This window comes from Rhipicephalus microplus, chromosome X, assembly GCF_043290135.1.
Source record: "Rhipicephalus microplus isolate Deutch F79 chromosome X, USDA_Rmic, whole genome shotgun sequence".
NCBI lineage: Eukaryota > Metazoa > Arthropoda > Arachnida > Ixodida > Ixodidae > Rhipicephalus > Rhipicephalus microplus.
Genome location: NC_134710.1, coordinates 331,399,576 through 331,687,933, shown reverse-complemented (window position 1 = coordinate 331,687,933; position 288,358 = coordinate 331,399,576). Strand labels below are relative to the sequence as shown.

Genomic DNA, 288,358 nt, shown 5'->3' with positions numbered 1-288,358 from the left:
GGTAATAAACAGATGACACGCTGGTTTAGTTATTCTCAGTGTCCTAGGCCCAACAAAACAAACACATCCACAATGAAAAGCGAGTGATAAAAGCAAATGTATACAGATGACACGTATGCGAGAACTTATACTAGAAATTGGTATTTTATATTGATATGCCTAGTATCTAACCAAAACACGTGAATCAATATTCGTTAAGATAGTAGGCATATTAACAAACCACAAAACGAAACTATACGCCAGTTCAACTTGACCGCAATTATATGAAGTTTGTAATGTTGGTCAAACTAGTTCTTCTACCCACTTCCTTGGTGAAAGCACAGCTCACATCAGACATGACGAACAGCTCACGTTGGCAGACAATATGTACGTACGGAGTCGGCTAAACTTCCCTCACGTGACGTTGTTGAGTTTATTGTGTACGAACGTGGACGAAGCGTAATTGTGCTGGCTGTTATACTTCCTTTCTCGTGTTTGGTCACGCCGTATTCTTCTTCGGGACTGTTTGCGCTCGTGATCTTGTCAGTGTATTTACAGCAGCGTGAGCAGGCATAATTTTTGATCGTTCAAAAATCTTTCTACATATCTAGTCAGCACAGCGAACAGCCAGACCTCAAGAGGCCGACCGATTCCTCCTTCCATGCCCTCTCATTCCTGCATTCAGAACGTTCGCCAAAGCTTAAGCGCACCGCCGGGTACACAACGTTCGGCGTGGCTTCTCCCCACCGATGGCCGCTCGACTGAATAATTGAGTGCAGCAGGTCAATAAGTTTAGCGGGCGTGCGTGTAGCGGCCGTAGGAAACTGGTCTTTCGGTCTCTGCTCTCTCTATAGGACCGAGCGATTTCCCGCGACAAGAGATGAACGCAGCCAGTGAGAGGTTTTATAGCGATAGTCGCGTGTTGACCCTGAGCGGGCGAACTCGGCGGGTGCGTTTAAAGCGTGCGTTGCAGGCAGCGCGGACGCCTCTTGCAAGAGTCCACAGCCTCCGGCGGGGCTTCCACTGTTTCAACTCCGAGCTAGTTTCCTCTCAAACCCTTGTACGGTTCGGCGAGCAAACTTGTTCTATGGTGCCGCCGAACAGCGACCAATTAGGCGCGCTTGTCGAACGCGCGCGCGCCTCTCTGCCCTCGCAGTGTTGCGTGATGGGGCCCTGACGTTGCCCGAACTTGCGTGCTGCCCCGCGAAGCATAGAGGTTCGCTTGCTGTTCCCTTCATACTTGCGGCAGTATTATTTTTATTAGTCGTTTTCTATCGCTCTCACTCCCGATTTCTTTGTTTCCAGACGCCCCTTGATCGCACTTCCTGTTTGTTCTTCCCTGCGCTGTCGTGATCGTTGTGTAAAAAAAAATAATAAACCCAAGCGTGCTTGCAAAATCAAGGAAAGTTGCTCTGGGAACGCCAAGTGCCAGCTACCCATTCCATCTCGTAATAATGTTTTCCCTCTTCATCTGGGAATGCACCCAGAGAAATTGTACGACAGTGAGAGTGGCTGTCCTAATCATTCCTTAAGCGCATCACACAGGGAAATCGTGTATTTATTCGTATTTGAGCTTTACTGCTACTCAGCTCATAGATTTATTTTTCTCTCATTTTAAACAGGTGCGTTAATTTCGGGAGTTTATATGTGTCTCGCCTTCACTTATGATAAACAAATCCAGAATAATTGTTGTGGTCTATACGCCCGTGTGCTCCGTCGCCTATATATCATCGATGTTGATGACGATTTGTAGCTACCGGGTGTTCTGACTTCGCTTACCTGACCGTTCAAAATATGACTGGCCCGGTGTGGTGTCCCCGGTTGACTGGCTGAACGGAAGAACGCAAAACCCAAACAATAATATTTTGGTTTCAGTACCGAATTGATTTGGTTGGTGGCACTTCGTGCCCTTTCACTTTCGAGAGACAGAAGGGCATGTTTAGAGAACAAAGCAATGAACTCTTTTATGTCTTCTATTATTCTCGCGACAGTTCTACCTTTCAGTCGTTTTTATGCTGGTATACTCTCGTCAAAGGCTCAAGTTTCACTGAGTTTTAGGCATGCGTTTGAGTTCAGCAGCTTTTCTCTCTCGAATTCCGTTCACAATTAGAAGTTAGCATGACTATTATCTCTTTTTCTACAGTTATTAAGCTCGGAAGAATTCCTTGAAGCGTTGCTTTCAAGTGTGGCACAGTGATGAAGCGCCACGTTACGCCCACTTATGTTCTTCATTTCTCGTAGCCTTGCATACAGCGCATGTAAAGCCTAAATGCCCCCCAAAAAAAAAACCGGCAAAGACGATCGTTTTGCCTCTTTGTTTGCGCTATACTCAAGCTTACAATGTAATACCAACTTGGACGTACTCAAAGCTAGCTTATCACCCTTTCGACTTTCGCTTTGCATATGCAAAGAGTGACAGAGTGGGCCGTCTGGGAAACCAGTGCTAAAAGAAAAAAATATACATCAACAAAAAACAAATGAAGCTCTGCTGTCAGCCTTGAAATCAAACTCACTCACTGCCAACAAATATAAGGTTATAATCTTCAATGCGCTTCAAAGCATGCCCTTAGAATGAGAAACAACCCCTTATCCCTTCACCTTCCTAAAATGCACCAGTTGTGGGTGCATGAGCTTGAGTTGGGAACTGAGCCGTTATCTTTCCGGATCACGTTCAGTATTCCAAAAGGCTAGTCAGGAACAGGTCATTTAGTATTCTCGCTCGAAAGTTAATTCAAGACACGTGCGCTTATGTAATGTGCGACCGCCATAGCCCGGCCTTTCATGTACGCCTTGAAACTGCAGTCGAGTAACGAAGGAAAAAAAAATGCCGGAAAATTCCAGGCACTGTGGGAATCGGTTTTAGGCGAAACAGACAACAAGTATAGTTGCCTACTCTGCACCTTTGGATTTGAGCCAAGCGTTACGAGGTCTATCGACATGTCGTGCTTGTGTAAATCGAGTAACCTATCTAAGACTGGCTAAATGTTGCCCACAACACTGCCGTTCAAAGGGCAGCTTATGGCTCAAGGTAATATTGTCCTTCACGTTAGAGCACGGAAGCCAGTTTTATGGAAAAGTGCATGGTACGGTGCGATGATGTGCATATCATACATAACGTTCATCAGGGTATTTTTTCGGGTTCTTGCAATGGATCAAGTAGTGCATGCCGAGTCACAGGAGTAGATATTCATTGCATATTATATTTTTACATATAAGTGGATAGCCAACGCTGACACCACAGTTGACATTTTTTTTCGGCATGACACTTGCATGGCCCTTTGTCGAAAGCGTTTTCAACATATCTCGTGACTCATTGGTAGAACCCCTGATTGCCGCACAGTTCGACTCTAGCACGAAACCTGAATTATATACACTGCGTCCATTGGGATCTTTCGTCGACAACACCGTTGATATTGACGCCCGCTTTTCTGCGTTCAAATTCACGTTCAAATCTCGCGTTCAAATTTCCGACGACCGTTCTCGCCATTCCTAGGTTCATCGTGTGCGTCACCTGGGGCACTGTCTCGCATACAAGGGGCCCTTGTGTCGAGGTGTGTGCCACTCTTGACTGGAAGAAAGTTCTCCATGACGCACGCGAACAGCCGTCCATGTTTACACAATATATGAAACACAGTGCGTTGAATGTGTGATACACTTAGTTCGTATGGCATCACGAAACGTTATACGCGCCGTTGAGTAAGAGTGAAACAAGGTGCGTACTAATTGTAAAGTGTGTAGTCGTTGTGCGATTACAGCACCATACATGAAATCATTCGTGAGCAGTGATACGCAGGATTAGCGCGATGTCGAAACACTATGGTATGGCCAGTACACCACTGTTCGCAGAAAAAGAAGAGAATATTCAGACGTCCCGATTTTTTTTCTTCTTGGTCATTGTCGATTTTATACTATCAGCGTGCTTGATTGGGCTGGTTAGTGAGTAGCAGATGAATGGAACTTGGCCTAAGACGGGACAAGATTAGGACCCAAACATGGCGCGGTACTAACAACCTAACTTCGTCGCGAAAGAACGGCAAGATATTGGAAGCAGGTATCTGCGCTAAACAACCAAACAAAATCAAACGAGCAGAACAGCCTGTGTTCGTGGTGATTATCTTTGTTGCATGCTTTTCCCCCCGTGCATGTGTTATTCTGCTGATGTTTCGTTGTTTTGTGCAGATACCTGGTTTCAATAGAATGCAGGCCTTTTGCAATAAATCTTGGTTGTTAGTGCATCTTCATGCTAGGGTCTTAGTGACGACCCGTCTGCAGAGTGGTTTTATACTTCACCTGGGCTTTATTCACATTTGATTTCGAAGTTGGAAGACTGCCGACAACTAGTTAACGCCCCACATGTTCTATGCTCTATAATTTTGGCAATTTATGCCACAGGAAGGATATTGAAGAGAAAAAGTAGAGATGACGAAGTACGCATGCGTATACGCATTTTGGGCACAGCATACGGTTCCTCGACAGCAACGTTCCATTGTACAGGGTGGTGACATGCCCTGCTATATTAGAGCGGAGCAAGTATGCATAACTTGATATGTGGCGTTTAACGTCTCAAAACCACCATATGATTATGAGAGACGCCGTAGTGGAGGGCTCCGGAGATTTCGACCACCTGGGGTGCACCCAAATTTGAGCACACGGGCCTACAACATTTCCGCCTCCATAGGAAAGGCAGCCGCCGCAGCCGCGATTCAATCCCGCGACCTGCGGGTCAGCAGCCGAGTACCTTAGCCACTAGACCACCGCGGCGGGGCGCAAGAATGCATAAAAGTACGCGCTATACTGGCAACATCAAGCAACGCTACAGCACAACACGCTGCTGTGTTGGAGCACGTAGGAACGCGCTAAACTGTCAACATCCACGTGCGCGTAGGACCGCGTCTACTCTTCTAATATGGCAGTGGCGTGGTCAGTGGTGGTCGCTACGTGGTATGAAGTAACGCGGGCTTCGAGATACTCTATCCCTACACTAGAATGGACGCTGCCGGACACAGCGGCCATCCCCCACATAGATAGATAGATAGATAGATAGATAAATAGATAGATAGATAGATAGATAGATAGATAGATAGATAGATAGATAGATAGATAGATAGATAGATAGATAGATAGATAGATAGATAGATAGATAGATAGATAGATTAAAGTGCTTTACAATATTTTATTATCTGCCATGAACAAAGAATTTTTTCACTTTAAATAAAGGTAGCGAAGAAGAGGTTTTCGCTTTTAGGCCTAACCAAGTGCACTACAGCCTTGAGAGCTCAAACCGTAAGACAATACCGTTTCTTTGAAAAGAGTTTGGGAACCAAACACAGCCCCACGCTGCCTTACTACCGTGCTCCATCCGGCTCCTTTCATCAGCTTAGCTATAAAGTAGGAGAAAGCGAACGAAGGAAAAGAACAACCCTATACGTACAATATGCACGCCCGCTTCGATCAGAATAGAACTGCTTAGCGTTTCATGACTTCTACGACCAATTTTTCAGGCTTTCCGGCATTGTTCATTTGACCATAAAATGAAGATGTTTCTCCCCTCCTCTGTCTGTCGGCCTTGTCTGTCTCTGCTTTATTACTCTTTCTGTGCTCTGCCCCCCTCCCTTTTTTTTTCGTTTCTGGTATACTGTACAATGCTTTCTTAACTTGATTTAAGCGCGAGAGCGAATTTCAGGAGGAGCGAGGTAATTGCATTGGAATAAAGCGAGCACGTGCGTTCATTAACGGTGAAGCTCCCCTCATTCTTCCTCCTCACGTTTAATTTTCCTTTCTATTCATTTCTTCATTTTTTTTCACGGAACACCTATACTGCACGCTCCTGGCAATGCGTTTCAGTTCGTTATTTCGCGCGCGTTTCCCAGCGAGCGCCTTTGTTAACCGAATTATCAGCTTCTTACACGAAGGAGAGCTCCAAAAAGTGTGGGATGACAGTGCTTGAAGCCGCCGTAGAGGTGCAAGATTGGTGAAGCAAGAGCCGTGCTCGAGCGAGCTTCTCCAGTTCCCCCCAGTGGTTCGCAGTGAGTGCGCAGTTCCCCACGGGCACACTGCGACGAGCGCGCCTGTCAAAGACGGACGCAGCGCCAGTAGGCAACGAGGTGGATGGTGCACAGTATAAAAGTGGCGCGCACTACGAGCTCTCAGCGGCGGCACGGCGATGAACGACCATGAATTCATTTGGAAGCAGTCTGTCACGCCACGCGCGCTTCCCGTTTATGTGGCAGCGGCGCACTACAGTTACGCGGGCGCGAAATAAACTGCCGCTAGGAGTACGGGACGGCCGGTTGTGGGAAGAATTGCCGCTGACGCTCAGCCAATATTTCAGTCAGCGCGGCCTGGTTGGGACTTCACCGTGCCTTACGTATCTACAGTCTTCTGCTGCGCATTGGTCCGTCTTGATAAAACGGAAGTGACGTGCAGAATAAGCGCACTGTCTTCTGCCCAATACCGCCGCGCTTATTTTCTCTTATTCGCTATTTGCCAATTGGTTACCCCACTTGAGTGCCCCCTCCCCTCCCACCCTCCACTCCATTCTCCACGTAAGGGACTCTTCTCATGCTGAGTAGTGGAAACTAAAGCGACATAAAGGAGTGCGCAACGAAATTGAGACGAGTTTTATTTCTGTTAGTAGAAGTAATGACCTTGTTATCTTGTCCATAGAATAGCGTATGGCTCATACAGTCAGGGTGTAGTTAGTGACTAATTTGTTGTTGTTTTTTCTGTGTTTGTTGAGGCAGCACTTTTATGACAAATGCTTGGTGCCAGCTTCATTTGTTTATTGTCTGCACATAATTGTATTGATCAATCCACCAAAAAAGACATCCTTAACACAAGCTAGCTGCAAAAAGGCGTGCTCATTATTTCTGCACTGTCATGCCCAAGTTGTCAATCGGCTATACGCGATGCATTGCTGCGCACAATGGAGAACTGCAGTAAAGGCACCAAGCAGCCCACACACAGGCTTTTCTGAAGTGCACTAAAACGACTCGGCTGCTTCGAACGAACTTTATCCAATATTCTGAAGAACAGTTGATTGATTCCGACGATAACTGCAAAATATGTGGCTGGGCTCTTGCATCTCTTGGACACAGTCTCATAGAATTTGAGTGCATAGGCAAACAACATTGAGTCTCTCCAGAAGAAGCTCTGGCAAGGTGCACGGACGGCCACGTGGCAGCGTATATATCTAAAACTTTCAAGATCACCCATGTGCCTTCCGGTAAACCCAGGTGGGGGCGAAGAAATAAGTTCTTGGGACTTCCTCAAGGGTGGCCTAGACCTCAGGACACTACACTGACGGAGTTCTCAATCAATTTGCTACCACCACCATGAGTATTAAAGGCCAAATTTGCGAGCGCTAGAATGCGAATTTGGGGTAAACTTCAGAAACACCTGTTAGAGAGTTTACTGCATAATTGCTTCAAAGAAGTGGTCCGATATTTAGTTTTTGCTCCCTTTATTATCCATTTCTTTCTGTCTATGTCCTATCTTACTAGCTATTCATTCTTATTCAGCACATGTAGGGTAGAAAAGCGTTTTAGCTTTCGGTTTCATCTTCTTGTCCTTCCCGTTTCTTTTTCTCTCTTTCCTAAGTGATACTGTACTCAGCAGTTTAAGCTTATGTTTCTGCGTGATATATTTCATGTTTTCGTGTCCGTGTTTCTAATATCTTTTTCTGTTGCTCTTCATTTGCCTGCCCTGCATTCAATCAAGATAATATTTCTTGGACAGTGTTTATTTTAGGACCTTCTCTTGTAATACTTATATGAGCCATGTTACCTGTATTTTCATAATGTCATAATAAAGTTGAACTTGAACTACCACTCATCATTACTTGGCCCGTGTTTTGAGCACTATGGTTTTGTTGAATAGGACATGCGCATTAGTACATATGCAGTCCTGGCAGACTAAATGTACAGAGTTCAAGTAGCTTCCTCACTCTTAGAAAAAAGGTGGTAGTACTTGCTAACTTTGGGGTAGTAATGGCTTGTCACATATGTTACAACATTGGTAGTAAGCGCAGTTAGTAACGGCGAGGGTGGTAACAGTTACTACCCTTGCTGTTACTACCAGCATTCAGTAACTGTTACTTCCCTAGCCGTAAGCACCCATGAGAAGTAACTTTTAAAGGTTTCAAGAAAAAAAAGTAGTGACCGACACTACCTTGTTTATTCATTTTGGCATATTATTTCTGCACTGCGAATGTTCACCAATCAATGTCTCATTACAAGACAACTCCAGGTAATGAAGCGTGGTGTGTCATCAACGCGAAGAATACATAGACCTAACAAGATCACTATTTTCACGCATTTTTCTTTATTACTTACTTTCGCACATCATACAATAATAATACAGTGCATAAACAGTACACACAGCAGTAACAAACGGAATGGTTACATATTGGCTAGAATTCCTTTATACGAATAAGTGGCTCAAGATGTTCGAGCCACTCTGGAATTGGGTCTTTAGTTTTACACTCCTTAATAAACTTCGTAATCTTTTGGCGGAACTATTCACGAATGGGCAGTGTATTGATGTCGGCATGACGGAGTGCCTTGTACTTATTCTAAATACTGTAAAGGCCTAGCAACATAACAGTATCATAGGGTTTCTCCAGCGAATATCTTGCGGGGTTAAAACGAAAAAGGTTGTATAGAGACCTCCTCGACATTATTTTACCGGTAACGCTTTACAGGAGTTTGTATCCTGCTGTACGTAGCCCAAATGTACAGGCCCAAGTAAAAAAAAAAAGAACGGCTGTCCCATTTAGTTCAAAATCATTTTTATGTGAGCTTCATACAGGTACTCTAGAAGTTAAAATGTGGATGCAAGAAAGGGGACTGTTTGTACCATGGGGAACGCACCGTTTTCTCTGTCGTAAACCTGAAACCATCGAACATGTCTTTATGAATTATTGGGAAGGGGTGTTCTTCTGGGACTCCCCTTCCCAACAGAAGATTTACCGATTGATGCTTACGAGATCAGAGTTTTACCAGTCAATGAAGAAGACTATTTTTTAGGCATACACGTAGTATGAAGTACGCATGGGGTATATATAGCCCCGACTTTGCAGGGGCGTGTCTTGCACAGGGGAGAACTTGTGTTTCAGGATAAATTATATCAAATTCGAACCTAAGGCTCTACATTATACTACCTGGTTACGTATGTTTGGGGACCTAGGACAAGTCTTTTAATCAGCCTTACTTATAAATACTTGTATGTCATATTTATTCATTATAAAAGGGTCACTAAAAGACATTATAAACAGTGGCCGAAACAAGGTTATGAACTCTTTCTCAGTGCATTTTAATGCTTCACACGGCTAATATATCAGCGTTTACAAGGTAATATTCGTTTTTAGGGTTTGATGCGCCAAAACATTGATAATGCTTCGAGACACACCACAGTGAATTGATTGCGACCGTTTTCGGGACTAATTGTGACCATCTGGTTAGTTTGATCCGCCAGTCTTGTTATTATGTGCTGTAATTTAGTAAGTTTGTTGTAATTGTCTATTGCAACGCGTGTACACGTGCCTATGGTTCGTTAACTTGTACTTCTTCATTACGACATCCCAATGACGTTTACATATCTCAGTTGAGTAATTTAAAACAAAATGTATTTTCTTGATGTATAGATATCTACTGCGCCATTTTTCATTTAATGATAGTACGTAGAGACGATTACTCTCATAAATATTCAGAATCGGTATCACACACTATCCTGAAGTAAATAGTCAACAGCCGGGTAGCAAAAAGGTAGTAACGGGGCAAGAAAAGTATTGACGGCTTCAGTTACTACTTATTTCACTCCAGTTACTAACTGTTTACTAACATAGGTAGTAAAAAGGTCGCAAAAAGTTAGTAACAGTAGCAGCTAGTAACCGTTTATTAACGTAGGCAGTAAACATGTAGCAAAAGGGTAGTGACTGTCCAAGTAAGGTAGTAACCACTGCAGTTACCACCTATTTGCTTGCAGTTTCTACCTTTTTACTAACTTCTTTAAGAGTGCTTATTTAAAAAGGTTGCATGAGTTGGAAAAATTGTTATCCTTAAAGAGGAATGTGGGAGAGGAGAGGGATGAAGAAGCTGCGCGGGACAGGATCCCAGCTGCTACTCACATCACCCAACGGCTGCGGCTTTCGGAGACACTGGGCCTGCAGTAACATTTATCCGCTATTTGTTACTACCTGGGCGGAACAAACGCCACGTGTGAGTAGCACACACAGCTAAACAGAAAGCTTTGCTCAAAAATTTGTTTCGCAAGACTCCATGGGTTGATCCTGGCTATGCTGCCAGGATCAACCCATGCTTGAAGCAGAAAACGTTTGTACCCATATTATGTGCTTATAAAACTTCTCACTTTCTCTGTGGGCATTAGGGGTTTATATTTTCGCTTGATTCGTCAGAGATTTCGCCTATGTATTCATATAAAAACTAAACACAAACACACACAAACGCATTTATATATATATATATATATATATATATATATATATATATATATATATATATATATATATATATATATATATATATATATATATATATATATATAGAACTTGAAGGGAAGGCACGACAGGTCCGGGTATTTTCTATATTGAATTAACTTGAAGATAGCACATAAGAAAAGGATCGTATTTACTAGGCCGTGGCACGGCCGAAACGTTAGTAAATACGATCCTGACGAAGGCCGTGCCACGGCCGAAACGTTAGTAAATACGATCCTTTTCTTATGTGCTATCTTCAAGTTAATTCATTATATATATATATATATATATATATATATATATATATATATATATATATATATATATATATATATATATATATATATATATTTAGGATTAAAGGAGCACACTTACGAAAATTTGATAGTTGTTTACGTTTCAGCCGTGCCACGGCCGAAACGTAGAGTAAACAACTATCAAATTTTCATAAGTGTGCTCCTTTATTCCTAATTATATTTGCACCGGACCCACAGAATTTCTTTTTTAAATCATATATATATATATATATATATATATATATATAAATATATATATATATATATATGAAAGTAGATGCGCTTTCACATAACTGTTTATTGTGCCGACGTTTCGACGGGAACCCTGTCTTTTTTAAGGCATAATATTATGCATAATATTATGCATAATATTTCAAGGCATAGTATTATGTCTTGAAAAAGACGGGGTTCCCGTCGAAACGTCGGCACAATAAACAGTTGTCATGTGAAAGCGCATCTACTTTCATATTTATAACCTTGCGGCAACCGTAGTTATTCTTCTGTATGTATACATATATATATATATATATATATATATATATATATATATATATATATATATATATATATATATATATATATATATGGGAAAGAAGTGTATACCTAAGGGCTCGTTTTTCCGTGTTTTAACACAATATTAATGAGATCTAACAGACAGTAATGCCTTGGCATTACTGTCTGTTAGATCTCATATATATATATATATATATATATATATATATATATATATATATATATATGTGTGTGTGTGTGTGTAATTCTTTGGTAGTTTTGTTCTTTATGGCAATACCAAAAAAATCTCACTCACAACTAGTCGAACCACTCCTTCGGTTGTATATTTAGTTATTCGAAGAAAAAAACTTGCCAGAGTTCCAAGCAGCTATAAGTTATTGTGAGCCCACATATATGGTTAAAGAAAATGAAGGAACGTCCAACAAAAAGGCAGGACTTTAAACTCGTCACCGTGACTTGAGAGATCGTCGCTATGATTTGCGATCAACGTTATTTAAGAGGCGCCATTCTCAACCCGTAATAATACATTCAAATATTCATTTTTCCCGGGACAATTACCGAATGTAATAAGCTTAATGACAATGTTGTTTCACAATTATCCTTGAATCTTTTTACTTTGCAGCTCCAGTAGTGAGTGGATGAACACTATTTCATCTATTGCTGCTGTTAATTTAAATCACCGCAGTGTTTGTTCCACACTGGGGATCATCTTGAATGTAACCATGATTTCATTATATGCCCTTATGCTTATTTATTGGAAATCATTGTTTTTTTCTGAAAGCCTGTAGACACTGAAAGCCTGTACGCATTTATTTTTATTTGTTTGCAACTTAGTAAACTTAGTAAATATATATCGACTCTGCTAAATCTCTATTGGAGGGTTGCACTATCGATAAATAAAGAAAGTCACAGCTTTGCCGCAAAGTCGAAGCAATGTACGCGATAGCATCAAATTGTAAGGTCAGGCGCAGATTGGCAAGCAGATCAAAACGTGCCCCGCGTTTCTCACGCAGAAATTACTCACGAAACGTACTCACAAGTACATGTGAACGCTAATAAGCGTCTCAGTTGTTACTTCGCTGTGTCTGAAAAGCACAGCCTTTACCCAAATACAAATTGTGCAACGATTGCAATGACCTTTGTGCATTCGGTAACTACAACCTGATCGTTCCGGTGAAAATCCAAAGCCAGCCGAGCTGTACGATCCTCCCCACCACGAGATAAGGGCGCGTGAATGAGCGTCCACCCACCTCCTCTCCTACGCTCGTATATAAGGCAAGAATTATAGTGTTGTAGAAACTATACTCCCAGTAGCATTAAAGCATATTTTGACATGGCTAATGTTAAAGGGCCAGTAAACAGGTTCCGGCTTTTTATCCCCCCCCCCCCCTCAAACAAGCTCGCCAATTCGTACAGCAGAGAACGGTGATCACATTTGATGAATATACAGCGCTGCGCGCCGCGCACGAGCCATGTCAAAAACAATCCCTCGCCTGTTTCCCTTGCCTGACCCCCAGTACGCACAGCCAAACGAAAGCTTGCTCATGTGCAATGTTACGCACCACTGAGGTCGTCGATTGGTTCTCTGCCCTACGAAGCGGCGCCCCGGCTCTGCGGTGAATCGGTGATGCAGTTTGAGCGGCGCAGTCCGCATTTTTATTTTTCTGTGCTGCCCTCTGCCATTAGCGCTATTGTCGTAACAAAAGCCTCCGAGATATAGAGGCGTCTCTCTATTTCCCTGTCTTTTCGTTTTAGATGCCAAGCATTTTATGGTCGAGCTCAATCCAGCGATTGCCGTGACAACCTTTGCTTCTCAAGCACGTTCCCTACCCTCTCTCTCCGCAGATACACTCCTCTCTCTCGCCTCGTAACGCCGACGCAGTCCACCTCTGTCAGCCTACGCTCGCTCCCCCCTCTCGCTCCTCTAGGCACCCGTCCCGGCGGCGTTTACACCACCGTTGCGCTCGCACGTACTCTCCCCTCTCTTGCTTCACAATGCCGATGCAGACAGGCATCTGCTGGCGAGTTTCTTGTAGAAAAAAAAAACGACTGTTTGCGCTGCAGAACCGTTCACTGGCCACCACGTATATAGGCACTGGATTTTGACCTCTAATGTTGTGCCCATGGAAGATTTCTCCTGTCCGTTGTTAACAATAAAATTCGCAGCGTGCGTGTTACTAAAAGTGAACTGCAGAACTGCAGGGCTCTCTGTGTCCAATTGGCATCCTCTGTCTATCATTGACCATGAGCAGCGATGAGCATGTTCCAGTACGAAACACCGGCCCATCACTACGGGGTTCTCTCCTGACGACGTCGCCATGAGAGCCACCGTGTACACCGCAACCACTGTAAGCGTTAGCGCCCTCTGGCTTCGAATCTACACGTGGTTTCATTTAGCGGGAGATGGGGTGATTTTTTTCTTCTCCTCCTCCCCACGCTGCTATCACTCGGGCTCATGTCGGGGATGCCCTGCTCGGTCGTTGGCTGGTCGCCGACGATGGACGTCGCATCACGTTGCCGAATCAGGCGGAGTCACGACGACGGTCTACTCCTTCCTCTTCCTATGGCAAAGAAGGGTGGCGAGTGGCCGCACGAAATTTCGAAATCGACTGGAACGATTGTTGTTACTCCTGTAGCTTCATTGTCAAAGCACGTATTCGCAATATTATGGCGGCAGCGTGTACACAGGGCAAAACTGTGCATATTTCTCCTCATTGAAAATTTTGTACACCGGGGTTCTTTACTGACCTTTTAAGCGCGCAGTCGTTCGTTTCCTCACGGCATAGTTGAAGCATCCAGCGAGGACCGAAGCTGAACTAGCAATTGAGAAGGCGATGCGCACGGCGCCGAACAACGCCATCGCATTCTACTGTTGAAGGCGAATATCAAGTCCTCTGCAAGTTCTTGTTTTGTTGTAGTTTGCATCCTATGGTCGAGTTCAATCCAGTGTGTGGTGGAACCATTCTTTGACGATGAGCAGGGCGAAGCAGCGGAGGATTTTGACGGAAACCGTGAATCATACGTCCAACGGCCCGTGCATCTGTTCTTCCGCCTGTCTGTCCGACCCCCTGTCCATAAGTACGTCCATCCGTATGGCTGTCTGTCTGTCCATCCATCCGTCCGTCCGCACCTGCTGATTGAGTCATCGGACTAGGCGGTGATATACTAGCTAGGAGGGAGACACCCATGCCTTTAGGAGCTTCGCCCCTAATAATATAATATCCATCTGCCCGGGTCAGAATTGAACATAGGCCATTTTTTTTCAGCAAGCAGGTGCTCTACCATAAAACCCCGCCTGTGCTTGTAACAGCTTGGTGAAAAAATACTGTCAGACTTTCGTGCATACATTGCGAAGAGTCTACTTAAAACCTGGCAGATTTTCAAAATCCATCCAAGCTTCGAAACGTCTTGATTGCACAGCGAGTGGGTGGTTTAAAGCTGTCCATCGATTACAATGCGTTTAGGTGTACGTGGTACCTAACGGATGCGTAATGGTTGCTTCAACAACTTGCAAAAGAAATTACATTGCAGTGGTCGCTTTGCAACTCTACTTTCAGTAGGCATTCTCGGATAGGTTTAAACGATGAACGTTACGCGCATGAATGTTCCTTATTTTTTGGCATGGCTGAAGGCGATGCTGTCACACAGGTCCCATTAATTAGGGAGGCGATCACCGGGCTAATTTCAAGGGCCGAAGTATCGGCCCCCCGAACCGCACCAAGAAAGCGTGGACAATTTAGAAGTGGTCTTTTTTGGCGCGCCAGCGGACGCCGGCTGTGGCCCAAAGAACAAGTCAGAGCCGAGAGTTGATAAACAAAACAGAATTATATTCTCAATATTGGCAGATCAAAAACAATACACAAGTATGCACACTCCACAATAGTCGAATACAATATGTCACCCACCAAACAATGTACTACACAGTACAATCAGCCACACTCGAAACAACGGACACAGACAACAATACGCACTACAATGCAGTCGCATGCATTGAACAACCAAGACACCTAAAGACTAAAGAGATAGAAAACCTATTCAGTCCAAAGTTCTTGGAACCAAAAGTCTAGATGATACTCTTCCGAGAATCACTCACTCAAAGTCCAGCGTTGTTGTCGTTCCGCGCCCTCGAAGTTTCTCTTCCAGGAAACCTCGCGTCTTCAATTGGCCCCTCTCCAAGCTTCAAACGTTTTCGCCGGAAACACGCCGGCTTCACACACGCAGCTGTTGCCACGCGTCTTCGCTCGATAGCGGTAAACACACACTCTTGCCTGTAGCTCGAGTCGTCACCCCTCAGGTGGAAATCATCTTCTTCTCCTGCTTTGTCTCTACGGACAAAACCTTCGCCGACTACACGGCGGAATCCCTATGCGCTCTGGCGCTAACTTCCGTCTTTTCCTGATCTTTTGTCTCGACTGCTCGATTAAATACCTTCCGCGCGAGATTCCAGAAAGTTCTTATTTCGTCGGCGCGATGCGCAGTGAAGGCTGGGGGAAAGGTCGAGACGATACGAGGGCCGTCCGCGACGGATGACTCAACCCGGCATTACCACGCCCCTTTCCATCTAGAAATTTCGAGTGCTTGCTCGGCCGCCGATGTGGGGTGAGAAGGTTCGTCGGCGAACCCACGCTTCCGAGGGAGAGAGTCGCCCGCCCGGGGAGTCAGGAGTTTCGTTTTCTTTTTTTTAATCGTTGGCCTCGCGGCGTCACTCCCGCGTTTCGTCGCGAGAATTTGGCGGCGCGTCCTTTTTGAGCGCTCGTTTTGTGACACTGCCCCCCACTTTAAGAATATTATCTCATAATATTCAAAACCACACAAACGAGCGCAGTCACCACACACTCTCACAGACTGTAACACAATCCGTTGCTCATGACACTTCACATTCACAATAGATCGCTCAATACAATTGTACAATGCAATTCAATTCCACAACACATGAAATATAGCCACAGGTACATGAATGAAACACTCCATCACATATTTCAAACAATACAAATGTACAAAGTTCTCTAATTACAACAATTATACAATACTATACATCCCATCACAGTAACAAACATTTTGGCTCGCTCGACATACAGTTGTGACACAGGACAACAAGAACATTAACACAACATATGGCACTCAGCCCTGCCAAACACATTCCGATTTTACCTCAGCACCTATCCTGTGCATTTCGATTGGCGTTTGCGCCCTTTCTTGCGGTGCTCTCTCGATCTCTTCTTATTGTTTTTGCTCCTTTTGTTCCGGCGAGCCCCTTCCAACGACGGTATCCGAGGCGGCGTCTCAGCCATCATTGTCACTTCCGACACTGCTAACGGGTCATGACGCTCAACCGATCCTGCCCGGTTATTCACCCACTTGTTCATGTCCCGACATTTGGCCTGGCTGGCCGACTCCGTCACCTTTACACTGTCGCTCGGTTGAAGTCGTGCCAACGTAAGTCGAGCTGCCCGGCCCGTGAACTCATTCAACACGATCATCTTCTCATTCACCGTCTCTTGCGCCGCGGCTTCACCTTGGGCTCTAGTGAGATCCGTCACGGGCTGCTCCTCCACTGTATCTCGCGGTCGCTGGGTTGGCGAGGGCTCTATCTGAGGGTCTTCTCCCAAACATTCCGGATCATTCGGTCCTCGCGCTCCGTCGATGTTTCCGATGACAAGGTCGTACAGGGGGGTCATCATGCATAAAGCAGTAACCTTCCGGCTGAAGTACGGCGTTTCACCCTCGATTTCTGCTTCGGGAAGCATCCGAACCGTACGATCAATTAGGCAAACCGGTTTCGTTTTGCCTGTTAACTCATTTTCCCGTACCAAATCTCTCCGCACGATAACAGTGGAGCTGCCCGTATCTCTTAACCCCGTAATCTTTTTGTCCGCAACTTTTCCAGGCAGCATTGGCATTCCCTTCGAAACACCGGTTGGCTTTTTTGTCAATACAGCACCCACAATAGAGATTTTCTCCCCATTTTTCAACTCTACAAATCTGTCGGTGACGGCATTATCATCGGATTTCGGTGCTGCTAGCACACAGGACACCTGGTGAGTTTCACTCGCTCCGTTTCGACATGCGTTTGCTTTGTGCCCAGTCTGACCACACTTGAAACATTTTACAACCGTGGGGCTCATGAAGTTAGTTCAGCAGTTTTTAGCACGGTGACCCACTCGCTTACACAGAAAACATCGCGGAATGCTCTCCGGTGCACGATTCTTTTCTTTGGGAGCCGATTTCTTCGAATCTTCAGGACACTCCTTCTTAACCCTGGCAAAATTAGTGCCACCTTGCGCTTCCAAGAATTGATCAGCTAATTTAAGCATGTCCTCGAGTGACTTAGCTTTCCTCTCTTTCAAGTACAGCGACAGGCTTGGGTGGCAACTAGTAAGAAATTGTTCTCTAATTAGGAGCTCTCTAAGTTCATCGTACTCCTGCGCTGTCCCTGAAAGTTGAATCCATCTGTCGAAATAATGGCAAAGTCGGGCGGCATACTGCGTAGACGTCTCATCATCAGCTGGCTTTCCTGTCCGAAATCTGTCCCGAAATCCTTCCACAGTAATTCTAAATCGCTTCAGCAAAGCAGTTTTCACGTTTGCATAGTTGGCTGCATCGGTCGGCGTCAGCCTACCGTACACACTGAGCGCTTCACCAATCAAGCAAGCACTCAAAGCCGTTGTCCATTGATGTTCCGGCCAATTCTGGCTCCTCGCAATTGTCTCAAATCGGTGAAGGCACGCGACAAGGTCGTCCTTCCTTTCATCAAACGCTACGAGCAGCTTGCTTAGGTTCAAGCGGAAGCAATGATCTTCCCGTTCGCTGCTTTCAACTTTAGCTTGAACGGCAGTTTGACTTCGCTGTTGCAAACGGAGCCGCTCGAGTTCCATCTCGTGCTGCCGCTGCCGTTCCCTTTCCTCTCTTTCTTCTTTCAGCTGTCGCTCCTTTGCTTCTCTTTCTTCTTTCAGCAGTCGCTCCTTTGCTTCTCTTTCTTCTCTCGCCCTTTCAGCTGCCAACTTTTCTCTCTCCAACTCAGCTGCTTTTTCTTCCTTGGCCCTCTCAGCTGCCAACCTCTCTCTCTCCACCGCCTCTTTCTCCTTCTGGCTTACCCACTTCCGTAGTTCGGCGCCAGAAAGACCCGTCTTCTCACCAAGAGGTACTATCTTTTCGAGATCCATTGTGTCTCGCAAATGAAGTCATGCTGCGTGCAAAAAGTATCTGCCTAAATCAGTCTATCGGAACACTCCACTGCACTCGTTAACGAGAACACTGAGCAACACACAAAATCGTTCCGATAGCACTATGAACAACTCGAGGCTCTTTCTCACTACTTTGGACCCACTGTGCACCAAAAGGGTCCTGTCGCGGACGCCAGAATAATTGTCACGCTGGTCCCGTAAATTAGGGAGGCAATCGCCGGGCTAATTCCAAGGGCCGAAGTATCGGCCCCCCCGAACCGCACCGCGAAAGCGTGGACAATTTAGAAGTGGTCCTTTTTGGCGCGCCAGCGGACGCTGGCTGTGGCCCAAAGAACAAGTCAGAGCCGAGAGTTGATAAACAAAACAGAATTATATTCTCAATAATGGCAGATCAAAAACAATACACAAGTATGCACATTCCACAATAGTCGAATACAATGTCACCCACCAAACAATCTACTACACAGTACAATCAGCCACACTCGAAACAACGGACACAGACAACAATACGAACTACAATGCAGTCGCATGCAATAAACAACCAAGACACCTAAAGACTAAAGAGATAGAAAACCTATTCAGTCCAAAGTTCTTGGAACCAAAAGTCTAGATGATACTCTTCCGAGAATCACTCACTTAAAGTCCAGGGTTGTTGTCGTTCCGCGCCCTCGAAGTTTCTCTTCCAGAAAACCTCGCGTCTTCAATTGGCCCCTCTCCAAGCTTTAAACTTCTTCGCCGGAAACACGCCGGCTTCACACACGCAGCTGTTGCCATGCGTCTTCGCTCGATAGCGGTAAACACACACTCTTGTCTGTAGCTCGAGTCGTCACCCCTCAGATGGAAATCATCTTCTTCTCCTGCTTTGTCTCTACGGACAGAACCTTCGCCGACTACACGGCGGAATCCCTACGTGCTCTGGCGCTAACTTCCGTCTTCTCCTGAAGCAATACTTTTTTGCAGACTAGTTGGTTCATACTTGAAAAATTGAATTGCTGCACAAACTTGAAGAAAAAAAAAACTGCACTCTTTCCTGTCTCTCTTGTTTTTTCTTCAAGTTTGTGCAGCAATTCAATTTTTCAAGTCTTCTCCTGATCTTTCGTCTCGACTGCTCGATTAAATACCTTCCGCGGAGATTCCAGAAAGTTCTCATCATTTCGTCGGCGCGATGCGCAGCGAAGGCTGGGGGAAAGGTCGAGACGATACGAGGGCCGTCCGCGATAGATGACTGAACCCGGCATTACCACGCCCCTTTCTATCTAGAAATTTCGAGTGCTTGCTCGGCCGCCGATGTGAGGTGAAGAGGTTCGTCGGCGAACCCACGCTTCCGAGGGAGAGAGTCGTGCGCCCGGGGAGTCGAGATGTTTGTTTTCTTTTTTTTATCGTTGGCCTCGCGGCGTCACTCCCGCGTTTCGTCGCGAGAATTGGGCGGCGTTCCCTTTTTGAGCGCTCGTTTTGTGACAGATGCGCCCGGGGCCCGATCGCGCTATGACGTTGTACTCTTGAAAGCGAAACTGAAGCGTTCTTCAAGTTTTTATTGTGATAGCAATCATATGAAGACTCTCGGAATTATTTTGCGGCCAGCGTTGACGTCGGCGCCACCGCCACTCACCGTATATGTATACGTGTTTATATATAATATAATGCAAAAAGAAAAAAACAGAAAAAGACTCTGGCACGCGAAACCAAATAGAGTTCTCTGAATCGTGTATACGAGGCTTTAACCACTGCGTCAACGAGGAGCACGTCCTTCAACGTTCAAATGGCAAGCTATTTATATGTACCACTTACCGCCACTGACAGGCATCTCGGGGCGAATCGTGTTTCCAGAATTACCAACAAGATGGTGCAATTAGAGCGCGTCGCCATGATCACGCGGCGGTGCCTGCTGTAATCTCCCACGCGTACTTTGCCACGCTTAGTGAAGGGGAGCGAGTTCCCTCACGTGCCCTATCTCGCGGTGGAAAGCAAGGGAGGATCGTACGTCATGGGTGGCCTCAGGATTTAGCTGGAACATTTCTGTTGTAGTTACCGGGCGCACAAAGGTCATTGCAATCATTGCAGTCTCCGTTTGCGAAAAGCACGCGGGTTTCAGACACAGAACCTAACAACTGAGACGCTTACTCGCGTGCATCTGTACCTCTAAGTACGTTTCGTGCGTCACTTGTGCGTGAGAAACGCGGGGTGTGTTTCAATCTGCTGTCCATTCAGCGCATCACCTTTGAGTTTGTTGCTATCGCGATTATTAGTTTGCCTTTGCAGCAAAGCCGTGAATTTTTATGTAATTTGTTTTGGTGACGTTGTTTTGGTGGATGGTAGCATAGACATTTTGTCTGTTGGGGGTAGTGGTGTGTACGCCTAGAGGTACATCCATTGCTCTAAGTTTGGAATGACCGTGCACACTCTAAATTAGGTCCCGGGTAATTTGCCATCTATACCAAGGAAGTTATAAACAAAAATTCTCGTCTATATCAGGCACTTAATATGGGGAACGCAATAAGGTGGTAAGATTGATAGCTAATCAATAACTCTTTCTTAGTTAAAGGAGATGATTCTAGACTTCTCGATGCTAGAGGTGTGGCTTTTAGATATGTGACTTCACTGCCCACGTATTTTCCAATTCCTGCAAATATCCTGCATTGTACGCTGGTAGGACTATATATATGCCATCCGAATAAACCAGTTCAGGAATCGTGTGTTACGTTCAATGGCTATGCACCATTAGTGAAACCCTGTAACTGTCCTTCATCCGTGGTTATGCAGCACCCATAGGTGTTGCTCCGCAATGCAAATAAAGTTCATCATTGATTTAGCTCTCGATCAACATACGTCATGTCTTTGTATTTCCGTCATTTCCAATCAATTCAACCATAGCCCTTTAGCCACCGACACATATTGATTGATATGTGGGGTTTAACGTCCCAAAACCACTATATGATTATGAGAGACGCCGTAGTGGAGGGCTCCGGAAATTTAGACCACCTGGGGTTCTTTAACGTGCACCCAAATCTGAGCACATGGGCCTACAACAATTCCGCCTCCTTCGGAAATGCATCCGCCGCAGCCGGGATTCGAACCCGCGCCCTGCGGGTCAGCAGCCGAGTACCTTAGACACTAGACCACCGCGGCGGGGCTAATGCCACCGACACATAGTCAGCGTATTGTAGCGTTCCGACAAAAGGGCCTGTATGTACATACATCATTAGGGACATTAATTAAATATTAAATCCTTGGGAGTTAGCATTCCTGTTGTCATCAAAACAGCGTACTCACTTTACACAATTTTCGTTTTGTTAGCCTATACACAATCGCCAGCTCAAGAGACTTTTTAAATGAAAAAAAGCGTACAGTGTTCTTTCTATCAGCTGCACTTTTAAGGCGTTAACGCTCTCACAGCGTGATACGATGTTTTCATTTCGTGCCCATCTCTCATTTTCGTGACTTCAACTCCCCACCCCTCTTCCATTTCACCGCCTTCCGGCATCTTGTTTGCCGGTTTTGACGCATTCATTTGTTTTGTTGAGGTTTCGCAAAGTTGACTTCACTGACGCGATGCGAGTGCTTGTCACATATGCCCGGCGTCATTCTTCATTCAAGCGGCCGTTGGGTTAAAGCGCGTGCTTAGCCATCCAGGCATTCAGGACTGCGATACTAAATGCAGCGCTGTCGCCCAACGTCCATTGTTGGCAACCAGCGGTGTGCGCTGCTGAAAGGCGCCCGGCCCTTCCTGGCCGCTATCACTCCTTCCGGCTGACCTTTTTTTACGCGCGCACGCGCTGCACGTTTGGAAACGAGCGAACAAGGGTGAACGGAAGGTGGTGCGTTTCGCTGTCAAGTTTACTACCCCACACCCCTGCAGGATTATCTGTTTTCTTCAAATGCTTTGCAAGTTGACTGCCACGTGAGGTGCTCGTGCTTCCTACGTGCGGAAATTTGTGCTGGCAATCGATTCGCTGCCTCTCGTTTTCCGTCTCATTCCAATTGATATTATTTTAAAGCCGATAGTCTTTCTTGGGGATCTTTGACGGAAAAATTTTGGTTTGTCTGTCTGTCTGTTTGTCTGTCTGTACAGTTGTCTGTTCGTCCACCCTAACGATATCTCAAACGGCACTAAACGGCTAATTCCATGCGCAGCACCCACCAATATTGCTCAAGGTTTAGCATTCGTATTTGTGCGATTGTCAATTAAAAAAGCAAAATGTGCGAGTATCTGAGGTGCCATAACAACACGTCTATGTTTTGTATGTCTGTCTTTATACGAGAAAAGGCACACACAAGTAACTCTAAGGACTGTAGCGTTTATCGCGCTGCGCTGACAGTGAGATATGATGCTCGAGAAGGTGTTTCCAATGCTTTGCTACGACGACACGGTGATGGCACCTGCCCGTCGCTTTGCATTCTACAGCTTATCACCTCCAAAACTGGCGTGTATCTTTCTCCGCGGTCACGCACGCCTTCCTTTTCGAAGATAACTGCCAGATGGCGCTCGGGTCTAACGTACCTAGATGCGCTTGTTCGCCTCCGCTACACGCTCGAGGCATTTTTACGCAGCGCCTTCAGAATATCGTTCACCGATTTTCTTGCGCAGAACATCAAATAAACGTTTTGTTCACTCTCTTCAGGCGCAAGACTATTGTCTTTCGACGACATTTACAGTCGACATTCGGGCCAATTTTTTTAAATGCAAAGCGTTTCATAGGGAACTTCAGCGAGTTTGATCGTATCTATCTATCTATCTATCTATCTATCTATCTATCTATCTATCTATCTATCTATCTATCTATCTATCTATCTATCTATCTATCTATCTATCTATCTATCTATCTATCTATCTATCTATCTGTCTGTCTATCTATCTATCTATCTATCTATCTATCTATCTATCTATCTATCTATCTATCTATCTATCTATCTATCTATCTATCTATCTATCTATCTATCTATCTATCTATCTACCCGCCTACGGCTTTTCGCCCTCCTGGCAGATTGGAATATGGAATCTATACCAAATTTGGTATGGCATAACATGACTCTATGATGACGATAACTGACTAGTCAATACATGAAAATCATGGAATGTATGTCATGATTTACATGTCTTGCTGCTCCTGGGGTGGTTTTGTTCACATGAAATATAGCAAAACTGGTATAGTATACCATGACTCTATGGCGAACATAAGGGACAGGCCCACACGTGGAAATCATTACATGCGTGTCATGTAAGAGCATGACTGCATGCCACGCGTATTATAAATGCACTAGAGGGCGTTTCGCTGATTTCACATACACCAATTTCGGCATAACGTGACGTGAATAGATGACAAAGGTATACGACTGGCATAAGCATGATAATTGATTTGCTCGATTCGTGGGGTTTAACGTTCCAGATCCTTCATATGAGTATGAGAGACTGCAATAGTCAGACTGCAGCGCCAGAATACATAGCCTATCGGATAAAAAAAGGAACCTTGAGACGGCATCGGCGAAAATAAAGCGCTACGCAGGCGTCTCGCACCTTACACCTGTCGTCGGACTGTGGCCGGGATACATGGGGGACGCGCCCACCCGTTTATTTTCTGCGTGCCCCTTACGGCGAATGTCAAAGGCTTTGAGATGAGACAATGTGAGCAACGCAGCTCCGTCTGGTCAGTGTGCAACACTTACAGGAACGCACGTATGGATGAACGGCAGACATTTATCGCAAGGCGCACCGCACGCGAACATGTCGCCCTGTGGAGGTTCGACGACGGCGAAAGAGGAGAAAGCGCCAAGTTCGCCGCAGCCAGCAATAGTGCCGAGGGGCCACCGGGTGCTTCTACATTTCAATTAGCAGTAAACGTCCCAGTACATCCAGTAAGAACACGTTACACAATAAACAAACGCCCATGACAAAAAAGAAGTTGAACACTTGCCTGGAACAGTCGCGATGACAGGATCATTGACCGCCAGCAGCGGTGGGCAATATACCGCCACGGAGTGGCAGAGCCTCGATGTATACTTTTTCAAGAGCACGCAGTCGCTTTCTCCATGAACGTGGGGATGACATCGTTGACAACCCCGCACCCAAAACAATTACATGACGAATTGCTACGCGCCAACAAGAACCACAAAACCGCCGCCGGCGAGTCCATAGGTCTCAATGGCGTTGCTTCCGCCTTCCCGGATGCTAGCGCACCACGTGACAAAAGACATCAACTTGGCGTAATGTTCTTCTTTTTTATGAAATGAACACAGAAACGCAAACTAGGTGTGCCCATTTACGGTCTTCCTCGCCCTCTATTAAAAACTCAGCATCAGAATGTTGTTATACGTCCACTTTCGGCATTTTTTGAGAAACGAAATACAGCCTGTGGTTTTTGCTGTCAGTTTCGACGTTGACACACGGATATTTTTTTTACAGTGGGCAATTGCGTTTGTAGCGCTTGCCTCCGCTCCTTCTCGCCCCTCGCTCAGCGATATTAGAAGTTGGATCGGGCTCAGTTATCGCGCTTGGTTGGCGTGTCAACTATAGCGGGAAAGATAAAGAGAGCAAGTTGTGTCAGCAAGAGAACGGAAGCCACAGTGAGCTACAGTAAACAAGTAAATTATACATTCGTCGAAGATCACTTGATCAGGAAACATACGTTTTCGCGGCTCTGTGGTTAGTAACCAGGAGATTTCTAGTTCCGCGAAAGTTTTTCAGTGCATACCTTAAAGGTAATGGTAAAGCAAAATAATTTGGACCCATTATTTGAGTAGGTTTTGAATTTGCATAATTTAATATGAGAAAACCCAGTTTGCTGCAAGCCTGACTGGACTGACAGAAGTGCAGTGTCGCTTGACTAATTGGTTAATACGGCAGCCAAGCTACTCTCGGGAAATTGCATTATTTGAAAGCTTTGAATTTGAGTTAGCTCGACTACATAGTTTTCGTTTCTTTCACTTTTAGCATGTAATTCCAATAATGTCACCTAATTATATATAGGCTGCATCTTGCTCATGACAATCTTGTAGCAGTGGTTTCAAGATTTGTGAGTCTTTACTTCTAATAGTACCACTCAAATACACCTGATGGACTAAATACTTCTTATAGTTATTACACAGAATGTCGTGAAGCTAATGTTTTGATAAGCGAGCTTTTCTTCGTCAAGGCAACGCTGTTGCCCTGACGAAGACAAGCCATCTTGCCGAAACACTGCTTCAAGCGACGTTCTCAAGTTCTTGAAAAACTTCCGATCACTTCAAGCCTCTCCGTGCCTTTGAACTTCAGTCTCGTTTGGTAAGCAAGTTATGTAAGAAAACTATGCGCGCCGTCATAACAAACCTGTTTGAGTCTAATACAACGTGTCCTACTCACCATTACTGATAATTTTCGCACTGGTTTGAATAATCTGGGCTCAACATCTGCTCATTATGCCCATATGTCAGTTGTAGAATAAAGCTACATTTATAGATTGACTCTTCAGTACTATGCGTATGTATCCTTTTTTTTAACAAACGTGCAATCAAAAGTGCATTTTGTTTGTGTCTATTGAGTTTCGTATTACTGAGAAATCAGTCAGCTTAACTCTCGCCTCTTAAAAAACATGAGCAAAAATAAAAAAATAAAGATTAACAAAGCTTTATGGCCGCATCGCCCAGGCGGCCAGGGGACCTGACAGAAGGCACGAGCATATTACTCTTGCCTGCGAAGTGGGAAAGGAGGGCCTCCGTGGCAACCCTCTTCCTCTTGACTTTTTATCCTTTCCCTCCAACACCAGTGACGCTATGAAATAAATCTTGTGTTTGTGATTTATTTCTAGTAAATTGCCCGGCAACCGCCAGTTGTTAAGGCGGCGCTGCCACTGCCGAGAGCGAGTACATGGGAAGTATATGAAGTTTCCGCCCCCTTGAGTCAATTTCATGTCAAGAAGCGTTTCTGAATACGGGGGTAAGTGTAAAGAAACGCGCGTGACATTTCCCTCCTCTGAAAAAGCATTTCCCGATGCTTATTTTTTTTTTCAGTACGACGGCTGCCGTATAAATCCGGTCCCAACTTGACCTTACCAGAAAAAAGTAATTGAGAACCAATAAACAACCTATCAGGAAATCGATTCGAGTTAACTAGAATGTTACGCTTTGGAAAAATAATCGATTACATTACAAAGTTACAAGAGCGTGTAATTTTTTACAAGCAATTCATTACTTGCAACGCGTGATGTAGAGCTCTCACTAAAAGTCCCTTTTATAAGTTTACTGACTTCTGTGTTGTTTCCCGAGCTCGCGAGTTGCGCCGATCACTGAAACTTTTCCGCGTATTATGTTATAGGCGTGATGGTGGAGCACACGGCATGCACACTGTATTCCTCGCCATATTTTCTTCTTTTATATTTTTGCCTCCGCGGAATATTTTTCCTCCTGCGTTGAGAGCGAGAAAGAAAATGGAGGTGGCGGTATTGCTAAGAAGAGAATCGTCTCGTTGGCTATTTAACGCAGACGGAAGTAGAATACGTAAATGTAGAGATGTCACAAAGAATAAACACAGTGTGCGTCAGCTATAGATATCCCTATTCTTTCTGATTCAGTGCGTCCCTCCGGAAGTTTGTGTCTATGTTTAATATTGCTCTAACAGCGAGGCATGTCTAGAAGTTCCTCTCTTAATTTTATATAAGATGTGCATGGCATTTTCTTCTTTCTTTTTATCAGCAAGGCTCCAATGTTTACTCATTTCTTTGTTTGTACTTCTCCCTCTTGGGGGGCTTTTTTTGTGCGAGTGTATACAGGCACGCGCCTGGCTCTTTTTTTTGTGCGCGTGCGTGTGTGTACGTATGTTTCAAAAATTTCCACTAATATTTTCCACGTTTCGCGCTCCAAATACCAAGTTTAAATATTAGTTTATTCGTTTAAATATTAGAAACCGATAAACTGGGGCAGCAGCGCGGTTCGAAAATATTCGACTTTCACTCTTCCCGAAGCACCAGCGCACCACTAATATGTGGACCGCATATTGCGCGCCCATCGCAGAAACTCTACTACGAGAGAGGGTAAGCGAAGTTGAAAGGAGCTAATACGCCGAAAAATAGGGCGACTCTGGAGCTTAGCAGTGGGCCCACCGTGCCGTACACGCTTGGATTGGCACCTGATTGACGCCCAAGCCTATTCTACGGCGGTGCGCAGCCTGGCTGGCTATACACTGGCACGCCGTGATCCGCGACGCATGTACTGCTTCCCCTTCTTAACCTTTTCTCCTGCTTGAAGCCGCCGTCCCTTCCCCAGTTGCCGGTATTTGCGCCAGCTGCCAGCATGTGCAGCGGCTGGTTCGTTTTGGTGCGTAGAATCTGAGAAAGCGCGCGCTCTGTCTAGCCGTAAACTTTTCATGGGGGTCCTAATAAGAAATTTAGAGGCGCGCGCCGCGGTCGCCGTGTAATAGCGTCTGGCTCGCTCGAGGTGCCGCGTGTTCTCGGGCATTCTCGAAGTCGCGGGAGAGCCGCCGTGCTGTGCCGGTGGTTACTGCGCTTCCCGTGTATAAGTATAAGCGAGACGGCCGTCTCGGCCCGGGAAAGGCGCCTTTACGCTCCGTTTGCGAACGCCGATTTCTTCCCCTTAATGCGGCTGCCTCCGGGTTCACGCCAGGGAGAGCTGCGCACTGTTCTCATTTTCCGAGTAGCTCTCGTGGGAAAACGAGCATCTGGGCTGTGTGCTCCCTCCAAGCGCTAAGGGCGCGTGTCTGCCGGATAATGCGGGTTAGCCAGACTTGTACGTTCCTACTGGCGTGCCTCACGCCTGACACGCTCCTGTTAAATTTTTATCGATGACTGCCTCTGTTTTTATTCTGGGGTGGGTAAACCGTGGTGCAACGAACTTTGGAGTTGCTCTAATCAAAAGACGGAATACTATGGTCGTTAGCGCACGCATTGGTGGGGTTCGAGCCGGCAGAGATCTTTTTTGGCAATGATTTAGACCCTTCATAAGCAGCCCTAATTAAGTCTCTCGTCGTTTGCTACAACATCCTGCTTTAACAGAGCGCTGTAATTGTCGCTAGCAAATTCCTTTGTGCACTGGTCACTTCACCTTATAGGTGCCCCCCCCCCTTTAGTTAAGAAAGCGTATATATATATATATATATATATATATATATATATATATATATATATATATATATATATATATATATATCCTCTCCTTAAAGATAACGTAAAATATATAATACGAGTGTAGCCCTCCAATGTAATTTTGGACATTGAATGTAAACATTCCAAACAAGTCTGTCTGGTTGGGTATGAAACTGGACTGGGAGATGATTTACACTCCAACCAAAAGTTTTGAAGAAACTCGACGGGATATTGACCCCCCCCCCCCTCTCGTTTTGCCGTGGGGCGCAGTCCATGTGTGTACACTGGGGAAGGGTTCCGAGAGAGCAGTTGATGTTTTGAAGAAACCCGAAACGTCGGGTTTCTTCATAAGTTTTGGTTGGAGTCTAAGTCATCTCCCAATTTTTGGACATGTTCGAATGCTACAAAAATGATTTTGAGGGCACCAAATATTCACGGAAAAAGTGGACATGTGTACAGAACACTCGGTATTTAGAGTCCATCTAATGTACGTACGTTATGATTGCAATAGTAGCACGTCTGTTCGTAATGAAGAAACATCGCAAACGGCGATGCACGTCAACAGAAAGGCACTGCGCAGTTGCTTGTTTTGTCAGAGTGGGTTCACCTTCATGAAAGCTCAACTACGTATATTTAAAAGCTCAGAGAGAGTATCTCATTTTTACGTCAAGGGAGATTACTTCCGGAGCATACTGTCTTTCTTCAGCCAAGGAAGCTTTCGAAAAGAGATTATGCATGGCGTTATTTATTAGCGGTGGAATGGGGTACTTTCGTCTCCAGTGGTTGGTAATCACGAAAAAAAACAACTACTACAGAAAACATGCGCTGTGAAACATTTACTGTGAATATCATTAATTTTGTCAAGATTAAAAGTTCTTTCCGGGCACTGTTCGCTCTTAACTTGAGTTCAAAAAGTGGCGCGTACAAGCGCTCATAGGCTCCGCATCATGCCTCGCGCATTGATATCGGGCCGCCATTTTGAATAAGTGTCTTTGAATTTGTGCGCACCATCGTGTTTACCTCTGTTCATTCTGTACCATTCTTGTTACCGTAATTTTAGCAGTTTCAACACTGCCAAAACTCATAGCAGTGAATAACGCGGGTTCTTCTTTTTTTTGTCGACGCTGGCAGTATATATATAGTGCTGGCAGCGCATGCATACTGTTGTCGGCCCGACCCGAAGAAAGGGCTTCGGGGAATGAACGTGAGGCCTGTGGTCGTCCGATATTGGAAAGGACTACGTGACCTAGGTGGGAGCGGAACTTAAAATAAATGGATGATAATTTGCAGGGTGTTTGACAATGAGAGCGTGTAAACGAGACGTGTACAAAAACAAGCATATATATATATATATATATATATATATATATATATATAAAAAGTTGCCAGCGCTCCTGTCAACATAACCACCAAAATGCTTGCAAGTACACCTAGGAATCAACGTAATATTGTGGATTTGGTTTTTAAAATACTAGAAAATTATATATAAAAAAGAAAAAACTTAACAATAGACGAGTGTGTGCAAGTAGAGAAATAAACATTGGGAACTTCTTTAGCTCCATTGAGGCAGCTTAGAGAGATTCGGTAACGACGACGCCTTTACGTCCTAAGCCTGTATCTATAAATGTTCACGGAACTCCATGGCTACTAGACACGTTTTCCTTGAACATTCGACCGCCGGGCATTTATGACAGTTAATCTGCTGAGGCGATAGCTGTCGACCATTTTCGGGGACTTACTGTGAAATGAATCCTTCGGTTAATTCGACCACACGATTGCGAGAATCGATGTGGACGTTGGCGAAGATGTTTGCAATACTATGAACGCCAGCGCTCTGTGAACGTGCTTATGTACGACTGCGGCACAGGCCGCTAAAGTGAATATTTGTTCTTCACGTAGTACTATATTTCTTGGTCGTATAGTATACGTAGTTTCACACTAATGCGGTAACCACGACACTGTATGCGAGTAACTGTACAGCACTCTGCACATACTTAGGTTGCCTGGCTATTTTGTTTACTTCGGCGCGAGGCCAAACGGGCTGTGCAGTTTAAACAGCGCCGTGCTGATTCTCGAGGGTGAAAGTTTGCGAATGAAGATTAATTATTTGCTTACCTGTTCACTCTCTAATTGCACCGCCTATGCGTGCGCCACGAAGTCCACCACCTACTTTTAGTGGGAGTACGCAAGGTCTGACGCACGCGGGAATATTTTCGCTGACTGCAGCGTTTTCGAAAGCTTGAAAGACGACCTGCCAGGTTTCTTCAAAATTATGATGAACAGCGGCCCGCTCAGCGCATGCACGCGGGGTTATTTCGAGGAATAAAAAAACAGAGGCAATTACGAGCGCTAAACTTAAGTGATGCGGGCATGGGTGCTCCGTTTTCGAGATATACCTGCGCGCGTGAAATACCACTTGGAGTGTGCCTGTTCATTATCGGAAAGCGGAACGTGCCGCACTCCGAATAGAGCCCGGGCTATCTGTCTTGAGTGCATGGGCGTCGGAGCTTCGGAATATCATTCGACTCGCATCAGCTGCGCCATTCGTTGTTCTCGAACAAGAAGACATGGATGTTAAGCATGGTTAGGAGGGCGCATCGTATTAAATACCAAATACATATCGCTGTGATGTTCCCGGGGGATTTTCGTTAGGTAAATAAACTTCCCTGGAGCTCCGTATATCTAACAATCACTTTGGGGAACGTATTATTAGGAGAGAGTGAATTATTTTAATGAAGTGCTCGAGAAGTATGCTTGGGTTTTCACCTGACATGCTATTCTAGGTACCGGGTGATGACTATGATATATACAGTGATAAATAGGGAAGGCAGTGGGAGCGAGTGTGAACGGTACTTCGGAACGCAATGCTTTAAAATAAGATTTAGTTGTTCGACTGTTAATGCTGCTAGTGCCCGGGGCTAGGTGGTAATTCACCAATTGGTAAAAACTGGAGGCATGCGTCGGCTGTTTATATGCTTCTTGTATCACGGGAAACATACGCGCCTAAACGAAACTACTTTGCTTTTATACAAACCTTTTTGTGTATTTGCGAAATCACCTCGTCTGTTCGTGCTTGCACAAGAATATCCTTTATTTGTATCTACAAGCGCTTGAACTATACGCCAGTGTGCGGCATAATAATGTGTCCGGGGAACCCGCATTTTCGAGCAAGTCGCATCAATATAAGCTGTACCAAGACCAAACAACGCTAGCAATACCATTAGAAGAAAAAAAAACAGGGCAGAAAACTGTTTTCTTGGGGTCAAAACAACGAAAAGAAGAGTTGCTAGTAAGCTAGCACAGTCCATGTGCATGTAAGCTACTAAGTATTCGTTTATTATTTATTTCTATGTCGTATGCCTTGGAAGTTCTGGATGGGTTTTTTACACAATAACGAGAAACATTTTTGTTGTATGAACAATATTGAAGGCAGAGGTGATAGAGGGCTTGTTTTTTATACACATAATAAGTGAACCAACAGACAGTGAAGATAAGAAATATAGAGGAAACATTACATTCACATTCTAATTGTAAATGTCACAATAAGGATGGCATACATGAAAAGGAATTCAAGGTGAAGAAAAATGAACTACTCGCAGGTATGGACGGAACAGGCAAACTTTGGGTATCGCGTCTAATACTCAACCTACTGAGCAGCGGTGGTGGTCGCTTTTTTTTTTTTTTTGAAGGTCGTGACGCAATGTTAAGAACGAAGATAGTCAGGAAGGACGCCAATTCTTTCGGCATCATATTCGATGATCTCGTTGTTAACCTTCAATCACGCCTTTCAAGTATACCTTGAAACTGTGCCAACTGACACAACATAGCGTGAAGGGTCGCTTTCCCTTTCACTTTATTGGTTCTTTTTGTATGCGTAATACTTGATGTGTTAGCCAGCGCCAATCGCAGCCGTGACAGTGGGTGTAGAACAACCTTTTCATAGCCAGCTGTCGTCGTGCCCGTGGGCTTCATTAGTTTTTGTTGCGTCCACCAAAAAGAGTAATTTCTCGATCTAACCCAGTCTTTCGTTCATTCACCGCGAGCCTCTCACGCCAGACGGTTTCATGCCTTATGCGGGTTTATTGGTCTGCTTTCAGCTCGTGATAAGATTGCATACCATGTTGCGCCAGCTGACAAAGGAAAAAAAGTGTTTCAAACTCGCTAACACTATCAGAATTACGTGAACGGGCGCTGTAGTGGTGCACAACTTTGGCAGTCAGACTTGCATATAAAGGATGAGTGATGATGATAATAAGGCGTTTATTAATCTGTAAATATAAATTGCCATGTATAATTAGATTACGGTTGTAAGGTCACACGTTGTGCCTGCGTGACCTTATTTTCACCCAAGTAAGCATATTGATTGACATGTGGGGTTTAACGTCCCAAAACCACCATAGGATTATGAGAGACGCCGTAGTGAAGGGCTCCGGAAATTTCGACGACCTGGGGTTCTTTAACGTGCACCCAAATCTGAGTACACGGGCCTACAACATTTCCGCCTCCATCGGAAATGCAGCCGCCACAGCCTAGATATTTGAACCAGCGACCTGCGGGTCAGCAGTCGAGTACCTTAGCCACTAGACCACCACGGCGGGGCCCCAAGTAAGCATAGGGTGCTCTGGATTATATATATATATATATATATATATATATATATATATATATATATATATATATATATATATATATATATATATATATATATATATATATATATATATATATATATATATATATATATATATATATATATATATATATATATATATATATATATATATATATATATATATTTATATATATATATATATATATATATATATATATATATATATTTATATATATATATATCTAAAGAAAGATATACGTGCATTCTACAATAGGTAAACACGAATGATTAAAAATCTGTAAATAAAATTTCTTGCGTCTTCGATGAAAAATAACACAGGAAACGAAAGGGAATTGCATTGTTCAATCCAAAGAAAAAATAACAGTATGACACAAATAAATGATACACATCATGTATATTCTATTTCATGCTCTCTGATATGCAGTTTCATATATTTTTTGACAAAGTACAATATTCAAGGTGACTTCAGTGATTTAATATTTAGGAACCTGGTAGCCTAAATTCTTCCTGCCACAAAATGTTCTGAACTTTGGTATTATATTAGTTTCATTAACGCGAGCAAGCTAGATCAATAGCCAATGCGGCGTTGGTAAACCTTGAGTTTGTGGTATGTCTTTAACAGAAAGAGTTGGTAAAAGAACTACACAAACATCATATATAGTGGTTGAAGACGGGGCAGCCTTATTTGTTTCTTTCATGACTACGGTGGACTTGTGTCTTTTTGTGCTTTTCGATAGGCTTCTCCAATACGGCGTCAAAATTCTGGAAATTTGATTTCTACCCCTCTATTTTTCAACTCTTTAAAGCAAAACACCTGTCCCACCTCGAAACGCTTGCCCATAATACTGCAGGTTTGTTAACCTTTAATAAAGGCTGAGTGAGTTCTTACATAAAAAATGCAGCGCCTAACGTACATTTTGCATTATAAAGCAATGAATCGTTCATATAGGTGAGCGAATAAAAATAAACTGGAATAAATAGAGAACAAATAAAACACACACGAGGGAGAAACGTGTTTGTTCTGTTAACTCTTCGCCTTTGAGCTGTTTCTTGAGCGGAAAAATATAGGAGAAGCACGCAAAAGCGGTGATACTTTCGGGATCCTGTCAGCTGGATGTTGTGTTCGCCGGCTATCATCTCCAAGTGAAACTTAGGTGGGGTCGATACGTGAACAAACGTACATATTGACGCAAGCCAGACTCTTTTTCGCGTAGTGCTATTGTCTTCTCCTAGGTGGACCGTATTCTTACATTTCTTTCTTTTATCCGTGAACGTCATTCAGTGACGTGAGGTGCAAACACGGTTGCGAGTTCTACAGAGATGTGCAAAGAAGGTTCTCATTTATTAAATTTGAACGAGCCCCGTGGAAATCACGGGCACCAGTAAACTGCACCCAACTGTATTCCGTGCTTGCAATACGAGCCTACAGCACTGTGCGTCACGACTGCTGCTTTTAGTACTCGTCTATATTTTTTTATTCTTTTCGATTCAATAATGTATGTGAGCAAGATTTTCTGTTTCTTTCTCTGTATTGCGGTCTCAATTTGAATGCTGCCATATGGTTCAGCAATTGACGTTGGTCTAACCAATTGATCCACCGTGGCCCGCGCCGACCTGCCATTTATTCTAACAAGAAATAGAAACTTTGACGATATACTCGAGGTGCTTAACATGGCTGAAAACTTTGCGTGGTAATTCTAGGGCTCGGTGATTACTCTATATACGGCGAATACAAAATCAGGAATGGCAGATAAAGCTCCATGTTCTAATGTGCACGAGAAAGTTTTCTCGCCGTTTCGTTGAAGCCTGAGAATACAACGCTAGCAACGTGTTTGTGGCTTGATTTGTGGAGGCGAGCTTGGTGGCGGGTCGAGAACTTGCTCCCTTTCCAAGCTAGAGTCACGTTGAAGCTGCACATCTCTGCCTCCAGCAAATCTCTGGCTAGAGAAGCAATGGTAACAGTCACAGCAAAAAAAAAAAAAAACCCTAGTCTTCAAGCGTGTCACTTACAAAACACAGGGGTGAATTCGGTGCACTTGATAGAGCGAGAGAAAGAGACTCTCTATTTAAATGCCAGTTTGCCAGTAGAAGCAGCCTTAACAAGCTACCCAAGACGAGTGGGATGAAAAGTCAAGTTATAGGCGTAGTGCAGGATCTAAATAGGAAAAACAAATGCTCAACAATCAAAATCATCTTCATGAGACCGGTGTACCTGTCGAAGGTTGAAAGCACCTCGCTGCACGAGACTAAGAGCTATCTCACCTCAAGATAACACCGCCACGGACAAGTGATTAGTGCGTTTACTAAGGATCATTCAACAATGATAAAAAGTCGCCATGCGTACATTGACAGTGCTACAACTTCCCATACCTCGAAATCTGTAGGTGAAGTGGCGACCTTAAACAAACTCCTGCACCTGTGATGCGGGCATAGCATGCTTCATCTATCTCATTGTAGTCTTGTACTGCATGAAACAAACTTGCTCGGTCTACTTATAGACTAGTACCCGTTGATGCTTCATGGGACTAGTGATACATGGCTCTGAACATCAATCTTATACTGGCACCACGGTCACTCCATCTTTTGTTTTTTTTTTATTTTTTCGATAACAGTATATATAAATAAAATACTTGTGCGCAGCTCTGATAGCATGCAAGCCAACCTCGATGCTGTGACACTTTGTCTTATTTCTAAGCTACTTCGTTCAGAAAGATGCTTCAACAGCTCCGCATATATATATATATATATATATATATATATATATATATATATATATATATATATATATATAAAGGCGAGAACTAAAAAGTAACGTGGAAGGTAGACCAGCTTGACACGACTCTAGCGAAGCTGTCTTATTTTTTATTTTTATTTTAAATATACTATTATTTAGAGAATATTTATATATTTTATAGATTTTATTTAGAGATGCTTACTTTAGATTATTTTTATGTTCCAGTTAGATGATGCTGCAGTTAGACTTTCTCTAACGTGGCTACACAGGAAAGACGTTTTCAATCAATTATGATCTTGTGAAAATAATTGGCCGACGGTGGCTCCATGACGTGGCCATTTCTTGTGCAAACGGAACGGATCGTGATCCCGTGATCTCCTGGGTTCCCAAATCTCACCGTCTTGTATGCTCTGCAGAAACAAGAGAATTATCAACGGCATCGTGCATATGAAGCTCTGCTTTGCTACCGAAATGGGCTACATCAGCTCGGAGTAACAATAATAAAAATGAAAAAAAAAGAATAACGAAAGTAAATATTCTAATACACACCACAGGGTCTGTCGTGCTCGTGATGATAAGTATAGCGAACGACTTCCGGTGCTCATAAATTATATTACCTAACAGGTCATCGCGTGATGCTCCCGAAGGCCTAATAACTTTCACAGGAGCAATAACATTCATTTCTGCCAATACGCCGTTTACTGCACACGGGCACAATTTTCTTTTCTGCCTCTCGTGTACTGCGAAAAAAAAAAAAAAGAGAAGTTTCGCGAGCTCTGAATTTTGTGCCGCACGCATTTCGCAGTTCCGCGCAGAGGGTGATAGTCAAAAACAGATTTTCGTTTCTAATTATATATATATATATATATATATATATATATATATATATATATATATATATATATATATATATATATATATATATATATATATATCCTATAAGTACTCGCTTTCGGTCCACACTCAGGGGAGAATATTACGTTCTATTGTTTTTTTTTCTTTCTCTTCAAATTCCGGACCATCGTTGCTCTCTCTTCTCTTCAAACAAAGCAATATGCCTCTCTATGTCGCTCTCGTGCCCTCTACTATTCTCTATGCAGAGCAAAAGGCTCCTTACATTACGTTCCCCCACTTGTCATTTCCAGCCTTCAAATTTTTCACTGCGTTTTTTTCGCCTTCTTTAGAAGAGTGCAAGAACGGAAATTGTACGAAATGCTCAAAGAAGAAGAGCGGATTCTAGGTTTTTGCGTATTTTTTAGAAGAATATTGTAATTTTCGTCTGCCTAGAATTTTTTCCATCCTCTTTTTTATTCATATCCGCCTTTTCCAGCTACCGGTTTTTGCAACTTCTACAATGTTTAGCATCAATCACAACCCATACAGCTTAGCCTTAGACATTCATGTTATAAAATATATTCTGACATCATAATTTAAATTTTTCTTAGATATAAAAAATACTAGGTGGTTTCCTTATTTTTGTTGGACGAGAGACACTATACGACAATTTGTATGTAGTCTTTAACGTTCTAAAACCACCATATGGTTATGAGAAACGCCGTAGTGGAGGCCTCCAGAAATTTCGAACACCTGGGGTTCTTTAACATGCAACAAAATCTGAGCACATGGTCCTACAGCATTTTCGAATCCATTGAAAATGCAGCCGCTGAAGCCGGGATTCGATCCCCCGACCTGCGGGTCAGCAGCCGAGCACCTTAGCCACCAACCACTGCGGCGGGGAACAGGCTGGCGAAACAGCCGCGAGTGCAGTATAACCTTAGCATTTGGTCATGTTTTACTTCACACCCATGTCTTGGTTATCATGCTCGAACGTGTCATTTCCTTTCGTCGTCTATTCACGTCACGTAATACCAAATTCGGTACATGTGAAGCTAGCGAAACCGCCGTGAGCGCACCATGAGCGTAACTTGTAGTCATGTTTTACATCACACGCATATAATGATTATCATGCTTGGACGTGTCATTTACCCTCATAGACCATTCATGTCACGTAATACCAAAGTTGGTATATGTGAAGCTACGAAACGGCCGCGAGCGCATCATGAGCGGGGCATATAGTCATGTTCTTATGTGACACACGTGTCTTGATTATTATATATTTGCACCAGTTATATACCGCCGTCATCCATTCACGTCACGTATAACCAAATTTCGCATATGTTGAAGGGTTCAAGCCGTCTGCCCCGAGGAATTAAAACCGCAGAAGACTTGTTAGTGCGCAAATATTAGAATAACACGATTAAATTACATGAAATACCCGGGGGCTCGGGCTACGGCAATGCCCACTAACCTATGCCACGGTGGGGCACAAACCGCAGGCGCGCACACTCGCTCGTCACCAACTGTCCGGCTGGCACGTTGGCTGCTCTTTTTGAATTGTCCGATTGTGCCACGCACATCTCCGGTGGGCAGCACGTGTTCCAGTGGAAGTAGCTGTCGAGTGGGCGTGACTACTACAATGTGAAGCTAGTGAAACGACCGCAAGCGCACCATGGATGTAGTCATGACTTACATGACATGCATATCACGATTTCCATGTTAAAGCTTATCACTTATGTTCACCGTGTAGTCATGTCATGCCATCCCAATTTTGCTATAAGTCATGTGAACGAAACCACCACAAGAGCATGCATTAGCATGCAAGAGCACGCTAATGCATGCTAATTGAAAGCGAAGTATCTATGGCCAGCAGATTTGGGGGGGGGGGGGGGCATCATTAGCGAAAAAACGCGGTGCTGCCAAGTGTACAGAAACACAAGTGTACACCAGATCCGATGGAGGCGGAAATGTTGTAGGCCCGTGTGCTCAGATTTGAGTGCACGTTAAAGAACCCCAGGTGGTCAAAATTTCCGGAGCCCTCCACTACGGCGTCTCTCATAATCATATCGTGGTTTTGGGACGTTAAACCCCACAAATCAATCAATCAATCACAAATCAATCAAGTGTACACCAGAGTGGCCAACCAATTTTTTGAAAATACCCTACGTCACGATCCAAACTTCTCTACTTTACCCTACAAAATTTTTTTTAATACTCTACATTTAAACGCCTCAAAATAGCGCAGCGTAATAATAATTAGGTACGCCCTATACTTCACTGCATGAGCGGGCGATGTGTAGTGGCACTGAAATAGGTAGCAACCTGGGCGCTTTCAGTATTATTTCAAACATGAAAGACAGCCGACGGAAAGAGAAAGCGTTGTGGTATTTGCATGGGAGGACCATTGACTAAAATATGAAACATTACCTACGAGACTCCTCAATATACAGCTGGCAGTGTAAGCGTCCGGGTAACAGAGAATAATAGGCGAAGCGCCGTAGAGGCGCGGATGTACCGGTTAGGAGCGGTGAAAAGAAAACCGGCTCTAAGTAACAATACTAAGGCTCTAGACGAATTAAGCAAAAATACATTTTACGGTAATTCAAAGAGAAGCGCTTTACTGTTTGAAACGAGGATGGTTTGCCTTAGAAAGCATACTTTAAAATGGGGATTAAGTAAAGAAGAGAAGAGCACATTTGTGGGGAAGGAAACGATGGAGTATGTTTGGATTGAGTGTCGACCGGGGGAAGTCGTTGACACTCAGGAGGACCTGGAATCAGTAAAAAAAAAAAAAAAACATTGCCATGCGCACTCAGCAGGCCCTCGAAGCGGCGAGAAGGATGAAAATTGCCGTATGTACCTGGGTGGCCTTGGTCAGGCCGCTGATATGCGTGTTCTTAAGGAAGTTTTGCCTCTTTCAGTCCAGGTATACACTTCGATGTGTGTTAGGGCAGTAGCCTACACGAAGCCTTGTGTTTCAGGTACTACATTTTAAAGATAAATAGGTCGGCGATAGAAATAGGTAAAAGTAGAGTGCAGGACTGGAGGCGGAAAAGTAGGCAGAAGGCAAAAAAAAAAGCAATACTAGCAAAGAGATGTGTGCGTATATTATTTTTCGCCTCTGCGCTGCACTGGTTGCGTGTCAAATACTATGGTTACAATTTTATTCACAGAAAAGATACTTTCGAATTCCTTTGAAAATGTCACCATTAGGGGTGTCACATCGATTGTACACACTTTTCGCTCATCGATAACAAGCAAAAAAAAGAAAATTACCCCGTGTGTGAACAGAAAATCGTATTAGCACCCGTCACGCACAGCGTGAAAATTTGCGAAATCCCCTACAAGTAGGGTAATTACCCAAAAGTTTGCAAACCTGGCGGACACAATTGAGGTCATCGACCTTAAAGTGGTCAAGCGCACATTTCATTGGGCTTTTTCCAATTATAATTGATGCATTTCCTATTGCGAGTTTGTCAGAGATGAACTATTTCTGATAGCGAAATTTCATCAGTTATCGATACCATTTCACAACATACGTCGCCAAATTTCATTGTGGCCACTCGTTGTTCTATTTGATCGTTTTAGGCATGACAGTTGTGTTGCCTGATAGATATATAACTAACAATAGTAATTTGACTTCGTGCTTACCAGCGCAATTAACACTTCTGCACACGGAAGTGTCGCGCTACTAATTGGACCTTCACATCGGTGACGGTCCAATTACGGGCGTGGAAGAAAAGAAATTTTCGGAAAGAGCATTACGCAGTGTGAAAGAAAAAAAATAGTAGCTCGAACACGCACACGTCAAGCTTTGTTTGCCTCAATTTTCCCGGTACACGCGAAGAACTCCCGATTTTCGTAGTTTTGCATACAAATCGGCTTTCACAGACCACCCCGTCAAGCCATGCATGTTCCTCGAGGAAGGCGCACGGGTATGTGCGTCCGTACATTTATTGAGATCTAGAATGGTAACCTACCCAAAAGATAAAGTAGGCTAAAAATACTAATAAATAAAAAACCATGGTAGGGTCCGAAACTACCACCGTCATCATATAGCAAATGCATAAAGCACTTCTACCAGCGTTTTTTATTTGCGATATATACTGGAACATTTATATATGCTTTACGGCTCTGAAATTAAAAAAAAAATATTCGGCAGTGGGGTACGTTTAGAGGTCCCTATGATTTGTTTTTTTAATTTTGATAGTGCCTTGCGAATACTATTGAATGGGAAAAACTGCGCTCTAGACATGGCAAAGACTGTTAGCAGGATTCACTATAATTATTGACCCAAGTGCTTATTTCTCATCAGCCATCGTCATTGGGGGACTACACCATGCACTTTCGAGTGCGAGCACAACAGCTAAAGCAAAGAAACCGTATTCATAACGAAAAAAATAGCATATGCACGACCGATAGACAGGCTATAGGCATGTTGACCAATGTATTCCTGGTCTCATGAATCTTCGAACAAACAACGTTCACACCGGAAACGAGTCCATTTCCCTCTTACGCGAACTTTGAATACTTCCTAGATTAGGAACCAGCTGTAAGCACTCCATATCAAAAAGTTGAGAGCTCAGCTCAAAGGAAACTGACCACTCCAATCAGTCTTCAAGAATAGTGGAGCATGACGCGGGAACGATACGGCGTCCGACCTGCTCTGCCCATCTCGCGTGATCATAGATGATCATGGCGAGCTTTGGGCTGGGCGGAGCCTGTGCGCCGTGACGTCGCTACAAGCGCCTCGGTGCGTCGACGGCGCCTAGCCCTGTTTTCAAACATAGAATAGGCCTATAGGCTTCCCTCGCTGATGTCGGCGCTATATCTATGGTGCGATGGCTCTGCCGCCGAGAGCTATTCGGCGAGGGGAGGGCCCGCGGGCGTTTCTTGCAGCCACGCTCGACGACCGAGGATCAAGGGGGCACTATTTTTAGCACTGACATCGCGCTCTGTGCGTGGCCACCCATGCAGAGACCACGAAAATTCGCGGCCCCCAAAAATAATGACGTGTCACCGCCGGCTGTTTCTCCCGTATAAAGTAATCAGAAACGTATTAGTGGCGCTAATGGGGCCCACAACGAACAGCGCAGAGAAAGTTAACTGCGATGTTTTGGAGGCGGCTGCTCGGCATGACGCCTGTTTGCGGTTACCGCCGCCCATCCCCTTGCCTGAGTTCACTTTTCTCAATTCAACACCGTGAGCAAGAGCGATCATTTTTCGGGGCCAAGAAAAAACAAACTATAGAATATTTATTCACATCCCCACGGGGCCAGTGGTAAATAATGCGGTCTTTTTAACAGCTAGGCATTTTTAAACAGTGGTTCGGGTTGTGATCTCCGATAGCCATCATGAAGGGTTCGCCGGTGTTTGAAGTGTTGCTAATTGAATCTTTTCAAGACAAGGCTCCCTTTGTGCCCTTAGTTTATGTACAGGGTGTCTTAGAAAACGTGACCAAAAATCTTGAAAAAATCATTGAAATGCCATACTTGTTCACAGCCTCCCTAACTGCTGTGTATGAGAGGGCAGACATCTTAAAATGAACAGACTTATCAATTACGAGAACGATTGTAGAAATGAAAAAAATAGTGCGTCTTGTGCTATTCATGGTTACGGATACCGTGGTGCAAGGTAGAGTCACAGCATAGCTGGTAGGCGCCTAACTGGTCCTCGTTTGGCTAGACTTCAGCCCTCTCATCTCCCCTCCCCTCCTTGATATAGCAGCGATGCCGTGGTGCACAGGCTCCGCCCAGCCCAAAGCTGGCCGTGACGTCACTACAAGGGCCTCTGTATGTCGCGGCGCCAACCGCTGTTTAAAAACATGAGATAAGACTGTACCTTGCTATACTGTATTTGGGTATTACAGGGCCACCCCTTTTAGCTTCTCCTGTTAACCATCGGTCCAGAGTGCTTGGATGGTGATTGAGTGTGCTGTGCGCCGATTCATGATAATGGTAATTTTGTAACTACTACACAAAACTGACTTTTAGCATAACAGCTGTGCTGTAGTTAACTAGTTGTTGTTTTTAAATCACTGCATGCAGGCATTCGGGTTCAGGTAGGAACCCTGACTGCGTAGAGCCCACCACCGCTACTACTCCTTGAAAAAGCGGACGCTGGTATGTTTTTGCATAGTGACGAATTGTCCCGAATTTCACAACCGAAACCGAATTTACAACGCGTATGTGAGTGCTGCTGCCATAATTTTTTCCAGGCGTCTACACTGAGCGAGAGCGGTTGCGTCAACCGTCTGTTCATTTTGCTTGGTGTATGTGCAGGCAGTGTTTCCGAATATGGCAGGCGTGGCGCACACATATGGTAATAAATAAAAAAAAGCAAAAGCAACTGCAGTCGTGAATTGTGACGTTATCTTGAATGTCGGCCAGTTGCTTCTATCTGCGCTTCAAATTAAGTTTTCGCTGGTGATTCAATTACTCTTCAATTACCCGACACAACTTTTTGCAAACTTCACAACGTCGATGAACACTTCGAAGGAAGGACTCCGATTCTCCTGTAGGGCTTTATACTGCCTTTTAGGCTAATAAAAAGCCTAATGCTCAATTTTTGTTAATATTCACAGTAATTTATGTCTCTGGTCATATTAAGATCCAGAAATCAGTTATTGTAAAAGCAGCCAGTAAATATTCTAGTTACCTTGTTTTTGGGGATAATCGGACTCATTTTTGTAAAGTAAAATCATCTTCTTGTTACGTGTATAAACGCACATGAAACCATGCACTTTATTATAATCTTAGACAAAGTGTGATAAGTTAGATTTTTGTGAGTAAAAACGCTCCATCCACCGAAGCCATTCGTGGACCATTTTTTTCATATACCAGGTCAAAGCCAGATGAGTTTCGAGAACAGGCAGAAACAGAACAAAACGTATTTCGGAAGTTATTTCGAAGTTCTCGGGGACAACATTTATTTATTGAATTCATAATTTTCTTTGAAACGTCCGGTCATCTGAGTTATTTGAAACTGGCCAGCCGGAGTTGACAGTGTGCAGTTCTCTTGATAGGTTTGATTTCCCCTCGGGAAAAACTATTTGATGAGTTTCTGTGCCAGTTGAAAGTGTGGCATACCTCTGTAAAGCTGACGCCAACTCACCATCGGTTTACTACTAGAGACGTAATATGTAAATAAACAAAAAAAAAGACTCTCGGCGGGGTCCATTTCTAGGTTTCTGCTTCAGGACAATGCTAGTCGAGGTTTACCGATTTCGTAAGCGTGCAAAAGCTACAGTGTGTGACTGACACGTATTCCAATAAGCAAAGGGCCCCTAAACAGCCTCTCAAAATACAAAAAAAGCGAGCGCGTTATTTTTTTTGGCATTTCTTGCCTTTTCAGCTAACTTCCTTACTCCATTGAGAGTTATTCACGTCGTGTAATTAAGGTACAAACGTTTGATAGGTCCTCATGCGAATAATATCAATTGGGAATCGTCTCTGCACCCTGCTTTGCCATACAATCGTCCACCTGTTCTTCCTTGTATCACATGACAGTCGTGCGCGAAAAACTGATTTTTCTTCGTCCTATCTGTTTCTCTGTGTGCAAAGAGAGATAAGAGAGCGTAGCCGAAAAGCTCTAAATCCTGATACGCTTACCGCTTTGTTCTGACATTGTGCGTGTGCTTTATGAAGAATTGGAATTACGTTTTTTTTCTTACTGTATCTTTTTTTTATTGTGTGGTTGCAAATCAATATTAAGCGAGTTCAACTGTTATGCGATCGTGTAAAACAAAACGAGCGCATAAGCGTCCGTAGTGAGTACAGGAAGTGCAACCGTTGAGGAAGTGTTGTATGCAATTTACTTTGTCACTTTCTTTCTGTTTTTCTCTTCTACTTCTTTTTTCCGAGGTCAAGTGCTGCACCCTGTCGTTCCACGGCCGATGGGCGGCTGGGGTTTCATGAAGCTGTTGTTGATTGATTGATATGTGGGGTTTAACGTCCCAAATCCACCATATGATTATTGAGACACCGTAGTGGAGGGCTCCGGAAATTTCGACCACTTGGGGCTCTTCAACGTGCACCCAAGTCTGAGCACACGGGCCTACAACATTTCCGCCTCCATCGGAAATGCAGCCGCCGCATCCGGGATTCGATCCCGCGACCTGTGAGTCAGCAGCCGAGCATTTTAGCCACTAGATTACCGCGGCGGGGCTGTTCAACGTACTCTCTAATTATCTTTGTGCGTGCGTTTACATATGTGCGTTTATAAATTTGCAAGCCAAATTGAAAAACTATACGAGGGAGGTTTGAACCCCCCCCCCCCCCTGGTGCCCTGTTGGCTACGCACCTAGGGGTTACCAACATGGTCCAACGTGCAGCGGCCGCAGTAGATAAATAAATTAGGCACCTTAGAAAGCGCAGCGGAACAAACTCAAGAGGCACACAAACAGGATAGACGCTAGATATCATAGATAAATGATGTTGCTGGGGATGAACCGATATTTGGACGCAAAATCATCAGGAAAAGACATGATGACGAATAAAACAACAGACTGTCCACTACAAAAGCAATTAAAAACAAGACGTTTTGGCCCCCGTACGCTAGCCTTGTTTTTTATCGTGGTGAGTGTTTTGTTTTAATTGTCTTCACTTTACGGAGGACGTTGAATGCGTCGTTTCATCAACCACAACCCTAGCTTGTTTATCTGCTTTGCCGGGCAGAAAGGCTGTAATTACGGCTGAGCGGAGACATCCTAGTTCGTCGTTTGGTGTGCATCCTCGCGGTCGGCGTTCGACCGCTCCGCAGTTCGTTCTTTGCGCAACGAGGCACCGCATGTGTGAGATCTTTCAGCCGTTAAATAGCGGCAGCTACTCGCACATCAGCGTTACCAGCAGTATTCACAGGTTCAGTTATTCGAAACTGGTTGACTTGGTCACGATGAAGAGCACAAAATATTCGAAAGCAAGCCTCATTTGTCCACATTACAGTTATCGAAGTCCAATGCTTTTGCAGTTTTTTCTTTTATTCTTTTTGATCAGACGCAGTTAAGCGAGGCGAATAAGTGTTAAGAGTTGGTGGATGTGTCCAAATTCGGCGTGTTGGTTGAGGAGTACGTACTACGTGTACAAGGTCTACGCTGCTTTCGATTTCTGCAAACGTATTCGACGACGTTTCGAGATCGACTATTCCGTTATGAAAGCCGTCAGCCCAGCTGTCGCTAGGCATTTCGTTCCGCCACGGCAAACACTTCAAAACCGAAGACTGGTCGCGGGAAAGCATGCATCATAAGTTTTCCCTACGCTCGAAACGTACCACAATTACAAGCACCACAGCCTCCGTGATTGCGGCGGCCGCGTGCGGGGTGTCACAACGTTTGTTTTGCAGCTTGTACCAGCGGCCACCATAGAGCGCTGCGCACAGCTAAAAATCACCGAAAAACATATCTTTTTCGTCCTTTTTGTTTCCTCCAAATCACTTTGTCGTGTCTGTCATTTTTAATTATGTGATGAGGTCCCATGACGTGACGTCACAGACAACGTCATCAAACGACATCGTTGCTCAGTCAAATCCCCGATGCAGTTCAATATTGGGTAATCTGAAGAACGAGTGCTATGCCTCCGTTCTTAAAGGTAATGACTACGTTAGGTACATAAAGCACCTCTGAATGCTGCTGGAAAGTGTCAATTCACCATCTGACGAAGAAAAAAGCAGAATGTGGCTTTCGCTTTCGAGTCGTTTAAGGCGAACGCATTAGAAACCCAGTAAGTTTGTTTTATTTGTGCTGGATTCGCTTACTAAACTACGGCAGAACAACGGCTTGTCGGGTGAAAAAACTTGTTCGTCCCCATTTTCTTCTTCATTTTGTAACACTTCGTCGGTGGTATACTTGGCAGCAGTCATGCCCGCTGCTTCCCAATCGCGAGGACATTCTAATAGTACTATTCACCACTATACAAATTAACAGATATCGAGTGAGATGAAGCGGAGCAAAAATAATTTGAAATGTATTAAAATATACAAATTCCACAAGTAATATTCTATACTGACGAAGATAACTTGCGGTAGTTGAGTGGTAGGATGAAACCGAGGCACGTTATTGTACGAAAACGGTTTTCAAAGGCTCAGATGCGATGAAAGGGATGCTATTATCAAATCAATAAATTATTCTGAGCCATCAGGTAAAACCATTTATAGCAAGTCATCAACGCTGGTCTTTAGCGTAACCGCCCACGTCTGGGATAGCCTGAATTCATGGTTCGAATTTATGGAGACTTTCTTTCGTAATGATTAGTTGTAATAGGCCTGGTGCTCAGGTCCGTTGTGCTACCATTATCTCGTTCGCACTCTCTCCAGCTTGCAAAGCAATGGCCATTCCCACATTACGCTGAATAAGGTGTAATTTTAACTGCATAATTGTAATTTATATACTCCTTTCCTTTTTCACTTTAACTTCTTACATCAATATTCTTCTTAAACCCTTTCATCAGTAAAGAGCAGCGGCTCAAATCATATCAACTCAAGCCGGCCATTCTGCTATTTTTTATACGACAAATACTTTCCACATCGTCCTCATTTCGCATCGGGGTAGAAGAACACGCACATTCCACGTGCACCACGCTACTTTCCATTTAGTTATTTGCCCATCTGCAGTGCATAGTTGAGATGCGCACAAAATGCACACATATGATTCAGCGCTCTCTGGAAGTGCGAATGCACTCTTCTTCGCGATCCACGTGTACACTCCGAGTTTGATGTTGCCGCTTGTAGACGTCAACAGAGACGACCGAGAAGCAGTTGCATTGCGTCCTTCAACACAATCAGCCATGCTTCTCGGGCGTAAACCAACCGCGGCCCTTGTGAACCTTTGCATGACTTCGTTATAGGTTGCTTGCACGCTTCATGGGCAGTCGCGCTTGGCTTAATAGCCTCCCTTCTGACACCTATTAGTCAACGTCCTTGAAGGTTTCTACACGCTACCACTGCCGCGAAGACAATACATAACAATAAGAATGGCAGGTACACCACTCAAAGCGGCATCACGAAACCTTCGAGAATCATCACACTCCCATCTCCAACAAGGACAGATCTGGGGCGCAAACGTCTTCGCTAAGATCAAAGCGCGTGTTGGAGCTAAAGTTTTCGGACTGGTTACTTTTGCCTTTCTGCGGAAATAAATGACAGGGTGGCGAAGTGTTGTGGTCTCTTTGCTTATAGACACACAGTATGGAGGGTGTGGGGTTCGAGAGCTTAATCACTTATTGTTTATTGTTAAGAAGATGGTACTTATATATATTTTTAACCATCATCGTCGCCTGTGGTATGCAGAAAGAAGAAAAAAATCTATTTTTTAAAGATGTTGGTTTAAAGGTCTCTGTTATCAATGTTGTCAATTGGAAGCTTTGAATATCACAATATTTGGGACGAGCATATAAATATAGAGTTACTTCACGTCTATAGCTGCAGTTTTTGTATCAAGTGCAAACCTGATACTTTTTCTCAATTTCAAAAGATTGTATATATACTCCCCTCTCTATTTTACTGTCGTCATTCATTACTCTCTTTAATTGTCTTTCCCCTGCCCCGGTGTAGAGTACCAGGTCAGAGCATACTTTCACTTAGGCCGACCTCTCAGCTTTTCTGTAAATAAATCTCTCTACCCCCCCCTCTCTCTCTCTCTCTCTCTCTCTCTCTCTGGTGGTTCACTGTGAATAATGCAGGAAAGAAAACGAGAGGCACAGAGAGAGAGAAAGAGAGAGATAGAGAGCAAAGACATGAATGCCAACCAGCTTAGAATAACGGGTGTGCTACCTTGCACATGGAAAAGGGATATGGAAGATTTTGATTGAAGAGGTATAGAAACTAACAATTTTTTTATTACAACCATAGTATTGTAAGGCACGTCATATGCTTGTTAGGGTGATGCAAGTCATTCATTTATTATTTGTGCAATATTGTTGCTTTCCACACATCTGCCTTTCACAACTGGCCGATCTCAGCGAAAACAGGCGGGTGAGTTATAATGTTCCATTATAGGAAAGCGCCAGAAGGTATGACATCAGAATAAAATCTCCATGTATAATCCCAGTTTTGATTTAATGTTCGAACAATCTAAATCGAGTTTGCGTACGCTTTTGGCATTGAAGGAACACCTCTAAATGCCGCGTGGCACCCAGGCGACCTTGAGTGGTAACCTAATGGTTCAAATATAAGTGAAATAGATAGAACAAATTAAGTTAAAAAGGAAGTGCTACTGATTCATTGCCACAGATATCAGTTAATTCACTGTCCATACCGTTTCTAAAGAAAGAAAAAAACTTACGTTTTAATATTAATTGGGGTTTGCTGTCCCAAAACCAGTACATGATTATCGGGATCGCCATAGTGGAGGGCTCCCGAAATTTCGATCATCTGGTGTTCTTTAACGTGCCCTGTCATCGCAGAGTACACGGGCCTCTGGCGTTTCGCCTCCATCAAAATGCGACCGTCACGGCCGGGATTTGATCCCGCGACCTCCAGGTCAGTAGCCGAGCACACTTTAGCCACTGATACAAAAAGACGGACAAAAAAAAGTACTTGTCAGCTAGTTTTCGTGACTTCTTTCTTCACGATAGTTATAGCGCGAGAACAAAACGACAACACAGAGACAAGAAGGACACGAAAGACACGAGCGCTCGTGTCTTTCGTGTCCTTCTTGTCCCTGTGTCGTCGTTTTGTTCTCGCGCTCTAACTATCGTCATATCATACCAACTAGCCCAAGCTGCCACACTTCTATGCTTTCTTAAACTGGTCGGACTGCCTCAACATTTACGCCGCACAGCTGGCACAGCAGCGCACATCATCCATCGAACAACGCGGTCACATCTTGGCCCCGCCATATAAAGAAAGATTCTAATGTCGTGAAACCTCTGCTTCGTATCTTCAAGGCTTATTGTTGCCGTATGTTTGTGTGACTCTGAGAAAAAAAATTCTAGTCTTGTTTTGCCGAATCCTACTGTGCAAGCTCGTAGCGGTCACCAAAAACCATTTTATTGTCTTCAAGTTCAAGCAAGTTTTCGTCTATTGTCTTTGTCCTGCGCGTTTATATTTTACAGCGCACCTGTTCTGGATTGACCCTTGACCGTGAGCCGTCGTAACGCTGAGCACAGATGTGTGGCGGTTTGGGCTAGTTGGTATGACATGACGGTTGACATAGCGTGTAAACAGAACGACGACAAAGGGCGCTCGTTTAGCGCTCGTCTCCTTGTTGTCCCTTCGTCGTCGTTCTGTTCTAGCGCTATATCTACCGTCAGCTCAGCACAGCTTGTGCGTGCAACGAGAACAAGCCAAGTAAAAAAGATTGAGGTGTGGAAGTGCCTTAACGAGACATGAGAAGGTGGGAGATAAAAGGGAGGCGCGCCGAGTGAGAAGGGAAGAGCGCACAAGTACGGTGATGTACCTGAGAAGCGAGAGGGAAGCTCAGCGCCAACCAATGAGAAGGCGAGTAGAGGGAAGAGGAAGCGTGGGGAATGAGGCTCGGTAAAAAGCGTGCGCCAGACCTATACTCCCGTTTCGTACACTGTAATCAGGTGCAACCCAATGCGGACTAGCGAATTTTCTTACAGTAGATGCGTTCGCATAAAGAAACTGCAACGATTTTACCACCTACAACGCGACTTTTTTTCTTTAGGCTTAGCAATCAGTAAAGATGTCTTGTGCCTCAGCTGTTAACAAACACCGTTACACGGTTGTCAGTAAATTGTTCTTGACCACTTAGCGTCTCGAAGTTTTCGCTTCTTTGTGTGCTCAGATTTGGGTGCACGTTAAAGAACCCCAGGTGGTCGAAATTTCCGGAGCCCTCCACTACGGCGTCTCTCATAATCAAATGGTGGTTTTGGGACGTTAAACCCCACATATCAATCAATCAAGTTTTCGCTTCTTTGTGTTTCGTTTGCAGCCGATCACGAGCGGCTTCACCTCGGCTCACACGAGTGTTTACGACGGCGATAGCCAAGTGCGGGACGTGCGTACTCGCACATCGTGCTGGCCGAAATACCTCTACAGCTTCCGCAGACTTCCACCAGTTGTATAAAACGGAGTATAGTCCAGCGGAGTACAAATGTGGTTGTCGGTTACTAGTTAGGTACGTTCTTTCGGAATGCCTGTATATCACCGAAAATGAATATTGTTTACGCTAAGTAAAGTAGCCTATAAGCCTTCGCACAGACTTATTGTTTAGTATGACTTGAATCTCATTCGAATTGTATACTTCACTGTTATCACTTCTCAAAACTACTCTGCTCTTTCTGCATTTAACAGTTGCTTTTGTAAAACTGATATCGCTCATAATGAAACTAATTCAAATTGAGGTGCTTTACCGCTCATTATTCTTCCTGTTTGTTATTACTATTTTTTTCAGTAGCTTTTGATTATCTTCATGTAATCAGTAGTGATTACACGAAGATAATCAAGATTTTTGAGTAGTGAATACTACCAATAAGTGATGTGTTGAGTTTACTGTTATTGTTAAAGAAACTTACTGGGTATTGTCCATACATCCACCTACTTCTGCTGTATATTTCTAACTAGGCCATTCATGAAATCACAGGAGGTCTCCCTGTAGGTTTCCCCGAACGTTTGGGGCCTGTCTCTGTAGTATCCTAACCATGTAACTCAACTGAACCATTTTAATATACTTGATTTTATAACGATGATTTAGCATTGAGATACGTACAAGAGACTGGCGAAGAATGGAAAATACAAAAAATAATCCAAGAACATAAAAAAATGCATTAGGCTGACGAAGGGAAGCATCAACTTGGCTGTTTCGTCAGCCTTCACGAAGTGGAGCATCAGCCATTTTTTTTTTTGATCCAAAGTTAATTTTCCTTTACAGTTTCGTCATTACTCGATGTATGACATCCCCCGTTTTGGAGTAACGGCTACACTACTCGGTTGCAGACCAGAAGGTCGCGAGTTCGATACCGGACACTGCGGTCTCATTTCAATGAAAGCTAAATAGAAAAGGACCATGGACTGTGCAATCTCAGTGCGCGGTAAAGAACAACGAATGGTAAACCTTTCCGAAGCCCTTCACATACGATGTCCCTCGTAACTTGGGGGGCATCGTAGCTTCACATTTTATTATTATACTTGATGTATTATCCAAGGCGTCCACTTATGTCTTGAAGTCTTGTCAGCGGTGACCACTGCGCGGACCGTAACCATAAACTTTATTTTTGCAGCAGAATGATTTCGTTAGGCGGCCATAAAGCGAATCAATATGTACCGACTCAAGCCGTTCGGATCACCGCTGTTTGCGTGATCTGCCTGATAGACGATTCGTTCTTGATTATTAGAAATAGGCCGCATTTTTTTCTTTATTTGTTTCTACAGAGTGACGTGGCGCTTACTTTGCGAGATTGGAAGCCTGCAATGAAAAAAAAAGATTTATTACAAGCGTTTGCCACTCGCTGTTGTAATTGTATAACCTGAAATAACTGAAAATTATTTGAAACCGTGATCTTCAGGTGAGCAGCTGACCAGTGCAACCACAGTGCAACCACTACTCCTTCAAGAACCAACTTCTCATTAAAAACATTGATATTGGTATTGTGCTGAATTTTTCTTATGATTGCACAGCTGCGAGTAAAAAAGAAGGGAGAACCGACACTTGCTCTAAAACCTGCTATTCCAACACTTCTCCCAGCAAGGAGGCAAGACATGAGAGAGAAAGACAGTAAAAAAGGTCCGGTGAAAGCACATAGTGAATGAAAAGCAGGAAGGTTCACTGGAAGAAAATTATCCGGTTTGCTACCCTGCTTTATAGTGATGGTGTAAGGGGGACATAAATGTAGGAAAAGAAAGAATGAAAGAAATACTAAAATATATAGAGTAAAAGCATACACGCATGCGGTAGTGTCATAGTTGTTCTGTGAGGTCGATTGATTGCAGAAACTTGAGAAGCGTCTTCGTCGCTTTCTCGAGCGTTCCGGCACCCCAGTATTGATCACTCGGAAAGCGGCTGGTCATCGAGCGTGCTAACCTTGTTGAGAGCTGTTGTCTCTGGCAGCTGTAGTGAGGGCAACGACAAAAGGTGTGGGCAACAGATTGGTCGCCGCCAAGGTTGTGAGAGACATCCCGATTTGGTAAGCAAAGCTGTTTGTCAATGACGCTTCACGCTAGAAGCGCCAGAGTATGGTTGTTTTGGACCGGTATAGTCAGAATATAATTTGAGTTTTAAATGAAGCATTCAGAGGGCGGGTATACAAAAGGCTGGGCATGTTGCACATTGAACGTGTGTCGACACGCGCGCGGGAACTCATGTTTAATTTGGCATCGGTTCTTGAATAGCTACCTGCCTACCACTTTCATGAGCATTCCTTGCAGAATAATTGCCATGTTCTACGCGAACGGTGTCACATCGGCATCAAACACACTGAAACATTGTATCATGCCATTTGTTAACAGAATTTGTGTTATTTCCTGCTCTAGATGGCCTTGTGACCCAAGACGTAAGCGTATGAGAAACACTACACGGCTCTCTGGAAGCCTATGAATATGCTCCATTTCAGTGTTGACTGTTAGAATCCTTTGAAGTGCGTTGCAGAGTGCATGCCACGAGATTGATAGCAGTCGACGCAGTCGTATGAAACGTTCTAAATTTATAAGCTTCAGCTTCCTCCCGGAATATCACATCTCATTTTCCTCCAACAGTTGCTGAACCATCTATCTGCCGTTGAACATAATATTTTTATTCCTTGGGCAAGTGAAAGCGCAAGGACGTGTGTTTCGAATTTGGCGATGAAACATTTACCTTCTTCTTTTGACGTTTATTTTTCTTGCCATTTCTACGACTGGCACTTGCAAACCCAAGGGTGTTCACGCTGAAATGCCCGGGTAGTATAAATATGGCTGCGTCTGCACTGGAACTCTGCAAAGCCGAGCACCCGTGTATTCGTGAAAAGGAGACGACAGAGAGAAAGAGAGAGCACAGTCACCCCCCCCCCCCTCCTGCCCATCCTCTTCCCAAGTTAGCAAACTAAATTTTGTAGTAGTTCAAGGTAATTCTTGTGCTTTTGTTGCTCTATTTTGTATCTCTTTCACACAAATTGGTCGCGCACGTCTATGTTCACCCAATCAAATACTTTCTGTGAATGAAATAAGGGTTGTGAGTACGAAAGTCTACTGCTCAGTTACTTGGAGATGAAGTTATGCCAAATTATTTTACGAGTACCTTACAAGAAATTATAAACTTTCTGTCCTTCTGCTGCAACCTACGAGCTGTCATATAATATGTTACGACGTGGAGAACTCTAACATAACTTTTGTAAGTTTAAAGGTCGTGCCTTTTTCCTAAATGTAAAAACATCCCTGTATAACACGCACACAGCACGCGCTCTTCATAAAAACAAAACTTCTATTGCGGCTAGTTGCACTAACGCGGGCGAATTGAAGCGCCAAAATAAGAAATCGACTCCTTGAAGCTCTTCGGGCCGTATCAGACCACCGACTTACTAATTAACAGACCATATAAAAGCGCCAATTAGGAGCATTGAGTAATTTCTATTTGTGCGTTTATTTTGTGTGTTTACAGTTATAGAATGAACTTTTATCAATAAAAAGTTAGTTACTGATGTAAACTTGGAAGCTACTGAGTTATTAGAACTTCAGAAATAAAATAAAAAAAAATACCGGCGTACCTCAGGGCGGTGACTCGCTCGCTTATTTCAGTCGCCTCGCGCAGCTTGCCTTCGCAATTACGACGCTTCCATCCGGGGAATATGCAAATGAGAACCTAATGTCACGTTACGAAACCGCGTCTCCTTGCTTGTCACGCTTTCTTTATTTTGTCGCTTTCATTATCTCTCTATTTGGCAACGCTGTCGAACTTCTCTTCAAAAGTGTGCATTAGACGGTCTGGAATGACAACTTTCATTGTAAGCTACGATTTCAGAACCTCGCCGTGTGCCCTTTTTTTTTCTTTTTTTTTTCGTTGTTCAGGCAAGATGCCTATTTCACTCGGGGTGGTACTCGATTTTGTAAGGCACGGCATAGCAACAGTCGCTGAAAACGAAACGAAACAGAAGTATTCAAAGACGTTCGCTCAGTTTTTCGCCAAGGCTTTCTCCAAAATTTCCCGCATCTTTGCGTTAGCTCTGACCGAGCGTGACAGAGATTTCGGTTCCGTATCACATCAGGCTGCAGGCACCGCAACTCAGACGCCCCCGAGGCTTCTATATACAGCGAAATCGGAAGCGGCCCCTCTCTCTTTCTCTCTCTCCCATTTCTCTGAAGGTGTAAATGAGGGCGGCACACAAATCGGGCGCTTGGAATCTTTCACTCTGTACAAGCACCGCTCATCTTTGAACGCCTCATTCTTACGTGAAAAAAGAAAAGAGAGAGAGAGAAATTAAACTCGCGAATCCGAAGAAGCCGAAAGTCGCCTGATGGATATTTCGCATTCCTTACTCGTGAAAAAAAAACGGAGCCGTCGTTCGCTCCACGGGCCTGGTTTTCATTCATGTGACAACTCCTCGCATTCAGCTTCTTCTTCATTTTTCCTTTGGTCTTTACTCGTTTGTTCAGCGCAGCGCGTATTTCGCGCGATTGTGTACGAGCGCGCGTTCACCAGTGTCTTCGCATTCCTACTTCTACATACGGACGGCGCGCGTCTGCCTTGTGCAGCCGTAGATGGTGGACGATGGATCGCGCGGAACATGGCTTAATCAACTGTGAGCTCTTATAGCGCACCACTTCGCATTGAATCTGGCGACTGCGTCCGTGGCGCTGAGAGCCATATATTGGCCCCTGGAACTGCGCACCACCTAAAGCAGCGCATAACAGATGCCAGATATATAAAAAAAGCCCCTCCCCTCTCGCGAACAAAAATATACATGTGCACTATTCTTTCGTTTGTTCGTTTGTTTGCCAATTTTTAATACAAACCAAAACGTCTTCGCATTAACTGGTGTATTTCGACAAAGCGCACTATTCGTATACAATATCGCGGGGTAGTCCGAATAAATGGTGCTCCCACATCGTTGAAGGAGGTTCTGGCGCGTAATTCGCATTATAAAGGGCCACCAGGTTGGTTTTTCGAGCTTTCCTGCGTATTAAAGTCATACTAGATGCCTCGGACCATGAAGTTTTCGCCATCGCAAATGGGGTGACGAATCGGTCTCACTTTACATGCTACATTGCTCCCCGGCTCTTGAGCCCCAAAGTGGTTCGTCTGTATATACCCGCAAGTGGTTGCTGATGTCTCTACAAATTGAGTCGCACATTATAAAAGATGGGCGACTTAACTCACTAGGCTTCAGGCAGGTGCCGTAATGTAATATGACGAGAACACTGCGCATTATATTACCGAGGCACTTCCTCGAGTAAGCGGCGTTGAAAGAGTACTGCTGCGTGGTTCCACATTCGCTGCGTGCGAACGGCTGGCTTTCTGTTGGCCAGAAAAACGGATGGCCGCAGCAGTGCGCGGATTCCAGATACGCGCTGATGAAGTGGCCACGAAGCTCTGCGCACGAGTGATATGTGCTCTCTGCCGACGTGGCACGTAATCCTCTTTGACGTATGACAGCGAGTGGTGGCGGCCGTGGCGGCACCGTCCGTGGCGGCTGGAGGAACGTGGAGCCCCCAAGGAGACGTCTGCCGTTCTCCTCGTTTCCCGCGTATCTCTTGCGGTTATTTTGCTTCGGTGCATCCGGGACTGCGTATTCGCACTTCGTTTCAGGCATCTGCTCCTGCTGTGGTGGAAGTCGGAGTGGCGTACCTTGGCTGATAGACTGGATTTTGCCCAGAAAAAATACGTATACCGGAAACATGTGTTTTGTTGTGTAAAAGTTACTATACGTACATACAGCCTGTGAAAATTTCTTTTGTACGGAGTGAAGAGTATTCTTAAATGATGGTTTTATCCCTATAAGGGAAAGTTGGGTAAGATTCTTTTGGAGCCTGGATTTTCTGGATTATTATGCACAATGTTTATTAATTATTTTATTTATTTATTTATTTATTAGCCTGATCTTCCTTCCAGTTTACGTGGGAGCATCCTTAAACGTACCTGTGATTGCGTACTTTCTTTAAGAATGTGAGCAAATAGTGTAACGCCAAACGACAACGGCAGACATGTTTTAAAAAAAACAGTATATAATATTGCGCTTCTTAACAGGCTTCACAGAGCATAATATTTACGTTTAGATAGACAATCAACTAGCAATTACGGCATACATTCACGAATAGCCATCATTACAAAACATGTTCACAGAATCACGGCTGCACCAAACGATTTTCCACAACCCCACGTCTTTATATCAAAAGTCATCCAAGAAACTTGCTCAGAACTACATCACTTATGTTAGTTTACCAGTTCCGCTGTTCATGTTTACTTATGCTAGAGTGAGTGTTAACAATCATGGAACGTGGGTTTGCTTGTTTGTTTGTTTTGTTTCGTTTCATTTTTACGCGTAGCACTTCGCTTTCATCGGAAAGCATAGTTAGGCGAGTTTGTTTGGATTCATCTTAAACGTTAAAACAGCGCGAAAAAGAAATGAGGACGTGAAAAGAGCAACAAGCACGGGCTTTTTGATCGTGGCGACAGGTACATTAGGCCGGATACGACAGCATCCGTATACAATCGCGAACAGTCAGAAGACTGGCCTTCGATTGCTGATGAATGGAATGCTCTAGCTCAGGGTTAAGTTCGAGCCGAGCAACATGAAACACACGGCACGGCTTGAACAAACGCACGTAGAAATCACAGAACTTAAGCACAAAACGTGAAGATATATAGCCCCTCCGCAATACATAAGTCCTTGCTGTTCACAAACTTGCAACACCTTTATGCTATTTCATGTGATAGAAGGGCTCCGATGGGCAATGCTACTTCAATTATTTTATTGTGTTAACGTGGGTCCAGTTCTTCAATTGTTATTTCCTTCCACCTCCCTCCTTCTCATCTTTTGCCGCCAGTCACGCTCAAACGGGCTGCCTGTGAAAATAGATTTTTGTGCGGAATTTCACTCCAGATTTCTCGATCTATTTACATCAGTCTTCTTGAATGTGCGTAACTCGGGTACTTTATGAACGTAAGTTACTGGTTTCTGCAAGTCCGCACGTACGTGACTCGTCTGCGCATTTTGTATACTTAATACTGGTGGTTTGAGCATGAACGTATAATAAAGAACTTCTGGGTAAGCTTTTTTTTTTCTGTGGCGTGACTTCATCATTTATTCTATCATCTGGGAAGCAGAACGAGAGTTCACACTGTCTTAACTAAAAAAAAAGAGAAGTCGTCAATCAATCAACTCTAAGCTAACAAAAACTAAGAGCCCGTGTGTCTGTGCCTTCATAAGTAGAAGTCCCATGCATCACATAAACAGCAAAAAACTAAAATTTTCTTGTGCCTTCTATGTTTCATTCAAGATCACGCCATTTGAAATGAATTCAACAGGACTCATCCAACCCGTAATCCAGCTGCAGCATTAGTTCATTCTTTCTGAAATGTTTATGCTTTTTCTTAACCTAATGTTAAGCTATTTTTTTTCTTTTTGATCATCCTCAATAAAGGGATTACTTGTCTTTTGAGAGGGGCTCCCGCGAGAAGCTCTCAATGTGCTTTATAAATCACCACACCGTTCCATTTTTTCATCAATGCCATTAGTTACCATATTGCAATTAGTGACATTGATTAAACAAATTTTAATGATGTGCATAGTTATTGACTATTCTAAGATCGTAGCATTACTGTTAAAAAATCTCAAGCCTAAAGGCGCTACAAAACGCATTTTTCTTCCAGTAAACAGACATGTCAAACGTTTTACAAATGTAACATGAATTCATCAATGCTTGGCTCCCACTTCATTGTTTCAATGCGTATCTTGAAGAGAGTATAAAAAGTAAATAATGAACACTTTCAGCTCAGTACAGATAACTGTGCTAACTGTGATAAGCGCCCGTACACAATGTGCTTTAGGAGGAGACAGTAGATATCAGGCCGCAAGTATCGATTGTAATACATACAATATAGAGCACACTACGCATAGTGGCCTGAGAGCGCCAGACCCCACGTTTGAATGCAAACAGCCACGTAGCTGCCAGGCTTTAGCTTTATTTCTCACAATCGATCGTTCAACCTTCCACGATGGTGCAGTGGTTGTGGTGCATGACGGCTGTCCCGACAGTCACGGGATCGAATCCCGGCCGCTGTGGCTGCATTTCCGATGGAGGCAAAAATGAAAATAATTAGTTTAATGCTTGTTTAGGAAACAAGGTAGCCTCTTCACTTGAATGCGTTACGTGCTCGTTTGTGGTTATGAAATTAGAGCGTTTGTTGGCGTAGAGTTGAATCAACTTGTTTCGCACAGTGTACATTCGGGACAATTGAGAGAGGCCTTCTGGCTGTGGAGAACCTAAAATAGGCTGAAGACGAGGGGGGAGGGCGGTTCTCATTTAAGTAAAAAAGCATGCCTACTTGTTTACCGGTGTCTTCCTAAATGCCGTCTTTCCTCTCTATATGCACAGACTTCGAGCAGGAGCGCCGTGTTGTACAAGAAAATGTGCTACCGGAGCTTCAACGGCACTGTGCCTCACTCGGTGTGGACGTGGAGCTTTTGGACCTGCAGCAGGGTCAGGACCCGCGACTGCGACCTGTCGATGCCACCTTGCGAGAGTTGGAGGACTGCCACGCCCGCTCTCTCGGATGTTTCCTTCTTGTAAGTGTCCCGACGCCGCTTCTACTCGGTCAGGGTATGTCTCAGGGATTGTATATCTGAGCGCACATACCACTGTTTGCAAGCCGCCAATGGTGAACGACGTATGGTGAATGGTAAATGGTGGTGTCCTGGCTAACCCTGATCCCTCACGTGCAACCAGCACCCGCTATCACTGCCTCATGCTGAGTTGCGGTGGCTAATCTTGGCTGAGTACATGATAACATCAACTAGTGCGAGCTATAGTGTCAGCTATTGCTGGCCATAGTGTCGTTCAATCACGACTATGATTGATCAGTTTGGCTAAATATTACTAAATGACTGCTAATGTCCGCTATTGCTAACTGGAGAATGGAAAATGTAGGCCATATCTAAATACATAAGTGTTGACTAGATTTGAAGATTTGTCATACATATGCACGTTATGCATTGCCTATCGCAAACACAAAAACAAAAACAAAAGGAGGTATTGAACTCACGATAACTTGTATTAGATCATACATTGCAGCACAAAAACCTTTTGGACTGTGGTAGACAAGCAAAGAGGTAGAAATGTTTAAATCGCATTCACGTTTTCTTAGCGCAAACTGACACACGGACAAAAATAGGGAACGATACCAGCGCTACTTTGAACTGAAGGCTTTGTTCAGAAAAGAAAAACTTGTGTACCGATGCTATCATTCGCTGTTCATGAGCACCGTCGTAGGTGCTCATCTGCTGTTATGAAAAGGACTTTGTAGTCATTCATACTAAGTGCAATGTTTCCCTCGCATACACTTGGAGAACAAACTGAGTTGGTTTTACACGAATTTTTCAGGAAGTTTCTTTCTGTTAACTAGTTCCGTTACTTTTTTACGTGAAGGTTAAGTGAAAAACTGCCACAGACTATCAATTGTTCGCTTCTGCGTTCCATTACATTACAAATTGAATATTTGAGGAGGAATAGATACCCCATAGCTATGTTCCTTATGCGGTTTTCTCGGTTTCCCATTTAAAGTAAAACAGCAATTCTTTCCACTTTCCAATCAACAATGCGCTATCACGCTGATAGACGCCATTCGTGACTTGAAAGTTGCGAGACCACAGTGATAACTCGAGAAAAGTACGCGAGGTAGGGGACGGTTATAGTTGCGTGGCAGAAATACTCTATGAATACACGTTTTTCTTTTTTTGTGCGGGTGTTGCATTTCACAACAATTCGACACCATTGTAGATAAGTTCTGAGTACGTGAGCTGAAGAGTAGCGTTTTATTTGCAAATGATGAGAATCTAAGTCAAGACGGTCTTTTTTTTTTTTTAAATATTCTCACTTTTTTTCTCTACTGGGGTTTCTTAATGGCCCGTACGAGCGTATGGTGCGCCGCAGCTGCGTTAAACAATATTCAAGAATGAGCGGGGTGATATGGTTTTATCCAGTACTTACGTCGTAGTCTATAATGAAACTAAATTAACAGATTTTACGATTTTTTACGTATTAGTAAACTTATTGTGGTTAGGCGTGTATGTACAGCCTCAGCTATCTGAATACGTATATGTCTATTTAAAAGGACGCACAGCAAAATTTTACGCAATAAATTCTAAATAATTTGGAGCCATAGCCATTTGTTTCAGTATTTGTATTAGACCGTGAATCAGTCCTTAACTTTATGCAGCAACGTGTTACAATGTGAACGCAATGAGGCTGCTTCCTCTTCAAATTTACAAGCTCTAATACCGGACAGATTGTCGTGCTCAGTCATCCCGGTGTTAATAGGGCAACCCTGCAATACTAACTTCGATCAGTCCCGATACGGATCAGACACCTCGATCGCAGTCGATGATAATTGCTGCTATATTGTTCAGCAATATGCGTCTAGTATGTCTAAGCTCAAGCGCACATGGCGTAGTTATTGCCCCCAGAGGATATCCATAATATGTGTGTTATGTTGGGAAAATTGTTTCTTAAATACCTTTTATTCAAAAAAATACTTCCTATGTTGCCATTTTTTGTCATATTAAGCGAAAAATTATTGTTCACTAGGCGCCCGCTGCTTGAAAACTACACTGCATCATGACTACAAATGTCATTTGCAAAATATACGTAATTTTGATCTTTTTCGCAATTTTACAACGTTGCTTGAATAAAAAAAAGCTCATACATGCAATGGTGACGTGCAAGCTTTCAATGTGATGTCGTTTCGGCTCTCACCATTACTTTTTTTAGCACACTCAGCTAGAGGAACGTAGTTTACGAAATCGTCATAGTAGTTGCACCCGATCACAATAAAAAAAAAAAAACTGACCTATCAGCATCACTTCATCCGGAGCAGGAATCATTTGGATAGGGTCACGTCAGCTTCGAAAGTGGCACTGTTACACTGCCAGAGACGCTTGCCCAATGATTTCGTTGTTCCGCGATGCTAAAGTGGCATGCGAGCGTTCTTTCATCGGGGAAAAGCAATCAGCAAAATTCCTGCCTTGGCGCGACATGTCGGTCACAACAGGATCTCCCGTTGCGTCGTCCCGTGATCCGCGTATGAGCCACGGGTTGTATGCAGAAGCGTGATATAACAGGTCAGCTAAAGCATGTGCCTTCTTTGCTTTGTTATATTCTTTTGTTTCCCATTCATTCTGCGCCGTTACGAAACGTCTAGCAAGCACACTGAGTAATTGCGGCAACCTGTTTACGACCTCCCACGTTATACAACACTCTGGCTGCTGAAGTTGTTGTGAGGCTATTCCTCGCAGAAATAAATCCTGAGCAAAAACGCAAAAGGAGGAGTGTGCGCACCGCTTAAAGGTATATTCTTTTGAACATCGTTTTATGGTTTGCCCAATGAAGTGAACTGAACCTACGAGGGCATTTGCCACGACCAAGCTGCATGCATAATTCAACATCACGCTGAATTTGTTGCAATCGTTCTTTTATGTCATTAGGAATGTTTGCAGCGAATGGATCTAATGCCGCTCTGACCACGAAGAGTACGCAAAAGTATTTACGTACGCTTCTGTACGCAGCGATGGGCTGAGCGCTTCTGAAGTTTTCTTCTGCCCTTCAACTGATATCAGGCGGTTGTTTAAAATACCACACCCCTCATTGTCGGTGAAATCGAGCTAGCAGCGATTGATGTCGCCCTTAAGTACGCACAAAAAGGGTTACCAGCATGGAAGGTTGTTAACCTCACCGGCTCTCGTGGTGCCCTTAGCAGACTCACCAGCAAGGAGACCGACAGCCCTAATCTAAGCATCATGATGGAATCAGTCAACAATATTCTGCCACGTGGGGTATGCCTAGTTGCACAGTGGGCACCTTCGCACGTGGGCATTGCAGGCAATGAAAGAGTGGATCGCCTTGCTTCGTCATGCAACCATTATGGCTGTGACTGTCCGGATATTCCATATATGATGGACAACGCTCGTCTGCTTATACGCCGACACCTCCTAAAGCAGCACCCAGACCAGCGTGTGGCGAACGCATCGTTCCCTCCCCCTGTTCGTGGCCGCGGCTTCCCTCGTCGTTCCAGAGCGCTGTTGTACAAACTAAGAGTGGGCTCTGTGCTGGAGCGTGAACGATAACACCGTCAAGGGCGTGTGGACAATCCGTTGTGCGCAGCTTGTGGCTCCTGCGAAACACTTGAGCATATCGTAGTTCACTGCCCCACATTTGCTACGCAGCGGGCTTTGCTGATTAAAGAATATAGATTCCTAGGACTTAAGTGCACGACCCTAGAAGACTACTTCTTTCCGAGAGGTTGTGCTTCCCGATGCAACCGAGTCCACCGAGCTCTCCTTACATTTATGAACCAAACGGACCTGACCACCCGTTTATAGATGGTTTTTATTATTCTTATTTATTTTTTACCTATAGTCGTCTAAGTCTTCGTCATTTTTGCTTTAATTCCTTCTCCTCTTTCCTCTTTCTTCCCTCTTGTCTTTATCTTTGTTTTCTCTGCTTCTTCTCTCCTCCAGAAAGAGTGAGCAGGCGCTGTGCCCATCCAGGCGGCTGTTGCCAGCTTGCTCTCTCCCTCTTTCCTATGTGTCCGTGTGTATCTGTGTATGCAAATCAAATAAATAAATATTGCGATAAAATTTACATCTCGGTTCCAAAATCGCCCTTTTCCCTGCTGCCCTTCTTCATCATTGTTGCTACGAGTTTGAAGGCAGAGAGAGCTAAGGCTTTTTTTCTTTGATTTCATGTTTCTTTTTTTTTTGCAAAATACAACAGCAAGCTCCACTTGTAAAGTTGGCCGCTTTGCAGCAATAGCCTTAGAACCGTGATGCACGCTTTACAGGCGCCGGCAGGCAGCTTTTTCGTAATGTCGCACGTGGTCAAATACTCCTTTACAACAGCCCTTCTTTTTCGCACTTCATCAAAGGCTCGGTGGGGCTTCGCCTACATTATCATTAAAATATGCCAGTCAAGCATGGTGCAAAAGAAAAAAAGCAAGATATTGTAGCGAAAGTAATATCTGCGTTTGTTAGACCTAATAACACTAATAAACACTTATTCAGCAGAAAGAAATAAAATAATGGTTTGTCATGACTCAACACAAATGAGAATGTGTCTGGGGTTAGCTCAGAAATAAGGACATGTCGGGGTTGAGCTCACATAAAAGAAAAAGATGACAACGAAGGAAAATCAAAGGTGCATCCGTATAAACCCTTCCTGGTAAAAGTGTCGATGGCAACCATGAATATGCACGCCTCATTAGCCTATTGAAACCAGTGTTTACCGTAAGCGACATAATACTTGGTTTCGGATGTTTTACGTGCCAGAACTATGATATGACTATGAGGCGCGCTGTAGTGAAAAGCTTCGACACTTTCAAACACCTGGGAATCAATAACGTGCATTTCGCGGAAATAGCATTTCGCGCAAAAATAGTATATAGAGAAAAACAGTCTCATTTAATAATTTGTCACATTACACCATGAAAACTCGTACATTCTATTTTCTGGTACAAATGAAGTGGGGATAAGCTGGAGGAACAATGTGACAGCTTTGTACGTATATATAAATTAGAGGTGTGCGAATACTGAAATTTGTAACCGAATCGAATAGTGATATGACACTGAATCAAATATGAAAAGTAATCGAATACTGTTAAAAAGTTTTTGAGTAGTACGGAAACTAATTTCAGAACATTCTTAGAGCACGACAACATTTTATTTTTTTTAAATATTAATTACAGTTTGTTGTAACGACCAATAAGGAAACTTTTAATTCACCTAAAACACCACAATTACGAGAACTAAAGGAAGCTTGTATGTAACCTTCGTAATAGCTTGTAACTGTAGGCTCAAATAGAGCATTAACAAGCATTATCAATTGCAGCTTTTCTGACAAGATCTTATATAAAATTCGTACGCAAAACTAAACGAGTTTCCAACTAAACACCGCGGTTTCAGCTTAACATGTAATAGAGGACCAAAGAAAAAATGTAACAATCGGCATCTAAATCTACATCTGCAAGAATAATTTACGCAAACGCAACACTAGTGTCTGTTATTCCTGAAGCTGCAAGCAGTTATTACAAAACGAATACAGGATCTGACTAATGCGACACAACTTCAGAATCGTAAATAGCGAGCAAGAGTGCAGTTCTCAGAAGAGACACGTTCATCCGTCAATCAACATAGTATAGGTAGTCTAGTGAAAATGCGGGCTGCGTGGAGATCACTTTAGAGATTGAATTAAGAGGAATGGCTTGTAGCTGTTCCAAAGTTTTGTTGTTTTGGGGATCTCCAGGTGGGGCCCACTAGTAGAAAAGCATTATAAAATATTCCGTATCTTGAATATGTACAATTCTATTTGCTATTCACACACACACACACACACACACACACACACACACACACACACATATATATATATATATATATATATATATATATATATATATATATATACGATTTACATGATTTACAAGTTACATTTGCATAAATTTGATGTTACATGTTCAATTTGGCGACGTGTTGACAGAAGGGTAATGACAAGCCTGGAGAGCTTAGCAGAAGATGAAAGATATACATCATATACTAGTACAAAACATGTGCGTTTAGCCTGTAGTGCGTACTCAATCTTGTGAATACCACTGTTCAAAAAAGAGTTCGGCACTACGGATATGTATGCAAGATTTGGGTGAATTTATGTTTGGTGGATTCCACTTATGATTTATGATTTCGCCTTGTCTCAGTTATCATCGCTTATTAGAAGGTGGATTTTATTAGTTGCTCTTTTGATTGTCTTAAAAGTCGTTGTGTTAAGTCAACGTTAACAAACCTATTTCTAAAAGTAAGCGCAAGTGAAATTCAACGCAGCCCGCATTTAAACTCGATGGTTTTGATATATTATTCCTGGGTCTTCAACTGATCTATTGTTGGCGCTCTTTGTGATTCCACGCAATCTCATCGTCCCATCTAGTGCCACTGCTCAAGTCAGTGCCATTGCAACCAGAGAATAGAAGTAAGTGGTAAGTTCGCGGTCATTGTTCAATAATTTTAGCTCGCAAAAAAATGTGCTCAAAGCACGAGAACATCTTGCAGCTGTCTGCATAAATTCATTGTTTCGTCATTCATTTAGGAACGCCAGTGCAAGTATACATGCGAGAGAATTTCAGTTGGTGACAAAAAAGGAAAAAGAAGAGTGCACATAAAAAATCGCTATTATTGTCACACAACCACCGTACTTAGCAGTTTCCTTTCGCCGCATTACAAGACCAGCTTCAAAAAAAGAAAGAAAGAAATAGACTGAATAGGCTTGAATGAGCGTGGTCGTAGAACGAATGCCTAGGTCAAACTGGCCTTTGTATAGGCAGCTTTAAGGCACTGGGGCAGAATGCTTGAGGGAGATGTATTCATAGGATCTTTCACTGGGTTTTCACTTTTTTTTTTGCCTGACATTGATTCGTTGTACGCTAAGGACGTTGTGATGTGCTCAGCCATCTAGTAGGTCTGTCTCAGAAAATTTTATCAAGTGAATATTAGGAATCGTGCCTCGAATTAGATTCAAAAATCGATCGTGGCTTTCACTTTAATAGAGGGTGCCGGCAAAGAATGTCTGTTTGACTGTGGTTTGCAGCAATACTCATTGGGGAGGTCACCACGTGTCATTTTGTTTATGTGTGTGGGAAATTCGCCAATTAGAAACAGTGGCATCACTCTCACGGGCTTCTCTGGTTCGTCGCTGTGTATTACGGGGTGTCGTGAAGGCATCGAGTTTGTTTTTCATAGTTGCTTTGGTATTATCATGAAGTAGGGGAAATTCTGCGTGTATGACATATGTAGTTATGTCGTAAACGATAGCAGCCACCCACCAGTGAGCCCAAAGGGAGAACGATACAAGTTTTGATGGCTAGCACATGCAAGCCGTGTGTGGTGCATCACTGTCATAACTGAATGCACCCAGAATAAATTTGGCAATTTGCATACGATTAACCCTACCGGCCTGAAAATTCGCAAATAATGAGAAAAGACAAGACAGATAGGAAAGAAGAGTATCTATGCGGGCGTGTGTCGTCATGCACAAATTCGTCCTTTAGTCATCCAAGACCACCACCACCACCACCACCACCACCAATAATAATAATAATATTAATAATAATAATAATAATAATAATAATAATTTCAAAGACGCTTGTCTCAACTGAGCCAGCATTGAAAAATATGCGCGCTTCTTCTTAGGCACGAATTGACACTGAATATACTATGGTATTGAAGAAAAATAAGAAACGCAGAAGTAGACCAGTCCCGGCGGAGGAAGAGCCCACCTGAATAACCCCTTCTCCCAGGGGTCAAATTAAACTATCTAAGCGAGCCGGCGTTTTATTCAGGGATTACATGGAAGATAACGACGACAGTACCCCTGCCGAGATGGCGTGCGCGCTGCTTTGTCAATTAAAAGACCCGCCCACCCTTCATTTCTTAGAGGGAAATTGCATAATTTTGCAAGGAAATGTATACCCGTACAATTTATACTGATATAAACTACCGGTTGTCGTATAAAGTGTTCTTCATGGGTGATGCCTGATGCACAAACGTTGGATGTTAGACGAGCTTGAGCACGCTGCTCAAGAAAGCCTCGGCAAGACAAAATGAAAGAGTGAGAGAGAGAGAGATGTTGTCATAAGGATGTGCCTCGCATCGCCGAAGATGTGGGGCGTCTGAAGGAAGTGAACAGAGGTCCTAGAAAATGGGGGGAGGGGGAAACACTTGCAGAAATGGCCCAGCTTCTTGATAAATGGAGCTCATATTTCAAAAAAGTGGGTGCTCGTTTTGCCACGACGTCCGACGGCACTGAGTGTGCGTACAGTGACTCAGCGAAATCTCTGCTCACTCCATTACCACACGCGAGCCGCCGACTGCCACCACCCGTCCACGGCCTCCACATACTACTCATATTCCCCCAGTGGCAGGAGCGACAGGAATGGCAGGAGCGGCGGCGATGTCCGACCGTCGTTAGTTTTCATTATAGTGCGCGAGCTGGCCAGCGGCCGGCTGGCTGTCGTCCGAACGACTATGGCCGGTTGGGGACTTCGGCAGCGAGATGGCTTTTCCGTGCCTACTCGTCTATATTGGGCCACCACTCGCAGCCGCTATAGCGCCGACGTTCTACAGCCATTTCTGCAGTAGATAGTGTGGCCATGTAGCCTCGGCTTTTTGCTTTATTTCAGAGATCTCCTAATTTAAAATTTTGACCAGCTTTGTTATTGCTAGACCCTTTCGCGGAACGATTTGCTACTGCCCCGCTGCTACAGCAACACAACAATGTTCCGACAACAATTTCTAGACATCAAACTACATACCAACGAAGTAGCCTCGTGGAGTTTGTCGACATGAAAGGCGAGTATACAAGTGAAAGACCGGAAGGTTAAACAAAACCGAGGCATTTTAACCATATTTATACCCTCCAATGTGCAAGGTTCGGGAAGAGCAGCAAACGGTTTAAATGAGAATCCCCACCATTTTTGTCGCTGCCGTAGATGCCTTCAAGCTCTGTGACTTAAAAAATTCTCTTAAGCAATCGCCGTTCCACTATTGTGACCTTTTGAAGGGGTGATCGACAGAGCCATAGTGAAAAAGCGTTCGACTTCAGCACTGAATCTTTCCCTCACTTTTGATCAACGTGGAACGTCCTCCTAGTGATCTAGCACGGGGCCGCGGCCCCAGCTTGTGAGCGATGGTGCACGTCGAATAACTCTAGGTTCTCGGAGTCAACCCATAATCGTCCATAGTGCAATACAAAACGTATTTCTTTCTGGGCCATTGAACATTGCTAGCGGTCGTAACATTTCTTCTGACTTTGCTTCCTAACCTACCTTGTGGTACTGTCTTTTGCTGCTGTCCTCTGCGCACGGTACATACCCATTGCAGGGTACTGGCGGAGTAGTGGCTGCTTGGAAAAAAAAATATGAACCATCTCCCAGAAGAGAGCCCTGACGGGGTGTGATGCAGCAGCAGTGCACACGGTGTGGACCTGGTTTAAACTGGCGTCGACATGGGTGCTGAAAAAAGGGTTGAGCTTGAGATGTTCCAGCGGGCGAGGCGGGTAATGGTAACGGTGTGGAACGCTCATCGTCGGAATCTTGCCCGACGTCAGCGACTCCATGAAAGTGGCTCAGACAGCGATGTCGGACAGGTCCGCGCCGAACACTAGTGGAATCAATTTGGTCACCGCCTCCAGCTACTTGTGGTTGCGGATGGAACCGACGTTGTACAAGTGGTTGTCGAACCAGACAAGGTCGCACGCGTGGCAAATGTGACCGAAGCTACGTTGAAGGAACTCTCGTCAAAAGCGGGTGTCGGTACTGGTATTGCTGGCGGCGTCGCAGACGGCTCTCGCCATGCATGGACGTGATCGGCGTTTGGGGTGGCAGGACGCCTCCGGATCGGCCGGCGGAGCCCGGGGATTGTGGGCAGATGCTTTGGTGGAGGGCGCGTGGCGCTTCCGAGACGTTGCCGACGACGGCGGCGTCGAGGATTTGCTGGTGTTGGCCTTCGGCTGTTGGCGCTTCCGCTCGGCTTCCTTGGCTCAAGTCTCGTGGGTGTTTCCGACGCGCTGGAGACGCTTGCGCTCGGTTAGCTCGGCCCGCGTCTCGTCGATGTTACCCAGGTGCTGTCTCCATTCTCTAATGCAATCGGCGTATTTGACTCGCACCTCGTCGGTGTATTTTAAGAAAATTATAACTGCGCTAAAAAACGAGACACAAGAACGAAAAGGTGGGGACGATCACAGACTAACAACTGGTTTATTGGGAAGGTACACCACCCATTTTGAAAGGTGCGCAAAGACAAACAAGACCACGTGACGAGTTTCAAGACTTCTATCAACTAAAATAAATCTCGCTCTTTGCTGGAAAGATACACGGATGAGTCGCTAACGCACTTACCAGGCCCGTGTCTAGCTATCCAAGATCTCTCTTGCTCTCCGGCTCTTGGCTCGCCCTAACACCTTGGTACTGCTGAAGATAGGCTTCCATCCCTGCACCCATGCGCCACAATGAACTGCTAGATGTTCCCTACTTCTGTCTCCTATATCCCCGCCACGGCGGTCTAGTGGCTAAGGTACTCGGCTGCTGACCCGCAGGTCGCGGGTTTGAATCCCGGCTGCGGCGGCTGCATTTCCTATGGAGGCGGAAATATTGTAGGCCCATGTCTTGAGATTTGGGTGCACGTTAATGGTGCATTCAGACGACGGACCGAATCCCGATGTGGCGGGACGGACGGCGCATCACGTGACCTCACGTCAGCGATTCCCCTCGTCCGCGACTCGTCCGCGCGGCTCGCGGACGGATGAACCCAACCTGTTTCTCACATCGGGATTCTGGCGGGGGAGAGCCGGTACTTCAGCGGAATAGCTTGGGGTCGGTGGCAACCAGTACACTTTTCGTCTGCTCGCGGCATGTCCTCCATGGCTCGCGGACAGCTGCATGACTGGTCGGCATCATCTACGCTTGAGCATTGTTTACTTAGTTTCCGGAGACTTTGTTCTCAGGTAATTAAATATATAGAAATCACTTTTGGTGGTTCGGGAAATGTCGCCGCCGCCGTCGCTTAACACGCGAGATTCTTAGCCGTCATGGTGGTGAAATATTCCAACTTCTGCAACCGGCGACGTGCCACTTCTAAAAAAAAAGGCGGGAGACACGTTTAGAAGTTCTACAAGTGGGGAATAATGTAGTTGAAAGAATATCCTGCTAGCAACTCCCTTTTTTCCTGAAAGAATAACACTACTCGTTCATTTGTCGCAACACGACAGACATCGCAGCCAAGCTTCGCTTCTTGCGGGCATCTATGTTGAATACTCTCAAACCGGTCTGCTGCCAGCGGGCGCAGGTGAGCGCCGAATCTGCTGTCGAGGGTAATCCGGCTGTTTTCATCTAGGACACCGTCCGTCGTGTGGATGCGCCTGCAGGCGGACCATCCGCGGATTAGCTGTCCGCGTCCACGACAAATCCGGATTCGGTCCGTCGTCTGAATGCACCATAAAGAACCTCAGGTGGTCGAAATTTCCGGAGCCCTCCACTACGCCGTCTCTCATATACATATGGTGCTTTTAAGACGTTAAACTCCACATATCAATCAAATCCCGTCTCCTATGGAATTAACAATCTACATCGAACTTATATTATTACACCTTCGAGTATTCCCCACACAAATCATTCCACAGGTCATGGGCAACTTGTAGACCATTTCCGTTATACAGGATATATACGCATATCTGTGCTTGAGATCGCATCTTCCATAGTTTACTTTGTTCGTGTTGGACATGCCGCACAAACGAGATAACTTGCAAGGCGCTGAAAAAACCGGATTGACCCCGTATCTTCGCGCCAGTTTTTTAATGCCATGCAATACCTTGTGTAGGTACGGCATCACTTCGACCTTCTGCCTCTCTCTCTTTTCTGATTCTTTTCCCTCATTTGCCCTTGCGTTATCGTCAACGGTCGTGGTACAATGGCATACGACTCTCAGAAATGATACTGCTACAGCCTGAAGCAGCGTATGCGGGAAACCTGCATTTCTGAGACAACTCACTTGGAAACAAAAACTACCTTCGACTTTGTGGTGACAAGACTTGGTCAAAGATGACCTTAAGCATGGCATTGCTATGCCCCTCTTCACAAAGTTTGAGTGACGTGAATCAAAACGCAATAAGGCCCTGTTCGTGCGTGGTGAGTACAACCAGCACACGTGTTTCTTCTCATTGAAAACCAACTTTAAATCTAAAAACTACAGAGAAGCATTGTCAGGCATTTCAAAAGTAAAATTCAACTTAGTCACTCTGACATCAAGACACTGAAGAATACACTTCGATATCTCTTCAAGTTCATTGTCAGAGTCAGTTTTTACAAGTATTAAAAAGATATCTAGGTATCCACAGACACGAACTACGTAATTGTCAGTAAGCAAAAGAGACAACGAACAATGCACATCTGCCCATGAGATCTCAGCTAGCAGTGGCACCACACAAAAACTTGTGCATATGCCTCGTTTTTGCACGTAAAAGTTCTCGTGGAAACTCACAATCGTAGAGCCACAATCAACGATTGTGACTCTACGATTGTGATCAATAATAATATTGACAGCATGCATGCGAGTTAAGCAAGCTTACACAATAATTAATGAAGCATGAGCTCGCGTAAACTGATAGGAGAAGTTACGAGCTATTGAATAAATAGGTCCCATGAGGAACCGGCTATCTGAATTATCAGAAATACCCTTCAAGACCGTAGTAATGTAAAAAAAACAAGAGCAAAATGTTGACCGTTTCACCCCAATCTCACAGCGCATAGAGATAGGAACGTTTCATTCCTTCGCTTGAACTCCTCGTATGAGAGTTCCGACTCTACGTTGATGAGACACGTTCAATGCCCTGGCAGCTGTCAGACGCCTCCCAACAATGGCGTGATGAGCTCCGACAGTGGCGTTGCAGACATCACCCATCTATGGTGCTGCGAAATATGATACCAAAGGGAAACCATCTGTGCTTGTTAGCTTCCAGTGAAATGGTAGGTAATTTCAGCTTGGCGTATTCTGCTCATACAGATATTTACTGCTTTTACACACGTCAACCTAGCGAAGGGGACGTGTATGGGACTACGGCGTGCTCTTGCTTATCAGCGTGAGGCGTGAACTCTGCTCCGGCACCAAGGTGATTGATTGTGCAGCGCTGACGGTCCATCTACTTCGCTTCGTCTTTTTTGCAGCCAAACGTATACTCCGCTTCACTGCGGAACTGTCATGACCCACGTTGAGTCAGCTGCGTATACGGTGTCAGCGTGACAGCAACATATAACGGCCAGTGGCCTCGACTGCGCTAATACATCTCGAGACTCTGTGCGATTGCCTTCACAGTCAAACTCGACAAGCCTATTGATAACAAAAATGCTCCTGTTTCACCATTTGTTTTAGTCGTTCAGGGGCAGGCAAGTCCATTTCGTAGTTAGGCAGACTGAGAAAAGGTTGTGTTCCCGTACTCGTACGTATAGTAAGGTGGACCTCATGTAAAGAGTCGAATACACGTAGTGTACCTCATGTTGAGAGGTCTGTTTTTGGTTGTTGTACCTCAAAATGAGGTTCTGAAAGCCATCCTTAGCTCAGCATGCTGTTCGTCAGGTTGCTATGTTTGGCTGGCTAGTTTCTGGAATAGTTTTTTACTTGGCAACTCCCAAGACGAGATACTGTAACAACGCTATCACTCATTTTGATGTATAACGATGCTTGGTTCAGAGCACATGAATCACCCGTGCCCATGGTCCTAAGGAGAGCGTTGTAACACTTGCACTGAACTTCGCGTTCGACAGAACTTCGTTTATTTCTCGTGTATCTTGGATGTGGGTAAGCTGATATCGTCGTCAAAATAGCAAGTGACATAAAGGCTTTGTCAAGCCAAAGTTAGCTGAGCAATAAAAAGATATTGTTTGCCATCGTGCTGGAGCACCTAACGGTGCATAGAGGGAGGGGGCATTGCCGAAACGCTACGTCACCCATGCTCTCGCAAGCTCCGGTTAAAGCTGCGTTCCTTGACCGTGCGTGCCATTGCTAGCGTTCTAAGTTCAGTGGGGCAATTTCTTTTTTAAAAAGTTGATTTATGAAAACTGCATTGAATTCGAAAGAAAAAAGCGTTGGCGTTGTGTTTCGAATGTTACAGGAGCTGGATCAGCGCATCTAAGCTAACAAACCTGGGCGTTCTGCTTTTCGACATTGCCCTTTGTCGTCTTCACTTTCATCACGCCAGGCATAGTAATGGAAATTTTGGCCCAAGTAACATAATGGAATAAATCAGAGTGCATATTACTGCTTTCGGAAGACGTTCCGTGTGGTCCGTATTTCCTTCCCTAACGCAACCAGTGCGCTTAGCCGTCGCGTGCCTGCCGGCATGGTGGTCGCTACTGCATGCTTTCACTTTCTTGCCGCGAGGGACGTCGGTGGTGTGCGGTGATGGCACCGCAGCATGTCGTCATTTGCTATCCCGGGTGTTTAATTCGACATTACTGCTGTTTGCGATCATTGCGGCAGCGATGAAATGATAAAGCACGTTCGCTGTCACTGCCCTCGTTACAGCGTGCAAAGACGGCACGTAGCTGCTGCGTATGCTCGCCTTGACGAGAGATCCTTGTCAGAACAGTCAGTGCTTGAAAGGCGACATAATCTGTCTTCGTACAAAAAAATTTGTGAAGGCCTTATTGAACTGTTTGCGTGGTAGTGGCCTATTGAATAGGCTAGAGCACCCCAGCTCACTTTTTTTTTCTTTTTCGGGCGTCTATTTCGCTCTTCGCTTTCTTTCCCATCTTTATTCACCATTCTCCCTTCCCTTAGTGCAGGGTAGCAAACCAGATGCTCCACTTTCTGGTTAACCTCCCGGCCTTTCCGTTATTTTATTCTCTCTCTCAACTGCTTTCGCAATCACAACTCATGAACGGGCTTCAAAGTGGAGCCCGTTCATGAGTTACCCATGCGTCCCACGGTGCAAAGATGAGCGTCGTAACCACTTTGCTCTGCACGCACACTAGCAAAGCATGCATTTATGGAAAGCACGTAACTGAATTACTCTGTGGTTTTGCGGGAAACTTGCTATGATCGAAAGAAAGAGAAAATTAGTGATATAGAGAAACCAATAAAGAAATAGACAAAGTGAAAAAGACCGAAATACAGTGAAAAGGAGACAAATTGAAAGGGGAGAGGCCGAAAGATATATTGAAAGAAAGAGGTAAAGAAAGAGTAAGAAGCAGAGAGAAGAATGAAGGCATATAAAGACAGCCAAAGAAAGAAAGAGAGGGATTGAGGGGGAAAAAGAAGTAGCCTTTCATGACGCCGTGGCAGTTTAACCCGGGTTATCACGACCCCAAGACGAGTACTAAAAAATGTCACACACTAAGAGCTCAGTGCTAAAGATTAGGTGTGACATATCTAAAGAATCCCTTCTTCTTAATGTTCATAACTTTGGAATGGTTTGCCAAGCTCCTGCAGCTCTGCTGGTCATTGTTGTCTGAAATGGCAGAGTGATACCAAACTTTTTCTACGTCAGCTCACGTCATGTCACCCTCAACCGCGTTTGACTTATATTTCTAATAGTGCTAAACCTGCGAAAAATAGTGGGGGAGGCTGCTAAACTACACGAGAGGACTTACGCAAATGGTTCGCATGGGTACAGTATACCAGCACTTTTTTTTCGTGCATGTCTGTCAACCTTCATAGGGCGCGAAAGTAGCACCGTGACAACAAAGAAGTGAACTTGTTAGTGCAAGTGCAGCAAGCCTTTTTTTTCTGAAGCTCGCTGATTGACTATCCGTAAACAACATCGGCTCTAATGGAATCTTCTTCTGTCCTTTCATTTTCTGTCAGCTGTCCTCACTTTTATTCCCGTTATCTCGTACGGCAGGATTAAGTCTGGGAGTGTTCTCGAGTATGGTAGGAAAATAGATCTTTTAGCAAAAAAAAAAAAAGAAACATGACTACAAAGAAAGCGCGTGAACCCCAATAGTGGATGCGGTGTGTCGATTTTCGTAAACCCCTTTTCTCCACTGCTTCGTGAATACTACAGCGCGTAATCCGCAGTTCATCCCAGTGTTCCTCTTCTATCGCAAACTACTTCCTCTTTGTTACGAACCAAACAAGCCCATTTCCCTGTGACAATGAATGTAACAGCTTTAAGGCTGTCCAGGACGGGTTCTCTCACGGGAAACTTTCTTTCACTCCTGTTCTTCTTCTCTATCCTCCTCTCTCTCACACTCTTTTTGTTTCTGAAGACCGCCCGAGGTATCGCGACAGATTAGCCGTATTCGCCCGGTAATTTGCATTTAAAGTTGCTCGGCAAACTAACCCGCGAGCGACAGCGTCCATTTGCAGGCATCAACGTGTGTAGCCGGCTGCGCATGCGCCCATGAATATATAAAAGGCTGTTTCCCGTCGCGGTAACGCTTTTCAGATAGATCGAACTGAAAGGAGAGCTTACCACGCTCGGGCAGTAGGTTTCGAATCTGCTCAGCGCTGGAAGGAGGATTTTGCGTGTTCCGCAAGAGAGAAACAATAAATAAATAAATAAAGTTTCGGTAATTACAGCCGCGAGCACATCCACTTTGCATCCGGGATGTGATGTACAGAATGACGTCACTGAGCTGTCATTATAAATTATTAAAATAGCGACTAACTTAGGAAGAGAGAATTTTACATCAGCTTTGTTACGCGACTGTGCAGAGGTTTTGTATTTCCTCCTAAAATGTTTGTTTTTGTTCTTCTATTTACGTTTTTTCTTTGCTGACACCCTCAAGCCAAAGCATAGGCACGCTTCTCAATGCGTGCGAGCTATCGTCTGGGCATGTGGAAGCGTTACTTCGCGTGCGTCGCAAACGCGTAGGCGCTATAGATGGCGCACGCCTCAGCAAGCGGGCGTGAGGTCTGGGCTTTACTTTTCCCAGTTCTCTCACTCTTTGTTCTCTCTGTTGCAGTTGTACTTCCAACACCACTTCCTCACTGTGTTCATACAGTCCTATACAGCCATTCGTACAGCCGCCTAAATCTTCAGCTATCATGCGGGAGCGCCGACTTTTTTGTGCGTCAGTGCCGTACGATCGACGGAGCCAACAGGGCGAGAATAAGCGCATGCCCGCGAAGCGCGCTCAGCTGGGCCCATCGTCTGCTTAGCTGCTCCTTCGTGAGAACATCGGCCTGCATGAACTCACTTTAGACGATCCCCATTTGTCAGCGTATCTCATGCGAGGAGGTGCGTCACATATCTGCGGATTTCATTTTCTCGGTTGCTTACTGGTCTTCGGAATATAAGATTCGAGCAATACGCGCAGCCTGTTCGTCCGAAGTGAGTTATTAAGTGAGTCTCGTAAATATGTGATACTGCCGTCATTAGGAAGTTCAATGGAATGTTTTGAAAGTAGTTCGGCGAGCCTGGCTCGTCGCGCACAAGTGTGTGAGCTGCCCCAAATTTCACTGTGGGCATTGAATTCTCCACATATTATGTGTAGAAAAGGTGTTCTTGGTATCAAATTTTCAAGTCTTAAAGCGTCGAAAGGATTCTCTGGCTCCAGGTATACTCCATTGAGTGTGTATTGGCCCGGGATTGGCCCGCCTTTCATCAAGCAACAATGTTACGGGATGGCATTGTCCTATGTGAGGAGGACGTCTCAAATTTCGGTGAACTGCGACCTCATGATGGCAGTAGAAAATAGCCAAGCTTTGCCAACCCCTTCATGCCAGCTTAGCGCAGCTGCAGGTTCTCTACTGCACGCCACATTTTCAATGTGGCTGTCCGTGGAAGCATTCCAAGCTTTCACTCCTAAAAGAAAATCGCCAAAGAAACGGTTTAAGCACGCACCAAATACTCACCGACACTAGCAAGCAGACGAACGATCAGCAAAGACGAGATTGAAACACGTGAACAGTCACCTCCTTTTATCCCGCGTGAGCAACAAACTGCACCGAAAAACGTAATGATGCCTAAACTTGAGTACCATTAAGAAAACTCGCTGATTTTGTACTGCTGCTCTGCTCTCCGCACCAAAAGCCATGTGTTCGCAAAATGGTGGAGTCGCAGTCGATCACAGGAAGTTAGAAACGTGTTCACTGCCTTACCATTCAGTTAGTCGGGGAAATACCCATGGGTCCATATAATTGCTTTCCTGTTTTCTTTTTCGCTGTTGACCCTGCCGTGGTGATCTAGTCACTAAGATACTTGTCTACTGACCCGCAAGTCGCGGGATCAAATCCCGGCTATGGCGGATGCATTTCCGACGGAGGAGGAAATGCTGCAGATGCATGTGCTCAGATTTGGGTGCACGTTAAAGAACCCCAAGTGGTCGAAATTTCCGGAGCCTTCTACTACGGCGTCTCTCACAATTACATCGGTGTTTTGGGAAGTTAAACCCCGCATATCAGTCATCAGTCATTCTTTTTCGCTGATGCTTTCTCACTGGCACGTTCCAAGAGAAGTGTACAAAGCAGTGTTATTATCACCTCCACAAGGAGTGACTGCTCTGCGCGAGCTTTGAGAACCAAGCATGGCTAAATGTAATTATATATCAGGCATGTTTCGCACTTGTCTATGCGTATATTTGAACTGTTGCAGCATTGACGAAATCAATCTTACTTCAATACAATCGATCTTACTAACTAATCTACATGCACACTTGTATACCTTTTCTCTAGTGAGCCATATCTATTATTAATTTGTTCTAAAAGTGTATTGAGGCATGTGCGTCTGAGGACTTTTCGTTAGAAGAAAGCTCTAGCGCTTGCCGTAAACCTATACATACCAAAGCTGTAGACAGCGCGTTGTGTAGAGTGAATGAAAATCCAGTTGTACACACCAACATTCGTTGCAAAGCAATTACCGAACTACTTTTACAGAGCTTCGCTTCAAGTAAATTCCTGAAAACGCGTTCCATCTGCGTGATTTCTCTGCAACTTCTCAATGCTAAATTTAAACAGCAAGGGACTCCTCCAACTTTGTTCTATCTATGTTCACCCCGAAAGCGCTCTCTTGTGGCAGAGTTTGTCCTAAAAAAAAGTGCTCAATTTTATTTTTTGCGTTCTTGTTCCACTTTGATTTCATACCAAGCGAGACAAACGTCTTTTTAGGTGGTAGTGTACTTTCTACTTTTTTTTTATTGTCATATAGATCGAAGCTTCTCGGAGTAGCTGAACAAAAACGTTTTTTTCTTAATGTATTCAAGTTGTCTTCTCGGAGAAAGGGAAGCCCTGACGATATACTGCCATCTTTGGAACTCCTTCTTCGTTCAACAACAGCGAAGAGCTGAGGACTACGGAATAATTTATGATGCAAATTTCGTACTTAGCGAATTTCGAGCACGAGAAAAAAAAGGGGGGACTCGTCAGTGATTGAACAGCAAGAAGTCTTGTGGGGCATAGCCACCGTTCGAACCGACACCAGCGTTCGTCGCCTGTGCGTCCTCATAAAAAGAGCGCTTACGTCACAATCGGATAAATCACGACCTTCTTTGTCCGATTGGGTTCGCCTTAGAAGGCAAGTGGCCGCAACACAGAGCACGATGAAAAAGTACAACGTCATCAAAGAAAGTTTACCCTGAGAAAAATGTATTTTGTGGGAACGTCGATCGTCACGCTCCTAATACGTTGGCAATAGTATAGCACATTCAGAAGGGGATACAGCGATGACTAGGATACCCTCCTTTTTTTACGCTTTTATTTTCGGTTTTATGAGGTGCTGACGAAATGTCGCTGCTGTATTGTACAAAGGGCCACCGTGACCGGCACGCGCCATATTCACATGCGCGCATCGCAAGTGCGTAGTCGTGGTGCAGGCGCTTGCAGTGCTGTACATTGTTTCATGTCACATGTCATTGTTCTGTTTGTTTATTCACTGTAAGCCGATTATTATATACTGTGTCAAAGCTAACCCTTAGCTGCCAGTGTTTATTGGGGACCTATAAAGTATGCCTCAATTTTTCTCGACGCTTCATGACGTACACACACACACACACACACACACACACACACACACACACACACACACACACACACACTCGCACACACACACACACACACACACACACACACACACACACATGCGCACGCACAGACGCACGATGGCGGGGTGCGCGCCGCATTATGTGACGGCGCCAAGCAACCTGGGAGCCCCCTGTATCCACTGCTTGTGACGCCAGCCTCCCATGCGCGTTGTATGTTTGTGCACACAATGAACCTGTCAAGATGTGAAACACGCTTTCTCACTTCCTCTGATTGATTTATTGCATTCTACTGGTCTCGAAGCGTGTGAAAGACGCCGTCGAGGGAACCTACGAAATAGTTTCATCCGCTGGATATTCTTTCAGATCCACACGTTGCATCTATCTATCTATCTATCTATCTATCTATCTATCTATCTATCTATCTATCTATCTATCTATCTATCTATCTATCTATCTATTTATCTATCTATCTATCTATCTATCTATCTATCTATCTATCTATCTATCTATCTATCTATCTATATATCTATCTGTATGTATGTATGTATGTATGTATGTATGTATGTATGTATGTATGTATGTATGTATGTATGTATGTATGTATGTATGTATGTATGTATGTATGTATGTATGTATGTATGTATCTGTGTATGTATCCGCCTACGTCTCTGAGCGCCCTCGGCCATCTCGTCAACTTCATAAATTATCATCGATATGGCATATGACAAGAGTGTATCAAGAAAATGAAAGGCAGGATATTACTAGAATGCCATGTCGTGCATTTCATGACCCACGTGAGCCGGTATATCCATGACAAGGTCTTGGGTGACATTTGTCTAAAGCCAAGGTGAAATATTGGTTGTGACGCATATCGCAAAACGTGCTTGTCACGTGCGTTGTGACACGAATTACAACGCGACATCATGATGCTATGGTGGACGTTTATTTACCTTGCTATGTATTCATATATAGATCAAATTACTTGCGTGTAGGACGTGCATGAACGACAGGTTTCAGCGTAAATGTTCGTAGCATGCATTTTATCTGTATCATAACGTGAATAATACAAATGACATGATGCAAGCGTTTTGAAGTCGTCAGGATAATTTAATTAGCATTTTATGTAGCAGAACGTACACGTGCATGCATGATAGGAATGCGATAGAGAATGACACGTCATCCACAGAATGACACTACCTGTCTCAATGTCAAATAATGCTGTGCTTGCGGCGCCTCACTAAGTGCACGCTCTGCATAACACTGATCTTCACACTGCGTGGGATATGTGATTCTTATTTAAATTCCACCACCTCAGAATGTCATCACTAGCTATCAAAAATCATACTCGCCATCTCATGCTCAATGGAAAAGTACCATAAGCGTTAAAGACAGAACACTGCCTCGTGCAGCATATTATTTACCATGCCGAGTTGCGCATAACATTTGCCTTCCGCAGTGTGCTGACAGTCGCGTCTGCGTATATCATAATGAGCTCAGAAGAGGGAGCGAAGTATAGCTAAGGGTTATCCAGAAGCGGGCCTCTCGAGCGTGCGAGACAGACACAAAAGGAGATGCAAGGCTATCTGTTTGTGTGCCGTGGATGATATGTGTCGGCTTTCGTCGATGCTGTCGCAAGTGGAAATCAGCCCGAAAGAGAGCCTACACAGAAAAATACTCTTGATCCTTTATAGTAGGAGGTCCTTGCGTCACTCAAAGAAACAGCAAGTAAACTGCATTGCCGTGTTGTGTCTATGTAGTGCACAAAAAGGAGCTGCCCTGACGAGCAACCAAGGACGAGACTATGGCTTTCCAAGTTCACTAAAGTTCGTTTTGTAACCAAAGGAGCTACATCTGCAACTTCAAGCTTTGAGCTGTGTCGTGCAGCTGTGAAATATTGAAGAAGTATTCAGCTTCAGAACTTTTACATTGGCAAAGATTTACGACGCAAACGCTATTTTTCTCGGCCATTACACCTGATTGAAAGCGCTCGCAGGCTCGCAGCATTCTGTTCTGGGTTTCTTGCTACCACAACAATAATAACAAAAAAGCATTTTACTTCTTCAAAAATGTGAGACCCATTCCCGCTCCCCCTCCACGCAAGCTTATTCAGAAAAGCAAGGCAAGGGAGAATTGCAAGGCGGTTAGTCTGAAAACAGCGCATCGCCTGTTTTTCTCTTGGTCACACATCATTTTGACGCAATGTTTTAAGGCAACTATAAAACGCAATCGTGAATCATTTATACGAAGTACCGTTTTCACAATCCGTTTTGCGTTATCCGGGGGAAAGGCTTGCCAGCGGGGTAAGTATATGCAGCTTTATTGTTCTATACAACTTCATGTTCTCTAGGCTATATACATTCCAGGTTCCATATATAATATTTTATTTATTTTATTCATTCTGTCAGCACATAAGCCAAGACCGGAGTTGGGGTTACTTAACTCTCTTATACAAACGTAGTACATGCTAAAACAATTTTAACATGGAATACTCAAGAACTGCCCAACATAACAGAATAAGAAAACAAAACAAGAAATCGGAAAACACCCCGTACAGCTCACGGATATAAGATAGCAGGTTTGAATACATCCCGTATACGTCACCAAAGAAAATGTAAAAAATAATATTTGATGTGATATAGTACATTCAACAGGTTCATGCAACGGGTAACCAATGAGACAATTGAAGGGCGCACAAATGATTGATTGATTTGTGGGGTTTAACGTCCCAAAACCATCATATGATTATGAGAGACGCCGTAGTGGAGGGCTCCGGAAATTTTGACCACCTGGGGTTCTTTAACGTGCACCAAAATCTGAGCACACGGGCCTACAACGTTTCCGCCTCCATCGGAAATGCAGCCGCCACAGCCGTGATTTGATCCCGCGACCTGCGGATTAGCAGCCGAATACCTTAGCCACTAGGCCACCGTGGTGGGGCACGGGCGAACAAATGCTAAAGCAATACAAATCGTTCACAAGTATTCTAACAAAGCCTTTTCAAAACTTTGTAGACTGGTACAATCGACTATGTTTTGAGGTAACCGATTTCAATCATGAATGCTTCGAATTAAAAAAAAATTTTCGAATAAATCTGTTCTGTGATTCATTGGTGTAATACATTTTGAATGTTTTGTCCTGGATGAAGTAGTTTTCTCTAGTACGATGTGTTCACCCAGATTAACCCTAATATTCTTCTGTCCAGTAGGTGAAAAAAGAATATCAGCCGATTAAGTTGCATTTTTCTTTTCACTGTCATTATTCCAGTTTTTTCTCTAAGCTCGCTGATAGACTGAGTTCTTGAATACGCGTTCAAAGTGAACCGCAAGGCTTTATTTTGTTTACGCTCACATTTTAGTGTATTTTTTGTGCAAGGTACTCATATATGACTAGTGTAAGTCAGTACTTGTAGAACTGTCATTTTGTATGGAATAGCTTTAGCCTCTGGAGTAGCATTGTGCAGTTTTTGTCGTAACGACCAAAGTTTGCGCATGGTTCTATTACAAACATCATCGACATGGACTGGCCAGTTCATGTAGTGTGCAAGGCGAACACCTAGGTATATAACGTCTTTAGCTTGCGTTAGCAGTGTGCCTTTAATGATGTCTGGAAAAGATAGCGGGCTTTTTTACGTGTCATGCGCATGAAAACGGTTTTGGATGCATTCAGTTCCATTTGCCACTCATCGCACCAAGCACTAATTTTTTGTAGGTAGTTTTCAAGTACCTGTTGGTTGTTCGAGGACCAAATCTTTGTATACACGATTGTATCATCTGTATATTGTTCTATAGCTACTCGCTATGAAATACCTTCACCCGTATCACTAACGTAGATAGAAAAAAGTAAAGGGCATATATAACCGACCCTTGCGGCACATCTGAATGGACCGGTTTATTGGCACTGCGAAAGCAATTTATTTCAACAAATTGTTCTCTGTTTGACAAATACACCTCTATCCATTTAAGTAGTTGACTGTCACCAAGGAAACAAGATAATTTCACAAGCAACTTTCTATGTGATATTTTTTCGAATGCTTTTCGAAAATCGATAAATATCATGTCCATTTGACCCTTTTCATCTATACACTGACCCATTCCGTGTGTAAGCTGTGTAAGAATTATAGTAGTTGAGTATCCTCGCCGAAAGCCGTTCTGATTTTTACCTAATATGCCATTTTCTTCGACAAACTTTATTAGGTGAGTAGTCAAAATGTGCTCCAGAGTTCTACAACCATTACTTGTCAACAAAATTGGTCGGTAGTTTGTGACGTAATTTTCGGAACTTTTTTTTTGAATTGATATTCCCTTGGCACACCTCTAATCTGTCGAAAAGTCACCCGAGTGAAGCGACTTTGTAAATATGTCCGACAAAAAAAAAATGGCCCCGTATCTGCATGTTACACTGCAAATGTCGTCGAAAGACGATAGTCTTGCGTCTGAAGAGAGCGAACAAAACGTTCATTTGATGTTCTGCGCAAGAAAATCAGTGAATGGTATTCTGAAGGCATGCGTTAGAGTGCCTCGAGCGTGCAGCGGAGGCGATGAGCGCATCACGTCACGTCACACGTGAGACATGAGCGCTATCTAGCAGTTACCTTGGAAAACGAAACACGTTGCTCTGAGACGGGCATGCGCACCTTTCTCAGAGGTGATAAGGTGTAGAACGCAAGGCGATGGGTAGATGCCACCACCGTATCAATTTAGCAAAGCATTGGGAACACTTGCCTTTTCGTACAAGTGTTCCATGGTCAGCGCAGCGTGATAAACGCTACGGTCTTTAGAATTACTTATGGATACCTTTTCCAGTAAAAGCCGCACATACAGAATATATACGTGTTGTTATGTTGCCTAAGATATGCGCAATATTTGCTTTTTTAATTGACAATCGCACAAGTATGAACGCTGAATCTTGATCAGTATTGGTGGGTGCTGCGGATGGGGTTGGTCATTTGGGGTATCGTCTGATGCCGTTTAGGGTACCCAGTACCGTTAAGGGTGAACAAACAGACAAATGTACAGAGAACTCAAATTTTTGCGTCGAAGGACCCCAAGAAAGACTATCGTCTTTAACTATCGTCTTTAAAAATGAACACCACTCGGCATATGACCTTAAGAAGGCGTTGGGAATTAGATCAGGCACTGGGCATTTTTGCACATCTATTTTAAGGAGCAGATTCAGAGTGCCTTCTTGTGTTATAGTTAGCCCAGCTAGACGTTGTTCACAAGAAAATCGCACTTGTGGGGTTGAGCCATCATCCAAAGTGAAAACTGATTCAAAATATTCATTAAAGTGACAAGCAATTTCTTAATTATCCGTGATAGTTGCTATAGCGTTCTTCAAAAAATTAATGCTACGCTTCGGTTCTGAAAGGTACCTCGAAACTTTTCCCGGTGATGAAATTGGTAAGTGTTTCATTTATGTACCTGTGCTTCGCCGGAAGAATTTCTATTCTCAGTTCCCTAGAAAGCGAATTGACGTAATGGCGTTTGTTTAGAGACAAAGGTTTTTTATCCCTTGTTCTTTTCAAAAGTCGTTTCTTTATAAATTTTTTTCTGGGTAATCCATGGGTTTTGTCTATTGACTTTCTTAATTTGCTTCGGAACAAACGTTTTTATTGATTTGAAGACAATTCCTTTAAACATATTACATGCATCATTTGCTGATGTAGTATTCAGTGAGATATACTGGCTAAAAGCATCGTATCTCTGTTCTAAATAGTCTATTAATCCAGTATCATCTGCTCTGGAAAAATTGAGGACTGATATGATTTTATTCTGTTTTACCCGAGAGGGACGTGTGGTAGCTTCATGTGTGATCACCATTTTGTGCTCAGATATGCCTTCCAATACTTCGCACCGATAATTGGATTGCACGATAGGCCTGCCTAAAAAGGCCGAATCAAGCAATGAATCTCCGGATTCATGGGTTCGCGTAGGTATAGTTACAATCTGTGTTAAATAAAGTGAGAAAGCTATATCCAGCAAGGCTTGGGACACAGCTTGTTCATTTTGATCTTCCCTAAAGTTGACTCAATCAATATGCGGTAAATTAAAGTCTCCCGTCATTAAAATCTTGTATTTGGGTTGGTTAAACATGCCAATTAAGATATTGTTGAGCAGTATCATATATTCTTCAGAAGTATCCGGTGGGCGATACACAGTAATAATTACAAAGAACAGGCCATCTATTTCCATAGTGTAGGCAGCACAATCTAATTGCAACGATGTAAATATTTCAGTACAATGAATTAAAGTTTTACAGACAATGGCGACACCTTCTCCATTGGATCCTCGGTCTTTACGACAGGCTAAATAATTCCGAAGCAGGAATTCGGTATTCTCAATTGATTCGCTTAACGAGGTTTCGGTCACTACTACAAAATCTGGTTCATGTTCAAAAAGCACAGCTTCAAAAATTAATGGCTTGTTAAAAATGCTGCGTGCATTATTATTGATACTGTTAGCTTGCCAGGAAAACTTTTACTGCTGTCTGAGGCCGTGCCTTTCTCGTAAAGGCGAGCATTTTGGCACTCTTTGCGAGAATCAGAGGAATAGTCCCAGTAATACTCCTTGCCGTCTACGTAAAGCTTATCATAAAGCAGGCGCACTCACTTTGCACTCGTCTTGTCTTCTTTGGCGCTTTCCCTAAGCCTCTTTCTATGACGTAGCATGTGCTTTGAAAAGTCATCACTGATTGAGACGCGCATGCCCTTCAATTTGTAACAGTTTTGCATAATTTGTTGTTTTCTTTGAAGTCGTCTGATCGAAGAAGAACCTGTCGCGCCGTTGACTGTATTTTCCAAATTCGGTGCATGCGCTCTACGCTGTTAGGCGAAAAATTGATTACTGAAAAATTATTGTCACGTACCATGCACTTTGGTCAGGTCTTCTTGCGTTTTCTTATCTTGCTGATGCTGGCCGAAAATAAAAAGATTATTGCAGCGCTGCCAGATTTTCCATTTCGTCAACTTAAGTGAACAACTTCGTAGTAAACCTTACTAACCATAGTAAACAACCAAAGTAAACAACCTCGTTTACTTTGGTTGCTATTTGGTGTGCGTCATCAATTTTAGAAAGAGAGGACTTAAGTTTAGCTGGGTGGTCTTCAATATTTTTTTATGGCAGTGCCGCTTTCTTTTACTTCCTTTTAAACTGCTATCTGGTCTCGTTTCATATCAGCTAACGTCTCAGAGTGCTCTTTCAAAGTTTGTAAAATCTGCTCAAGTTTGTCATCTGAAGTCGAGCTAGGGCCCGGATTTAACTCGACATCACCACTTGTGACAAGCCTGAGATATATGGACCAACAATCACGAACAATGAATTTGTATACAAGTTCGTACTCTACATAAGTTCCAAGTACATTTTATTGCCAGCACCCTTTAGAAACCTTAGTTACTGGACAGAGGCCAATAGAGTTAAGTTGCCTTAGAGATCAATGCAAGCCATGTCCAGCAATCTGGGACATCAACTACTGCGGCATAGCCACCCCTAAGGAGAAGCGCTGGGCGTAATGCTATGGGGAGCGTTCTTCAAAGAATGATTCCTGAGCTGAATGACTACTGAACTGAATGATTTCTGATTTTTGAAAAGCTAATTGTAGTGCAACGATAAATTATTCGCTAATTGCATTGTAGTGGCATGTACGGCAGGACAACTTATCTTTGTATTTGCAATTTTGTTATATCACGCTGAATGGATTGCTTTTCTGAAGAGCTTTCCCAAATAAATGATGCAGAAAAGCAGCACTACAGGGGTAAAAAAATCACCTGTTGGTAAATCGATGAGAAAGTGAACGTTGATCATGGTAAAACTTCAGCAAAAGTCTGCAGATGTGATGTACTGTTGGCGCCAAATGAAATCCGAACAGCGGAGCGCGTGTTTCAAGCATTAGAAGCAGTATAGTGTTGGCCGTCCAGTCATCAGCATTGACATGCACGCACATCCGGTTTGGCAGCACTGCGCGATCCAGTTCGAGTGCGTCATGTTCATTTTAGGGGCGAAGCTCCTTATAGCAACACCCGTTGGTCCCTCGTAGCCGTTGTAGTATGTAACAAGTATAACATTTTGACCTCCAAAGTGGTGCCGGTGGGAGATTTCTTCTGTGAGTTGTTGAACAATAAAAAATAGTATTCAATGTACATGCCAATGGCTGCTAATGGGGAATGAGAGAAAGGACCATTCGGCTTTTAGTTAACGCGCACGCTGCGATCCCCATTAGCAGCCATTGGCATGTACATTGAGCACTATCTGACAAGAAAGAGATGCTACGTTATACTCGCTGTGTGTAACCTCCTTAGTTTTAGAAAAGTTTAGCGAGCGTTGAGCCGCAGTGCCATGAATACAATTAACTAGTATATACCACGAATGAACTCGAGGTGATTAAAGGTGCGAAGTACATACGAAGCGCAAGCCGTAAGAAAGTAAAAGCCGAATTCTCCTGTCGCTCATTTCCCATTAGCAGCCATTGGCATGTATATTAAGCACTATCTGACAGGAAAAGGTTGCTACGGTATACTCGCTGGGCGTAACCTCCTTGGTTTTAGAAAGTTTTAGCGAGCGTTGAGCCGCAGTGCCATGAATACATTGAACTAGTATATACCATGAACTCGAGGTGGTTAAAGGTGGGAAGTAGAGCCGAAGCGCAAGCCGTAAGAAAATGTGCGTGTGCCACCTCTCATTTAGTCCTTGGAATGTCTGCTGGATGGCGGTGCTTTTATATGGGGAATATATGATGACAAGATGCAAGATGGTGGTACTTGGAGTGTTGAACAGACGGATGAACGGACAGACAGACAGATGCATGGATGGACGCATGAACGGACGCAGGGGCGGATGCATGGACGCACGCATGGACGGACGCACGAACATACGCACGCATGGACGGGTGGATGAACGCATGAGACGGTCTCACAGACGGACGCATGGACGGACAGAAGTAAGAACAAATGGACGGACGAATGCTTCGCCCCACTCTCCATCATTCACTCCGTGGATATGCTGCCAATTTTTTTTTTTTGCTCTAGTTTTCGTATGGTAACAATGGTGGAAATCATGGGCATGCCAAGCGCTTTTGATCGTATCACTCGCAATTGCTTGCTTTTACTTCAGCGTCGCAGTGCAGTCGGTGTCTTGGCACAATAAAACATAATGAGAAATATAATCGGTTTGCGGTTGATTTTCAAGTGACTGTCGTATCTCGTTCGCCAGCGCTGCTTCACCTACAGCCTTCTTTCAGAAAACGACCCGAAAAGGCTTGATTTTAATAAGAAATGCCGAGTGTTTCTTCGGAAGAGAGCGCGCAAATTGTTTCGCTTTACCGGCACGAAGTCAAACAGCGTGCAATTGCCAGCATTATGAACTGACCTTTGTCCACCATAAATATAATTCTCCAGGCATTTCGTGATGATTGAATCCGTGATGACAAACCGTGCTACAATACTCGCCTTCGGCTGCAGTAGTTTAACCTCTGTATTTTTTAAATTTTGTTCCTTTCAAATACCATACCGGAACACGAGCAGAAATGTTGCACTATAGAGGGATTGTGCAGTGCTGCTACACCGGATGTGCGGGCCTGTCTGTGTCAATGACTGGTGGACGGCGCGCACTATGCCGTTGATAAGGCTTTTGCCGCGCGCTCAGCTGTTCGCGTTTCATTTGACGCCGATAGTACATTATGATGCACAGCATGAAAGTGTGTACGCTACTTGGTGTGAAAAGCGGTGAACTAAAAATGATATCTGGGTATGAAGTTGTGTTTTGCAGTCAGACCAGCAGCCATTTTGCTTCGCAACTTGATTTCTTGACAGGGGCTTTGCATGTGGGCTAAACCTCCGTTCATCAAAGTCTATTCGTGTTCCCACCGCTTATGGGATTCAGATGAGGCGATCGTGTGGAGTTTGGCAACCAAAATTCTCGGAAGAACTTCTTGCTCACAACTTTCCTGTTGACTTGCTTTTTGAATATGCTAAGACTTAGAATCATCTATACGTGGGTGCTTCGCTGGCACGCATATCACTACACTCAAAGCAACGAGATTGTTCGCTTTATCGGTTGAGGACGAGAAATGTCATTCCCACTATCTCCTACTCACAGTGTTATACCTATTGTGTTCACAAGCCCTATAGCCGTTGTTATACTCTGAAAGAATCGTTTGGCCGTCCCCATATACACACGCGGAATTTCGCAGCTCGGGCATCGTGACCGCATGAAGCGCGCATTTTCGGAGATAGCTGCGTGGCTGGCAGCGTGTAAACTAGAGTATATCACTTCCCCCGAAGCCTTAATCTCGACAGCGTCGCGTAACTGAGCGCTGAAACGCGGCTTGAGCTCGCGAGAATTTGCTCTGCGGCCGGCTGTGGATGTATGTACCCCCGGGACCACTGCGATAACGGCGAGGGCTCCCCGGGTCGTGCGGCAATTAAGGCAAATAAACGGCCGGCACGTTAGGGAAAGGAGAGCGCTAGCTGCGCCACGGCGCTAATTGAATCTACAGGCATATACCTGCAGGCACGCGCCCTACTTGGGAAGTAGGCGGAACGTTTTTCGTCGTTTACACAGGGCGCTCGGTAGGCTCTAAGCTCTTCGCAGCAGCTTGTTCTTGCCAATCACCGTAGTCATTAATTTCCCAAACACTTCCACGCAATTATCTTGAGCGTGCAAAAGGGCTACAACAGTTTACTAGAGGCCAGGTCGTTTTTATTCGACTTGTGTTCGGTTCGGCGACTTGACGATGACCTGTTTGGGAGGGTAATAGGTGAACGAACGTTATAGCAGTCTCGTTAACGAGCTCACCGACCCTGTGGGATGGCATCCATGGTAAAAAAGATATTCTAACCAATCTGATTTCCAGAGAGCATGCGTTTTAGTCGAGTAGACTTGCATAAACGCTTCTCAGAAGGAATGAAATAGTATAGCGAATATTTTTCGAACTATAAACTCAAGTAACCTAAACGTACATTGCCAAGATTGCTGCCGGATATTGACATATCCTAATTCGTTGCTGTTTTCATTGATTTGTTGAATGAATTAACGAGAAGACAGTAATGTTGAGAAATTGTTCGCGTGACTTAGAACATTCCTCTCAAATACCGTATAATATTGTCACAAAGGTAATTGCAACAACAGCCCTACCGCAGTGGTCTAGTGGCTAATGTACTCTACCGCTGACCCGCAGGTTGCGGGATTGAATCCCAGCTGCCGCAGTTGCATTTTCGATGATGGCAAAAATTCTGTAGGTCCGTGTGCTCAGATTTGGGTGTACTTTGAAAACCCCAGGTGGTCTAAATTTCCGGAGCCCTCCACTACGGCGTCTTTCATAATCATATGGTGGTTTTGGTACGTTAAACCCCGCATATCAATAAAATCATCAATCGTAACTTCAATAACAAACAAAATCAAACCAAGCATTAAGCGAAAACTTTTGATCCTCATTGCGACAGAAACTTTGAGAACTCATAACCACGTAAGTGCTACAGCCTTTCCCTCACATGAAATGTATAGGCAACAGGCAGTCAACCATGAAAAAGCATAATTAAATATACTGCTCCTCTTTGCTACATGCATGTGGTGTGTGAAGTGCGAGTTTTGGAGCAAACCAATTACAAATCAAAGAGTGACCAGACCGAATCGACTATGAATACGAATTGAATGCTATTCAAAAGGCTTTTTAATAGTGGGGCATCCATTTCCAAGATAGGCCTAGAATACAGCAACTTTTTCTTTCAATTTTAGACAAATATTTATGAGCTTTAACGAAGCAACTTAACTATTACAGTTAACCTACAAGATATACCACAATTATATAAACTGATGTAGTTTGAATACAATGTGACGACTAGAGCCGTCGAATGTTTTCTTTTTCATTTGGGAGATGAATACAGCAATTACTTCAGTATTTGAGTTCGCACTTTGTCACCAGCTTTAATATATCACCATGGCCTAAAAGCTCAATACTCTTTCAAGAATGAAAATCATGCATGTTATGATAGTGAATTCAAAGTACATTCATTTCAGCGACACTGTATCTTTTGCTTTAGCATAAATACCTTCATCCCTTGATGAGTCAATTTTCGATAGAACAGTGAAAGATGGAAATGCATGCGATTTGGCTGGTCACTCTTTAAAACTAGCAAAAAAAAAAGTTCCTTCTGTCTGCCATCGCGTTGTTCCTTGGCGGTTTTTTTTTTTTTTGGCGCGACGAATTATTCAAATAGTATTCGAATAATAAACGGCAATTCGAATATGCGCTATTCAATTCTAGTACCGAATAGAATACAGTGCTACTCGAATTCTTATTCGAAATTTTCGAAACTTCGCTCAACCTGTTTGCTACGCAAATCAAAATTCCCTGTTTATAAGCTCGCATGATTGCATAACTCTCAAATAAACGTGCAGAGCGCGTCATCTGCATGCGTTGCAGGCGTGTGCTATTAGTCGCTGGAAGATGACAAACAAAGATTACAGACAGGCCCGGACAGAACGTGTTTTCTCTATGACAAAACCATTTCGCACTGCAACGCTTGGATCAAAAATGTCATGCACTGAGCGTAGGCCCAAAACGCTGTTTGATGTCTCTTTTGGATATTGTCCCAGCGCACCACGTTTACCCCTCCCCCCCTTCCTTTTTTTTTACTCCAGTGATGTAGCATTCATGTTTCTTTTTCTTGCTTTATCTGTGCAGAGAAGCTGCTTATTTGTCCTCACTATTTCTCTTTTGTCCTCCCCCCCCCCCCCTTCTATTCTTTGTGTATCCGAAAGCAAGCGCGTTACGCATTTGCGCAGCAAGTTTCTCCAGGCACTCCCGGGAGTGGCCATATATTTTAATACAGAATGCCCTGGTTGCACAACTCTGCGCTTTCCGATCGTCGACCCAGCAGGTCTTGTTATTACGCCATGGCACAAAGGAGAACTGATGAAGCAAGTTAGAGCAGTTGACATCTACTGATGACGATAAGTCGCACGACGAGAGAGAACGATTAGCGAGCAGAGGCGTGGATCGTTCACGGCCATGGCTCGAGCACTGCAGGCTTTTTCTTGATCTTTTTTTTTCGTTACGTCAGTGTGTGATGGCGTTGCATTAAAACGCTTTAAGCTAGTTTATCTCAATCGCTGCATAGAAAACTCGAGATAATCAAACACCGAGATGATTAGGCAATGCTACGTTATCACAGAACAATGAACCCCCTTTTTGATTAATATTATCCTATTTGCGCAACTCTTTTGTCTTGTATTTTTGTTGTTGCTTCTTACTACAATGCGTCGCGTGTTCTTTCTGTTGTTCGTCGCAGTGACACTTGAGTGAAAAGATTTTTTTAACGAACACAGCAACATTAACTTTGGGTCTAACAAACTTTGATATATCACAGGTGTTTGCCCTATAACGCAAGTATACATGCATATATTCTTCAAACTGTAATAATAGTTTTTATAAGTTGTCGGTAGACATGTTTTAAAACAATGTATTTCAGAAAATGGTCTAATATCTATTCGATAAAAGCGATGCTACTATTCTGAAGGTGACAATTTGTGCAGACCAGCCCGAGTTTTATTTATTTATCCATCTATCTACTTAAAACGTAGCTATATGCGACACAACAGGACACTAATCGTCGTTAGAACAGTTATAACAGGTCAATTCACAATGAAACACTTTAGCAACAGCACAAAAACAATTGGCAGGTCCCACGTACAATGGGAATCGATGATATGGGAAGCAAGTATGAGCAAGGTTGACATTTCACACTAAAATCAACAAAACATTACGAGGCGGACGTAAATTATACGGTACATGACTTCTTTGTCATGGTTATCAAGTTTGTGCCTGGAATTTGTGTTCGTCGTCCATGCATGTCTTGTATTACCGAATCTGTTATATGTGAAGCTAACGAAACAACCACGCCTCCGCTATGACCGTAGCGTGTAGTCTTGTTTTACACGACACGCATGCCATGATTATCATGCTTGAACATGTAATTTGCCTTCGTCACTTATTCACGTAACGTAATACCAAATTTGGTATATGTGAAGCTAGCGAAACGCCCGTGAGCGCATCACGAGCGTGGTATAAAACCATGTTCTTACATGGCACGCATTTCATGATTATTGCCCCGCCACGGTGGTCTAGTGGCTAATGTACTCGGCTGCGGACCCGCAGGTCGCGGGATCAAATTCCGGCTGCGGGGGCTGCATTTCCGATGGAGGCGGAAATGTTGTAGGCCTGTGTGCTCAGAATTGGGTGCACGTTAAAGAACCCCAGGTGGTCGAAATTTTCGGAGCACTCCACCAAGGCGTCTCTCATAATCATATGGTGGTTTTCGGACGTGAAACCCTACATATCAATCAATTTCATGATTTCAAGTTTCCACCAGTCACATACCTTCGTCATCTACTTACGTCACGTAGTACCAGATTTGATATATGTGAAGCTAGTGAAACGACCGACAGTGCATCATGAGCGCGGCACGTAGTCATGTTCTTACTCGACACTCATGTCATCATTATCATGTTTGCACTAGTCCCATACCTTAGTCGTTCATTCATGTCATGTAATGCCAAGTTTGGTATATGTGAAGCGCGTGAAACGACCGCGAGCGCCCCATGAACGTGCCAGTTACTCATGACTTACATGACTCGCAGTTCATGATTTTTACGTGACGGCCTGTCACTTATGTTCGCCAGGAAGTCATGGCATACCATACTAGTTTTGCAATATGTTATGTGAACAAAACCACCGGAAGAGCAGCAAGACCTTGAGATGTAAAGCATGACTTTTGCGACATACATGTCATGATTTTACTATTAGGGCTAGTCAGTTATGCTCGTCATACAGTCATGTAATGCCATACCAATTTTTGTGTATATGTATTGGGACCTTTATCCTTCCCCACTTTACAGAGGCGTGCTATGAAACTTTTGTTTTCGTACTTGGACAGAATCGGTCAGCTAGACAAGCTGTAGCTGTAGCTTGACACCACAAAAAAACTATTGACGCACGTCGTCATTGAATGGTCAATGAGGTGGCCTTTTCCTTTATTTCTTTTTATTCTATAATCTATGTGCACAATTTCTCTTTTTTTCTTTCTCTCTTCTTATTTGTACTTACAAACCTCAATCCTCTTCCCCACGCAGAGTAGCAAGTAAGCGAATTTTACATGCTGGCTAAATTAACTGCATTTCAATAAAGAGTTCTCTCTCTTGGCCAGGACAGCGAAATGAAAAAGGTGGCTAAACAGACAGACAGACAGACAGACAGACAGACAGACAGACAGACAGACAGACAGACAGACAGACAGACAGACAGACAGATAGATAGATAGATAGATAGATAGATAGATAGATAGATAGATAGATAAACAGATAGATAGATAGATAGATAGATAGATAGATAGATAGATAGATAGATAGATAGATAGATAGATAGATAGATAGATAGATAGATAGATAGATAGATAGATAGATAGATAGATAGATAGATAGATAGATAGATAGATAGCGCCTGATTTTTTTTATTCTTCAACATTTGTCGAGCTTGAAATTGCAGCAAACAAATACTGCATCATAATGAATTTTAAAAGAGCAATAAAACATTCTCGCATGAATTGCGCTGGGCCACCATTGCATGAGAGTCATTGCTTACAGTCAACCTCCCTACTTACCTTTTCTGATTTTGATATGAAGACGATGAGTATTGCGTTTGAGTCGCCTTGAATAAGCCCGACCTGGCGTTGTCCTGAGGTCATCACGAGTTTTTTCATTGATGCATATTTCGTTTCAAGTTATTAGTACACGAAAACGCACAACAGTGGATAGAGACTCGGCGAGATCTTCTGCTATCGATCATTCAAAGGCGGCGATGAGTAAACTGTGCCGCGACAAACCTGTGCAGTAGAACCGAAGGGACACGCGCGACGCGTCCGATCAGAAAACTGAAAGTGCGTTCTTCTTCTCGGTGGCTTGTGAATCGACATCCACTCACTTCACCCTGACGCACGAACCTCTGCAAACGCAGTTGGTCGAGAAATTAAGCTGCGAGAGATGCTTGGAAAGACGCAGAGTTGTGGTCCCGCCACCTCATTGGGCACGTTTCAGTTGTTCTCAGCCGTAAATACGCAGTTGAAACATATCTCGCGTGCTGATCATTCAGTTTCCATATCTCTAACGCCGGCTACAGCCAGAAGCTGCAGTTGCTACGTAAGTAGGAAAAAACTGCAATGCTCAAATGATTGCAGTGTAGTGAGGTTTGCGCCACGTGAGCAGGCTCTGGCTCGATTGCATGTACTTTCTAAGATGAAATGGGTCGCTGGCATACAGGCGAGCCCGCTGGTGTAGTACGATACTTCCGTCGAGGACCCGACCATCCTCTGTACAACGCAACTGACATTCGCGGGCGTATCAAGCAGAGAAATGACCGAGGAGAGAGAATGCGCCGATCAGGGTTGCTCGTCTAGCTCATAGTCATAGGGTAAACCGCCATCTTTTTCAGTTGCGAGTTGATGTTCTTTCTCTGTGTGTCTTTCTTCTAGTGGTGTTTTAGGCGTCTAGAAGTTTCCCTCAGTAAACCACCATCTGCGCGCCGCCGTCTTTGCTGTCGTTCTGAGGCTCCCTTGTGAGCAATTATCGAATGACGAATGTGCGTCGAATAGAAGAAATGTGGCACGTAGTACAACTGTTTCGAGTCTACGCGGTTGGAGCCCTGCGCCATTTGGGAATAGTAGCGGACATCACACTCAGCGATTCCAAAGGGTCACGCGGAGACTTGCTTAAGTTCTTGAAATGATACAACAGTAGTTGTGGTCTTTGCAAATTGTTGTTCCGAACGAAAATGCCGACTAGGTAAGAAATATAGAACTTGTTCTTTTTAATGTACGCTGACACTATTAAAAGAGAAAAGAAAATGTCTCTACTTTGTTCAAAGGAGATGTTCTTGTATCTATCAAGAGTTAGTTTAGTGTGATGTAAATGCGTAGATGTACCTTCACTGGGTGAAGTTTTTACATGAAGTTCCTATAAGCATAATGTGAACACAGCCACACAAAAGATACTGCATAGCCGCCCGATTCGGGGTCACAATCCCTCAAGAATTCACATGCGTGGGGAACCAGTCAATTCTAGTATGAAAGAAATCGCTGAATGAAATAAAAAAAAGAATGGGGAAGAACGAAGCATATCTGGAGAAGGGTATTTCAGCTCCAATAACGTGAAACCTAGGGAGGGGCAAGAATGCAGCGTTTTGAGAGATATTTCTGTGATGAGGCATCACTGGTGCTAAGCTTCATACTGGTCATTAAGAAATGGTTGTTTTCACTCTATTTACGTCGTACAGAAAAGTGCATCAAAATGCAGCTTAACCTAAGGCTGCTATAGACCTTCTTTTACTAATTTCTTGTTGTTGTTGTTGTTGTAGTTGTTGTTGTTGTTGTTGTTGTTGTTGTTGCTTTATACATGCCCGGTTTCACTGCCCTATACGGCATTGAGAGAAGGATGTTTCAGCTCGACTTACGTTGTCGTCGGCTTATTAGTTGGGCTCATTTTGGCCTTCATTTTTAGTGGACCGATCCGAGTAGGGGGATTCTCCGCACTTTTGTGACGCATACCTGTTTTTAGCGGCGAAGGTCCTCATGGTCTATGACAGTCTATCCCTGCTGCGTACTCAGCACAGACAGACAGACAGACAGACAGACAGACAGACAGACAGACAGACAGACAGACAGACAGACAGACAGACAGACAGACAGACAGACAGACAGACAGATGGATGCTTCGCTCCACTCATTATCATGCACTACGTAGATATGCTGCGATATTTTATGATGAACAGTGGCTACACGACATGACACGACATGACATGACACGCTGCGAAGCCCCACCTCTGAGGTGCTCCGCACCTAGAGAGGTCCACCAGATGACAGGCACTTTTGATAAATCAAAAGCTTTCAGACTTTATATCCTGCGTTTTCACTTCTGTTGGCCACGTTTTTTTTTTTTTTTGCTTCGTGGTGAAAGCCGGGCAGACACATTTCCAAGAGCTAATTAGCTGTTCGTTGTAGCTTGCTGCAACTGAACATTGCCCTAAGCACGAACAAGCGGAATAGCAAGAGGACGATGTATATCAGAAACTACAAAAGCACAGGCACTTTAACCTAGACATGAAAAGACGAAATTATCTTGATAGAGTATGATGATATGTGGGGTTTAACCTCTCGAAACGACCCTATCATTATGAGAGACGCCGTATTGGAGGACACCGGAAATTTTGACCACCTCGGCTTCGTTAACGTGTGCCCAAATCTGACCACATGAGCCTACAGCATTTTCGCCCCCATCAAAAATGCAGCCACCACAGCCTGGATTCGATCCGGCGTTCTGAGGGTCAGCAGCTGAGAACCTTTGACCACCACGGCGAGGAATTTTTATAGAGTAAAAAGGGCCCGGTATGACTTGGTAAGTGTATAATATCAAGTGTGGCTTTTATTACCGAATGTTTGGCTACCACAAGGCAAACGCTTTTCATTTTAGCTCTTTTCTTAAAATCTACATCTACCCCATTAGGCGATTCAACATTTTTTAATCTGTGCGAATTTTTGTCATTATAAAAAAACTTTATTTTTCCTTACATATTCATTCAGTGTTGGTGCACCTTCACATTCTATACGACACTTCAATTTTCTGATACTTTATAAGCAAGCCGACATAGCATGTTGCCAGAATACATGGCTCCCTTTCACCTGCAATTTACACTTTGCGCCATTCGCTGTTTACACGAAATGATTTTCACAGACTTCAGGCTTCAAACTGTGATGCTCATGTGGAGTCCGCAATTTTCCTTCGTCATCATTTTCAATGTGCTGTAAGCTGTGGCTTATTTTTCATGCATCCTATATATCACCTTGTTTTTCATCTTGTTCATCATTTTAATACGTCATTTTATCATTTTTCGGCAGCAGTTCGTTAGAGTTGAACAGAACAAACTTCTGTCTGCGCTTACGCCTTTCTGTGAACTGTGTCATATTTTCAAGACAGGTTGTTACATACTATGTAGGAGCATGTTTTGTATTGACAGTTAAGCCATCTATCACGTTTGAATACATGACTAATTGGCATTTCACCCAATCCTTTAAGGCAAACACATATAAGCCATTAAGCAAGAACAGGTTGGTGTAGTCTGAGAAAGATAAGGAAAAAAGCGTGGCCTTTTTGGCGCTTCCGCAATTAGCCGCTCTTTTAATCCGACGTTTTCACGAGGCCACAGAATTAGTTATATTCTTCTGTGAGAACAGCATTCTTGGCATGGTTGAACATTTGTCTTTTCAGCTATATCTCCAAAAACAGGTGCTCGATCTCAAAGCTGCGGTAGCGTTAAACAAAAGTTGAAGGAGAAGCCACAATTTTCGTTCAAGTGTACGAACAGCATTCTTGGAATAGTTAGACCAATTGCCTTTATAAAAAAAAAACGACGTCAGGTCATCTTATTGATGCGAATAGCATTCTTAGAATTGTCTGAGCCATTACTCTCAGCGGTTCTCCAGCCGTTTTTTTATTTGTGTGTGTGTGTGTGTGTGTGATACACTACGTAAAGACAAAATGGTACTTTAGATTTTCCAGCAGGAAAGAAGAAGCAGAGCATGGTCTCTAATCTCAAGAGAATGCTGTTTGCATACTTGCATAGTCATCGTTAATATGGTTTCCCTAATTTCTCTTTGCAGTGATATGCTCGCGCAGAGAGTCAGCCTTTTTGCAAACCTTCTGCGATACAACGGTGTCCTTCTCAGATTGAAATGAGAGAGTTTGAGAGAGAGGGGGGGAAACAATGTTTATAAAATAATGCTACTTGGGCAAGTTTGGATTTCTTGATTTTCATTTGATGTGGGAACTTTCGTTGAATACAAACGCGCACAAGTAGCTGGGCTATAAAGAAATGATGCACAGAAATCAGTCAGTTACTTGTTCCTGCCTCACATTTCGTCCTAGTTTGATTCGTTTGCTAGTTTTCATGGCAGTGCCACAGTATTACGCAGTTGACAAAAAAAGATTAGCTTGTCGAACTGCGAAATCAGTGTAAGGTTTCGAACGGTTTGGAGGTGCGGACGTCTTTAGTTCTATTAATGCTCTCTGATACTGGGGCAGTACATAAGTACTCAAATGATATGACGTCACAAATTCTACAACCGCAAAACTTTCCTTGACTTTCATGAATTATTCATTGAATGGTAAACTTTCGGTCTTAACCATTCAGTCCACTGTGATGAACAGACATGATCACGCTCTTATAAGACATGAAATGCGAAAGTTATATCGAAAAAAAATATGCAGATTTATCGGGCTATTTTATACTGACTCATGACCAAGGTGGCATTCAGGGCAACGCGAAGGATTACCGTTCAGAAAGCTTTTAGCACACTTGAAAAAATAAATAAATAACGTGTCACAAATACAACTCCCAGAAAGTGATTGATCCACGTGCTAATTTCCGTCAAATGTTCTTGCCATTTTCCAAATATAGCTTCTTCGAAAAAAGGAAGCGCAAATTTTCTTCTGTTTTGCATTCATCAAGAAATACTATTCGGTATTCCAGGGAACGCAATTCGTCGACTTGAAGCAGTAATGCACAGATCGCGTGCAGGCACTGTGCAAACAGAACAATTTCTTTCTCTAAATACAGACCCGGAAGTACGGTGTGCTCTGGCTCAAAATCAAAAGTAATTGTTATATGTCCTTGCATTGCACTAAGTTTTTCTATGTTTCACATCGAGGAAAAATATAAGATAGATCGAGCACTATGCATAGAAGGCCCACCAAACTGGTAAATTGAAAAAAAAAATCAAAGCTTTATGGAATACCTGAACTACAAAATTCCCTCAAGTATGCGGATTTGAGGACAGTTATTCCAACAGCTTGTACTCTGCTTTATGGTGTTTGCAATTTTCCTTGACGTTAACCTTTCGCCAACCTGTGTTACAATCACTATACTGCCTCTGTAATGCTATATGTTGTTTGCACGTTTGTTTTTGTTATGAAGCCGGAATAGTTTAGTTATTAGCTGTGAACTTATAAGACGATAGTGACTGTAATCTATAATCTATAGTAACTATAAACCTCTAAGACTCTAATACAGTGATTAAGACGCGTACACGTACATTTAATATAGAAGAGGGGTAGATACAATAACTTCCAGCTCATCTACATTCCTTCATGAGTGTTATATTAGGACCATACTGTCTAATCTGCAGATGGCTGAGCTACGCTCACCGTGCGCCCCTTCCACACAGGAAAAAATAATAACACCTGATGGGGTTTGACGTGGGTATGATTAAGTGAGACGCCTCCGTGGAGAGCTCCGGAAGTTTTGACTACCCGGGGCTCTTAAACGCGCGCGTTAATTCTGCCCAGGAAATGTTATCAATTAGACGTAACGACTACCCACCGAAAAGATAATGATTGGTCGGTGATCGGACGCATGAGCAACCTTATTTGCTTTCTGTCTAAACTTCATTTCTTATCACATTCAAAGTCCTTTGTACGAACCTTTTTTCTTTCACTTGCTCTCTCAATGCTCTACTGCATTTTTTTGCGCACAACGCTGATCTGTCCAGGTAAAAAAAGTCATAACTTTGCCGCAAAGGCGAAGCAACGAATGCATTCCAAGGTCACGCGCAGAATGGCAAGCAGATCAAAACGTGCCCCGCATTTCTCACCACAAATGACACACGAAACCACTCACAGGTACAGATGAACGCGCGTAAGCAGCTCAGTTGTTAATTCACTGTGTCTGAAAAGCGCACACTTTTCGCAAGCTGAGACTGTCCAACGATTGCAGTAACCTTTGTGCGCGTGGTAAGTGCAACAGAATCATTAAAGTGAAAGCCCAACGCCAGCCAAGACGTACGATTCTCCGCACCGCGAGATAAGGGCGTGCGAGTGACCATCCACCCCCCTCTTCTGCACGGGACAAAGTACGCATGGGAGATGAGAGCGCGCGCCACAACATCGTGATGATGCGGCGACACGCGCTCAATGCGTCATCTTGCTGGTATTGCTGGAAACACGATAGGTCCCCCGAGATGCCCGTCAACAGTGGTAAGCGGTAGATATAAATAGCTAGCCGTTTGAACGTTCGAGGAGGTGCTGCGCGGTGGCTCAGCGGTTAACGCCTCGCATTCATGATTTAGAGGTCCCACGTTTGATTCCGCGCGCAGCAGTCTTTTTCTCGATTATTTTTCTTTCTTTCGTTTACATATATATAGATACGTGTACATATATGGTAAGTGATAGCGATGCCAACGCTAATGTGGACGTCGACACCAACGCCAACCCATTGGATATTATCCATATAATTGTTATCGCAATGATAAACGTGAGACTGCTCTCTCTTCTTACGCTGTCAGCATGCATGTGTCTTGCCTCTGCTAAATCGATCGCCCCTCTGAGCGATTGTGCTTGCCGCAACTTCACGAAACCTAGCTTATCATTGCTTTCACAGTGGTTTAATTAATAGTTCATGACGTCCCGCCTCAATGATTATGGTTATGATGCTCGACTGGTGACCCGAGCGTGGCAGGATGAAATCTAGCCAGCGGCGGCCGCATTTCGATGGTAGTAGAATGCTGAAGGTTCGTGTAGTATACAGCGACGCTCGGTGATACGATCACGTTTCATACAAATTTAGGGGTGACACAATTTTTTTTGTTCCTGCTCATGGTCAGTTGACGGGCAATGTAATTGAGTATGGTTGTTGGGAATCTATTTTCACCCGGAAACGTTTGATACGAACGTACGCTACCGCGCAGATACGAAGAGGTGCCGTCCGCGCTGTGGTGGAAGACGCGAGAAGCACGTGCGGGCACCGGAACGCAAGTGTGGGCATGCGCACAACACACCCAACTTGTCAGAATCGCGGCGTAATAAAAATACTTTTCTTGTACAGTGCTCGAAATTAAACCTTCAGTGACACGTCGTAGCCTCCAAGATTGTGTGCACGAATCTTGGAGACGTTACTTTGCCTCCGTATGCCTTCGCGTTTGTACAACAGATGGCATTGGTACCATGTTCTTTTCCTTTTTTTTACGCATTGATGCGTGCTGCTGTCAATGTACTGTGTTTACACGTACCTGCCACGTCGTTGCAAGTCATGCCCGTGTGCATCAGACATCCTATGAAAGGTGGAGGAGGGCCGAAAGCATAGGTCAGCGAACTCAATCATGAGTCGACTCAATCGAACTCACCCACACTCAGATCGAGACGTGCGTCTGAGTCTGAGGGAGTTTGACTGAATAATATTTTGGTTGAGTACAAGGGAGTTCAGTTGGCAGTTAGGAAAAGTTTTCGTGAGTGTGAGTCCTACCAAGTCAGGCTCAGGAAAGCTTTTTTGAGTCTGAATCCGAGTGAGTCCAAAGCGCGAGATGTATTTCTTGACTGAGTCTGAGTGAGGTCCACTTGTTCGGCCGACCTATGGTACGTGACATCTTCTTATTTTTAGCATTACTACCAGCCTTACCCGGATTCACAATTTTACTCACATCTACTTTTACGTGTTTCACAGAAGTATCGCTCATTAACTAGTTCAATATTTATTTATTAGAGGCGTGAATTACGAAGGGGGACGCCTTGACTTTCCCGGACCAACTCTTCCATGAAAGGTCTAAATAAATAAATGTTATGCAGTTACCTCTTTCAAAAAACATGTTCTTACTGCTTTGAAACCACTCATGACTCGTATTAGGAGGCACTATATCAACAGGCGACAAGAAGAGCACCGATTACGTGAGATATTGGTGCTCAAGAACATTGACGCTATGGTCGAGATAGTTAACTTTAGGCAATGGACTCAAGAGTGGACTTACTCAGACTCACACATACTTCGATCGAACTGTGAGTCCGAGTCTGAATCAGTCCGAGTGAGTAATGTTTTGGTGAGTTTGAGTCCGAGTGAACTTGGCTGAACAAAATTTTTGTCAGTGTAAACCCGAGTGAGTCGTCAGTGCAAAATATATTTAATTAGTGTATCTGAGTAAGCTCAAGAATTTTCGCTGGCTCATGGCTGAAAGACGAGTATGGTCTTCGCGAAAGAGCTACTCCTTACAGCGTCAACATGCCTGAGTGTTAGGGATGAACGTGTGGAGAAAACGCTGTAAACCTCCCAAAAATTATCCCCAAGAAAATAACGGAAACAAAGAACAATGTTTCTAAAATTTTGTGGTCTTTATCTATCGATTGAAAGCGCACAATTTAACGACACAGCGAGCGTATGAAAGCAAAATGATAGCTGTAATGTTCAGAGAAAGGATGAGAACATAGTTAGTCATGGAACAAACGGGGTTAAAGATATCATCGTTGAAATCAAGGAGAATAAATGGACATGCTCCGGGCACGTAGCGCGTTGGCAGGGAATTCCCACTGGTCTCTAAGGGTAACTGGCATGATTCCAAGAGAAAGCAAACTCGTGAGAGGGAGACAGAAAATTAGGTGGGCAGATGAGATTAATAAGTTTGCAGGTATAGCGGGTAGCAGATTGTACAGGAACGGCTTCATTGGCTGAACATGGTAGAGGCATTTTCCCTGAAGGGAGTGTAAACAAGCTCATGATGATGATGATAAAAGCGCTCTAGACATCTCTTTCGCCTATGTACTGTGATGTTATGCAGAAAATTACACTGAGATCCGTAAGAGGCTACTCACTGTCACGGGTTACAACACACCTTGTTCAATAACTACATACCTGCATGATCATACCTGCACTTGTATACTTACGAGTACAGGTATGACGTACCGTTGACGTCTAAAAATTTCACTGACAGTCATGAAGAGCTGTTCGCTACTTCGGTGTTGCCGTGAAAACAACAAATCAAAATGAACTCGTGCTTTCTTTGGCCGCATGCTGTTTGTCCATACTTTCTAGTGATACAAACTTCGGAAGATACGATTTTTTTTGTGATCCTGCGAAATTTGCACCACTGAGGTTTTACTCTATTTAGATGGATGGAAAAGAAGTATTCCATGTGGGTGAAATTTCTGGAGCCCTCACTACAGCATTATTCATGAAAACGCGCTACACTGATAATTAAACTTATTATAGGTAGTCCATGATGGCGATGTTAGAGCAGATAATGAACACAAAGGTACTGCTGGCAGTTATGACACTGCTGCGAACTTTAAACTTCTCTACAGCTAAGCAAACGAACAGTCATTTCATGTGTACACTTAAGTTTTTATATGCAATAACATTTCATTGTATTTTTAATTGTTTTTTACGCGCACGAATAGACTCGATAGTACCAGAAATAAAGATGGTCTGGTGATTCCAACTAACATTCATGTGGGAGGTTATCTGAGCTTGTTGAGGGGCGCCACCTGTAAAAAGTCAATAAAGTAGAGGGCAATGGACCGGCCAACATGTTTTACTGAGGTGGTACGCAACGACCCCTCCCCCCTTCTTCTGTCTTTGCCCAATCGCAGTGCTTGGTGGGCAACAAGTACCGGCCTTTTGCGCTCCCCGACCACATCGAGAGCACGGTGTTCGAGCCTCTGCACCAGGCTGCGCAGGACGCGGACCTGGACGTGTCACTACTCGACCAGTGGTACCTGCTCAACGAGAACCTGGTGCCGCCTGCCTACGAGTTGCAAGCCCCTTCTGATAGGTGAGCGTTTAGCTTGTATTTTTATTAGGGTATGTATCGATGGCAGTGTTCCTGTACCGGGCTCCTTGGCGCAAGGGCCAAGTACGACCAAAAAGCGCAAGTAAGGGGGTCACGGATTTCGAATGTAACAATGAATGGTGAAGAGAAGGTGTAACAGCGCTCAATAGCGCCCTAACTGCATGCTCTTTAAGGAACAGGAGAAAGAAAAAAAAATAGACGGAAAGTTCGGGAGCTTAGCCACTTTTAGACCGGGTATACCCTGTCTAAAACTGGCTAAGCTCCCTAACTTTCCGTCTATTTCTTCTTTCTCCTTCTTTCTTCTTTCGCCGAGTGTATGGATACGCTGGGCAAAGGTTTTACATGGATAAAAAAGTAATAGGAAAGAGCCCTTGCGGAAACAGAAAAGAAAGAAAGAAATAAGGAGAAAGTAGAATACGGCACTGCTTAGAGTCAGCCTCCAAGACCAGTCTCAGTTGTCTGTAAGAAGCTCAACAGCACTTTCAATGCACCCTGTGTAAGACGGCCTCGGTTAGTGTCCCAAGAGTCTTTCACTCGACAAAAGAACGATTGTCACACCTGTCTAACGCATTGGAAAGCTCTTTTCTGGGAGCAGCGAAGCGGAACAAATTGCAGAGAAGGCGCGCAATTGTTTCCCCACAACAGTACAATGATAGCCTGTTGGGTTGTTACCCATTCTGATACGAAATAAGTAGGTACTCTTGCAGGCAACGCCAACAGGGGGCACGTGTGCTGTAAACGACGTAAAATAATTATATACGTAATAAAGTGTGTCAGCGGTCAAAGACAGATCGTTAAAAAACACGCAACGAAAAGGTTAAACCCGTATCGAATAACTGAACTACAAAGTTTTCTGAAGTGTGCAAGCAGACTTGAGGACAGTTATTGCAAAAGCTGCAAACGATTGTTCTGACACTAACCTTGCGTAAGTCATCCGAACATCTAAAGAAAGTAATGACGCCTTACGATCGTCCGCCGTTAGTTGCTGCCCAGGGAAGCGTCATTCGCCCTTCCGCGTTTTGTACCGAGCATGTTTTCAGCGACGGCATCCGCCATCATGACCAATTTGCTTCCTGTCCCGCTGCTCTCACCGACTAATTTTAGGGTGGGATTTCCTATCATCTGCTTCCGCGGCTATTTGTTTTGGACAACAAGTCGTTCACGTCGCTGACACTGACTACATGCTTGACGACGACAATCACAAGCCACTTCGTCTGGTCGCTGCAAAAGACATCGAACTGCTGCCACTATATACAAGAGCAAATTGTCAGCATTACGTCCAACAACATCCTGTCACCACTTTGCGTTCACAAAGACATAGTTCTTCCTCTCGTGTCGTTCGTTTTCGCGTTAGATCTGCACTCGTTACCACCGTAAACTCTACAGCGGAGAAGATCCTACTGCCACAGAATATTACTGTGGCCCGTGTTGCCGACTACGAGCTTGCATTTGCCATGCCACTTCAAACCATCATATCCAAAGACGCTTTCCTCGGTGATCATGTTTCTTCCTCCGCTTTTACCTTCACTATCAGCAGCGACTATATATATTCAAGTAGATCCTCCTTGAGAAGTCACAACGTAGTTTATTTCTTTCGACGTTTCAGCCAGAATGTGGCCTTCACCATAAAGTTAGTGCTACATGCAAAGTGGCGCTCTGATAGCAAGAAAAGTTGCTGAGGGGACTTACTACGAATATATTCGTTGATAAATCAACTTGCAGTGCGGAAATGGCACGATTTAGACTGGCGTGATGTGGCCCTCGTACGTCTTCAAAATGTTTAAAACCACGGTTGGGCTCATTGCGGTGCAAGTCGAATACGGTTAAAACCAACTGGCTTATATCCTAAGTAAAGCTGGATATGTATCAGGTAATTTTATATGCCCCACACTCGCTTATGACGAGTCTAAGCTAACTTTCACCATGCGTTCATTGTATAGACGTCATTATCGGTTGAATAGAGAAGAACTGAAAAAATGCGTTTGTAGGAAATTACCTTACGCGTACTGAACAAAGTAGTCTTCACTAATGACTTAAAAAACACCCTTTCCAAGCTAAACTGCAAATTACGGTTATTCACTCAACCTTTTGATTGTCTTCTGGGGAACGTTTTACGGAAAGATTTTACAGCCATTAATTATAGGACATGTTCCAAGAAATTGAACGCTTCCGTTATTCACCGTCTTGGGGTGCGCGTCTGTCGCAGCGCATACCGAGTCCGATACGTTCACATTGTCCAACTCGCTGTGACATAGTTATTTTACTTTAGTGTCAGTCAGTAACGCGTTTCATATGGAAGATAATTGGCTCTACAAAAGTGCTATTTAATCGGCGAGTGGCGCTCATGTCAAAGAAACCTTGGCGTCACGTGCTCACTAAAATGATGAAGAAAAAACATGTGCATGGGCTTGCTAGAAATATAAATCAAACAACTGGTGAGGGCGCTGTTATATCTGTAAATTTTTCGACCCCGGATGTTTTATGCTGAACACATCCAAGAGCTACGTAGTATCGGGTGCAGTAAAATTTGTGCACATCTGCCTAATCCAGTTGAAACTTATATTTTTGGTAGGCTACCCTTTTTTTGTTAACTTTTTCGGTAAACGGATAGATTATTGTCACAGTAACGTCTAATTGCCTTTGCAATGTTATCTCACATTTCATTTCTGTGTTCCTTATTAATATATTCCTTACACAGCTGGTTCTTGATCATGTGAGACAGTCGCTTTCAACACATTTTACAGTCTTAAAGGCTGTAATAGAATGTCGTCCTCCCAATGCCCTTTATAGAAGGCAAATCGTACCAGCCAGCCAGTACCTAGGAGGTAACTCGAGTCTGCCTCTGGTCGCTGTATGAAGCTGTTCGCGAGGTCACTAGGCTGCAGAACACGTGGAGTCGACTGAACATAACAGCCTCCCTAATTGCGTAGCATTGCACATGAAACAAATGCAAAGCAGGGTGATTTGTTTTATTTGCTTTTATCTTTCTTGGGCAGTGGCTCCGCCGACCTTTCGAAGGTACGAGTCACTATAGATGAATAGAATGGTTCTTACAGGACATGGCCAGGGTCGCCACCTGTTTGTTACATATAAAAGTTCTGAATCAATAACGTAGCCAGAAGCAACGTCTTGGGTGCACGTTAAAGAACCCCAGGTGGTCGAAATTTCCGGAGCCCTCCACTTCGGCGTGTCTCATAATCATATGGTGGTTTTGGGACGTTAAACCCCACATATCAATCAAGAAGCCACGTCTTCTCTATTTTATCATTGCCAGCCAGATGCGCCCAGTCCAGCCGTTCACCAACCTCTCCTCTAGCGCTCCCCTTCTCCTGCCCATCGTCTAGCCTTCGTGAGTGCTTTGGGGTCATGGGGAGGAGATCCCATCATGGAGTACCTTACGACGGAAATCATACGAAGTAATTTTTTGTTCAGTTGTGTACAGATCCTCGGGACAGTGTCTTGAATTTCTAAAGTTCACTGTGTTGGCGGTCACGCAGTCTCCGTAAAAGATACGGTGTTTTGAGATAGCGAGTCACCGTTCGTGGCGCTATGCGGGCAACCAATGGGGAAGCGTCACTGCAACGCTACTACATGCGCTGCGCTTCGATGAGGCAGCGGCGTTGCTTCAAGCCACAAAAAAAAAGGAGCACGAAGAAACAAATCTGACAGTCGTGTGATATTGGAGTGGGAAACACGTCTATCGCACCTTCGGGGGAAAGCACTCGGAAGCACGTGTGCGTCATAAGCAGCGTGATCCCTCATATAGCGCCTCATCACGACCACTCTCTGAACTAAGGCGAACCGACGGCTGCCATTGATAAGCGCGCGTTGGCACCGACATTATAGAAGAAATAAAGTAGGCATTGCCATAAATATCTTTTCTAATGAAATCAGAGAAAGGGGGGAGGCCTCGCTGGCTGGTAACATTTCTCCCCGTCGTTGATACAGCATGTATGTTCGTTTTAAGCAATAATTGATGTGTAAAGCTGTTCTTATATGACATTTCTTCAGATGCCGAATCACAACGATGCCTGGAAGTTGCCAGGGCTGTTTTCTTCTACGAGTATCTAGCAGGGAGTGCCTTGCACAATGCCTCACGCAAACATCACGCACCCGCATGGAACATCACCCAATCAGCACTATCGCGTCAAGTTCAACTATATGCTATTTCGTCAATGTATTGCTTTGGCCTAAAAATCGTGTCGCTGTTTCATAGTTTATCAGGCACTTGCATCTGTATGACCAGGGGAATTATCCCGTCAGTTTCTGTCAGTGGTCGGTTGCTTTGTTTATGGAGTTTAACGCCCCAAAGCAAGTCAGGTTATAACAGGCACCTTGATTTCAGCCACCTCAGGTTCTTTCACGTGCACTGCCTTTGCGCGGTGTACTGGCTTCGAACATTTAGCCTCCATCGAAGTGAGACTACCGCGTCTGCAATCGAACCTGTGTTTTTCGGGTCAGCAGCCAAACACTGTAACCACTGAGATACCGCAGGGGCCTCAAAACAATCGTAAACAGTGTTCGATTTTTTACAGCTGGACCCGACATGACAATGACATTTTTTTTGTTCATGCGTGCCTACGCCGCATCAAAAAAGTTTGACCCCGCGCCCCATTCGCAAACATTTTTCAAGCACCCACTGTTCCCTGACTCGCTTTAGTATTATCCTTGCCTTTAGTTTCCCCTGTTGTATATGGTGGTATATGGTATACATGCTATATGGTACGAGTCAGAAGTTTTGTGTTTTTTTTTCTTTTCCTTTAAGTTTCACGTTCCTCTCTCACAGTTTTTTTTCTGGTTAACCTCCCTGTTTTTCACTCAACCTTATCCTCCCTCTTTTGCTTTCATTTGCTCCTATGCTTATCAACCTGATTGGCAGTATTTTTACTGGAGGAACACGTTCTCGGTTTCTCGCATCTGGGCACGAAATGTTTGTTCACCTTCGAAAGAGGGTTAGAGTTTGGAGCACCGGTACACAGACCTTGCGTACCTATGAAAACAACGTCAGGTTTTCGCAGCATGCGATGATGTTTTCGCAGCCCAGCCAGGACGCGGAGGGGTCGAGCACATCGCTAAGCAAAAAAATTATATCCCGTTTATGCGATTTACGTGCGGCTGTTAATTATGCAAACGGAGGGGGAACATAGCGAAAATAAAGAAAGGGAAAGTATGGGGAAAAGGGAGTGAACTGTTCAACCGGAATGCATCAATAGTGAAGTTTGTAAACACGTGTGGCAGTAGAATAGGAGTGCACAGCCATCTTGATTAAAGGTTTGTTTGCCCACTAGGCCATTTGGTTTGTAACTGAAACTGCAAGAGTGTTATAAAACAGCCAAACTTTATATTAATAACACTCTTCAATGAAAAGATATAATCGTGCTAACTTCAAGAAAAGAGCATGCAAGGAAAACTTCTGACGACGATTAAAGAATTAACATTTTTGATAATTTTTTATGCTTTGCCTACTTATTCTCCTGCCCATAAGTTTTCACAATAGATAAAAAATTGTTGCAATATGGGTTTCACTTGCTGTCGCTGCCCGTCAAAAAAAAAATGCACTTGCGCAAGGATATGCAACGGTAGATCGGACTTCTTCCCCGGTAAGTATGGAATGCAGGCCGATATTTGAGTTTCTTAGAAGGCAAGGAGCACTGAAATAGATGTCGACTGCACTGAAGACGCCAATTTCGAGATCGTTTGGTAACGGGAGCGGCCAGGAGTGCGGGAATAACGAGCAAGTCAGTTCGCACAATTCGGCGTGTTCAGGGCAAAGCGGGCTCAATTTTGCGTCCTCAGACGGATAGGTTGCGATACAAAGTTGCGATACAGCCGGGGATAACTTCCACGCTTGAAGTTTGGAGCATAGCTATTTTTTCCGCCTTTTGATCGCATAACAGCCACGCGATGTTATCTCTGCAGACGTAGCAGACATTGTTAGCGCTTTTTGTGTGTTCAAAGTAAACGCAAACAAAAGCACGTCTAAAATACGTACTTATATATTTAAATAAAAGCGTTTCGAGGTGACTGATCTAACTTGAACACGGTAGGATTCCAACGCACGTGTTTGGTGCGTAAACAGAGGCAATCGGCCAAGGTCACAATTTCGCTGTCTGCAGCTCATGTTTTGAGGCGTTAAACCCCACATATCAATCAATCATCTCATGTTTGCCGAGCGCATTCAGCGCCCCCACAAGAAACACTTGGAGGCATTGACGTGGAAATTGAAGATCGGCTGCGTTGCCTGGACGAGAAGCACCTGAAAACTCTTGTCAGGAACCTGCAAGCGCTCACTGCAAGCACGCAGGTGACATCCGCTTTAGCTAGAGAAACTCCGCTGCACGAATTGATCGATATCAGTGAAAACCATAAAGGTGGTGCTTCAGGAGCCAAACCAAAAGAGAAGAAATGCCAAACTATAGACGACCGGGTGCGCTCGCCCATCTCAGATGACGGCAGCAGACGACTTGTACTGGACACGTGCACACATTCAATGCTCACACTTGATTTGACTCCGATGGTGCTGGCGCTTTGCTCTGCTGCTGTGTGGTTCATGGCGGCAAAGTATACAGTTCCTAGCAAAATGATTTGGCAGATTACCATTCGAAGCATAAGAAGCTCATTTCAACGACGTGAAATTTTCGCAGAGTACATCGCAGCTTGATGCCGCCTCAATGAACCCGACGCGTAAAACTCTAATTTCTAGTCATTCACTGCCTTGTTTATCACTGATAACTTGCGGCGGCAAGACATAAAATACTCAATACAATACCATGCCGAATTGAAATGCTCTATGCGATCAAAAATTTCATACAATATTCAAACCCGCATGTCGTGCTTAGTCTTTGATGGACCCTCTCGATTCGATGGACCCTCTTGACATCGGCACATGGACTGTGCGCGCTTGCTTACTCGGTAATCCCGCCCTCATGGCCGCTCCCGTGACCAAGTCATCTCGAAATGGGTGTCCTCACGGCAGTGGACTGTTATATGAGTGCTGCTTGCCTTTTAAGAAACTGGAGTAAAGGCTTGCAATATACTTAGTGGGCAGCAAGTTCGATCTACCCTTGCCTATACTTGCGCAAGGGCATTTTTGACGGGCCGTAACGGCAAGTGAAACCATATTAACCAAGATGTTTTTTATTGATTGTGAAAGTTGATGAGCAGGAGAATAAATGGGGAAAGTATAAACATATCAAAAATGGTTTCTTTTTTTTTTAAGTTGCCGTCAGAAGTTTCTCTTGCGTGCTCTTTTCTTCAAGTTAGTGCGATTATACCTTTCGATTCAAAAGTGTTATAAGTATAAGCTTTGGAAGTATTAAAAAAATGTGCTGAGAAAGTAAAGTGGAGTTTTTACCGCTCTGCCATAGATTTTTCAAATAAAGGCCAGCAAACTAGGTCAAAAAAAAACGTTTTTAAGTAAAATTTGAAAATTTTTATAGAAAAATCTACACTGCATAGTGACCTTAAATAAAATTGAACGTAAGCGCAAGTACGTCTTTATTTAGCTCAACACGTTTGAGGTATGAAGCTTGAATGTTTTTGCGTAATTCATCGCCAAACTATAAAAAAACAGCAGAGCAGGTAAGCATGACACTCCACCTTTTCGTGATTATTGATTTACTGCGCGTTGAACAATTTGTTTACAGCCGAACTGATTGCGGATCTTTTTTTTTTACTGATTGACCAACAGTATTTAAAATTTTGAAAGAAATTTAAGACATTCACCAGCCATGCTTTGATCAATCTTACATGAAATCACCCTACTTTACTATTTCGCATGCTGGCACCTTGTATAGCACACATCATCGTAATAGAGCAACGGCTAGAAAACATCTGGCATATATCTTTCCCCACAGTGCATTTTTAGACGCTTCTATCAATATTCGTGGCGAAACTGAAGGCTGCCACTCCGCGCAGCGCAATTTTGCCAGGAAAAAAAAATCACAGGTATGTACCTGAATGCGGTTAGCAGCTATAAAGGAGTAGCGGGGTAAAGGAGTAGCGAAATAAACGCAAGTCGATTGGTGCCCAAAATGATGCACGAAATAAGGCTCGACGAAAGAGCTCGGCTTCGCAAACAACGTTTTTCATGATCGACCGGCGCTTGGAATGAGCTTCGACGGGAGAAAAGGAAAGGAAGATGTTAAGAGAGTGCACGCTTGCTTCAATGTTGACCATGGAGAAATAAGAGTTAATGGAAGATACGTTGTTGCCATGAGTACTGTGGTTTCTAAAATAAACTGCTGTCGAGAACGGAATGAACACACAAAAAAAAAAATGAGAGTGACGTGGAAGAAAAGAGGCAGGGGTGACGGAATCAGACTCAATGGGTTTCATTACTTGAGTCTTCTTAATTCATTTATTTTTTTTTCTGGACAAAAAATACGTCTTTCTAACTGAAAAGTAGTGAAGTAAATTACTGAAATGAATGCGGCACAGAAAGTAATGTGGTGGTAAGACAGGCGTTTTAATTAAACTTCTTTTTTTTTTGTGGCTACTACAGCAAACAACTCTTGGAAGGTTTGTGAACAGACACTGAGACGCAGCGTAAGATTGAGCCTTCAGCGCTTCCGCCTTGACCAATTCTCGCTGGAGGAAACTAAAATTACACGAAGGATGCTAGAAGAGATTTCTAAAATCAAAAGGTGGCCGCTAAAACTAGAAAAATAAACTTTCGTGGCTTTTTTACGCACTCTCATTGCATGATCAATGCACACGCACAAAAAACTTTGATACAAAAAACAACACAAAGTCGAGAACTAAGAACAACATTGCGTCACAGGATGTAGGTGGCAACTTAATTTTCTGTGAACAGATCTCTGCAGGTGTCGTCGCTTTCTTTGACGCATCGCGGTCTGCGTTGAGCTTTGAGGGCGTCCTGGAATGTACTACGAGAAAAGTCGACAAATCATGTGGTAATGCAGCTACCTTGTACAAGAAGGGAAGGCATGGCAGGACAAAACAGTGTGTGAAATGCGTTGAGGATTTGGCGCAATTTTTTTTTTTCGCAACACCCGCCTCTATAAACTTTGCGGTCACGTCTATTGAATGAAAAACAAAGATTGGAAACCTCTGGAGGGAACAATCATAAATAAAACGACTGGCAAGAAGAGAAATAATAGGTCAAAAAGGCAAGCATCAAAAATTCATAGTTCGCCCTGAGTTCGCCAGGGAGCCACTGTGCGTTTTTTTTTCAGTTCATGTGTTCTTGATGTTGTTTTTTTCTCGTTTGGAAAGCATGTCAGCTAAACCTGTTCCTGATTCAATTTCTTGTTTTAAAGTGCAACTTTACTTGTTGAAAGTTTTCATTGCCTTCTTAAAAGCATGGTGTAAGAATCTTACACCATTTTAAAAGGCCACTCACCAACCCATCTTTAAAGACAAGAGGGGGATTTTCTCCTCTCCTTCATACACACGATGCATCTTCCTCACCCCTTTGTTCTTGAATTCACGTGAACAATATCAGCACTAAGCGCTACAGCCAATCAGAATTTCGTGCTTCTCGGCTGCACGCTGTTATCGCCGCTCGCGCTGTTGAAAACACACAAAATGAAGTTTGATCGGTTGATTGTGCCCAATATTTATGCGAGACAAAGCAGAATGGATGGGCGGCTGCATGGCAAAGCAGTGCAGAAGACAAATCACATATGATGTTTCGCGTATATCAACTAATCGAGAGCATGTACGCTGTAGACGTCACGGGAACAACTGTCTACGTCACAGTAGTGCGCCAAGTAGAACGAGAAATATTAGGAAGGAATATAGCGCTCTTTTTTTGTATTTAGGAAGCTTGGGGAGTGGCCCTTTAGGTCGTCAGGGTTTGAGCCAGTTACGTGTACACACCTGGTGGGTCCGTTAGATACACATCGCTCGGGTATTGGTCACGGGGGGGGGGGGGGGGGTAAATATAACTAGCTGGTAATCATGATGGTTTTCTTAAACGCTTACTAAACTCGGAGATATCGTCGTAATCTGGAAGTTGAAGTAAGCTCATCGTAAAAGCCGTATGAGCTCTTCAACGTGATAATAAGGCAGTTTGTCGTGAAACTTCGCCCTCTACAAATTCCGGCTTAGAGAGCTGATGAAACAAACAACAAAAAAAGGGTCGGCGGCGGCGAGCTTTTGGGCAAAGCGAAACCTACGTGCCGCGACGTCGCTACAAGTGCCTCACTATGTCGACGGTGCCTACCGCTGTTTAGAAACACACATCTGTACGTCACGCAGCAGCAGGATATCAGTGCGTGCTGGCTCCGTCCGCATTATGTGGCTGTCATCTGCAGCGTGTAGTGGGCCATCGTTGGCTTCCTGTCACTCCGAGACGTAAATGGTGACGTCAGTCGAGATATGTGTGGCTGCGGGCCCACTTAAACATTTCTATTTGCCTTCGTGCGCTCCGAGAGCCAGAATTCGTCGCGTCAAAGCTTCATAGCAAAGCCAACTCATTTCATATCCAAGAGCTTGTATACCTTCTACGGAGAGATCGCGTTAACTTGCCAATTACCACAGCCTCGTTAAAAGCAAAGCGCAAATAATACTTATTTCACTTCTGTTGCAGAACCACCAGTTACCCTGCGTCACCCGTTATACCACGGCTACCACTTTTGATGACATTCACCGCTGCATACCCGCCAGCCGACTGACTGACAATCCTCCTTTTTTGTTTTTTTTCTCTCTCTCTTACTCTTCTCTTTCCTCTCTCTCTCATCTTTATGCCCCTTTCTCATTCCCCCAGCGTAGGGTAGCAAACCGGGCATGTGCCTGGATAACCTCCCTGCCTTCCCTCTTGTTGTTTATCCCCCCCCCCCCCCCCCCATCCGAAGTAAATGTTGTATTTATCTTAGTATGTATGTTTGAAGTACCCTAAGTGTTCGGAGCGCCCATATTGAGTCAGTGGTTACTGCGCTTGGCTACTGACCCTAAAAAAGTGGGTTCAACGCTGGCCGCGGGGGTCGCTCTTAAATAGAGGCGAAGTGGTTGGCGTTCTGTATACTGTGAGATATCAGCACACGTGAAAAACTCCAAATGCTTGAAATTATCAAGAGCCATATATTAATGTCGAGGCCCGTGTGCTCAGATTTGGGTGCACGTTAAAGAACCCCAGGTGGTCAAAATTTCCGGAGCCCTCCACTACGGCGTCTCTCATAATCATATGGTGGTTTTGGGACGTTAAACCCAACAAATCAATCAATCAATCAAGAGCCATATATTACGGCATCTCTCCTTGCCTGAGCTGCTTTGGTACATTGCACATGATGAACCAACCACCCAATTATTGCTGTTCGTAGAAGTGGTGCTATAGTCTTGCTTTCATATATGAAAAAATTGGCCCCATATCTGCATGTTTCACTGCAAATGTGTTCGAAAGACGATATTCTTGCGTCTAGAGAGAGTCAACAAAATGTTGATTTGATGTTTTGCGTGACAAAATTGGTGAATTGTGTTCTGTAGGCACTGCGTTAGAGAGTCTCGATCCGTGCAGCGAAGCCGGACGAGCACATCGAGGCACGTTAGATATGATTGCTATCTGGCAGTTATATTCGAAAACGAAGGAAGGCTTGTACGCCTGTTTCGGAGCCGATAACTTGTATAGAACGGAAAGCGACGGGTAGGTGCCACCACCGTGTCGTATTAGCAAAGCTTTGGAAACACTTGCCCTTGTGAGCACTGCGTTGCACTGTCAGCGCAGCGTGATAAACGCTACGCACGATAAAATTACTTATGTATGCCTTCTCTACTATAAAGACACACATACAAAATATTTACGTGTTGTTATGTTGCCTCAAATATGCGCAATAATTGTTTTTTTGTCAATCACATAAATATGAATTCCAGAACATGAGCAATATTGGTGGGCGCTGTGGATGGGAGGTGGGGGCGTTTGAGATATCGTTTGGGGCCGTTTGGGGTATCGTTACGGTGGAAAACAGATAAATTTGCAGACAGATAGACCACACGTTTTCCGTCGGAGTACCCCAAGAAAGACTATCGTCTTTAAAAACAAAGAAACGGCAAGTGAGGCCATGGCACTGCGTCATCCATATGTAAGAAATCTTTGCGGGTATGCGACCCAGCGATTGAAAAGACAGTAGCTTACCAGTGGGAAAAATATTTTTTCGAGAGACCAGCTGCTCACAGGACCCCCCGAAGAAAGCTCACGTGAGCGAATTGATGGAGGTGTTTATGATGGAGTTGTTTATATGCTATAGGCAGCATATAAACACCTCCATCAGTGCACTCAGTGCTCAAGGAAGCGCAGTGAAGGACAAAAAGGGACATTTACAATAAGCGAAGACAAGGCAGCAACTCGGTGTTTGTTTGTATGGTCATTTCTTTTATGTGTGCAGTAGTTGCGAATTTTTATGCTTCAGTGAAACGAATCAACTCGCCCAACACAAGTTTGAGGGCGAAAATAAGAAGTACCATTCTTTTTTTTTTTCTGCCAGATCCATTCCTGGCCCTATGAAAGATAAATATGAAATCATCTCGGTCAAATCTTGATCTAGTCAGCAACGCTGCAACGCGTTAGTTAGGTAAGCATCCCAATCAGTTCTCAGTTTCGCTTGCTCCTGCCTTGGTTCATCATCGACGACCACACCTCGCTCCACGGGAAGATCGCGCGCCCGCCACCGGCAGGCCCACACTAGCTTTAGATTATGCCCTCTTTCCTCGTCTTCTGCTGCCTTTTTCCCCCTCCCATTCTCCGGCCTTTTCCCGCGAGATTTCTTTTGTGTTCTGAGACCCCGGGCATTACAATTAGACCGCGCCTGCCCGAGCCCTGCGGCATTTCCCTCCTCTTTCCGGGTCGCCAAGGTTTCCCGCGGTGAATGTACAATCCACACGAGGCAAGGGTGACAGCAATTTAGCCACACGCGGCCCATGAAAATGACGAGGTGGCGTAAGCTTCCGTCTGCGGTGCGCTTTGTTTGCTTGCTCGGTCCTCCCTGTTGATCGCGGCGGCGAACGAACTTGGCTGCATTTGTCGGCAGCAGAGTCCTCCCACCCAGAGGGTGGGCCCGCATCGTTCATGTAAATCCTTTGTGCTCTGGTCGTCGGTTGTGCTTGATGTGACGCGGCCCGATGCCCTGCATCCGTGAGAGGCGCCGGGACACGCGCCGCTGCAGATAGCGCTGATGCTCGGGTGCCAGTAGAGCAGCGCCGTCGGCTGCAACACCCCCCCCCCCCTTCCTTCGATTGAATTTGAAACACTATTCCTCCATAAAATTGCGCGAGAACAAAAAGCTCCTTCAGGTCACAATCCTAAATTTCCAATTAATTACTGAGAAATCACATGAGCGCTAATCCGATAAACTGATGACTCGCGCTACACGTTCACAGCTTGAACTGCTTTGAAACCGCGTTGTAGCTTGTGCAGTTGTAGTTCAGGTGGTCCTCACTGTTCAGTCGTGGGGGCCCCTCAGGTCACCTATAGCCCAACAACCACTTCGTCAGTACGTAACTCCTGGTAAATGAAAATATATCTCGTTTCTTTAACGTAGGACTGTTGTAAAACAAGCTTGAAAAATCATATCAATTAAGAATATTTCAAATAAAATAAGAAGTAGAAGATCGAATTCCTACCGTTATAAAAAAGAAAATCGTCGGGTCAGACGTACTCCGTTCTTCTTTATTGATTTTTTTCTCTCTGCGAGTATACTCGCAGAGAAAACCAACGAGTCCTGCTTTCAGCGTTTCGGACGTATGTTATACAATGCTTGAAGCTTGAGCCACGTCGACGTTTTCGATTAAGAATTGACGGGCAAGTATAATGCTTTGAAATATGTGGTGCAGGCGAGCAGTATGCCATGGGCTTTTCAGAGTGCCAATTATTTGGGAGTGCTTGACGCCTCACGAAGAGCGAGCGCCCGATGAAGTGAGGGAACAGCTTACACAAGAAAATCAGGCTCCAGAAAGATGAAACGTGTGTAGTCTCGTCAAGAGCACGCGTGTATGCTGGAACAGCGTAATGATTGAAGCCAGGGCAAGATGGTGTGATTAAATCATTAGAAGAGCGGCGAAGCAAGAGGAAGCTGAAAAGCAAAGTGATCACAAGAATTTTCGACTCTGAGCTGATTTTTTCTGAAGGAACAAAAATGAAGGAACAGGGAGGCGGTGATTCATGAATAGACTTCATGTTTAACCTTCATGTTCTTGTCGTATCGTATGTACGTATTGTTACAAGTTCGGTTGATTGAATGATTGATTTATTGACTGCATGACTGATTGACTGATTGATGGATTAATCAGACGGCCTCTCCCTTGGAAATTTAAGGCTCCAAAAAATCTACCAATCACGCCATTGATTGATTGATTGATTGATTGATTGATTTACTGACTGATTGGTCTCAGGTGTTCAGTTTTTTTCAGGCTCTCAGTTTTTCACAAAAATTGTGAATGAAAACCCCGGATGCTGCATTATAAGAACGGTTCACGTAACATTTCGGGCGATCGCCAAGCGCTACCCTATTCTTTTGCGTTCTACTTCGCTGGTGTTTATGCTGGCGAAAATACGAGAATAGTGATACGATCATGCTCTTCAAACTCAACCACGATGTTCTGACTGATATACTTTACTAATGCGTCACTGATATATTTGGAAATCGGGATTGACCACACCAACTCAAAAGTTCACGACACTAATAATAGACCAAAAAAATTCAGACGCGGTGAAGCTAAAACAGGGCACTATTTTCAATGGTTAATTATTCACACTAACGTCAAGAAGCAAAACAAATTACAGTGCCCGATGTTCTCTGAATTGTTTGATTTTATTGCCATCCTGTAGTCGCTGCGCTGCAGTTTGTGCCATTTTTAAATGCCAGCGCGTTATCAATGAAATATTGACCGAGTCGCACTGTTTTTTCGCAAATAAGGGCTCTCCCAAATGGTAATTCCATTTATTATTTTAAATGCGAAGCATTTCTTTGCGAACCTCGGCAACTTTGTGCGTATGTATCTATCTATCTATCTATCTATCTATCTATCTATCTATCTATCTATCTATCTATCTATCTATCTATCTATTTAGCCGCCTATGACCTTTAGATCTCCTGGCCGTTTCGATGATGGTATCGATAGCAAAATTGGTATGACATAACATGACTGTATGACGAGCATAAGTGACTAGTCATAACATAAAATCATGACATGTATTATGATTTACATTTTGTGCTCTTGCAGTTCTTTCGTTCACATGACATATAGCAAAACTGGTATGGTATGACATAAGTGCATGGCAAACATAAGTGACAGATCCTAACTGGGAAATCATGACATGCATGTCATGTAACTCATGACAATAAGCCACGTTCATGGTGCATTTACGGTCGTTTTGCTAGCTTCACATTTACCAAATTCGTTATTACGGGACGTGAATTGATTACGAAGTTATATGACTGCTGTAAACATGATAAACATGAGATGCGTGTCATGTAAGAACATGACTACATGCCATGCTCATGATGCGCTCGAGGCCGTTTTGATACCAAATTTGGTATTACGTAACGCGAATGGACGACGAAAATAAATGACACGTTCAAACATGATACTCATGACATACGTGCCATGTAAAACATGACTACATGCTACGCTCATAGTGCGCGCGTCGTCGTTTTGATAGCACCACATATACCAAGTTTGGTATTACATGACGTGAATGGACGACGAATGTAAATGACATGGCCAATCACGATAATCTTGACATGGAAGTCATGTACACAATTTACGTGCGCCTCGCAGCATTGCGCTGATTTTAAAGGGGCATATTAAGCTTCCTCATTCGTTCTTAGCATATCATCGATTCCCAGTGTACGTGCACCAATTGTTTTAACAAAAATGCTCTACTCTGCATTGCCCCAGAAGGCACTACTATTGGTTGTAATTATTGGCAGATAATATGTCACCCTACAGCGGAAACTGCTGCCTCATCACAGTATCATTTGTCCGATCGCTACAGATCAATTCATTGATGAAATTATATTGATCTATTGCGTACACCCACACCTTAAAATGAGAGAAGTACAAGAGTACGCTGTACGATTATGACACGTGCACAAATAGTTTAAAATCTGAAGCACCGAGAATACCACTGAAGTCATTCCTTGTAACATCGGGCAAATCATTAATGAAGGAAATAAGCAGGCGCTCCACCGACATAAATAGAGAATGCTGTTAGAGGATTGACCTTAAGCACTAATGGCGCTGAATGAGTATCTAGGGGGTTTTTCTTGTCAATATAGCATGGGAATTCAAATCTGTTGGCGACACATTACACACCAATTCTCATTTTTTTACGCCCCCTCATATGCACTGCTCCGAGATGATTAAGTGCACATGATTGCTTTAGTAGTCGTCGCTTGAAATATAATTCTACACAACTGGTCAATTCTTGTAGCGACGCCAATACAAATCAGCCTGCGCGCGTAGGCATGAACACAAGAGAGCTGAACCAGGCAACATAAGCGCCAACAGCAGAAGCGTCAAAAGTATATATCAAGTATTCCTTTTCAAAATAAAGTAATTGAGGGACGTTTCGACAAAAAGCAGTCCTCTACTTATAGAGTTGGATAGTACACGGTATTGCAGTCTTGGAAGTACAGGCTAAAATGGAACATTTCAGTTTCTTTACATTCAAATTTCTCAAGAGTTGATGATCCCGCAAGAGTAAAATTCAGGAAAGAAAAGCTACAATAAATCTTGATGAATTTCCTTGTCCGATAAGTTAATTTCTCGTTTAAGTTCTGTTCTTTCCTTCCTCCTTTTAAATAAACTTTTCGTTCCTGTCGGACAAAATGGAACCGGCACGCCATAAGATGTATTGAATCCGCTGCCTCAGAAGGAGTGCATTGCGTGTCAAGAAGCATTACCAGCTGATTTTCGTTTCTTTCTTCGTCTTCTTCTTTCTTGATTTTCTTTCCTCTTGGTTAGCACGTGGCTGTGCGGTAGTGGTAACTCTTGTCTAAAACCTTCTCCTCCGTTTTAGGACGCACCAGTAGGTCCAGCAAAACCGTGGGCAGCAATACCGGAAGCACACGGCCTCGTATTTTTCTCCAGAGTGTCTACCACTCGCTCGCTGGATTCCGTGCCGACCGGTTGTGCCCTCGCGATCTCCGACGTCAGCGTAGCTCTGGCCGACTGGGCTGGCCCTACGTCATTTCCTGACGCCGACCTTCGACGACAGCGCAGCTCGGACCTACTGGACTTGCTCTACGCCATCTCCTTACGCCAACAAGAGCTCTCGCAAGTGGTGCCACGTCCTCGGACTCCTGTGACCATGTTTCCATCTTTCTTATCTCTCCTATCCCCTCGATATGCCCTCGCTCGCTGGCTTAGCGCATCTCTCTTTCTCTACACCTTTATTCCTATCCTTTTAATCCTTCCTCACCCCCATCCCTTGTGAGCTACTGTTGAGGTGTCGCACCCTGATGCAGACAGTTACGGGACTCACTTTTCTCTTCCTTTCCCTCTCTTAGAATCACCTAGTAGTAGAGTGTCTGATCGTGCACCACTGCACACGTGTGGACGGAACAAAGTGCCGCATAACCCACGTTCATGTCCTTCTCGCTTCCCACTTTCTCCGGCTCCCGGACTCCACGTAGGAGTGCCAAGAATGCCTGTTCCTCTAGACAGATTAGTCTTTATTTTATTTTCCTTTTTATTCTTGTGTGCACCCAAGCGCCAGATGAGCGTTGTCTTAACATCACGCTCCCTCTAATGTAAACAAAAAGACGCCTGTGTTCTTGCTCAGTGGGCTAAGGCAGGCCGCTCGATTACAACGGAAGCAGCACACGAGGGTCATTCCGCGGGTGCATATTTACGAATGAAAACTGCACGCCCCTGGGAGAATGCGTGCCCGGCCATTGCCTGTGCGCGCCTCCGGCGTCTGGCCACCTGCGCCCTGGTACAGTAGTGTATGCCATCAATCACTTTGCGGCTCACGGCAGCCTTCAGTTCAGTTACGCGTTAGACATTCGTGGTTTTTTCCTCCTCTCCCATACATACATCTTGCTTTTGTGTAAAGATAATTTTTTAAAGTAGTGAAGGGTTGTTCATGTTCCAAATTAGTGTATAGTTGCCGATACACCAAGTTTTCAGTGGGACTAGGGACGTACAAGCTCATAAAAAAATGGGAGCCCTTCTCTGTAGGGAAGCGAAGCTCGAGTTGGCGGAGCAACGACAACGCCGCGCCTGGCCCTGGCGGCGAGCTCTGGAAAACTTGAGGAGAGATGCGGGCGAGGTGGCAAGTGAGTCAGTGTGTTTCAGCGAAACGGGAGCGCGTGCGACACGCGCGTAACGCGTTCTGTAGTCGGTGCGGGGAACTTACGCGCCCTGCCGTCAGTTTGGCGCACTAAAACGAGACGATCGCTGTGCGGAGTTGCCTTTGCGCGATGGAAGAAGTGGCCCTATCGAAGTGTCGGCGAGGTGCGAAGCATTGTAGTATTGTGGGCTGCCACAACAATGCAGATGCTCTCCCCGTGTAAAGCTGTATGAGTTTCCCAGCAAGTACAAGCCGACGAACACAGCCACGTTCGCGAAAGATAGAGGAAGCATAACACGACAGCCGAAAAAAAAAAACGAGGTGAGCCCTTCAACTTGATTCACTGTGGGTAAACTTGAGCTTGCTGCATTGCGGTGACGTCAGCAGGTCATGCGCCCACGGCACGAAGGACATGACTCTATTAAACTTCTCGGAGATTTTAATGCCATGACCGTATAACTCTAGTTTTTATTTATATTTTAACACGCCGAAAACCTTTGTACATGACAGTACACGGCTGCTACTGCTAGATGCCACATCAAAACAAAAATTTTATGATTTCCATAAACGTCAACACATCATATCGATAGAGTACGCGGCTTCATGTGGGCAGAGTGAGACTTACCTCGAGGCATACGTCGTACACGGTATTATCACGGAGGATCCGAGAAACGCATTTCGCAGTGACTCGGGCGACCTCGTCTTCCGTCGTCTGCTCCACACCATAAATTGATTAACGAGATTTACTCCTTTTGTTTGATTCGTTTTTCGGAACTGCTCGTCCAGCTCAGACATCTTATGAAGCCGCACTGCAGGTGGTACATTTTGAGCTGACTCAAGCGCAGTGCGCGCTCTCTGCATGAGCATGTAAGCGAGAATCACCGCATTGAAGGCAAGGAAAAACACGCGATATACATCCCTGATTTCTACTTTCCTACTAAAGATGGCACCGCCTGCCCAGGGTGTCAGCGCCACCATGCGTTGCTTTGGTTTCCTATAGCAAATAACAGAAAGTTGAGCTGGTTGGTGAGTATTCATCTAAAAAGAGGGGGCTTGCAAACACGGGCATGTGCACAAGAAAGCATTAAAGACACCTAAGACGCCTACAAACGACTGTTTAGCAAGATGCTACCAAAAAAATTCGGACAATTGAATATTTGCACCTGCGTTCCTCATGCATTCATTTCTATTTATTTATTTATTTATTTATTTATTTATTTATTTATTTATTTATTTATTTATTTACGCAACATAACTTAATGCTCTCTCCTAAATTTATTTCCTTCTCCCGCGCTGGGAACTTGACCTTCATCCTCGTGACCTCGTCCATAGGCGCACATCTTAGTGTTGATACAAGCAACGACGGAAGTCATGTGTGGAACAATGAAATAAACAATGACATGTGGCAATAGGAAAATACACGTGATTTCGATAAAAGATCCAATTACCATATCGGAAACGGCTGATCGCTGACAAGACAATGATCGAATGACGAGACATTATTGAAAATGGTGACCCGAATGCGCATGTCGCCAAGGGGCCTTTGACGGCCGTGTTTCGTTTTTCTACACCAGCATTTCTGGTGACATGCCTGCACCTAGTATTTCGCGCATACGGTGTCCTCTTCATGAAAACGTCACTCATACAGGTTTCGCTCCAAAATCAAAATATATGCAATGGAGTGGCCACCCTATACATTTGACAGCCTCCTTGGACGATGGACTCTTCACATAAATTTTGTTGTCCTTTTCTTAGGAGGTTCAGCGAAAAAGTGCCCTCATTTGCATCTCATAATGTTCATTTCACTTGGCTGTGGATCGCACAATATCCTGTTTTAGTTCTTGTCAACCACGCAGCGTCGCTTATTTTCTAAAGAATCTTATTACATGCAGCGACACTTATTGTATTAGGCTAGTTTTGCTGCTTCATTCATATCAATGTTTTATTATTCTGATAGCAATTATACGGACACTCTCGAATGATTTTTCTCGTCGCCGGCACCTTCATGTCTCGGATATATATATGTACTCATATAGGTAAAAGAGTTAGGGATATATGGAGGAGTTAGAGATAAGAGTTAATGAAGAGTAGCTTATTATTCTGCGCTTCGCCGATGACATTGCCTTGCTGAGTAACTCAGGGGACGAATCGCAACTCATGATTACGGAGTTAGACAAGAAGAGCAGAAAGGTAGGTCTTAAAATTAATCTGAGGAAAACGACAGTAATGTACAACAACCACAGAAGAGAACAGCAATTCGAGATAGGTAATAGCGCACTTGAAGTTGCAAAGGGCTACGTCTACATGGATAGGTAATAAACGTGGAGCTGAACTACCAGATTGAAGTTTTGATTGATTGATATGGGGGGTTTAACGTCCCAAAACCACCATATGATTATGAGAGACGCTGTAGTGGAGGTCTCCGGAAATTTCGACCACCTGGGGTTCTTTAAAGTGCACCCAAATCGAAGTACATGAGCCTACAACATTCCCGCCTCCATCGGAAAGGCAGCCGCCACAGCCGGGATTCGATCCCGCGACCTTCAGGTCAGCAGCCGAGTACCTTAGCCACTAGACCACCGCGGCGGGGCCACGAGATTGAAGTAACTAGAAGAATAAGAATTGGGTGGAGCACATGTGGCAAGCACTCTCAAATCTTGACAGGTAGATTGCTAATATCCCTCAATATTAAGGTTTATAACAGCTGCATCTTGCCGGTACTTACCTACGGAGCAGAGAGCTGAAGACTTACAAAGAGGGTTCAGCTTAAATTGAGGACCACGCAGGGAGCAATGGAAAGGAAATTGGTAGGTGTAACCTTTAGAGACAAGAAGAGAGCAGAGTGGGTCAGGAAACAAACCGGGGTTCAGGATATCATAGTTGAAATCAAAAAGAGGAAATGAACATGAGCCGGGCATGTAGCACGTAGGCAGGATAACCGCTGGTCATCAAGGGTAACTAACTGCATTCCCAGAGAACAAGCGGGTTAGGGGGAGACAGAAAGTTAGATGGGCAGATGAGATTAAGAAGTTTGTGGGCATAAAATGGCAGCAGCTAGCACAGGACCGAGTTGACTGGCGGAAAATGGGAGAGGCATTTGTCCTGCAGTGGTCGTAGTCAGGCTGCCGATGATGATATGTAAACACTACAGAAAGAAAAGTAAGTTCGAAAAAAAAATTCTGAGGTACCAACTGGAGACTCAGAACCAGCGACTCCTCGTTCCTCAGCGCGCTGCAATAAACAGCTAAGCCACACCACTCATATTGTCCATATCACTAATGGCGAGCTATGTAATACACCATTTATCACTGGCTCACTGCCAATAGGCCTAAAAGAAACATTGTTGAACGAAGCATGTAGACAAGCCATGCATGCTTCGCTTAAACATTTAGGTGTCTAGTGGTTTGGTCAATAGAGCGGTGGGTTCACTGGAGCACATATAGTTGGATGAAAGTGGCATTCCAAAACGTCTCTGGGTCTACTTTCACTCTGAAACTACAGAAAAAAAGTTGGCTGATCTCACGTACAGTAGGAATCAACGATATGCGAAGCATGAATGAGGAAGGCTGACATGTCACTTTAAAATGAGCACAATGTTACGAGGCGATCGTAAATTATGACGTACATACCTTCCATGTCAAAATTATCGTGTTTGGACGTATCATTTCATTTCATCGTCTATTCACGTCCTGTGATGCGAAATTAGTATGTGTGGAGCTAGCGAATCAGCCGCGAGCGTGCTATGAGTGTAGCATGCAGTCATGTTTTACATGACATGCTTGTCATTATTATCATGTTTCTGCGTCTCATATGCCATCGTCATCTATTCACGTCACGTGACACTTAATTTGGTATATGTGGAGCTAGCGAAACGGCCGCGATTGCGCTATGAGCATAGCATGTAGTCATGCTTTGCAAGACACGCAAGCCAAGGTTATCCTGTTTGGACATGTCATTTACCTTCTTCGTCCATTCACGTTACGTAATACCAAATTTATCATATGTGAAGCTAGCAAAACGGCCGCGAGCGCATCATAAGCGTGGCATGTATTCATGTTCTTACATGACACGCATCTCATAATTATCATGTTTGCACCAGTCACATATCTTCTTTCTCCATTCACGTGACGTAATACCAAATTTGTTATATGTGAAGCTATCGAAAGGACCGCGAGTGCATTATGAGCGTGGCATGTAGTCATGGCTTACATGACACGTGTAATGATTTCCACGTTAGAGTCTGTCACTTATGTTCGCCCTGCAGTCATGTCATATCATGCCAGTTTTACAATGTCATCTGAAAGAAACCACCGCAAGAGCGGCAAGACTATGAAATATAAACCATCAAATTCATAACATACACTTCAAGAGGCGACCATTCAAGAGGCGAACACGTCTAGGCGAACATAACATTCTAGAGGCGAACACGTCGTGAGTGAGTTAGTGGGTGAGTGAGTGAGTGAGTGAGTGAGTGAGTGAGTGAGTGAGTGAGTGAATGTACGCGCGCAGTAGGTTTGAAACTTTTCTATAGACGCATTTCGATGCGCTGCTCTGGATTACCTGCAAAGCGTGAGTCAAAGCAACGCGATGCGAAGCGTTTCCTTCGGCAACAACGAGCGAGTGAACGGAAAACGGGGCACAAATACACCGCCGGAACTAAAGCGAAAGTACGTCGGGAATGCTCTGTATTATTTTCAACGTCTTTGTTTTTTTCGCCTGAAGTACCACTGTATGCAACAGGGCTTTTGTGGGTGCTGTGCTGCGCCAGTCTTTTGGTGTGCAAGAGGTGTAGTGGGAGTGACATCAGACGATATCAAAAAGTCGCAGTTCACTTGTTCTTCGCGTTGGACAAAGCTTTGCTTATATTGACTTTTTTGTCGTTATTTTGGGAAAGCCAGGGAGCAAAGTCAAGGTCATTTGAGCACGTTATCGCCTCCATCTTCATTTTCGTAGCATAAGCTACACTGGCCGATGTGGAGCAGCTTTGCGTGGCTTATCGAGAGCCATGCTGCACATGCCCGAGAAGTAGTGACGTCACATGGCGCACAGCTGGCTCGTGGGAAAAGGTCTGGGAGCTCCTTAAATGATGTGTCACTTGACTAGTGTGGGCTCGATTGTTAGTCCATCCGTCCATCCATTCGTAGCTCATGCGTTACGTATATCCTGGCATATCTGAGCTATGAGCCAATGCTGAGTTTCTTTAATCTATTATTAAGCAGGTACTCCTTTTGACTGCACAACTGAGGAAGGAAGTCCTGCAATAAAACTTTGTCCCCCGCCTCTTCCCTATTAGGGAGCCCTGCCCATGCTTATGATGTTCGGGGTGAGCTTTATCTCAGAAGTCTACATAAGAAAAGCAGGAAACACAGCTCTTTGTAGCTTCTTTCCCCGTGGCTATATACATCACAACGTTCTAATAACAACATTCTGTTGCCATATCCTAATAATATTATCTGGGACTTTACGTCCCCAAACCACGATATAATTATGAGGGACGCCTTGGTGGAGGGCTCCGGAAATTTCGACTATCTCGTGTTCTTTAAGGTGAACTGACATGACACTCTACCATTTCGCCTCCGTCGAGTCACAACACTCTGTGGGCCTCACTCGCCGTGGTAGCAAAATAGCTACGGTGTCCAGGCTGCTCAACTTGAGGTCATATTATTGAGCACGGACCTTCCTCGGTTGCTGGAAATCAAAACGAATCAGATATGCTTTGGCTTAATGTGCCGTTGAGCGAACACAGGTTATCAAAATTATTTCGGAACCGTCCAACGCAACGCGACTAATATGATTGCAGGTTTGACGAGTTCAACAACAGATACTTTTTTAAAATTATAAGATTATCTGCTTCCAAACTGCAGAGGATGTGTCAATTAAGAGCAGCTTTCCAGAGCTTCGACTGAATTCATGCCCGCTTTGTTCAGCACCAGATAGCCATGTAGTACTGTACGTCACGCCATATTCACAAGGGGAATTTCGGAAATTATGTACCTGAAAACTATACGCTAAGGTGGTATACTAATAAGAATGAGTGAGGACACCATTACTGGTGCTTTTCGGTGCCTTCGTAATCTTCTTATATTCCTGCTTGAAATGATCTTTTTTTCTTTTTTCTTCATTATTGTGACAGGCAAACTAATTACGAAGGTTAGTTTATAGCCAAATTCAAATGGCGGCGTTCTTTTTTTCCGTTATTCAGCGAAAATTTCTCGCCCTAAGGAAGCGTTTAGAATGAGAACCTTTCTCAGAACATTTTCTTTTTTTTTCGCTCCGGCATCTTATACATCAAACGCCGTTCTCATGATTAAAATTTATTCGCTAGTTCATGCCTTCGATCTTCCTGCCTGTCTATCTGCTTTGCAGTCTTCTCTTCCACCCGAACAGAAGATTGGCATTTCTTTTTTATTATTATTATTGTTATTCTCAGCTACCGCTCGTGCTCGTCGCTATTGTATAGCCCCGCTACGCGCCTCCGTAAAAAGTGGAGCCTCCCCTTCTATCCCTTATCGAGGGAGCGCTTCATTCTCTGGTGCAAATATTTGCCCTACGATTCTCCGAGCAATCTTCACACACGCAATTCCCGCTCTGACGCGCTGGCGCGGAAAAATGGGAGCTCCTCGACGTCAAAGCCGTGGAACTCTATTTCAGGCGCGAAAGGTTAGAGCATCCCCCGTAATCCAGTATATATCCTTGTCGTTCCCTTCAAATTGTATTGCATGGGTCTTTGTTTTGTTTCGTTTTGTATTCCTATTTTTACGCAAGCCGACCTTTAGAGACCTTTATTCAGTGGTTACGGCAAATCTACGATGCATGTAATAGCATGATTTTTTTAATGGCCGTTACCATTTCTAGGCTACCTGAACGATGAAATTGTAAGTCTGTCCTGTTACCAGGCAAGGCAATCATTGCCTCAACGAAATGAATAAAATATGTTTTATTCACCAGGCTTGGTTTCAACCTGGGCCCCAGTGCTCCGCGAAGGTCTTGAAGGGGCCCTAAAACACTTTTTCAAGTAACCAGAATTCCCTGGAAGAGCTTATTGCCTCACGAGTTCAACACTGCAAAAAATTTGAAGAATCCGTCCAGTGCGAGTGGAGTTACAAAGGTTTGTCGCATGCTGCAATTGCATTCTCTCTTCTCTCGTCCCGACGAAAGCGCTGGAAGCTAAGCAAGGAGAGATGACAGGGCCAGAGAAAAACGTCACGCGCGCTTCGCGACCTTGAGCACTTTTTTCTTTTTTTTATTCTTCGAATGCGCAACTTTTTCAGTGTGATCGCGCGCACGCGTGGAAAAGTAGCGGCCTCCCGCAGCGATCTCAGTAACGAGTGAGCGCGTCATGTTCAATTAAGCCAATGGCTGATAGATAGGTCGTTAACGCGTGATTTTTGGGCACTTACCGGGATTTGTCAAGAAAAGAGAGAGCAATTTTTTAGCCTAATTTGGTAATTTATTGTAAATTCTAGGCTGCGTGCTGTGCTATAATATTTGGCTCGCGTGTTCTCGGGAGCCTCTACTACCGATCGGCAACATTTTCTGACCATGCTCAAAAAGTGCTGCAGGGCCCCTTTAAGCACTGCTCTACGGACCACATCTGCGAAGCGTAAAAATATCCGAATTGTGTGAAAATGTCGTCCCAGCGCTGCACAATATATGTAAAAAAGAACACGTTCTATAGAAGGTATGCGTAGGTTGAGTGATGTGGTATTGCGACAAAAAGCATCTGCAGGGCAGATGGAAGTTATATATGGTGAATTGCATATTCATCAGGAAAATTCCGAATTTGCAAAAATCTGATGCCAATTACGCGATTCGAATGCGCGTGCCTTCGGACTATTGAAGATGTGTACGAGCGCCTGAAAGACTTCATCATTGAAGTTGGTAATGCTCGAAAACTTTGTGTTATAGCACAGGACACAACGTACAACACAACTCTACTATTATGCACCACTTAAAGAACTCCCGAACTCGATTTATTTTTCTGCCCTCTGAGCACCAGGGCCTATTCTACAAAGCCCTGTATCTAAATATTTTTCTTTGGGCTCGTATATTTACTCATGTTCACGCGTGAAAAATCTTTGAGTTTGCTATGCATACTATACAAGCTCCCGATTTACTAAGCAAGCTGGGTGTTCTTCGCTATTGTTTTTTCTTTTTCTCAATTTGGTACGCTAAAACATTCTACTCTCGCACCAGTTTTCATACCCGTTTCGTTGTGAGTACAAACATATGCGTTCTACTGACTACTATTAAAGGTAATTGCTCCTTGCGACTTTGGCTTCTGGAAACGCAATGTCTCAGGGCCCCACATATGTTCCGCTTCTCTACATCGATAGAAAGCGTATAGCTGCGGCGAAAAAAATCAGCAGTTCCCACGTACTTTGGGCAACGATGTTATGCGAAGCATGCGGAGAAAAGGTGACTGCGTTATAATTTATTTATTCAGTGAATTGTTACGAGATGACATTAAAGATGTATACAATTGTTGTACGCACAGACATCTGTTAAACAGTCGCATGTTCGCTCTTGTGTAATGATGCCAACAGCAACATAAGTATTAGCAACAGCAGAAGCGCTATGCTGATAAGTATAGAGCTTGTGCCAGCGAAGATGGCGGCCCTGGACACTGCTAGACAAATTAGCTTCAGTGGATGGCGCTTCAATACAGTTGTCGTTAACCCGACTTGACAACTGTATGACAGGAGTACGCATGTACTGTTTACGAGACAGCATAACCAGTACTGCAACCCTAATTGATGTTTCACGAACGTTGTTGTCTAATTGAAAAGCAGTTCTGAGACCTGCTGTGGCTCTGTGGTATAATACTGGATTGCCACGCAGAATTTGGGGGCTAGATTCCTGATGGGACCACAAAATTTATTCGGTGCGTTTGTTGGGTCAACGCTGACGATGCCAACACTTAGTGGCAAAGCTTATTTGGGCCTAAAACAAAAAGCGCACCTGATAGTAATAACGTCTGCAGTAACGTGCTTTCAAGGCTTGTTTCAGCGGGCCAGTTTGTCATCTTCTGTTTTACAGCCTGTCGCAGTGTGATTGTTTTCTTTTCAAAACAAAGGTGTTCAAGCCAGCAGTAAAATATTTGTTGTATGCAGAAAACTACAGAAGGGTTTGCGCCCCAAAAAACTGGGCGAAACCCACAACCAAGTACAGCAGGTGTCAGCGTTAAACTCAAATTCTGCGGGGTTAAGGGGTACATGTGAAACACGTAAAAAAATAGGAAGAAGAAGAAAATATAGATAGAAAAAGACGAAAAGAACAAAAAAAGCAAGTGATAGAAAGAAAGAGAAAACTAGGGAGAAATAGAGGAAATAAATTCGTGAAAAAAAAGTTCAGACAGACAAACAACGAAAGAAAAAGACGAACATAACAACAGATAGAAGGACGAGCGAGAAACACAAACAAGGAAAGAGAGGGAAATGCTCCGTATCTCGGGACTTTATACCATAGTCGCTATTCGCAGTCTCGTATAACCTAAGGATCGAGTAATTAAACTTCGATGATAGTGCAAGGCGTCGCAAAGACGTACAAATTATGGGTCTGTTCCAATACTCACCGTAGATGGCTAAACAGACAGCTAAATGGACGGTGGCCATCTTAAGTCCATTCCAATTCTCACGTAGCCGGCTAAATAGACAACGCCGAGAAGACTGCATCGAGACAAATACTATGCAGGCTACTTTGCTGTCTAATCGAGATCGCGGCTCAGCGAATCACTCAGATAGATCGGATCTCGTCTGAATGGTCGTCTGCACACAAGCGACGCTTTCCTATAGACGCTCAATGTGAGTAACGTTTATTTGTTTTTGATTTCAACACAAAATAAGCCAGAAAATACTACTGTTACGTTTGTTTATATTAGCTTTTTTCGGACGCGAGGTGGCGAATTTTCGCTTAAAAGCCGCCCAGAAGTGTTCTGATTCTCGGACAGCATGAGCTCGGTGCCGTCTTCTAAGCAGTCTGCGTAGACTGTATACGTGCTGTCTAAGAATTCGAACGCAGCCTATATAAACCATCTGCTAATCACCTTTCAAGATACTGTGCGTGCGTCCACGGGCAACCAAACCCAGCAGGTAAAATTACGCATCACACCTGCCGGGGGCACGCAGCCCCACTTTCGGCTCTTATTTCAATACGCCTTTCGCGCTTTGACAAACGGTCAACGCGTTCCCTCTCTGATTGAGCCGCATGTGTCAACCACCGACGCATGCTTTCACTTGCTCATAAATATACGACATCCGGGCCGATGTTATCGACTTGGACTTCGTAGGAAACATCAGGGAGACGGCGACGGAATAAACGCACCCACAGTGTCTATATAATTGTTATTCCACAAAAAATAACTCGGTGAGGTGAGCACACCCCGACAATGAAATATAAAATAATAGCAATCGCTGGGCGGACATCTAACAGGGGCCAAACGGAAACGAGTACGGAGGTTATTGGAGACTGTGTCGCAGCCCTATTATTCAATGCGTCTAGCTTCAGGAATTGCTGGAACAGCACAATACCTCGCAGGTGTCGTCTATTTCTCTCTCGAAAAGCAGGAGAGTAAGTCTGAAAATAAATATGCACAAAACGAAAGAAATTTGCAACAGTCGCGGCCTGAAACAGCGTTTTGCGATAAGTGGAGAGACGCGGAAAGTTGGAAAGGAATATGTCTACTTAGGACAAGTAGTAACTGTGGGGCTGAACCACGAGAATGAAATAACTAAAAAAATAAGGATAGGTTGGATCACATTCGGAAAGCATTCTCAAATCATGAATGGTAATCTGCCACTAACTCTCGAGAGGAAGGTATATAACAGCTGCATCTTGCCGGTACTTACCTACGGAGCAGGAACCTGAAGGCTTACAAAGACGATTCAGTATTAAATTTACAACGACGCAGTGAGCGATGGAAAAGAAAGTCATAGGTGTAACCTCAAAAGATAAGAAGAAAGAAGAGTGGGTCAGAGAACAAGTCGGGATTGAGGATACAACAGTTTAAATCAAGAACAAGAGAGGGACACGGGCCGGGCACGTAGCATGAATGCAGGATAACCACTGGTCAATAAGAGTAACTGACTTGATTCCTAGAGAAGGCAAACGCACGAATGGGAGACGGAAAGTTAAGTGGGCTGATGAGATGAAAAAGTTCGCAGGCATAATGTGGCACCAGAGAGCACAAGACTGGGTTAATTGGTGGATTATGAGAGAAGCCTTTGCCCTGCAGGGGCCTAGTAAGGCTGCTGCTGCTGCTGCTGATGATGATGATGATGATGATGACGACAACGACGACGACAACGACGACGACAACGACGACGACGATGATGATGATGACAATAACAGGTGATTTCGTCACGTCTCATTTCATGAATAACTTTGCAGTAATGAAGACCACTCACTGGGCAGTTCCTTAAACACGCGCAATGTATCGCGTCATTTTGTACTTCTGAGCCACAGCGATAGTGTCTGCAAAATTATCGCTGAATGATTCTCGTTAGGAAAATTAATAACTGTTGGCTAATTGCTTCCGCTACGCATATATGAATTTTTTTCGCAGGTGCGGTGCCTCGCCTCGAGTATAGCATTTCAAGCTATGCGCGATTACGCTTACTTATCACCTTCTTTCCTGCCTGCCACCAATTTTTTTTTTCGCTCTCCTCTGGAATATTGTTTGGGCACCAGCTTCCTAAATTCCAGCACCCCAAATCTTTTACAAAAGTGCAGAAAAAACCCGCAATAAATTCGTCACAAGAGGTTTGCGGTATGCTAGAGCAGAACCTATAAAATATAACGTAACACTTTTTTAAATCTGTAAACTCATCCGATTTTTTCAAGTTTATGCGCTTTCTTCGTCGCCCATTCTCTTTCTCGCCATCCGTATCCGCAATTTCAGCATCGGTTTCTATTTCAGCATGTTGCAAGTGTAGTTTGTGGTTCTGAGCGGTGAAGCACCGTAGTTCTTAGTGAGAGAGTCAAACGAGGTATTTCCTTTGGAATGCTTCGCAGCTGTGTCATTGTTTAATTTTCTCACAGCGCGAAACGGGGTGAATCAATTGCTGACACTCCAGGCATCGTCATTGTAGCTTGGTCGTAAAATGTTGAAATTATGTCAAGTTCGCGCCAGTAAAGGACACAATAAAAAGAAGAAAGATATGAAACAGACAAGAACAGGCACCAATCAATTGATGACACACTATAGCCTAACAATCTGTCCTATTCGGGGAGTTTTTTTTTTATTAGCATGAAGAAACCGCTACGGTGCATTTTATGGAAATGCAATAGTTGTTTATTGATTCGATGTTTTCCACCTCCTGATTCCCGCGTTGTGGTTGTAGATTCCTGATTTCATTGACGAATGTGATGAGTTTCAACCAAACGTATGTAGCCTTTGTGGCCGTTGAAGCTGTCGTGTTTCATCAGAAGCATTCATAAGTCAGTTACGGGGCTTTATCGACTGGGGCATTGGTAAATTTAAATGGTTATCTGGATGGTCTAGGCAAGGATCATTATTCACACACCATTGCCTTTGCGATATCTACCACAATACTCGAATACACCTTAAAAAGTCTAGACAACCAGACAATCGAAGATTGTCAGCTAAGAAATGGCCCCCACTTGCGCACTCGGCAAGGCCCACATGTCTTGCCGGTTTGCCACTACTACTCATAGAAAATAGCGTCTGCACCCCTCGGATGAAGTTAGGGCAACTCGTACAGTAACTCTAGCTTTGGAGTATTGGGAGGTTTGTGTCAGTGGACGCTATACAAACTTTCACGGTAGCTCAGCCGTATACGGCTCAGACTAGCGATATTTTGGACAAGTTAATGGTACATGTGAAAGGCTAACAGCGTGGAAGCGACAAGGACGGAGAGGAACTAACAAAACAGGGACTCACCTTGGTCTGCATCACTTCCGGGCTGTTAGCCTTTGACGTATACGGTGCCACCATAAAAAAAAACAAGGGGGGGGGGAATAAGCGGGGCGAGTCGGAGGGCGGGAAGTGGCGTGTTCGGTATGTTTCCCAGTCACATGACGGTTCAAGAAGGACACAATTCGACATATTGTTGGTATTATTGTTCTAGTCTTTGCATTAAATTTCGGATACACGTTCAAAAACAGTCCACAAAATTTTAAGCTACATCAGTTAAACCGTGTTATGGTTATGATTGTGTAACTTACAAGAGCTGGATTAAATTATGTGTATCAGCATTTTTGACCCAAGGTAGTTCGTGGCCGTTTAAGTTGAATGCAGGAAAAAACACGCAAAACGAAAAATAGGATATATAGAAAGGCATTCTCAAGTAGCCTTTGACTTTAATTCATACATACGTAAGAAACTTTCTGCCTAAATGGTGCGCAGAAAGTATATTCTACTGCCGCAGTGATCACGCGCACGAAGACGCCTCGCTGTTTCGCTGCCATCTCTAGTGTTTGTTCGGTTATGAACGCGGACAGGACTTTAAAAACTACACACTTAATTATATTTGCAAGGGTTTTAAGTAACAAATCCACGATATATGATTTTGAAAGACGCCATAGTGAACTGCTCCGCAAACTGAAGACGACAAGCCAATCGGGTGAGTTCGTGAGGTTTCGTGGTAAAAAGATAAGACAGCGCTCATTTTTAAAGGAAAGCTGAGACGGAGCTGAAAGGGAGGGGCCTCCTAAACAGGGGTGACTCGAGATCGAGCTCACACGGTTTCGGCTTGACATGTGAATTACGTCTGACAGTGAGCATCCGTGCTCACCTTGAGAAAAAAGTTCTGGTCGTTTTTATTTTAATTAAACCAGTGGCAAATCAGCGCCGCGTATGTCTCATACTTCCTTCAAATTGTGTTCAAAACAACCGCTGCTTGATATTCTCCTCTTCTTGATTTCAACTCTGATATCCTTAATGAAGGTTTGTTCCCTGATCCACTCGGCTCTTTTCGTGTCTCTTAAGGTTACACATACCAATTTCCATGAACGGGGCATGTAGCGCGTAGACAGGATAACCGCTGGTCATTAAGGCTAACTAACTGGATTCCCAGAGAAGGCAAGCGGGTTATTGGGAGACAGAAAGCTCGGTGGGCGACTTAGATAAAAAAAGTTTGCGGGTGTAAAACGGCAGCAGCAAGCACAGGACCACGTTGACTGGCGGAACATGGGAGAGGCATTTGTACTGCAGTGAACGTAGCCAGGCTGCTGCTGCTGCTGCTGGTGATGATGATGATGATGATGATGATGATGATATTTTCACCAATGGCTCCGTAAATATCTGATGAAACTGCTACAGAAATGACTCATTCTGTTCGCTGAAAAGCCCAACTTGTCACATATTACGGGGTAAATATTTTATTTGAACAATTCACAATGTGGAATGTCTCTTAGCTTCATTAAAGGGCCAGTAAACAGGCTCCGACTTTTTTTCTTACACCCCCCATACAAGCTCGGCAATTCGTAGATTAGACCGTAGTGATCACGTTTTCTGAATATTACAGTGCTGCACCCCGCGCTGAGCCTCTATTAAAAAAACGATTCACACGCATCTTTCCTACGCCTGACCGACCCCCTTGCACGCACAGTGACGTCAACTCGACGATCAGTGAGGTGACGTAGCGTGAAGCTCGCCGATTGGTCTAAATCAGGTGTGAAAAAACAGTAGGGAAGTGAACGTTAGTTCCTGTTCCCACCCACAGCTAGAAACTGTCCCTTGTTTCTTCGAACTGTGGCGAAAAAACCAGCCTCGAAGTTGTCGCGTGCACGTGTACACTTTTCGCTTAATTACAGCACCTATGCGCACGTACGAACGTACTTCGCACTTGACATTAGCAAGACGGGTAAAAAGCGTTGCTTTGTCGTCCGCTGCAAATTGAGCGACTGGGCAGCGGAGGAGCATCGGCACCAGGTGCCTCACGATGGGGCCCTGCGCGCTGCATGGCTGAAGTGAATTGTCCATCCAGCGACGTACGTCGGGGACCTCATCATTTGTGGTCGACACTTCATACCTGACGCTTATACGGTTGGCACGCGGCTAGTGCGGCAAACGGTAAACAAACAACAACGCTTCGCAGCAAGCAGAAGTGCGTTCCGACTGATCAAGTTCGCTGATGACGTCAATCGCTGGCGTGGTGTCACGTCGACGAAGTGGGCGGAGTCACGACGATGGGCTACACCATCCTCTTCATGGAAGGGAGAAGGGGGTGAGGCCGCGCGAAAATTTGAAACCAGCTTAGACCAGTGTTCTAACCCCTGTAACTTCCTTAATATAGCACGTATTCACAAAATTATTGCGACAGCATGTTCAAAAAAAAAAAACTGCACATATAGCTCTTTCAAACATTTCTGGACCTCAGGGCAGTTTACTCGCCCTTTAAAGCTGATACTTGAAAAACTTGGACTTAATCACTGTGTACACTTAACGAAAGTTACATACCAGTGGTTCGGATGCACTTGAAGTAACTTTTACTGTGACTAGTATGGCATAATATAACAAAGGGCTTATTTATAGTACAACTTAGTTTTGCAGAAGTTTGCTTTTTTGTCTGCGACAATAATGTTCATGGCCAGGCAACAATTGTTGCCACTTTTTCTTACTTCTTACATGAACTTATATTTGGTATTTTTTGTATAAACACATACAAACACATTTTAGCCGAAATTGTAGTGGGGTTGGAACCTACTACTCTTTTTTTTCAACTTTGCAACGTTGGCGTTTGTTATATATTGTGCAAGAAAAAAAGCATTTCTCGAACTACGAAGTGATTTGAAGCGGCTACATTCAAGTGTTCTTCAATGCGCTACGTCCCACAGTGTGCGTGTGCTATCTGGTCGTTGTCTCGAGAACTGCTTCCCAGGCTACCTTGGGAACAATGTTGTCGTTATTTAATAAATATGATGGGTCTGCATAAAAACAGGACTACGAAAAGCTACATTGGTAATTATGAAAACTAAATTCAATATTAAGTAACGTCAAAAGAAACTGGGAACCGAAACAATAAAGGTAGATGTGTATCAAAGCATTCATTAGCTATGGGAATGCCGAAACAACCCAAGCATTCCACCCATTCACGAGCAGGGCGTGCAACGAAATATAGATTACCAGTGTGAGGCTGCTGACGTCACTAAACTATGAGAAACTGGAGCCGAAAAAAACAAAAATTATCTTTCCTGGGTGCTTAAAAAATGACCAACATCGTGATCGGCGGAAAATATTATATTGCGAACATTATTATGCGTAATGCGTCCTAGTAATTAAGTACCCAGCTCCGGCTGGTGGAAAGGGCCTGTGAGTTGCCTGCAAGCATGACTGCCTAGAATAAAGAAGATGCCCAGGTGTGAAAGAAAAAGGTTCTGAATTAAAGTTTAATTTTCTCTCCAACACAGGCACACCCACCACGGTAGCCGAGTAGCTACGACAAGGCGCTGCCGAGTTCAACGTCGTGTACTGTATCCCCGCTGCGATGACCACGTTTAAACCTTGGTTGAAGTACTCGGAACGTGACGTGAATGCTTTCTGACGCAGGACATGCAAGGCGGACGCCAGTGTCCTCCGGCGAGGGCTGGCGACAGCGGGTGTGGACGAATCATCAAGCCTACTTGAGGAGCAGGAGCAAGTTGTCAAGGTGCTCCAGTACGGCGCCAAGGTGGCTCTCGACGAAGGTCTTATCGACGCCGATACGGAACGACAGTTTCGGATGTCCGGTGAGAGCAGATATATCTCTTAAACTTGGCCGTACACCTGCGACCACGCGGTGGTAATTAGGCACACCATTCGCGCTATAACTTGGAAACCGATGAACCTCGTTTCGTTCCGGTCAAACTTTGACAGGCTCCGTCGTGAGAGGTTTGCGATGGGCTCGATGTAGGCCACTGGGGCTTTGGACCCACTCTTCTCTCAGAGCTATACAAATCACGCTCACTCCAGCAACCCATGACACTGCGAACGAAAGCGTTTGCGCTCCTAACCTTCACGGGTGCGGTTGGGATATATAATAATCATTTTCTAGGTAGAAAGCGTTCTATTCAAGCTCTGACTGAGTGGCCAGAGCTTGGTACCACCGTTTCAGCGCGCATAACGCCGCATGTGCGCACGTGTGCGCCTGCTCTTGAGAGTTACACTTGCTTGACAGTCACTGAATTACTTATGTAAAGATGAAGCTAACGTTAGCGATTAAGTGTCAACATTTGCTAAAGTAAGCGAGCTATAGACAAGGTGCATGCTATTGGGAAAAAGTTCTTGGCTCTGTGCATACCTTATGTCAATACGGTCAGAGAATGGCAGTCACTGTCTACGCCATGGTCCTCTTCGTTCAGTTCTTTACTTAGTATATATTAGCGTATGTTTCACTCTTTCTGTGTAAAATGTTTCTACTTTTGTTTAAGCTGACACTATTTCTTTTTTGTCTGATCGCAGGAGTTCATGCTCTTCTAGACCATGCACTAAAGCTTTCGAAGACTGCCCAGCACAAGATCATTTGCGTCGTGAGGCAGTTCGATGGTAAAGTGCTACGACAGCAATTCTCTCTTTGCTCTTTCTTCTTTTTGAGCAGGTGCCTTACCGTGTGTGGTCATATGAGTTGAAATCTTTCTTAATTTGACCTGCTTTTTTGCATTTCTAAGGGTATTTAACTGAATGTTTGACCCAAAGGACTTATAATGCGTGCGTGTGGGCAAGTGAGCGTGTGCGTGTATGGGTGCATCACATCATCAAACAAAATATGATTAACAAGTTTTAACGGACTTATGCTGTGTGAGTGTACGTACCTCTCTTTCTCACCACGTGAAAAAGAAGACAAGTGTCCTTCGACTGTAGCTATTCTCTGACAATTATTATTGGTATGAGCCACTGGTGCTGAGGAAAAGAACGCCCCGCTTGCGAGCGGCATTTGCTTTCAGACAGTTCAGTATGTGACTTACTTTTAATCTATTTTCAGGTTCAGCCATTCAGGCGATTTCGAATTTTTATAATGAAAAAATTTGATCCACTGGCGTAGGCGGAGAAGGGGTTTCCCTGGAGTAGACGTTTCCCTGGTAACGTTTGCCAAGGTTTTGGTGTATATATATATATATATATATATATATATATATATATATATATATATATATATATATATATATATATTTATATATTTATATATATATATTAATGAGATCTAACAGACAGTCATACCAAGGAATGTACAGGGGAAGTTATTATAACCAATGGAATGTAAATAAGAAGAAAGAAAAGTGGATGGAAAAATAACCAGCAGTGAGCAGGAATCGAACCTACGACCTTGGAATAACGCGTTCGATGCTCAACAGAGCACCGAACGTCTTCCTGCTCACGGCTGGTTATTTTTTCATCCACTTTTCTTTCTTTTTATTTAAGTTCCATTGGTTCTAAAAACTTCCCCTGTACATTCCCTGGCATTACTGTCTGTTAGATCTCATTTATATTGTGTTAAAACACGGAAAAACGAGCCCTTAGGTATACACTTCTTTCCCATATATATATATATATATATATATATATATATATATATATATATATATATATATATATATATATATATATATATATATATATATATATATATATATATATATATATATGTATGTATATATATATACGCTGCTACTGTTCCGAAGCCACTACTACTTCTAGGATAGTGATTATAATAAAGTATATAAAAAAGGGCTAGCTCCGGCTTCAAATTGCTTGGAAAGGACCTACTGGCTAAGCTTTCATTTTATTCTATTTATATTTACACCACGAGTACCACTAGGGCCCTACAGGCCGTTACCTGGGAGACAAGTATGAGCACCAAATAAGGTGAACGAAGGAAAACCAAACTTCGTTTCGGGACTTGTGTTCTGTGCAAAATTCTTCATCGATTGAACAATATTTGATGCTAGCGCACTGGGCATAACTTTCGTGCAACAACTGTACAAAGTGTGATGCAATGTTCCATGGGGAAATCCTAATAGAAAAGTCGCGAGTGCTAAGAATCACGAACATGCCCGATGTTCTTAACACGAGCCCCAACACATTATCCAATCTGACAGATACTACAACCAGTATATATATAATATATATCGCCGCGGTGGTCTAGTGGCTAAAGTACTCGGCTGCTAAGCCGCAGGTCGTGGGATTGAATCCCGGCGGCGGCGGATGCATTTCCGACGCAGGCGGAAATGTTGTAGGCCCATGTGTTCAGATTCGGGTACACGTTAAAGAACCCCAGGTGGTCGAAATCTCCAGAGCCCTCCACTATGGCGTCTTTATGGTGGTTTTGGAACGTTAAATCCCACATATCAATCAATAGATCTTTGGTCTTTCGTCGCATGGAGTTTTCTAAAATTAATTAGAGGAGACTCTGGTGCTGCGATCGTTCAGCGACCATGGAAATCATGGGTAGTACACGGACTTGCCTACGCACTTGCGGGCAGCGAATTGCACTTGTGGCTTCGTTTATAGTTGTGTTTCGGTTTTGATTCGAGAGAAACAATGAACCATTTTGAACTTCGTGACACGATTTGAAACGGTAAGCCTAAAAGAATAAGGTGATGAAGCGCAACCGCTGCACATATGCTGATTTTCGTTTCGCGAGAAAACAGCTTCAAGCCGCACGAATACACACGGAGCCAGAAGTACGAAGATTATACAAATCCGTGTACTACTCATCATTCGCATACTCGCTGAAGAACCTTTCGTTGCAGCTCCCATAGACTTTAGTGCCAGAGTTTCCTCTAGTGTATATTTAGGAAACTCTATACTCGGTCCTCTCGCAGAACGCTCCACCCTCTGGAGCTTTGGTCAGACCACCACTTGTGCCCACTCTCCGGCATCATGTCACAAAATGAGCCTGCTGGTGCTGATGTCTTCACCCACCCACCGCCGCGAGCCGCACTTCAATGATTGTAGCATCGATTTTGAGGCGACGATGTGTATCCTCTGCAAACATTAAAGCTAACGAAGTGTGCCCTACAAAGAACGAGATTTTCTTTTTGATTGTGTCAAGCGAAATTATTGTAAGGACACGATTACTTTTTTATAATTCTCGCAACATTTTTACGTAATAAGTAAGACCTAATCTAGTCAAGTGCTTCAAGCTGTCCACTCACCTAAGCATTGCTCTCCCGCAGCAAGAGTTTTAATGAGGCTAAGCACGCTCTACAAGCGAGTAAAAAAAAAAAGGACGCGAGTGTATACGAACTGCACACACGCGGCACGTCTTCCTCCTCTCGAGTGCTCTTCCCGACTTCAGCGCAGCAGAGTAGCACAACCAGTGAACCTCGCATAGAAGTGCTCGGCTCGAAGGAGAAACATTCATGCAAGTTGCTCAGATCATTATCGAAGCACACCGCCCCATCAATGCGCTTCGACACAGACTACACACTCGAGCTCCCGGAACGAGTTACTGAAAGTGGAAAGCATATTTCGTTCACATTCTATTACGTCTCTTTTTTTTGCCTCGTTTTAATACGTTAATGCCTTATCAGGAGTGCCGCTTGACTTCATTTCGCGCAAGTCTCCGGGGTGAAAAAAAATAACATGCACTTTAAGTATTCTTTTGCATCGCCATGGTACGTGATGAGGCGTCTTGGGTGTTAGCGTTTTAGGGTCTCGAAGGTTTCACTTTTATATAGTCGTTGTTCTTAATTTCAGCTGCTTGAAGGTGCTATTTTTTATTTGAATTCAGTGCCTCGTTTTTTTATACGCTAGCCATAAGTGAAATCTGCTCGTCGCTGGGATAAGACCACTCTTGACAAGTTTTAACATTACCCTCGCTTATTATTTCTGTCTTTGTTTGTTTGTTTTGCATTTTACCATTTTATATTTTTTCACAGTCTTTAAGGAAGACAAAGGTAGGAAATCTAAAGGCTTTTCTTCTGAACACTTTCAAAATGTGTCAGTAGACTTTAAGGGCGCATTTACACTTGAGAAGTGAAGGGAAAAGGAAAGCTCCACAGTGGCCGGAAAACTACTTCCATGTGCGTCGAAGACTTTCACATTCGTTCTGCCCCATCCCGCCGCCGCTGATGTGGCTATCTTGAGAATGAATTTTGTACCAAATTCTAGTTATTAATGCAAATTAGTGAGAAAGAAATAGTTGTCATATTTTTTGACGTTGTTATGGGAGATAAGCCAGTAGAAAAGACACGAGCGAATGCACCGACAGTGGTGGTGGCGGATTCAGCTGGCTGTAAAAAAAAAACGTGAGACATGTTGGGGCATGCCAACGCACTGTCGCTGCCCTGCTGCCCCGCCTAATTGAAGAGTTGTCGGCGATCGTAATCCAAACCAAGCTCTCGATGAACGCGTCCTTGTTTAGGCCTTCAAGCTTCGCCGTTCAGCGCGGGTAGTTTGCGATTTGAGCTAATGCGACCCACCGCCGACGCCTTCACCACCATGTTGAATCTGTGGCCGGCTGGTTAGATCAAGGGGCTTGATCTAGCGCAGCAAAACAAAAAAATGTAGACGAGGCAGCTTGCGAGTGTCACAATTACAGAACTTTTATGAATGCATCAGAATGGCGTGGACGCGTGTTGCGTGTGATTTAGTTTGGTAGAAGTTTGATGAGATGGTGGACAGACAGGCAGAGATATAAACAGACAGATGCACAGACGGACGGAAGGACGGACGGCTCAGCTGAGAGCCCACGAAGCTTCACCCCGCTCATCATCATTCACTCCGTGGATATAAGTGGGGTGGCGTATTGCGTTCATCGTGCTCACGATATTGGTGGTCACGCTGGCTCCGTAAGGGATACGGTGTTTTGTGATAGCGTGTCACCGTTCGTGGCGCAAATGGGCAACCAATGAGGAAGCGTCACGCGACCAAGGCGTTGCTTTGAGCCACAAAAAAGCAGCACGAAGGAACAAATCTGGCTGACGTAGGTTATTGAAGTGGGAAAGGCGTCTATAACATCTCCGGGGCAGGCGCTCGGAAGCACATGTGATGAAACAGCGCTACTTCTCATGCAGCGTCACATCAAGGCCACTTCTTGCAATAAGGCGGTCCTATGGTTCCCATTCAGAAGCACGCGTTTGCACTGGCATTGAAAGAAATAAAGGGGTCATTGCTTCAAGTAAAAAAAGAACCTTTTTAATTTTTTTTATTGGAACCTTACACGCCAGCTACACGAATAATGTCATCAAACAAGAAAGGGGCGAAGCCAAGTTAAATATGTGTATTGCCTGTTGCACCACTTTTCACAAAATCAAGTTTTTCGCATGTTTTGAACATTGCTTTTGTCAGTATACAAGTAATTTCTGCCACCAAACTCCATCTTCATTTATATTTATGCGTATCTGACTTTTTGTTTGCGCTTTGTAGATCGCCTAATGATTAGTTCACTGTGCATGATTACCATGCCCCCCTCCCTTTCGTATCATTCCGCTTTTCTGTCCTTGCTGCACCCAGCCAGTTTTTTGACGCGTAAACTATTCACAGTGCTAATGCTAATGGATAAAATGTTCTTCTGCAGCAATGCTTATTGATTCGAAAAGATCAAAAAGTTCAACACAATGGCTGATATCGAGCCCCTACACAAAAATTGATGACTCATTTACCACCAAAAAAATTGCACAAACGTAGAGCAATCATTAAATTGGTTGCATGATGAAGGCAGCGTGAAAAGGATGAAAAGAAGATAAGTGCACCTACGTGAAAATTGAAAGAAAAAAGAAAGAAAGAAAAAAAGAAAGAAGAAAAGGAAAATGGAAAGAAAATTGTATTCACGAGAAACAAATAAATTTCAAGGCATCTAGAAAACCCTCGCGTCGTTGCAAAATGATTTCGTTAGAGCGCAAAATGGTATAGCGCCGATTTGCTTCCGAAACTCTGAATAAAAAAAGAAGGGGGGGGGGGGGGGTCTATAAGAAGCAACTGCATGCTTGCTCAATGTTTTTTCCACACATCGGCTAGTGCGTCGAAAAAGTGGCACAGAATCGAAGTAAATGACGGTCATTCGCCGTGCCAACCATAGCATTACTAGCCGATGTTCTTGCATCAGAGTCTTTGCAGATAAAGAAGGACGAAACCACGCCCACTCCAAGTCCCTCCGTCAAATAAATAAAAGTAAAGTGAAAATGCACATACGCGCGTGTACACATATAGTAGGGACAGCGGCCTTGTTCTAAGGCGAGACATTTTGATTTTGCAGTAGCAACGCTCCGATACATTTCGCAACACGGATCAATATATTATCCTCTTTTCGCATATTCGGGCGGTGTATTACGAACACTGTGTTCTGCAAGACAGCAAAACGTTTATGAAATCCCTATGTCAACAGGTAGGCGTCTTCGGAAGACGGCTCGCTGTTCTCACTCGGTTTGTGCATTCTTCAAGAAGCTAAAAAAAAGGGAGGTGCTTCGAGGAAGAAGAGAATCAAAGATAGAACATCCTTACGAAATGGTGCAAGCCATTTCAACACTCCTTCTGAGTGGTGATGCAACAAAGTACACAGGCGAGAGAGGCAAATGCGTTGAGAGCAAGCTGCTTAGTAGCGCCCATCACCAAATGGTGTGAGAGAGCAAGACAAGGCCGCATCCAGAACGGCCGAGTGATGTGTCCGAAATCACAACCACCGAATGTCGGTGAGGCAACGGTCACGTCCGTCACTTGTCATTGTCGTGGCTAACGCCTGGAGCTACGCTTTGGCCACCGGCTCAAGGCCAGAAATTTCGCCAAGGTTGATGCCCTGATATTGAGGCCGGTTGATGCCTTGATAAAAATAGAGGGTTCAACGAAAGCTTGCGTAATGACGAGTAAGACATGCGTCTAGAGTGACAGACATGAGCTTGCTCTTAAGCTTACACGTGTACGCAGCACTGGTGCTAATGACTTCAGCTTTTCGGTCGACAAAGGTGAATATTATTTATACGCTGAAGGTTGACTAAGATAGAGAGTTTTAAAATTCCGAGCTTGCTGGTGCTGTCGTGAAGGCTTACCGTGTAGAAAGTTCTACTACTGAGACACAGACAGCCGCAAGGCACGAGGAGACATACGAGGTGATCTTTCAACAGTTTTATTTCGGAGAGTGCGTGACCTTTTGTGCATTTATTAGAAACACACTATGATTGGCTCCAGGTCTAGCTTTACACGTGTGCCTTTAATTTGGGGCTTGTGTACTGAAAGTAACGCGATTTGTCTTCTGACTCACGGTATCCTACAATTTCGCATTAGCGCGTGAAGCCCAGTAAAGTTTTCAAGGCTGAAAGGTTTATGTGCAAATCTAACGAGAGCTTGTAGCTTGTAACGAGTTCATGTACAACCCCATTTGAAGCGTTTGCAAGACGTGCTTTGTTGCTTAGGTATTTTTCATGTCACCTCACCTGTTCAGCCTTTGACGATGCAACAGTTTATTGTTTATAAAAGAAGGCTGCAGGACATCGGCCGAAATTTCTCATTTCATTGGAAGTGAAACACTCAATTAGGCCTTCCCTATACTGTTCTATGGACATCTGATCTTCAAGGTGTACATGCATTAAAACGTAGTCCTTCATCATCTGCTGACATTAGTCTAGGGTGCACCCGTCTGGCTTAATGTTTGTCTGTCAGCTGGGGCGTTGCCAGAATCAATTTTTGAGGTGGAAGGCGGGGGGGGCGTTCAACCGCCTTTTGTAGCGTGACTGAGACGATGAACAGCAATACTGGCCGAATAATGCAGTGGCTATAGTCAACAAAGATGGTACCGCTAGAAGCGCGCGAGGAATGCAAATCCTACGCACTGACCTACAACAGAGGCGAAATTCTAGAGGTCCCTGTAGTTATCTTAAGTACACGTTAAAGAGCTACAAATAGACCGAACTGACATTTCCGGAGGCCTTCACTAACTACAATGTACCTCATAATCATATTGTGGTTCCCATATGAAAAACAGCAGAAATTTTACTTATCTCTAAGTTTGATTACCAGAGCTGCGTAAAGTTGTATGCGTGTGCACTTCTGGCTTCTCGTACATTTTGACTTATTATCAGCTTATTCACGAGCAGATAACGCATTCAAAGCCCATAAATTAGATACTTTGCGACGTCATATGTGGAAGGCTTGATGGCAATACTCCACATAGGTTTATTTTTCTCCTGGTGTCATGCAGAGCACACGGATGTAAATTGGGAGGGGCCGCCTCGCTCGCAGCATCACATCACGGGAGTGCAGCGTTAATAACAAACCTGCTAGTAGATATGACACAAAATATTCATAGACATCTAAGAACAGACCTTTGAAGAACAGATGAAAAATGATGTCACGGTTGGAGGCTGCCAAACAATCATGACACTAAAAATTGGTTCTTTCTTTCCGCACTTGAGTAGTGGTCTTCTGCCATGGCTGCAACCGCATTCTATGTTTTCAAAAGCAGCACTGTATTGTCTGCCAACAAGCACATTCGATACCGCTCTTCATCTTATTCTGTCTGTACATGCAAGGTCGATTCACCTAATAAACTAACCCATCCTCAATGTCTTCCTAGAAATGTTGGCGGAGCTTGGAGGGGCATTTCTTCTACGCTCCTATAACTGAATACCTCATCTGTTGTCAAAGTATCTCCAAGAAAGAGAAAACTAGTTTGTTTGCTTCTTGTTGGGATTGTGCGATATGGAGAGAGGCATGACATGTTTTATTCTCAAATTTATGACCAAGTAAACACGATACATCAAACTCGAGCGAATTTCGCAGCACGCACTAGAGAAATACTAAGTAAATGCTCAGAGCATTCATTAAAGAGCACATTTAACAGCAGAGTGATGGAGCAATTCTAAGTATATCCCATAAGAAAAAGTTCTTGCTCCTTCTCTGCGTATCACCGATCTTTAGATATATATAGTGTCATTGTGTTGCAGATACACAAAGCGATGAAGCTTAACAGCTGTTCAGTGAAGCATATCAAGAGTAGGAAGGTAGAGCATCACAGGACCAAACAATGCGCTCCTAATTACACACGTGTCTTTTCCAGTCACAGTGCGAGCACCGAGATATATATTGCACGTGCTGGCTGGCAGACCTTCAGAACTGTTTTTAACGCTGGTAGCTTCCGCTACAGTGCGTTTTTTCACTTGTATGCTTCGACGCGTGGTAAACATACTTCGAGTGCTACAGGAGAATGTTCCACACACGCCGTCATGGCTACGACCCGTGCAAACACTCCCAGGTTTAAAAAGCACAAATATAACCAATATTGTATATGGAAGGACGACCACTGCTGTACGTGAATTGGTGGAGAATCGGAGGTGTTATTTGAAGGTTGTAAGCTCGGCCTCTACCGGTGTCAAGTTGCCTTTTTGTGCACTTTAATTTCTTCACGTTCATATCATAACTGCAACAAATAATGACTACTATACTTTTCTTGGCCTGGTTTTCTGCTCGTTGTCCTAACTGCTGGAGTAAGTAGTGCAGGCTTCTTTGCACCACACAATTGTGTGGCAAAAAGTGTGTAGATAGGTTGGTGAAAGGCCTACCATGAGAAGCGACTGGGAAGGAGCGCGGCTTCCTCAAGTGCCGTCACGCACAAAGACGCTGCGGTCGAGTTGGTCGACTCTCCGACCCGGCGCAGAGATGGCACTTGAGGCAAATCATCAATAAACACGGGTTTATTTACCCAAGATACAGCAGAGTCACAATCACGGGCTTGCTAGCTGGCAGGGAACTCCGCAAGACCGACCAGTGTAGGCTTGCTGGTAGGCAGTCAGGCTAACGCACAAAGGGCAACAGTCGAGCAAGCGTACGAGATGCCGCCTCCTAAAGCAGCGCGTCGACGTCGCGCCTATGTGTCTCTGTCCGGCGTCGAGCGAGCGCAGGGTGAACGCAAGCTACCGGGAGAGGGACTGTCACGGGTGGCCAACGAGGATTGGGGGAGCACAGTGACGTGGGCTAGCGTTACGAAAAGGGGAAGTGTTGTCCGGGTAACCTCGGACATGCTTCTCCGTGCAGGGAAAGCCGATGCAGCTGCTCGCGCCAGACAAAAATGCGTGGCGGCGACACAACGGTGGTCATGTTCACGACACTCGAGCTGTATAGGGCCAGCGCTCACGCTAGAATAGAAGCAAGACGCCAAAAGAGAACGGCGCGTTAGATTACCACAAAAGATTATGAGAAAAAAAAAATAACATCTTGAAACGCATAAAAATGATCTGATTTTGTTGTAAGGACAACCAGGTTCAGACAGTTAAAATTTACCATCAATTTCTTACGTGCGACATGCGTGAAGGGACACCCTTTCGACATGCTGCAATTTTTTTTTATATACGCCATGCGCAATCAGTTGGTACTCCAGTACAAAAGTGACGGCGCGTGTGGAGGGAACTTTATAATTGAGGCTATTCGAGCTTCTGGCTACCAAAACTTTAGAATCATCGTCAAGTGAGCTGTCTGCCTACGAGACACTCAGCACATTATTGTATTCAATTTAAAATATGACATTTTCTTAAAAACCTTATCACCTAACTTGTTGGGTAGCAAACCGAGGCGAAGCTGTCTTAATCTCCTTGACTTTCATATTCGTTTCTGAAATGAAAACAACGTGAGGGTGGTTCTCGTGCGTAGCCCTGAAGGCATTTTCTATGTATTGTATTATTTAAGAAATATGGGTGCCACCATCTTGGGCTGTTAAGCCAATGTTTTCCTGTTTCCGTATTTGCGGCGTGAAATATTAAGGACATGAAACATCGTTTGCACGAACCCAACCGCTTTCATTCGTTTGCATTCACCGCAGCAGCGTTTGTTAAGTGACTAAGTATCCCACCACAAAGGTTAACAGCCCATTACGGCGGCACCGTAGCCCATCCGTAAAATAGTCTGTGTAGAGCCAGCCCAAACTTGATAACTTTTCGTCTTAACATTCCAAAAGCAAAATATGATTATGGTGGACCCCGTAGTGGAGGACTCCAGAAATTTCGCCCACCGGCGGCGCTTTATATGAAACCTACGATAGCCAGAGTTTGAAAATAAGTACGCTCACCATGTGGTGGCGTGACCGGAATTCGTTGCACTTACTAATGCAATAGTTTTTAGTTCTGCTATCTATCTATCTATCTATCTATCTATCTATCTATCTACCTATCTATCTATCTATCTATCTATCTATCTATCTATCTGTCTATCTATCTATCTATCTGTCTATCTCTCTGTCTGTCTGTCTGTCTGTCTGTCTGTCTGTCTGTCTGTCCGTCCGTCCGTCCGTCCGTCCGTCCGTCCGTCCGTCCGTCCGTCCGTCCGTCCGTCCGTCTGTCTGTCTGTCTGTCTGTCTGTCTGTCCGTCTGTCTGTCTGTCTGTCTGTCTGTCTGTCCGTCCGTCCGTCCGTCCGTCCGTCCGTCCGTCCGTCCGTCCGTCTGTCTGTCTGTCTGTCTGTCTGTCGAAATATTCCGCGAATAAGCCAGCAAATGACGCCGCTGTGTAGATTTCTCATTAGTGCTCACAATGCCTCTAGGACACAAATTGAGTTTTTTTTGCCTGGATTAATTAAAGGCGTTAAAAATAAACTCAAAACCTTGTGCTTTCCAAATTAGAAATGATTTCCCACGATGTTACAGGCTTTCGACGTGAGAAGATTAAACAAATCAAGCAGGCGAAAATATACAAAGCGCAGACTGGAGCCTAACAAAAGGTTTTGGGTTGTTGCCCAGACAAAAAAATACTGAATTTCTAGTGAATTTCTCACTTTTAGACGATACCAAATGCTCGCCATTCACAGAACTCGCAAAAGTAAAAGCAGCAAGTACATGATTGGAAAAACACGAGCTCCTCACGGCTAATGAGGCATAGGTCTCCCATCAGAAATAATAATTTGCGCAATCCCAAGAGCTGCAGCATAAAAAAAACTCACGCAATAGAAGCTGAATGTATGCGGTTACAAACCGCATTTCCGTTTTTCGTCTTTTTTTTTTCGTCGAAGCTCAAGTCTGAAAGGAAACAGAATTTGCCGGAAACATCGCTTCGGCACGAATTCAGTGTAATCAATACATGTCAAATTATACACTAATCTCTAAAGTACGCTTCTCGAATTATTCGAGATGAAAGCTGCTTCGTGTACTTTGATATATATCGTGTCTATGAATACCGCTCAAAATACACGCGCATCCAATTTCAATAAAAACTTCACGTTTCATTATTGTAATGTCTAGGGTCTGTGCTGCGCGCGTAGACATAGAAAGAAAAACAGATAATTCCCGCAATGCCGCGACAAATTGGTGCAGCTGTCTAACTAAAGCATAAAACAAAGAAATTCTGCTTGTCTAGATTAATGTTTGAGAAATCTTCGCCCTTTCGAAGCTGTGTAACACAGTTGCTGAAGACATCGATTAACGGGTTTTGCTTCTGAGCATAAAGAAGCGGGGTTGATGTGGACGGCACATTAATGAAAGATAACCGGGCTCACCAGAGTCCTTGCTGAGATTTTAAGGAGTGTTTCTGAGCGCGAGTGCTCAGATTTAAATAGCTCGTAGCCTTTTGCTGTTCTGTACACCGTCCATGGTATTTCTGCTATCAGAGCCACCCCGAAATACGCTTCTCGAAAGCCTGAAAGAAACGTATGAAGTTACCAAGAAAAGCTGCAGCTTAAACTGCACTGAAAAGTAAAAAAAAATCATGGTGTCAGCTTGCAAGAAACGCCACAACGTCGTGTTGCTGCTTCTTCTCAACGTGCGTTATGACAGAGATAGATAAGCGAGCCGCAGGGGAGAGCTACGTCTCGCTTATTTATCTCTGTCATAACGGGCTGCGAAAGAAAGTCACCCGAGCGTGGCATCAATAATTAAACGTCCATGTCTGAAAAATTTTAGAGAACCTTGTCGTTTTTTGCGAAGTTTATTTTTTGTTCGGTCTTTTTGTTCAGTGGCATTGCTTAGTGCAAAGATGCGGTTGTTTGCGTTATAGGTTGCAGCTGCCTATATAAAGAAACAATGCTCGACACATCCGGAAGGTGACGTGCTTACTTCCTTAGAACTAGTCGTTGCCGCTTCCGGCTCTTAAACTTCAATCTTTGCTGCACAGCGCATGGTGCGTTGGTTTGTTGCCTTTAACGTCCCGAGAGAAGCTAAGCCTATGAGAGACACAATCGTGAAAGGCTACGGGTGATTTCGACCACCTTGGGTTTTGTTTAAGTGCGCCTGAATATCTACAAGTATACTTACATGGGTGTTCTTGACACTTTACTGTGTAGCGTAAAAGGTCGAAATAATAGAATATGGCGGTGTAATTTTAAAAGGCACCACACCTTCGGACCATCTGAGTCTTCTACATATGCAAAAAAAAAAAAAACTTCTGAAGCTTCTGCTGCAGCCTTTACACTTAATTAACATAGAGTGGACCTTACTTTGCTGCATTTCCACAGACTCACGTTCAGTCGCAAGTTATCTGTGTTACGTATGAGCGCGAGCTTGTTTCTTTGGACGGCATTTTCTGACTTCACTGGCCCTCACCTTTGCTTCGTAAGCAGAAATCAATCTACTTTTCGAGCACCATCATGCACATTTACCTTTTATTTTTTTCCAATGACACGTCAACTGTCTCTTGTTTTGGTTTTCGTTTCTGTTTCGGCACTAGTATGTGTCCATGCTTTTTTTATCTTTCACGTAGGTATCAACGTTAACGACAGTTTGGGCTCAACCTACGCCGATGTCAGCACGCAAGCTTCGGACGAGGACTCTTCAAGCTACACTGAAGATTTGGTCGCCGACATCATATTAAACGTGGCGAGGAAAAACGTTCACTTTTACAGGTGAGATGCAACGGCTGGCCGAAACTAATAAAAGCATTTTACACCCAACGAGTTCGATATTTAGGCCTGGTATTCACGGAAGGCAGCTGTCTGCAATAGTACGTTCGTCTCGTGAAGAGCCTTTGGCCAAAAACACTACCGCAGCGTAACAGCTGCTTCTCTATGCCCTTCAAGTATATACGCTGCACAACGTCGAGTACAAACAGTCCTGTGCTCCTTTCAGGCGCGGGACCACCACCTTACAGTTACCGCAGTTCTGTTTAATGCCACAACACAATAAAGGGCGTCGGTAACACCCGCATTTCTGTCTCTACGACGCAGTGTACCATGGCACACGAGCGGTCTGGACCCCGAGCTGTCGGCGCACAGCGGATACTTAGAGAAGCTGACCGAGGCGCTGCTCACCTCCATCAAGGCCATGGTAGACGAGGCGTCACAGGTCGAGACGCCCGACTGGGACGAGCTGCCCCCAACCTTCCGAAAGGTTGTACAGGTACGTGTTGACGTGTGCATGCACGGGACAATAAACAGGTAAAATACACCACAATGGCTTTCGCAGATGTTTCTCGCATATTTATTCTCATTCTTTATTTTACATATTGTTGACCAATACAAAGCAGCGTATTTTTCGACAATTATTGGGCATGCAAGGATGTAATAATGCATGTGTAGCTAATGTCATTGATGCAATACGCGCAATATGAGGTTTGACGCCTATTGCTTTCATTCGCCACGTCTTGTGGTTAGGGTGTTCGACGCCTGACCCGAATGTTGATGGATCGGATCCATATACCATCCCGGCCACATTTAAATCAAGGTAAAATGGCAGAGCTCTTCTGCTTGAATTTAGGTGCACGTTCGAGAACCCCAGGTGGCAGAAGTTTCCGGAGCCCTCCACGTCTCCCATATTCATAGTTTTGGGACACGAGAAATTATGATTTTTGAATGCGTGATCAGGGCACTCATATTGTTGTTGAAATACTATAGTGTTATATCGTGATTTGTTGGTTCCTTAAATTGCATCGTCAGCTCTCACACCTTCCTCGACGAATAATGAGAGGTGTGACAAGCTTACCGTACCTTAACAACAACACGATGTCACTTGCTCTTCAAGAGGTGATCTGTTCGGTGCCACCTCTTCCTCTCACAAAATCAGGCAGGTACGCGTGGACCAGGCCCACAGCGTGCCCCAACGTTAGCGCCGCAAGGTTAGCACTGAGCTTTTAAGGCAACGCTAACGCAATCGTGTTTACCCTTTTCTAAACTTTGACAACTCTCCTAGGTGGCCTAACGCGCAGGGCTCGCTTTAGGATAACAAGAGGCTTGCGTAAAAAAAAAAAAAACCTGAGACCATAAGCAACAGCACAGGACCACTAAACGTGCTTAAATTTAGGTTCCCACGATGGAGTGAGGCAGACTTGAGGTTCGTATTTCCTTATTCAACGTCTTATTTTTAGCTTTTCTTTACCTGTGTAGCATGAATACCTGCATAACTCGCACAATTTTCCTTGCATCCACTTCTAGTTTTGCTATGTGCAAAGTAACATGCTTGCTACACAGCTAAGCGGCTCTATGTATGGCTACAACTTATGCTTGCGCAATTTGTACACTACTCCGGGAGCGCCACCGCCGAAGTTTTTCTTTCGTCGTTCCTGAGGGAATATACAGCTTTTGTGTCCCTTGTTGCGGTTTAATTAGGCGTTGACGGTCGCGTGTGAGTTTAACAGCATATCAGGGGCCGACCGCGAGACGTGTATATATACGCAGCTGCTTTAACAACGCGCAAGCGCATTACCTCGCTGTGAGGGGCCCGTATAATACGCTTACGCAGCTAATAAGCGCGCATCAGTAGCTCCCAACTTTTCGGGTCTCACATATGAGCATCTCCCTCCGGAGAGGCGGTGTGGCAGCGGTGCGTACGCCGCTGGGCTTTCATGCAGCTTCGACGCATTCTCCATGCCTTTAGTTCGCAAGCGGCGTTGCGCTTCACGTGCCCGATAAAAGGACGCGCAATAAGTGCACGCCGTGAGCGCGAAGCAGCTGGTGATGCTCGCCGAATTCATAATTAGTGGTGTATAGCTGGCGTTGTAGCACCACCGCTACACGGGCGTACACCTCTGGGTTTGTGAATTATTCAACGTCCTTTCAATGGGACTCCATGTGCGCTTCAATGCATTGTGAACGTTCATGGGCAAGCACCTACACACACAACTCGCATGTTGCCAGCTCGTTGCGCCTATGCGAGCCAGGCATGGACTGCGTCAGCCGATACGGTGCATTTTTCTCCATGGCGACGGCACTGCAAAGCGCTGCCGAGTGCGCACTCAAAGCGTGCAACTCCGTGTCCCTTGTGTGAGGTACACGGTATACCGGGCTTCGACGTCCCGCGAAAGATGTATCAGTGACTGCTCTCACGGCAATACACGCGGATCTCGCATGAGAACTCTATTTGCAATGGCTCGCAGCCTGTCCTGCACTCGTGTATCGAAGGCTTGTTTGTTCGTGCTGACGCAAGGCGCCGGGCTTGCATGTTGCAACCACCGAAAAGACAGACATGCACTTTCTGCGCCAAGGTTTTCTCGAAACCCGTCGCTATTTCAACAGTAATCCCTGCGTGAGGGTAAACGTCGTGCCGGCATTAATCTCATCATCCTCTCAAATCTGGGGCAATATAGCTGATGGACGCTGCTTGTTTGACTGCCCTCGTTTCCAAAGCTAGAGCAAAGAAACTGTTGGCCGCGAGGGTCTCCACTAGAGAGGCCAGCGCTGCGATCGTTTTGATACATCAGATAGGAAAGTAGTTGTGGAATACGGAAGTTTTGCTTTCGCGACATCACTTGAATCGTTCCCCATGGCTGCACCGGTTCTTAGTCGCAATTTTACGATGCAAATTAGACTCGAGAGTGTCACCGCAGCCACCAATCCGTAGTTTGCTGGCCCGTATTGCCAGATCTTACCGATTCTTTAAGTACAGAGCTTCAAAACAAAGGGAAGCACGCACGGTGTCCACAGCAAAAGCGCAGGAAATGCGTTGTTCTTGCAGACAACACAAACCGGCGCATCCCATGAGTGACGTCATCACGTAGGTGGCACCACGGTATGTCTTGGAGGCCATTAGGTGTCCGTTTGTGCCAAGGGCTGCCCAAAAATGAGACAACATGTTGCTACCATAGTTTTTTTTTTTGAAATGCGAAGGCATCTTTTAATCGATTTATGTCAGGCACCCTTAGGCGGCATCTGCGGCGGCGGCCGCGAGCCGGCATGTGTTATCTCTCCGCTCTCACTCCCTCTCCCATTGCAACAACTGCGGGCGCGCACGTTTCTACTCGAAAGTAAACCCCGGAACATGACGTGCACAAGAATGTAATGGCGAATTCCACTGGAAGATCTAGAGTGACCGCCGAAATCTCGGAGCGAGCACTCGGGGGTGCCAAACGAAATATGCGAGTGGAACACGTGAATGACCCGCGTGAGGTCCCTCCGGAAATTTTTTACGCATACGTCACTAAACCGGTACCGGAAACGATTTCCTTTTCTGCTCTCGACGTTTCAATGACAACTGTGTGGCCACTGCAAAGCACGACTTCGACCACGCAGTCTCGCGGGAAGCAGGGCTACCACTCTCCAATTTTAGGAATATGAACAAGAGCAGTGTTACTAGACCGCCTCAAAAAACACTGAGAGCAACCCAGCAGCCCGACTGTGCCGGAAATGACGGCAATGCATTCTCAGAGTTCCGGCGAAATCCGTCTCCGCAAGACGAAGCACGCGGAACGCTCCGTCGCGGAGTGGATAGCTCCGTATCTACCAGTGGAAAATGCAAACTTGCTCTGAATCTACCAGCAAAACGCGGATTGTCAGCTTTAGAGCAAAAAAACTTGCTCACGCTCGGCGAGTGGAATGCGCCATAAGAGACGGTAAGTGCAGTGCTTCGCCGCTCCTTTTCTCGCCGTTCGCTCTCTCTTCTTTCTGAGCCCCACTCTCCCGTTCACTCGCGCCCCACTCTCGACCGTTCGCTGGCTGTGTGCCTCTCAAGAACATCCGAAAATGTGTGCTCGAGACGCCACTGTGAAACACCAGCGCAAAGCCGAGAACGCTGGCGCCCCACTTTACCGTTCACTCACTCCTCACTGTCGACGGTTTGCTGGCTGGGCCTCTACCACGGCGATGGCGGAATTCGGTGAAGGCGAATATCAGACGGTGACGGTGCCCTCTCTTGGCGCAAGAAATGCATTCGAATTTTCTCATGATTCCCTCGGGGAGGTGGGGGCATTTTTTCACCAGTGAATCATTGGGGAAATAAAGCTTGTGTGCTCTTTCTTTTTTTCTTTTTTAAATACAATGAAGGTGTAGCTGGCCTTATTATGGCGGGAATTCGGTACAAACAGTATAAAATGCAGTCGATTCGGAGCAACAACACCGCTTTCAATATACTGACCTCTTCCTTTTCTTAAATTTTTTCTTAGCTGGCTCATGGCGTTCATCGATTCTGTTGCTAGCAGGAGGAATAAAACACGGTGCCTATGTAACAAAAAAATAGATATGCTGATGAAACTGTCGCTTTGATGCGTTTGCTTTTGCAGCTTACTTGGGTGAATTATGTCATATTAATTATTTTTATCTTTCATTTCCTTCGTAATTCGCCCGCGTAGCACCCCGCATGTTCTCTTTACCACCAGCATTGATTTCTCGAAAATCAACAATAATAAATGAATGAGGCCACAGATGAAAAAGAAAAAAAGCGAGGGGTCAGAGGTTTTGTGTACAGTCATGTCTGAGCATCTGCGCTCGCTTGATTCTGTGCGTGCACTTGCATCTGTGCAAGCGTGTGTTTGTTCTATGTCCTCAGAGGTGCATTAAGTCTGTTTACATTTGATTCCATGTGAGTGGCCACTTGGGTAATGAAAGAGGCGTGCGTGTGCGTGTTTAACTGCAAATAATTGGAGTGTTTACGCAGCAACTGCGAATTTAGCTGCAATGCCCGAGGTTGTTTGCTGAATTCCTGAGGGTTTTGCCCACAGAGTTTGTGTTATAATAAAGGCAGACGAAAGCTAAACATTGTCTTTTTGCTTTGGTTTCCCATTGAATATGCTGTAGAGGTTTGGTTAACTATATAAGAGAGGCTTTTGCAGCGCCCATATAGTGGGATCAAAAAGGTCACAGTTTCACTGCAAAAGGCGAAGCAAATAATTTGATAGCAACAGCATAGAATTTTATTTGAAGTAAAGTTTGCAGCTAAGTCGTTCATTATTTCTTCTCGTCTAACTCAGCAAAACGCGAATCAGCCGTCCGGCGCACTTCATATCTGCCTCAGCGCGCACATCATGCAACATTCCCAAGTTTTCGCTCGAACATGGAACATACATTGTTTGTGGGAGATGTTATTCATGTGGACTTTATAAGAGCATGGTGGTGCCTCGAGTGTACGTATTGACGCATTGAAAAACACAACCTTTGCCATGCAGGAGGTGGTTCGCGAGTCGCAGACGCACTTGTGCAACAGCCGACAGCTCTTGCGATGTCTGGGCGTGTCGCAGTCTTTAGACAGCGACTATGGCCCGCTACTCCAGATCCAGCAACTGATGCTGGCCGACGAGGAGCGGGTGCGCCACACACCCATCATCGTGTGCGGACGGGAAGGGGGCGGAAAGTCTACGCTGCTATCTCAGGTACGCCTCTTTGGTGACATCTTCTATAGCCCACTGGCGTACCTCGTTTGCATTACGCCACTCGCAGCACCTACGGCCATGTATATATATACAGCGATGTTATTGCACGTATTTGTGTTTCTGAAATGCACCCCTTGCTATACGCATAATCTGCACTCTAACGAGCCCTGTGACAGTTTGCTTTCTTTATATTGTTCCAGCGCAATAATTATACAGACCCATGCTGATATAGTGCTGTTTTAATTAGGACGCTGTTCTCTGAGCTATTAATAAACAATTATATCTCATTTGCTACATTTGCTAAAACAGCAGTTGTGGCGAACAGTTTGTGTCAGGTATGATTGAGATTATTTACAACTCACGGGCCACTGTGATCAATGAAGAGATGCCAATAATCAAATAAGTTGAGTTGAAGAAGGTGAAATTTTCACTAATTCGTTCTTTATTTGTTTAGCGAAATTAAGCACTTGTAAGAAAGAACTTCGATGATGACCCCATCTTGACATTCCGGCACCAACCAACCGCGGCGCAAAACGTACAGTAATGCAATGCAAGTCGAAGAAACGAGATGCACGGGAAAGAGTGCCAAAACATCTTGTTTCTTCGCCTTGCACTGCGTTATTTCTTTTTTCTCAGGACTAGCTAACTTGTACAACAACATTTTTATTTAACAATAATGCAATTCCTACTGGCAGTGTCTTCTGGGGTGTAGCGAATGGTCTGATGCTAAATCTAGGTGTCCTATACGGTGTTTTATAAGGCCCAAGAAGTGAACTTATTAGAGTGCATAAGCTTTTTCTGAGCTGCAAAGCTATAGATCATTGAATTCAACAAACAATGAAGACAATGAAGGCATATGTCACGTTGTAGGTTGTCTTTGAACCGCAATATAGTACTTATGGTATAAGTATAAAAAATTAGTGCACGAAAACATAACTTGTAGTCAGCAGCCGCCGAATCGAAAACCTGTGGTCTACCAAATGATCTGCGGTGGTGGTCGTCCTACCGTCCATTTTATTTGCTATTTCTATGCACGCAAAGAAGACCAAGCTCTCGAATTCTCTTCGTTTGCTTATTTAGAGTAAGTACTTTGTTTCGGTAGACTTGATACTTCGGGTAGTGTGCGAGGGTCTACTGATTAGCCACCACCTTGTTAAAAGATCACGTGCTACGTCCCGCCAGCTGGCAAAAAAAAAAGTGTTCCAAACTCACCGTCGTGATTGTGAGCAGCGCTGTCCCACACTCCCATGTTTCATCATCACCAGCCTGAATGTACCCACTGCAGGACAAAGGCCTCTGGCATGTTCCCCAGTCAACTCGGTCCTGTGCTTCCTGCTACCACTTTATACCCGTGAACTTCCTAGTGTGATCTGCCCACCTGACTCTCTGTCTCCCCTTTACCCACTTGCCTTCTCTTTGAATCCAGTTGGTTACTCCTAATGACCAGTGGTTATCCTGCTTGCATAGCCTACGTAGCACGTAGGCAGGATAACTCCAAGGTTTACTTGCACAGAAATACCAGGTAAGGGCAAGGAAAGATGACCGCCGTCGAAGCTCAATCGGTAGAACATGGGATGCGTTATTCGAAGGTGGCATGTTCGATACCAGCCATCAGCAAGCTGACTTTTCGTTCAGTCCAATTTCTTCACGTATCTGTATTAACTACTCCAATGCAGTTAGAAGACTTCAAAACTACGTCCCCTATATATCATCCCTGGCTTCGTTGTCTTTTGGTAATTATTAGGTTGCAACTAATAAAAAATTTAAAAACGAGCCCTTAAGTTCTGTTCGTTCATTCATATCTCCAAAACAGCAGCGTAAGTAGTGTTAGACTTGTGTCTGTACAATAACTCACCCGCGCTGGTATTTTGGCGACAAGTTTGATAAATTTAGGAAGGACCCCCCCCCCCCCTGTACTTTTCGGCTTAAATTAGTCATATATAACCACGACATGAACGAATGTGTAGTTATAAAAAATACCATAGCATTATTCTACGATTCAGTTTTCTCTTTACCACCATTATAAACTGCCACTGCCAAGCGCAAAATTACAGCATGCCCAACTTTTTTACTGTGTTGCACAGGTGCTCATGTACTGCCCCGAATGGCTGGGCAGCGATGTGGTGCGCATCGTGCGCGGTGTGGGCCAGAGCCCGTGCTGCGCGTACCCGGCCGAGATGCTGCGCAACCTGTGCCTGCACATAAGCATGGTTTTCGGCTTCGAGATCAGCCCCAAGCACCAGAGCTTTGAGCTGAGCAAGCTAAGCACCTGGTTCCAGGAGCTGCTCAAGCGTGTTGAGGCCAGCACCAGTGACCTGGTGATCGTGCTGGACGACCTGGACAGGCTGCGTGGTCCCGCGCATCACCAGGCTGCCACACTAGGATGGCTGCCCTGGAACCTGCCTCTGAACGTGCACCTTGTCTGCTCGGTTGCACAGGAGGCGGAAGCTGTGCTCGCTCTGCTGCGCAGCCGCATCCCGGCTGGGGACAGCTACGTGTTCATTCCGCCCCTCGCCGACGCGGCCAGCATGCTGCAGTCGCACCTGAAGGTCAGTGACCCAACGCGAAAACATTCGCGTGAATTAAAATTATTGTAATATGGAACTATGATAGCTTGATTCCATATATTTTGTCAGAGAAGAAGCATGAATTGGCTACATGCGGCGCAAGACATTAGGAAGCTTTTAATTCGGCCAGTAGTGTAGCCAGCAATTCTTTAGAGCGTGGTGGGGTGGGCGTTCAACCAAACTTTTGTGTGTTCGTAGATGCGATTGTATGTATGCCCGTACTGTGCTCATACAAAAAGGGGGAGACTTCGGGAGAATCTAAACCACACTCGCAGATACGCGCATTTCTCATTCTCAACTAGCAGTTAAAATAAGGCACATGTTTACTAGAAGATGGGGGCTGGAAGACACGCAAAGCTCCTGAGCATGGGTTGTAGCTGGAGGCAGCATGTGGACAAATGACCATTCTTTTTCAAGGCTGCAGCGGTTGCAGCCTTGAAGAAGGCATGGCCACTTCTCTAAACGTCGCCTCGTGTTTCAGAACTTTTCATCACTTGTTCGGCTATGTTACTCAACAGGTTGGCATTTCTTTCTAAATTAATCGCCATGCAGATGTCATTTATCTATAAAAAATTTTCCAATTAAACTTTTATTTGATGCGTTTTGGAAATATGTTATCATGTCAGAATAGTGGCACGACAGCGCGCTCGTCGAACTGAGATTCAATCATTGCCGTAATTAGTAACACTTTCCACACGTAACAACTCGAACTCTGCGGCGAATGACAGTGCCGTATTATTGCTTCACTGCCCTCGTTATATTCAAGGTCGGACGAGACCGTGTACTTTCCCGCATCTGCTAACAGACGGGCTTGCGTACGTCTGTAGATGTTTGCGTAGCGATCGTCAAAGTGAGCTACATCTATTGCCCCTCAAGATATTGCTCTTAATGCTGAAGGGATACTTCTAACCTGGAATGCGGTGTTCAAAAGCAAGGTTCAGCAGCCTTTATAGGAGGAGCGCCAATTTCTATGAATCAATTAAGGTGGAGGCCGCATGGCGAAATGAGGGGTTGGAGGGTCTTGGAGTTTTAATTGACAGCTATTGCAAAAACTGGAATGTAAATGGGAATAGCAACAATAGAAATGGGATTGGATACTGGAATTGAAAAAGAAACGAAAATAGAAGGTTGCCGACCCTTGCTCTAAACGACCCATTGGCTGTGGCGCACCGTACTATAACTTTTCGGTGCATTTGCGTCGAAAGTTTCTACGAAACGTGTTTTCAACGCAGGACAACAAGCGGCTGCTGACGCGGCAGCAGTGGGACGTGTTGCGGCAGAGGCTGGCGGGCCAGACGGCAAGTCCCCTGTACGTGACACTTCTGTCGCAGCAGGCCATGCGGTGGGCCTCGTACGAGGCGCTAGACGGCGAGCTCCATGTGCCAGCCGATACAGAGGCCTTTGTGAGCCGCAGTCTAGAGCGTATCGAGCGTCAGTTTGGCCTGGCGCCTGTCAAGAAGATCGCCTCGTACCTCACATGCACCAGCTACGGGCTGCGTGAGCCGGAGGTCATCGAGTTGCTCTCGTCCACGGAGTGCGACGGAACTGAACTCGCGCCCGTTAGCTGGCTTTCCTTCAAGAAGGAGCTCGGTGAGTGCCTTTATCGTACCCCTATTCGGTAGGGTGAACTTGTTGGCTGGTTGGTTGAACATATCGTAGTAAAACAGCATCAAAGACGAGAACAGCAGAGACACAAACAACCAAACGTAACGCTACGTGTGGTTGTTTGTGCGCCTCTACTGTCCCCGTCTTTCACGCCGTTTCCCTGTGACCATATTTTGTGTTGTAGAGTGAAAGTACATTTCTTTATGTCTAACTAGAATCGCGGTGTTTTTGGCGAGAATATCGCTGGAAGCGAGTAACACTGCCGATCACCATACTTGACCGCGTAGCAGGTTGTTATATGTGTCATATTCACTTGAACTATTGTCACTCGAGACGAAAAAGCAAGACTTCACTACCACGGAGTTGACGGTCATCGTCCATGTCACCCTCCGCGCTTAAAATTGGGAATTAATGGGCCATCCTGCCTATCTTTATCAGATTATACGCGCATATTCAGCTTGTTTGTTTACGTGTGACGCAAACTTGTTATTCCTTAGGAAAGTCTTTCTAATAAAAATGAAGGAATTCAAGTATGATGGTGTGTCGAATACAGCCAGCCATATACGGTTGACATAACTCAAATCTTTCTACATTACCATTATTCTTTACCATTATCATTACTTTCTACATTAGATTATTCAAATCTACATTACCCGCATCTCCCCACGGAAGGGGGGGGGGGGGGACTCGAGTAAGTGCGTCTAAGAGTGGTGGGCGTATCGCGCGCATGTTGCGTAGTTATTTAAAGTTTAGGAATGCTTAATTGTTATTTCATCTTTATTATTCTTATTTTTAGAATGAAGGAGAGGTGTTGCCTTGAACGTCAAGCGAAAGTCAAGTTAAGACGCCTGTCACTGATATCCGAATGCGTGATCCAGTGCCTACATATACGGGGTGGCCAGAGAAGGGTTAACTTGTGCAGCGCGAGCAGTCATATCTTTTTACTAGCAGACGCTGCCTGCGTCGGCCTTGTGAGGGGAGAGAGGGGGGGGGCAGTTTTGCGGGTGTCTTCCTTGGCCGACACGAGACGCGAGCACGCGCCGTTAAGATGAGGAGTGTGACATCGTGCGACTAAGAAATGACCCGTACTTAAAACACGTTCGACTTGCTACTGCTTTTGGACATACTGGACAGATGTAGAAACATGTGCAAGAGCAATGTACTGATTTTTGTTTTTTGGCAATTACATGTTCTCATTCTCCTTTGTGTCGGTAGATCGAGTGGCTCATCTGCTAGCCGGTGTAACTATAAAAGATCAGATTGTCGTCAGATAAAGAAACTGTAGCGTCACACCGGTAATGAGCAATGCGCTTAAATAAAAAGTATGCCGTAAAACGAGAGAATAATGTTGAATATTCCTGGACTCTGCGAGCACTCTTCATTTGTTGTGTCAGTAGCGAGCTCTCACTATAGAGTGCATACTTTGGAGTTTATTTTGGTACGCTACGACTCCCAGAAATGGGCAAGTCCATTCTTCAAGAATCAAAGCGAAAATTCCCGCTTGCTCTTCACGTAAGGATGTCCTCGTCCACCAAAATATCACATCCGGTGACGTGTTAAAACCTCGTGAGGTCTTATTACCTAGAACCAAGGGCACTGGGCTGGCGTGACGAGAAGCTGAGTTTCGATACTTCCAACGGTCATGCGTTTCATTAAAAGTGACTTTTATGCCACTTTATGGGATATATCCGAGAAAAACCCGGAGGTGCCTTGATTGTACGTGAGCGCTTCGAGCGCTTCACAGTATGCGCAAAATCGCAAAGTTCTTCGAAGATACGAGGTATAGGGACGCCAATTTGATCAGCGAGGTCGTAGAGAGCCACCCTTGGCGCGTGCATGCGCAATTCTCGATGCGAGACAATCTAAATGTTATGCCACGTACTTAACGCAATTGCGGTGCTCATAAGTTCTGGGCTAGTGTTTTTCCTCTACGACGAAGAGGGGGACACCTAGTGGCAACGACGTCGACTGACGTAACGGAAATGACGGGAGTAGCTATAACCCATTTCCGGGCTCTTAAATGCTGCGCAAAGTGCCCACATTTGATGCGAAGCCGCAATAACGTTTGGCCTCAAGCAATAGCCTTTTCAGTATGTGGATAGGTTTTTATCTCGCCTTCTTTGAAGTCCACCACCATCACGAGTTCATTGTAGTTACAGGGATTCGTAACCCTCCCCCCCCCCCCCCCCCATTGGACTCTATGGAGTGTGCGAACAGTATAGACACTGCTGTGAGCAGTTCAACCCAATTTTGTAGTTGTGCGCGGCACGTATACCGATTACAAGTCAGCGGGAAGTCGCCAGTTTCTCTAGTGCCCTCACTTTATACAGAGGCCCCATTCTCACTCGCTTTGGTACCCTAGTGTTCGTGAAACATCAAGTGTGGTCGCAGTGCCGACTATCCAATTTCATAAACATCACATATGTACTCCTATTGTACAGCCGTCACGTCGGGTTGACGTCAATTGTAGTTAAGCGCCACTCACTAAATTTGATTTATGTAACAGTGTCCAAGACTGCCATCCTCGCGAGCACAAGCGATACATATCAGCTTAACGCTTCTGGCGTTGCTACTGCTCATGTTGCTGTTGGCATCGTTTCGCAACCGCAAACAACTGGAGATATAAAACATTTGTGACTGTTCAGCAGTTGTCTGTGCCTACAACATTCCTACATATATGTTTAGGGTCACTTAGTAACTTTTCGCCTAATAAAAAAAATTACAACGCCATAACGTCCCCTCCACACTCTTCGCATAATATTGATTTTCAACGAACCGGCTTTTTTGAGGGGGGGGGGGGGAAGGGGGCGCATTTTTTCAGCGGCCAAAGCGTCACAGGATGTCGATACCATCGACCGGTAACCGTATACTCCGCAAACATATCTTCGTATACCGGAATACTCTACACTCAAATATTGTCCATGAGAGAATCTTAGCGAGTTTTGAAGGGATCCGGATTGTTGCTCGTAAGTGTGTTAGAGATCAGACGATGAAGAGCTTTGTGTGCCACAGCTTTGTGGGTCCGGGCGTTTAAGCTTCCTACACAGTGACGTCAGTGTCAAACTCGGTGCCCAGAAACTGAAGCTGAGAGTCAATCACATAAATAGGACGACATATAATTATTTAGCAAAATATATGAATCTTGGAATCCCCTGTCGTGCTTCTTGGAGCAATAACGTATGCTAGCGACAAAGAAAGCGCAAGCGACAAATTCTATGTCATCCCACCTCTGAGCTTGCGACAAATTCCTGTAGATCCGCTCGTTTTTTGGCACATATTCCAGAAATTTTCGTGGCAATCGATCGTTGAAGCAACAAACTTTGATACTGACCACAGCTTGTTGTTCCCCGCCGCGGTGGTGTAGTGGCTAAGGTACTCGGCTGCTGACCCGCACGTCGCGGGATCGAATCCTGGCTGGGGCGGCTGCATTTTCGATGGAGGCGGAATGTTGTAGGCCCGTGTACTCAGATTTGGGTGCATGTTAAAGAACCCCAGGTGGTCAAAATTCCCGGAGCCCTCCACTACGGTGTCTCTCATAATCAAATGGTGGTTTTGGGATGTTAAACTTCACATATCAATCAATGAATCAGCGTGTTCTATGATTACTTGGAAAAATAGTTCCGGAGAATAAAAGGCGCAGACTCGGTTGGCCCATCGAGCAAACGTCATGCCTTCTTTGTCATTTATGTATTTCATGTTTTCATGTATTCTTGTCATTGTGGTCCTACAGATGTAAAGTATGCACCTAGCGCAAGGTAGTCCAAAATTCAAACAAGAGCATAGCATTTGCACTTACACAGACAAGCTGTGGCACCAGATAAGTGCACTGTCGAATACTAGGCAGGAGCAGTTATGTGAAGAGCAAATCGGAAAGTACCCCAAATAGCACTGATTATTGCGTCGTGCAGTCTGCTTAATTTTAATGGGATATTGTTAAAGATCTTGTTTCGCAGGAATTACGGTGTAGGTGTCGTTTGTTGTGAGCGAAAAATAATTTTTTTTGCGGGACCTAAAAATCGAGAAAGATGCAGGTGAAATGAGCAAGAAAAACTTCGGGGTCTGCGTGAGGATCGAAACGAGGTCGTTTGCATGTCAAGTGTTTCACCACATATCCACGCCTCTGCTTGGAAATACTGTGAAAATAACCTACTTTGCTTTGAAATACAGTGAAAGTAACTTTCATGCTTTAGGAACACATGCGTGCTGTATACAAGCTTCACAATGCAGCATGTAATATTGCAGTAATAACGCGTGGTACAAGCTTACATTGGTATTGGGTGTCAGAGCATGTGCTTGTAAATAATCCATGGTTTAAAACGAGCCACCCACAAAAAAAGGCGCACACGTTACTGCGCCTTTTCCATTAAAGCGACATAGCGGGTGCATAGCAAGTTTGAAAAGATTTCATGCGGACAATTGTCCGCGTGCTACCCACTACACAGAAACCCAGTTCTACTTTGCAAGATACACCCACAATAATTAAAGACATCAGTAGGATTGACTTTTCAAGCCGTGTACAGTGTTTTAATCATTAGTGAAATTAAAAGAGAAAGCCTGCATGAACTCATGGAGGCTTGTTGTGAGGGGGTGATGCGCCACCTTATGGAAACATGGCGTCTCCCGAGTTGGTTGTGTCTCTTCAAGATTCCTGTCAAGCTGTGCGACCAGTAAGCCATTCTTCACATGTGCGTAGTTTTCCAAAGCTGGTGAATGATGGCTTTAAACTTTCTTTTATGGCTTCGCTTCGAGTGGAGGGACATTGCAAGTGTGCATGCACTTATCAAGAGAAACGCCAAATTGACACAGGTGAGCGAGCGAATGCTGCATGAATGGAAAACAGAGACTGAGGGTGCTGGCAAAGGGCTTCCACAAAAGAAGCGTTCTTGTGTGAAAAGCCGTGATCGTACAAAAATTGTGGACGATTTTGACCCCAGCGTTTCACGAAGGGTGGCCCATGGCTTTTTTAAGAGACAAAATTCGAACTATTGCTAAAGCGGTGCAGCGTTTTCAAGAAGGCGAGACGCCACCGGCCGCGTCCACGATGACGATGCCGGTGATGCTGAAAAATCTTGGCTTCAAGCTCCACAAATGATCTCGAAATGCCGTTCTCATAGAAGCAACGCATATTTTTCAGAGTAGCCGCTGGTATCTGCGCCGAATAGCGGAGCAGCGATGCCAGGGTAGGCCAATTTTTAACGTGATAGCGTTAGAGAGCTCGTGTCGCAGAAACTCCGCCGTTGGCGTCGGCACCGTTGGTTGTGAGAGAAAAATCGTCCGTTAGCATAAGCTCGACAAAGAAGCAAATAAAACAAAAATAAATTTTTCGGTCCCATTGAGGATCGCCCCCGGGCCGCTCGCGTGGCAAGCAGGTGTCCTACCACAAAGCCACGATGTTACTTGCAGCTGATTCGGGAAGAAACACTACATAAATGTCATGTAGTGGAAGGAGTCTCCTTAACGCGTTTTGTTCGACAAGTGTCATGACGAAAACGAGCCCAGTCGGCGATTCGTAGGCGCATTTGGGAGGTCAACAAATTACGTCGAAAAAGGCCGGGATAGTGCACCCATCGCTGCTAAAACACACAAGCACTTTCAAATAGCTCTAAATACGGACAACTATGTCTATCTAGCGGTAAAGATATCATGCCTTTCCAAAGTCGTTCATCAAGCAAACAGCAAACGCTAACTAACGTGCTGCCATTTTTGAGGTATTGTGAGACTCTTCATGCCGCTTCAAGGAAATGCCATTTCAACAAACGACGACACTTGCATAGATTTAGCTTTTCGTTCTCACGACACCATTAAAACAGTGAAGTACTGCAGTTGCCATTTCACCGACTATAAGGTGATGCTTGTTTCGGTTGGCCGGAAGAGGTCTCCAGAAGAACAAGTCGAACAATTACCAGATAAACAGCGCAAGACGGACGACAAAATGTGACCATTTATGAGTACAAGTGTCACGCCTATACGAGCAGTTTAAAATACAGGACCATGTGACTATGTCACTGTACAATATTTTCATGAAGTTGTTATAAATGTGTTGTTAAATAGATCAAAACCTGTACCATAAGTATAGATACGTTGCGCTTGTGCACGCGTGCGTTTGTGTGAGGATGTGAGTGTGTGCGTGTGTGTGTAACAAAACATACTATAAGTATGCACTTGGCGGTTGAAGGGCGCACTAGGGGCCGGAATTCGCTATCGCGTTCAACACTTGAAGGCGAATCATAAGAGTCCACATTTTTTTTTTCACAGACGAAACGTGTGTGAACGCCGTCTGTAAGCGTCGTCGGCTGCGCATAGACGGCACTGTCCAGTCTACGCACGAATCATGTCGATCTGGTTTGTGGACTGCTCTTCGCATCTCTTGTTGCAAGGCCCTGACATGCTTCCGCTACTACCACCTGGCAGTGTTATAATAATGGATAACTCGCCACATTATTCAATGAAGCAGAAAAAAGTGGCGTGCATGCGTAGCCTTAAGAAGGACATACAAGCCTGGCTTTCCGAAAGGTGTTGCGTGTAGCAGCGACATGGTGAAGACGGAGCTCATGAAGCTTGTCGACAAGTGTACACGCAAGCGGGGACTGATATCATGTGGACTTCGTCGCTGAGACTACTGGTCACCCCGTTGTGTGCCTACCTCCCTATACCACTGCCAGCTCAAACCCATAGAGCTAGTTTCGCGAGACGGGAAGAGCGGTGCGAAACAAGACGTTTAAGCTTAAAGATGTTGATACTCTTTTATGCAAAGGAATCAAGAAGATAACCGTTCAGAAGTCGAACTAAAGTTCGAGATTTGTTTATTTATTTAATTATTCCTTCTTTCTTATTTCAGTGACTCAAGTAAGCATTCTTATACACAAATAAATCAATAAAAAATTAGACGGCACAAGAACTCATAGGGGGACCAGTGAAAAAAATAAATAGGAAAAGTCGGGCCAGTTTTAATGCAACGCTGGTCTTTCCGTTAGAAAATTATCAATACAGATGAAAGAGGTACCTAGCGCCATCTGCTGCAAAAATGAAAAGCTACTTTCTACAACACACCTACTTCCGCAAAGACGGGGCCACCTGTCGAATCAATGGACGTGACATGCGCGTAGGAACCAACAAACACACTGATGAAGTGCGCGCTGTCATGATTGCATGAGAGCGTCCGTACCTTCTACAACGCTGCCAACAGCTTGTACAACTGAGTAAATGCCAAATTTCAAGCTGATCTATGTTAACGAAATATTTTTAAAACAAAAATGTTCGCTTGCGCATACTCTAAAGTCAAGCGGGTGGCACCTTCTACTCAGAGAAGCACATGCTACGTCGATAGTCGTTCCATCAAAGTGCATAAACCTGCGTGATTCGCAACCACAGTTCTAAGTAAGCAGGCAGTGACAGCTCTTTCACAGCTGAATGTTCAACATGTCACCACGTCGGGGCCCTCCACGTGCTCAGATTAGGTCGTGTGTGAAATGTTTTTTTTTCGTATTCCTCTCGTATTTCTCTGCGTACTGCCTCAGCTTAGACGATGAGCGCAAGCGCCATTCGTGCAGCAATAGGTCCACGCGTGACACTTTGATTTTGCATTTCTCTCTCGGGCATCCAGCCGTCCAATGAGGCGCGTTCTAAGCTCGCGTATAAAATCCCCGCCACTGAGTGCGAAAAAGCCGTTAAGCAGGATGAAATGCGACACGCAAACAGGAACTCGCCTCGGTTCTCCAGCGCAAGCTCTCACACTTAAAAACCAATGAACGTGGAGAGGAATGTGATCCACTAGACCTTTTCTTTTCTCTTCAGCGAGCAGCAATAGCAGTCTCCGAAGTGCCAGTCGCAACACAACAATTGCTCGCCGAACATGTTTCGTCACTCCCGCTACTTCTATGCGAACCGTTCATCACGTACCGGAGATCGATCGAAAGAAAAACCGACTCGGCTACGCACACACGCACACACGCCATTCTAACTGCACAAGACTGAGAGGCAAGGGTACGATGTGTGTACACGCGCGCACCTTATGAAGCGTGTCGAAAGCGGGGCGCTCTTTATTCAAGAACTTCCGGTGTTAGAGCGCGAGTCTCCGTTATTCTTGTGTTTCAGAGAATGGTTGTCGACGAGCACGGACGCTGTACTGTTTGCCCATTCGACTATACGCGAAATGGTGCGTGTGCTTCTGGTGCATTTGGGCTCTCCTATATTTTTGAATAACCATGCCGTGTCCTATGATTGATAAGAGCTCGATTTGCAAGGATATTTTAGACAGAAATACAGGTCACAAGGTGGACAGCCGTACCAGTCTATGGAAATGTTTGCTAAATCAAGCTGTCTTACAAGACGGTTTGCAATTCAAAAGGGTGTAAAAGTCTTCGGGTAAATATAAGGAGGCATGAACAGCGCTTTAAGACCGCTTTATAGAAGAGGAAATGGATGCATTTAAATGCATGGGTCATGTGATCACCGCGGGCTATGTGCAAAGATTTTTTTTTATTATCATGATGTGAAGAAGATGTTGCCGCACAAATATGGTGGCGGCTATATTCGATAGCTCCTAATGGATCGAACATACAACATAATAAATAAACACACAAGACGCGTTTCAAACAACACCCTCATAAAAGAAAATACGATATCTTATATGTCGTAATAATGTCAATATAGCGTGTGAGAAGCATAACAGTCAACGAATCTTAATGAGTAGGACAACGCATATATAATAAGTAGAATGGGCATATAATAAGTAGACACGCGTTGTAAGAAGTACCACGTGACAAACCCAATTACACACCTTTGCACGCCGTGATTGCGGTGCTCCGTGACGTTACGGGTGCAAACGACCGTAGCTCTGGCCCAGGTGTGCCGCCTCGACAAAACAGTGACGATGGTTGTGGCTGTGCGATGGCGCACGTTTTGCTAGCGGCAGCACAAGCAATAACCACTGTGCCTGCTTATCGCTGTCATGTGAACCATCGCGAGCGAAGCATGTCGTTCGTACGAGGAACTAATAATCTCACGAGTTTCACGTTTCAAAAAAAAAAGATATGATTATGAGAGACGCCGTAGTGGAGAGATCCAGAAATTCTGACCATCTCGTATTCTTTAACGTGTTCTCACATCGTGCAGTAGATGCATCTTGCCTCCATCGCAATGCGACCACCGCAGACGGAATCGAACCCGCGACCTTCAGGTCAGCCCCTAAGCCTCTGATTCACCGAGGCGGATATACGCGGTAAGTTAGAGAACACCGCAATCCCGGCACGCAAGCGGCTTTGTCACGTGTGTTTGTTGTTGTTTTTCCGTTTTTTTTCCTTTCACGGCCAATAAGTACAAAAGCACAAATAATTAACAGGGAATAAATTAAAAGTCACCGAATAAAATGTTTTGCGAACGTCCCTACAACTTCTTCCATGGAATTTTTCGATAGTTTTGCTGCTTGAAAATTTCGTTGATTAAACACGCCTTTTTAGGCAATTACATTGAAAACAAAAAAAGTGTGACTTCATGCAACAGTAACCGACGTGCTTTGGGTCGCGTCCTCATAGAATCTGTCGGATATATTTTTAAACTGTGGCTAAAGATAGCTAGTAAATCCTGTATATCAAAGCAAATGGATCTGGGCCTGGCAACTTCGGTGGAGTAATCATCGATGAACGCCTATAGATTGATTGAAGTACGAACGCCTTTGAAGATACCGAGTGACTGCATGGTTCAGCATCAAGTTTTGTAGACGCCACCATCGACACAATCGACATCCAGTTTCGAAACGCCACCCCCATGTCTAATTCACACTGAATAAATTGCTGTATACAGCGAGCGGGGTCTTCTGCCTCCCAAGCGCAGCGTCGTTCGCACTTGACGCGCCCCGCACTGCCGAATGTACCATCTACCGCGGGGCGAACACGGGATGGATGCCGTTGCCACGGCTCATAGACGCGAGATTCCGACAACGCCACACCAGTATGTATTGAAATCAGATCGTGTAGACTTTGATCTTTCGGGCACTTTCACTGCTTCAAATGACTGTGCTGACGACTAAGCAGGCAGAAGCAGTACTACATACTTTGATGACAAGCCGCTGTCTCGTAAAGCATTAGGAGCAGTCGTCTTGTTCACCAAGACAGCGACAAGCTCGGTTACGCCAAGTGCTTTCTCTTCCAAGACATCGGGACATACACAGAGTAAATTCTATTTGGTTACAACATTCAGTTACGTGCACTGTGACATTACAAGCGACTCCGACTTGGTCGCCATTTTTAAATTCCTCGACGAAGGCACTCATTGGTTTGTGGTGAGCCGATTCGGCGGCAGACGCAGAAAAATTGGTCCGAGAGTGATCAGCGCGGGAAGCGCCCTTTTGGCAGATATCTCGCTGCCGCCGAACTTAATTCGTCACCCTTTCGGCGGCTGGAATGCTCAGTTTGAACGAGCTATAAACAAAAGTCCGAACAATAATAATCGCTGAGTGTTTGCGCGCCTTCATGTGCGTCATGCAGTAACCATATGTTGATGTAATCTGTTCGCACTGCTGCTGCGCTAAACTGGCTTACTGAATGAATATGTGCTTTTGGAGAGTCAGCGCGAGCGCTTAGAAACAGTAGGCAAGTATGAAGGTCTTGTCTGGGATATACTTTGTTAGTGTCGAATGATTTAATCTTTACTGAAGCTGAGTCACGGCCTCTCCGTTTTCAGGCGTCCCATGCAGGCCTCTCTAGCTGATAATTCATCCACACATGAGCGCTAAAAATCCCCAAAATTCCGCATTGATTCCGTTGTGTCAATACCATCCGTGGCTATGTTTCCAGTAAGACGTCGAAAGGTTAAAAACGTCGAGATTTACACATTTTACCACCGCCATTGACATGGACCGACTAGTTTTCTCTCAGAAAAACAAGAAAAAAATTATAAAACCTATTTGTTGCACTGGTGATGTGAAGCCTGAAGGAACAGCGGAGCTGCGGAGCCTTTGTTTGTTTGTTTGTTTGTTTGTTTGTTTGTTTGAGCCTTACAAAGTATGTCTCTCAGGGGGATCGGCCAAGTCTTGATAGTTTCAAAGTTAGTAGATAATTCGAACAATGTTGACTAATGAATAATAAAATAAATAACAAAAAACAGTGGGTAAAATATGAAACAAATTCTGTTTTCACTGTTTGATTGTGCCAGCCTGCCGAATTAACCTGACCATTTAGCAATCTCGGGTGACTTTCTTTGTATCGACTTGTTTTTGTCTTCTTTTCTTTCTCTCGTTCTTCCTCTTTAGCTCTTGTCTCTCTTTTTTGTCTTTTTTGTCTCTTTTTCTTTCGATTTCTTCCTGTTTTTTATCTATTCAGTAATCTTGTTTCCTCGATCTTTATATCCTTTTTTGCCTTTCTTTCTTCTCTCTCTTTGTCTACTCCTCGCTTCTTTTGTTTTATTTCTTTCTCTCTATCTCTCTTCCCTATCTTCTTCTCTATTACCTCTACGTTAGCTCCTTATTTTCTTGCTCCTCAGCCTCACATTTCTCCCCCTATAACGTTCACTTCCCTATTCCATCGCTTGCCTTACTATACTATACTATACTACACTATACTATACTATACTATACTATACTATACTATACTATACTATACTAATCTATACTTTACTATACTATACTACCTAATACAAGGCTATGTTATGCTTTGCTGTCACACTTGGATAGCCGAGCCGACTCAATAAAATTATGGCCAGCCGTCATCGTCTCGAAGAACACGACGAAGTTACACCGCAGCTAGTCTCCACGTTCTTTAGGGTCATAGAGGTGTGCTCATAACTGAAATGGCTGATTCTTTTGCGCAGTCATCAATACGTGGGCCGATTTCACCGTGGTTTTCACCCCCTGTTTATATATAACTTCTGGGCGATTTCGCAGGTGTACCATTATGGAAGGCTTTGCAGGTCCATCACTCACAATCTCCCCGGAATATCATCACCTATTATGTCCCTGGGTGGATCGTTTTGTGACACACATAAACTAGAAGTCTCAATTACGAAGCTGCTCTGTCGGGTGCCAAAATTAAGTTTATACAAACTCAAGTCTGGTCGGGCTGTTTCTCCAATGTGCGCTTCCGGTGGAGAGCTATAAAATATGGATCATTTCTTTTTGACTTGTAGGTGATTTACAACAGCTTGTAGATCCAAGTTAGAAAGGCCTTTCCGTGCTATTGGAATGAATTTATCCACGCCCGTCATTCTGTCTTTTGGAGCCTCTATTTCTGGGTTTTGCAGTGTGAAAGCTTGCGTGGTTGTGCGGAATTATCTGAATGAAACCATGCAACAAACTAATCTATGTTGTTATCCTTCTGTGTCGACATATGCATAGTTTTCTTGTTTTTTTTTAAAGTTGGGTTTTCCATCTAACTTAGTATTTATTACTAATAAAAACAATTTATAGTTGGCTCATTCTCATGGGCATCATAATATTTTATTTATTTTATTTTCAGATTTACTGCCAGCCTTTAAAAAAGGCCTTTGGCAGGAGCGGGCAGAACAAATAAAAGAATGCGAGAACATACGCAAATACGTCCACAAAACAACCGCAACAATGAGCGGGAACAAAATAAAAACAAAAAATATACAATTACGCAATCAACAAAGTGACAGCAGGTACTTTTAACAACTTGTTTGGTACCAAGCCAGACCTACACTGATAAAAACTATTAATAATATACAAGACATGACTGGAAAGAGCAGGAGAAATCTGGACCGAGGTGCACCGCTAAACAAAACAGAGCTACAATGTGACACACGCAACATCAACAACAAAAAAAGAAAAAAAAAACATCAGAACAACATTATTGTTTCACAATCACATATCAGTTTGCAGAAGTCGCGATACTAGGAAAGCGGAGTGACGACCAAGATACCGAAAAAATTACAGATAATCTGACAATGCTTTAGCAAAAGAATTTAGTGTAGTACAATCAATTACATTGGATGGAAGTCGATTCCATTCACGCGTTGTTCTCGGAAAAAAGGAGTTTTTGAATGTGTCTGTTTTACAGCTAAAATCCTTTATCTTTTTCGTGTGGTGTGATCGCGTCGAGCGCTTACCAACCAGGTCGATAAAATTACTCTTGTCTATTGCCAGCTTATCATGATAAAGGGAGTACAAAAACTTGAGCCGTTCAAGCTGACGTCTCTTTTGCAATGTATCCAGCTCTGATTCTTCCAAGATTGAAGTTACAGATACTTGCCAGCGATAGCAATTATGAACAAACCTGATGCCCTTCCTTTGAACGAGTTCTAGTTTATCAATGTTGTTTTTTGTGTACGGATCCCATATAACTGATGCAAATTCGAGGGAGGGCCTAATGAAAGTTTTGTAAGCCAGTAACTTTATTTCCTTGGTTGATTTTCGCAATGACCTTCGAAGGTATCCAAGTTTACGCATGGCTTTATTTGTAATATACGAAATATGTTCATTCCATCTAAGGTCCGAGGTAATAATTACGCCTAAATATTTGTACCTTTCTACAACGGAAAGAGTGTGATTATCTATGGAATATGGAAAGCTTAGGGGATGCTGTTTACGCGTTATTGACATGGCTACCGTTTTAGCCTTGTTAACACTCATTTGCCACGTTGAACACCAAGTTTGTATTTTCGCTAAAGAAGAATTCAAAAGAACTTGGTCGCAGCGGCTTTGAACTTCATGATAGAGGACGCAGTCATCTGCGAATAGTCTAATTTTTACTGGTATATCCTGTACTATGTCATTAATGAACACAAGAAAGAAAAGTGGCCCAGGCACCGAACCTTGAGGTATACCGGATATAACTGTCTCTGCTGGAGAGCACGTACCATCAATTGTTACACATTGTCGTCTTAAATTTAAGTAATTTTTTATCCATGACAGAAGTGTATCGTTCTTCAGTATGGGTTGAAGTTTTAAGAGCAGCTTTTGGTGCGACACGCGATCGTACGCTTTTTCAAAATCTAGAAAAATAATATCTGTTTGACCTTGCCTGTCAAGGGTTTTGGCGAGTTCATGTACTGTTTCTAATAGTTGTGTTACGGTAGATAGACCTTTTCGGAAGCCGTGTTGCCTGGGGTCAATAAGTTTGTTTTCTTCTAGAAATGTTGATAAGTGCTTGAACATAATATGTTCCAATATTTTTGCACTTGTACACAAGAGGGTGATAGGTCTATATGAAGTAACCAAATGTGGAGTGTTTGATTTAGGTATAGGCGTAATTTTACCGTATTTCCAGTCTTCTGGGATCTTAGATTGGGATAAGGATTTGTTAAATATAAGATGCAGATAATGTGAGCTCCATTCAGCGTACCTCACCAAGAATTGGTTATCAATACAGTCTATTCCGGGTGTTTTTTTACGATCAATTTGAAGCAAAAGAGAAAGGACACCTTCCTGGGATATCGAAATGTTGCTTATTGGGGGAATGTTCTCGAACTGGTTGACTGAAGGTGTAATTGTGTCATCTTTCGTGAATACTGAACAGAAGAAGTCGTTAAAAGACGTTGCAATGGTGAGTCGGTCAGTGACGGTTTCCCCGTTAACTACAATGTTAGAAATTGACTTCTTATTTGGGGAAAAATAGCGCCAAAATTTTTCAGGAGACGAGAGAAGAAAATTTTTCATAGTTACTTTGTGGTAAAATTCTTTAGCCTTTTTAATGCTTTCTTGAAGGCGTTTGCGCATTGACACAAGTTTTTCACTGTTAGCTAGTGATGGAGACTTGCGATGCTGTTTTCTTAATTTTTTTTGTCTTTCGTCCCATAAGCACTATTTCTCTTGTAAGCCATGGATTAACCCTATGGCTGAAAATTTCTCTGAAGGGCACAAATTGTTCAATGCACGACAAAACAAGTGATTTAAAAAAGTGCCACAAGTCTTCGACAGAGCAATCATTTGACTCGTAAAGGGAACAGAATGTTGGAAACGACATGTCTAGAGCGTCAATAATGTCCACATCTTGAGCACGTGAAAAAACTGGAACCGACCGTCGGTATTTCTCTGTTTTGATGATACGATTTCCAGGGATCGACAAGAAAACCATTTTATGATCTGAAATTCCTTCCATTACTTGTACATCAACGTTTCGACTTGCAATACTCTGGCTAGCAATAAAGAGATCCAAGAGTGAGCTCTTGTCTTTCTGAATGCGCGTGGGTTGTTTGACTAATTGCGTTAAATTATGAAAGAGCATAAGGTCCACAATGGGTTCCGCCCATTGTTTTAAAATTTGTAACATTTCTATTTTACAACCTCCTATACTCTACAATTGAATAAGACAACTCAGTTCTTGGCTAATCTCCCACACGAGCCACAAGAGAAGGCCAACAAGAACAAGAACACGTTCCAGCCTTGCGCGAGAGAAAACGACGCTGGCAAGAACGACAGCGTCTATGGTTGTCCATGTTAGAGCGATGCTAATTAAAATATGTGAGAAAGCAAATGCCTCACGTCTTCCCACAAGATACACCTATTTGGGTAGTGAATTCGCCTCTTCGAATCCCACCTCGTCGAGAATTTTTTTGCCAAGAACTTCTCTCTTTCATTTTCTTTCTGTAATTTTTCTCTCAATTTCTCTGTCTTTCTGTCTTTTGGTACTAGTTCTCTCACCTTTCAGTGTTATCAGAATCGTTCACCGGACAAATCGGCACTGGTTAATGGTTGCTGTTAAAATTTGTGTGTGCATCCTAATTAAAGAGTAAAAGAAGTTGAATTAAAATTAAAATTAAACGTACGAGATGCGCAGGTATACTGTCTTCAGTTAATAATATTTTGAAACCGCCAGCTCCATCCTGGATTCTTCGCTTGAGTATAAAGACGTGCATGGCGTACAGAGCCCATGTGATGTCGCAAGTTCGTCCGTTCCTTCAGGCTAACCCATTGTTTCTTCCTAAACACCCCACATTAGGTCTTACAAACCACGAAAGAAAACGCGCACTGAGCCCCGCCTGCGTACGCTCTATGCTGTGTTCAATGACCGTGACATCAGAAGCTATATAAGCACTCTCCCGCCGGCATTGTCATCGCTCAGAAAAGCAAGCCGGGATGTATACACCGCTTGCTTCGGAAAATGGGCCTTCGATATATAACTATCCGCGAGCGCTCGAACGAGAGAACGCCGAGAGTACGGCAACCCTCGCTTTGTCTCCAAATCTGCTGCGTTCTAACGGGCCATCGATTGGCGCTGTGAAAGATAACGCCAGAAAAGAAGAGGGGCGGCAGCGCCAAGTGGTGTAGCGCCACAGAACTCTGATCGGGCTCAACAAGCGGACCTGCTCGCCTGGGCCCTCTAGAGTCACATTCCCAGGATCGGGAAAAAATGAAAACAAAATGAAAAACAACGCCCGCGAACCACCTTTTGCCCATTGGCACGAAAGCTAGTGCGGCGCACTCCGGCGGCCCTACACCCTACCAATACCCCCATGTCCCTTCCATTAGAGCAAAACGCACAAAAGAAGCAGCATTTTGAAGGTGATAACGAGAAACGGGAGGCTATCTCGGCAGAGGAGGCAGCAAAACCATTATGCCGGGAGTCGTTATGGCGTAACCCGTAAGGCTGCGCTAAAAAACTTGTATCGGTTTTTTTTATTCTTTTTTGTTTTTATTCTGATTTTTCTTCTTAGTGTAGTTATATCGTTGCCTTCTTATCATAATGTGATTTCGCGAGCTGCCGTAAGATACTGCTCAAGCCTCGCTGCACGTAAAGCCCTTGGATAGCGGCTTTGAGTGCGCTTATCGGCTCATTTTTATCAGTGCAAACATTAAACAAGGATTCCTTTGTAACTTCAGCGGGAAGTTAAAAGTATTTGCTTGTGACCCTTCACTTTCCTCCTTGTTTTGGTGCCGTCACATTGTCTCTCCAGCCTTAAAGAAACATTTTAGTGCTTCCTACGTACGAGAAACCTCGCGAAGAAAAAAAGTAAAGAAAAAGAAAAGGCTGCGCGATAGGTTTGTAAGTTTGGTGCATCATGCTTAGAAGGAAATTTTTTGGCTCACTTTAGATGTGGATTCTTTGGTGATTGCGGTAACAGTATCAAGAGCATTTTCGGGGCAACCAGAAGTTTATACTGGGTCGCTAGAGAAGGCCTTGGCCTCTGGCCAATGATACCGTGAAACTGGCTCTTCTGGCCTCTTATAAAGAGCGAGGAGAACGAATTTCGCCACAACGTTTCGTCTTACATAGGCTGCTTTTAGCACGGTCCTTCAATTTTTGTAGCCCCTTTTTTTCTTGCCTTCAATAAAAGAAAGACTACCAGTTCACTGCGTCCGTGAGATAATGGTACCTAAATACAGCCCGTACTAGGTTGCTTCTATGTGACACTGGGAATTGATTTTCTTCGCTACACACGAATTCGAGTGCTAAACGAGGTCAAATCACCTTCCAAGGCTTTCACTTTGGGACCCGCGGAGATCTGGTCTTGGTCGTGATAGGCGGACTCGCCTTATGAAGGACCGGTAAACTTCAGGAAAGGGGGGAGGGGGGGGAGTTTCATCGTGGAGGACGCCATCTCATCGCAGTGTGCAGTAGCAGGGAATACGCACCCTGCAATTACGTGAAACGTCTCTAACCCGAGCGAGCATCCGAGGGTAATTCGGAGATGAATATCCGGACGTTGATACGTACGTTTACGTTACAGTCAGGGTGATTTCTGTGTATATTTAGAAAGAAGGTTCTGAGAAGTCTACATTAAAAAAAAAGGTTGTGAGGTAGACCCCCTACAGTTTCATATTCAAAAATATTTGGCTGTTATAATAAAACAGAATTAGTGATCTGTGTATAAAGCTTTGTAAATAAACATCCCGAGCGTTGCGAAGCAGTGACATTGTTATAAGTAAGTGAATGTTTCCGTAAGCGTATTTAACAACAGTTGACTAAGGTTGCACGATGTCCTTGCTAGTTATCCATAGTATCTGTGGTATAGCGCATCCAGGACGGGACAGAGAAGAAGACACATAACACATTTAACACATAACACTTAACGCTGTGTATGTGTTGTGTCTTCATCTCTGTCTCGTCCTGGAAGCGCAATACCTCAGTTAACAACAGTGACTGAAGGACATAATGCTACATAGTTGTGTCTAACATTAGCACGAGTATTGGCTGACACTATAACGGTTGCTATTGACGTCACTGAGAACATACGTCCAAATATCTCTATACGGCGCGAAAAGAGCGTTTTTTTTTTGTTCTTTGGTGCTGTATAGCACTCAAGGGGAGTGGCGGTCTCTGGTGATCTGTGTGGTACTGCTCAAAAATGGAGGCAGAATTTCACTTGCCGGTCGAGCAGATGATAACATGGGAATAAAATGTCATGCTAATAGCTTTGGGCAAGGCGCTCTGTGGTTCCTAATGGTGCAGAGGTCTTCAGGCAAACCTACACGATTGGATGGCCCAAGCAGGACTGAGGAACCATGCAGACACGACCGGTGATGGCCGTCCTGTCACTTATACCGCCCGCAGTGCGTCAGTAGACAGCAGCTGTGGGAAAATTTCGGACTGGTTACCCCTAGAGTTGTGTCACGCAGCACAAAGAGATAGAAAACGAAGAAAGCGAGAGAGGTGTGATGGTGTGAAAATACTGGTGCGACGAAGATAAAGTGGGTCTTGAGTTCTCGAACACTGTCACTTGCGCGTGCCAATTGAAAGAACCCTCGTGTGGAGTCTTTCGACTTTTTGCACCATTGCAGTTCTACATCTTCCTACCAAATAATATTATATGACACCCTTTTTTTATTCTTCAGAACACAGTATAATGTTGCTGCTCTACGATTTGTTCAGTGTCTAACTAAAATGTATAACGTAAAACTACAGATAATGAATGATGAATAGGCCCGGCACTGTACTAAAGAAACTTTTTGATGGGGCTCTGCTCTGTTTGAACTTCCTGTCATGTTCTGTATCTCTCTCTTATGGATGAACCTGCGTGCGCAAAGCAGTAGTTCACTTTCTTTTTACTCTTGCCCTTTGTCTTTTTTTTCATCCTCTTCTCTATCTCACTTTCATCCTCTCGTTCTTCCACCTCCTCTCTCTTCTTTCCTTCGTTTCTTCCTTCTCATATCTTATTATCATATAATTTCTTCCTGGACATGTTTGAGCCACGTCTCACGTGTCAATCATTAAACGCCTGCTCAATATTTGTGCTCGTTGAGCCCTGAGCCCTTCGGAGACCAATGCGTTACTTTTGCCCACGTGTTCCTTTTCTAATTGGCTTCCTTATCTAAATCAGCACCTTCAGTATAATTGAAAATCCCTATTCATTTATTTCACTTTGGCTTTAAACCTGGTACGCTTACGCAGGAACAGGTTTTCTGACAGCCTCTTTTATTTATTTTGATCATAGATGGAAATGAAGTTTGGATTGCGTTGGGGCTCTGCTCAACGTCTCTCCTATTTGAATCTCTTTCCGCTCTCACGTCACTTCGTAACCACCTTGGTGACTCACTACGAGGTGTTCAGTGTTGAAAACGTTCGTGGCGGCTGCATCCAGATGAGTGCTTGCATAGCACGGTTTAGGTGTCCTTTACATAATGACGAACGGTCGGGATTATTTGAGGCTTCCCCGTTCTAAGGTGTTTCGCGTAAGAAGATTACAGATTTCAGTGATTATTCACCGCGATGTATCTTTTAATTTCGTCCCCCCCCCCAGGCGCATTCGATCTGGTCCGATACAAGCCACTAAGTGAATACATCGTAAAGATGACTGAAATCTGAAAGCATGCGCGATCTGTTATTTCTTTTCGTTGTGTGAGCTCACTCTTACACAGCAAGATGTGTTCTAGATTGAAAAAAACGAATGAAATTGATGACCTACAATCATGCATGTTAAGATGTATGAGCTACGGGCCTTCCTTTTCGACATCCTAAGCACATAATTCGTGTGATGTCGGAGAGGCGTCGATAATATTCAGCCAGCAGTGTGCTACCATGCTATATTTTGTTTTCTATTCCTTGACACTTTGCCTCTCGAGAGCTCTATCGTTCCGCTGAAGGCAACCCGGCAGCCACAGCTTTCATATTCAATGAGGAGGTCGGGTGCATCTGCATGCAGAAAAGACGGTGGGAGGTTACGCAGTAACCTAATGTGAGTATTTTATGGTAAAGAGAGCGGTGCTTCAACTTCCTGGGTTGTTAACTGAAAATGTGAGTGGACGCATGGCTAGATGTACGCGTGCTGTGCCTACATGTGTGTTAATGCATGCGTGAGTCCAAGCATGCGCCAAGAAAAAAAAAAGAGGGACAGCTTTTATTAAAGCGCAATTCACCGCAGGATGTCTCCGCCACTTCGATGTCTCCAAATGACTTCAACTGCATGTGTTGAGCCCTTTTGCCCATTTAACAGACCCGCCTAAGTAAGTTAACGGACTTTGTGAAGTTCAAATATGAATTACGCAATGTCAGACACGAATGGTTGTGGCTCATTCAGAATGTGGTTTATTACGGCTATAGCCATATTTCTCTAATTTATTTAACGTTGCTCCGATTCACTGTTTAGTTTCAGTAGTAAATACCTGTACAAATGATGCTAAATGGATCACCTGTGTGCAGGGGTGCTACTGAAGGAATCGTACGTAGACTGCCGGTCATACCTGCAGTGGAGTCACCGCTGCATAGGCACTTACGTAAGACAACGCTACCTGTCCGACCGCACTGAGGCAATCGCTTGCCATGCTGAACTGGCTAACGCATTTCACCTGGGCTTCCTGATGCAGAAGGAGGAAAAGGTCAGTAATTATGCTAATGCGTCTATCTTTTCCATTTCGACTGAGGTGTATAGAAGTCCTCACGACAACCAAATTTGTCGCAGAGACGACGATAAAACTTGCGGTCTCGGTGCAATCTTACTTGTACCCCTTTCATTTAAATACTGGAATTTGCAGCAAATTCAGTGCATGCAAAAGAAAAGTTCTCTTTTATTGTCATAAGACGCTCACAAACATGTCGACATAAAAGGTGGGGAGGGACAGAGGGGGAGGGGTGCGTGATTAGAGTTTGTATTTTCTCATCAACTTTCACATCTTTGCCATTCCATGTACAGGCACTGGCGGCCGAAAAGCTAAGTCCGCGTCGAGAAAACAGCCATTGTTCCACAGCAAACAACCATTTCCATCATCACTTCTGTGCTCACACAAATTGCAGAGAATCGCAAATGCAGTACGAGCCATTTCAAAATTCTGATCTCATAAGTCGTTTCAACAGAGGGTGGACCATCAAAGTATTGCCACATCATTTTTCCTCTTCCCCCCCACACACTCAGTAGCCACTACACACCGGCCACAATGTCTTTAGCCTTTTATTTGGTGTTAATTGTTACGTAACAAAAGCGGCAAACTTGTAAGCGGTGCGCACTGCCGGCGTCAGAGGAAACCCGTACAGCGGCAAGCAGTCGAAATGTCTTAGCGCACACTGTCTTGTTATCTCCGTGGACGGGCATGCAATTGTGCAGTGCTGCCAATGCGAATGCTCGCAATTGTCAGTATACCGACCATTAAATGCCTGCAGCTGTGCGGGTTTCATTTGACGACCACAGTAGTACATACTTTGATACTCTGCTGAGAAGCAACGTACGTTAAATAAATGTTGTAACTTTAGCGTTAGCTCACTTTCCACACATACTTGCGATAATTCTTCATCGTATTTTAGGCCCCGCCGCGGTGGTCTAGTGGCTAAGGTACTCGGCTGCTGACCCGCAGGTGGCGGGTTCGATTCCCGGCTGCGGCGGCTGCATTTTCGATGGAGGCGGAATTGTTGTAGGCCCGTGTGCTCAGATTTGGGCGCACGTTAAAGAACCCCAGGTGGTCGAAATTTCCGGAGCCCTCCACTACGGCGTCTCTCATAATCATATGGTGGTTTTGGGACGTTAAACCCCACAAATCAATCAATCATCGTATTTTAATCACGCTGTCTGTGGAGAAACCCTAACATGTTGTTTATTTCAATGCTTCTCGGTTGTTCACTGACCTTGCCAGCATTACCATCACAAGTATATTATCCTCGGGTTGTTTAATGCCGAATAATTTTTTTCGCCACTATCTCTCAATTTCTTTCAATAATTAACGGTGAAGAAGTTTTAGGGGCAAAATGAATACCTCATCACCAAGTCAGGTGGACCAATAAAATTAAGAAGTTCGCGGGTATAACGTGACAATGGAAATCACAAGACCGGGTTGATTGGTGAATCATGGTAGAAGTCTTTGCCCTGCAGTGGGCGTAGTCAGGCTGATGATGATGATAATGATGCTAAAATATCAAGAACAAAATAGACACCTAAGCAGGAGTTCTTGCTCAATCTGCATTGTTGTGTACGATCTTCTGCAGGCGTCCTTATAAAATGACATACGAGGCACATTTACCAGTCCTTATGCCGCTTTGCTACGACCATTTAATGCCGACTGGTTTCTTTGTACGTTATTGAAGAGGTCACTGTTAATTTGGTCCTACTTGGTATATGAACAGCCGTTTACGTCGTTGCAAAGCTCGAATGAACTATAACGATGACAAATGTAAAACTCAAGTCACTTAGAAGAAAAAGTATCCCTGCAGTAAAAAGCGTGGAGAATTTACGGTGGTGGCATTGAAATTCATGTTCCAAGTGGATCGAAAATACCCCCCCCCCCAAAAAAAAATATGCTTCGTCGTCTGCCTGAGAAGTCACTGAACTTGGTGAGTCAAGAGCAGTTGATAATGGGTTATCTCCGAAGGGTAGTCTACCACTTAATATAGAAGACGTTGTGATAAAACGGTTGAATTTTGTTGTAACAAAAGTAGTATAATTACATTTACATCTATCTTCTATTAACTATAGTTGCACCAATCTGAAGCGCGTACAAGAGCAGACTCCTGTGTTTTGCGCAGGGACCCGCTTTTGATGATACAAGCAAATCGAAAAGGAAAGAAGATTGGTCCGATCTTCTTCGTGAAGTAGACGAGCTTTGGCAGCATCTTTTTCATAGTGGTAAGCACAGGTTTGCTCAAGAAAAGACGTTCATTCGTTGTTGTTGCTGTTGCTGCTGCTGTTATTGTTGTTGTTGTTGTTTTTGTTGTCGTTGTCGTTGTAGTCGTCGTCGTCGTCGTTGTTGTTGTTGTTGTTCGTTTTTCATTGTTCATTTCACATTTCAACATGCTGGTTCGCGTTTGAAGTGTTATGATAAAGTGCAAAAGTTTTGATTGGGCTAATCAGCTTACGGCAAATTAAATAAACTGTAAAATTATTACCGAGCCGGAGCAAGAAAGATATCAGTAATGCTGAGAATTTGTAACTTCACTGAACAGTGTCACGTAATTATAACACTAACTTGTTACCTGCATTAAAGGGTAGATCCATTCAGTATTGAACTTCTCGGGCATAATAGGTGTTATGGCAACGTACCCCGCTGAATCCTGTTCATATGACGGTGGTGCCGTCACACTTTTGTATTTCATTATGTTGTTCCTACGATTGTTGTTCAAACTACTATTTGCTTTTTTTTCTCTTTACCTTACAGGTGATTCTAAACGACTGAATCAAGACGCAGTGTGTAATTTTGAATTCCTACTTTCGGCTATTAGAGGAGCTTCCATCAGCTACGTGAAGAGTGTCTTGGAAATTGTTCGCGCACAAGTAAGTATTCGCTTTGCTGTTGTCTCGCCGCACTCTTTCACATAGCGCGCGTGCTTTACCAATTCCTACAACCAAACGCAAGGCGTAAACATGTTTTTTTTTTCAAAAGCGTCAAAGCAGATACTTGTCATTGAGGGGGGGGGGGGGGATGCTCGTAGGTAAAGAGTCAATTTCATGAAACAGGCCAGTTGTTTCAAATTGTACGGTTGTTTGTTGTTGACATGTGCGGATAAAAATATCGTTTTTTGTTCCTATTTTTGTGCACTAATATCACAACGCCACTGGGGTCTCGTGATAGAGTATTTTGCGCAGTATCACGGGCTGGAACGCAGTGCGACCGTTAAAAGTGGATACCTGAGTTTCTAGGGTGACACTCAAACTTTCGTGCTAATGTAAGAACGTTTTCATCACTAACAATACACGCAATAAATAGCGCATTTGGGTTGACATAGACAAATACTCCATGCCTGCTTTTCTCGGGGTTAATTTGATGCGTTCACTTTTTACGTCTCTCGCCACTCAAATACAGGTCCGCACATGCACTGTCTCTCTAATCGCATCAATATTGTGACCACCTCAAATCGCAGTTCCCTGACCTAGAAAATGTCTACCTACATAAGATGCAACCAGACATCACCTGATGGTACAAAAAAAAAAATGCTGAGACATGCGCTGCACCAACAAAATTTGTGTGTCTGCTTCGTTCTGAAACGATTCCCTCGACGCTTCGCACCGAGACCATTCGCCCATAAGCCCCACTACTTTTTTTTTCTTTGGCTAGGATGTAACGCCTAATAACACAGCTGGCGTGACATAATTTGAGGTCCAAACCCTTTGCGCATTGACAAGGTTTCTTGTTTCTCAGGTTTGCCCACCACCCGTTTACGATTTCTGTGCTTTTACGGGCCGAATACCACAATATGATTGAGGCCCCCGTAGTGGAGGGCTCCGAAAAATTGTGTCCGCTTCCTGTGTTTTTTAAGGTGTGCTGAAATTTCACATTAAACGGGGTTCCGTTGGCCTCGAGATGGAACTAAGTATAGGCACTTAGCGGCGAGTGCGCGAAACCACGTAGTGTAGACGGCTCCTTGCGTCGTCTGCTACCCACAACGTGTTCCTATGTATGCGAACATCATAGGTGCGTCATTGTCCCGCAAGTAATCGAAGAAATAAACATTAGTGCTGAACTCTGCTACCATCTCTTCAGGCGGTCTATCAGTGAAAGCGCTTCTGAAATATTCCCACGACGCTAATGCGTTGTCGTCACCACTGCTTGGCAGACTAAATGTATTAGCTGTGCTACACTTTGTGAATGATTTAAAAATTGGATACGTATTCTTGCAAACAGATCAGCAGAGTGCCCATAGTTCAATTTGAACTCATTCATGCACTGTTTTTATTGTTTTTTTTTTGCTGCTTGATCAAGACGTATATACTTATTCGGGTCAGTCACTCAACAGCGTTGCTACAGTACTATAAGTAAACACAAACCAAAGGCGTAAAAAATAAAAAAAGAACATCGAACAAAGTGCGAGAACTCCCGACAGTCGCTGAAAACTATACCCCCCCCCCCCCCCTTCATTGGCTGACTGCGCTTCTCTCACACGTCATTAGAGTGTTAGGCCGGCATCGTGAATAAACGTGGCAATTGAGGGCGTACATATCACTATTAGGCAGCAGTGAACACACACCGCCAACAATCAGCTCAAGGCTCGCTCGCAGCGAAGCACTGTTGTGCACATTTGGATTCGCGACCGCCTATCCGCGATAACGTGGTGATGGTGCTGCCACCTGTAGCTCGATCTCGCGGGGAATAGCAGTGCGCTTTCGTGAAACCCCGCTGCCGTGCTCTGGATTTAAACCACAACTTTCTGGTCAGAATCCTAGCACCGTAAGGTCTGTGACGGCGAATTGAATTTATTGTGAATATCTGTGACAACGGTGTTATCTAAATGCCGATGAATACTTATGACGGCAATGTGGAGGCTAAGGACGTTGTTGAGCGATCTTCGCCAGCTCATTGTGCATCCATCTGCGTGTTCTAGAAGTCGCTTTCACGGCGTAGCTTTGAAAGCTTCAAGGTTGAAAGACAGCGACCTCATAAACTATATAATAGAGTCACGCACAAAGGAATAAAAGGGTCGTAAGTCAACTAGCAAACAAATCTAATCCACAAGCCGCTGCATATGTGTCGCTGAAATTCAAATAAACTTTCTTAAGAAAGCTACTCCATGTTTCACGTGTAATCTTACATACCGCAAACTTTCCTGTTCTTTGAAAAAGAAGAGGAAAGGAAAGAGAAAATAATCGGTCTAACTGCACCGTGCAGTTAGACCTGTTATTTGCTAATAGCCATTGGCTATTGCTAAAAGTAGTTGGCGTTATTATTTCATGCTGCGTAGAAAAAACATGTAATTATTAAAAACCTTGCGATAATAAAGGTGCTTTGTTGTTTCTCGTCTCCCGTCCTTCCAACAGCTCCTGGACTGGGAAATCGAGCTTCTGTACAATATGACCAAGCAGTCCGTCGACGTCTTGAGCCAAGACCCGCAGCAGCTAGCAACTGAAATCCTGAACTGGCTGCGAATATACGCCGGTACGTTTATTCTCGAAAGTGTACTGTTGTTTCCACCACAGTGATTTATTATTTAGGGTGACTCTGAGGTGCCACAGTGCCCCGCAGTCGTTCGTTCATGGCTCAAGTGTTTATTAAATTGCTTCGGAAGTTGTTCGTGTAAGTTTGTGATGGTGAAGTGCACTTCTTACTGCCACGCCTTGTCAAATGAATGTCGACTCGCAGTTTTACTCGTACTTCACCTAGCCGCAGCGCCCATCGAGTAATGCACACTTCCCGAGAATGGCCGCATTTTCTATGCAAAGCGCAGTGACCCCTACTGCCAAGAGATTTCGCGGCCAGAGGCTCTCCCGAGCAACAGTGAAATTCTGGATTGCGCTGAACTAGATACTTTTCGAAAAGCGAGGTTCAGGAATTTCGCGCTATTGCTTTCGCTGCCGGGCAGTAAACTAAATTTTAGGTCGAGTAATGATTACATAGAGAGTGCAGGTACTCAAGCCCAATGCACGCTTACCCAAGGCACTGTTAGGACCGCTCAAAAGATCATTTCAATACGTTGAGTTCATACGTCAAGCGTTGCGCGCTCTTTCAGTCACGTATATGCTTAAAAAAACTCGGACCATCTCCCCGAAGAGAACCCTGATGGGATGCGAAGCATGCAGCAGCGTTGCTCATGGCCGGCTTCACAGGTTGCACTGACATTTGGGCGAGTTTGTGGGGGTTCACAGTTATGAACGGTTCAAAAAGCACGGGAACAAATGATCAAAAAACACAAATATGGGCGCCGGACTCCCAACTAGTTTGTATTCACGTTCACTCGCACATATATGCAGACACGTGGTCACACACACACACACACACACACACACACACACACACACACACACACACACACACACACACACACACACACACACACACGCACACGCACACGCACACACACACACACACACACACACACACACACACACACACACACACACACGCACGCACGCACGCACGCACGCACGCATGCACACACACACGCACACACACACGCACGCACACACACACACGCACGCACACACACACACACAAACAAATGACACAACACGCAAGGTTTTGCCATGAATTACTATTAAAGTAATATATTCATTTTTGTTGCAGTAGAATGTATAAAACGCTATGAGTTAGTGTTAGCAACGCCTCCTTTATACCAATGCCAGTGCAAACGCTTGCTTCTCAACGGGAGCCGTCGGTCCACCTTAATTCAGGCAGTGGTTGTAATGCAGCGCTATAGACCCATTCCATGTTTGTAAACACAGGTAGGCTGACGTTGACGTTATGGGTAAAACTATAGCGACGTCCGCACGCAACTTCCGCCATAAGTGTTGATGGCTGCGATGTGCGCCAACAAAACGACGTTTTGAGACGCCATAAGCGTTGTGAAAGCCATAGGCGCTGAGGGCTGCGATGTGCGCAAACAAACAAAGTTGTTAGACGCGACTCGCATCCAGCTGCTACGAAGCTCGTCGGCATATCGTTTTTTATTTCTCTTCTTGCTTGACTGAGAACACCTCATGCACCATTAAAAACCCAGCAGAAACTGCGGTAGGCAGAGCGTCTTTTGTCTACCAAGACAGTGCCACCGCATTTTCGTGACTTAAGTCCGGGGGACGTTGTCTATATGAGGGGTCACGCTGCTCGAGATACACGTGCGTCCGAGTGATTTCCCCCGAAGATAACATAGACGTGTTTCCCACACCAATATGAAACATCTGTCAGTTTCACTCTTTCGCACTGCTTCTTTCTGGCTTGAGACGATTCCGCCGCCGCGTCACAGAGCAGCGCATGCAGAAACGTTGCAGCGACGCTTCCCCGTTTGTTGCCCGCATAGCGCCACCAATGGCGACATGCTATCTCAAAACGTATACTTCACAGAGCCAGCGTGACTGCCAATATGGTGAACACGAGAAATGCAAGACACCACTTCACGAATCTGTACACAATTGAGGAAAAAATTACTTCTTATGATTTCCGTCATGAGGCACTGCATGAGGGGCTACTCTCCCCCATAACCGCGAAGCTCACCTGAAGGCTAGGCGATGGCAGAGAGCGGGGAATGGCTGGAAAATATATAGGGTGGTGAACAGCTAGATCGGGTGCATCTGGCTAGCATTCATAAAATAGATGAGGCGTTGGTGTCACAAACGTGCAAAACCTCGATTATTTCCCAAGCTGTATGATCATTACTACTGGTGATCACGCTAGTTTTGTTTTGTTTTGTTTTGTTTTTAAAATTGAGGGACACACCCACACTCCCTGCAATGCGCACTTATATGTGAAAGGTCGTCGGTTCAACAAGTGGCCTCGTGTTTCCTCAATCTCAGATTGACGCACTTACCGGTTTGTTCTATGTATATATTGTCACACGAAAAAGGAAACCCGTAAACAATCCCCGTGGCACAGTGAAAAATAATAGTTGTGAGTCTGGCGCCCGTCCTTGTGTTCTCATGCTTTTGTGTGGTGTGTGTGATGTGTGTGTGTGTTTTTTTGTTTTTTGCGCTGTTTATAATTTCGTCCCGGGTTGAACGGCGCTAATGCGGGTGTGGCGGTGAGCGCAGGAAGATTTGTTTGAAGCGATGACTAGCGTAGGTCATGTAGGTGACACGTAAAGACATGTATAAATGCGTACGTTAGGCGCGTGTCACGTTTATTGCGCGTCAATCGATGAGTCGGGTGTGTACTGGCAGGCGGTCGCGGTAGGGGTGGCGGGCGAACGGACGAGGTGGCAGCTGCGGGCACCACAGTGAGAGCGCTGCAGGCAATTGAGAGAGTGACGTCAGTGCGCACTGCGAGGAGAGTGTAACGTCGTAACCTACTTGGCGTAACCTACTTGGTTACGCCAAGTGGTGCAGCGGCGTAACCTACTTGGCACTGCGCCAACACCTGCGACGCGTGACGCGTTCGCACAGAGGGACAGCGTTACACAGACTAGTCAGAGAGCTGCTTCGCATCTAATAATTTACTTTTACACTGCGATGTGATGCCTGTGGCTGAACAGTTTTTCAGGCAACGTTATGCGTTGTAGTTTGTTCAAAAAATAGCCCGGGGCCATGCAAACTAAAGTTATTGTACTCAACAGGTGTTTAAAATAGGTTGTACTAATAAAATGAAGTGACTCAGGCAGGCCGGCCGACAACACTATAGGTGGTTCTATCTTTGTTAAATGAGCGTTATTATTTTGGGTGTGCGAGGCCCAAGGTAAACATTAAGGTTACTCTACCTTTGATAAGTATAGGTCCGCCTATCGAAATATTAGTCAGCCAGTCTACCTTATCACTACTTATACAACTTCGATTGCTCAGTGTGCTGGAACGTGTTGACTTCCATCATTAAGTCGCATTTCTGAGAGCTTTTCGTGAAACAGATCGAACGTATTTCATTATAGCGAGATTACGTAGCGTCCACAATTTTTTTGCCTATGTAAGAATGCTGCATTGCACACAGTACGCATGAGGAGAAGCTTTGCGCATGCGCTCTATGCGAAATGTACCATTCTGATATACCCAGGCAAGGATATTACGGTAGTACGGAATACTAAAGCTATGGTCCATATAAGAAGATTATTTACTTGTTATTTAAACGATAAAGCCTAATTAATTTAACCCGTGATCTTCTTTAGGGACACCCAACATGACCACGCATGTGAAACGCATCTTGAAACGAAACGTTTTACATGAAATCAACTACGCACGTGTATCCTTAACGTCGCAAAGCCTAAAATGTCGTCGGAAAGGAAAACTTGAATCACTCGTTCAGTTTTCTCCCAAACGTTATTGTAATGTAACAGCCTAATCTTGATCGAGGAAGAGCTGATGTGTAAAATAATTAACTAGTTAGTTCTCAATTCGTTGAACTGTAGCTGCAGCAGAAACATCATGAAGGTTCATCGAAAGCACTGCTATATGGACATGCTTAAAGTTGGCCGCTCTTAAAGCCCAGTTTCGGTATACAGAAATGGCGCAATAAACGTAATACGGGAGGCTTCTCGAAGTAAATAATTACATAGGCTTTCTAAACGCACTATTCGCTAACTTTAGACAGAACGTGTGACGTATATTTAGTCACAGACGTTAAATAAATGAAGTTTCGCGCGTAAAAGTTCTACAGAGTGTTCGAACAAAAGAAATCTGACGTAAGATTTCATAGGCAGAGTAACGTCGCTTGTCGCGTCTGCGCCGGCGCCCCCACGCACGTACTCTCAGGGGAACGCTGTGGTGCTAACTTTGCGTGGTTCGTACTTCAAGCAAAAAAAGTAATAATATAACGAACTTTCTTTTCCCTTGCGTCACAGCCAAATGAGCTACAAGGATCGAGTGGCCTCGTCCGCTTTGATGGTTACAACGTGCTGGTATCAAACTCCTACGGATTGAAGGTGCCACCTTTGTATTGCCTGTTAGGGCACGTAAAAGTCGAGGCTCGAGAACAGAGTGAGCGCGCTGTTACAGCTCTCTCTTTTTCTACATTTGTTTTTTTTTTCGAAATCGCCCTTACCCTTACATAAGAAAGATCATATTTCAATTAACGAAGGCAGGCCCTTAAACAGGAGCGACTGACAGCAGTCAAGAACATCTGGCGTTTTATGGCGGCTGGACGCTTTGTGATGACGTTCATTCGGTGTAGGTGCCAAGATTTTTTTTCTTTCTCATCTAATATGAGGAACTCCCGGAAAAAATGAAATAAACAAGAAACTACGCAATGAAGTTGCAGAAATAAATTAAAATAAATTACTAGCCAATTGTTTTCGCAACGTTATGCTGGTTCATCTTTTTACTTTTCTTTTTTTTGTCGTTTGTTTTTCCTTTTCTCTTTCTCTCATCTGGCTGAATCAGAAGAACACGACCGTACACCGCCTCTCGTTTGGAGCAACGAGAAAATTGCTGCATTGCTTTTAAACTATACTCGCAGCTGCCGCTTCACATCTCTCCCCCTCCCCCTCCTTCCCAGTTGTGTCTGCCACCCCATCTCGTCGCAAGTGAAAGGTGACGTGCGGAAATAAGAAATAGAGACTCAGCTGCAGGTATTGATAACGTCACCAGAAATGTTTGGAAAAGGGAACTAATCTGACCTATGAGGAGAATAGAACAAAAAAAAAAGAGCGAACGGTAAGAACAAGTTCCTTATTTCTTTTCATCTGAGAAAGTAGATGGTGCGCGCTATGCAGATTTGGTTTCTTTTGTATTCTTTCGCTGAGCCCGCAATCTTTTTCGCTGAGAACGATCATTTTCTCGTCGCCAATTTTCTTTCTCTTCTACTGATGCTTAAAACTAACAAGGACTCTTATCAGTGCCCTCTACCAATATTGCTATCCTTTAAAGTCACCAGCCATTCAGAGAGTGCCCCCCCCCCTTCTCTTTTTTGTCTTTTATTCCTAAGTGAAGCTAAACATATACAACTGTAAGCCGATGTTATTAAACGCTACCCCTTAAAGTTCACATTGAGAGGCGAGAACAGCACTATCCTAAGACAAATAATAAATCGTAATTATTCATCATCGCTGTGCTTTGCTGTCCATGCTCATTGGCATATCTGGGATAGCCACGTGCTTGGTGATACAGCTATAATTGAAGCGCGCCCTTCCAACACGCTGAAACAAATTCGATAACTATGTCACGCATTTTGTTGCCCTAGCATTTGAATTTGGATTTTCTGTTTCTTTCAAGTGGCCGAACATGTTATACATGCATGGCATAAAAGAAAACTTACAAAATATGACAGCGTGCACAAGTAGTGTGTGCTATTTTATCTGTCCCAACAGTGAAGCGTTTTCATTTCTTTTTCGCTCAACAATCAAGTGTATATATATAGCTCAGTTTTACGAAAAGTGCGTACTACAAATGTTTCCTAATCCATACAGTATTACGAAATGATATGGTCTTGGAGAACTGTTCGCTGTAATAAATGAAAAGCAGTTCATAAAACGATTCAGCTCCCACTTTCCTGTCAAGTAAAATAGGGCAAGCTTTCTTTCTTTCTCTCTTTTTTCTTTCACATCACGCGACACTCCCTTCTATCTGCTGCTTCCACCCTTCATGCCGGCAATGTGGACCTTCATCCACTTGCTTAACAGCGCAACACTTCACTTGCTGCAGGCAACAACGATGCCCATGCGTTCCCGTCCAAACAACAATCAAATGCGGCAACGTGAAAGGACAAGGAACCTCGATGGATGATCAGATCGCGATATCGGAAATAGCTGATCACCTATACACATACATAGTTTCCTAAAATAACTAGAGGAGAATTTCGCGCTGCGATCGTTCGGCGACCGTGGGAGTGACATGGGTAGTACATAGATTTGTCGAGTCTTCGTGCTTGCGGGCTTTGTTTGTTGCTGTGTTTTCGTTCTGTTTCTAATAAACTAACGGACCATTGCGAACTTCGTGACCCAATTTGAATCTGTGAGCCGAAAATGTCAAGGCGAGGAAGTGCAACTGCTCAAAATTTGCTGATTGTCGTCTCTTTAAAAAGCAGTTCCAAGCCACGTGAAGGCAGATGGAGGCGTAAGTAGAAATATTAGACGAATTTATGAACATATAATTACTACCCATCACTCCACGCTGGCTGAAGCACCATGCGTTGCAGCTCCCATAGACACGCCAATGTTCCTTTTACTGTGTTTATAAGAAGCGCTGTGCCTATACAAGCCCGGGAACCAGAGTGAGCATCAAATTATTGGAAAACAGCACGTACAAATATGTTACCGGCGCTCCCTCCAGGGCCGCATTTCAAGTTGCTCGCAGGTGCCAAGTTTCTCAGGGACGATGCCAAAATTTTTCTGTTAAAAAAACTTCGATTAAAAGTTCTGAAATGTTTAAGCACATATCTGTGTACAGTTTTACGTAATACACATGGTCGAACACTTATGGTTTGTGGGCCTCACAATATGCATGATTACTGCGAACAGTTTGCGAATATAACCTAGAGAAACACGTGGGCTCATCGCTTGCATTGAGCACGTCAACCAGGTCATGCGTTCCGCTGCTAGTGTTTAAATTGTCCACGACAGCACACAGAAAACACGAAGGAAAGAAAAAACATCATTGACGTCTTCATCGGCGTATAAACGCGGCGCTGTCACATGTTCGATATTCCCGCTATTTTTTCCCAAAACCATCTAATGATTATAAGGGACGCCGTAATGAACGTAGGGAAAGGCTTCACCGATTTTGACCACGTGGAGTTCTCTAACGTGCCCCGACATCGCACAGTATACCATAACCATTTTGTCTCCACCGAAATACGACTGCCGTGGACGGGATCGAACTCATGAGTTTCGAGTCAGCAACCGAGCACGGCATCCACTGGGTCACCATGGCGGCCGATATTCGCGGCAATAGTTCACTGAGCATCAGAATTATAGGTCGACTTTCGTAGTTAACTTGGCCATCCTTTGATGACCAGTCTTATTTCCACACCTTTCCCCCTTTCTCCAAGTGAAAATGAAGAATGTGGACGACCTAAAATTGGCTCGCGCATACAATAGTGTTATTATTATTATTATTTGACTGATAAATCAAATTATAATATTTTTTATATTTTAAAATAGTAATTTATAAAATTTTTAAGTAATATTCAAATGATATTTTTTAAATATTCGGAGTACTTGTTGTACAAGACGGTACCAGTCCAGCAACAACCAGCCACCGTCGTCGTCTTTCTCTTTCATGCAGCAAGGCTGTGGTGGCTGTTCTGTATCATAAGCCCCCGGTGGTAGAAGCACCGTCTCGGTGCTTGAGCTACTCGCATGCAGTAGAAAGAGAGTGATAAGGATTGAGTCGAGCTATGTGCTCGACGTCTTTCGAAGCTGACGACGACGACGTTGGATCGGCTGCAACGATCTCTTATGGAACGTCAGTCACCTGGTGAACGACGTGGTATGGGCCACAGTTAGCGTTAGAGTAGTTTTTGAGAAGGCCCTACACGCCGTGTGGTTGACCACAGAAGGAAAGAGAACCCAGCAAAAAGTACATGTTTTGAAGATGAGATGAGAATCGTACAGCTGTCTTTGGTGCTTTTGTGAGGTCTGCAGACAGTTGCGGGCGAGCCCCGCCGTGGTGGTCTAGTGGCTAAAGTACTCGGCTGCTGACCCGCAGGTCGCAGGATTGAATCCCAGCTGCTGCGGCTGCATTTCCAATGGAGGCGGAAAGGTTGTAGGCCCGTGTGCTCAGATTTGGGTGCTCGTTAAAGAACCTCAGGGGGTCGAAATTTCCGGAGACCTCCACTACGGCGTCTCTCATAATCATATGGTGGTTTTGGGACGTTAAACCCCACAAATAAATCAATCAACAGTTGCGGGCGAGTTGGCGTGCGTGGTCGGCTCGGGCCATGGACTCGGTGGCATATTTAATGACCGAGGGCAGCAAGGTGTCAAAGTGTAGTGCGGGTACTCGGCCGTATATACTGGCGAATAGCCGGCAGCGTCGTTACGCGAAGGCTTATATGCGAACGTAACATACGCAAATGAATGTCCCAGTCCTGGTGGTAAGCCATTGCGTATTTAGAAAGCGTGTTGGTTGTGGTCCGGTTGAGGCGCTCCGTAAGACCGTTCGTTTGCGGATGGTGCGAAGTTGCAAACTCGTGCTTCGTAGGGCAAGAGCGCGGGACGGCGTTGCGTGGGCGAACGAGATTGACGGCGAGCAGCGGATGGTGAGCGGGCGTAGCGAGGTCTTGTTAGAGGTGCGGCAAGATCAGAGAATGTAGTTGGCGTAGGGGAATCAAATGGACTGGTGGATAAAAGTTACCTGGTGGAAAGGCACATGGTGTGCCGGTGGAGGGCGCTCTGAATATCTGAGCGCCCTTCAAATTGTTTCGCAAAAAACATTACAGCCCTTTTTTAAAGTATTTCCGAGACCTGGCGTGGCTCTGTGGTAGTTTATTTTATTACTACGCTGAGTTAGGGGATTCAATTCCTGCTGACACCAACCTGCTAACCTCCCTTTCTTTCCTCCTTCATTACTCCTCCTCCTCCTGCTGAGACCATGATATTTATTGTATGCGTTCGTTGGGTAAACGCTGCCGATGTCAAGTTTTTCTTAATGCTAACGCGTTATAATTACCCGTGTGTGTTTTCACCGTTTCTGAGTAGATAAAAAGTTTCAATCACCTGTGGAACTTACCCGCATACCAGTAACACACACCCGAGGGTGGGTATGTGCCACTGGCATGCAAGTAAGTATGATTATGAGAGCGCATAGATAGATAGATGGATTGACAGACAGACAGACAGACAGATAGGCAGACAGAGATAGATAGATAGATAGATAGATAGATAGATAGATAGATAGATAGATAGATAGATAGATAGATAGATATATAGATAGATATATAGATTAGATAGATAGATAGATAGATAGATAGATAGATAGATAGATAGATAGATAGATAGATAGATAGATAGATAGATAGATAGATAGATAGATAGATAGATAGATAGATAGATAGATAGATAGATAGATAGATAGATAGATGAAGTGCTTGGAGTACACAAGGCAATACTTCACATTTTTTTTAAGAAGCTAGAGGAGGAATGACAGCACAGCATGGACTCCCTTAGAATACAGATTGAATCCCATCCCCTTCCACCGGCGTCTTTATGAGTTGCGCTGAATCATGTATTAAACAAGTTAATAATACTGAAGATTACCTTCCCACTTCTGGCCTGGTCTTAGCAAACTGCAGAAGAGCCGTGCTGACGGTCCAGTTGTGATAGTCCAGTAACACATCGAAGCATCATTCTTTGGGGCATCTCTCGTTGACTTCTGGATAGATTTGTTCAGTAGAGCTTGAACTCAATATATTTGCTTGACAGTCATCCTTAATTTACGCATAGTGAATATTATGTGAAAGTTTACTGACCAAATACACATTTGACGAGGGCTCAGAAATACGACGCGTCTTCGTACGTAGGTACCAGCGTAAATTAATAGACCGACCCACAGTTGCGCCCCCGGTAAACACGTCTGCCCAAGAATTTCGTATGAACTTGCTGAGGCTCTTCTGCTGACTGCTCAATATAGTTGTGCCGTCGAACAGTAGCTTAGCCAGCGGGTCACAAATGAATTTTTTCCTTCAATGTAAGTCGTTCCAGCTTGCCGTGCAGTCCTGTTCAGCACCGTTGGTCAAGTAAATGGTTAGCTGTATCTTGTGTGGACGCTTACGCCGACAAGAATGTGTGGACGATCCATTGTAGACTTCTTGTAGCTCCTATGAGACACCTGAGCACACGACCATCGGTCATCATGTTTTCACTGAGTAGACAGACCAGTTCTCTAATGAGATACTGTCGCCTTCATCTGTCGTTCATGGAACGCGATGAATGGCTTTGTCCTATAGGCACTTACGCGTAAAGACGTGATCACCTCCTGGCACTTCTAGAAGCTGAAATGGGTGGCCTCTTTGCAGCATACCACGTTATTTTATGCTTGCACGCGTTATACGTAAAGCGTCTTCTGACTGGTATGATCTGCGGCATTTTGTTTGTTTGTTTGTTTGTTTGTTTGTTTGTTTGTTTGTTTGTTTGTTTGTTTGTTTGTTTGTTACAGCTACCACACTCTATTCCCATGTCATCCTTCACTTTAGTCTTTGTGAACTCTCATCTGGTTCCGATTGATTTTTCTTCACATCTGCTATTTCTATATATCCATCTCTTCTTTCTTAAAAACGAAGCAGGTAATACATGTCTCTCTTCCGGTGGCAGTCATCATCCTGCTTATTTTTAACTTATGTTTGCTGTGTGAGCCTTAAAGTAAATCTATGTGTATTATAGAGCAGCGATGGCGTAGTGGTTAGAGCATCCGCCTCGCATGCAAGAGGTCCGTGGTTCAAATCCCGGTACCGCGCAGTTCCCAACCGGATTAAAAAAAAAAAAGTCCGCGTGTTGATGGAACTGCATTAGGAGGCCTGGGGTGCGGCCTCACCGGCAAACACCGCCGAGAACGCACTCCCTCACCAGAGAAGGATTGGCCACCCTGGTGCAGTATCTGGCCACTACCTCCCACATGCTTACGTCAAATAACTCACGGCCCTCAGTCCCCAGCAGCTGCGAAGCAACTGACCACGGCGGCGGTCAGATCTGCAACGCAGCAGAGGGTGCTAAGAATCTCTGGATCCGAAAAGGCCGCCATTGGAACCTGAACTTGGCAACGTTTAACGCTAGAACCTTATCTAGTGAGGGAAGTCTAGCTGTACTATTCGAGGAACTAGAGGGTGTTAAATGGGATATAATAGGGCTCAGTGAGGTTAGGAGGACAGATGAGGCCTATACGGTGCTACAGAATGGGCACGTCCTTTGCTACAGGGGCTTGGCAGACAGAAGAGAACTGGGAGTGGGGTTCCTAATTCACAGAAACATAGCTGGCAACATAGAGGAATACTATAGCATTAATGAAAGGGTGGCAGGTATCGTAATTAAACTGAATAAAAGATACAAAATGAAGGTAGTACAGGCTTACGCGCCTACATCCAGCCATGATGACGCTTCAGTTGAAAGCTTCTATGAAGACGTGGAATCGGCAATGAGTAAGGTAAAAACACAGTATACTATGGTGATGGGCGACTTTAATGCAAAGGTAGGGAAGAAGCAGGCTGGAGACCAGGCAGTAGGAGATTATGGCATCGGTACTAGAAACGCCAGAGGAGAGCTACTAGTAGAATTCGCAGAACGCAATAATTTACGGATTTTGAATACTTTCTACCGAAAACGAGAAAACCGCAAGTGGACATGGAGGAGCCCTAATGGCAAAAATAAGAACGAAATAGACTTTATAATGAGTGCACACCCTGGAATCATTAAGGACGTGGAAGTGATTGGCATGGTACGATGCAGTGACCATAGAATGGTACGGTCTCGAATTCGCCTAGACTTGAAGAAGGAACGACAGAAACTGATACGCAAGAAGCCAATCAATCAGCTAGCACTGAGAGGGAAAGTACAGGAATTCAGAGTGTCACTGCAGAACAGGTATTCGGCTCTTAGTGAGGAAACCAACCTTAGCGTAGATACAATGAATGATAATCTGACGAGTATCATTACGGAGTGTGCAGTGGAAGTTGGAGACCGGGTAGTTAGAGAGGACACTGGCAAGCTTTCCCAAGAAACGAAGAACCTAATTAAGAAGCGTCAAATCATGAAAGTGTCAAGTACAACAGACAAAATAGAACTGGCACAGCTTTCGAAGTTGATTAATAGACGTAAGGTATGCGATGTAAGAAGGTATAACATGGAGAGAATCGAACACGCTCTGAAAAACGGAAGAAGTGTCAAAGCATTGAAGAGGAAACTTGGGATAGGCAAAAGTCGGATGTATGCACTAAGGGACAAAGAAGGCAAAATAACTACCAATATGGATAGGATAGTTAAAATAGCGGAGGAGTTTTACAGAGATCTGTACAGTAGCCGAGACAACCACGACCTTAATCCTATAAGAACTAGCAGTAACCCAGATTACACCCCACCAGTAATGATAGAAGAAGTCAGAAAAGCTTTGGAGAGCATGCAAAGGGGCAAAGCTGCTGGTGAGGATCAGGTAACATCAGATTTGCTGAAAGATGGAGGACAGATTGTGTTAGGAAAACTAGCCTCTCTGTTTACGAGGTGTCTCCTGACGGGAAGAGTACCAGAGTCTTGGAAGAACGCTAACATCATCTTAATACATAAGAAAGGAGATGACAAGGACTTGAAGAATTACAGGCCGATCAGCTTGCTCTCTGTAGTATACAAGCTATTTACAAAGGTAATTACTAACAGAGTAAAGAAAACATTAGAATTCAATCAACCAAAGGAACAAGCAGGATTTCGAACAGGCTACTCAACAATTGACCACATTCATACTATCAATCAGGTAATAGAGAAATGCTCAGAGTATAACCAACCACTATACATAGCCTTCATAGATTACGAGAAGGCGTTTGATTCAGTAGAAATATCAGCCGTCATGCAAACACTGCGGAATCAGGGCGTAGATGAAGTATATATAAACATTCTGGAAGAAATCTACAGTGGATCAACTGCTACCATAGTGCTTCATAAAGAAAGCAACAGAATACCAATCACGAAGGGTGTAAGGCAGGGGGACACAATTTCCCCAATGCTATTTACCGCGTGCTTACACGAGGTTTTCAGAAGCCTAGAATGGGAGCAGTTAGGGGTAAGAGTCAATGGAGAATACCTTAGTAACCTGCGCTTCGCCGATGACATTGCATTGCTGAGTAACTCAGGGGACGAATTGCAACTCATGATTACGGAGTTAGACAAGGAGAGCAGAAAGGTGGGTCTTAAAATTAATCTGCAGAAAACGAAAGTAATGTACAACAACCTCGGCAAGGAGCAGCGCTTCGAGATAGGTAATAGTGCACTTGAAGTTGTAAAAGACTATGTCTACTTAAGGCAGGCAATAACCGCAGAGCCGAACCACGAGATTGAAGTAACTAGAAGAATAAGAATGGGGTGGAGCACATTCGGCAAGCACTCTCAAATTATGACAGGTAGATTGCCACTATCCCTCAAGAGGAAGGTATATAACAGCTGTATCTTGCCGGTACTTAGCTACGGAGCAGAAACCTGGAGACTTACAAAGAGGGTTCAGCTTAAATTGAGGACGACGCAGCGAGCAATGGAAAGAAAAATGGTAGGTGTAACCTTAAGAGACAAGAAGAGAGCAGAGTGGATTAGGGAACAAACGGGGGTTAAGGATATCATAGCTGAAATCAAGATGAAGAAATGGACATGGGCAGGGCATGTAGCGCGTAGACAGGATAACCGCTGGTCATTAAGGGTAACTGACTGGATTCCCAGAGAAGGGAAGCGGGTTAGGGGGAGACAGAAGGTTAGGTGGGCAGATGAGATTAAGAAGTTTGCGGGTATAAATTGGCAGCAGCAAGCACAGGACCGGGTTAACTGGCGGAACATGGGAGAGGCCTTTGTCCTGCAGTGGACGTAGTCAGGCTGATGATGATGATGATGATGTGTATTAAGCAGTGCATGAGGTGCCACCTTTCTTTCGACAGACACTAAAAGGGAAAGCGATTTTTTTCATATCTGTAAATTACTCTTTCACATTTCTGAAATCAGCACGCTTGCTTTGAGAACTCACTTGGTGTTAGAGAGAATGCTCAAAAAGAAAAAAAAGGAATGGCAGCATCACCTTGACATTTCCGCACTAAACGCCTGGACATCATAGATTTTTGACAGCATCTAATGGTGCTGCGTAGTTTCTAATCAGTAAAATTGAAGCAGATTGTCCCCTGAGGCTACCATTGACTTAGCATACCAAGTTTGGAGAAATTTCTTTGATCTAATATTTTCAAAATACAAAAACCACACTTCCTAATCCATGACGTCATCTGCAGAGGTTTCGACGTGATATTTAAAAAATGAAACATCAAAATCTATTTACTTTTCGAATAATAGGGTCATGGTGGGGAAATTAACGAGATTAAAATTCTGACAGTAGAGTTTTCAGTCTAAACTGACTAATTCTTTAACTTCAGTGTCCTTTTCAAGCACAAAGGCTCGGCCGTATGTGTGAGCCACGTTAAGAATTTGAACAAAGTTTCGGTGCCTTTTGCTGCGCTGCGTCCAACTTCTGACAGTTGCAGCTGCTCTCTGTCGCGCAGACGGCAACTCGAAGGTGCTGGGAGACTTGGTGAGCCAAGCGAGCAGCTGGTGCAGCCAAGCGAAGACGCCGCTGCTGGTGCCGGTGACATCGTGGCTAAGCCTAGCGCTGCCGCCGCAGGTGCTCTCGCTCACACTGCAAGCGCCCATCCGTCAGCTGGTGGCCGCACCCGACTCGCAGCACGCATTCTGCACCACCGAAGCCGACGACAAGGTGGTTGCCGTCTACCACCTCACCTCCAAGAAGCTCGTGAGCCACATGGCTGGTCCGTGTCTATTTTTAAAGACTATAGGGTTTTTGGGGATGCTTGAACGCCAAAATTTTGGTGTCTGTACGTCTGTCTGTCACATGTTTAACCACCTGGCCTAAGTTTAAGCACTTGCTGAAAGCCCAGCCATTTTGAACTGGTGGCTACGTTCATACTTGTGAACACTGTCGATCAAGAGCTAATAATACGCAAATCTAAGACACTACATCAATACGTAAGTAGTAGGTGCTGTGCTCCTTTACAACAAAATACATATATACGTAATTTTGATGACCTTAGTATTGCTTACGTTGCACTAAAATGCGAAGCTATGCACTAAAAATTACGACGTGCAGAAAGCTATCGTCTTTCGAAGATCGTTTTACCGTAAGGTTATGTATAAAGCGCTTTTTAACGTGGCCAACAGAGATACGAAGGACATGGCGCTCGCTACAATCGCAACTAAATATATTACAAAAAATACTTGATGTACATGCAACTACGCTGACCCCGAGTGACACAGAAATGAAATAAAAGGCACCTAAAACTTATCTATTATCAAATTTTGAGCACTTAACTATAACATAATGGCGCCACGTGTAGAAATGAGCATAAAAATCACATTCATGCTTTATCATCCACAAAACCCAATATACGCAAGCTCAAGCATTAAAAAAGAAGCATGTGCAGCCTATTAGTGCCGAGAACGAACACTGGCGTCGCAGTGGTCACGGCGATGTGACGTGACGGCCAGGACTTGCCTGTTCCGCCGGTGCTTGTCTTCTTTCTCTGCGCTCGCCGTGCACACGCTCTTTTGCGATACGTTGTTGATTACGCCTCAATTTTATGACGTGATTTTCTCAAGATACAAGAAGCAAGGTTTAACGACTAGTGAAAGTATTAAAGCTGTAAGAAGGTTCCATAATTTAGCCTATGATAGGCAGACTCTCATCCGAATGGAAGATTTATTGGGAAAACGGTGATGCAGGAGAAGACGTTCGTTATTTTCATCGTGTACACCAAGGAATGGGTGCTAAAAATATGCTAAGTGGTACTAACGAGAGTACAACTAAGCATAGACTTCGTGCTTAGAACATATCTTTGCCGAAATATCAGCATTTAAATTGGGACGTTTTCAATTCACTGAATATATTGCACTTTATGGGGCAAGTTGAGCCTGCATCTGGGAATGATCTAAATTATTTGACAGAACTGCACTTTCTCCAGCAGGAGACTGCTGGAGAAAGCGCAGTTCTCTCAAAGCGCAGAGAAAGCGCTGGAGAAGTGCAGTATGAATATGACGGTCATAAGCACTCACTTAATATATTCGTCCAACAAACAAAATAATATTGCCGCACACACAACGATTTCCCAAATCATGAGATATTTCCGTTTACTGGGATCATATGCACTGGATTCTTATCAACAGTCGCCAGAGATTATGTAGTCGTATATCCTGATCTTCGTAAAGTCTTGGTGTGTTCTACCGCTGCGTTACAAAAGCTAATGGGAGCTTTACGTGGGAGCACCGCTAACAGCAAAGATTTCAACACAACCATCAGAAAGTCGAAATGAACTCTTTTCATGGCACACTCACCGACTTGGCCCAAGCAGTGGCGTGACCAGGCGATGGCTCTGAGAACCTGTCCCCTACCCCCCAAAATTTTTCCCTTTGCAGAGAGAAAAATGACCAATTCAAAAGAGTCCCCCCCCCCCCCCCCCCCAACCACGCAAAGAATTTCAGCCTGTTTAGGCTTTTGGGCCCATGTAATAACTAAACAGCATTCGCCTCGATGAGGTGATGGCTGGGCTCCTACGTCATGTCCACCAACAGGTGATAAACTGCAAAGAAATTTAACATGTGAGGTGCTTATCTAAACTGGTAGTCAGGAGCGCGACTGCACCGCTGATACAATGCTACACGAAGAGAGAATCTGACAGCAATAGAAGTTTCCACACCGAACCTCAACCACACGTGACCTCAATGATTTCGGTCAATTAAAGCTTCAAAATTGTTGCGAGAGAAACATGAAACTAAATAACGTGTTGAATGAGCAAGTACACGAGAAAAACGCACAACAGCGTTGGTGGTGTTCCGTAGGGCGAGCGCATTCCGATACATGTTAGAAGACTAAATACTGCATGCACGCGAGGGCAGAGCTTGACAGACCTACGAAAGTGCTGTCAGTAGATACGTGGATTCCTCCGGTACAAATTATTCTAGGGGAGGAGAAGCCCCGATATCTGTGAAAGGAATTACCCATGCACATATAAATCTAATAACTAACGTAAATATGGTGTCGTGATTCTTTCTAAAAATTAGATCATAATGCGCCAATGAGTTTTTTGTATCTAAACGGAAGCCCCACCACGGTGGACTAGTGGCTAATGTACTCGGCTGCTGACCCATAGGTCGCGGGATCGAATCCCGGCTGCGGCGGCTGCATTTCTGATGGAGGCGGAACTGTTGTAGGCCCGTGTGCTCACATTTGAGTGCACGTTAAAGAACCCCAGGGAGTCGAAATTTTCGGAGCCCTCCACTACAGCGTCTCTCATAATCATATGGTGGTTTTGGGACTTGCTAAGGTTAAAGCTTGGGCGAGTTGGTTCAAATACATGATTAAAAACACAGCGCAAACAACGGCAGGAAGAAAGGAAGAGACAGGACAGCGCTCTGTCCTGTCTCTTCCTTTCTTCCTGCCGTTGTTTGCGCTGTGTTTTTAATCATGGTTTTGGGACGTTAAACCCCACATATCAATCAAACGTGTGCCAAAAGCGTGTAACCGGAAATATTTGATATATATATATATATATATATATATATATATATATGTATATATATATATATATATATATATATATATATATATATATATATATATATATATATATATATATATATATATATATATATCGCACGCCCGAGAGAGAGATAGGGTGTCCCAGCTTTCTTTAGCCAGAGTTCAAAATATGCCCACACACGCAATTACGACGCGACCAAATGCATGTTGCTCACCATTGTCGAGAGTGATTCAGACTATTTTTTGTGTTCTTATCAATTAACTGTTTAATGAGACCCTTTTAATTAACTAATTTCTGAAGGAACGAAGATAGGTAAAAAGTTTTAATGTGAAAGTTGATAGGTCTGACAGTTTTAATTACAATGCCTCGAACTTAATATTTGCTGATTTTTCCTGCTTTCCGCGGCTAACTACAAAGGCCCGCGAAATACAGAAATTACCACGTGACAAATCCACTGCCGTGCTTACGTGCGCCGTGATTCTGGTGCTTCTTAACGTTCCGCGTACGAACGATTCGCTTCCTTCGCACCGGTTCATAGCAGTGGTAAGCAGTCGCACTTGTGATCGCTTTTATTGCGATAGCAATTATATGGATGGATTTTGCCGCCGGCGTCACCGTCACTCACCGTATATGTATACACGTATCTATACATATGAAAACGGAAGAAAGAAAAATAATCCAGACAAAAGACTTCAGCGCGCGAAATCAGACGTGGGACCTCTGAATTGTGAGTGCGAGGCGTTAGCCACTGAGCCACGAAGGAGCACATCCTTCAACGTTAAAACGGCAAGCTACTTATCTATTACGGGTATCTCGGGGGCAACTATCGTGTTTTAAGCAATATAGCAAGATGGCACAGTGAGGGTGCATCACCACATCGTCACGACGTGCATCGCGCGCTCTATATATATATATATATATATATATATATATATATATATATATATATATATATATATATATATATAGTTCAGTAGATCCTCCGTGAACGGCGGTCAAAACGTGGTTTATTTCGACGTTTCGGCCTCGAGTCTGGCCTTCATCAGGCCATATTCTAGGCCGAAACGTCGAAATAAACCACGTTGTGACCGCTCACGGAGGATCTACTGGACTATATGCAACGCTACGGCCACTCAACCACCATGCCTGCCTATATATATATATATATATATATATATATATATATATATATATATATATATATATATATATATATATATATATATATATATATATATATATATATATATATATATATATATATATATATATATATTCAACCAGTGCGGGTGCCCAAAGTGTAGCACCATAGGTCGGCAAAACTTGTGGAGCTCCTTCACTCGGACTGAGACTCACGAAAATTTCCATCAGCCGGACTCACTCGAACTCACACTCACCAAAAAATTACTCACCTGGACTCACTCTGACTGCGACTCAAAGCTCAACCTCAGTCTGAGTGAATCCGAGTGAGTCAACTCATGAGTCCGGCAGCCTAAAACGAGCTTCTTCAGTAGTGGTGTCAATGCTCTTTAACACCAATGTCTCACGTAATCGGTGCTCTTCTTGGTGCCGCTAAATATAGTATCTTTAAAACGAGTTTTGAGTGCTTCTAAACGAGTAAGGTCATTTCTCTCGGAAGAGATGACAGCACAAGATATAATCATCAAGAAATTATCTGAAAGAGTTGGTGAGGGAAGGTCAAGGCACCCCGTGCGTAATTCACGCCTCTAATTAATAAATATTGAAACGTTGTATGAACGGCACTGCTTTGGAATACTTATGTGTAGACGTGAGTATAAACGTAAATCTAGGTAAGGCTGATAGTAATGCTGAAGATGACTAGATAGGACCTAAGGTCAGCAAAATAAGTGGTACTCACCGACACTCCCTAAATAAATATATTTTGCTCTTTGGACTCACTCGCACTCCGATTCACCAAAAGTTTCCTGATTCAAGCTCACTCGGACACGCACTCAATGAAACTTTCTGCAACAGGACTCACTCGGACTCACATTCACGAAAATAATACTCACCCAGACTCACTCAGACTCAGACTCACGGCTCCATCTCAGTCTGAGTGAATTCGAGTGAGTCGACTCATGAGTGAGATCGCCGAAGTATGTGTAGGACTAAAGTTGCACTTTTCCCTGTACGTTCCGCTAACTGGACAAAAATAATTGCAGTCATCCACCACTTCGGATTCTATTAACTGGTTCGTCGAGCATGACTGCTGCAGTTGCTTCAATTCGGGAACGATACACTAGTACACTGACTATAACAAAGTCTTGTAGTGTACGACAATGAGAATAATGCCCCGCCAATGTTCTGCGCCCGCAGGTTACGGGATCGAATCCCGGCTGCAACAGCTAGATTTTTGATGAAGGCAAAAAAGCTGTAGGCCCATGTGTTCCAATTTGGGTGCACGTTAAAGAACCCCAGGTGGTTGATATTTTTAGAGCTCTCCACTACGGCGTCTCTCATAATATGGTGGTTTTGGAACGTAAAGCTACACAAATCAATCAGTGTGCGGCGGTAAAAGGACACTGATCAAGCATTTACGTGCGTCAATTCTTGTAATCTTTGTGACACACTGCATAAAATATGTTTAAAACCTTGCAGCATAAAATTAACGCGTGTCAAAATGCCTGACATAGTGGCGGCACCTTCAGTTTCATCGGCTATTGCATTTTCTCATTGAGTCGATGTGTACCACTAACGACTGACCTTTAAGATGAAATTCATTTGATATTGCGAAGCACGATAACAACAAAGTAATGGGCAGAACAGGCGCCCCAGGCCAGCAAGCCGTACCGATCCCCTTTGTACACGACTGATGCAGATAAATTAACAAATGAGCAGAAAAGTTTAGACTCATGTAAAACTATTCAAAAGAGCCCCGACATAAACTTATACCTAACCAGAGTCTATACATATGGTTAACCAGCGAAGCTGAAGCGTGCGGCCACAGGCGGTTGCGGACGTCGCAGCAGAAGCCAACGTGCCGCTCGAGAAAGTCCCGTCGAAAGCGGTCGTTGGCCCCGGTGAATGCATTTCCGCTATTGCCACGTTGATTCTGTTTTGCCCGCAACGCTGCTTCCTCGGCTCGCCATTATCGCTTGCAATCCGCTCTGGATGTTGCCGAATCCTCGGTGCGCTGTTGCTGCTTGCGCTTTGCCATCCGGGCTTGTTCTTGTGGTGGGATTGCTGAATCAGCCAGGCGAACATGAATTCTCTCATGGACTAGCTGTCGGCGCTGTTTTCAGAATTTTGTCTGCTGTTCGGTTGTTCGTGCGTTCCGTGGCGTCCCCTTGTGGAAGTTGTAAGTTCAAAGTGCTGCCCGTGGTCTCGGCTGCAAGGCTGCGAAGGGATGAACGACGTCACTGACCACGTTCCCAATGGCACACGCGCGCTTGGGTGCAACGCAGAAGACTACGTACCCGACGTAGTAGCTGGCCTTTATCGTTTCTCGTGGCGAATGGTTTTTCGTTTCACCTAGCCATATGCAGCTTTCGATGTAAAAGGCTGCACTAATAGCAGTTACGAATTTCACAATATTTGTAAGTGTGTAAAACTACACTTGAGTGGCATAAATATTTATTGAAAAAGCGCAATTAAAATCAACTCGCTATGATAAATTTTACAACTTGCGATGGTCAACAAAACGCTGCCACCAAGGGCGATTTACCGAGCACCAGCTATAGGCGATCGCATTCGCGTATGCGAAGCATCTGGAAATGACGCGTCGCAGCCGCATTCTCGCATTCTCGCCGGTCGTTGAACTTCCCATAAAGACGAAGAGGGCAAACATCGCCGTATTCGGCATATTACAAGCCTTCCAAGTTTCTCTCACAGAAAAAGCTAGAAACATTTAGCTAAGCGTAAGGAGGATAGCCGCTGCAAATACATCTGTTCTTTATGTTTATGCGTTCCGTTTTTGTTTCCACCTACCTCGGTGGTCCAGTGCTTATGGCGCTCGACTGCTGGTCCGCAGGTTGCCCGATCGAAGCCCGGCCACTGTGGCTGCATTTTTTGTGGAGGCGAAAATGCTTGAGGTCAGCAAGCTTAGTTTAGGTTAAACAACCCCAGGTGGTCAAATTTCCGGAGCCATTCACTCGTAACCATATCGTGGTTCTCGGAAGTTATACCCCAACAGTTGTTACGCATTTTATTTCTGAATAACTAACTTTAACAATGAGATGTCAAGACATCAGGTGTATTGGCAGACATAATTTGCTATGCTTTCTTCGCTGTGTGTACACAGGCGTACATCATCGTCCTCTGCGACGAACCTAATCAGCCTCAATGCACCGGGCAACATTCTCATGTCTGGACTCGGTCATCATATTCGTAAGTACTCGTGCGTCCCAACCTTCGTGATCGCGCAGCATCCATCCTCGTTAAACTGCACGCGTATAAACTCCGTGATTGGGCCTTGCATCGCTGCTGCTGTTTATCCTATACGCTGCCTTATTACTTCCGGCGCTTCACCTCCTAATCCACGTGTATTTCGTGACGTCGCGTGCGTGCACGTGTATGTAGTAGCCATCATGAAATCGTCGGTGCATGAAATCATCATAAAAATTTAACGATTTGCCCTTGCGTTTACAGCGGGGGGATTAAAGAGGAAAAAAAAACTAGCCGAAAGGTGGCTCGCGATTGCTCGCTTTCGATAGATTCGCCTATCGGAGATTGCTTTGTCGGAATCGGGGACAAGGTATACTGAATTCTTTTCCGTCGGCGTATTTCGACGCTGCTCGCGGATATGAAAGGAAAGCCCGTGCCGTACGGAGTCGGAAGAGAAGATCGATGGGACAATTCCTATACGGACGCGCTCTACCGCCTGTATGCCTGTCTCTGGTTGCCTTGTCCTTCTCGCACCAGGAGTTCCTCTCGGCTGCTTACCCGGTTTGTGTATTCTTAAGTTTACTGCCCCACGCCGGTCGAAAGACGGATGGGCAGATGCTCTTTCTGCGTCGTGTTGTTGTTGCTTCGTTTATGAGTTCCACGTCCTCTGCTCCGGTGCACGCTGGCCTATATATTGCAGTATGTTTTTTTTTGTTTCGTTATACATTTCGTCGGCTTCGGAACGAGTGTGTCTCGAGAACACTGTGTTTACGTTTAGCCTGCTACCCGGATAAAGGAATACAGCTCATAGAGAGAGCGCCAGCTATTGAAAAATGTTGTTTGTTTGTTTCTTTGTTTCTTACTTTTTTCTCTTTTTCTTTCTCCGTGCGTTCAGCGTGAATCTCAGTGTACCCCCCCCCCCCCCCCGCACGAACAATGGTGGATCAGCCACTTGTTCTCTGTTTTGCGATTTTTGTTTAACGGGAAAGAAAAAAAAACTTCCATTCAGTAGAAGGCACGTTTCTTCGGAACTTTGGGAAGATGTGTCGTGGAAAACTGTGATATCGCATTTTAGATTGAAAAAAAAATGTTTTTTATTATGTTGCTTTCTATACCGCTCCTCTCTGTCTGATCTCCTAGATCACCTGCTTCGAGGGACAGTACGTGGCTCATCTTTGTAATGTGATTGTTTTTCGATTCCCGCTCTGGCACTATTGGTGACATAAAACTTACGTGCCTTAGAAGATCAACGAAGCACCACGTTTCCTCGCGACCCGTCACGTATAGGGCTTAAATCTGGGGAACGCGGAGCGATACGTGTTTGCGCATGTACAGGTTGAATTCTCAATCTTGTTCCGCGTTTTGCGTTTGAATAACTCCGATAAAAGTGGGTATCAGGACAAACTGGACATTCTTAGTCCCTGGGTCAGACGCGTTCAACACGTCCCTGAATGTTTGGGTCCAAGATGAGATATCGGGATGCATTTAATCTTCGATAAGCCCACGGATATGAAAAATTTAAAAGAAAGCTGAAGAAAGTAGAATACTAGAACGGAAGGTACATGCTACATCATCCTTTAAAAGTATTGGTGCATTGCGCGCTGTACTTTCATGTCATATTTGGAAAGATTTCGAGATATCTCCAAAACCCATTAACAGGTCTAAGGCTATACGGTTAGCGATATCTATTACACGAATGCAGCAGGTGAATTTCATTTCTTCATGTGAGTACTTCTCGTTCAATTTTTTTCTCATCCTACTTCTTTGTCTCCTTTTTTTTTCGATTCAGCTGCCCACGTTTGTTTTGAGCGTAAGATGAGTTTGACCAGCAGTGAATGGTTTTTGATAACCTACACCCGATATATATACATAGTGAGGCCTTGTAAAGTGTCTGCTGTACTTGCCTCGCTTTTCATTCTCATCAGGCTAATGCGCACAAAGCGAATAACTCTTATTGTTGTTTTTCGAAGCACTTACGGACAAAGAGATGGGTGGACAAGCTTGCTCCCAACGCTTGCCCCCCCCCCCCACAAAAAAAAATATCTGTTGTGATTACGACCCGGGATGCATCATATTATCTTACATATTGCAAAGACACATGACATAGGCTCACGTTGCAGTAATAAAAACAACAGATCTTTATTTCTTCCTATTTTTATTTGATCATATATCTTTGTATGCCAATTCCGCATGCGCGAAAAAAGTCTGAACACTAGTTCTTTAGACGGTGAAGCTTGTGTTAAGGACTCGCTTTCAGCTGATAAGTGCTAGCACCGTCATTTCGTCACATATTTTCTGCCACAACCATGTGAGTGATTGATTTGTCCTTCCTTCCTTTCATTTTTTTTAAATCTTATTCACCAAGCCACTTTGCGGACTGCAAGGTAACGCCTCAGCTACAATCGCAAAGCTATTGGTTCAAACACCATCTATCTCCCCGCTTGTCCGATGCAAAAGTTTCGACAAGACAACTTAGTCAAACAGTCCAAAAATAAATAAACAAGTACTCAGTTTTCCAAAAAGAGAAAAAAATTCACTTCTCTGCGAAGCTGCTCTTGGCTTCGTGTTTCACAGAGACTGAAATTTGTAGGTGGCTCAATGAACAGTACCACCTCCGGGGCACTGGCAAGTATTCTTGATGTTTTGGGTCACGCCAGGAGAGATAGGAATGACAATGCTGTATTTCTTTTCTGCTGTTATTACGTGGTATAGTGAAACTCCGCCTCGCCAACCACTTTCGTACTACCCTTCCGTTTTCTTGATCACCCCCCCCCCCAAAACAATCACAGCATATCCACAGAGTGAATGATCATGAGTGGAGCGAGGCGCCCGTCCGTCCATCCGTCTGTGCATGCGTCCGATCGCGTTCGAGAACGCAGATGGCGTGTGCGTAACACCGACGAGACGCGAGCTAAGAAAGTCAGGCGCAAGCGTCTTCAACGCACCCGCCACTCTGCTTTGTCCATGCCCGCCCCCCCCCAACGATCCACCACGTTTGGCGACAATCCTGGAAACTGATAGAGGCACTCGTTCTCCGCGCACTCAGGCAAAGCGCGCGCAGCAGCCAATCGGAAAGTAGCGGCTCTTCGGAGAGTAGCGCCCTCTAGGTAATTAGACAATAAATAGCCATTCATTTTTCTTGCTTCCTTTCTCGTCCCTTCTTCTCTCGGTTACGCGGGACCAGTGACAAGGTTAGACTAAGTGAGCCTTCACCCCTAGAAGAAAAGAACATATGGCCACGTTCCTTTCCTCAAGTTTTGTTATCACCCGGTTACACTACCTTCAGGGCCAACCGCGCCTACTATGTTCGAGAATCTTCGAGGCTGTAGTGGATCGTTTTGTTAAGATTAAGCCCACTTCGCGAACAATACAGATTATTCGAGAACCTACGTCGCCTCTAGCGATAACGCTAGAATATTCGATAGCGAGGGTAGAAATTCCCACACTCTTCATCACTTCTCAGTTGATCGATGGCCGATGCTCTGCTCGCCGCTACCAGTGCCAGTGCCTCACTGTAATCTAACTTTCCTTTTACGCGGCCACAAGTTCAACCCAAGTATAAGGTGTTTTATTCGACATACAGTTTTCTCCATTCATCCTCGTTACGAACCCGTGAAATGTGGTGGAGGTGCTTCCCATTCATGTACCGAACGCCCCACTCCAGTCAATAGGCAAGCCCCAACCATAAACCAAACATCCCCGGCAACCTCGACCTGCGGGAAAGCCGCTGGCAACAAGGACTACCTCCGAAGTACAGGGCTCTACCCGACAACCGTCGCAAGCCCAAGGCCACCACCACTACTGCTTTAGCTATGACAGTACCTGTACCAACGCCCACCATGGTTGTAATGCAGCAGCCAAAGGAGCCACCCAACTTCCACGGATCTTCATTTGAAGAACCGGAGACTTGGCTCGAGACGTACGATCGAGTAGCAGCCTTGAACCAGTGGGACCCGGAAGAAAAGCTGCGCTGCGTCTATTTCTAACTGGAAGACATGGCGAGGACCTGGTTCAAAAATCAGGAGTCTGTACTTCACTCTTGGGATCCCTTTTGCGGTGCATTCCTGGAAACTTTCATGGGCGTCACCAGCAAAGAACGGGCCGCTGCTTTGCAGGAGACCCGGGTACAGCTGCCAAACGAAAATGTCACCATCTCCACGGAAGAGATGACGAAACTATTTTGGCACGCCAATCATATTAATATGATATGGCTGAGGATAAAAAGCTCCGCTTCTTTATGCGGGGTGTGAAGCAAGAATTGTTCGCGCGCGTTGTTCACAACCCGCCCAAGACTGTTGACGAATTCCTCACCGAAGGCACGACAATAGAGAAGGCGCTTGAGCTGCGCATAAGGCAGTATGACCATCGCTGTTCAACAGTCAACTACACCGAACCCCCTGCCTTCAGCACGGACGACCTGCGTGAGACGATTCGACAGATCGTGCGGGAAAAGCTACGGAGCCTGTGCCATCGTCGCAGCCCCAAGTGGACGGGATTGCCGACACTGTCCGCGAAAAAGTTCGGCAATCGCTTGGAGTTTCCAAAGCTCCGCAACCTCGGTCGCAAGCGATGAGTTACGCTGCTGCAACCCGATGTTACGATCCCCTTGACGGCCACGTGAAAAGGCCGCACCGTCGCAGTTCCGCCGCCAGCCACCATCACCGTCGACGCCATACCGTCTACCTGCCGGCCAGCGCAATGCTCCGAGGAAAACCGACTTGTGGTGTGCCCCCAATCACCAACCTCTCTGCTACCACTGAGGAGAAGCAGGCTACACCTACCGCCGCTGCCGGTACCGTCAGATGAGACGGCGTGGTTTCGCCGTACACGCGCAGTGTCCACAGTGGGGGGGGGGGGCCCGTGACATCACTGACTACCTCGCAGCAGCGCAGTGGACAGCCGGAGGAACTTCCCGTTCGCCGCCACCCGGCTGCTACATGTCGCCTCACCATCGGCCGTACACTGGTCCAACCCGGTGCTGGTCTCTAGCCCTTATCCAGGAAACTAAGGACAGGAACTACTTGAGGCATGGTTGCTGTGCAACGAACCACCGAAGATTCTCCGACAACGACGCCGCGACGGTACTCTCTGAGCACCACGCGAAACAGGCAAAGCGCTGATGACGAATCCCGAAGTACTGATGACGACCTCACGATACAACATGGAGGCAGCGGAACAAGCCGACGTAGCCGTGACCCGACGCCACGACCTAACTACAACGCGAGACGGCGAACGAGTGACCTCAACGTTCTTATCGACAGCCATAGTGTAACAGCTCTCATCGACACCGGAGCCGACTATTCAGTCATCAGTGTAGCGGTCGCTACGAAGTTAAAGAAAGTCAAACACGCCTGGGAAGACCCTGAATTAATAACAGCTGGAGGCCACCTAGTAACGCCGGAGAGAATCTGCTCAGCAAAAGTGTGCGTTAACAACCAGATTTACCCCGCAAGCTTCGTAGTACTACAGCGGTTCTCGGGAGATGTGATCTTTGGTATGGACTTCTTAGGCCTTCATGTTGCAGTCACCGATCTGAGATCCAAGTCGATAACACCATCAACAAAACACGCTCTACCGCCACACACGTTAACCGGGAAGCAGGCATTGAATGTACTAGAAAATCAAATCATCTTTCCTCCTCGATCTAGCATCAACATTTGCGTCGGCTCTCAAAAATCAACATACATGTAAGGCGTTGTTGAAAGCGACTAGCAGCTGTTGATCAACCGCGAGATTTGCGTCGCAATAGGAATGGCCGAGCTGTTAAAAGGGAAAGCAATAGTAATGATTACGAACTTCAGCAAGGAGTACAAACACGTGAGCAAAGGCGCGACAGTTGCCTATTTTGAAGAGATTGTTGAAGCCAGCAACGTTATCACCCTCGCCTAGTCTACTAAACTTGCTTCGACGAATCGGGTCTCCACGGGAAATTCGACGTCAATGCGACTTTTCCTATGCATAAGCAAGAACGGGTGAAAAGCCTGCCCCGGCAATACAAGGACTGCTTTTCATCGTCATCAAAAATTCGGCAGACACCAGTAGCAAAACATCGCATCCTAACAGAGGAGAGTATCATACCACTGCGTCAGAGCCCGTACAGAATTTCGACGCGAGAGCAGGAGGCAATAAGAAAAGAAGTCGGCTAAATGCTACGCGACAATATTGTACAACCTTCCAAGAGTCCGTGGGCGTCACCTGCAGTGCTAGTGAAAAAAAAAAGGACGGCACCATACGCTTCTGCATCGATTATCGTCACCTGAACAATGTCACTAAGAAGGATTTGTATCCTCTCCCTCCGATAGACGACACTTTTGATCAACTCCACCACGCGAGGTATTTTTTTGTCAATGTACCTCAAGACCGGCAATTGGCGAATTGAAGTTGATGAGAGAGACCGAGAAAAGATGGCCTTTATAACACCAGAGAGCCTCTTCGAATTCAAGGTGATGCAGTTTGATCTTTGATCGGGCCCCAAAACTTTCCAACGCTTTATGGATATCGCACTAGCTGGATTGAAGTGGCACACTTGCCTCGTGTACTTGGACAGTGTCGTCGTGTTTTCCTCAAGCTTGGACGAGCATCTCTGGCGCCTTGAAGCAGTAATTCAAGCAATCAAGACCTCCAAACTCATCCTCAAGCCAGAGGAGTGGCACTTCGTGTACGAATAACTCATGTTCTTGGGCCACGTGATAAGCAAGTACGGTACACGCCCCGACCCGCACAAGACAAGTGACATCGCTGCATTCCCCCCACTCACCGACAAGAAAGCCGTCCGTTGATTTCTCGGCCTCTGCGGCTATTACAGGTGGTTCGTCAAAAACTTCACCCGGATCGCCGTGCCACTCACTAACCTTACTAGGTCCAACGTGGACTGCAAGTAGGAAACGCCGCAGCAGGAAGCATATAAAGAACTAAAACGACCCCTGCAGAAGCCTCCGTTGCTTGCACATTGCGACGAATTCGCCGAAACAGAAATACATACTGATGCAAGCAGTGTAAGACTCGGCGCCGTTCCTGTGCACAGAACTTACGGACAGGAAAAGTCATCAGTCATGCGAGCCAGTCGCTATTAAAGGCGGAAGCCAACTATGCTACAACAAAAAAGAGTGCCTTGCCTTTATTTGGGCTACCTCAAAGTTTCGCCCCTACCTTAACGGCAGGCCCTTCAAAGTTGTAAGCGACCACCACTCCTTGGGTTGGTTGGCAAACTTGGAAAAGCCTTCGGGTCATCTCACAAGATGAAGCCTGAGACTGCACGAATTCGACACTTTTATTGTTTACAAGTCCGTAAGAAAGCAACCGTGTCCCTGTGGACGCACCGTCGCAGGAAGATTGGCATGATGACTGCTTCTTAGGCACCGCAAGTGTCGACGACTTCCCTGAACGGCAATAGCTGATCCAGAACTCGGGGGCTTTACGGAATACCTCGAGGGCAGTGCTGTCGTTGTCTCGAAGGTATTCGAGCGAGCACTGACGTCGTTCATCCTGCGAAACGATGTTCTCAAAAATAACTTCTCGACACGTCGAGCCAAGTACCTTCTCGTCGTGCCTTTCGCATTGCGACCAGAAGTACTTCAGGCCCTGTACGACGACCTCACAGCCGGACACCTGTGTCTCCTTCGGAAATTTATTACTGGCCTCGCCTTGATGCCGGCGTTGTTCGTTACGTGAGGACTTGCCGAGATTGTCAGCGACGGAAAACAGCACCGACTAGGCCAGCTGGACTTCTACAGACCATTGAGTGCCACCGCCTACCATTTACAGACCAAAAGCCTCACTGAGCGGCTAAAGAAGATTTTCGCCGACATGCTGACCATGTACGTCGACGTCGAACACAAAACATCGGAAGCCATCCTTCCGTGCGTGACCTTCGCATACAACAACGCCATGAGAGAGACGACGCAGATGTCGCCATACAAGCTGGTTTACGGAAAGAACCCGACAACAACGCTCGACACCATGCTGCCAAACGTCGCTGATGAAGAAAACCTCGACGTCACCATCTACTTTCAGTGCGTGGAAGAAGCTCGGCAACTCGCCCGCCTGCACATCAAGAATCAGCAGGCGGCCGACAGCCGCCACTACCATCTTTGACGAAGCTTCCTGTAGTACCAGCCCGGTGGCCATGTCTGTGTATGGACGCCAATACGCCATCGTGGACTCAGTGCAAAACTTCTGCGACGGTAATTCGGACCGCACAAAGTAGTTCGACGTCTCGGCCCACTCGTCTACGAGGTGGTTCCTGATGGCATTACTAACTCTCAATTGCGCCGTGCTCAACCTAAGTCGTCCATGTCATGCGCCTCAAACCATTTCATGCGCAAACCTGAGGACTGTAGTTTGTTGCTGTTGTGTGTGTGTTTATTGTCTTTATTATTGTACATTCGTCTTTTGTTAAAGCATCGGGACAATGCCTTTTTCAGAGGGGGGCAATGCCACGTTCCTGTCCTCAAGTTTCGTTATCACCCCGTTACACTACGTTCAGCGCCAACCGCGCCTAAAATGTTCGAGAGGCTTCGAAGCTGTAGTGGATCGTTTCGTTAAGATTACGCCCACTTTGTAAACAATACAGATTATTCGAGAACCTACGTCGCCGCAAGTGATAACGCTAAAATATTCAATGGCAAGGGCATCAATTTCGACACGCTCCACCGCTTCTCAGTTAATCGATGGCCGACGCTCTGTTCGCCGTTACCAGTGCCAGTCTGTCATTGTAATCTCACTTTCCTTTTACGTGACCACAAGTTCGGCCTGAATAAAGAGTTTATTATTCGACCTGCAGTTCTCTCCTTTCATCCTCCTCACGACCCCGTGACAATATATAGGTCCGTTTCACGCGGTCCAACGGGGCCAATGCATTATTCATTACTGCGCACATAATATCGCTTCACACTCAGGCCTGCAGAGACGGAATGCAAAACATATACGTGAACTTCTAGTTATCAGTGCGCGTTTAAGCACCCCGTGTGGCCAAAGATATAGCGTTGACACCATGGTGCCAAACCAGCTGCGTCATCTTCTAAACGTTAAACTGATAAACAGATCTTATGAATCGACTTTATCGCAGCCTAGAGCCCACTAGTTAGTGATGTCGCAAGCAGAGCTTCGGAAAAAACATTCTTGGACAGATAGTTAGTTACCTGAAACAAACCAGATGTTTGTATTTTGTTCGTTTATTTTTTAAGTCTCTCCTTTTACGTAACCACAGCGGTGCGACATGAAAATTTGTTAGTGCATTAAAATTGAGGGACAAACACAGTTGTGAGCACGAATTCCTCTTTGTTTTAACCTACACATTACCGAATCCGAAGCTGAATCGGATCTCTTTTTTGTACTCCTTTTTATTTATTTCTTTTCTGCTCTGTACACTTTTTCTCGTGTCAGTTGGTCAGCAATAGCTTAAAGATTTTGCTCAGCTCTTCTACGTACAGAATACTACCATCTGTAAACGGGTATATTTTAATCAAGCCATACTGTGCTTTGAATATGTCTGAACACTGAACGAATTTTAATGAAACCTGCCGCACCTAAAAACACTTTCAGGCGCAGTAATTGTCTCATTCTGTTTTACCTTTTGCTTATTTTTTGTTATATATCAAGCCTCGCAAGAAATTGCGAGAACTTTGTAGAGTTAAAAAACAAGGGATCTATGGGCGTGCAGTTTGCAGCGGCGTTTTGTTATTCGTGGGAGAAGCATTTTAACGTAAAATGCCTCGAGGTTCCGCAAAGAACGTAGCCTATTTTTTTGTAATAACATATTTTATTCATTCATACATTCAGTCATTTACTCCGGTTGAAATGTAAATATTGCAATTAAATTGGCTGCACGATATTGCCGCTGAAGCCCCGCCTACGTGCCAGCCATTGTGCAAGCCAACCTTCTAAGCATGCGCAATGGTACAGCCGCTGGGCACTCTACTATTATGCATGTCTCCAACACCGCAAGTTCCCCATCAATACGTGCAGCTGATACCGGTGTGGTGTTGCATCGAATGCGACCAGTGCTTCGACGAACGCGCTGACGTGGTCCCAGCGATATCCGCGTTCCTGGATGGCGTCGGCGCCTCTGGGACTACTCCACCCACTGAGGCGATGAAAGATGAACGCACAATAACCCGGGGGACCTTCGGTTGTGGCTTGAACGTTTGCGTTTTGTGTTCTTTCTTCGGTGCGTCTACTCAGACACGGTGGCACCGACCCGACACCCCAGTCAGGACTCTGTGTACATGAAAAAAATGATTTTCATTCATTCGAGAAGTGACATTGTTTATCATAATAATTGTTGGTGTTTAACGTCCCGCAAGAACCATAAGGGAGATAGGGGAGGGCTCCAAAAATGTCGACCCCCTAGGACTCTGGCCTCAGGAATTTTGAGCTCCATCGAAAAGGGGGCCACCACGGCCGTGATTCACTCTCACGACCTGCGGGTCAGCATCCGAGAACCGTAACCACTAACGTGGCGTATCTCCGTCACAAGTCAGTGTACACACAAGAGTATTAGAATGTGAACATACAGCATGAGCTGATCAACTTCGAAGACCTATGATGATGTACAGCAATGACCCCACCCCATCACTCGGTTGCGCAAGAGCTACGTCGCTTCGACTCATTCCATTTTCATCACAATGCCACCGACCAACCACCTATGACGAACACGAATTGAATCGAAAAGTAAACATACTCGCTAAACGAATAGATGAACAAATAAATAAATAAATAAATAAAGCATGAAAGCACAATTTTAAAAGTACAAGTTTGCATGGCTTAGGTGCTTTTTGCCTTTGAGACCGGAATTCCGGCAAAGCAAATGCGCTGAACAAAATTTTTTTTCGTAATCAAGTTTTTGTGTCTGCGTGCCCATGAAATAGAGACCATAGGCGTGCATAAGGTTAGGTGCACTAAACAAGAACCCATAATGCTGCAAAAAACTAAGCACAAGTGCCCCCCCCCCCACGACAGCGTGCTTCATAATTATGTCTTGGTTGTGATGCATAAAGAGAAAGATAGAGGTACATTTTATTGATTTCCATCAGATTACTGGGCTGGGCTCCCCCCTAGGTGTTTTCACCGTGGTGGTCTAGTAGCTAAGGTACTCGGCTGCTGACCCGCAAGTCGCGGGATCGAATACTGGCTGCAGCGGCTGCATTTCCGATCGAGGCGGAAATGTTGTAGGCCCGTGGGCTCAGATTTGGTTGCACGTTAAAGAACCCCAGGTAATCGAAATTTCCGAAGCCCTCCACTACGGCGTCTCTCATAATCACATGGTGGTTTTGGAACGTTAAACCCTAAATATCAATCAAATCAATCAATCCCACCTAGGTGCTAACGGAGAAACCCTGTCTCCCGGACACTTCCTTGGCATGCTGGATCGCCCAGAGTTGCTTGCCCAGGCCCGAACTATGCAGTGCAGTCCGCGAACGCGCCTGAAGGTCTTCACTGGAGGCCGCGACCCCAGAATTTCTTATTAATGCCAGACATTCCCATATGATATGGTCGGGAGTGGCTTTGGTGGCACAGTACTGGCAGATATTGGAGCTATAGACGTCGGGATATATGTGGTGCATGATGACGGGGTTCGTGTATGTGCTTGTTTGAAGCTGCCAACATAGAACGGACTGGGCTCGATTTAGCTTGCAGTGAGGTGAGGGGGGGGCGGTACTCTCACCTTTGGAGTGGATGATATTGAGTAATGTCACAAAATTTAGTGAGCCGATCTTTCTATTCCCACACCGGCGCAGAAAAGTCCCTTTAGGTGGCCGCTTCTTCTAACGCGACTCGGAACGTAAGACCTCGAGCCACGTTGTGCGCCACATGTGACGCATTATGTCCGAAAAATTATTATGTATGCGATGCACTCAATGTGAAATTTGTCCACATTCGTGAGCATCCATCTCATTCTTTTGGTTTCGTATGCGCGAACGCTTTGTGAAGTATTCACGCACGTTTGCGTATTCGCTGAAGAAAAAAAAAGACGAACAACATTTGAACCTGGCCAACATCAATCACATTTCTGTGACCGCATGCAGCATCTTGGGCATGCCGTCATGGGGATCATCGTGTACTTAGTCGGGTGTCGTTGTTTGTCTCGGATAGCCTACGTATGGTTAAGAACACGCCTTTAGAGACAATGAGTCAGAGAGATAAACGAACAAAAGTTTCTCCACAGATATCGGGTGGCATGGAACTGCGTAAACTAAGAATGAGCAGACCTCGTTGGAGGGGGCTGCGAAAATAAAGCAAAAAAGAAAAGTTGGAACATTCCCGCAAAGGCGAAGCAATGAATGCGATGGCAACAAACTGGAAGGTCACGCGAAAAATGCAAGTACACGGCAACGTGCCCCGCCTTTCTCACGCACAAATGACGCACGAAACGTACTCACAGGTACTGATGAACGCAAATAAGCGCCTCAGGTTACTCAGGTTATAAGCGTTTCCGGTTACAGCTTTTGCGAGCGTCCACGGAATCACATGCGCGACGCACTTGCGTTAGTTACGATTGAGCGCGTGCATCTTCGTGTGGCCCGCGAAATCTTCTTTTAATATCCGTCTGGTGTGTGCCCACCAGGTAATTACCGACCTTGCCTTTAGATACCTGTAGCTCTTGCGAGTTTTTGGTATTGTGTTACCCGAGAATTTAGCCCAGGTGACCATTGAGAATGTAATGTTTTTCGTTTTATTCTTGAAAATAGAAGAACAGAAAGAAAGAAAGAAAGAAAAAAAGAAAGAAAAAAAGAAAGAAAGAAAGAAAGAAAGAAAGAAAGAAAGAAAGAAAGAAAGAAAGAAAGAAAGAAAGAAAGAAAGAGTTGGAACCTTGCACACCAATCAGTTTTCGCGCAAGTAAGAATTGCGAGCACATTTTACTCGGATCCTACAAGATAACAACTAACAGATCTGGAAGAACTACACCTTTCTAATGCTTCTAAATTGATTATAGTAACTGTGAGTATGTCGCTTCAGAAAACGTTGCGTCAGATTTAATCATTTCATGTAGAATAAGTAACCTCAGCTATTGCAGTTGCCACTGTTCCTTTAACGCAAAATAAGGTAGACTTTTTACTTCCTGAAAACACATCTATAGTATTCATACAATATAGTATGAGATGCAACAGCAACAAAATATACTTAACATGTGTGCAATCTCATAACAGTGGACTCGAGCTTCTTTGAAATTTCACTGACTGTAACTTCAATGCTGGCAATTCAATGCTGGCAACACAACTGCTTGCGTTCCCGCACTTTTGAATGTTTTCGTCTCTTTGCATGCTCACGTCCTTATGATAATGCAATTAATTCAACAGTGAACACATAATCGGAACAATATTCATGCAATTTTTCATTTGTTCTCAAATTAGGGCTGATTCTGGCATTTTTAACTTTTTTACTTTCTTAAATCTTTGCGTAATAAAACAACTTGACAATTGATCCAGCTTGTGCGCCCAACTTTTGGCTTCTCTGTCTATTGACAATAAGACCATCCGATTGGTGTTTTTATGTTAGCCTCTCCACGAACACTGGCCAATCCTGATAGCACTCCAACCTGCTTGTCTTCCAGCAGTCTCCACCATGCGTTTCCGTCAACTATTACCAATTATTTGTTCTACTATGTATCGTCAACAAATTGGCACCTGTGCTCGCTCAAACGAAGGCACGTCACGTGTACTCCACTGCCCTACAGCAGTCGTGGTTTTGCGATGTGTAAACATAAAAAAAACGTGGTTGTCACTTCATCAGGCCGTATATATATGTATAACTGGGGAAGTGTATGTCGCGCATAAATAAGTATACCTTGAGTTTATCCCTGCAGTCTCAAGATTTTGTTTCAGGAGTTGAGGCCTATTATTGCCCCCGTCATTGCTCTATATATAAGCTACTCCACGCCAGTAATATATATATATATATATATATATATATATATATATATATATATATATATATATAGTTAGCGAGCACAGGTGCCAATTTGTTGACCATACTTAGTACAACAAATGAATGGTAATAGTTGACGGAAACGCATGGTGGAGACTGCTGGAAGACAAGCAGGTTGGAGTGCTATCAGGATTGGCCAGTGTTCGTGGAGAGGCTAACATAAAAACACCAATCGGATGGTCTTATTGTCAATAGACAGAGAAGCCAAAAGTTGGGCGCACAAGCTGGATCAATTGTCAAGTTGTTTTATTACGCAAAGATTTAAGAAAGTAAAAAAGTTAAAAATGCCAGAATCAGCCCTAATTTGAGAACAAATGAAAAATTGCATGAATATTGTTCCGATTATGTGTTTACTGTTGAATTAATTGCATTATCATAAGGACGTGAGCATGCAAAGAGACGAAAACTTTCAAAAGTGCGGGAACGCAAGCAGTTGTGTTGCCAGCATTGAAGTTACAGTCAGTGAAATTTCAAAGAAGCTCGAGTCCACTGTTATGAGATTGCACACATGTTAAGTATATTTTGTTGCTGTTGCATCTCATACTATATTGTATGAATACAATAGATGTGTTTTGAGGAAGTAAAAAGTCTACCTTATTTTGCGTTAAAGGAACAGTGGCAACTGCAATAGCTGAGGTTACTAATTCTACATGAAATGATATATATATATATATATATATATATATATATATATATATATATATATATATATATACATATATATATATATTGCCCTGCCTAGTAAGAACTATCAAGACATTTAAATGCCACTTCTAATACTTTCGCAGCCTCTACAATAAAGTTACGAGGAGCGCGTCACCATGTTTTTAAAAACTTCTTTTATCGAGCGTTTGAAGCTGAATTACTTTTCGGCACACTACCATGTACCGGATAACATAAACATATTCAAAGTGTGTTTCTTTCATACGCTTTCAGCATTTAAAAACCTTTAACGTTTATTGTCAAGTGTCCTAAGAACTATTTGCCAAGCGTTCCGGCTGAGAAAACGCCAAAGTGCTATGTAAACGTCACAAAAACCAAAATGCGTTAGTTTAAGGCATCTTCATAAATAGAACAACGACTTCGTCCCGCATTCCGCGCCATATGTTTCAGCTACATGTATTGTGCATTTTTCATTCAGCCTCAAACAAAAAGCTGGTTCTAAAAAAAAACGCCAGGTGTTCGGCATGTATCGAAACAATCAATTGACTTTTTAACTAGATAGTGCCTCGTAGTCTACTAAATACGCGATATATCATCGCTGCGATAAATGAGATTAAACAAACACTGATTAGAACAACTGAGTGGGTCACTGTTGTAACAAACACCAGCTAATTTGCTGCGGCCGCTGCCCCGAGAGAGCCGGCGCCACTCGTTTTCCTGTCCCTCCCTACACCGCCCCGTCGCGCTGCAGTGGCCACAACTGACGATATGACTGACACGTGCTCTCCCATAGAAAGGCGCCCGACGCGGCAGGCCATACCTTGCGCTCTTTCATCCAGCGGCCGTGGTATGATCCTACCCACTGCGAGATAAAGGCATCTGAGTGAGCGTCCACCTCCTCTGCACCACGGGGCAAAGCACGCGTGGGAGATTGGAGCACTCGTGGCCGCGTTCTGATGATGTGGCGACGCGCTCTCGTTGCGCCATATTGCTGGTAATGGTGCAATTACTATAGTCCCCTTCTCCCCCGAGATGTACGTGAATAGCGGTAAGTGGCAGATATAAATAGCGTGCAGTTTGAACTTTCAAGTAGGGGCTCCTCAGTGGCTCAGCAGTTAACGCTTCATGAAAGTTCAAGAAAGAAGAAAAACCAGAAAAATACTCTGGTGCGCGAAATCCAACATGCGTCCTGTGAATCGTGAGTGCGAGGCGTTAACCACCGTTCAAACGGCAAACTATTCATATCTACCCCTTACTGCTGGTGAATAGCATCTCGGGGGGAATTATCGTGTTTTCAGCACTACCAGCAAGATGGCGCAATGAGCGCGCGTCGACACATCACATGGTGGCGCGCGCTCTAATCAACCACGCGTACTTTGCCCCGCTCAGAGGAGAGGAGCGACGCTTCCTCGCACGCCCTTATCTCGCGGTGGGGAGGAGTGGAGGATCGTACGCCTTTGCTGGTGTCCCACACAGGTCCCGTCAATTAGGGAGGCAATCGCCGGGCTAATTCCAAGGGTCGAAGTATCGGCCCCCCCGAACCGCACCACGAAAGCGTGGACAATTTAGAAGTGGTCCTTTTTGGCGCGCCAGCGGACGCCGGCTGTGGTCCAAAGAACAAGTCAGAGCCGAAAGTTGATAAACAAACAAAATTATATTCTCATTAACGGCAGATCAAAAACAATACACACGTATGCACACTCCACAATAGTTACATACAATACGTCACCAATCAAACAACGTACTACACAGTACAATCAGCCACACTCAAAACAACGGACATAGACAACGAACGATACGCTCTACAATGCAGTCGCATGCATTGAACAACCAAGACACTTAAAGACTAAAGAGATAGAAACCTATCCAGTCCAAAGTTCTTGGAACAAAAGTCTGGATGATACTCTTCCGAGAATCACTCACTCAAAGTCCAGCGTTGTTGTCGTTCCGCGCCCTCGAAGTTTCTCTTCCAGGAACCCTCGCGTCTTCAATTGGCCACTCTCCAAGCTCCAAACTTCTTCGCCCGAACACGTCGGCTTCACACACGCAGCTGTTGCCACGCGTCCTCGCTCGATAGCGGTAGACACACGCTCTTGCCTGTAGCTCGAGCCTTCACCCCTCAGGTGGAAATCCTTTTCATCTCCTGCTTCGTCCCAACGGACAAACCTTCGCCGACTACACGGCGGGATCCCTTCGCACTCTGGCGCAACTTCCGTCTTCTCCTGATCTCTCATCTCGGCTGCTCGGTTAAATACCTTGCGTGCGACATTCCAGACGGTTCTCGTCATTTCGTTGGCGCGATACGCAGCGAAGGCTGGGAAGAGGGCAAGACGGTTGGCACGCCCTCCGCGGCCGATGACTCAACTCGGTATGACCACGCCCCTTTCGTTCTGGAACTTTCGCGGGCTATCTCGGCCGCCGATGTGGGGTGAGGAGGTTCGTCGGCGAAGCCACGCTTCCGAGGGGAGAGCGCGCGCCCCGGGGAGCCTTTAGATGTTTGTTTTCTTTTTTTTTTCTTCTGACCTCGCGGCGTTTCTCCCGCCCGTTATCGCAAGAATTTGGCGGCGCGCCCATTTTTAGCGCTCGTTCTGTGACAGCTGGTCTCGGGCTTTGCCTGGAACGATTCTGTTGTAGTTACCGGGCGCACAATGGTCACTGCAATCATTGCAGTCTCCGTTTGCGAAAAGCGCCTGCTTTTCAGACACAGCGAAGACGCTCATTCGCGTGCATATGTACCTGTGAGTGTGTTTCATGCGTCATTTGAGCGTGAGAAGCGCCGTGTACGATCTACTTTTTATTCTGCGTGTGACCGTCTAATTTGTTGCTATCACGTTCCCTACTTCGCGTTTGCGGAGAAGCTGTGACTCTTTTTCTCGATTGTTTTTCTTTGTTGAATTTACAGATATATAGATACATATACATACACGGTGAGTGATGCCGACGCCGGCGGCGAAATTAAGTGGAGAGTGTCCCTATAATTGCTATCAAAATAAAAAAAAATAAACTGCGAGTGGGCGCACGGACACGAAAGAGGTGTCGTGACTGCGATCACCGACGCAGCAGTGTGCCCGCTTTCTGCTGAGTGGAATGGCTCGCTTTATTTTTCGCGGCGTACCACTCAACCTACTAACAAGAATAAAAATAATAAAAAAGGCAAGACAGCTTCTGGGTGAATACGACGAAACTGAACGGTTGCTGGAACATTCTGGGCTGTTCGTACGTGATGCGCGTCATAGGACGAGCCATGTTTTGGCCGCTGCCGAGGCGATATACCGTTCTCGGAATACGCCTATTCATATTGCTATGCTTCGGGCCGGGTTCGTACAGCTCTTTAACATCGTACGACACAGCTTGTGTACGAAAGTCGCCTATATCGTCTAGACCACGGTCAGAATTCGCTCCGTCGGGCGAGACGGTCTCTCGCAGACAAGAATGCATCTTACATCCACTTTGCCGAGTATAAGAAGCGCGCTTGTTGCCTCTCTATGCTTAGTACAGTAGTGTTCAAACTTAGTTTTATGCGGCCAATGCCGCGTCGCCGTATAAAAGAGCGATATTACTATATGGAGATATAGTGCAATTCATTTTTTTGTGTCAGTAATCGATTACACCCAAACATTCTATCAGTCTTGTTAGTTATGGTATCTCCAATGAGATTAAAGTGGCTGTGACACGATCACCTTTCAATTGATCTAACAGTTTTCAGCAAATAAAATTTTAAGTCTAAATGTTACTATGCAAAATGGACTGTGAAAGAATATTTCAGTGCAAGATAAGCCCCATAAATTGCTGGCTATAAACCAATACCACCGGAGGCGACCACCATTTTGTCATGGACTGTGTTTTTATGTTCTGCATGGAGCGAAGCCATCGTCGTCTAACTTTTAGTCGATGCATAAGGCTCAATTTTAATGCCAGGCAAAAGAAAGCTGAAATGGCTGCATGGCGCGCGCATCTCGACGATGATGATATGTGGTGTTTAACGTCCCAAAACCACCATATGGTTATGAGAGACGCCGTAGTGGAGGGATTCGGAAATTTCGACCACCTGGGTTTCTTTAACGTGCACCCAAATATGAGCACACGGGCCTACATTATTTCCGCCTTCATCAGAAATGCAGCCACAGCAGCCGGGATTCGATCCCGCGACCTGCGGGTCAGCAGCCGAGTACCTTTGCCACTAGACTACTGTGGCGGGGCCACGCGCACCTCAACAACGAACAAATTCATTCACCGGAATGCAGATGCTTGCACAACAGGCACTTGCTGTGCAAGCAGCTTGCTGTGCGGACTCACTAGGACTCAAACTGACCAGCCTATTGCTCAGCCAGATTCACAGCTTGACTTGAATTTAAGTGAGCCTGGGTGAGTCTATTCATGAGTAGACTGGCGTAATGTTCCCTTTCTAGACCATGGTGTAAATTCTCTTTAACGTCATTAACTCCTTTAATCGATAATACCATCTGCCTAGTGATCTTGTACCTTCAAATATGAATTATCAGTGGTTAAAATTAAGTAAGGACGTTTTCATGACGTATGCGTGCGACTGAATATGTACCAAGAACGTCCGGTGAAAAAGTTTGCGAAGGAAGGTAATGACACCCCTTCCTCCTAACTAATGCATTCGATAAATAAACATTGAGCATGTGCAAGAATGCTAGTGCATGGAAAAATGCATGAAGAGAGTTGAATATAAATGGAAGCCAATATAAGGCTGATAGCGAAGCGGATAGATGTGCGAACCGTCGGTAACACTGGGTGATCCATGCACTTCTTCGTATACGTGGCCTCTACACTGTACTATAACTCTTCACTTGATGACCCTTTCGAAAGAAACCAATATATGGACTGTATTTATGAATTGACAACTTCTATTATTCTTGTCCGCCGCGGTGCTCGCATTTCGATGTGCGTGAAGTTCACGCTGGAAACCCGTGTTCTGTGTGATGTCAGGGCACGTTAAACAACGCCACATGGTTGAAATTAGCGGAGCACTCCACTACGGCGCCTCTCATAATCATATCGTGGGTTTCGTCAGCTTAAACCACTCATATCACCTGCTCATTCTTCGACAGGGTCATTGTGTACCCTCTGTATACTCAGCTGATTTCGTCTTCAGTTTGGTTGAAGTGTTTACTTGCTGGTGGTGGTTTAAAATTGATTGATTGAGCATTCTTCTGATTGATTGATTGATTGATTGATTGATTGATTGCTCTCATGTAGGCCACAAGGCCGCCATCACTTGCCTGCACATGGCCCCATCGGGCCTGCACCTGCTAAGTGGCTCCGAGGACACAGACGTGCTCGTTTGGGATCCGGTGACGGGCGAGCTTAGGAGGAGGCTAAGGTGAGCCTGTGTCCAAATACTGTCTTTCCTAACGTGTAACCGGTTGTATATGTGATGTGAATGGTAGTTTTATCCAACCTTCCTATAACTCCATTAAGCTTGCTTTTGAAGGGAGTGCTCAGCTCAGTGCGGTGCAAGCGAGAAGCATCCCCTCTTGAGTTTGACTCCTTACCTTTCCGTCGCAGTCACCACGTGGCCGGTGTGTTGTGCGTTACGTGTACGAACGCCGAGGACCTGGTGCTGAGTGGCTCCGAGATCGGCGTAGTGGTGTTGGCGCGCTTGGACACCGGGCAGCTGGTCCAGCGCCTCGAGAACCACCGCGGTGTCGTCAGCGCCGTGTCTGTCAACCGCGGCGACGACATTTTCGCCACCGGTACGTGACGCTTGCCCATCACCAGCTTCCCTGCTACGCTTTAGCGTTGTACTAAAGGGGTATACTGACACAAAATTTCACGGTTTTGATGGCTTGCGGAATTTATTCCCGTCAACGTGCGTATATCATCTGCAAAATATCAATGGTGAAGGATGGAAAAATGAAAATAGAAGAAAAAGAACGGCAGGGAAATAAACCAGCCTATAGGCAGCCGGTTTCCTACCCTGCGCATTAGAGGGGGATGGGTGAGATCAAAGAGAGCAGAGAGGGAATATAGTTCAAGTGGAAAGTATTCTAAATTAATTTTGATGTTTGCGCAGCGATCGACTCCATCGCTCTAGTGACATCCTCAAAGGGGATGGACCCTCGGGGACGCCTTGCATTCCTCACAAGACCACGCTGCAGCAAGTCATGACGACGTCATAGCCGCCATTTGTTTTTGGTCGCTTTTGCTCAAGCAGACTATTACTCGGCAGCTACTCGCGAGTCTGTGGCCACGGCGCACTAGTTGATAGTGTCAAGTTAGATGATAGTTCTGTTCGTTTCTTATTCGAAAAAAACTTCATGCGAACCGCACGGAAGTGCGTCACAGTTCTTTGTGCTGACATGGTCGAGCGTTTCACCCGCCAGGTGGTGATAGTTGTGCACTCAGGCTCTTGTCATTTTTGAAACCGAAACTGACATTGGTCGGTAATAACGAGCATGTCATAGTTATATGTCGCGCGCTGCAGACATGGGCCGTGTCATGACTAACAGGCCCTCAGGAACACATTGCAGCAAAAAAAAAAAACGTGAGGCCATAATTTTTGTGTCAGTATCCTTTAACACATGTTGTTTCGAACATCAGTTGATGCATTGAAATTACTTAATTGTAAATTCACTGCTTAACTCGTAAGAAACTTATCTTTTTCATGCTCTAAAACTACCGCTGTGGTGTACAGTTGTGGGTATCGGCAGCACCTATAGGCAATAGTTCTGAGATGATACCGATGGTGTTTTCAGTTCAATATTTCATTTCCTTCTTACTGTTCCAATTTGAGAGATCAACTTAGCATCTTCGTTTAATCAGTGCTTAATAAATACTGATCATAATTGGTAATACGTAGTTGCGCGGGTAATGACAGTGACTCACCGCCCATCGCCTGTCATTGTCGTTCATAGCATTAGCGAAGGCTACTAGACTGCGCCATGATTTATTTTAAAAACTAGGACTTTGTGAGATCAACAGGTATTTGTATTATGGACCAGTCATAGAAAAATTAAAGAATTCATGATACATTTCTGGCAGCCGCAGATGTCGGCAGAATCTTTTCAAGATTCGTAAAATCAAGCTTAAAGTGGTTCTGTTTGTGAGTATCCCTTTGTGTGGAATATAATAAGATGTTCTGATGTACGGTCTGTCAAGCACGCTGTGCTAAGGTAAACGGAAAGCTGTATGCTGGCGAATGATTTCTGCACTCTCTGCGGAGAATTTCTTCTTGTTCGTTGCACTGCAAAGCCACGAGGCGGGATTCAAAAAGGCTGTCTTATCAAGGTGTCTTCTTCCGTGCCTTTCTTTTTTCGTACTCTCCAACTTTCTGAGAATTCCCTTCGGTACACTTCAGCTTTTCGAGCTCTTTTGTGTAGGCTGTGAAACATGCACAAGTTTTTTTTTCTGGGATGGTGCCACTGGCAGTTTGTATAAACGTCCGCTCGTGTAATGGCTTTTCCCTCCAAACATCAAAATTCAGTAGCTTTAGAAGAATAAACCTGTTTCCACCACAGCTCTTCTTCCATAATTCTCCATTTCAAAGACGCGTCTCAGTCGTTGCCAGCAGAAGTTCCTTTCAATCACATGGTGGCCGCTTTTAATCCCGAACAATACTTAAAATACATGAAACGTTTATGCTTCTGCAAGACGCTCTATTTTTTAAACATTTTTTTTGTTTTAGCTTGGGTGTTTAGTTCTTGACAGCCATCAGATGTCGAGACAAATGAACTTGTTAATAAAAAATTGTCTTTGCTGCATCATTTTTCTTTGTTTCAGCTAAATTTACCGGCTTTAGTTTTGAATGATGTGGTGCAAAAATAATAGGCGGAAATGTTGTAGGCCCGTGTGCTCAGATTTGGGTGCACGGTAAAGAACCCCAGGTGGTCGAAATTCCCGGTGCCCTCCAGTACGGCGTGTCTCATAATCATATGGTGGTTTTGGGACGCTAAACCCCACATATAAATCAATCAATCAGTCAATCAAAATCAATCAATTCATCAATCAATCAATCGTCAGCTGACAATGAACAGTTTTCTGGAATGGTATTGTTGGCGTCATATTTTTCTTTCACATAAATATTTATCTGTCCCAAACAACTAGATGGATGGCTGTATTGAAAAGAGAGAAAGAGCGAAAGAAGAAGAAAGAGAAGGGTGACTGAATAAACGAGTTTCTGGTTTACCGGCCTGCTCTAAGGGAGAAAAAAAGCTGGAACAGAGGTTAGTCTACGTCGATCGACACCAACAGTTGTAAAAATGCTAACCAGAGCTTAGCGAGACATAGGGAGATTAGGCATCGAGGATATTAAATAAGGATGGTAATAGGAATAACTAGAAGATGTGTCCTGTTTGCTACACTATAATCTAAGAAAGAGGTGAAGAAACATAACAATCACAGACATTTTTCACAGACGTGTGTGTTCAAGGATACGTCTCAAGCAGGAAAACTCTAACCGAGAAATTCCCGAAAGGCCTTCATGATTAGGTGCCTTGATGTATACAGAACAGTAAAAAGACGGGGGCTATAAAAGGAGCTGAAATTGTAAGATTAAAAGAAATATCGGTCCAACATAGCGTTAAGCAGTGGAAAACTTGAGAGAATAATAACGGTTCGTTTTGCTTCGGTATAAGCATAAGGAGAACAGGGAAAGAAAAGTTGACCTTTATAGAAGATTATTTTCCGATGGGAGAGGGGGGGGGGGGGGAGCATCTACGCTTTTGTCAACGTGCTAATGGTACTCTTTTTTTTTTCGCGCAGCAAAGTCATACCAGGTCGACTGGCCTTTAGCTTGCCTTCGTTTTTGTGCATGTCTTTCAGAAATTAAATCTGTTCTTTAATTCGGTCGGTCAGCCAGTTTGTCAGTTCATCGAATGTTCGCTTCATGTTGTTTGGACACGAGAAATCGATGCTCAATTTTTTTGTGTATATTCTAGCAAAAAGCTGGTGGCTCTGATTATATTTATACACCTGCCTTATGTAAGGTCATGGCTACTGGGCCACCTTTTAATAAATGCAAAAAAAGACTCACCTGGCCTGGACCTAGTTTATTTGAGAATGTCCGTAAGCAACACAAACGCGCGCCTATTGAGCACTCGCGTGTGCCGTGTCTTTTCCCGCAGCATCTTCGGACTGCACGGTGTGCATCTGGTGCCTGGAGACATTCACGCTGCTCAACACGCTTTCGCTGCCGGCGGCCGTCGAGCGGCTCAGCATCTCGGGCGACAGCACGTTCCTGCTGCTCGGCTGCGCCGACCAGTGCGTGCGCGTGCGCTCGCTCACCACGGGCTCGGACGTGCACTGCCTGCAAGGGTACGCCGGCCGAGTCAGCGCGATCGGCTTCGCGCGCGACAACTGCCGCTGCGTGTTGGGTACGCGCGACGGCAAGGCCTTCGTCTTCGACATCCACTCGGCGCGCCTGGTGCAGACGCTTGCCGCGCACCCGGACGCCCCCGTGGTCGCCATTCAGGTGAGTGCAAGCAGGGACGCTTGCTCGAGGTTTTCTCTCTTACAAAGCTACGCTTCGATTAGCTTTGGCGCTAGAGTTTTTATTAAAAGAAAGAAGGAAAGCCTAAAAACACTGGCTTACTGCAGCATGCAACGTATGAAAGCTATTTCGTCTATCCGAGTCCATCGGAGTGTATCCTTGCGCGATTGTAATACCGTGTCGTCCCGAATATGAAAAAAAAACAGGCCAGATGGCTACTGGTTGTATTCAAAAGGGGATGCCAACATCGACATGATCATCGTCATTTGCTACAAGAGCGGCAAGTATGCGGTGGTTCGACTAACATTTGAAAAGCACGAGAAGTGAATGGATTTAACTCAACTTCATTTTTTTGGCTTCGAATATAGTTTTGTCATTTCCAAAGAGATCGCAATCGCTAATATTGTATTACGTATACGTCACTTTGCAATAATTACCAGTGATTTTGCAGACTATGTGTCATTTTATGTTTGGAAAACTATATTAGTACTTCAGCTTTCTGAAATGTAACGTGTGATAGATAACGTAAGAGTGTAGTTCGATGCATCAAACTTGACAAAGATATATACTGGCCATTATTTTCGTTGTGATGTAGTGGAGAAAATACAGCACCGAGAGTTTCCTCTAGTAAGTTTTGTGAGGAACTACTGCTCATAAACCTCATTCCTCACAATATGCGCATCAGAATAACTGAAATACGTGCTTGCTCTTTTTTGCAAACGTCATAAGTGTGGAACGACCATGATCTTGTTTCCTTCAGTGGCACATCTGAAAGGTCAGATATAAAGATGATTTTGTAGGAACGTGGTGGATATGACATGTCTCTCGCGTTTTACTAGCCTTGCTTCTTTTTTTTTTTCGTCAAAGTCTTATATACAGGAGGGACATTAGATGGAGCCACTTAAGGCCAGCGTGAGCACTCACTCCGGAGGCATTTAGTGGACCTGAAAGCTCTTCTGTATTTTCCTTCGTTTTCGAATAATGCGTAGGCTAAGTCAGAAGCATGCGAGGGAACTCGTGATGCCAGTGGTGTCATTTAAAGTTCGGTCTCGGTCTCAGTTTTCGTACTAGGGAACAATTTTTTAACGTGTCGCGGTGCGCAAGTAGCATGCCTCATGCTTTTTTGTTTTTTTTATTTTTTGCGCTTCTCGGGCATCTAGGCATTCCATTAGGCAGACAAGCACTAATAAATATAGATAAGCAAGTACGGCTCATTGTGTAATCAAACGTATTGTGAACGTATCTACAACACTCTCATTGTAAATTTATTGCCCAGCTTCGTGCTTCGCAAATTGCTTAATAAGTCTTGGCTAATTTAGCAATGAAAAAACATGAAGAAATTGAAACATACTCAATGCAGTAGTCAGCAACACGCATTTGATCACATAGTCATACAGTGCATCGGGCGTATTTTGCAACTCTGCCTAAAATTAGTTGAGGCACACTCCATCTATACGCTCAGGTTTTTTTTTTGGTCGCTTTCTTTTTCAGGCTCAAAGAAGGGACACATTTTTAATCACGGCGGCTGGCAACAAGATCGTAGTGTGGAACTTCTACCTGAAGAAGAGCGAGATGTGCCACCCTCAGCCAAAGTCCAAGAAGGTGGACGTCCACAAGGACCCCGTGTCTTGCGTAGCTCTCTCCAGGGACGGCAGCGTAGCTGTCACGGGTAAGCTTCCCTCCTCCGGCCCACTCCGTCTCTGGGAATTTGCAAATAAATTTGCGTAGGTACAAATTAATCTGCTTGATTATACTTTAGTCCGCCGTTTTTGGTGTAGTGGTTATGATGCTTGGCTGCAGACCTGATGGTCGCGGCTTCTATCCCGGCCGCGGCGGACGCATTTCGGTGCAAATAAAACGGTAGAGGCCCATCGATGTCAGTGCACGTAAAAGAACACAAGGTGGTCAGAATTTGTGTAGCCCTCCGCTACGGTGTCTCTCATAAACAATTCACGATTTTGGGACGTAAAAGCTCACACATGGCTTTAATGGACCACGGGAATACATGGTCGGTTGTCCTTTTGCCCATTGTTGGATCTGGGGTTTTGAGTATCCCACCGCTGCCACCAATCGGAACCAGGAGTCGACCAGAATCTCACCACTGCCATCCGTTGTTGAGGTGTTTTTTGCCTTTACCGGCTCCAGAGACTTGGGCTAAAGACGCCGAGCATGAAGAGACTGATGAGGAAAACTGTACACAGGTTCGTTTTACATTATTTACAAGCGAGAATTTCTCACCGCATGGCAAACATCTGGACAAAGAAGTCATCCTACATCGTGAAGATCTCGTCAAAGGCTCTCTCAGTAGCACACTGCGGCTGGCAATTAAAAGTGTTTTCTCCTCACCCTTAGATGGGGGAACGGCTTGAAACTTCCCTGTCCAACCACCGCACACATATCACTTTAGATGGTCCCACCCACACATGCCCTGGTCAACGTTTTTGACGCGAACGTGAGCACCACACTCTCCCTCCGGCGCCAAGGTGTCTCTTCCTTAGGATGAGAATGCCGCTGGTGCTATGTCCCACGCTCGTACTACCAGCGCACCACCAGAAAGCATGAAAAAAAAACGTACTTGTCGCGCTCATTTTGCGAGGCTGATGGTTATTCATGCTGTGACAGTCATATATTCACGCAGAACCGCAAACACCCCTTTCTGCTTGGCTCAAGCGGCGATCGTAACACCATTCACGCTCCATTTTGTACCACGGCAACTGTCAACCGTTGGCCATAGGAAGCCGCGTGATTCAATTGCTACCCAATGTGCAACTTTATTAGGAATCGCAAAACATATTGGTTGCCTTATACACTACTTCCAATATCGAGATTCTATGAAGGTAGCCTAGTTGGTTTGGCATGATAACGTAACTATGATGTGCAGCGAGTACGAACAATGCACGCAGGACAACACAGAGAAGGAGCCGAATCCGAAAAACATGCGTTTACCTCGTTACGAACGAGGAAATTCATGTGATGAAACAAGCACAAAAAGGGTTGTTATAGATAGTGGCCATTTTGTAAGGTCCACATCGGTTAGTATTTTGCATGGTATAAGTACAAAACAAAAAAGAAGCCATATACAGGCCAATTGTTGCCAGTGAAAAAAATTGCAGTACCGATCGTGCGCAACAAATGATTGTGACATACCAAGACAACTGTAACAGCCAGACGATTGTACGTCTTTGATGGTTTCTTTAAGATCTACTGACCCCTCCCCTGTGCCCCAAGTGGCTTGTATACATACCTGTGCTTCCAGCGCGGCTAAGACAACATGGAACCAAATGGTTAAGCAAGGGAGACCAGCGATTCGGTATCGGTGAGCAACTAAGCCGAAACCCAGGTTTTCTTAAAAGAAAGACGAAGCTATCTGCCACTTCGAACAATTATGTGGTGATGATGTTCCTCAAACAAGAAATAACGGCTCGTGGCTCCGTTAACCTGAATAATTTTATGGCTCCCCAAAGAGCAGTACTGCTTTCATCTTCATCTTCGCGCACTTACGCCCTCTTCTGCACTTCGCTTCGCCGGTGGAAGGGAACAGTAAGTTTGGGGTTCTTTGGGGAACAGCTTAGGCTCGCTGTCATGCTTCAAATGGACGTCGAAAGCAATGCATGCAACCTTAGTGTTGCTCGGCGATGGATGAATTCCCTCGCATTCCCATTAATCCCACGACAGCATGGTTACTCTAATTTATTTTACCGAAACTCTGAACGCAGCAAAATAACAGTAAAAAAAGAAGAAATATGGACATGTCGACTATCGGTATTGCTTCTTTCGTTATTATGCACCATCTAGCCCACAAATATAAATAATAAGGTCATTCATTTGATGTCATGCATTGAGCTTCGCTTATGTGTTTTTACGTATATGTTTCGATATAAAATAACTATGTTTAGTTTCCCATGAGCTTGATTTTCATAACGAGAAGACTGGGCGCATCGCAGGGTCGCGCAACGGCCAGCTCAAGGTGTGGCAGATGAGCACCGGCGAAGCGCACACGAACCTGGACGGCCACACAGCCGCCATCACCTGCCTGGCGTTCGCGCCCAATGGCCTGTTCGTTGTCTCCGGATCCGAGGACAACACACTCCGTGTCTGGGGCCTCACGCTTGGTCTGGTTGTCTCCACGTTCAAGGTGTGGCCACTCATCGTTATATAAGTGCCTCTTATCGATCGTGATTGCATTGCATGGCTTTGCATCGAGCTTCATTGACATTCGCGAAGTTCTGGGGCCTCAGGTTGGTTAGTGGAAATAGAGTTCAGTTCAAGCTTTATTTCGAACCGAGAATTACTTCTCTACATTCACTATCACTTAAACTTTAGACTTCAGACATGTTGTTCTCAATACCAGCGCTCCCTGTGGTTACTTAAGTAAACATACCCACCCACATACTTGAAAGGCTCATTACTCCAGCTTAAACCAACATAAGTGCCTCGAATTTCGTTTGCACATCTTAACTCAAAATGATGTAGTCGCTAGCAGTGATTACGATTTCCTTCAATAAATATAGTAGCATGTCACAAGCTGACAATGAAGGCCACATTAGTGGTGGTTTCCAGAAATCAGGACTGTTTTTAAGTTAGCAATCGGTTTTTGTTCTTGTTTTCTTTTTACTTGCTTCAATTTTGGAAGTATTTGCTTGCAATGGTATATGCTCGCTCTTGAATCTTGTACAATCTGCTACAACTATTTTGTATGAAATATTAAAAATAAGTTTTCTGCGTTCAATTCTTGAAGCATTCATGAATTACAGCAACTAAGAAGGAGTCATCAGAAGTCAATAAAATGAAGGGAGTTATTGGAAAGATGGAATGAATAAACATCTGTCTTTTTTTATTTCGGGATGCCTGTGAAGGTTATATTAATATTAAAAAATAACTTGTACCACCTTGCTGTAAATCGTAAATTCATTACGTGGGGATGAGGCTCCAGCTCAGGTTATTGCACTTGTCAGGTAATCATGATTGCGGAGGCCAAAGCTTCTCTCTCAGAGTCAAAGGCATGAGAAAATTTTGCACATGAGAGACTGTGACACAGTTCATCGATTTGGTGCTGAGTGCTTTTTATCAAAAAAAAATTTCTCAAAACAACTTGTTTCAACACAATAATCTTGGTGTGCTGTACAATGGCTTTTTGCAAGTTTATAAAATGGCTTCAATTGTTTTGCTAGATCCTTGCCAATGTACAAATTTAAGCAAACGTCAAATTCATTCACCACTCGTGCATGAAGCGCTCTTAATGTGACATGTATTCTCTGGAGTCCTGGAGAGACTGTTTAATAAAAGCAGTTTAAAAATATAGCCACACTCGTAATGGTCCAATGCAGGTACCATGCTGTGCTACGCCCGCTCGTGTGCAATGTTTCCTTGTCAGGTTTCCTATCGGCATACTCCTTCAATAGTATAACAGAAGGAGCGTGGAATTGCTTGTCAGGGGCGTAGGCAGCAATATCTTTCGAGAGGGGAGGGGGGGGGGAACCTTCTTGATTTTGAGTGGAGGACAACAGGCTGGAAGATGTGGTCGAATGTTGTTTTGCGCTCTATATGCTATGTAGAAAATGGGGGGGAGGGGGGGGGGCATAGACCTGTTGTTTTACTCCCTGGCTACGCCTCTGTATAGCGGAGTGACGTCCAACTAAAGGTTACGCATGGCACGTGCACAGGAGCACCAGAGCAAGATCGTGAGCGTGTTCGTGACGTCGGACAGCCGCCGCGTGCTGTCAGTGGACGCGCAGGGAATGCACCGGCTCTGGACGGCCGACAGCGCCACACAGCTCGTCGCCTGCGTCAAGACGGCCAACCAGGTGACGCTGCACGCAAATGTGGTCTTCACCGTCGGCGGAAAGAGCGATAACAGGTACGGTGCACTTTTGTACGCGGGAGAACTTTATTATCAAAGCACGTAACCGTTATGCTGCTCTCTCTCTCACAGATAACAATCATGCTGGGTTAAAGAAGCCCTGAAGAAACACTCTTTGCGCATAGAAAATGTTGATTGATATGTGGGGTTTAACGTCCCAAAACCGCCATATGATTATGAGAGACGCTGTAGTGGAGGGCTCCGGAACTTAGCATAGAAAATGTTGTCGATCTGTATTGAAGGCCCAGAAACATGCCAGCCAAATGTCATTGTGCTGCAAGTTTCAGAACATTTACAATAACGTGTCAAACAAGAGCAAAGAAAAAATCGCTCTCTTTATTTTTTTGCAATGCTTAATAATAATACTCGTTGGAGTTTAACGTTCGAAAACCACTGATACAATTAGGCCAGACGGCGTAGAGGCGCGTTTACAAAATTTCGACTTGCTGGGGTTCTGTAATCTGTGTGCACAGGCCTCTCTTTCGCCACGTCGTCCCACCTATGTAGCAAGCGAATGTGTGCCGGTGCGTCCGCTCGCTGATGCTTCTACAATTTCTATGCCTTGGTCATTTAAGCAAGTGACTGTCGAACCTTGTGCTCATTGATGTCATCGGCGCGAGCATATCGTAAGAGATTCGGCATGTGACGTGACAGGCTGTCCAATAACTTAATGAAGCGATTCGAGATTGTTCTGTTTTTTATATTATGTATTTCATAGTTAACCTGGCAATCCGGTGGAAGGAGCTGAGGTAGTCGAGTCATTGCGGCCCATTGAAGCGACAAAAAGTCAATTCTCAGGACCGAGATATGTACTGTTTACGGACGTATAATAGCAGTATCTAATGCCTCTATTTCCGACCAGAAAAACCGTATACCCGCTCACACACCCCACACACTTTGCTTTCTTTGGGGTTTTAGTGCTTACTATTCTTCTATGCCTCCCCTTTTCGAAGGAGCAGGCAGGCATTGTGGCCCTAAAGATGGAAGTTGTCAGCCTGCTCCCTCCCTATTTCCTTTATGTCTTCCTTTTTTTGTGTAGGTGAACCAAATACTACTACTACTATTAAATAATAATAATAATAATAATAATAATATTAATAATAATAATAATATAATAAACTTTTTGTCGGCTTATGAACTTCTTTTTCTACTTCTCAAAGTATGTTAAAACGGAAGATTGTAAAAATTGACCCGTAAAACAAATGGAAACATAAAGCAGGAAAAAATAGGACACTGCTGTTGAATGTCTCAACACATGACGAATGTGGTCGTGCAATGAAGTTCCCTAAATTACCCATATTCTTTTTCCTAGAGCCGTGGGTCTGTCTGTACATGCATGTCTTTCTTCGTACTTAACCACCGCCTAGTTCTCTGACTCACTCAGCAGGTGCAGACGGACAGATGGATGGACAGACAGACAGACAGACAGACAGACAGACAGACAGACAGACAGACAGACAGACAGACAGACAGACAGACAGACAGACAGACAGACAGACAGACAAACGGATGGACGTACGGACGGATGAACGGATAGACAGACAGACAGACGGACGGACAGACAGACAAATAGACGAACAGATTGACGGACGGACGGATGGACAGACAGACAGACAAATAGACGAACAGATTGACGGACGGACGGATGGACAGACAGACAGGCAGACGGATGATCGGACGGACGGAGGTAAGGATGTACGAATGGATGGACGGATAGACAGACAAACGGACGCACCGACAGACAGAAAGACGGACGGACAAACGGATGGATGGACGATTAACAGTTTACCGATAAAACCTTCCGAAGCTTCGCCCCACTCATCATCATTCACTCCATGGATACGCTGTAATTTTTTTTCTTGAGGCAAAATCTATTTCACAGCGCCTTATAGTATAAGCACACGCCTGCATGCACGACAGTCTGCACATCACTATTCTCCATTACTTTCATTCGTGTCCTTAAAGAATACATACATTCTCGCGCGCCCACTTGTTCGTACAGATTCCGACGGTAATTGTTTTTTGGATACAGTGCACGCGTTTGGGCTGCACAGGTAGGCTGTAGAGCCGTGCTTCGTAAAGCCCACTGCTGCGCATGCGCCTCCAAAATATACATGACAGGCACAGTTGTTCGCATGCTCCCTCAGCATGCTTAACTAGAGAGAACTAGGCGCATGCGTGCATAGAGCCATGAAGTGGAACGTTGAAACATACCTTGTTGCTTGGCGGAGAACTTTACCTCAACATTTAAAACAGCCGACAACTGCTCCTTTTGTTTCGCGCTGTCATTTATCAACGAAACCAACAGCGTGTCTTTGGCAATGTCATATTTTCGGCCTAAATTTCACCACTGGAAAAAAAATTGGCAGATCCCACGTACAGTGGGAATCGATGATATGCGAAGCATGAATGAGAAATGTTGATATGTCACTTTAAAATCAACACAACGTTATGAGGTGGAGGTAAATGATGCCGTACATGACTTCCTTGCCATGATTATCATGTTTGGATGTGTCGTTTACCTTCGTCACGTATTCACGTCACGTGATACCAAATTTAGTAAATGTGGAGCCAGCCAAAAGGCCGTGAGCACGGAGCATGGTATACGTCGTCAAGTTCTTACTTGACACGCGTGTCAGGATTACAATGTTTGCATTAGTCGTATATTTCTTCATTTATTAACGTCGCATACCACCAAATTTGGTATATGTGGAGCTAGCAAAAGGGACACGAGCGCATCATGAAGGGCCCAATATGCTCCAATTTAGCGGTGACGCGCGCGCACGCTGGGCACAGCGGCGCTGCATTAGCAAAACGCGAGTACTCTATATTCTGACACCAGGCGCCAACAGCATCCGTCAGCGCGGCCTGATGGCAATTGGCACGAAATGCGACATGCTGTGAAATGCGAAATGCTGCGGCATGCTGCACATAGACAAAAATGCGTCTCCCTCTTTTTGTGCCGGAGGGACGCTGGACGCGCTGAAGCGCGCATGCGTCAAAGCAACGCAGTCTGGCGCGCGCCTGCGAGTACATGGCAGGATCGCCGCCTGGCGTGGCAACGCCGGCGTAACGCGACGAAAGGAACGCCGGCGAGCAAGCGCACAGTGTCATTTCTAAATGTATTGGCGCCTTGACTGCGGCATATAGCCATGTTCTCACATCACACGCATCTCTTGATTATCATGTTTGCACCAGTCACAGACCTTCGTCATCCATTCACGTACTGTAATACCGAATTGGTATATGTGACGCTAGCGAAACGGCCGCGAGCGCATCATGAGCGTGGCTTGTAGTCATGTTGTTACATGACACGAATGTCATGATTTTTATGTGAGGGTCTGTCGCTCGTGTTCGCCATGCAACCATGCCATACCTTACCAGTTTTGCCAGTTTTGCAACAGGCCATGTGAACGAAACTACCGCAAGAGCTGCATGACAATAAAATAAAAATCATGACATTCATGACTTACATGTCATGGTTTTTATGTTATGACTAGTAAAATATGTTCTTCATACAGTCATGTTAGCCCCGCCGCGGTGGTCTAGTGGCTAAGGTACTCGGCTGCTGACCCGCAGGGCGCGGGTTCGAATCCCGGTTGCGGCGGCTGCATTTCCGATGGAGGCGGAAATGTTGTAGGCCCGTGTGCTCAGATTTGGGTGCACGTTAAAGAACCCCAGGTGGTCTAAATTTCCGGAGCCCTCCACTACGGCGTCTCTCATAATCATATAGTGGTTTTGGGACGTTAAACCCCACATATCAATCAATCATACAGTCATGTTATGCCTTACCAAGTTCGGTATTGATACCATTACCGAAACGGCCAGAACTAAAAGTCGTAGGCAGCTAGATAGATAGATAGATAGATAGATACGCCTAAAGTCGCCGAATTTTGTAAGAAATGCTTTGCATTTAAAACTCGAGGTCACTTGAAGTTCAGCTTATGAAAAGGCAGGGCATATATTTTGAAAACGGCGCTAAATATTCTCCCAAGCAGCCTGTAAACCATACGAAAAAATACAACGAATAGACAGGTTTTGGGGAGGAGGAATTGATTGCTCTGAATGCACAGCCGGCTGTGGAGGCCGTAACATTCCGCTCTTCAGCCCAGGTTCGCGGGTAGTAATTTTGGCACTGGTGTTACCACTTCGATGAAGATTATGTGCAGTGGTGCACATCTACCAAAACATCAACTCCCTAAGTGGTCAAAATTTACCTACTAGTCACGTTCACTATCGATTACATCTGCGCACATGCGATATTTACATACACAATATACACTCTGCGTATCGTTCTAGATGTTAGAAACACGTTTATTTCTCCACAGACTACGAAGCACGCTTGCTTGCTAGGCCCCAAGTTATTGATTTAAGCAGGCAAATGTAGGCTCCACTTCTTAAAGTCTACGCATTTTGAAGCAGTCGAGAATGTATTCGTCAACGGTGTTCACTGAAACGTGATTAGTGGTGAATCGGCAGCTTTACTGGCGACAAAAGTAAAGAGCACGGAAAGAGATCATTTCGTCCGTGCGTCTGTTCGCCTTGGCGTGTGTCATGCTGTATATACGTAATTCGTCATTTAACCAGTACACATAACAAATATTGATGACACATGCAACATCATCTTAAATTGGTTGTCTTACCTGCCAGAACCGCAACTCAATCATGATTCACGCCATACAGCGTGTGACTCCGGGTTGACTTAAACTATACTCGATATTTCCTCCCGTGCACATCAATCCAACTAGACGAGCACATGTCACCCCCTTTATAGAGAAACGTGGCCGCTGTGGCCAAGCTGGAATCCGTATCTTCAAACTTGTCAGTGCTGAAGCTGCCATGCGGTAAATACCTAAAATGCCTCACGGCATTGTTTCATAAGTCATTCAGTCAGCGTCGGCGTCAGGGTTGTCATGTCTCATTCGCACTGCTATCGAGTTGCATTTTTTGGAAAGTTCTCACACTGTCTCAGGCACAGTTATGTTTAATGAAGTGTATTTATATATTTGTGCAGTGTATTTAGCAGAGGGTGCTAAGAATCTCTGGATCCGGACAGGCTGCCATTGGAACCTCAACTTAGCAACGTTTAACGCTAGAACCTTATCTAGTGAGGGAAGTCTAGCTGTACTATTCGAGGAGCTAGACGGTGTTAAATGGGATATAATAGGGCTCAGTGAGGTTAGGAGGACAGATGAGGCATATACGGTGCTACAGAATGGGCACGTCCTTTGCTATTGGGGCTTGGCTGACAGAAGAGAACTGGGAGTGGGGTTCCTAATTCACAGAAACATAGCTAGCAACATAGAGGAATACTATAGCATTAATGAAAGGGTGGTAGTTATTGTAATTAAACTGAATGAGATATACAAGATGAAGGTGGTAAAGGCCTACGCGCTTACATCCAGCCATGATGACGCTTCAGTTGAAAGCTTCTATGAAGACGTGGAATCGGCAATGAGTAAGGTAAAAACACGGTATACAATACAAATGGGAGACTTTAATGCAAAGGTAGGGAAGAAGCAGGCTGGAGACCAGGCAGTAGGAGATTATGGCATAGGTACTAGAAACGCCAGAGGAGAGCTACTAGTAGAATTCGCAGAACGCAATAATTTACGGATTTTAAATACCTTCTACCGAAAACGAGAAAACCGCAAGTGGACATGGAGGAGCCCTAATGGCGAAAATAAGAACGAAATAGACTTTATAATGAGTGCACACGCAGGCATCGTGCAGGATGTGGAAGTGGTTGGCAAGGTACGATGCAGTGACCATAGAATGGTACGGTCTCGAATTCACCTGGACTTGAGAAAGGAACGACCGAAACTGATACGCAAGAAGCCAATCAATGAGCTAGCACTGAGAGGGAAAGTACAGGAATTCAGTCTCGCTTCAGAACAGGTACTCGGCTCTTAGTGAGGAAACCAACCTTAGCATAGATACAATGAATGATAATATGACGAGTATCATTACGGAGTGTGCAGTGGAAGTTGGAGGCAGGGTAGTTAAACAGGACACTGGCAAGCTTAGCCAGAAAAGGAAGAATCTCATTAAGAAGCGTCAAATCATGAAAGTCTCAAGTACAACAGACAAAATAGAACTGGCACAGCTTTCGAAGTTGATTAATAGGCGTAAGGTATCCGATGTAAGAAGGTATAACATGGAGAGAGTTGAACACGCTCTGAAAAACGGAGGAAGCGCCAAAGCAGTGAAGAGGAAACTTGGGATAGGCACAAATCGGATGTATGCACTAAGGGACAAAGAAGGCAAAATAACTACCAATATGGATAGGATAGTTAAAATAGCGGAGGAGTTTTACCGAGATCTGTACAGTAGCCGGGACAACCACGACTTTAATACTATAAGAACTAGCAGTAACCCAGATGACACCCCAGCAGTAATGATAGAAGAAGTCAGAAAAGCTTTGGAGAGCATGCAAAGAGGCAAAGCTGCTGGTGAGGATCAGGTAACATCAGATCTGCTGAAAGATGAAGGACAGATTGTGTTAGAAAAACTAGCCATTCTGTTTACGAGGTGTCTCTCGACAGGAAGAGTACCAGAGTCTTGGAAGAACGCTAACATCATCTTAATACATAAGAAAGGAGATGAAAAGGACTTGAATAATTACAGGCCGATCAGCTTGCTCTCTGTAGTATACAAGCTATTTACAAAGGTAATTGCTAACAGAGTAAAGAAAATATTGTAGTTCAATCAACCAAAGGAACAAGCAGGATTTCGAACAGTCCACTCAACAATCGACCACATTCATACTATCAATCAGGTAATAGAGAAATGCTCAGAATATAACCAACCACTATACATAGCCTTCATAGATTACGAGAAGGCGTTTGATTCAGTAGAAATATCAGCCGTCATGTAGACACTGCGGAATCAGGGCGTCGATGAAGTATATATAAACATCCTGGAAGAAATCTACAGGGGATCAACTGCTACCATAGTGCTTCATAAAGAAAGCAACAGAATACCAATCAAGAAGGGTGTAAAGCAGGGGGACACAATCTCCCCAATGCTATTTACCGCGTGCTTACAGGAGGTTTTCAGAAGCCTAGAATTGGAACAGTTAGGGATAAGAGTTAATGGAGAGTACCTTAGTAACCTGCGCTTCGCCGATGACATTGCATTGCTGAGTAACTCAGGGGACGAATTGCAACTCATGATTACGAAGTTAGACAAGGAGAGCAGAAAGGTGGGTCCTAAAATTAATCTGCAGAAAACAAAAGTAATGTACAACAGCCTCGGAAAAGAGCAGCGCTTCGAGATAGATAATAGTGCACTTCAAGTTGTAAAAGACTATCTCTACTTAGGGCAGGTAATAACCGCGGAGCCGAACCACGAGATTGAAGTAACTAGAAGAATAAGAATGGGGTGGAGTACATTTGGCAAGCACTCTCAAATTATGACAGGTAAATTGCCACTATCCCTCAAGAGGAAGGTATATAACAGCTGTATCTTGCCAGTACTTAGCTACGGAGCAGAAACCTGGAGATTTACAAAGAGGGTTCAGTTTAGATTGAGGACGACTCAGCGAGCAATGGAAAGAAAAATGGTAGGTGTAACTTTAAGAGACAAGAAGAGAGCAGAGTGGATTAGGGAACAAACGGGGGTCAAGGATATCAGAGCTGAAATAAAAAAGAAGAAATGGACATGGGCCGGGCATGTAGCGCGTAGACAGGATAACCGCTGGACATTCAGGGTAACAAACTGGATTCCCAGAGAAGGCAAGCGGGTTAGGGGGAGACAGAAGGTTAGGTGGGCAGATGAGATTAAGAAATTTGCGAGTATAAATTGGCAGCACCAAGCACAGGACCGGGTTAACTGGCGGAACATGGGAGAGGCCTTTGTCCTGCAGTAGACGTAATCAGGCTGCTGCTGCTGCTGCTGATGATGATGATGATTTATTTATTATTGTGATTGCAAATATATGAACAGTTTAAGCTTGTTTTTAACGTCGTCGCTGCCACCGGAGACACCGTCATTCACGTATATGTATATGTATGTATATACACTCAGGAAAAGATGTGCTAGCCTCCTCTTTCTCCGGAGCAAACATCGTCTTTCCGGCCGGGGTCGTTTGCGTGCATGCTTATCTAGTGAGTAAACTGGGGGGGGGGGGGGGGCTATGGTTGCCGCGATGTTTCAGCAGTGATCAGCGCACTCATTGTTCCTCCAGAGCAGGCAGGAACTTCTACGGGCTGTGCTCTCAACACAAAAAAAAAACAGTGCCAAAAGTGTACCTGAAGTGTCCGCGTTCTCTTGCACCAGCGTTTTGCAAAGTTACGTGAGATCGGATCTAAATGACTTGATTGCCTGGCCCACTTCGTATAGCATTCCAGTTTGTCGCTATCACATTAATGGCTTCAATCACCGCCAACCTCCAGTCAGTGCACACATTGGAGTTTGCAGCATGAACGTACGCACGCCGTCGATGTCTCGCATGGTAATGTCGTCTTAGAGGTACCTCTACTAAGCTTCACAGAAACTTGTATGAACACTGCTGTCGAACTGTCAGAATGCAAGTGCATCAGTTTTGCAAAACAGCAAATCTGCCGAGCTGCTGGAGTCCTTATTCACAATTGCTTCGACGGGATAACGCTAATACCGCGCACCTTTCCATACAAACTCAACTCGCTGCCCCAGGTGACGTGTGGTGGTGCATGTGCCATCAAAACATGACGCGGCTTCACTCTCGCAGCAGTCTACATCTCGCCGGGAACCTTGCGGAACGACATCATTAAGTTCTTGCTACAGAACTTCAGTGCGGTGTGCCAAAAGGATGTGCTGGTGATCCTCGCAGGAGACTTTACTGTGAATGTATTTCGATGCGAAAATGAGTGGCTTGTAGCCTTTCTTGATGCTTAACATGAAATTCACCTCCTGTTTGACGTCACACAGCCAACTACACGCAACAACACGTGTCTAGATATAGTGTTCGGAAAAAGTGTTCCGTCACGAGCGCACAGCGTGCCATTTGCCAACATACTTCAGCGACCACAAGGTGGTTGTCACTGTCATTGAGTGAACTGTGTTTCATTTATAGTCACCAGTGTTTGAAAACTATATTTCTGCCTTCAATTGATACGCGTCATTGAATGCGTATTTTATTTCGCCATATGGGTCTTGCATTACTATCATTCTGAGCACACCCGAGGGAGAGCCTCGCCGAATATAGATGCACTCTACACATAAAAAACTGCCACCAGTGACGACACGTGACGTATAGCCCTTAGTACCAGCATGCACTGCCCATGAGAGGCGCTTCTCATCAACGCTGTCAGTATACATACGAACCTAGTTGTGGCCATCTACTGTGGGCCACGTTGCAGCAAACTTGGTTACTTAATCAAGTGCAAGTCTTACTTCGTAAAACATTTGAATATGTTTCTATCGCATTGATTGCTTCTCTCTTTTGGCAAAACTGTGACTTCTTATTTCTGCAATCACGTTTTCTCGAAATGTTCGTGAGACAACAAAATTATGCTGTTGGGATCACATTATTTTTATATTATTATTATTATTTTTATTGTTATTATTATTAGTTGTAGTAGTAGTAGTAGCAGTAGTAGTTGTAGTAGTAGTAGTAGTAGTAGTAGTAGTAGTATGCGCCAGAACTCAAACGCAGACATAGTTGTAATCTTGTTGCAGTCTTTTCCCTTCATGTAAGAAAGTGTACATAGTCTTGATGGCTCTTTCTGATTTAACATATTGTAAATTTTTTTGCAGGCTGAGCAAATATTTTCGTGATTGTATTTAGGAACGCGCTTTATCAGATCACAAAAACATCTTGGGGGAAGGAAAGTGCCACAAAAAAAAATGCAAAGCAAACAGTGATTCAGGCAAGCGCATAGTAACACGCACTTTAAAAAAACTTGGTTATCATACAGAAACCCACAATCTCAAAGATATAACCAAATTTACAGTGCGTTAGAGCACCCTTACCTACAAAGCATTTCTCATGAAATGCTACAAAATTAGGCTGAGTTAATCACCTTTACTACGCTGCTAGTTCATCCAGAATACAAATGCGCCAAGCTGCACCAATGAAATATTTCTAAACAACATCCTCCTAACAGTTTTTCTGAGAATTTTTTACCTTTTTTTCTAGAAACAGTTGTGAAGTTTCTGTTTTTATCCAACTAACTACACCGTGTAAGACCCGTGATGAAATTTTAACTTGCTGAGAAATTTTAGTTAGCGTGTTTCCAGTCGGTGACAAACTAAGAAGTAATACGAGCTCCGCCTTCAGGACTGTGGGGTGCCTGCCATTTCTCAACTCAGGAGAGTCGTTCTATCTTTTTCTTTTTGTCTGTGCTTTTTGACGGCTGTATAAATAAAATACTACGCCTATTATTCGTCAAATTTTCAGTGTTCCTACCTAAAATATATCGTTGCCCCGGGCAGTAGTGCAAAAATCTTGCTGAAATTTGCGATAAAGTTCAACCATTATCTGGTTCAAGCTTGTGCTTCACAGCGAGCGACAATAACATGCCCCTGTATGGGGAAATCACCTGCCAGAAAACAACGAATAGTGGTTCACATCATGGTAATGAGTTAATACCCTTATACAGGGCACCCATGCGTATAGTGCTTCTGATGTAACTGTGACTGGTGTGGTTTAAGCTTACATTTATTCACAAATGTTATAATGTACGTGATTAAACGGAAGTGTGAATGCGGCATGCTTGTTGCGTTTTCTGTGCCCTCTTCTTATCCGCAGCTTGAAATATTGGCCGGTGTTTGAGACGGACAGCGAAAAGACTGTGAGCCACAGCGAAGCCATACTGTGCTACACCGTCACGTACGACTGCCAAACCATAGTTACCGGATCGCAAGACATGTCGCTCAAGGTGTGGGAAGTCGCAACAGCAAAACTAACTCAGGTAGGCAGCATACTTATTTATTTTTTGAATACCATCTCTTTAGGTTCAAATGCCCAAAGGACAAGTGCTTTTGAGCCTTGGTTACTGCCCTGTTTTGGGCTACAGCAATGCACAAAGCGATATCGTTCATGTTTTACAGGTGCAGCATTCTGGCGAGCTGCTAAATATTCATTGGAAGGAAAAATTTTTTTATGAAGAAGAGGGCTTACGGGCTATTTAAAAAACAATATTTTTCAAGGCTCTTTTTGCATTTACATAGCAAAAATTTCATATCTTATTCACCAGCAGAGAAAAATGAATGTTAAGATTTCTGTTTTTAATCTTTGTGTTTAAATCGCAGCTTGAACGCCTCCGTAGAAAGTCATTATTTGGACACTGCTATCACAATTTTGTTGACTGTTTTCTTGAATGTAATAGTCATGAAAGCATGGTATATATACAGAGAGTCCAGGCTAACTTGCACTAAAAAGAAAGCATGTGTTCTACGAAACTTCAATCTGTTGTATATTAGTAGTAGTCGTGTGTACTTAAACGCAAAGAAGAAACGCAAGTCCCTTGTTCATCCTGCAGGGCGTAAAACCACCATTTTTGTTACAGAGGCACCAATTTTTAAGTCAAACAGCGTGCGTCAGATAACTACCGCTTAATAATTTACTGTTACTCAGTCAAAATGTGTAAAGTTTAGTTCTCTTACTCAACCTACTTGCAAATTCCTTGTTACATTCAGTCGGCGTAACGAATAAGAATGAAAATTGAAGAAAACGGCAACTTTTACTTCAAAAGAGCGAAAAATACATAATTTGATTTAACAGCGATGGTGTGAGCAGGCAGTGTATTTCAGTCTTCAATACTGCTTGGGGTAAATAATAGGCATCACCAAATGTTACTATTCGGAACACGCGGGGAATGCGAATAGATTAGTAAAAATTGCTAACGTTTTATGTCCCAAAGCCACAATATAGTCAAGACTATGAGGAATGCCATTGTTGAGAGATCCGAAAATTTCATCCATCTGGCCTCCAGCCCACCTGGTCTCCAGGCACCCAAATCTGGCCTCCAGGCACCCAAATCTGGGCCTCAAACATTTAGCCTTTCTGAAAATGCGCCTTCCACGGCCATGGGATATAAGAATAAATTAAGGTTCAAGCCAAGAAGAAATGTTGCTTGTTACACCATTTAATTCGTGTGAAACTCAATTATTCAGTCAACTTGGTGTTTCCTTTTGTAATTAGTGAAACAGCATGACACAACCTCTATACGACCAAGAATAGATATGTGTCCATTGCAAAGAATGACAAAACAAGCTCACGATTTTCCCGCAAGGTCGAGCAATGAATGAGATAGAAACAAATTAGAATGCCATACGAAGTAAGGCTACCTACTCACTGCTTTACCATCAAATTTGACCTAACTCATCGAAGCGCCGGCTGTGCTTCGATGAGTTAGATTAATGCTGCGACAGACGTCGCCTTCATGCTTCTAAGCGTTTGTCGGCGGCGTTCGCACGCTTTCACTGACTAACGCGAAGATCTAAGTAATTCGTACATTAGAGGGCACATGGCGAATACGGGGATCATACAATTGCTATCGCAGTAAACCACGTATGATTAACAGAAATGAAATATACTTACGAACCACCACCTCGTGCTGAGAGCCTTCTATTACACGTACGTCTCTACACACGTGGCAAACACTAATCATTTTCTGCGTTAGGAAGATTTACGGATAGGTGCTGCAAATTACAAACTGAAAAGAAAACGCATCGAGCTCACGATATAGTTGCCAGCTCGAGCACTGTGGCCGTTATCGCAAGCACTGCATTCAGTATCGCTCGCCAGCAAGAAAGGGACCGATCGCGGTGCAGCGGCTCCAACCCGAGGCGTTTCGGCCATCTGGTTTTCTTCGAGCCCGGGCTTTTGAAAGACGCCATTCGACTTGCCGCATCCCGGGAGCAGCTAGACGTGATCTGTCACTTGGCTCGATGCACTTAACGAGTGATCAGAGCCCAGGGCGAATGAACCCCCGCTGCTCCTTTGTCTTCTCCTCGGTAGAGTTTCGTACACTTGCCCGGTGGCGCCTGGCGGTGTAAGTTTGGTTTTTATATACTTACCTTCCAGGCGAACTGCCGCCTCACCGATCTCCTTTCGACTGTTCGGATAGCCTCGTCTTTTCTATCGCGTCCTTCGCAGAGACCAGCTTCGTTTCTTCCTAGCTTCCTTCGTTCTTCCTTCCGAATGTGTTATTTTTCATGTCTCATCAAACATTTAGCAAAATGAGATCCAGGCGAAAGAGAAAGTGATACGATTCTTTGTGCCGCCTGAGAAAAACTTCAGGAGTGTTTTTCTTTTACAGAAAATAAACTGAAACGTGAAAGAAAAAACGAGCTGTGGTGTGCGAAGGTAAAAAACGTGCTCTGAAAAGCGCAAATGAAAGCAAAGAAAACAACGCAAGTATAATTAATATTATATTGTCTTGTGCTCAACGAAAAGTTATTCGGTATTTCCTGGTGGCAGGCACTGGATGGGGCGTAAAGCAACACGAGCGCTCTCAATGAAACAGGGTAGGCTAAGGCAGCATCACTTTAAACAAAGAAAACCACAGTATTTTTGCATAATATAGTTCACAGGAGCTCCAAAGGCAGACAGAGCGTTTTAAAACGCAAGCAATACAACGCTAGGCGCACCTCCTGCGCACACGAAGAAATAAATAGCGCAGTAAAGGCGCCGAAGTGTTTAGAACCCTTATCCAGGCATCTCCAGATTTTATTCGTAGTACGCTATGTTAGAAATGAGGTGTCGTGACATCCCACCGCTTCTATCACTGTTAGGGCATGGCTGTCGCAGTACCCTACCGTTTCCGCAACTGCTTGGATCGGGGTTGGGTGGCCGGTATGAATGCATGTGGCCCTCGTGCTCGAAGCAGTCCTGAGGACAAGTTGAGGACAGAAACTTACTTTATACGTAGTATTTACTCGTTGACGCTCTCAACTCTCAAAGATCAGACAGGGTGCTATTCGGTCCGGAACGGTGGGGTCCACCCCCACCTTCTCCTCTCTACGTAGTAGCAAGAGTCTACCAATCCAGCTTCACTTGCTGACTCATAATGATGACCACACCCGTGGTTCCGAGGGACAATACCCGGAGCCGATGTAAGACCACTTGGTGAGAAATTGACTGCTCTGGTGATCCTGCTTGGGAGTCGATGGCTTGAGTCAGTTTCTGTCGCCCCAGGACGGGCATGTCCAGTCTGACGAGGTCAGCACGATGTCGAACAGGCAGCACCGGACGTGCGCGGGGCGTTGTTGTTCACACCACGCTGAAATAGGGGATTTTAGCTTGTACGGATACCTCTTTACGTTACCGTGTTACCAGATACAGAATAGAATTCGCGCATGCGCCGGTTTTTACGGAACGTAAACCTTCATGTAAGGTAAGCCTCCGGTGGATAGACTTTACGTTGGCAGCCCTATCTCGCAAATCCACTTAAATTCGTAGAAACTCGCGATATTCAAATTGCGGAGACTCCAGCCGTCGAGTAAAGTAAGCTGAAGTGCGAGCGCCAATAACGACGACATTGTTTCAGCCCATGGAGGAAGGAACATATATAGTTAACTCTATGGGAAGGAATAAACTATGTTTAACGGCCGGGTAGGTGGCGCCATCTCATGTGGGTCAAAATGTTAACGCAGTAGTATCGTGCATTGTACGTCTGGCGTAAAAATCGCGCAGCGGTGGTATTAGGAAGGAGTTTTCGTTTTAATTATTTTCAGATCAAGAACATTACGCGTAAGTCAACGTGTTCATGATTGTGGTTGCATGAAGTGTCACAAGATGTCGACACCATCGTGGCGGTAACCTTGTATTTCTTCACTCTTTTGTACATACGAGGATACAATAAAAAACGCGTCGTGATTTTACCGAAGCGGTGATTCAATCCTGAGTTAAAGATAGTTTAAATGCAGTTAACATCACCAATTATGGTATGCAAAAACGTAAAGGCATACATGTTTACGTACGTACGTAAACATTTACGTATGGGGGAGCTAAAACGTTGAAAAATATGCGTTCCGATAAGACGGTAAAAGCAAACCGGTATTCGGAAACACGTTAACGTGAAGAGGTATACGTACAAGCTAAAATCCCCTAATGTTGCTTCACGAACGTCGCACTCAGCTTGGAAATGTGGCTCTGCGTGGAACGTCGACTGCCGTCGATGGCCAGCAATGTAGCGGCCCAACCGCTAGACTCCCAAAAGCGGCCTTATCAGGCATCGTTCTATATCACAATATTTATTGAGAAAGAGTTTTCTTTCAATAGCTGCAATGGAAGTAAATCAAATGTTTAATTGTATGATGTCTTCCTCACCACAGCTCTCCGCCATCGCTCTTGAACTGCTCCTGCAAAAGGCCACCTTCGAACACTGGTTGTGAAGGTGCATGGGACGTTCACGTTACCATTCCTTCTACATTTTAGATATGAAGAAGCACTTTGACTAGCCTGTGTAACGTTGTCCCTCCACACTGTGGTGGTACCAAGTAGGCCTAGCCTTTCCTCGCTGTGAGCGCACGTGACGTCGCTTTCTCCATAGCCTGTCGTCGCTCGCCGCGTGTCATCTCTCTCGTTTCACCCTCTCCACAGCGATTGCAACGCTCCAGCCCTCTCCTCACGTTGGCATCATCTCCTCACCCGCGCCACCTCTCTCCATCGAGAAGAAACCGCGGGTAGGCGCGCTCGCGTGCCGTCGTCTTGCCCGGCCGTGGCCCCGTGGCACCGGCAATGTGGACAGAGCACCGCTACTTGCTGCGTGATGACGCCGACGGGTGGGACGCCGCTTGGGTATGTTGCGCACTAGTGTGAGCGTACCTTTCCGGGCCGTCGCCGGCGTTACGGGTTAGCAAAGCCGATCGCGTTGGCGGATGGGGACGTCGTGCATGGAACACCGACGAGGCGCGAGCCAGGGAAGCTGAACGAAAGCGTCGGCAATGGAAGATCAATGACACCGACGAGGTGCGAGTCAAGAATGCCGATCACGTTCGAGAATAGAGAGGGCGTGCGGGTAGCACCTATGCTACACCGAGTTGCGCTTCAAACCGTTCTTCCAGCACCCACTTCGAAGCCTGTTTCAAACAGCTCAACGCCGTGCGCACCGCTGCTGCTTCGCATCTCATCAGGGTTACTTTCAGATAGATGGTCCATAGTTTTTTTAATCTCCCTTTTATTGCCACAGAGTCAACTTGCACAAGTAGTATTAATTTATACACTATTCTTAGACGTTTCTTTTATTGATGTGATGTAAGCAGATGTTGGCGCACCAAGACGGCGCCGGCTATTCGGCTACTCTTTATCGCTTAAAAGTGTCCAATAACAAAGTTGACGGAATGTCCAGGCCTCCAAGCGTAGCAAGTCTACAGCACTTACAATATAAATTATAGCATAGCAGTTTGAGCATAAACAACATACTCAACAATCACATATACGTGCATATATGGTGATGTTTACAAATTGAACAGAACACACGGCGCACAGTCGAACAGTCACATAATTGTCAACATAAAAGTTATATACTCCACACAACAGTCAATAGTTTCATAATTATAGACTGTCACGTATTAAAAAAACTATTTGCACTAATATAGGACAAGAATACCACTGTCCTCAAGGAAATATATATATATAGAGTTCAACATGCCAAAACCACGATATGATTGTGATAGACACTTTAGTAGAGGGCTCCAGAAATTTCGACCACCTGGGGTTCCTTAACGTGCACCAAAATTAAAGCAAACAGACTTACATCATTTTTGCCTCCATCAAAAACGCAGCCGCCGCAGCCGGGATTTGATCTCGTGACCTGCGGGTCAGCAGCTTAGTACCTAAGCCACTAGACCACCGCGGCGGAGCTGTTCTCATGGAAAATTTTCAAAGCTTTTACAGTGCACTTTTGTAAACCTTTCGTTGGCCACGAGCCCAAAAGCTCCTTTAAGCTGAAGGGTCAGTGATCTAAACTCATTAAAGATGATATAAGTCAGCATCTCGGTGTTTCGTGTTGTAGGCATTCTAGAAGGAGGTGATATAAGTCTTATTTAAGTAATCCGCAATCACATTCGGAAGTTTAGGCGCAGCCAATTCTGTGTGAAAAATGCTTGGTGTAGGCTGTGTCTAACCCTAATTTCTTAATAAGGGTTTTGACACTTCTGTGCAGGGATGACGCAATTACAAACTCAATTAGTGGCTCTATTGATATAAATCAGAGTTTCTGAAATTTCGGTCAAACCCCGTTTTTTCACAAATATTGAGAGATTTTGTCTTTAAAATGCCGTGCAATTCATTTTCCGATATAGGAATAGAAACCAAAGCATCTTTGTGATGTGCTTGCCATGCTGCTTTATCAGCTGCTGTGTTGCCAGGTATGTTGCAATATCCCGGTATCCACTGAAACATACTTCACTGCCACATTAGATATATTACTCTGTCTTCGATTCGATTGTAACGCGACCACAATCATAACGCGAGGGGTGACTTTCTTAGCGATCCGCAGGAACATGAAGTGTTTTATCTATCAATTAATCAATGAATCAATCAAACCATTCATCAATCATTCTATCTATCTATCTATCTATCTATCTATCTATCTATCTATCTATCTATCTATCTATCTATCTATCTCGCTTACGTTACTCCTTAACAAATTAAATTGAATTACTGTGCTTAGGGGAATTAAACCCTCTTCACATGAGGTTTTCCGTCACATAACTCCAACTCTTTCTAGTTGCTTGACGAGTGTCTTCAATTCATATCACCAGTTCTGATGTACGAAACACAAAAAAGAAACAATCTGCCGTAAACGTCATCGTTTCGCACTCTCATGTGGCATCTCAGGACACTCGGGCACTGAAACGAGCATTATTCAATTATTTTTGAGGTTCTCCTTTTCTCATTTGCATCCACAGGGTGGTATTCCTTCATGCGCAGTGAAGTGTCTTCAGGAAGTAAAAGTTATCCCACCAATTATTGACGTGTTTAGAATGACAAAAAGGCGATGTAATAGTACAATTATAAGAAAAGAAACTTATTCAACTTCAAGGCCTGTACTTTATTCACGATTGTTTATTTTTGTGCATTATTGCATATTCATAAATGTGATTTAACCAAAACATAAATGAAATGCTGCAAAGTGTGTCAATAGTTCATGAGAGAGCTGTATCTAAAATTTTGCAAAACTTTTTAAATTAAAATCGCGGCATATTTTGCTAATCTAACTGAAAAACTTACATAACGTTCAATTATATCTATTCACCAAAATGAGCCACATCTTAGTTCGAAGTATTTTCTGTGACATACAACCGCAATGTCTGGCCAGTATCTCGCAACCACAAAAGAAAAACTTGAGTTTTCCCGAATTCGTCCTTACTGCTCGACATCTTATCACCCGTGTCATCGTACTTCAATCTGTACTGTCATTTTCGTGCGGTAAAGATGTCGAACACGAAAGAAAAGCTTGCGAAATAATACGCAATCATCCCACTACGTATGGCAAGCCCATAACCGTATCGGTAAAAACCCAATGCGTAAGATTGCTGTCCATGAAAGCACAGTTGAAATAAACTTCCCGTTCTTCATCTCTACGTGTCTTATGACCGCAGGCAGGCTAATTGTCAGCGGGGTTCTGAGAAATGTTGCTTCGAGTATGGAGAACCTCCTTTCCTTTGCATGCAACTTGCACCCCCGCCTCCTAGAAAAAAACCTTGCAAGGCAGGGTCAATCGCGGACGTTTTAGTGACTGTCGCATAGGATAGGGATATGTTCCTCCGCATTATCGGATATGCCCATCAGCTTTCTTGGAAGAAAAAAATCGTCTGAGGAATGATGTTTATATAATATATATTCTATATGGTTTATATTGCGTTCTTCCAAAGGAAACCCTAAGCACAATATATTGAACGCATGCTTAGCGAGATTCTTCGGTCCACGCGGTGAATGCGCCATGGCTGCTGATGCGTACGATCCGACTCGCAGGTGCTGGTGGGCCACGAGGGACCGGTGATGTGCGTGGCGGTGGCGCCGTTCCGCTGCTCGCTGGCCGTGTCCGGCTCGCAGGACTGCAACCTGATCGTGTGGGACGTGACAACCGGCAGCGATCGGTTCGTGCTGCGCGGCCACACCGAGGCCATACGGGCGGCCAAGCTGACGCTCGACGGCTCGGTGGCCGTGTCCAGCTCGGATGACAACACGCTGCAGCTGTGGAATACGCAGAACGGCCACCGCATGGCCAGCTTCGACCTGCACGCCACCGTGCTCGCCGTGACCACGTCTCTGAACACGGGCCACCTGGTCGTGCAGCTGGCCAGCTCCACGCTGGTGCCCATGCTGCGACTGCTCAACAACCCGGGCAAGGGGCTCATGCTTGACCTGCCGCCCGGCACGCCCGTCGGCGACGAGCCCAAGACTCTTGGTGAGAGAGCGCGCCGCCGCTTGCCGCAGAGTGCGCGCCGGGCGCGCCGCACTAGGCTCGAGAACGTGGCCCGCGCCAAAAGCCACTGAATTTCTGAGACAGGCTCTAGCTACGCTGGAATGCAGATGCTAAGCTATACGTCTAGTCTCTAGATTCACTGAACGAATGCCATTCCTAGCACATAGAGCACTTTAATTTCATGCTGCTCATCTCAGACGGTGATGGTTCAGGGCTATTCAAGGCCAAAAAAACACACTATATGTCACCGATATGTACAGAACACGGGCTTGATGTCGTGCTTTGTAGGGCACACGGCAAGTAGTGCCGTGGAAAAATTCACGTGCGTGAACGCGCAGGAATATATTATTGCCTCAACCACAGTCAATCGCACAGGCGCTTACCGTAGGCCACACGTGGTTGAGGTACATGTTCATAAACTCCGTATCCCTGGAGACGTGAACTGAGTAAAGGTCTCGTTGGCGTTTGCAGCCAAGCATGGAAGTATTCTGGGCAGCGCAAACGCCATGCCCTGCGGTGCAGTAACGGGCGCAGTCAGCAATAATGTTTAAGTATTGGCGCCACGCGATGCCCGTGGTCCTTGCACGGCGCCCAACCAAAGAGGCAATACTTCAGGACATGTTACCGGTAATTTCTGCTTCAATGACATGCTGTCATGAAACTGATGTTGAAAAAGCGTTCACAATGCGTTGGATAACTCAGTTAGCCAAGGGAAGAGCGAATGGGCCGAACGAGGTAGTTTAAAGCAATGGCGCTGAGCAACAAGTATTTCGTACCGCCACCTTAAACACTCGTCCGTATCCACGTTTTTATCAAGATGGTTAGCACAGGCGCAAGCACAGCATCCCCACATTCGTGAATAGTTAGTGGGAACTCTTTAGCATAACGAGAGAATGAAAGTAAGGGGGACAGGTCAGCCGGAATTATATGCATGCGAGTCTTATCTGAACCAAACCCTAAAGAATTCGTTCCACGCATCTGACGCCCATACGATGTTATCGCGTTGCTAAGAAAGAATGAGTGCAATCACTTTTCATTGCACTAAAATTTACTCCCAGAACCAGTCGCAGTTAGACGAAAGGAGTTTATCTGAAGCTTGTCGAAATACTTTCTTAATTTTTGGTAAAGACGAAAAACTAAATTCTATACCTCTGAAATTCGGTCCACCTTCTCATACTAAGCTTTTGGTCATCACGAGGGGACGCTAACTGGTTTCGATATTAGCTTTCTATTGACAAGCAAAATCAAAATATTTATGTGCATTCAAAAGCTGCCATTTTCGATATAGTCTCCTTCCACAGCAACATAACTGTCCCAGAGTACCCTGCAACCTCGCGAACGTGCCCTAAGCGTCTAGTTTTCCTGAACGAGTCAGCACTTCTTACTTTAAATTTATTTTATTTTTTCAGTTCGAGTTTATTTCAAGCAATCCTGTAAACTAACAACCTTTGAGCTCGTTGGTTAATATGCTAATTACGTGAAGAAATTGCCATAAGCAGTGATCCATGTCTAGCGAATAGGTTAAATCATGTTTCTTGCCGACTAGGAACTCAAGAGCAGCTAGACAGGGTGTTCTGGCGTCGTTCAGCATCCAGCACCCCGAGAGCAGCGGGTCGCTTTCGACCCAGAACATGGCAGCAAAGTTTATTTTGAGTGGACTGGCAAGTTGGGACGAATTATTTTCGTACAGAGCCATGGGTGCCTGAAAAGAAATATGGGCGATCAGTTTGTGGAGCCTTGCGTTTTTTCTGCAACTCAGCCAAGGGTAGTTTTTATTTCTTTTTAGTTGGTTTATTCGCCATTTAATGACGTGCATTCTATGACGGAAACGAAGTGAGTCAATTTTTCGTGGACACCGTCACGTAACAGCTTTCTGTAAGAAAAATGTCCACATATATGAATGAAAATCTTTGCGAAGATTACCCGGGGTATTCCTGTATTACCTCTGTGGACTTTGAGGTCCCACTTCATGTAAAATGCTTTCTTCCAAGTAATAATCGGACCACTTCATGCTTATATTGATTACTGTCCTTTCACAAGTACACTTCAGCTTTTGATTCCTTGCCAACGCACAACAGCCCCTGGCACAATGCCTTACGGCAGATATGTTGCATGCGGCTCCAGTTTCTGTCGTCGCCTGCGCCTTTTTTTTCTGCTCTTGTGGTTTAATCACTGTATATAATGTGTTACCAATTGGCCCGCCATTGTCAACCATAGACACCAAGCATGTAAATGCTGCTAAGAACCTTGAATTGTAAACACTCAATCTGCACATCATTGAGCATGTTTCTTGTCTAGAATCGTCTAGTGCCACTGCACCTGTTAGTAAGCAATACTGCACCAGGACATATGGCTCTGACGTAAGCCAGCCAGCGGAACTTCTTCATACATCGTGGCGCGGAGGGCGTGTGCCACACAATAAAAGGCACCTATCGGAAAGGCGCAACATTTCCATGCAGGTGCTTCTTTTACTTAGTGGCGCAAGATTTACGAAAGCGACAAGTTGCTACATGCAACTAGTTTATCGTTTTCTTTTATGTGGAGGCAATGTATTTCGCCTTGCTCACGTGAAATTTGGGCGACTTATTTTGCTTTTCGTATCACATCATAATTATCCGAAACAGGCCTACTTTCATAGTGTATAATCTCTCTTTCTTTCTCTCATAACATAACGCCCAAAACTTGCATAGTATGCTTCTAGCGTAGTGTGCACTTCGACCTGTGTCACATTTTTCCCATGCTTGTGTGGCGAATGCCGCCTCAGCAGGGTTTTCACTAAACGGAGCATTCAGCACATCGATCGTGTTAACAATTCATGCTTCTTGACGTTTATTTCTCTATTTTATTCGGTAGGCTCGCAAAAGCTAAATTTAAATATCTCATCTAAAGGGAAACGTGCACGTATAGGTTGCATTGAGAAAACGCTTATGCCTAGTAATCTATTTTATTCAATGGAGACTGTAGTTAGTAATTTGGCAACAGTATCATTGTTTTCAGGCATCTTAGGAGGAATTATTGTGATATCAAATCACAGTGCCCGCCGATGGCGCAGCTCAAGCACAGTAGATGTTTTCACTCACCAAGCCAGATTTTACGGCTTATGTTGTGCTTCGTTGTGTGGCAAACTCGCTCAGGCGGCGCTCAAACTGCTTCGTGTAGGATAACCACTACATTGTACCTTGCACTTGTTGCCTCATGGCGACGTGGCGCACGTTTTTTTTTTTTTTTTACTGCCGGACGTTCGCTTCGCGGCGATTGCCCTTTCGCGCACCTGGCCTCTCCATTTTTGCCAGTAGCCGTATAGAAACGAGCGTGGCATGGTCGCAGGAGGGCACCCCCTGCGCGGCGTGGTCCCCAAGCGGGTCCTGCTGCGGGGCAACCTGAAGCGGGAGCAGTCGTTCGACTCCTTCTACTGGGACCTGCGCGCCCAGTCACCCAAGCACGAAACGGCCGCGGCCACAGACGACTTCCGCGCCAGCAAACCGCTGTCGCCGTTCGGCTCCCGCGAGCACCTACAGCTGACCGGTGGCGCGGGAGGCGGCGCAGCTGTCTGGAATGGTGGCCTGGGTCGGGGACCCCGCGCCGCCGCGCCTGGTGCTCATGCCGGTGATCTGGGCCTGCAGCCGAAGCCCAAGCTGCCCAAACACAAGATCCTTAAGAAGCAGCAGAGCATGTTCGCCTGCTTTCCTGAGTTCACGCAGCAGACGCCGCCCACGCTGCTGTCGCCCGTGGCGCCCAAGGAACTGGTTGAGAAGAAGGAGCTCTCCAAGCCGGGACGCACAGCCGGTGTCCTTCTCCCTCGCACAAACAGCGTCGAGGAGGCACCCGAGCCGGCTGCGCGAGACCCCGGCCCCGAGAACACGGTCACCGGATCGGCCATCTGCGCCCTCATGTGAACACCCTGTCGACGCGCCTACTTCCTCCTCGACAAGCAGCCGCATGCCGAGCCTGGCCGAATGGCTGCCACCCTCCCATTCGCAACTCCACGACGACGGACGCCTTTATGACAAAGGAAAAACAATGTGTGCTACGGCAACTAAACGGTGGCATCGGCCCTGCGGAAACTTACCCAGAGCTCACCATCGCATCCCGAAGCTATCCGCACGGCGGCCCACATGACATTTCTATGTACCGCCGCACGCCTGCTGCCACGCCTGAAATTGAGCAGTCTGTCTAGCCAGCGTGGAGTATAAGCAATATATAGTGCATCACTCGGAAACCTCACCGCGTTGCCGACAGGCAGCTGGGCACCCGGACAGGTCACACGCTCGCATTTCTGTCAGGAGTCGTCACTGCCAAGAGCTGTCGAGGACTGCTGGTGTCGAGAGCCGAATCTGGGTGCGCAAGTGGCACCACATTGCGATACTACCCAGTGTGAACGTAATTTTTAGTCGAAACAAACAGCGACGCAAGGGTAATTCGAGCCAAGCACATGCTTTGAATCAGAACAAGTCGGGTTGATGACAACACAGTGACGATCATGGCATCTCAAAGAGTGACACCAGCGGAGTAGAGAGCATTTTAGTGTAATGTGTTTTTTGTTTGCGAGAGCATCTTCCTTCCAGTCGCCAAAGCATATTTACTGATATAAGATTTTTTTTACTTAGCTTGACATACCAAAACCCGCCTGGTCGTTACTCGTATCGCGCAAACACAGTGAAAACAAAAATTCGGAACTAAGTACCACCGTGTGCGCGTGACTCCATAAGGTACTTCATGTCGGATGTCGTTGTCAGGCCGGCGTATAAAATCAACTAATTAGTCACTCTAAGCTGTCAGAAGTAAAGCTCCTATATGTCGATCTTTTCAGTATATTAGCCCAGAGCAATGAGCTTTAGGAAATAGCCACTGCAATTACGTGAATACCTGGTGTGAAATGTTCCAGTGGCTGCTTATCAGAGAGTCTCCAACAGTCTACATTGAATCCCGCCTGACGCGTTGTTGGAGTGTGATACTTATATTTCAGTGTGAGCACCTGACCTTGCACAGCAAACGCTCCGGCTCGAGCACATTTTCACTATGCACACTATGTTCACCGCTGCACCATTGTATGTTCCTTCTACAGCCTAAGCACAAACTGTTGTCAAGACCTGCACGATAAAAAAAAAACAAGTTTTTACCGAACATTAACCTACAGCGTGAACTTTGAGAGCCGATTGTTGTATCATAGATAACTGAAAGTAAAACCTTTGTACTCGAATGGCTTTCCACGTTCCTGTAAACACACATCAATACACTGTAAAAAACACAAAGACAGAGACACACTGGTGATGCAATTTTCTAAGTTCAGCTTCATATGTCGATGCCTATAGACAAAACGTTTTTTCTGAGAGCTATTTGGTCCTTACAGTGGTTGTGTTCGTATTCGTGTCTTAGCTCCTTGAACACTAGTCAAACATTTGCTCAATGTTTGTCGTGCGCTTGCAATGTGGCTTCAATGAAAGCGGACCTTTCCAGCAAGTACCAAGCATATTTTGTATACTACTCCCTCCTCTGCGTATGTGTGCATAAATGTACAAACTTTTGTGCTGATTTCTGCACAAGTGGGTTGATTCTTCATTGGCTCTTGTCCTGATCGGCCACTCTTTCAGTCAGCTTGTGAAAGTCGAATAACTGCAGGGTAATAAATTCTGACCGGGGGACTCGGATTATGAGTCAAGGGAATAAGGTAATATATTATTTACATGCCTAAAACGGAGAACCAGCAAAACATTTCCTCTTGTATTTCTCTAATATTTGCGAATGTGCATACATGTGGCATATCATATTTGTTGTACACTCTTGTGTGATGAATTCGTATTCAACTTTATGTATCGTTACACCTTGGGCTTATGAAGAGTGTGTAGGTGTTACTTGGCCGCCTATGCTTCGCAAATTAGGCGCAGAAGACATGTCTTTAGCACCCGAGAAGAAAAATGCATAGGCGCAGTGAATAGTGATGTTTACCTTGTGTTGAAGTCCGTAGTGTGCGTGCCCTTTTGAAAGTGCTTCTTGTTAGGCTGGCGTGCTTGTACTCTCGCAGACATTTGTTCCCTAGTTTAAGCATGCGTTCTCGTTGACGGCGCCTTGGCGCTGTCTGTGAACCCTGGCGAGGCGCTATCGTGGTCGCCATGAAGGTACCAGACTGCGTGCTCCTCTGGAACCACGGTGGTCATTATGTATACGGTTGATTTGTACCCTAACAGTACCTGACGTTTTGTCCTCCATTAGTGGGTGTTCTTTGATGTTACTGTCTTCGTTGCAGGTGAGAATTCGTACACCATTGTGATCCTCTGCGTTAACGAGAGTCGTGCTGAGTGACACGTACGCAGCACGAGGATCAGTTTTGTTAAGCCCGAGCGTCTTCAGTTTGTATTTCTCCCAAGTCTTGATTCAATTTGTCTTTCTGTGCAGTGTCATCCCCGATCAATTCATTGTTTCCTTCACGTATGAGAAATACCAATGTTGGGGTTTGCTTCGTTGTTTCTTTATTTATTTACTTACCTCTCTTTTAGTGAGTGCGTGGTGAGCCCACCGTCGCGTTTGTGACCAGATTTTCACGTCCACAGAAGGTGTTGCGTACAGAGTGACAATATAAGTGTGTATACGTATTTCTTTACGGAACTTTTCCCCCTTCATGCAGCAGCCCACGAGTGCGGCGGCTGTGACAGGCAAAATGCCCAAACATAACGCGTAAAGAATGGCGCTACTTTTGCACCATACCACTGTCCTCTAGTTAGAAGCCAACTGTTCCCGTCAGGCGGTGTGCCTGCTTCACGCCGCCGAGCTTACAACTGTAGCTTAGCGAACACACCCTTGAGACTGCGTGCACAGGTGCGGAAATTCGGTGTTTCACAGGAGCGCAGACCCCGCCCTTTGCATCAGCATCGGAGGCGCAGCTAACTCCATTTGTGTCATACCTGATCCCGAAAGGCTGGGCACATCGTCCGCTGGGCGCGACCACCCGCTGTGCCTCCAATATACCCTCTCGCCCACCGCGGCCACATAAAGCAATTAGAGCGGTAGACGTTACACCTATGACATGTGATCTCCGCCTTAACTTTTATGCGTGCTGCATTCTTGAGATGAAAATACTTCGTTCTTGTTTTCTACACACCCTTTCGTACGAGACGCTTCGCTGTTTTCTTGTCGCTGTCTGGATGACCTTGCGGATACATTTTTGCGTGTAGCATTGCAAAATACAATAAACCATCACCATGACATTGCGTGTGCGCCCGTAGAGACACGGACAGCGTTGGAAACTGCGCATAATGACCTCATCGCTTGCTTTCTCTCAAACTGTCAAATTCCTTTGTTGTCTTTCACCATATAGGGATCGAAAAGGGTACAAGATAAAAGAGTGTCAGAGTCTCCCTGAACAAGCAAGCTATCGTAGATCGTGCTGAAAAGCTGCAGTCACGTGCAAAATTTTTTGTGATGCCTTGGGACCACCTGAAACATAAGGCTATAGCTTCTCAAATTATGTGTCAAGTGCTATTTAGATTACTCTTGTACTAATTAGTCTTCGAATGAATCATGGCTGCTTCAATCGCACCTGGAATGACTGATGAACATGCATTTAAAGTCTCTTCCTTACACAATCTACACCCACAGCTCCCCCCCTTCCTTTTTGCATCAACGCAGATATGGAGGCTTTTCTATGGAGTCCGGCTTTCAATGCCGCCTTTGGGACAGGCGAAACTGCGCAATGTGGCAACGGTTGAGTGCGTGACTATTGCACCCAGCACTCCTATTTTGGCTTCTTGGGTGGGAAACCCTGGTGCGCGAAGCTACTGATCATTGAGGAAGCGCACGTGGATTTTTATCTGGCTGCGCCAGTAATAAATACAGAGGTCTGAACGCATAGACAAAGTATTTCAACGTGTGCTTCACAACATTGAGAGTGCACGCCCTTATATTGCTCAGCCTTCGAAACCCGTGGTTGCTATGTGATGTGTATCCTACGTTTTGATCTGTTTATTTTTGTGCTAAATGTTCTCACATACATCAATTCACGTCGGATTTTATTGGGCTTTCGGAGGGACGAATGTTGCAGCCTCGGCACCTTTACCCCTGGCTAATTAAAAAAAAACACAGCACAAGAATAGTTTGAGCGATGCTACAATGTCTCTCGTGCCTCAGCGATGATTGTCCTGAAATGTGCTAAATATAAGAAACTTGCCTATTATGCCTAAAAGTTGAATGAACATAAATGACACAACAAAAGTGAAATCTACCTGAAGTTAGCGACACACTTAACAGCCAACTTACCCATCACTTACAGTAAATCACTAAGTATATTTTCAGTTGATTGAGACACTTTACGTAGGAAGTATGTGTGTGAGTATAGCTGACTTCGAAGACACACAACCCGTTGACAACCGTAAATATGGATCTTGAAGAGCAAAAAATAAAGCACGAATGTTCATTTTTACTGTTGCATATTCAAAAGGGTCCCGGCCACACTTTTTGAACATTGTGAGAAAACGCTGTGGACTTGCATACCGCAACCGTGAAAACGTGAGCCAAATATCTTTGCGCTGAATCCCGCCTGGAAGTTGCAATTTGTTACCACAGGCAGCGAAAACGGTATTGCTCAACCCTCCGCCGACTATGCCGCAGGCGGGAAAGCAAGCGAGCGCTACAGCTATTAGCCAACGTTATGAACTGTCCCGGAGGCTATAAGTCAACTGTCTCGGAGGCCAGTCTGTTGTCTTGGAGGACTTTTTTTGTAGGTATGTACCACTGTAGAGTTTCCTAAACTTAACTAGAGGAGACTCTCGCGCTGTGATTGTTCAGCGACCATTGGAATGTTGGGTGGTACATGGATATGGCTAGTCTCCATGCTTGAGGGCTGCAAACGCACTTGTGGCTTTCTTTACAGGAGTGGTTTGGCTTTGTTTTGAATAAAAGAACGAACCATTTTGAATTTCGTGACCCAATTTGAATTGGTGAGTCTGAAGGTTAAGGTAGTGAAGTGCAAGTGCTGAACGTTTGCTGATTTTTATTTCGTGACAAAGCAGCTCCGAGCCACGCGAAGCCAAACGGAGCCGAAAGTACGAAAATTAGCCGAATCCAAACCCATCATTTTCGTGCTGGCTGAAGCACAGTGCGTTGCAGCTCCCATGGACACAAGTGCCAGAGTTCTCTCTGGTGTATTCATAGAAAACTATATGTGTACCACTACCACCCACGGTGCGCCACGTCACCACACACGTGTAAATCAAAAGTATCGGCACGATGGCTAAAAAAATTAAAAGAGAATTTTCAAGTTCAGAACGCGCGTCAATGTTAACTTCGAGCTGAGCATCACTTCCTTGCCATTCATCCCTGAGTAACTTACAACGCGATCGCGGCAGTCAAAGAGCAAATGTGTTCAGATCATTCGCTCATGCTCGGATGGACTCGAAAACTTTTGCGGCAGGATATTCATGATGAAACGGAGGCCACTAGTAAAATGATCCTTTGACAGCTTAGAAAGGTCTAGCGGGGCACCTTTAAAAAAAAGGTGAAGCATTAGTGGCATAGAAACGTAGCATACAAACCAACTTGTGGTGCCAAATATTCGGCGATATCACTAAAAAGTTGTGGAGCTAACACAGCGAGCTTCGACCAGGGGTCTCCGCATTATCGAGCGGCAACTCACTCAACACGCCGTCAGCCAAACTGAACGAAATGAGTGTTTCGAAAACACGTGACGCATCCGACGTAGTAACAAAGATCTGCCCCATTCCTGAGGCGATACAATCGATTCACCGTTGCCACTGAGAAAACAAGAACATGAGTCCAAGCGGACAAAGCTTAAACTTACAACGCATGAAAACATCTTTCGTTGACGCTAGTGGGCATGCAATCCACGTAGCCATCTAACAGGTGCATCACGACTCTCAGCTTTTTCTTCTTATAATTTACGTACTGAAAGGCACAACGTGACCCAACTGTACATTTCATATCGTTAAACGTAGCTTCAGACAACTGGTTGGAACATCTTTCTAAGCTTGTTGATGTTCAAGAAAGTGAGATCTTGTCCGGCGCAGCAGTGTGCCATTTGTTTCTCCATATTCATTGACAGACTCCCTTCAAGATGTTTTTCTTCAATGTAAACTGCCGCCGAGTCGTGATAAATGCGCATGAGCCACCTGTTTTGCTTGCCTGCCATTTTACTCTTACTACAGCTATTTACATGAGATTTCTTTGTAGGCTGCACTATCCTCGACGCCGGCCTAGATTTTTTTTTTTGTGTTTTTTGGGCCAGGTTGCACTTTCTCGTTTTAGACGAGCGTATTCCGAACATGCTAGTCACGGTATAGTTTCGTATTTCGTTGCATTAATTCACATTACTACTGTTTCGCACACATATCTACGCTAACTTTTCATTAATTTCTTCAGTCAAGGTTGCTGTTGGTGCCATTTTGTTGTCCCCCACGGGCCCTAGGAGACTTCTGATCGTCTTATTGTTGCTAAGGTATAGTCAGAGAGTAGCGGCCAAATCTAAAGCCGAATCCTCAAGTCTCCCATTGAGTGAGAAGCCCTGAAGGAAGTCCATGTCCTCAAAGCATTTTGCCTACTTGTTCACACTTTGAAAGCTTTTTTGGAACGAAACAAAGCCGTATCGGTCGAGGGGCAAAATAAATGACTATTTTCTTAACTAGAGCTTTCTTTCGTTTTTCTTGATCGAGTAATAGGTTAGTTTTGCAACGATTCGCAGCAATACATCTTGTCACAAAAGTCATGCTGATTGTACTACCACGTGCGAAGTCATCGTTCGCGTAATTTATTGTTGTTCCTCGCTTGGAACGATAGTGGTTGTTTTTTTGTTTTTGTTTTTTCGAAACTTAGGTATTGTGAAGCGTCGATTAAAATCTCTTAAAATATGGATGTCTATATCTATTTCTCACTATAGCACGTGAAAAAAAAATTTCTTACAAACGCCACATGTTGTTCATCGCTGTGTTTTCCTTGTATGATGGTGTATTTACGAGATAGCAAGAAAAATGTGATGAAAAAGTTATTCCTTTGTGGTCACTAAACACCCATGATTGTTCATTTTCCCGTGTATGCGGTTTGTTATCCCTGATGTAGCACGCACCATTATTGTCATACGCGACGCATAGTAGAAGCCATTGAAGCGCACCGGACCGCCAGGTGGGTGACATTTTCCACGTTTATGTATAGCTGGACCCTTGATAAATGGAGTAATAAACATGATGTTTTTACGAAACGTTGCCTCTTGTGTGGCTCTTCTTTATGCCTTTTTTTCCCTGCGTCTCATAGTCATTTTTTTCTTCACCGGTACTAGGATTCAACAAGTCAAGCAAGGCAAGAAAAAAAAAAGTTATGAATCCATCCAGCTTTCGCGAGTACATACTTTTATGCCGCTTCATTACAACTGCCACTCAACATTGCTAATTCCCTGTGATCGCAATCAGTGCGTAGCCCAATCATCTTGATGCTACCATTGTCAGCTTTATTGTACCTTTTTACTATATACTTCGTTTACATTACGCAATAAGCAATTCTTTACGAGTGATGTTCCACACTACGCCGAAGAATTCCCATCTAGAAACATGGAAATTCCTATTTCGGAGATCTTTTCCTGCAAATGTTGACGAAATTCCCAACATATTTCCCTGCACCACGTACTAATTGCCACCCCCATCTAGCACACACATACTATAGTTACACATATCTCACGTGCTGGCGACATTTGAAATCATGACTAGCCTCTCCACTGCCGCACAACAAAAGCACGACTTTGTTAATTCATATACTGTTATTACACTGCACATTGTGGGCTTCAAGTCTAACACCAATAGTGAACTAGAAATTGCTCCGCGTAAATATCGAAAACAAATTTTAAAGACTATGCTTGCGTGGTACAGTGCGCCAGAACCGACAGCAGAGGAACGCGCACTGCGACCGCTAATTGTTGGTTGTCATAGAAGAATTGAACCATTCTCTGAAATTCTCTGCAATATCCCGAAGATTCCCATTCTCTCTTTCGCTCAAAACAACAGAAGAAAATTCCCTGAAAAAGAGAAAATTCCCTGCATGGAACATCACTGTCTGTACGTCTAGTACACTCAAGTTTCGCTTAAACTGTCAGCCGTTCGACGTTTATGACAAACAGTTGCGGTTGTCGCAAACCATCCACAAGCGGGCACAATCGGTTATTGCCACTTCGCCGCCTTGATGAGATAAAGCTTTCGGCCGTTGCCCCCCCCCCTTTATTAAGTGGTTAGACTGCCCATAACCTGTGAAAATAGGGAGCTGACGTTATTCCTCTCTTCTCAGTGTCCGCTAATGACGACATTGTCGCAAGAAGTGATTGCGTTTATAGGGACTCTGAAACACTTTTTTCGAGTAACCATGAAATGAATTCATTGGCACAACTTATTGCCTCACGAATTCAACGTCACAAAAATTGTCCAGTGTGAGTGAAGTTACAAACATTTGTCGCATGCTGCAATTGCATTCTCTTCTCTTGTCCCGAAGAAAGCACTGAGTGATAAGCAGAGAGGGATGGCAGGGGCAAAGAAAAACGTCAAGTGCGCCTCGTGACTTTTAGAACTTTCTTCTTTTTTTCTTTGAATGCGCGGCTTTGTCAGTGTGATCGCGCACGCACGCGTGAACAAGTAGCAGCCTCCCGCGGCGAACTCTGTAACGACCAAGCTCGCCATGTCCAAATCATCCAATGTCTGATAAAAGAGATTACTACAAGTGATTTTTGGGAGTTTTCCGTGATTTGTCGAGAGAACAGAAAGCAACTTTTAGCCGACTTTGATAATTTGTTATCGATTCTAGGCCGCGTACTGTGCTATAATATTTGGCTCGCGTGTTGTCGGGAGCCTCTACTACCGATTGGCAGCGTTTTCTGACCATGCTCAAAAAGTGTTGCAGGGCTCAAAAAGTGTTTAACCGTGCTGACGGCTAGCACTGTATCACTCGTGCCCAGAATGCGCTAAACCTTGCTCCCATTTCAGGCCTTCAGGCTTGTGTGATAAAGAAAAACTTGCGCCTGTGCGCTGCCCGGCATTCATTCGCGAACTGCCCATATTCAGAGGCTGTCTGTAAGTATCGATAAATGATTGTACAATATGAGATAGTTATTCGTCGTTGAAAAATTGACTGCCTAACTTCGATGAAATCTTGGGCGTAAATGCATTGGAATAATTTACAGCAGCGGCTCGTAAATGTTGCTCTGAAGAATATTCTCTCCTGATAATAGTCATTGTACTGAATGAACCAATGGAGACAAATCACGGTCAAAATGCACTAGAATGCTTAAGATTGAGCCATTTTAGCGCTTCCAAAAAAAAGCATTACATCCGTAAAAGAAATACTATAAATTGTATCACTCTATACATCACTTATAGATAACATCAGCGACATGGCAATCTCCGCAACTCATTGATGTCAGCTGAAATGCAAAAGCAGCCACGCACAGTGGATTTTGATGCACATTAAACCACCCTCTGTGGTCAAAACTAATCGGGAGTCTCTCCTTATGGTATGCCCGGTATAATGTTGTCTCAGCACGTAAAACTCACGAATTCTTTATGGTTTTTCTGCATAATTTCTGTACAACAGTGACACAGTTTTAACAGGTGATGCAATAGTTGTTGGTGTAGATATGCGACTTCTAAGTGTTTAGAAATTCATGCTTAGTTTTCGCAATGAAGCTGTATAAGATGTGGATTTCGTCATTTATTTAGTGTGAATGGCTGCCAGGAAACCATCGCATAAAGTTGTTTTCATCCATACATGAATTCACGTTAGAATTGTCCACTTGCATCTTAATTACATGCGGTAGACACGCCACAGTATTCGTTTTAATAATGGAAAGCATCAAACTTGCGTCAAAACCACGCGATATATGGTGAGGCATTCTAACAAACGCACATGGTGCAGGCTACATCCGCTTCCCTGTAAATAATATATTGTAGTCTTGCGGTTGGAGGAGCCGCAGTTGCCGGGAAGTGGCATCTGTAGCGTAATAAGCACGGAATGACGTCGCTGCGCTTTTATATTGTTAAGGGCAAACGACAAAAGACAGGTGTATTCACGATATTTACACGAACAAAGTGATCGCGACCACAGCAGCCAAGATGGTGCAAACAGGATACAACCCGTCCTCCTCTTCTTCGACATTTTGGTGAGTGGCACTCAAATAAATCATGTCCCGGTGCAGTGCATTGAGTTCTCTTGCTTTCAGTCATTTTATGAAGGGCCCTGTATGATTGCTCGAGGCCGGAGCGTTGCCAGGGATCTATTTCAGGGGCAAGTAAAATGTACGCGGAAGGGAGGGGGCTTTATCTATGTGCGTGCGCATGCTCGTATGAGTGCACACACACACACACACACACACACACACACACACACACACACACACACACACACACACACACACACACACATATATATATATATATATATATATATATATATATATATATATATATATATATATATATATATATATATATACACCTGCGACCGTTCTAGGGTTGCAGCCCTAGGACGATCTAGGGCTTCCTCATGTTCTCATATCAGATCACGTGATTCGACTGCTTCGCTGGTCAACCAACTTTCAAAACGTCGAGTTAATCCAATAGTTTAATGTACTCAATGGAGTCGCGCGTCTGGCTCTACGTCCGAAAACCGCAATAGAGTTATGAGAGACGACATAGAGTAGAGCTCCGGAAATGACAACGTCCTGGTGTTCCATAACATGCCTAAATCAAAGCGCACGCACCTTCATCGACATGCATCCAAACCGGCGTTTCACCTTCATCGACATGTGTCGACACCTGCATGTCCCCTTCATCGACATGCGTCATCCACAGCCTGAATTCGGCCTCGCGATCTTCGGCTCAGCTGTAGAGCACGATAACCACCAACACTGCGGCGGGTAGCACATTTTTTAAAACGGCACAGTCGGAGCGAAATTCTTTCCTCTTTGCTATTAGCAGTTGCACCATCTGATCAATTGCAGACGAATGCAGCCAGGGCAGAGCTGTGTGGCACAAAGCTACATGAACGACATTTAGGCGAGTTGGGGGGGGGGGGGGGGGGTTCATGGTTAACCCTTCAGCCCTAGATTTTTATTTGGGTCGGATACATTTTTGCGCATGTTTTTCTCGTAAGTAGGACCTCTGAAAATCACAAACGAAAATTGAGCCCGTGGTGCAAGGATCCTTGTAGTAATTAACGTTTCATCAAATTAGGTAATCAGGGCTCAGTGAGTGAAAAATTAAAAAATTTGCTTTTTTCTGCTAATCAATAGTGTACACAAAACAGGAACGAACGTCTTACTTGTCAGCCTAATACTCACTGATACCACTTCAGTACGTCTTCTCGAAAATGGCGCTTATCCGCTCACTTCACGGGCCTCGGCTTCAACGAAGACCTTGGTTGTGCTTCTTCTTTTTTGTGGCTGCTACCTCCACAAACAGGCCGTAATATTGATGTCAATGGCAGTGGGGTTTATTGAAGAACTATGCCACCAAGAGTTAGCAGTATCGATTACGTTTCCGAGATACTACGGGGAATTTTGTGCGGTGATGTCAATTGAAACCGCCAGGGCCGAAAGGGTTAAGAACGGTGCAAGAACACGCAACCCCAAACGTCTTAGTGTTCTCTTCGTTTGGTGTCTCGTGTTCTTGAGCCTTTCTTTGTACATGAATTAAAAGTCAGCTATCACACCGATTTCTATTTAACTACAAGAAGACAGTTAAATGAAAGCATGAGAGAGCTATGGGGCTTGCTTCACATAGAGAAGAGATGTTTTTTTTTTTCATCTTCTTTTATTATAACCATAAGTGAAGTAACCAACGTGCGCATGTCCCGTGCGGCTTTCTACGGCGTGAAATCTTGAGAAGTCATCTAGGAAAGCCTACATCATGAAAAAATAGGATTCAAATACTCGCGTTAGCTTATCGTGGTGTCAGATGAAGCTCTTTATGCAGAAACGACGGTGTTGGCATCAGCGTTGGTGTATTTGGTGGTGAGTGAAAAAAAAACAGGTCGGAATGTTGCGAAGGACACAAAGAATAAAAGTATGGGGCTCGAGCCGGAATCTAATGCAGGCGTTCTATACGGGGCAGTCAGGTGTTCTACCACACGGTGACGCCAGTGCTTCAAACTGTTACGAGAAAGAAAATCGTGTACAGGCGATATGTATTGTGAGGAATCTTGAGAAACGTATACCAGGCATCAAACCGTGTTAACTGCGCAACAAGTGGGTCATTCACAAGCCCGCTCATTACAAAGCACTCGCTCATACAATTCATCATTATCGTCTGCAAGAGAATCACGAAAACGTGCAAGATGCAGGTGCGTATATGCTTTACGGAAGCACATTCCAAATACTTCCATAAAACAGTGATCATTAATGGTGTTGTTGGCATTTGGCAACTGTACTTGCAGGGAACACTCTAGGATAGTTCGAAACAGCCAGTGTTGTGCACATACATAAAATTGCTTTCCTCGCGGAGCGGTTAAAGTGGAGAATCGAAGTCTGGCTAGCAAACGAGAAGACGATGTGAACAGGTTCCGATTATTCTTTTCGGTTCCATCCAATAAGACGAAGCTGAAGCGTCTGCCAAGTCATTTAGAGCACCCATTCGGAAGAAACGAGAATAGTTAGCTTTGCAAACGAGTATATTGAACGTTGAGAAAGTGTGGGCGTAAAGCCCAAAGGTTACGACACTTGTCTTTAGAGTGTGGGTGACAGAGGTGAAACGCCGCCTCGGCAAGAAAGCCTATTTTGTCTTAATCCTTTATTCAGTCTACTTCAGGTACACATGCCCTCCGTGGTCGATCACGTGGCCTCCCACGCTTTATCTCTCCCAGGAGGCGCCTCCTTTCTCCTTCTTCGGTCACGCGAACTCTTTTAACTAAGCCTGCACACGGTCCACAAAAAGAGCTTTGCTGCAAAAACTAAGGTCGTCTAGCGGAAACTTCCCGTGTTTCTTTATTTTCTATAAGTGTACTAAAACAGGGGAGTGCTCAGAACGGGCATCAAAAAGTGAAGACTAAACACGTTCAAGCCGCTTGTGGCTGTGCGATCGGTAGTGTGAAATGTGCCGTTGTGTAAGGGTTGCTTGCAGCTTTGCCAAAGTGGTGCAGTGGTGAATGACCACTTCCCCCCCCAAACGCCCCGGCTTCGAATAACCACTCTAGATGGTAATTTTTTCCTTGCGAGGAATTTCCTTCGTACTACAGGCCCTTCGAATATTTTTACTACGTATCTATTTATCTATTATCCGTCTAGCTACGTACGTCTGGGTTCTATAATGATCATCCCCTTATAACTGGGTAGACCAAAATAAGTATGGTAGACTAAGATGGTATGAGCACTATTACTTACTGGTCATGGCACGAAAAATTCAATAGGTCCTGTGTACCTTGGGAATCCACGTTATGTGAAGCATGAGGAGGGAACATGACTGTGTTGCAATTTTTATTGAGCTAAACATTACAAAAAAACGCTAAAGCTATGTACAAATCTTGTACGTCTAGACGTGTGTTGAACAGTTGCATATGTTTTTATAACCAGTTTTTTTACCGTTGCATAGCGATACAATCAGTGACGTGGGTATTGGCAATACCAAAACCTGTAAGCTGATATGCAGCACCAGATCATCATGGCCACACCTGCCGCGATGGTCTAGTGGTTGGGGTGGTTAGGGCACTCGACGGTTGACCTACAGGTCACGTGATCGAATGCCGGCCGCGGCGGCAGCATCTTCGAAGGAGGCGAAAATGCTCGAGTACTCTGTACTTTGATATAGTGCACGTTAAAGAACCACAGGTGGTCGACATTCATTTATCCCTCCACTACGGCGTCTCTCCTAAAAATAGGGTGGTTTGAGGGCGCTAAATCCCGACTTTTATGCGCTTGTCCTTGGTAGAACTGCGCAATCAGCTTCAGTTCATGGCGCTTACTCCACTGACGTCCATGCGCCGGGATGACTGTATCCTAGGAGTACATATGAAATGTTTATAAATTTCAATAGACAGCCCTGCGACCACTATTGACGTTTCACGAACATTACAAAGTCTATTTGAAAAACATATCTGAGACCTGGCGCGGCTCTGAGGTAGAATGGAGGATTACCTCTCATAATTTATGCTGAGGTTGCATTCCTTCTGTTACCCTGACATTTGTTATTTGTATTTGTCGTATCAACGCTGTCGATGTCAACTTTTTATCGCCCCACCGCAGTGGTCTAGTGGTTAATGTACTCGGCTGCTGACCCGTAGGTAGCGGGATCGAATCCCGGCAGCGGCGGTTGCGTTTTTGATAGAGGAGAAAATGCCGTAGGCCCTTGTGCTCAGATTTGGGTGCGCGTTAAAGAACCCCAGGTGGACTAAATTTCCGGAGCACTGCACTACGGTGTCTCTCAAAATCATATGGTGGTTTTGTGACGTTAAACCTCATATATCAATCAACTTCAACTTTTTCTTAACGCTATCGCGTTAAAATTGCAAATGTCAACCATCTGTAGCACATACCCACCCGCGGTATATGGCTATGTGCCACACTTGTCTGGACGTACGAGACGGGATCGTCACTTTGTGTCGTGACAAGCGCGTCATATTCATCAAGCCATCTTACCCTCCTATACAAATTTTCGTTAACCCCAAGTTAAGCAGATGACCACGAGTGCACCTAGATGTAAGCGGTTAGAAAGATATATAGCTAAAAGTGCCTGAAATAGGTATAGCATTTATTAACGTGACGCTTCCGTCACGTACGTAGCCAAACCCTTTCCTCCGGACACGTACGGCACATACCCACATACCACGAGCCACGTTATGTCGGTATGCACCACAGGAGGTTGGCACTGTCTAGCTACCCAGAAGCGGTGAGAACATAGAAGGGTAATTTGAACACGAAATCGGTCAGAGAAAAAGCGGACATCGGCCGCGTTCTCCCGCCGAATGCAAAGAATTAATTTCAGGGTCCCAGCATGCAGAATCAAACAGCAGGAATCAAGCATTCTGCGCGGCAATCGTGTATCCTATCAGAGAGCCATGCCAGCTCTCGTTACTGCTTTCGAAAAAGACTCCAATCTTCAGGAAATGTGATTAGTGATTGTACTGCTAGCTATCTCATTTTATAAACATTGCATATTAACTATGATAATACAGGCATCGCGTCTAGTTAACGTAAATTCTTGTTAACTGCCATCCACTGAAGTTTATTTATGTAGCACTGTCAAGCTACCATCTTCGAGAGCACCAGCACTACATTAGCAACACCCTGCAGACTGCGCTTGCCGCAGCTGATCACCCCGTCTAAGGTACTCGGCTGCTAACCCACGGGTCGCGGGATCGAGTACCAGTTGCGGCGGCTGCATTTTCGATGGAGGCAAAAAGTCTGTAGGCCGTGTGCTCAGATTTCGTTGCACTTTAAAGAATCCCGGATGGTCTAAATTTCCAGAGCCCTCCACTACGGCGTCTCTCATATAATCATATGGTGAATTTGGAACGTTAAGCCCCACTTATCATTCAATTGCCGCTTCTGGTGTTGCTAATACTCATGTTGATGTTGGAATCATTACGCACCGGTAAATTGTTGGCTATATGAAACATACGCGACTCTTTAACTCTACGTACAACATTTGTACATATCTGTAGCGTCATTTCGAAACATTTCACTGAATGAAAAAAAAAAGTACATTGACATTCCCTCCAAATGTTTCGCGTAACAACACTTGCCAAGACACGTGGTATATGCTGAATATTTTTTGTGCCCCTTTTTACAGCAGTATTCGGTTTATTGAATTACCTCCGGCGGCTGCTTGTTGCTCAAAGAAGTAACGTGAAGTGTGATGGGAAATAAAAAAAAATTTCATCAAGAGTAAATATTTGCCACGCCACCACACAGTATTTACCAAAACCTTGAAGTATGGCCACCGAGATGTTCGCGATCACTAGAATCGAAATGACGTTTGACATTTTTCGTTATTTCTTGTTGTAATACGTAGCAGCTGGAGCTATATTTTTAAGAAAAAAAGTGAAATCTGCACAGTTTTAAGAAGGTGCACTAAAAATAAAAACCCACCACCTGTCGCTGCGATTAGAACCCAGGGTTTTCGGGTGGGAAGTTGGTATTTTACCGTAGCACCACTTTGGCAGAGCTGCGCGTGGCCCCTAAAGAACCATACATTGCAGAATACCGGTCGCAGCGCCGCAAGCGGCTTGACCCCGCTCGAGCTTTTTGCACGTTGGTGAAGTGGTCGCTCCAGGTACAGTACTGTTCTAGTACACTATTTTCTTTCATGTAATGTGAAGCAATCAGCTCAGCAATGCGCTCTTTTAATCACCTGAAGGTACTAAGGTAACGCCAGCTTCTTCGCTCCATCAGTACACACATTGAGCAGTTTCGCCGCAACACGCATGTACCCCATTGTAGAGATGGCATCGACGTATCGCGTTACACACATTTCCCTCATTTCCGCAAGATTTTCATACAGCGGATGCCACGGAATATGCATCTAACCTACAACGCAGCACGACGACCAGCAAGGAGTAAAGCTCTGCTCGCCAGTGCCCGTTTGGACAAGAAACGAGCTTGCTTCGTAGATGCCACTTCGCGTGCTCAAAAAGAAGCATACTCGTCTGTGGTTGTTGGCTGCGATTCCGAAGTAATCAACGGCGCTACAATCCGCAATTCTGACTGATTTGATTTTGATTGATTTGTGGGGTTTAACGTCCCGAAACCACTATTTGATTATGAGAGACGCCGTATTGGAGGGCTCCGGAAATTTTGACCACCTGGGGTTCTTTAACGTGCACCCAAATCTGAGTACGCGGGCCTACAACATTTCCGCCTCCATTGGAAACGCATCCGCCACAGCCGAGATTTGATCCCGCGCCATGCGGGTCAGCAGCCGAGTACCTTAGCCACTAGACCACCGTGGCGGGGCAATCCGCAATTCTAGCTCCAGCGTTGCAGAGCAGGATGCCATTGCTCCTCCATTTACGAACGGTGTAAATGACACAATATATTTAGATTCTAAGGCTGCTATGTAGGCATTTCAAATGGGTATGGTGGCTCCCTAGGTGCTATACAGATTCTTAAAAAAGCCAAAGACTTCAAAAGTCACTCACAAGTTGGTCTGGTTTCCTGCACACCTTGGACCCATGGAGGGTGCTTTGATCAATCTGAATGAGGAGACGCATTCTGCTGCACGAGGTTTGTCTGACCGTGTGCCAGGTAACGCATCATTTCCTGGGTGATCCGAGCCCCCTCTCTACGTACAACGAGATATGTAAACACCCTTATCTCTCAAAAAGAGTGCTGCCCCTGCGACAATGCTAGCTATGTAGGGCCCAAACTGATACTCTCAGACTGCTCCAAAGAAGAACCTGTGGCACTGCACACAATATACCTCGAACGGTTTCCAAGCCCGGATCCCTTGGGGCGGAAATGCAGACTTCAAGCATGTCCTGTGGAGTTGTGCCTTTGCCGGTCCCCCTTTTCAAGAAGAGGAAATCAGCAAACTGATTAAGGCCCAGGACCTCACTTCTCAAATCCTGGCCGTCCAGAGGGCCCGCGAGAGGGCGGTCATGTTTAACCTGAGCGTCCCCGAGTGGGGCTAGCCAGGTAACGCTGAGTAAACTCGCGTCTGTTGTGGACCTAATAAAGTTATTTAACTCACTCACTCACTCCCCCGAGCTGCATGGATTTCCTGCAAAAAGTTGGAAGTACCACCTCGAATGTTCGGCTTAGATAATTACCTAATTTTCAAGAATCTGTACTTTCATTCATCTAGGGTGGTGCCAAAAGTATTTTTTATATTTCATTATGTCTCAATGCTGGAGCCATCTGTCACGGCTACGTAAGAAGCACGAGTGTTCACGTTAGCCACGCGAGATAGCGGTTTCCCTGCTTCGCAGTGAAATTGGTATGCCGAGATTGACGTTGCGGCTGCTCGCTTTAAGTGCAGCCCACATGACGTTCGGGGTACCAATGACTACATCGCACATCCATGAACGCATGCCACTACTGATGTAGAAGAAAGCTTCAAGGTTTCTGCTGCACCTCAGCTGCGAAAAGAACGTTAAGCATCGCTGATGTTGTTGCTAGAATATTTTTTCACCCTCTCCTGTTAGAAGAAGCAACGGGTTAGATATACCCCTCACTTTCAAAGCAGTACCAAGAACTTTCATGATCATCAGCTTGGATACGCCCACTGCAGCGCAAAGGCCTCTTCCATGATCCTACAATAAATCCGCTCTTGTGCTTTCTGCTGCCAGGTTATCCATCGGCCCACTTAAGGTTATGTCTCCCCGTCGTGCGTTTGCCTTCTCTAGGAATCAACCCGCTCTTGTGCTTTCTGCTGCCAGGTTATCCATTGGCCCACTTAACGTTATGTCTCCCCGTCGTGCGTTTGCCTTCTCTAGGAATCTAGTCAGTTAACCTTAATCACCAGCGGTTATCCTGCCTACGTGCTACGTGCTACGTGCCCGGCCCATTTCCATTTCTTCTTGATTTTAACAATGATATCCTTAATCCTGGTTCATTCCCTGACACATTCTGCTCTCTCGTCTTAAGGTAGCACCTATCAATTCTTTTTCCATTGCTCGCTGCGTCATCCTTGGTTTTAGCTCGACCCTCTTTGTAAGCTTCGAGGTTTCTGTTCCATATACTCAAGTATATACCGGCAAGATGAAGATGTTATTTACGTTCCTCTTAAGGGTTAGTGGCAAATTACTATTCTTGATTTGAGAATGCTTGCCGAATGTGATCGACCTCATCCTTATTCTTCTATTTATTTCACTCTCATGTGACAGTGCAGTAATACACACCCTTCTAACAATGAACCCCTTCTACCCCTTCTAACAATGGACCGTGACTGCATGACACACCGTGACGGCAGGCGACGACGATGAGCCTAGCCTTTAAGACGTTTCACGCATTCGAATAAATGGGTTATTAATACATATGGTTGCAACAATGCTTTAACATGCAACAATACCACAATACAACATGCAACAATACTTAAATACTCAGGGAGAAGTTCACGTTAGCACACATGCACAAGAGGTGCGCTACACCAAGCCCCGATTCCTCCCAGACAAGCTGAGAAGCGGCCATCCACTGCCCGCTTCTGGCCGACCAGCTGGTCTGTCCAGTAGGCCTGCACATCGGCCGACGGGCTTGACCAGGAGTCGCCGACTCCGCGATAAGACGCTTCAGGACGTCCCTAAATTATTTCAATCAATCAAATTATCGAACAATCAAACAATGAATCAATCAACATACATTATTGTGGATAACGCCAAGAACACAGCTTCATGCAAATACGAAAGCGTTAATTACACCGAATTTTCACGTACGAGTTATAGCTATTATTTTCAATTCGTATGGTGTCACATACAGGTCCCGTTAATTAGGGAGGCGATCGCCGGGCTAATTCCAAGGGCCGACGTATCGGCCCCCCGAACCGCACCACGAAAGCGTGGACAATTTAGAAGTGGTCCTTTTTGGCGCGCCAGCGGACGCCGGCTGTGGCCCAAAGAAGAAGTCAGAGCCGAGAGTTGATAAACAAACAAAACTATATTCTCAATAATGGCAGATCAGAAAAACAATATACAAATATGCTCACTCCACAATAGCTGAGTACAATATGCCACCGATCAAACAACGTACTACACAGTACAATTAGCCACACTCGAACAACGGACACAGACAACAGTACACACTACAATGCAGTCACATGCATTGAACAACCAAGACGCTCAAAGACTAAAGAGATAGAAAACCTATTCCGTTCAATGTCCTTGGAACAAAAGTCTGAATGATACTCTTCCGAGAATCACTCACTCAAAGTCCAGCGTTGTTGTCGTTTCGCAGCTCTCGAAGTTTCTCTTCCAGGAAACCTCGCCGAAGTTTCTCTTCAAGGAAACCACCTGTCTTCAATAGGCCACTCTCCAAGCTTCAAACTTCTTCGCCGGAACACGTCGGCTTCACACACGCAGCTGTTGCCACGCGTCTTCGCTCGATAGCGGTAAACACACGCTCTTGCCTGTAGCTCGAGCCTTCACCCCTCAGGTGGAAATCCTCTTCATCTCCTGCTTCGTCCCTACGGACAAAACCTTCGCCGACTACACGGCGGAATCCTTTCGCACTCTGGCGTTAACTTCCGTCTTCTCCTGCTCTCTCGTCTCGGCCGCTCGATCAAATACCTTCCGCGCCACATTCTAGAAAGTTCTCGTCATTTCGTCGGCGCGATACGCAGCGAAGGCTGGGGAGAGGCGCGAGACTGTACGGGGGCCGTCCCCGACAGATGAGTCAACCCGGCATACACGCCCCGTTCCTTCTGGAAAAATCGAGTGCTTGCTCGGCCGCCGTTGTGGGGTGAGGAGGTTCGTCGGCGAAGCCACGCTTCTGCGGGGAGAGCGCGCGCCTGGGGAGCCTTGGATGTTTGTTTTCTTTTTTTTTCTTTCGACCTCGCGGCATTTCTCCCGCCCGTTATCGCAAGCATTTGGCGGCGCGCCCATTTTTAGCGCTCGTTCTGTGACACTGCCCCCCACTTTAAGAATATTATCTCATAATATTCAAAACCACACAAACGAGCGCGAAAAGTCACCACACACTCTCAAAGACTGTAACATAGTCCGTCACTCATGACACGTCACATTCACAATATTTCACTCAATACAATTGTACATTGTAGTTCAATTCCACAACACATGAAATATAGCCACAGGTACATGACTACAACACTTCATCACACATTCCAAACAATACAAACGTACAAAGTTCTGTCTTTACAACAATTACACAACACTATACATCACATCACAGCACAGACACTTCGACACTTGTGACACAGGATAACACAACATTAACACAACATATGGCACTCAGCACTGCCAAACACAATCCGATTCTACCTCAGCACCTATCCTGTGTATTTTGAGCGGCGCTTGCACCCTTTCTTGCGGTGCTCGCTCGATCTCTTCTTGTTTTTCCTTGTTCTTTTTCGGCGAGCCTTTTCCAACGACGGTATCTTAGGCAGCGTCTCAGCCATCGTTGTCACTTCTGACATTGCTAACGGGTCATGACGTTCAACGGGTCCTGTCTGTTTATTTACCAGCTCGTTCATGTCACGGCATTGGGCTTGGCTGGCCAACTCCGTCACCTTTACACTGTCGGTCGGTTGGGGTCGTGGCGACGTACGTCCAGCTGCCCAGCACGTGAATTTATTCGACATGATCGTCTTCTCTTTCGCTGTCTTTTGCGCCGCGGCTTCACCTTGGGCTCTAGTGAGGTCCGTCACGGGATGCTCCTCCACTGTATCTCGCGGTCGCTGGGTTGGCGAGGGCTCTATCTGAGGGTCTTCTCCCAAACCTTCCGGATTATTGGTCCTCGTGCCCCGGCGATGTTTCCGATGAAAAGGTCGTAAAGAGGGGACGTCATGCATAAAGCAGTAACCTTCCCGCTGAAGTACGGGGTGTCAACCTCAATCTCTGCTTCGGGAAGCATCCGAACCGTACGGTAAATTAAGCAAACCGGTTTTATTTTACCTGTTAACTCACTTTTCCGTACCAAGTTTCTCCGCACGATAACCGTGGAGCTACCGGTGTCTCTTAGAACCGTAATCTTCTTGCCCGCAACCTTTTCAGGCAGCGTTGGCATTCTCTTCGAAACACCGGTTGGCTGTTTTGTCATTACAGCACCCACAATAGGGATTTTCTCCCCATTTTTCAACTCTACAAATCCGTCGGTGACGGCATTATCATCGGATTTCGGTGCTGCTAGCACACAGGACACCTGGTGAGTTTGACTCGCTCCGTTTCGACTTGCGTCTGCTTTGTGCCCAGTCTGACCACACTTGAAACATTTTACAACCGTGGGGCTCGTGAAGATCGTTCGACTGTTTTTCGCGCGATGACCCACTCGGTTGCACAGAAAACATCGCGGAATGCTCTCTGGTGCACGCTTCTTTTCTTCGGGAGCCAATTTCTTCGAATCATCGGGACAATCCTTCTTGACCTTGGCCAAATTAGTTCCACCTTGCGCTTCCAAGAATTGATCAGCCAATTCAAGCATTCCTTCAAGTGACTCAGCCTTCCTCTCTTTCATGTACAGCGACAGGCTTGGGTGGCAACTAGTAAGAAATTGTTCTCTAATTAGGAGCTCTCTAAGTTCATCGTACTCCTGCGCTGTCCCTGAAAGTTCAATCCTTCTGTCGAAATAATGGCAAAGTCTGGCGGCATACTGCGTAGCCGTCTCACCATCAGCTGGCTTTCCTGTCCGAAATCTGTCCCGGAAACCTTCTACAGTAAATCTAAATCGCTTTAGCAAAGCAGCTTTCACCTTTGCATAGTTGGCTGCATCGGTCGGCGTCAGCCTACCGTACACACTGAGCGCTTCACCACTCAAGCAAGTACTCAAAGCAGTTGCCCATTGATGTTCCGGCCAATTCTGGCTCCTCGCAATCGTCTCAAATCTGTGAAGGTACGCGTCAAGGTCGTCCTTCCTTTCATCAAACGCTACGAGCAGCTTGCTTGGGTTCAAGCGGAAGCCATGATCTTCCCGTTCGCTGCTTTAAACTCTAGTTTGGACGGGAGTTTCGCTTCGCTGTTGCAAACAGAGCCGCTCGAGTTCCATCTCGTGCTGCCGCTGCCGTTCCCTTTCAGCCATCTCCGCTTCTCTTTCTTCTCTCGCCCTTTCGGCTGCCAACTTTTCTCTCTACAGCTCCAACTTCAATTGTTGCTCTCTTTCTTCCTTCAGCTGTCGCTCCTTTGCCTCTCTTTCTTCCTTCTCTCTCGCAGCTGCCAACCTCTCTCTCTCCAACTCAGCTGCTTTTTCTTCCTTGGCCCTCTCAGCTGCCAACCTCTCTCTCTCCACCGCCTCTTTCTCCTTCTGGGTTACCCAATTCCGTAGTTTGGCGCCAGAAAGACCCATCTTCTCACCAAGAGCGACTAACTTTTCGAGATCCATCGTGTCTCGCAACTCGCAAATAAAATCTTGCCACGTGCAAAAAGTATCTGCCTAAATTAGTCTATCGAAAAACTCCCCTGCACTCGTTAACGAGAACACTGAACAACACACAAAATCGTTTCGATAGCACTATCAACAACTCGAGACTCTTTCTCACTACCTTGGACACACTGTGCACCAAAAG

General features: G+C 44.7%; 1 protein-coding gene across 1 annotated transcript; it reads left to right on the top strand.

Moving 5' to 3' along the window:
• The first annotated feature begins 139,786 nt into the window (after positions 1 to 139,786).
• LOC119161242 (protein qui-1-like) lies at positions 139,787 to 272,427 on the top strand. Its single transcript, XM_037413616.2, has 21 exons — positions 139,787 to 139,914; positions 140,627 to 140,710; positions 153,773 to 153,914; positions 154,236 to 154,407; positions 159,380 to 159,583; positions 161,668 to 162,132; positions 163,383 to 163,740; positions 184,284 to 184,459; positions 186,591 to 186,690; positions 187,220 to 187,335; positions 189,814 to 189,931; positions 204,569 to 204,832; positions 231,773 to 231,896; positions 232,082 to 232,269; positions 235,639 to 235,985; positions 237,495 to 237,672; positions 239,948 to 240,138; positions 241,667 to 241,860; positions 252,596 to 252,758; positions 260,774 to 261,209; positions 264,555 to 272,427. Exons 1-21 carry the CDS (start codon positions 139,908 to 139,910, stop codon positions 265,121 to 265,123), a joined length of 4,596 nt encoding a protein of 1,531 aa, XP_037269513.2. The 5' UTR covers positions 139,787 to 139,907; the 3' UTR covers positions 265,124 to 272,427.
• Positions 272,428 to 288,358: the final 15,931 nt, after the last annotated feature.

Excerpts from the sequence above, each read along its gene's own strand:
- LOC119161242 (XM_037413616.2), top strand. Across the intron at positions 154,408-159,379 it reads CCTTCCGAAAGGTTGTACAG|GAGGTGGTTCGCGAGTCGCA; the intron begins GTACGTGTTGAC and ends TTTGCCATGCAG. Across the intron at positions 235,986-237,494 it reads CCCCCGTGGTCGCCATTCAG|GCTCAAAGAAGGGACACATT; the intron begins GTGAGTGCAAGC and ends TTTCTTTTTCAG.